General features: G+C 42.2%; 6 protein-coding genes, 3 long non-coding RNA genes and 1 other non-coding gene across 18 annotated transcripts; 5 read left to right on the top strand and 5 right to left on the bottom strand.

Moving 5' to 3' along the window:
* Window positions 1-28,846: 28,846 nt before the first annotated feature.
* LOC139590713 (uncharacterized) lies at window positions 28,847-32,885 on the top strand. Its single transcript, XR_011679413.1, has 3 exons — window positions 28,847-28,986; window positions 32,630-32,705; window positions 32,798-32,885. It is a non-coding gene; the product is annotated as an uncharacterized lncRNA (long non-coding RNA).
* An 11,570-nt stretch (window positions 32,886-44,455) lies between these two features.
* On the bottom strand, window positions 44,456-80,572 carry SWAP70 (switching B cell complex subunit SWAP70). The gene is made up of 12 exons (XM_071427959.1): window positions 80,383-80,572; window positions 71,609-71,749; window positions 66,484-66,657; window positions 58,480-58,707; window positions 55,821-55,967; window positions 55,456-55,564; window positions 54,002-54,183; window positions 50,533-50,640; window positions 49,221-49,387; window positions 48,260-48,458; window positions 46,811-46,907; window positions 44,456-46,489 (listed from the first exon to the last, which is right to left on the bottom strand). Exons 1-12 carry the CDS (start codon window positions 80,479-80,481, stop codon window positions 46,380-46,382), a joined length of 1,761 nt encoding a protein of 586 aa, XP_071284060.1. The 5' UTR covers window positions 80,482-80,572; the 3' UTR covers window positions 44,456-46,379.
* On the top strand, window positions 80,562-89,205 carry LOC139590383 (uncharacterized). Its single transcript, XR_011679324.1, has 3 exons — window positions 80,562-80,700; window positions 85,407-86,400; window positions 88,192-89,205. It is a non-coding gene; the product is annotated as an uncharacterized lncRNA (long non-coding RNA).
* A 2,412-nt stretch (window positions 89,206-91,617) lies between these two features.
* On the bottom strand, window positions 91,618-102,142 carry WEE1 (WEE1 G2 checkpoint kinase). Its single transcript, XM_071427958.1, has 11 exons — window positions 101,390-102,142; window positions 99,134-99,342; window positions 98,572-98,638; window positions 98,316-98,488; window positions 97,282-97,403; window positions 96,555-96,701; window positions 96,068-96,163; window positions 95,901-95,986; window positions 95,632-95,802; window positions 95,395-95,540; window positions 91,618-92,968 (listed from the first exon to the last, which is right to left on the bottom strand). The coding sequence occupies exons 1-11, from the start codon at window positions 101,954-101,956 to the stop codon at window positions 92,818-92,820; spliced, it is 1,935 nt and encodes a 644-aa protein (XP_071284059.1). The 5' UTR covers window positions 101,957-102,142; the 3' UTR covers window positions 91,618-92,817.
* A 1,838-nt stretch (window positions 102,143-103,980) lies between these two features.
* Window positions 103,981-147,317, bottom strand: ZNF143 (zinc finger protein 143). Of its 5 annotated transcripts, none has more exons than XR_011679322.1 (17): window positions 147,185-147,317; window positions 135,148-135,278; window positions 134,270-134,362; window positions 133,730-133,813; window positions 133,448-133,528; window positions 132,321-132,517; window positions 128,416-128,490; window positions 124,190-124,309; window positions 123,129-123,204; window positions 121,170-121,295; window positions 118,087-118,266; window positions 116,733-116,960; window positions 115,337-115,485; window positions 113,856-114,017; window positions 112,913-113,059; window positions 108,867-110,978; window positions 103,981-108,282 (listed from the first exon to the last, which is right to left on the bottom strand). XR_011679322.1 is itself a non-coding variant. In XM_071427955.1 (17 exons), exons 3-17 carry the CDS (start codon window positions 135,269-135,271, stop codon window positions 110,895-110,897), a joined length of 1,926 nt encoding a protein of 641 aa, XP_071284056.1. In that variant the 5' UTR covers window positions 135,272-135,278; window positions 139,331-139,474; window positions 147,185-147,283; the 3' UTR covers window positions 103,981-110,894. The 5 variants fall into 5 exon arrangements, 4 of the variants coding, with proteins under 4 accessions (XP_071284056.1, XP_071284058.1, XP_071284055.1 ...); XM_071427955.1 differs by adding an exon at window positions 139,331-139,474 and having other exon boundaries at window positions 103,981-110,978; window positions 147,185-147,283; XM_071427957.1 differs by adding an exon at window positions 139,331-139,474 and having other exon boundaries at window positions 103,981-110,978; window positions 135,160-135,278; window positions 147,185-147,283.
* A 154-nt stretch (window positions 147,318-147,471) lies between these two features.
* Window positions 147,472-163,577, top strand: LOC139590378 (uncharacterized). Its single transcript, XR_011679321.1, has 4 exons — window positions 147,472-147,836; window positions 153,569-153,668; window positions 159,670-159,860; window positions 163,444-163,577. It is a non-coding gene; the product is annotated as an uncharacterized lncRNA (long non-coding RNA).
* IPO7 (importin 7) lies at window positions 148,922-183,404 on the bottom strand. The gene is made up of 25 exons (XM_071427951.1): window positions 183,172-183,404; window positions 174,802-174,883; window positions 173,056-173,209; window positions 172,565-172,723; window positions 170,144-170,300; window positions 169,445-169,534; window positions 168,931-169,025; window positions 168,744-168,828; window positions 165,597-165,731; window positions 164,991-165,090; window positions 163,887-163,963; window positions 163,438-163,554; window positions 162,561-162,650; window positions 161,861-162,026; window positions 160,960-161,120; window positions 159,997-160,125; window positions 158,323-158,389; window positions 158,119-158,244; window positions 157,730-157,827; window positions 156,255-156,350; window positions 155,345-155,565; window positions 155,034-155,239; window positions 154,461-154,667; window positions 153,991-154,107; window positions 148,922-151,725 (listed from the first exon to the last, which is right to left on the bottom strand). Exons 1-25 carry the CDS (start codon window positions 183,253-183,255, stop codon window positions 151,628-151,630), a joined length of 3,117 nt encoding a protein of 1,038 aa, XP_071284052.1. The 5' UTR covers window positions 183,256-183,404; the 3' UTR covers window positions 148,922-151,627.
* LOC139590744 (small nucleolar RNA SNORA23) lies at window positions 162,180-162,360 on the bottom strand. Its single transcript, XR_011679424.1, has one exon. It is a non-coding gene; the product is annotated as a small nucleolar RNA SNORA23 (small nucleolar RNA).
* A 66-nt stretch (window positions 183,405-183,470) lies between the features above and the next one.
* TMEM41B (transmembrane protein 41B) lies at window positions 183,471-210,978 on the top strand. Of its 2 annotated transcripts, none has more exons than XM_071427953.1 (7): window positions 183,471-183,745; window positions 201,945-202,062; window positions 203,044-203,172; window positions 204,756-204,849; window positions 205,681-205,785; window positions 207,564-207,702; window positions 208,160-210,978. In XM_071427953.1, exons 2-7 carry the CDS (start codon window positions 202,025-202,027, stop codon window positions 208,327-208,329), a joined length of 675 nt encoding a protein of 224 aa, XP_071284054.1. In that variant the 5' UTR covers window positions 183,471-183,745; window positions 201,945-202,024; the 3' UTR covers window positions 208,330-210,978. The 2 variants fall into 2 exon arrangements, with proteins under 2 accessions (XP_071284054.1, XP_071284053.1); XM_071427952.1 differs by lacking the exon at window positions 183,471-183,745 and adding an exon at window positions 199,818-200,118.
* A 5,848-nt stretch (window positions 210,979-216,826) lies between these two features.
* On the top strand, window positions 216,827-279,703 carry DENND5A (DENN domain containing 5A). 4 transcript variants are annotated; one of them, XM_071427947.1, is made up of 24 exons: window positions 216,827-217,060; window positions 235,707-235,778; window positions 236,378-236,487; window positions 236,980-237,640; window positions 244,103-244,290; window positions 252,826-253,143; window positions 254,448-254,663; window positions 255,578-255,812; window positions 256,267-256,417; window positions 257,048-257,141; window positions 260,133-260,264; window positions 261,792-261,944; window positions 262,779-262,883; window positions 265,098-265,182; window positions 266,556-266,640; window positions 267,616-267,744; window positions 270,303-270,424; window positions 272,267-272,412; window positions 273,043-273,161; window positions 274,297-274,478; window positions 275,281-275,363; window positions 276,555-276,678; window positions 277,516-277,684; window positions 277,907-279,703. In XM_071427947.1, the coding sequence occupies exons 1-24, from the start codon at window positions 216,955-216,957 to the stop codon at window positions 278,088-278,090; spliced, it is 3,969 nt and encodes a 1,322-aa protein (XP_071284048.1). In that variant the 5' UTR covers window positions 216,827-216,954; the 3' UTR covers window positions 278,091-279,703. The 4 variants fall into 4 exon arrangements, with proteins under 4 accessions (XP_071284048.1, XP_071284049.1, XP_071284050.1 ...); XM_071427948.1 differs by lacking the exon at window positions 235,707-235,778; XM_071427949.1 differs by lacking the exon at window positions 262,779-262,883 and having other exon boundaries at window positions 216,828-217,060.
* The last annotated feature ends 780 nt before the right edge of the window (window positions 279,704-280,483 follow it).

The raw sequence follows: 280,483 nt of genomic DNA, 5'->3' as shown, positions 1-280,483 counted from the left end.
ATGGCACAGAAAATCAGCATTCCAGACACTCAGTGGGGCTGGTTGGTGTTTCCATGAGCTGGAGAGGCTCTGCCCTGTGACCCAGGCCCCGTTCCAATGCGGTTTGCCAGCGACGTTTTCACTGTGGGAGAGGAACATGCAAGACTTCCAGACTCAGTGCTGCCACTGCTTCTCTGCCTCAGAGCCTTCAGATGGAGGCTTTTCATAGGGTTTGCACTGGAAAATCATTTGCATTGCATTTTGTATGGTTTGCAATGCACATCCTGCTTTGCTCTCTACTTAGACGTGGATTTGTATTGGTCGGTGCCAGGGCTCCAGTCAAGTTTTCTGGACTATTGTTACAGTATGTCACAGATAAAATTGCTTTGTCAAAACACCACAAAAATGCTTCTGTGTCTTTGGCATCTGTGCTCAGCATTCTGGAACCATTTATTTAATTTACATTTTTTTCCTTTTTCCTACTATCCACTCCTTAGAATGTAGAAACAGTAGCACATCTTCCTTTTAACTCTGGTTTTGGTGAAGTTATAGGCATTCCTTCTGAAGGGTCTGTGGCTCTGTTCATTGGAAAGAGTCCTAGAATGGGTCGGGAGGGACATTAGAGATCATCCAGTTCCATCCCCTCTGCCATAGACAGGGACACCTTCTCTGTCCCAGGCTGCTCCGAGCCCCATCCAAGCTGGCTTTGGGCACTTCCAGGGATGGGGCATCCACAGCTTCTCTGGGCAACCTGTGCCAGGGCCTCACCACCCTCAGAGTAAAAGAATTTCCTCCCAATATCTAATTTAACCCTGCCCTCCTTCAGTTTGAAGCCATTTCCCCTTGTCCTGTCACTACCTGCACTTGGAAAAGTCCCTTTCCAGCTCTCCTGTAGCCCCTTTAGGCATTAGAAGGTGCTCTGAGGTATCCCCAGGGTGTTCTTTTCTCCAAGGCTGGACAACCCCCACTCTCAGGTTTGATATTTCTTTCATTTTATCAAAGACACAAATTCAGAGACATCATGAGGTCAACTTCATGATTTAAAACAAAACCAAACCAAGGCATGGACACATAGCAAAATAAAAGTATTATCTTCTTTTGTTATTCTACAGTGTTATTCTGTAAAGAATTTGCTCTACAGCCTACACAACCTTGAGGTGAATATGAATTATTTGTGTTTTTAACCCATGTTAAAAGTTAACACCAGTTATTTCTGGAAGTGCTAACTGAAACCACTGCTTTGTAGCAGGACAGATGGAAGATCTGGTGAATTGAGAGGCAGAAACAGCAGGGAATTGTACTTTATATTTTTTTCTGTCCTCTTTATCTGCTTTTTATCTTAGCAGTCAATTATCTGAGGAACCAAGCCCATCTGTGTCCCACCATGAGATGGGGGGAGCTGGAGCAGCGAGGGATTCTGTGAGGATCACGACGTGAAGGGCTGCAACTGTTCATGGACACGGAGCAATCTCAGGAGGGAGCATCCCACGCCTGTGCTCAGCAACAGGGACGAATACTCTGTCCTTCTGCCTTTTCCATAACAAAATACTCTTGTCCATAATACCAGAGAGCATTTGCAGTCTCTAAGGTCCTAAAAAATTATGCACCAGGGTCAGGCTTTCACTCTTGCAATGTGATAGTTTACTCCTACATTTTTTTCGTAGTTATCCAGATGTTCTACTTATTCTGATTATCCTGAGTTTCTCATCTTGTTGTCATTATCTGGGGAAGTTCTTGGCTTGACTAAAGCAAAAATTTACACTCCGTGTAGTTTTTCTGGGTGGGCATTTCCAAAGCTGTGGCATATTTCACAATAATTTATGTCTCCTTGTTCTAGATCTTCTGATCCTTTGTGTAGTAAGACCAAGAGGACAAAGAGTTTAGGATATTTTTTCACTCTGTGCACAGTTATCTTTTTGCCTGCTCTAGTTTAAAATACAGAGGAGGTCACCTAATTTACAGTGAACTTGGCTGCCACTTTGGGGTTGTGATTCTTTTCCTTCTTGAGACTTCATTGCCCTTCTTAATGCAGAACAACTTATGGACTCCAAATATGACCTTATGGGATCTGAGTGCTTGGATGAGAAGGATTTGGGAGTAAATTTTGCTTGTTATCATTGATGTGGGGGTTTTTGTCTTTAGGAATCTTATTAGAGAGATACTCTTGACCTAAAAATTCCTCTTGCTGTTAATAATATCTCTGCTGTAATAATATCTCTCTGCTATTGAGCATTTATGACAGTGCTGCAATGTTTGCTTTGCAACCAAACTCCTGCTCTTTGGAAGATGAACATTCTATTGAAATACTGCTGGAAGTTTTTGTTTTACTATGCTGTCCTTGGGTGTAACAAATACTGTTTAGATGGGAAGTCAAAAGCAAAAGGTTTGAGAGGTTAGTTTTATGAATATCTTCCTAAATCAATCCTAGGACTACAGAGTATGTTTCTTAATATAATAAGAATTATTATTATTAATAAGAATTAAGAATTTCTTAATAATGCTTTCAAGAGAATTCCTAGAAATTGTTTCAGATTGTTAAACAACGTCCTTCAGAAAGTATTCAAATACAATATAACTTTCTACTAGTGAGGGAAATTCACTGCATGCTGTTCAATAGAAACAACTAATCCTAAATTCTACCTTTGTAATTCCTGAAAAAAAACCAGATTTTCTGAAGACTCAAACCAATTCCTATTTAACTCGACGCCTTATTCCAGATAACAGCTACTTGTTTTTATGCCAAACCCTGAGGTATCTCTAAGACAAGACTCCAAAATGCCAATGCCATTGTAGTGTATACATTTAATTTGGGCAGGGGGGAGGGAGGGAAAGAGGGAAAGAGGAAACAAACATGAACCTAGTTTGTTTCTGAAGGACTTCACACACTCCCGTGGCCCTTGGTAATAAATTGAGTTTAGCTTTCACTGATAATATTAAATAAGGCTGATCTAACCTTGTCTAGACCTGTGAGGGGTTTTTTCCTCCCCACTCCATGCCCCACCCCAAAGATAAATGTATTTTTACACTGGGTATGGATATTGATGTGTCAGCAGTGCCCTGCGGTATCTTCCACAACAAAGTTTATTCAGGAGAAGACCATCTGAACCTAAATCAGTTTCTTGTTTTCAATTTGCTTGGGAGCTATTATTCTGAACTCTGCAATGTAGAAATAGTCACTGGCTTTTGCAGTGTTCTAACCTTGTCCTCTTTTTGCCTCTTTCAGTAACCTCATTTAATGAAATGTGTTTCTTGCTGGGATACGTGAGCGGCTGTAGCTCCCTCCTTCTCCAGCGATCATCCATTCCAATTCCCTTAATGTTCATGGCAGAAACAATCTTCTTTCAAAGCCTCTACCTGCAGACCAGATTCCTCTCTCAGTTCTGGGAGCAGCTGGCATCCACCCTGCTCCAGAGCAGGAGGGACAGGAGCACAGCCATGCTCCACTTCCTTCCCCCTCTTTTTGGGACCCCATGACTCTTGTGGGTCCCTTCCAACTCAGCATATTCTGAGTGAGGCAGCCTTTACATTTCAGTCACCCTGCATATATTCCTACTTTAATTTAGCTCTGTATGGCTCCTTCCTGTGATGGTCAGCCAGAACAAGCAAACCCTTAAGGTCTCCCAGCAGAGTTCTCCAGAACAGTCCAGGGTATTACAAAGCTGTTCCTGCACCATTCTCTGGTGATTGCTATCAAACCCAACTTTAACTGGGCCTCCCCAGGTGTTACTTTTCCTTGAAAGCTGCTAAGCAAGAAAACAGCTTTCAAGGAAAAAAGCTGCTTGAAAAAAAAACAGCAAAAAACAAATTATCAATTACACGAAAATCTTTTTGCATCACTTCCCTAAATTCCTCCCATGTCAAGCTATGACATTAGTAAAACAGGATGTCAAATCAATCATACTGGTGCAGGACTGCCTGGGCATGGGGAAAGCCTTCAAGTGGTGTTTTGGGTGGTTTGGATGAGTGCACGGATCTGTGCTGACCTCCTGAGCCCTCTGTGCTCCTGTCCTCAGCTCTGCCCTCCTTTGGGGCTCCCTCGTGCCTTGGTGTCTGCATGGGGCTGGTCCTGTGAGCTGGTGCCAGTGGGTGGAACACCTCCCAAAAAAACTTACCCAATATAGCCTGGTGGTTTCCAAGAACATTTTCTGCTACAATCTGAAATGCATCTGCAGTACAGAGTTTGCTTCTAGTTTTATTCTGGTATCCTTTTTTGTAGGGTAAACTTCACATATCTTGTGCTTTATTGAGCATAAATGCCTTGGCCATATCATCACAGGGAAGTACTGCTCTGATTTATTTATACTTTGATAATGAATTTGGAATTGTTTTTAGCTCTCCACAGGGCCCTAATTGTAAGAATAGATGAAAGTGCAAATGTTCTCATTCAAAACAGCAGTAAATATGTTTTTAACTTGTTAACTCAAGTGGAACTTAATTAGGGTAGACATGTATTTACTGCTGTCCTGGACTGAGGTCAGTGAGACCTGGCACTGTCAAGTTTAGTTTTTGATTTGGTTGCTACAGAATGATTTATAGAAGTGAAAGAAAAACTTGTTTTTGTCTGGAGTCCTAGGCCTCTCGATGCTCAGTGATTAGTATCCTGGGAGCATGGTTTTCAGCACATTCTGCAGGATTTGGTTATAAATCTCTGTCCTTGTACACTTCTTCAGACTACCCCGATAGGTACAAACCTCTGCTTGTGCACACCTCCTCTGCTCTTAATTTACTGCAGTCAAGTGAATGCTGGAAATGTGCCCCAGGTGCATCCAAGCTTTTTCAGAGTGCAGGAATACTCCTGAACACATCTGGGGCTTGAGAAGCTCAGGTTCAGACCCAAATGCTTGGGAAGAGTAGCCAGCAGCTGAGAGCCCTGTAACAAACACTGGGACAGAGAGATTCCCAGCTGGAGCCGTGTGGAGCTCACTGGTAAAGGCTGTAGCTGCTCACCAGGCTGCTTCAATATGTGGGAATCCCACCCTGATCCATGGAACAGAACCTTTGCTTTCAGGAAAGCAATCCTGTGAGGGGAAAGCAGAGTCTGGCTGTGCCCTGGGTGAGGGAGCTGATCTTGTTAGGCTGTGGCTTGTCCGGAGGAGCTCAAGCCTTGTTCTCCCAGGGTGGCATTTCCCTCATTTATTTGTTCTTTGTTTAGCCCTGCATTTTTATGTGCTGGCTGCAGGTCAGTCCCTGCTCAGCCAGCAGCTGCACTGGCCAATTCAGAGTCACCAAGCTCAACTCAAATGTTAGCTTCTCTGTTTGTCCCTAGGTTTCCCAGGATTTTCAGCAGTAAATCTGGAAAACCCATCTAATCCTGCTGAAGCATTCTCCAGCCTTCCTGACATGAAGGATTGTGTGGTGGCCATGGTGGTGTGTGTGCAGCAGAGGAGTCCCTGGGACACAAACCAGTGATTAGGAGCTGTGTGGTTTGGGGGGAAAGAGGAGAGGTTGTTTGCTATTTCTGGGTTAGGGAAGGAAGGCAGTTAAACTTTGCATTCATGAACTGACTAGAGGAAACAGACCCAAATCCAAAAATCCTGCCAAATATTAACTTTTTTGTTGATGGTAGAATTTGTTCAGTTTATACACCTGCTATAGAAGTGCTTTTTATCAGCAGCTGGCTCATTTCCAGAAATGAATATAAGCCTCTGGCCAATAATAGACAGAATAATACAGAAACACAAACAAAATCACAAGCAAGTCTGTCCTGAATGATTTATTCGCATTTTCACCCACATGGAAAGCAAATGTTTTGATTAATTTGCTGAAAGTTTACTTCTCTTGCTTTCCTTAACATTTTTCTTTATTATTGGATTTACATCTTAATACAAATAGTCTGCTATATATTTAGATATGTTGTTTAGTTTATAACAGTATAATTGGAAAGAAAGATGAAATTGAAGATAGCTACTGAGATACAATAAATTAAAGTTTATCAGATTTGTTTTCAGATCTCTGCTGCCTCTTAACTATGAAATGTGGAAAACCAAAATTTCATCATCTTATTTGTTTCTTTGTTGTAGAGATGGAGGTGCTGACAGAAAGGTTGATGATGGCTGAGTAAACTTAAAAAAAGAAAAAAGAGAAAGAAAGAAATAGTGGTGATTCCTTAAGATGGAAGGAAAGGGGATCTGTCCTGGTGTTGAACAGTACCTTTCTATCCACAGATATGGTACAGGATGGAAGAATCTGGCTCCAGAATGGTCTTGCCAAATAAACCCAAAAGGCATTTGAGGTGTTTGCCGTGACTCCTCGTGAAATTGGACTCCCTTGCAGAGCTGGTGCAGAAAACTGGGAAGGTTCTGTGCAGAAGCAACTGGATAGGTATTCCTTGCTGGGCTTTGTTAATTTATGTGTTCTGAGCTGCTGGATCCACTTTGGAACAGAGGAAGGTCTTAGAGGGGTACTACTCAGGACCTTAAGAGCAGTTCCCACAGAATCAGTGCAGTTGTGTGTTTCCCATTCTGCAACGAGCGCGGCGCCTGTTGGGTGCTCACCTTTGGGAAGAGGCACAGGGCATCCAGGCTTTCCTCTGCTGCCTGGGGCAAGCTGGGCCATCCCCACCACCTGCTCCCATCCCTGGAGGCAGCGCTAATTTCAGTAAATGAGGCACATCTGACTCTGCTGTTAGCTGCTGGAAAAGCTGGATCCCATTTTCCATGGCCTGGCTCCTCCTCCTTCCCCCAGAGGAGGACAGCACTGCCATACGGCACAGCAATCACTGGAAGTGGCCAGTTCAGGACAACTGGAAAGGAATTTGAGCCATTACTGGAATTCTAATCTCAGACTCTTCTAGAAAAGAGCTTAACAGCTTTTTGCTTGTCCTCTTGGGTCTGATGTTTGACAGGAAATGAGTTTGAAGGGTTCAGGAGCAGGTCACAGAACTCGCCTTGCTGCCAGCTGCTCTGCCGACCTTAACAGTGTGTTTGCAGAAATCTGATACACTTGCTTATTATTAAAGCCTTTTCTCTGAGAAAAGTTACTTCCAAAGCCAGGTCCTACCAGACGTATTTCTAGAATATTGCATCCTCGCCTCTCTGAATTCTTCTCCACTGACACTTGCTATGACCTAAGACTCCAGCCATGTAGAAAATGCTGTTTTGTAATTCAAGGCAGAGTGAACAATTGTGTTTGCAGGCATGTTTATGTTTGTCTTTTGCAGCACTTACTTTGTTTGTCCTTTACGTGCCCATCTGTGGGATCTCAAAGAAACTCAGTTCCCCAATCTTGCATAATTAATCAAATATACCTCATAGACTTCATAAAATACCTCAAATCTAGTCTCAAGAAAGCAATTGTAATGGATGGGCTGACTGTTTCCTGTGTAGCAGCTGAGAAGTATATTCCCAAGCAAATTTAAAAATAAGGCAGCCTCCATGCATTCTTGGAATCCTGTTGGCAAGTCAAAGCTGTTCAGAGTAGCACGAAGTTCAAACAGGCCATGGAGACCAATGGCATGTCCCTCTTTCTTCACTATGTTTCTGATTTAGAAATCACTTTCCAAATTAAAAATATCAGAGCAGACAGAGCAGATCAGGACAGCAGGGAAGCTCAGTAACGGGGCTGTGCTGGCAGGAATACTGCAAATAAAAAGCTGTGGCAGAAGTACTCTTGATCACCTGTTTTGAGAGTGCTGCATCTTCCCGAGGGAACAGCTCTGCAGCTTTGTGTGTTTCCTTATAGGAGGGCATGTCTAGGGAATAATCCCTGCTCAGAGCCTCCACTTCCAACCCAGCAGCCTTGCTATTCCCCTCCTCTTCCTCCTGCCCAAGGAGGTTCTTGCAAAAGTACTTAAGGAGATGCAACTAAAACAACCCAAACTAGGTAAGAGTAACTGGCTATATCACTGCATTTTTTATTCTCTTTATTTCTCTCCTATGTCTTCACTTCTGTAGGAACTTGGCTCCTCTGCAGCTTCTGCTGCTTTAATATATTGGTCAGTTTGCACTTCAGTTCAGCCTTCTCAAATGTCTGCTGTCTCTCCAGAATCAGCGTGTCCTGGAAAACAAAATGTGTGCAAATACACTGACAAAAAACAGACACATGGAATACACAAATGTACCATTATTTGACTTAGTTCAACCGGTGAAAAGTCTTCCAGAAATCTTGAACAACAACTGAAAATGGACTTGGAAGCTCCAAAGACCCATCATTCATGGCTAACAACTACTTCAGTCCTAATCATTTGTGGTTTCTGCCCGTTTGAAAATTAATGTGCAGGTCAGCCCACTATTAAAGCAGAGCTGAATAGTAAACCTCTGATTCAATGGTGTGATTGCCAGACCTGGTAGCACTAAGCTAAAAGAAGATATACTGTTTGCTCCAGTGCTACATATGTGCAGCACTCTCCAGAATGGAAAAGCCAAGGATTAATAACAAGATTCTGACTCAAAATGTTTCTGGTCTCCTTGTCTTCCTTAGGGGTTCCTAAGAGTCCTGCTGCCTGTCCTTAGCTGCACTATTTGAGAGGAGCTACTTCTGTAGGAAGGAGCTCTCACTTAAAGAAAGAGTGGAAACACAGCAAAACTTTTCTACCACTTGTAGTGCAGTGGCTGCTGTGAGAATGGCCAAGAAGAATGGGCCATGAATGCACAAATAATGCCAGCTGAAGGAGCTGACACTCATTGCTCAGCACCTCCTCCTCACAGGATACAGTCAGGGTTTGCTGGGCAAGAGCTGGAAAGGGGCAGAGGGGAAGAAACCCATTGTGTTAAAGCAGCAGCAAAGCCCCTCAAAGTGCACTGCTCTGGTCCTTGTGCAAGTTCATCCTCCCCTAAAACCAGAGCCAGTTCCCTTGCTGTCCATGGAGGGCCTGGAACTGCATAGCTTTCCAAAAGAGCACTTGGACTTGCAGACAGGGAAGAGACACTTGAGCAGGAGCACCCTGGATTTACAGACAGGGGAGAGGCACCTGAGCAGGAGCACCCTGGATTTACAGACAGGGGAGAGGCACCTGAGCAGGAGCACCCTGAGTCCTCCCTGCTCCTGGCTGCACCCCATGGCTGCATCACCCCCCAGTCAAAGCCCCACGCTCCCAGCAGGGTCAGGTGGAGCTCAGACTCCCCTGGGATCCAAGCACTCCCTTCCATGGCACAGCTGAGCTTTTGGAGCACAGGACATGTGGGCACAAAGAACCACTTGTCTTTTAGATAGATATTTATGAGCTGCTGTCCTTTGCTGTGGTGTAACAATAGTGTGGGGTGCTGTCAGTGCACCAGGAGAGGTGTGTTTAGAATGTGCAAGATAAGAAGATTTTGGGCAGGGTGGGCAGGGATGAGGCACCCTGATAGTGGAGTAAGTGTACACATGACATGCCTCAAGAAACCAGCTCTGTTAATTGTTTTTCTGGATGAGATGGAACCTGAGACCAACCTTAGCAGCAGGAGTCAGTACTAACTTTAGAGCTAGAACAGAACATGGAATTATTTTCTTTTTTCCCCTTTTATAATTGCTGAAAGAGACCTTGTTGAGATAGGCCTAATTAAATTACTTCCTTCTATAAGCATCACTATTTCTAAGACCTGTTTTGAGTGCAGATATGGGAGGCAGTTTGTGCTCCACATTCATTATGAATATTTCAGATTTGAAAAAATTAACACGTCTGTTAGTACAGCAATGATGGAGTTGTACAATATCTCTGTTGTAGGGCTGGTTATATCTGGAAGAGAACCTGCTCCAAAGAAGAGAAATGTTTATTTTCCAAAATAACAAAATCATCAAAATTATCTTAATTAATTTTAATGACAACAAGAAGTTAGTTCAGTCCTGGAAAGGTTAAAGCCAGGAATGTTTGTCAAGGAGCTTGAGAGCACAGGCAGCTGCTGACCCAGTGAAGTCACCTGTATGAACTGCTGAACATTTCTTCACTGCACACACTGTGGCTCTGGGGGATTCTTTTGCTTGGGATTTTGTGTCTTTGTTTTCTTAAAGAACATTCCATTTTACCATCATGGAAGCTGAGAATCCAGTATTTTTCTTGACTCGGCCTTTGTTTCAGAAAGTTCCTATCAGGAAAAAAAAAAACCAAACAACAAAGCAAACCAAAAACGTGATCCAGATGATTACAACTGCAAGAACCATCAATTTCCCCCTTCTGGACAGAGGCCTGTATAAAAACTTGCTTATAAAATCAGAATTTCAGGGGAAACTCCAACTTAAAGATTCATCATTGACTCACAAGCCAAACAACTGTAAATGATGAATTAAGAGCAGTTTAATTCAAATCTGCACATGGAGTCTCCTTTTTTTGTCATGTGCTATCAGCTTTTCTCATTTGCAGGTTTTCCTCACTGTTGTACAAGAAATAACACAAAAATTCGAGGAAAGAATGAGCCTGACTGCACACGATGAAGGTTCAAATGTGCAGGTTCAAATGTGCAGGTTCACTGGGCTGGAGAGAAGGAGCAGAGAGCAACACTATTTTCTTTTATCACTCCTAGTGATCCTGGGCATGCTAGCAGTAAATGGGTGGAAAAAATGTTGAAAACAAATGTTGTTTTCTTAAATTGATGCTATTCACAGCGATTCACCTTTGTGTGCTTTGTGATGCATTGAGTTTTAACTGCCTCGTGGCCTCTGTGATTCCTTAAAGGAAAGTGCTGATTAAATATATTTTTCTGAAATAAATTTGATCCTCCATGCTCAGCCACTTTAGGAATCATCTCATGTGGCCTGATTGAAAAAATCCAGTGGACTTGGAGTAGGATTCATGTAGGTGATTACAATAAGCTTTGGATCAAACTCATGGGGAAAGAAGAGTGACTTTCCCCTAATCTCTTAAATTCTTCTCTTCTCCTGTTCCAAAGCAATTACAAAACTGGTGAAATGGAAGGAATGGTTTCTCTTGGTCTTGTGTTCTTCATCAGTCTTCAGATTTATTTTAGGCTATAAATTGCCCTAATCATGGATGTTTTCTTGTTTTTGTCTTACAATGTTTAGCTGCAGAAGTCCATGTTTACTGCCTTTGTGCAGCTGCTGCTGTGCTGAGATTGTTTATCTGCATAGTGCCTGTCTGCTGTGGCTTCTTAGGTATTTCACAATCTGAAAACCTCCAAACTCTTCAGTAGATGATAAGGGAACCGAAGCATAATGTTCTCAGAAACAAAATCTATCAGACTGAAAAAGCTGAGGGGTTTTTCCCCTCCTTTTGTGAAAGCATCTCTGAGGACCAGCATAATAAAAGCCATTTTTTGTGGCTGTGCTCTCTTGTGGTGCTGCATGTCCCACTTGACTGCTGCCAGAGCACAGCTGTGTGAAGCCAACATTCTGCTGAAGGGTTTGCATGAGGCTGGCAGCAAGACACAGTGGTTTTGTGGAGCTGACTTGTACATCCCCAGCCATGGTGCAGGGAATGCTGCTGCTCTGCAGCCAAAGTAGATTCAGCTGCAGATCACCACAACTGTCCAGCGCTGCAGTGTAACCAAAGAAGTGCTGGGCTCTTGAGCCAGGCTTCCCCAGACATATTGCCACTGCTGTGTAAAGTCCTGGGACTTGACATACTGTGTGTGGTGGCATCCAACTGGAAGAAGACGGAATTTTGAGGCTTGGAGTGAAATTTAAATTCCCATGATTCTTCTTGTCCTCACATCCATCTTGTTTTTTTGCAACTGAGCCAGCACCAGTTTGAAAACATTGGCAAGCACCGAGATGTTCGTGGGGATGAATATAAACAGGCTGTTGCAAGCTTGTCTGAAGACATGCAAAGCTGTCAGGACCAGGGCAGCAAGGGCAGCCAAGGAGGAGTCTGGCACCAGGCACACAGGATGTCACCCCTGCCCCTAGCAGACAGCCTTGCTCCGTGGAGTGGGGTCTGTCTGGACAGTCAGTGATGGCTGGCAGCAGGTTAGCTTTGTACATCTGGGACTGAAAATGGGCAAAATCCCTGGTGACCAAAGCCCTCTGCAGGGCTGAACAAGCCACAGTAGGTGCTTGTGAGTCTGTGCATTTGGGAGCCCTCAGGTTGTTTGATTTAGGTGATTCCCCTGCTTACACTTGCAGCCCCTGGAGCAATCCATAAGGAAGAGCCCACAAAGCCTGCCCAGCTGCAGGGTCACCTGTATTAAAGCATGAGGGCTCTGCAAAGCCCCTTGTGCCAGACTTGCCCCAGCCACTCTTGTGACTCTTGCAGGCTCTGGCCATGTCTCTCAGTGCCCTGCAGAGGAGAGACTCCATTGTGAGCCCGCTGTCCCCATGTCAGGCACGTCACCTCCAAGCTCTGCTGTGGCTGCAGGAGCTCTTCTGCACAGCTTGGCAAGAAAGGAAGGGCTCCAGCCCTATGGGACATGTGGGAGGAGGAGGCTGATAACCTTGAAGGCAGACTTGCCCTTAGTCCAACCACTAAACAAATGCTGCCACATCTGGGCTGTAGTCATTCGCGCCCCTGCTTTGAGGATTAGGACTGCTGATGGAAAAATGTGTGCTGTGCTTTGTTTGGAAGGCACCCTGCATGTTGAGGTTGTGATGTATAGCCCCCATCCTCCCCTGAAGTGTGTGGCTGGAGTGGTGAACATGCAGAAATGCTCTGGATGGGGGAGAGATCAGGCTCTGTACGGAAAGAGGAGATTTCTAACAATAAACACATTTTGTGTGGGAGTGTGGTGAGTTGTTTTTTTGCTTGATTGTTCATGGGTTTTTAAAACAATTTTTGGTGAAAGATCCTAAATATGCATCCTCAGTGCACACTGGTCATTGAATGCTTGAGATAAGCTGTCCTGTGGGTAGGATTCAGGAAAAGGGGCTCTCCCAGTGCTCAGAACTGTCCTTGCCACCACTCCACGCAGAAATGAATGCTGATGGTGCCCCAGAAAAGTGCAGTTGCAGAAATAGGGGCACGACAACAGCCTGGCATCTGCGGTGACTCTTGGAGCCCAAGTCCCTGTCTGGGTCATGCAGGCTGATCCTTCAACCTCTGCAGCAGCTGCATCTGCAAGGCCACTTCTCCATCCCCTGTTTTCACTTCAGGAACCCTTTCCTCCACTGCTCTGTCTCTTTATTTGCCTCCTGGGATGCCCTTGAGAGCATTTTGAGCATTTTGAACATGTCGTCATCTCTGGAGCTCTGCTTTTCCCGACGTAGATTGGACAAGAATTTGTTTAACGACAATAGCAGCCCTGTCCTTAGCTGCCATGAGTTGTCAGCTGTTGGGGGGAAGGAGAAAATGAGCTATTGTAAGAATGATTCTTTCATGCCAACTGGAACAAAGAGCTTGGGTTGCTCCCCCTTCCCCCTTTGTTTTAGCTTTCTGGTTCTTCCCAGTCTTGGAGACAGCAAGACATTTTCCAAATGTTTTTTGCCTTTAAAGAATGAGGGGCATCAGTCTACCTTCAGGAGAGGAGTTTAGTAAAATTCAGCACAAATCAGACTGGTGTCTGCATCTGTTCTTACAGAGTTTGTTGTGGCAAAGGGAAACAGTTCTTCCTGCAGAGGCATGGTGGTGTTTGTTTGCACTTTGGTACTGGCTGTCCTCACTTCAGCAGGTATCTCTTTTCCAAAAGGCAGGGGACAAACAGAGCTTTGCACTGGAGTGGAAGGACACCACTGGCTCTGAATGGTACTGCCTGTTATGAGTCACTTTGAGAACTGCACTGCTGTGCAATTCTCTCCCCTAAATTAGATTTCCTTAAGGTTGCTTTTATTGTTTGGTTCTCTTACCTTTCCCAACCACTGCAGTCAGCACCAATTGCACAACAGTTAAGTGACCCAACAGCCCAGGGAGAGGTATGTGAAAGGCACCTCCTGGTGCCTTGAATCATTTGTATTTTGCAGTCTCTGGCTGTTTTTTTCTAATCCTCAGCTGCTGCTTTGCCACTGCAGTGAGAGCTTGTGCTCCTGCCCAGCTACTGCAGTGCCACAGCCTTCAGTCAGGTGGCTGTGGAGGGTGGGGGCAGAGGAAGGGTTAAAAGGAAGGTGGTGTGAGCAGCTGGATTGTGCTGGATGGGAGCAGGTGAAGTGGTCATTGCCATCATTAGGAGGTATCCAGAGAGCCTGAACTTTTTCCAGTCTGGCCTCCACTTGGAACAAGTTACAGATGCCACCTTTAGTTAAAGCAGAGGGTGGGGGATAGTGTAGATGAGCACCTGCAACAAAGCTGTTTTAAAGACACAGCTGGTAAGGCAAGAGGAGCTCTGCCACAGCTGAAATATTCCCATTTTCAGCTCTGTGTGCATCCTGTTCCATTGCTCAGCACCTCTGCTCTGGCTGAAAGTGCTGAGGCTGAGGCTTTCACTGCTGCATGGGTCCTGTTTGGCTCCCTAATCCCCTGCAGCAGGGACAGGGGTGCTGAAAAAGGGTTTTACTGGAGGTGTATCCCAGTTCAGGAAGCAGGAGGGTTTGGGTTTCTGTGAGCACTGGGGTCACCTGGGGCTCTGTTCATCCTGCTGGCACTGGCATCAGGGTGTCTGCTTTTGGGCATTTGTTCCTCACAGTGGTTGGTGCCTAGCAAAAATCACACAGGTTTTTGGGGTGGGAATCAGCCTCCAGCTTCACTGCAAGAAAACTGAGCTCCCATCTCCTTGTGCACAACTGTGAGAAAGCTCCTCAGGAGCAGTAACAGAATTTGAATTCACAAACAGCTTTTGGGTGTTTGAGGTATTTGTTGTACTTCTTTGGGGTTTGTTTCTATGGTAAATTACAGCTCCAGGTAAGTCCTAACACATGATAGAGTGTAGGTCACACAGTCTGCTGATAGAATCCTGGCATGGGGTTATGCTGAGGATTTGTCAGAGACTCATCACAGTTTAGACTTTATCCACTATAGGTTTAGGTCTGACTCCTAAAACTGTAACTTGCACATGTCATGTACTAACATGTACATCCTCTCCCTCCCTGAAGCCTCATTAAATGTTCACTCTGGTAAATTGCTTTATGTTTCTGATACAGTTGACCGACCCCTAGTGCTTAATGGAATTTACCAGGAGAGCTGGAGCTGCATAGGGGTGATGGATATCATCAAACTCTAGGGCAGCTTGAGGGATGCATCAAATGTGAGCTCAAAATGTGAGTTCAAAATGTGTGCACGTACAGGGGGCAAATGGACTCCAGCAACAGAAATAGTTCCCTAATGCCATATGAGTTACTATGTCACAGGAGCATTAATCAATAATCTTACTCCAGGAATTATTCTGAGGCTGAAGGGCAATCCAATCAACAGCAGAAAGATATTGGTGCTGCCAGAAACAAAGCTGCAAACAGCATAGGAATTTGAGAAAATGCATTCAATGCTGTATTTGTAATGGATTTACATATTTGTATAACTGCAGAGTGAATTAATTTTATTCCCACTGCTTATGATACAAGGAAATCTGGGAAGATAATATTTTCCACTGATGGTGATAATAAATGCGATCTGTATTAAGTAGTTAAAATTTATTTGAGCCAAAATTCCATAAAAATTGGCAAGTCATGTATGGGCAGTTTTTCCTGAAAACTGGCAAGAAAGTGAGCTCAAGGAGTGTTGATGGAAATCTGCATGTTTATCTATGCTCCTAATGCTGTTGGAAAAAGCCAAGAGGTTTTATACTGGCTTTTGTAAAAATATGTGAAATGATGAAACCCTCCAGGAAACTGAAATTATTTCCCCACCACCTTTACATTGCTCAATGCAGCTGCTGTGCCACCCACCTCGTTACTGGGGCCAGGGGGCACGGCCACTTTGTCACTTTGTCACCCCTGGGTTCCTCTGTGCCAGGGCTGGGCAGGGGGCTCTGGTTGCCTCTGCTCTGCCCTGCCAGCCCCTGGCACATGGGAATAGCTCCTCAAGGACTCTCTGGATGCTTTGGAGTTGGGAGGCAGGGACATTTCTTCCAAACTCCTGGGAGAATTTTTGTATGTCCAAAACAAGTTGTTTTTCCTTCACTGTTTGAGAGGGGAAGCTTTCAAAACCTTGCGTGTATTTATGTGGATATATAATCAAAAGCATCTCTTAATATATATATTTACAGCAATATAAGGATATCTCTGACCATACATATTTAAAGATGAAACTGAAGCCAAATCTACCTTTTAAGCCCCAGACTGGCCCTGTCCCTTTGCAGTCAGCAGACAGGCAGCAGAGCCAGCTGCAGAGATAAGAGGCAGGGTGATTAAACCCTCCAGACCTGGACTCCCACCGACTGCCAGCACTTCTGCTCCAGATCTGAGCCTGGTGGCACAGGCAGTCTGCAGCACCAGGGCAGATAGCTGAGCCACTCCAGCAATCACAGCTGAGCCCTGGAAAATGGAAGGGGTGAGTCACATGAGGGAGATGAAAGCCAGCACTAAGTGCTGTGATTATTCTATCAAAACCAGTGCTATAAACATGCAGTTAAAAAAAAAAAAAAAATATATATATATATCCCTAGCTAAACAATGCCATCAGGTGACATTAACTGGTGACACTTTCTAATCTGGGATTCTGAACTGGCTGGCTTTGGGTAAGCTTTGCTTTGCAGCAAATGGGAGCAGAGGGGTAGCTGTGCTCGCCAGGCTGGGCCCACTGAGCCCAAAATGGGGCAGTTTGGGGACCTTGATGGGCCTGTTTTTGTATTGCTTGTAGTTAGAAACCTGTTGGTGGATTTGTGCACACACTGCACTGCCATGGCTGGAGCTGTGCTGCCACTGTCACAGGCAAATCCAGGGTCCTGCTGTGGTTTGGGTCAGCAGCCGTGGCTCTCACAGTTACAGCCACTGCAAAGGCAAAAATTCCAATTGCTGCAGTGTTTGAAGGGTGGAGGGAACCCCCTCTCCTTCACAGTGGTGGCTGCACTTGCAGCTGCTGTGCAGCTCTCCCGGAGCCCTCTGTGCCGGGCAGGAAAGGTCTGTCTGTAACCAGACACTGGCTGTGCCCTTCAAAGAACTCCAGAAGAGGAAAGGAGAGGTTTTGCTCACACCACTGACTCTCTTCAGGAGACCAGGAGAGTTAAACCACAAAAAGTCCTTTTAAATGTCAGGATGATGTAAGGTACCTGTGTCCCACCCTTCTTGGGTGTTCTTGGCTCCACTGTCCTTGACCCCAGTAATTTCAGTACTATTTGTTTTGAGTAATTTTGGTTTTGCTGCTGCATGTCCCTGTGAATAAGAAACAATGTTTCTATTGGCAGCAGTCAGTCCTCCATCCACCCATGTCTCCTCCTCAAGCACAATAAAAGCGCAGCACAGGCTCCCCGTCTCTGACCTTCCCAGTGAGGGTGCACTCTGTCACCCAAGTGCACTGAGAGCAGCATTCCCTCCTTTGGGTGTTCATCCATGCCACTGGCAGAAGGTGCAAGGTTTGTGTCTAGGCTGTGAAGGCACCTCAGGACCTGGGTTTGGAGGTTTGCTTGATGCCACTTGTAAATCCAGCTCCAGCTTCTGTAACTTGAGAGCTGGCTGTGTGAAGTCACTGGGAGCTCTGCCATGCTTATTTGGGCATGACAGCTTCACACTCATAATTTCCTGGGTTTGGGAGTCAGTGTTTCTATCCCAACCAACTTTAAGCAGGGAGAAGAGGATTATTAATAAGGTTAGCTCTCCAGGGCTTGGTGTTTTTTTTTTCTTTGCACGTTGCCATTTCTGGGAACTCCACACTGCAAAGCTTTGGACCAAAGGTCTTCTCAGGTTTTAAAAAGCTAGAAGGTTCCTGCAAGTCTGTGGGAGGCATCTTTCTGGCATCCTCCTGTGCTTGGCTGCAGCCTTCAAGCCTCCTGGGAAATGAGTGAGAGCCCAGCCTTCTGCAGGCAGTGTCAGAATGCCTGCTGGCTTTAATGATAAGGGGCTTTTAAATGGCTAAAATGTTTTCTGCTTAAGAAGAATGAATCTCCCAAGAAGGATGTCTGCTGCAAATGAGAGGACTGCACTTCCCATAAGCTCCTCCAAAGCCTGATGGAAGTTCCCTGCTAGATCTGTAAGCCCACCCTATAAAGTTCTAAGAAAATATCTCTGAGTTCACATTTCAGGACCATTTGTTCACCATAATTTGTTTACGCTTCACTGAAATGTTGGATTGCTAAATTCATAACATCTGCTGATGCCACTGGCTGCAAAAGGTAGAAGCTGTCACTTACTAGAGTGTGAATGGACATGTTGGATGACTTTGTGGGATGCCTAGTTTATTTTTCTTTGGTACTGCTCAGCAGGCATGGTTTTGCAATGCTCGTAGAACCAAAGCAGGACCAGCCCTTGCATCTCCCTCACTCCTGCTTCCTGGCCTGGAAAGGGAAGTGTGGTGCTGCTGCTCACAGAGAAGCACAGCTCTGTGGTAACAGGGGTGCAGGGGGACTAAAACTCCTCCTGGACTGGGTGTCTGCCCCATGGCATCTTCAATCCCAAGCTCTGGCTTCCTTCTCCTAGGTGGGATACTCCCAGTCCATCGATCCATGCTAGAGTAGCTTCTTCTTGGTGCACAACTGTAGCAAGATAATTATCTTCTAATGTGAGATTCTTGCTTGGGCTGTGCCCTGAACAGAGATTATTATTATTCCAGAACAGAGATGTATGAAGTATATACCTCTGCAGTGTATATAAAACACACAAATACCCAAACAGAAAAGTACTGATGCTGTTTGCAAGTGAAATTAAGTGAGGCTGGAGGAATTGCTTTGTTGTTGTATGCTTACCTGGGTCTTGTTTCCTTTTTTTTTTCCTCCCCTTAAGAAAGGCAGTAAGAGCCTACATTAGAGAAAAGAACCCTCTGAACTTCTTGTCAGGGTCACACAGTGGTTACATGATAAAAATGGAATGTATATCCTTGAGCAGACCATGACTTGACCTGGTGAAATGTTAGGGCCTGTGATCCCATGAGAATCAGACAAATTTTGGAGTTTGGACTTTTTCCTATGCATCAACATTGTTCTGGTCAGATGTTCCCTTCACAGTGCTGTTGCTTCCATGTGGTCCTGCACAAATCCCTAAATTTCTCTAGTTCTTCACTCTTCTGCTCAGTGAAATAGAGCAGAGGTTCATTTATTGCTGCCTTAGAGGGTTGAGAGTGGCTGCTTTGCAGTGTGTGCTGTGATGCCCTGATGAAAGCTACCATGTAAACCCTGATAGTGCAGCATGCCCACACTGAAAAGCATGCAGCCTGCAGAGTTAGACAAACTTTCTTCTCACTTGCAGAGAAGACAAGTCTTTCAACATGTTTTGGTTTTGGATTTTGATCTTTAACCTCGATACTTATGGTGGTTGGAAGAAGGAGAGAGTTGGCAAGTGTCTCTCTGTAGAGATTAACCAGAGCAGGAGCAGTGGAGCAGCTGGGGGGGATCCCAGCTCCTTCCTGCACAGCACACCTAGCCCAAGAGTAAAGCCTGTGTCATGTCAACAAGAAAAGATCTGCCTCCACTTGGCAACACAGCCTGTAACACTAAACTTGCTTTCTTGCTGTTCTTTCTCTCAGCACTGCTGGTATTTCCCTCACCTTCCTATGACAGCTCTCTTCTCCAGGCACAGGGGGGTCACCACGGTGTTCTCTTAACAAACTGGAAATGAGGAAGTGATGCTAAAAGTTCATCCTTTAAAAGCACTTTAAAATCCTTCTTACCACCTTGTGAGAGGGGAGAAAATGATGTGGAGACATTTTGGGGTTTTGTTTTGACCTTGATTTGCCAAGGTGTAGAAACTACATGAAGCAGCCCAGGGTTTTAGTTTCATTTGTTCTGTCCTCTGGTTTCATCATTTTGGAAATGTAAACAATGCACAGAGGATCTTGTTGCAACATCTTCCAATAAGAGCAGCATAAAATCACCCTGGCTACGTGACTCTCTCAGGTCCCTGCTGCCTGTAATATTCCTTCTGATGAAGTAATTCAGAAGTGTATGGGCAAATCAGGATGTTCTTGATCTCTGCTGATGCCATAGTGGCATCTACTGTAGGAAAGACCAAGCCTTGGCCCCTTTCTGCAGTGGTCACCTGCAGAATGTCCATGCAGAGTTCTGAGAGCAGCTGACACCTTTGTAACACTGGGCAAGGGCTGCTCCCCTCCTTGGCTTGTCCCAGGGCAGGGACAGGGTGCACAAGCAGGGTCCATCCCTCCCAGGCTGGCTCCTGGATGTGCAGAGGAATGCTCCCCAGGCATGCTGTGAATGATTCACACCTACATCCCCCCAAGGCTCTTTATGGGTGAGGTTTTGCCTGAGTCTGAGCAATTTCCTGGGCAAAGCCCTTCCACTGTAAATCTGGTACGTGGTCTTTACACCAGCAGTGCTGTAGTCATAAAGCAGTGACAGCTCTCACAATTAATGCCAGCACATGACTGGCCTCCTTCAGTCTAAAATAAGTCATTCCATGATCTTGTGAGGGCCAATATGAGGAAAGAGATTCCAAAATACTGAATACTTGAGGGGATTAGCAAAAAAATGCAAACGTTTGTCTTTCAGGTTAATAGCCTGCGTGGATGTTGTCATCCTGCCCCTGGGAACCTGTGGGTTGGCATCAAGGCTCTCTCTCTGAGCGTGTTGAGAGCAGTTAAAGTATTATTAATACAGGCCACATTCCATGGATGTGCAGTTCTGAGGTGCTGAGGACACCCTTGTTAAAACCTTGGCAGATCATCACAAGCATCTTCCCTGCTTTTGGCCTGAGGGAGGTGTTCCTTTATGAGCTGCATTAGTCAGGAGAAAAAGGGGAAGGTTTCAAAACAAAACCAAAGTTCAAACCCAAAAAAAAAAAAAAACCCAACAAAAAAACCTTTTAAAACTAGGATATTGTTCTGGGGCATGTAGTTGCAGGCATGTGCAAAGGCACAGTGAGTGCTGAGGAAGGTGTAAGCTTTGCTGAGAAGGGAGCTCTCGAGCTTCCAGCATGGCTGACAAGCACTGACTCCTCTGTTAAAGACCTGCACTCTGCCAGGAAGCTTTCCAGCTGAAGTGGACATGTTCCTACCACTGAGATAAAACAGCTTACTGAACTTCAATGAACTTGCAGAAAGGATCTGAATTTTTTTGCTCTAAAAGCCTTTTCCCCATGCAAGTGAATGGAATGCGTGGGACTTATGACTAATGGCAAGAAACTTCAGAGCAAAATGAGGGCATCACACAGTCAGGAGTCACAAGTCTGTTCCTCAGCACCTGGCCTGCTCAGGGGCTCTCCTCTGGTTGCAGCTGCATGAGGAACCAGCTGAGAAGTGTTCATGTAACAGGTTCTGCCCTCAGGGGCTGCAGGAACACACCAGGAGCAGTGTCCTGGGCAGTCTTACTCTCCCTATTCCCTCCTGCCAGCACAGGTTAAACAGGTGGATGTTAATCCTCTGGAAAAGGAACAGACAGGACAGCAATTGGGAAAGCACTGTCCAGTTACACTAAAGCTTTATCTCTGTTGTGTATTTATTTTGAGCAAGAGTGATGGAGGCTGGTTTAAATAAGAGCCTGCTTTAAGTTTCTCTGTACTTTCTAATAAGTGCTTTCAACCCCAGCTCTTGTGTATGGAAAAAGAAGTCTAAATAAAATGTAATTATAGTATAAAGTTAGCTTTTCTCCTCACTCCAAAGCTTGGAACATGGTTGTTTTTTACAGTTTGTAAAAATTCATAATGTTGTCAGGCTTGGTGAAGCAGTACCTACTTCTGTGTAGCTGAGGACCTTCATTCCACACTGTTTTCTTCAGAGGAGGGAATTCCTGACCACTGTCAGGACTGTAAAGACTCAAGTGGTCCTTGGAGTGCCCACCAGTTCAGGCAGGGCTGAAGTTTGAATATTGGTGTGGGTTTTATGCCAAATCTTCCTGGTGGTGACTGGGAGAGCAGCAGAGTCTGGGCAGGAGGCTGGGCTCAGTGACACCCACTGGAGCTGAGCCTTGTGGCAGCCCATGGAGGGCACCCTGAGGCTCAGCAAAATGCAGAGCCAAGCAGGCAGGGTGCAGAAACAGAAGGAATAATTACAGCAGCATCAGGCCACCAAGGGGTGTTGGGCTCACGTGCCTGTGCAGATGCTGGGGTTTGCCTGCTTCCACCATGCTAAGCTGGAAGTGAGAAGATGTAATGCTCCATCTCAGGAGACATCCAGCCTCCTGGAAATATTTATAGCTGTTAAAGTTTCTCTGTTCAGAACAAGCCAAAAATATTGGTGTGCTTTGCATGAGTGTGTTTCTATTCATATTTCCAAAAATGCCTACCTCTTCACTGACCTTCTGCAGGCTGCTAGAAATTGCCAGGGAAGGGCCTTTAAATATTTGTATAAATTACATATTATATATGTACCAGAAATACATCTAAATACAACATTGTTGATGTTGTATCTGCCATCTGATTTTGAAAAAACCAGCACAAACAGAGGGGAAAATGTTTCCTATTTTAAATCTCTTTGATTACTTGCCTGTGAGCAGTTGATGAATCCAGTTGGCCTGCTGTAAATCTGGGAGGGATTCTTTGGACAAAGTACCGAGTGTATTTTGAACTGTTTTAGCTGAAAACAACTCATCTTTTTAATTACCTCTTTGAAAAGAGGTCCACTGGTTAAATTCAGCACAATTTTACACGCGTGTTGGGAGGTGTTAAGAGCAGCCTGAAAACAACTGTTCTCTTCAGAGCTGTTTGCTCTGAAGAGAAAACTTTCATCAGGGTAAAGGGAAATTATTTGGGATTGATATTGACCTGTTAGTTATTTCTGGAGGGCAAATAAAGTGGGGAAAAATCACTTTTGCCCCACAGCCTGTGCTGGTGAGTAGGGGATGGTCATGCTCAGAAAAACTACAGAACATGGGCTCCCTTGTTCTCTCTGATGCATTTGCAGGGGAACTTGGTGGGTCACCACATGAAGTCTAAAAAGCTTGGTCATCACCCCCATTCTCCTCCCTGGCCCTCAGGTGGGTGTAATGCTGTCTCCCAACCATTGTCCAGCACCCCATGACCATCCTGGGCCTGGGGGAAGGTAAGAGCTGCCCTGCATGGCAAGCAGGGCCACATTTGCAGCTTTCAGCCTGCCAGAGCAGCCAGTGGCAGCACAAGGGTGTCCCCAGCAGCTGTGCTGGCTGAGGGCCACCCCTTTGGCAGGGCAGGAAGGCACAGCTCAGCCAAGCCTGGCTGAAGGAGCCCAGCCCAGGGGAGGAGGGTGCCGGGCTGGCAGGAAGGGATGTGCAAGGAGCAGTTTTCTGACCAAGGCAGTGTCCCACAGGAAGTCTAGGGCACTCTCAGAGTGGATTTGTTCAGCCTCTGCCTGAGCAGGCCCAGGGACCTCGCTGTGTCCCCTGGGGTTTTGCTCAGACACTGCAGAGGATACTGAGGGCTCTGCTGGAGCAGAGCTGAGCCCAACAGCTCACAGCTGTTTGACCATCGTGGAAAGCCGAACTACGGAGAGGAATTTTTCCTTGTTGATTTGTATGATTTTCTTTGGAGAGCAATGGTCCTTTGGGCTCTCTGCTTTTTCACTCATCTGTTTTAAAAGCCCCATTTTGGGACATCCCAATTCCTCCAGCCAAGAAAAGCTGGATTCTGCTCCTGGCTTGCTCAGAAATGGTTGCTCAAGAGCAAAATGAAGCATTCCTGTCAGGAGTTGGATGCACAACATCCAATGTGCTCCTGGGGTCAGAGGAATAGGTCCTAGGCTCGTGGAGAAATCCTCCTCATGGCAATGCATGACGTCAGTGCAGGAAGGGCCCATCCAGCCCTGCATTCCAGTAGGAAACACAGCAGCCAGGTGAAACGTCCAGCAAAAGGCCAGCTTAATAAACTTCCTGCTCAGCTTGAGGACAGGATAAATAGCTCCATGATGTCTGCTTCACAAAGCCAAATTGCACACCTCTCTGTATTGCAGAGCTGCTCTGGTCAAGGGACTGTCAACATTTCCCATCTGGATGGATGATTTAGCTGCTTCCCTTCTCATCAGGGCGTTTGACTTACCCAGTGCTGCTAAAAGACTGTTTTTATGGAATATAATTTTCATCCACTGGCTATGTCATCCTTGGGCTTGAAAAAGGAGTTTTAAGCAGTATTAGAGTGGAAGGATAATGAATATTTAAACACATAATTTTGCAAACCCCTGGAGAATAAGAGGAAACTTAGAGGCAGACACACACACAGTCTGGAGATGGCAAACACTCTCCCCTCCTTGCCTTTAGTTTTAGAAGGATCCATGGATTGAACTATTACTCATTAGGGTCTGCACCCCCAGCTTTGTGCTCCACGGCAGATGCTCAGTGTTTGTAAAGAAAGCAAACTTATTGCACTGTGTAATGAGATTTGAATGCAAACATTTAATTAACATTATCTGTTCAGAAGCATTGTTTAAACACCAGTTAACCTTTCTGTGCCAAAGCTGAATGAAACTTTGAAACTGGAGGCTGGGTTTTCTGTCCTGCTGACCAGTGCCATGGATTGATGTGCTGTTGATACAACCGCTTTCTCAGGTTTCACCTATGGAAGTCTGTGATGGAGCAGCAACTTCATTAATTTGGCCCATACGGACTCAGTTGAATGCTAATATTTTGACCTTATTCCCTAGGAAATATTCTTCCTGCTGCACAGATTTGGAAAGCATAGCCATCCCTGCGTTCTGAGCTGCATTTATGACAAACTTTCAGAAAGATAATATTTCACACGTAAATACGTGAGTGTTGGTTGTTAACACTTTCTGTATTACCAGAAAAAGGTGAGTCCTCGTTGCTCTGTAGTTTTGAGTGCTCCTTTGCATTTTTCAGCACCCTGAGGTGTACAGATCTGCCTGCCCTCTAACCCAGGAAGGACAAGAATGTGAGTCCTGTGTGCAGCTGACCTCACCTGGGCTTGACACAGTCGTGAACCTCACACCCCAGCAGAGAGGATAAAGATGCAGAGGTTACAAAAAAACCCTTAAATACAAAGGTGTTTAATCAAAGAGCTCCTTTAATGGCTTTGTGCAGCCAAAGCCCTGTGGTGGATCCAGCAGGCTCTGTTAAGGAGGAGTGTGGAGAAGCTGGACATTGGTTACTCATTGACTGACCCACACAGTCTAACTCAGTGATCACTGAGGTGGAATCTGCCTGGTTATCTCAAGGAAGAGGAAGAAATTGGGCTAGGAATTATGTTTTGTGAAAATACAATACAAATTCCTAACCCAGTTTTCAGCTGGGAGAACATGTTATTGTTGAACAATTGATACCACTTCATGGAAGCTTATTTTCTGTGCCTTAAGGGAAATTCAATTAAGTGAACTGCTATTTTAGAACACTGCTCTTTCCTGTCACTGATGAAGCAATAACAGTTGCAGAACATGGGATTTTCTGGGAGTATTGGTTGTTACTCTCATTTATATTAATTTTTCAGCCTCTATTTGAATCTTATCTATAATACCCTCCAAGAGAGCCCACTAGAGACCTAACGGATTTCACTGGTGCCTCCAGGCTGCTGTGTGCTTGCTGCCACAAGGCAAGGAGAAAGGCATGTCCCACAGCTGCAGGAGGCAGTGCTAGAGGTGCTGTGGCCCCAGTGAATAGGGCTGTGCATGACAGCAGCTGAGGTTTGTGGCATACTCTACCCATAGGCACTTGCTGACATCCAGAGGAGCCTGTTCCTCCACATAGTGAACTGCTTTTGTCACTATCCAGCCCAGAAACCAAAATGTTCAGAGTGGTGCAAGTCCATTGTCTAGTCTTTGCATTTGCTGAGCTGTAATGAGCATGGAAAGGCAGAGATTTGAATCTCACATGACAAGAAGTGTCAGGGTTGGGGATTAATTCTCTGTGAAATAATTTTGGTGATGGGATGCTGCCAGGACGCCTGACTCTGCATTCCTCAGACACCCCAGATTCCCAAACTGCAAGGAGAGGACTGTCTAGGCAAGGAATGCAGCATGAACTTGTAAACTTTTCAGAGATATCTTAGCACCTTAGTGGGATGGTCTCAAGAGCCTGCTGTGCCAAAAAGGTGCCCCTTCTAGGACTGGGGCCATGTCTAGAATGCTGGACTTTAGTGAAGGGCGCATTTTTATAACTGTCTCCTATAAAAGGCTAAATACCAGGTTAATTAGGCTTGACCGTGCTGACAGACTCCTAATTAAATCACTGTGAACAATATCAGTGTTGCATAACTCTATTTCCATCAAAATCGCCAGAAATGAAGATATTTTCGTTGTTCCTTGTAAGAGATGAAGGTCTGACAGCTTGTTGCCATTTCCAGTACTGCTGGTTCATTAATTTGTCCATAATTCTGATCTTTCTACTCCATTCCCATCTCTCTTTGGCTCTCTGTTCTGCTTGTTTAGCACTGCCATTTTGGCTCATTCAGTATCATGCTGTATTGTGCCTCTCCCGTACCCTTCTGTCCCTCCATCCAGCCACACAGGTACAAATGTGCTGTCCCTCAGCAGGGATGGGTCCTGCAAAACACCACCTACCACAAGCTTGTATCTGGTGTATCTGGTGTCCAGCACCTGCTTTGTGGTGGGTTTTGTTTTTGGTTTTTTTGGGGGTTTTTTTGTTTTTTTGGAGACTTTGGAGTCTGAGTCCCTGGGCAGAAGTCATTTAAGCAGAGTGGAAATCCAGCCTGAGCCCGGGCTGCTCCGGGATGTTGGCAATCCATGTGACTCCTGGATGCTGATTAATTGCTGTAAGGGTTAAAGGGAATGCAATGCCTGGTCTTGCTGCCAGTCTCCTGCCTGTCTGTCTGTCTGTCTGTAAAAGGGGGGCCACTCCATGCCAGCCTTTGAGTCATGCCAGGAGAACAAGCCAGGGCAAAGCCCTCTGCTTGCTGCACAAACCCTGGGAGCAGCTCACTGCTCTCTCCTTTTCAGTTCCTGTGCTTCAAACCACACTGCAGCAGCTCTTAGCAGAGCTGAAGGCAAGAAATGCTCATGTGAATTTTGGAACTTCAGCCTGCTGAGCCCCTAGCCAGGGGACAGCAGCAGTGGATGCCTGTTGTCCCCTCCTGTCCCCAGGTATCTGGGGAGCCCCTGCTTGCCCAGCGGGGAGCAGGCAGCACAAGTCTGGCTTTGTCTGGCCTTATGGGATAGGATCATCTGGCCTTATGATCCTATTCCTCAGGATCAGGAAATTCCCAGCTGCTCCCCAAGACTGGAAATGGTGCAAGGGGAACATAACCTGGACGTGGGGTCTGGCCTGAAATCTCCTCTCCAACTCCAGAAACAGTTTGCTGTCTCTGTCTCAATGTTTTTGTCTATCTCTGCTTAAAAGCTTTAAATAATGTCACGAAACTACTCACACATCCCACACTGCAAAATATATAAACAGTGAGAGGAGCTGAGCGTGTTTAACAAGCTGGAGCACAACCAAAAAAGACTTAAAGCCTGTGATCAGCTTGGTAGCACACAGGAGCCACCAGAGGATGACCACAAGGGTTGATTCAAGTTCTGCTCCCTCTTCTGCTTTCCTATCCCATTGTACATCCATGATCTCAAAGTTATTCATTCTCCCGTGACCTGGTCTCAATCAAGCCTTTAGCTCTTGTTGCTGCTCATGTTCCATTTCATGTGCATCAAGTTCTCAGGACCTTGAAAGAGCCACCATGTCTTGAAATCCCATTTCTTGGGCTGCAGTTCATCTTGCCTGTTCTCTCCCTCTTGCCCCCTTGCTTTGTGCTCATACTCAGCCCTTGTGATGTAGAATGCAAATAAAAAGGGTTTGTGGGAGACTACCAGAAGATTGCAATCTTCTTATCTCTCATTCCAGACTTATCCTGAAATGACTCGTTCTTTCTTCTCTTTTTATTTCACAATATAACCATTTCACAGAGGAGGTGACATCTTTCAGTGCTTTAGCATTTCATCTCCCTATGTCTTCACATTTTTTTCCACTTTCTCATCTGCATGTTACCAACTTAATTATGCTGCACAATGACTTTAAAAAGGCAAATTCTAACAAAGGCTAAGGAGGATGTTTCTTGGCAGCTGGTCATGGTTTTGCCTTGGGCCCATAACTTTGCTTGCCACTCTCCACTGGGCACTGAAGCTGCTCTTGTGTTTAAAGATAATTGCTCCGAGCAAGATTATATCATATTTTCTGTCTATGCTTTCAGGAGGGTTTAATGCTGTATAATCTGCTCATTATAAGCACATCTCCAGACAATAGCAGGCTGCAGAATACAGTGTGATAAAGTGTTAGCAAATCTTGTTCGTGTTCACTCCCTGTCGTTATATTTAGGTTCTAATGGTTCAAGAGCACACAGAAATTTTATTAAAATGGGGCTCAAATTAATGGCTGCAGATGTACCCAGTTTTCTTCACCCATAGCTAAAGATGACAGGGACTCCAGAAGAGGTGCATGATATTTTTCTGAATCAGTCTGTCAAAGAAGCTTAAGAGCTTGTGTAAGATCTTGCTATCTAATGATGAATATTGACAAATCATGTTGATGTGACTGAACCAGCCTTCAGTAAAGGCACTGGAGAATAACTGCAGCAACTACCATCTTCTGCAGGGAATTCCAGGTAAATTTCTGAAGCTCAGCATGCCCTTTCTTTTTATGGCCCATTTTCCACAAGCAGCACCATGATGCTTATTCCTTCTGCAGCAGAGCAATTTCTTGTGAGCATGGCTGGTAGATGAAGTAGCCAAATTCCATTCAAGACTGAGGAGAAGTGACTTTGCCTCAGTTTCCTGTCTTGTTAAAGATATATCCAATGTTTAAAGACTTGGGAAGTTGTGTTTCTTGAAAGACCAGTTCCTTTAAATTCCTGCATACATATTTAATTTCTGAGTGCCACGTGTCAGTTAAGCCCTGAAAACATGGTGAAGACACATTATTTCCACATGGGTCAGAACCATCTTTTGCAAGACTAGAAAGGATCTGATCTTGTCTCAAATTGTACTCCTGGTTCCTAGAAATACTCTTGCTGGGAGATAAGGAATATGATGTAACCATGGATGTCCCCTGAGTATTCTGGATTGAATGAAATCCTCCTCTACCATGAGAGTGGTCGTAGAATAAAAATTCCAGATGGGCTAATCATAACACAAACATTTACTGAGGTTTCAAGCTGGGACATCTGGGAGAACAGCTATGGAGCAAAATGCTAAAAAGAAAAGGTGCATTTATCCTAACTGGGACAGCTTTTACCCCGGAGTGAGCAGGGGAAGTGCTTCATTTGGCCAGCAATAATTAATGGCAGGAATTCCCAGCCAGTGCCTCCTTGGACTTGAAGGTGAGCCCATGAAGGTACTTACTGGGGGTGAGGAGGGGTCTCTTGGGGAGCCTTGTCCCTGGAGAAGGGCACTGTGGAAATATCTGGTGCTTGGGTGAGGCTTTATAGTGACATTCCCTGTTTGTCTTCATTAATGTTTAAATTTATCATGTGGGGAACAGAGCCGACCTTGAGTTTGCTCTATGTGCCATCTACAGGTAGGGGGGTGAGAGAGGCTTCTCCTCCTGCTGAAACCATCCTCATGCTTTGTGTTTAATGTAAACAGTGTGTTTAGAAATGTATTGTCTGTGGCAGACCTGACATCACAACCAAATTCTTTAAAATAAAGTGTTCAGGGGGAATCGTGTGTCAGCTGCCTAGCGCTGAAATGTATGGAATGGAATTAAGCAAACCTTTTCTTAATTAAAAAAATGAAAACGGATTCTGAACTTTAACTAAGGGTCACTTTGGGATGATTTTTAGACAGAAAAAATCTTGGCTTTCTGGCAGGACAGCTGTGAGGGAGTGCTCTATTCATTAGAACACAATTTGTCCAAGAAAATACGTTCCAAGTCCTAATCAATTTAGATGAAAACTTGCTGGACAGGGTTCAAGCAGGCCAGTTATGAGTCTTATAAAGCCAAACCCACATGTCTCAGTGGGCAGGAGGCAAGATAATCTTAGCTTACAATGGAATGTTTAAATGTATACAGCTAAGACACTGACATAGGCACAAGGGCTGGTTCTTTTGTGATGGGGGTTTTTTTTCTCCCATCATGAAGATGGGTTAGAATTTTTAAGAAGAATTGGAATTTTTAAAGAGAGGGAATATCCCTTTAAGATATAATCACTCATGCTGAATGGACTGTGGCCATATCCATCCTTTCTTGAGCATCTATAGAAAGATTTTTGGAAAAGTCCAGCTTCCAAAGCACTGGGAACGGAGGTGTGCCTCCAAATAAAGGTCCTGGCATTGCAGGCTCTTGCAGAGTTTTATAATTCCCAGCTGTATGAGGATTTTTTTTTTAATGAGCTGCTTCAGCAGTGGAAATGGAGCAGTTTGGAGAAGCTGTTGCACAGTGAGCCCCTGGGAAGGTGACAGCATGCACAGCATTGTTCTGCTGTTAAATGCAGGCTCTTTATGATGACACATCGCTACCGAGCACAGAAAACCACAGCTCAACACACCCCCAGCCCTCCTGGGGTTAATGGTGACTATTTTAGGGTTTGCTTTTCTGTCATTCAGTTAATTTCTCCATTCTTGCAGCTGGTAGCTTTAAAACAATGTGTTTGCAGATCCTTGCAAATTCCCATAGGGATGAGATATATAGCCTGAGCAGTCTTTAGCCTGGGGAATATTTCATTTCTTAATCTGAAATGGTTTTCTTACTTGCAGAGTCTTAGCTAAGGTTAATCTCCATCACAAACATGAATCAATGGTGCCTTTCACAGTAACTTTCAATGCCTGGTAGAAAGCCACAGCAACAAGTTGGTCCCTGAAGCGCCAGTTCACATTCACCTCTTGGCTAGTGGATCCTCTGCTCTCCTGCATCCGTCACTGGGAAGGGACAAACACAACATTTCTCTTCTCTCCTGACTCTCTTCTGGCACTGGAAGGCCTTCACTGACTTCAGGGGGGAAAAAAATTCTTTCTAGCTGTACGTGGCCCTGTCTACACCACAGGGCAGCCCCTCAATCCCAAACTTGTTACTCACCAGCCTCCTCCTATCCAGGACTGAGACCTGAGCCAGGAGCTGTCTTTCCTCATCACGACTCCTGTAATTTCAAGGGGCAGTGAAACACCCCTTCTGCCAGTCCTCCTCCTGCTCCTTTGTCCAACACCACCACCCTGCACCTGCATCCCCCCTCTTGACTCAGAGAGGGATTTACCAGCGTGGCTGGGGCTGGATGTGAAGGAGAAGGATCATACAGTATTGTTAAGCAACTTGTGGTTAAAGTCACAAACTCTGGAGACTTCTTGACTACTGTAAACGCCAGCGGCTCCTTGTCCCACAGCCTCTTCCTTCCTTCACGCCCCACTCTGCCAAGTCAGCCACCTGAGACTCTGCTCATTGCTCTTGTTTTCCCTGGCTCTTCTCACTTGTTTACTTTAAAATCTCTTTCCCTCCCCTTCCCTTCGTTTGAATTTCTTGCAGGAGGGTCTTGTAAGGACACCTACTTCAATCAGAATTTCCTGTGAATTAATAGGCAGCTTTTTTTTTTTTTGAGTTTTACATGTTTTGAAATAAAAATGTGATCATTTCTTCATTGCCCCTTCCCCGAACTCTGCTTTCAACAAACCCTCTTCTTACGGAAAGCCGTGGTTTTAGAGGCCCAGTGTGAAAGGCAGACTCTGTCCCACAGAGGAGGAGGAGGAGGAGGAGGAGGAGGAGGAGGGGTACTTTGGATGCAGCAGGACAGCCTGTCACCCAAGGGAAAACAGCCGACATGCTGCTGAGGCTGGCTGCATATTTTTGTTTCAGAAAGCACTCCAGACTCAAACCACCTGTGAGTGAGTCTGGCTGGCTGATTTAGCAGGGCCTAGTGCAGGGTGTCCTGTCAAAAGCCACGCTTATTTTCACAAAGGCAAATGAATCAGGTTTTACGTAGCAGGGCGACAGCTCGCTGGGACAGGCTCATTAAAGCTTTGTAAAACAAACTGTGAGCGAGAGGTGCAACATTTCCCCCTCCAAACCCGGAGAATAGACAGGCGTCCTATGGAAAAGTGAGTCATCATCTCTGTGGTACATTCTGTTCATTCTGTTATAATAAACATGAGTGTTTGTTTGCTGAGTCCATCAGCATGCAGACCCAAACTTGATCAGGAGGACGAGCTCCTCGGCCGCTGCCGGGCTCGCGTGTGCGCCACTGTTTGCTCCTCGCTTGGTTGTATAACAGCCCCAGTCATGTCAGCCTGCCATTCCAAGAGGAAATAACAGCACTTCCCTCATTTCTTTCAAATCCATCCCAAATTTCTATAAAAGACATCAAAGCAATTACTCTGATGCTTCCCGTGCTTTCCAAATGACTCATCTTCTAAAGAAACTGCTGGAAAATAAGGCACAAGCAAGGTTCCTTAATTCCAGGGCTTGAGACTTTTAAGAATCTCGTGGAAACAGGTCAAAATAAGAAGCCACAAACCCACCTTCTCATAAAACCCTTCTCCTTGTTTTATATATTTCTCTGCTACCAGTTGGAGCTGGTTTTACAAGCTGCACTGCCAGGAGATAAAGCAGGTTGTGAGTCCAGCTCCGTGACTGCAGAAGGTGAATTAGCTGGCCAAATGTGTTCATTGCTGCTGCTGTTGGAAGATGACTTTTAAATAGGATGATGCTTGGCTGCATCTAGAGCTAGCAGTGAAACAAGGGATTGTCTGCTGGAAACAAGGGGACTTCTGGGAAGGAAGTTTCCATGCAGCATGAGTAGCATTTTGGAAATCTGACTCCTGCCCTGTTATAACAACAGGCAAGATGTCCACAATTTTAAATGCTCACTGCATTTCTAAGAACTGTAGATGGGCAGGAAGGATTGCTTCTGACTTCAGTGGGAAGAGTTGGAGATTGGACATGGGTTAGAAATTTGTTGGGCTATAACTTAGAGTACTTCAGCTATTTCCATGGAATCACTTGCTAATTACAATTGCTTGTCTAATGCTGTGCTCCAGGAAATGAGGCTACTGTCCTGCAAAATCTGAAAGGAAGGGCTGGGGACAATGAGCATCCTCTGCCTGGCTCTGACAGGTAGGCATTCCCAGCTTCTGGGGTGCATGGAGTACCCTTTAGAATGCTCATTTTGCTGACTTTTTTCTTCCACCTTTACCCACATGTGGAAGGAACAGTGGCATTGCCATTGCAGACTCTCTCATGCAAGAGGACCATACACCAAAAGGCTTTGGGGTACCAAACAGCATAAGACTGCAGGTAAAATGGCTACTTCACTCCTGAAGTCCTGGCTACTTCACTGCCTGAACCTACCAGGGGCATTCATGTTGGAAATAAAAACCCTTGCCTTTTTGCTCTGGCAAATATCTGGTGTGGGGTGAATCTTTTGGGGTATTTTCTGCCTCGATAATATTTTGTTTTTTAATTTCTCTGCAAGTTATCCAATAACTGGAGTCCATTCATCCTTTCCAGTCCTGTACTACAGGTATTTTAGCAGCTGAGGAAAACCCTGCATTCGTCCCTCCTCAAAGTCTCCTCGTGCCGCTGGTGAGGTGAGGAAGTGCTTCAGAGGCATGTGAGATGCTCTCAGCATGCACAAGCCAGCTCCAGGAGCCAGTCCAACTCCAGGTTTCCAGAAAGAACCCAGAGAGGTCTCCCATCCCACAGGGAAGCAGCATCCAAAGGCTCTCCTCACCCTCTGCAGTGTCCCAGCTTCTCTCCGTGAGTCAGGCATCGCAGGAGAGCTTCTCCTGACCATAAGTGGGATGTTTAATGAACCTGAGGTTTTTAATCTTTAGATGTTCACAGCTGTTCACAAAAATATGAAATATATAGTCCAGCATGAGCAGCTGCATGCTGGGAGAAAAAATGCATAGCATTGTACTTGATCAGGGGTCAGGATGTCTCTGTGGGTTCTCTGGCAGGAATGAGTGGTTGGCATTGTATTTTTCTAGGTAAAATACAAGAGGTTTTACCCAGTAATAGAGCCTGTTGAGTCCAGAGCAGCCTGGCTTCTTGTAACATCCCCTGCATGTCCATGCCTGTGTTGCAGGTAGAAACACCACATTTAAGAAGTGAGGAATGACTTAGAGGTCTTCACAACCTAAACTATTCTATGATTGAGATCACTGAGTTGAACTGACTTGATTTCTGCTTTTTATCCCTATCAGTGACTGTCTTCTTTCCACTGTGGAAATTGTCATTCTGTGACCACACCATTGAAGGGATTATTTTTATTTTTTTAACCTGCTGGCTATGGTTTTTAAACAGTATTTTTTAATATTTCATGTGTGTGTGTGCTAATACAAAAGCAGGGGCAGTAGGAAGCTGCAGGTCTTTGCTCTGCTGGCTCCTGGTGAGCCATGGATGCATAAAGCTGTTTGGTATGTGCTGCTGCAAGAAGTACATGTGCAAGCAGGATGAGGTATCTGTGGGTGCAGGAGCATCTCCCTGGGAGCTCTAATGTTTGCTTTGCTGACAGTATCATTCCACTGAAGCAGCTCTCAGTTGCTTTCTACCTCAGCTTGTTTATCTGTAAAATGGAAATGGGGAACTTCCTAGAGAACCCAGAGCCATATTTTTAATTATTCATAGCCTTTGCATACCCTTGAGGCGAGTGTAAGCTGTAAATCTCTGAAGCTGCATACCAACATTTCTGTGGTTTGAGCATCAGGGGAGCCCCTTTTGCACAGACACTGCTGTATTCTCCTGACTGTGTGCTTCATGGCTAGCCTGTGCTCAGCCCTTGGCATGCAGACCAAGCACTGGGACCCCTGACCCCTTGCTGTGTGCAGAGCCAGGTGTTTTCCTGCAGAGCCTGTCCTGCTGGGGGCTGAGGGCTGGAGCTGGGAAGGTGCCTGTGGTGTGTGCTGTGCGTTTGAGGTCCTGAGAGCAGCGTGTGGCAGACCTGGGCTCCACAATCTGTGGGGGCACGGGGCAGCACCAGCACGGCCCTTCCCCAAGCCCCAGCCACACTCTGCACCCAGAGCCAAGCCCTGCCAGGGCTGTGGGCACACACAGTGCATCCCAAACAGGATGGAAGGTTGCTCAGGTCACCTTGTGCCTCTTGGTAAGCAGCCCCGTGCTTCACCATGAGCTCCCTGGAGGCTGTGACATTTGAGCTTGCACTGGCTGCCCCAGCAAGGGGAGGTCAAACAAATTGAATTTCTCTTCTAATTAGCTGTCTATGGCTTTGATCCATTGGAGGCCTTGTGTGTTTCAGCTGGAAGAAGGCACGCCACGTTCCAGCCCCCTCCCGCAGCGGGGAAGCGGCGATGCCCCGGCAAACGCGCGCGCTCAGCTGAGAGCCACCGCTGCAGCCTGGCCTCTGCGGAGAAGGATCCCAGCTTCCCTGGGCCTCCCTCTCACAGAAGTCAATTCCTTCCTATTGTCTTTGCAAGTTCTAACAGAACAGTAAGCTGCAGTAAGGAGAGGGGATATGTTCAATTTGAGCGGCGAGATTACGATGTTCCGAATAAAGCCGTATTTATTAATAATTACCTCTCTGCCATGACTTTAAATTCAAGCAGCTGGACAGCCTCTGCTCTTTATTAATTTCCTTGGATCCTTGGCACGAAGCCCTCAATTCCTGTGATGTAATGGTATAAAAAGTTGGCTCCTGACCGAGCTCCCACCCACAAGTTCTAAATTTGGAGCATGGCAAATTTCTGCAGATTCCAGAGACAGGCTATGCTCAAGATGTGCTGATGCCTTCAGTCCCATCCTATTGCACCAAACAACAAGGTTGTGGGCTTTTTATAACGGGGATCATAAATATGACTCAGATGCACATGTTGTCTATGTAAGCACTTGGGGTTGGCTATCACTTTATGGTACTGGGAAGAAGCCAAGCCAAATAAAAATTGTTTTGAGTAAATATTACATTTCTAGAGCATGAATAAGTTTTCTCTGCAGCCAACGTGTCACTAATGGGAATAAAGAAGAAGACGGGGTGGGGGAAAAGCAGTAACTAAATCACCCCTCTGAACACAGACAGTCTGCAGCAAGACCTGTTGTTTGGACTCGTCTGGGGTGTGATATCCCAGATAATTCATAGCAGGTCTCAGCAAGGCCACGAGAGATGGAAATAAAAATAGCTGTATAGCTCAGCACCGTCCTGCTGCGCCGCTCTCGTTTGGGTGGGATCTCCAGGAGTGGTATGTAAAACAGGCAAGCAGAGAACCCAGTGTCCTCCTCTCCCCTGCTCCCAAATGTGCAGAGGCTCAAGCATGTGGATTGCTCCATGTGGAGATCGGTGTTGCTACTCACATGCTCAGCACTAAGCGTGTGCACATGTCTGCCCAGGATCCAGGCCAGGAGGAAGGATGAGTTTTTCATCCTGCAGTTTTTGGACCCCAGGGGATGTCTGCACTGCAGGGGGGAGGCAGAAAATGAGCCCACGTGCAGCTCTCATCCATAAGGAAGCAGCTCCCTGGCAGCTCTGTGGGGCAGGGATGTGCCATCCCACCACGGGCACAGGGCTGGTTCCTCACAGCTGCTGGCTCTGCTCCAGCTCCTCCAGCAAGCTGATAAGCCTCAGCATCCCCCAAAATCCCAATTGCTCCTGCCCTTGAGCAGTACTCAGGGAACAGCTTATGAAGTACTTTATGTACCTGAAATGCAAAGGGATTAAAAAAAAAAAAAAAAAAAAAAAAACTCTTTCTGAAAGAACTTTTCAGGAAACATTCCCTGATAAAAGGAATCCTCAAGTCTTTAAAAAATGATAGCCAGAGAGAAATAACAAGTGAGAGTCTAGCTTTGAAAATCATTAATGTCTTTTCCATTTTCCTGATGGGCATGTGCAATCCTTCCTGTTGCACCTGTGAGCTTCTACATGTCAGATAAGAGCTTTCCTGAGCTTTGCTGTCTTCTCCTTTTTTATAGGCTTCTTTCAGAGAGCAGGCAGAAAACCTGGCTTTAAAAGAGGAGCTCAGACAGGAAGCAGCAATCTTCCAGGAGGATTTCTGAGTGAAGCAGGAGAGCAACTGGCTTCTTGAAGTGTGAATTTCAAAGATCCCTACAACCCTTGGCTGCACAGTTGGAGCAGGTGAGCGGGGAGAGCCCTCGACATTCCCATGTCCCAGCCGTGTCCCTGTCAGAAGCTTTTGAAGAGCTTCTTGTGTGCAGTGGACTGGGGCTTGCAGCTAGAGTGTTTGAAGGGCTGTGAGCCCTGCAATAACCACAGCAGCCCTGACGTCAGCAGACCTGTACCTCCAGGGATTAGTGCTGAGAAATCAGGGCCGGTTTGCCCAGCTAAGGCGGTTTTGACTGTTTGAAGGATCTGGGTGATAAGTCCTTTTTCCATGCCTTGAATGCTGCCAGTGGTCATTTTCTGCCAGAAGAGCAGCCCAAACAGTGTACATGGGGCTGGCTCCCTCCCCTTTGTAATGCATTTTACAATTTGGAGAAACTTTTGTAACACAAGAAAGTGTTTTTACATATTAGAGCTTCTAAATTGTTAGAACAGTTGGAAAATCCTAATTGCCTCTAAAAGTCAAGGAAAAAAAACCAGGAAAGAAAACATTTTGGACTGCAGAATTAACAAAACTGGGAGCTGAAGTTCAGTTTCCTGGACAAAAATTTATTCAGGGAGTCCTGTCGTACTTGTGACTTTAAAACAAACACTTGAACCTTCAACAAGGGATTTGCATCTACCCCCAAACTTGCTCTGAGATGCAGAGCTTAAGCTTTAGCTTTGAAAACTCTCCAGAGATGCATTGTTGAGGTTGGCCATGTTTAGATTTACCCCATGTTGTCAGGGCTCCACACGCACAGGGGAGGGGAAAACCTACCTGGAATTGATTCAGCAGCTTGAATGAGAGATGACAAAAGAGGGCTTGGCGGGAGTGCTGGCCTAATTTCCATGAAACTTTGGGGGTAGCTGAATGGTGATTTAAGTCCAGTTAATTAGAGGCTAAAGGCTGCTTCAATTTGTGGTTGATACCCAAGAGGTTTTCTGGCTGCGAGGGATCAGGAATAAAGGTGGAGGAGCTGGAGGTGACACTGCAAGGGGCTGGTGCCACAGAGCTCTGGTCATGCCCTGGTATAAGTGGTGTTTTCCAGGCCTCACTCAGCAATCTCTGATTTGCACCTGGTGAACACAGGTTCAGAGTATCACTTAAAGAGCCCTCCTTTCCGGGCCAGTTCACTGTTTTGCAGATGTCTGTGTGCTTTTTTAATAGGTAAAGATCACCCATCTTTCATCAGTGCCCAGCAGAGGCACAAGGAGGTTAAGGGACCTGACGAAGGTGATAGCAAGTCAAATTGTTTGGAATTTTGTAGCTCTGAAAGATCATCTTTCTAAAACAGGAAACCCTCTCAGGAGTAGTAGGTTTTCATTAAAACAACAGTTCAAACCTGTCGATCTTGATCTATCAGGAAAAAGAGGAATGTAGAAAATGTGAGAGTTAGCTTAGCCTCCCTTAAACTAAACCACCAGGTTCACGTTCCTATGGAGAAACAAATACCCTGCAGGCATCGTGGTGTCTTTGATTTATTTTTGGAAGCTGAAAACTCCCCCTCTTGGTGTCTGAGCTAAGAAAAAAAACAAGGATTTTTTGAGGCAACAAAAGGTTTCTGGAGGAAAAAACCCTCCAGTCCCCCTTCTCAAGGGCTTATGACACGAGCAGTTGAGCTAAGGTAATCCAACTTAGCCTCCCCTACATTTCAAAATTGGGTTAAAGTTCCTAAGTCATTGAGGGAAAATGTTACTCAACAGAGTAATGACTCCCTAATTGGCGTGGCAGGCCTTGGCAGCGGCGGGTGCGGGCCCTGCTGTGGGTCCCCCGAGCAGCTCGGGGTGCCCAGCGTGTCCCCAGGAGCGAGGGGGCACCGCGGCCGCCCGGCTTTGGGTGACTCCCGGGGCTGCGGTGCCCAGGGGCGCTGACAGCCGGGTCAGCATCTGCCCGCTCCTCTCCCTCCTTCCCCGGAGGCCGGCGCAGCCCCGGGCAGAGGTTTTGGCCGCTGTCGGTGTGGGTTTGCGGCGAGGCAGCAGCGCTGTGGTGCTGCACGTACACGGGTGACGCGGCCCGGAGCGTGGGGCCGGCCCGCGGTGAAACCCCGGCGGTGCCGCATCCCCGGCTCTGCCTCCCCGGGCGGGATCCGCACATGTGATTCATTAGGAGCCTGCCGGGCAGGGCCCTGCTCCCCGGGCTCTGCGGGGCCGTGCGGCGGTGTCCGGCTGCCATCTGCTGTCCGGCGCCCGGGGGGGTGCCGAATCCCCCGCGCATCCCCCGAGAATCCCCCAAGAATCCCCCGAGCATCCCCCGAGAATCCCCCGCGTATCCCCCGAGCATCCCCCGAGCATCCCCCGCGCATCCCCCGCGTATCCCCCGCCACCGCGGCCGGCGGCAGCGCGGCCTGAGTGCCATCCCCTGGTCTGCGGCCAAGCCGTGAGCAAGCTCTGCCCAGACTCCCAGGGCCCCCCGCCACGGTATCTCCCGCATTCCTGCGGCAGATCTGGTATTCCTTATTGTTCTCCCCGTCTCTGGGGGAGCAGCTGCCGCTGCCTGGCCGGCCTGCCGGGGCAGGAGCTGGCGGAGCCCTGGGCTGCGGGTCCCACGGCTCGCCGGGGGCTTTGGAAAAATCGTGTCAGTCTTCTCACCCTGCTTCGGCACGTAGGGACTTGGGGCTCCATGAGAATGAGAAAAGAATGGAAAACTGGAAGAGCAGCGAGTGGCTGTGCAGCTCCGCTCCCCTGGAGGTGCTGTGGGCTCAGCAGGCCCGGCCTGGGTTGGCCCGGCTCGGCCTCAGCCGGGAGCTCTCAGCGCCATCCCGAGTGCAACACACAGCACCTGGGCTCTGCTGGCAGCCCCAGGGACACCAGGGACAGGGACTGGTCCGAGCAGGGCGAGGGGCAGAGACAGAGCTGCCCTGGAGCTGGGCAGGGCTGGTCCCTGCTCTGCACCCGGGGCACAGCAGCCTGGCCCAGCATGGGTACCCAGCACATGTGGAGTTTCCTGGTCCCTTCCCCTCTGACTGGTTCTTGTACCCATGCCTGCTCCATTCCTTGAAGTATGATTTCAAGGAATGCACTCTCTGGATTTTCTGCTGCCGGCAGGAAGGATTTGCTGGCTGGAGGTGGCTGAGGGCCACTGCAGGCTGGGCACTTGCCATCTGTAATGGTGGCAGCGAGGGGCCTGGGCTGGAGCACGGGCAGGCGGCTCTCCTTCACCACAGGGGCCATGCCCAGCTGTCCTCTGCTGGTTATTTTGGGCAAGCCATCTCCTGGACGTCGTGCAGCCCTCACAGGCAGGCAATGGCCATGCTAAAGCAAACCAGCAAACACAGAAGGTGCCACCTCCATGCCCCCAGGGAGCAGTGCCACAACACTCAGCTTTTGGGGGTGTGAGCAGGCTGTACCCTGCTCCCATCATTTCCCACCTCCTGTCTGGGAATAAGCATGGCCACACACATCTTTCTGGCAGGGAGGAAAGCCTGGCTGGAAATGGGGCATGTTTCACCCTCACAGAGAGATGTGGTGGCTGTCTTCATGGTTTGGGGAGAGTAAATGGCCCAAAGCATCACTGGCAAAGGAAGTGGTTTAGAGAGCACAACCTTGCACTGCTCCAAATGCAAAAAATCAGCCCCAGTGTGAGAGGCACTTTCTGAAAATGTCTAAGCAATGTGTGACCATAAATAAGTTTTTTTTAAGTGTGGTTTGTTTTGCTTTTTTTTTCTTTTTTCACTCAGGGCTGAAGAACCACCACCCCAGAGGACCTGCATGTCCCCAGCACTTGTACCTTGAGTCATGGTTGAGAAATCTCCATGCTGGGGCAGGCTGATTTGAAACAGCTAATTAGAAACAGCTAATTTGTGTCAACACCAAGTCCAGGCTGCTTTTGAAACTGTCTCATGTCTATGCCTGATCTCTCAATCCCATCTGAGATATCGAGGTGTGCTCAGAAAGAGTGTAACAACAGGAGTGACAGCAGGTGAGTGTTTGCATGAGGACATTGTTGTGCCTGGATCCTGTTAAAGGCCTTGGTGTGCTGCAGCCACAGCAAGCACCTCTATTAATTAGCAATTACTTTAACTGTGTGCAAAGCTGGTGCCAGATCAAGCCCCTTTGGTGGGCAGAAGAGTGATGTGAGCTGTGAGCAGGGTAGAAAGGGCTTTTTTGTGGTTTTATTCACTAAGGGATTGATAGCCTACTCAGTAAAGGCTTATGGAGGAAAGTGAGTGCATTTGTGCTGGAGATTGTGATTTCTTTTTTCCTTGGTATCAATATTCTGTCCAGTCTGCCATGGACTTTCCTCTGACCCTGCTGCTCATATCCTTTTACATTTCCTCTGGCAATTAGGCTAAAATATGAGAAAAAAAGCAAGAGAAGGGCTCTTGTCAAGTGGTTCCTCCAGGGTTGTGCACACAGGTGTTAAAAACTACCTCATTAAATCTCCCTCTCAAGGCCTTTCAGAATGTTTAACTGTTTTGCATCATACCCTTCCAATTTTAATTTCTTCTGGAGGTGGGATACAGCTACATTTCCCAAACATCATTTCATCTTATGTGTTCAAACAACCACTGGCCTTTCCCTTTTTTTGAAGGATGGTACTTTTGGCACACCCAGTGTTAAAAACGCCAATCACTTGTTTTCAAAATTTTAAAAGTTTAATAGTAATAAAATGGTTATAAAAATAGTAATACAATTAGAGTAATAATAATTTGGACAAGTTGAATTAGGAGAATATGAGACAATAGAGACAAAGACTTACAGATGTCCGGGTACTTTTTCTGGGCAGCACGAGCCCAAAGGATTAACCCTTAAAAACAATAGCCTGTTGCATATTCATACACTTCATACATGATGCATAAATTCCATTCAAATACAGGATTCTGTCTAGTAATTGTCAACTTCTTCCTCCAAATCCTAACAGTGCCTTGGAGGTGGGAAGAAGTTGGTCTCTTCTGATAAGAGGGCCATAAATTCTTCTTCTCTGAAAGATTTAGTTGTCCTGTGGCTGCTATCTCACTGTGAGTCTTTTCTTTTTTAGAAAAGTATCCTACATAGCATCATTTCTATTTTAACAATTTTTATAACCTAAAACTATATTTAACACAGTATACTTAAGAGAATTAATACAGCATTACTTTCTAACACAACACATATAATATTCATTTTAATATTTGCAAAAAGCCAGTCATAAAATACATGCATTTTTCACACCCAGGAAGCCAGTCCATAAGGCAGTGCTTTCCTGCACTTTTGAATCCTGCCATTTTCCAGGTAGTTGGAGTTCACAGCGAGAGTAAATGTGTGGAAGCCACAGTAGTGTCTAAATTGTGTCACAAAGTTTCTGTTTTCATTTTATTTTGTAATCATATATATGTATATATAATTTATTTAATTTTTAGTATATCTATATTTATAATGTATTTATATTATATATGTATATAATTTATTTATTTTACATTTATCTATATATATATACATAATATAATTTATTTTGCATTTATTATTATATTTTATTTTATTTTGGCCCTCATGGCCACATGAGCTGATGTCCTCTCCTCACACACGCCCACCCCGTTCGTGGCTGGAAGGGGCGAGCCCGAGTCCTGCTCCCAAAAAGAGGAGTACGTGATGCTGAGCACGTCCTCGGCTCGGCCCCGCTCCTGCAGCCTCGGGGCGCGCACACAGCACCTGGGCAAAGGCTGTGTGCAGGGAAGGAGCCTCCCTCTCACGTGTTTCCTTGTTCTGCTTTTAGGGAAGCCGCACGGCAGCCCGAGCTGCGCCTGCAGATGCGAGATTGCGGGATGCTGTATCCCACTGCGCACATTGTCCTCCTGCGGTGCGCCGCGGTTTGTTCGGAAAATATGTCTGAATTAGCTCACAGCCCCGTGGTAACAACAACAACAACAAACCAAAAATCCATTTTTCCCAGGCTGACGGGATGTCCGTGGGCACACTGAGTAGGAACAGACCGGGCTCCTGGAGCAGGGGCAGGGCTGCGGTGGCCAGGGCGGGGAGGCGGTGGCGGTGCCGCAGCCGCGGCGCTTTTCCCGGGCAGGGCAGCGGCAGGGGGGCTGTCCCGGGACACCGCCACGGCCGGCAACACCGCGGGATCACGGTCTGGGACGCTGGGCTGGTTCACCACGAGGTGGCAGCCGGAGCCCGGCGATGAGGCAGCCCCGGGGCCGGCCCGGAGCGCTCCCGCTGTCCCCAGCTCGGTGTCCCGGCGTGGGCAGCCGGGCGGGGGGCGCGGAGGCTGCCACGGTGACCCCAAAAGATTTGTTAAACAAACAAAAAAACCCCAGACAACAAAAATACAAAAAACCAAAACAAAGGCAGAGAGAGACATAATTCTCGAGTCACAAGACTAGGAAAGCCCCTAAAAATCTTATTAAGTGTGAAAGGAATTTGCCATTCTCAGAGGACAAGTGCACAGCACACCTGCCGCCCTTCAGCACCCCTTCCTTTCGGAACAAATCATGGCCTCTCACCCCAAAGCAGCTGAAAGGCCTTGTGGATATCCCCTTCCTGGCCCTGCACCGGTTTGCTCAGAAATTGTTTACAAACTGCTTCACATATTTGAGATAAAAATCAGAGCAGTTCTTTTCCGTTCGCTTTCACTGAGAGGGATGGTGGAGCTCCCATCCCAGGTGTCCTGCATGACTGAGACACAGCATCACAGGATGGCTAGGGCTGGAAGGGACCTCAATGATCACCTGCTTCCAATCTCTCTACCATTAACAGGGCCAAACAGGTGCTTCTTTTGACTCTAATGATCACCTGCTTCCAATTCCCCACCTTCCCAGGATACAGATTCTGTCCCAAGACACTGTTCCTTGCCCCGCAGAGGCTTTGCTTTTGTGGCTGCTCATGCAGGACAGTGAAACAGGAGTAACATGAGCTGCTGGAAGCCAGCCTGTTACAGTTTGGGAATGTGTGATCCAGTGAGCACAGCTCATAAATCAGCTCCATAAAACGGTCACAGGGAAAAGAAAACAAAAACAAAAACCCTAAACCAAACCCCATCCTGTTTGGAGAGGGAAACAGCACAGTACTGGGGTTGTGGTTTGCAGGACTGCTCCAGCAGCAGCAGGTAAATGAAACCTCAGTCTGGCAGACAGAAACAAGTGGGCTGAGCCCTGCAGTGCACAGCTTTCCCCTGGCCTCTGTGTAAGCCTGAGGTGTAGTTAGGGCTTCTTGGGCAGAGCAGTGGCATCCCTAATCCCAGAGTTCAGCGGGATATCCTGACCAGGAGCAGGCTCGTCGCTTTGTGGGAACAGCAGGGCAGTTCCGCGGCCCCACGGGATGCCGGCACAGCGGGATGCAGATTTCCATGCCCGGCGGTGACTCACGGCTCTGTGCTCCCTTGGGATGCTGCTCATTGCCGCTCTCAGGGGCTCATTCTCAAGTGGTATTTTTGCTCGGCATGCAAATAGTTTAATTTTTAAACCAACCACACCCCCCAGCTTTACTGAGCAAGGCTTCACACAAAGCTTTTTTAATTTGCCAGAGCAAGCAGAAACGACTAAATTAAAAGGAACGTTATCTCATTTCCTCTTCTGCCAGACAGACAGACAGAGAGATAGGGCTGACACAGTGTGAGGGGCTGCTGTGTGTCTGCCCCAACAGCTCCCTGCGGCTGAGCCTGCTCTGCCCTTGCCCCATCCTGCAGCAAGGAGTACTGAATATGAACATTTGAGAGCAGGAGTGCTGCTAAAACAAAGGCTGCTTGTGTTATCCTGTGACCACTGCCTTTATTATGCCTTTAACATCCCATTGATCCAACCACTAAACTTCCTCCACACAACAGTCACTGGATTTTGAATTCCAACAGGCCAAAAGAAACCCAGGCAATAAGACATCCATTAATTCCAAAATGTAAATGACTTTATATTACTTTATTAAACAGCCATTTCTAAAGAACAGTAAAAAATACGAAAACATGCAGCATTTGTTGTTCTTAAAAAAACATTGTCCAAAATAAAGACTGTTAGAAAAATTAAACAAGTTTAGCCCCAATACCCCTTCTGCTCTCCACATAAGATGTTTGGTAGTTACAAATACTGTTCCAGCTCCCTTAGCAAAGTTTAACCTTGTGTACATTAGTAACTCTATTACAGGTGGGTGGGTTTTTTATTCACATTGCTTCTGTAAATGTGATCAATTTAAAAAATGCACTGTTATCAAGTTTAAGGAACTACTGTTTTCCTGTACAGTGAGTATAAATAGGAAGATCCTGGATTTTCCTGCCATTCTAATCAGCACTCCATTTACTGAAACATTAAAGATTTCAATTAGTACAAAAATACAACCAGAGAATAAATGTCTGAAAGATTCAGTATTTGAGTGAGTCTTAGTTAATAGGCAAATAAAATACTATTTATGACTTCCAAATCTGGACAACACTTCTGTACAGCTTCTGCTCTTCCAAGACCCAAGTATCACAGTGCTGCACAGCAAGGCACTGCTTATCCTCCTGAAAAATTCACTTCTTATTTACTACAAATAATTTAACATGTAGCTGAACTAACAAGCAGGTGAGGGATGGATGGCCAGGGTACAGTCAAAGCTGCTCACAAGCCACACCAGTGGGCACCTGCTTCTCGAGGGGGCATCTCAAAATGTCTGTACAACTTGGCAGGAATCCTGCTTTACTGAGCAATGCTGGTGTGGGAGATCTGCAAAGCAAAGTTACAGCCTTGTTCCTTTTCCCTACAGAAACAGAAATAACTGGCTTTGTCCCAGGAGAGAACAGTAAGGCACAACAGCAGCCTCTTTGGGAAGCCTTGGTACTACAAAGACTGAAGTTATTTTATTGACAGGAATTACTTTTTTTTTTTTCCTAAAGCAGTATCACTACACATTTATCACTTATATTTAAAAAAACATTTCTTCTTACATTTTTTTTAATCTGGCCTCCAATTAAAAGTAAGACAGTGCTCCATCTGAAAATGGTGGGATGCTATAATCAGATTGCTTGCACAAACACAGCCTTGACATGGAGGCTATTTGCCCTGTGTGTGCTACCACCTTCCATTGATCTGTTTCAGAAATCTGTGAGCCAAAGCTTCATCTTTTATACTATGAAGAGAATTCTCAAGGCTTTATTTAGCACTTCTCAAGTATGAGACAGTACAGAAACAGTCTTGTGTGACTACTTTTTCCAAATGTCTTGCAGCAGTGTTTTCTACATGCCTATCTCCAGTTCTTTTGTTTGGATTCCTGCAAAGATAGCGAAATAGGACACCAAATCCAAGCAGGCAGCAGGCACCCACTGATGGCAGCCCCCCCTTGCCAAGGGAATGTGTCTGAGCACCAAGCACTGTGCAGAGAGCAACAGAGGGACAGCAAAAGTAAAAGGAGGAAGGAAAGGTAATGCTCCATCTCAGAGTTGGACACAACCTCCAGGACTGATTTACCCTGGCTTGAAATGATACTAAACTGAACCAGCAGAACAACTGCTTCCCTGACCTTCTGGAATGAAAGTGATGCTGCCTGACTGGTTAGCTGCTGTCAGATTGTTACAGGCTACTATAGGAACAACTCTGTCACAAGCTACATTTCAATACAAACTTTCAGTTGCAAAGTCTTGGAAACGTGAGGGAAAACAGCGTGTCCTGTCAGACTCCACCCACTGGAATGGCTGAGCTCTGAGCAGACCCTCCAGCCTGGCAAACAGCATTTCATGAGCAGAGAGGCCCAACCTGCTGAGCAAACTAAACTTTGTAAGCAAGAGGCTGCTCTGTGCAAAGCAGAACGAGGGAGGTGGGCTCCTGTTCTGGGCCACGTGTCAGCTGCCACTGTCACTCTGAAGTGGCTTTCTTCCCTTTCCAGCTCCTTTGTCTCTGCTCCAGTTCAGCTTCAGTGAAGGCTGCCGGGCCCCAGTTTGTGATTAAGTGAGGATTCTTGGAGCCTGGAAGATGGAGAGCAAGACCTGAGACAGGCAGTTCTGACAGGGACATCACACTCCCACAATGCAGTGTTCAGGCTGATCCTTGCTTTGTTTTAAACATAAAAGAAACAAACAATATTGATAATAAAATCGTTATAGTAGGGCAAATAGAGGGAAAGCCTTGGAAGCTCCCATCAGCAGTTCCCACAAAGGGTGATATTTATAGGCTGCTGTGAACCAGTAAACTATAGGAAAAGGCAGACTTCAGTAAGCCACCAAGTGATGGAAGTGCATGAGACAGAATAAATACATATTTTTGTAACTCTTCTGTCGATAACTCACCTGGCTCTATTAGTCGAATCAATCCCTCATGATGAGCTACTTTATCTTTCCAACTCTTGGTGTTGTTAGCTGCTGTTTCCAACTTCTTCTTAACCTCCTGAAATAAGACAGAGCCCACTTGAAAACAACAGCTTTACTCTACTTTTATATAAAGATACAACACCTTTTAAACCAAAAGCCAGAACCATGCTTATTCCCCCAGCTCTCTGTTTAATGTGGAAGCATCCTAAGTAATTTAGTCACCACTAAACTCCAAAAAAAAAAAAAGTTGACAAACCAGAATCCTAAAATAACAAGGTTTTACGATATTGTGTAGCTGTGTAATGAAGCTAGTCTTCATTCTTCAGCCTAGACTGGTTTTTTGGACAATTCCAAATGGAAGGCTAGAATTTACATTTAATTATTTCTAAAATAATTGTTTTGTGGATTTTTTTTGTGGTTTTATATGTCTACTCTACTCAGCAATTCCTTTGGAGTAGTAAATGATGCTTCCCATACAAAAAGCCTGAGATGTCACCTAAAAAAGAGCCAAGTACTGGCCAGAAGCAATCTTGTGATGATGTGAGATGTAACACCACCCTGGGAAGTTGTAAAGTGGCCACAGCTACCCCAGCTGGGCCCTTGCTCGCAGTGAGTGCAGCATTCATGCTCTGTGCCAGGCGAGACAGGCTTGTCCTTCAGAGCTCACCCCATAAACACCCTCCCCTGCTAAACACAAACCCAGCCAGGCTTTCTTTCCTGACCTAAATAAATGCAGGATCAACACCTCTCTAGCCCTGGAAAGTCTGCAGCACTTCAGCCTCTGTACTTGCTGGATTCTGGCTCTTATTTCTTCCATGAACAGTTACTGACCTTCCCCAAAAGCACTCAGCAGAGCAGAGAGCAGGCCTGGCTTTTGGGACACGAGGCTCTGCTGCACACTGAGAATCTGAGCTAATCTATCTCCTACCTATCCTTAACTTCCATTCAGTGCTGAAATACATTTTTGAGGAGTAGGTGCCTACAGTAACACACATTGACTTTTCCTCTGTAGAAGACAATACAGTGCCATAACATCATCAAAACACTGCAAGAATTACTACATCAGAAGCAAAATGCACCCAGTTATGGCAGCAGTGGGACTGCACATGAAGTGAGACTGCAGTAAAGACAAATGTACACAGAGTATTTCAGGATGTGACTGAGCTGGCCTGCATGCAAATTGTGACAAAAATAAATAAAAGAGGTTCAGAGGTGTGTCTGAAACAGATCCTCTTCTTCAAATGTAGATACTGGTCTAGAAACTGAGTAAAAACTAGAAAAAAAACCAACAAAAACAAAAACTCAACCAACCCAACTGTCCTACCTCTTACAACTTTTGTGCCATAACCCTTAAAGAAGCATAATATTGAAGAACTTCAAATTCAATCTATGGCTAAGGATGAGAGGTTGATGACCAGAGCAGCTCACCTCATACTGCTCAAGGGCCTCCTTCCTTTCCAACTCAAGTTGTTTCAGTTGCTCCATGGCCACTTGAAGAGCCTGTTCCTTCATCATTCTCTGGTTTTCCAGCTCTTGCTTCTCTGCTTCTGTCATCTGAATGGTCTGTTGCTGCTGCAAATGCCATTTTTCCAATTCAGCTCTCTTTGCTGTCTCCTCTTCCAGCAACCTGCAATGGGGATTGTGATGTTAACTGCACTTTTCACATAAGTTGTATCCATGCAGGGAACCCAAATTAATTAATTTTTTCTTTCTTTTTTTTTTTTTTTTTTAAGAAAGAAAGAAAATATTGTTTTTAAAAAAGCTTGGGAAGCAGGGAAAAGTTATTGTTTGTTGGCTTGCCTTCAGTGTCATGCCAGCAGTGCAAGCAGTCTGACTGTTACAAAGGGCTATTCAGAAAATGTAGTCAATAATGCAAATACACAACACAGAGCCTCAGAAGAAACAGGCATGCATAAGTTATCTTCATTGTCTTAGGAGGACTGAGTATATGAAGAAAAAAACCACACTCCACAAAGCCACTGTAAGAGGAAATTTAACCCTTTATCCTTACAGTTTAAACCTGTGATAAAATACAGCAGAAAATTCTTTTTACAGATACTCCTTTATAAAATAAACAGCTGAAAAACCTGTACAGAGTGATCTCAGTTTTTCACATGCTGACATGCACAACACCTGATGGAAAAATAACTGCACCTGCTTTTCCAAAACTGCTGAGCTTGCCCTCTGCTAAAGGCTAATCAGACATATTTTAAAAATCATGAACAGCAGCTTCAGCCTTCATATCTTAAGGAAAAATAAAATCTGTGCTGTGTTTAGACTTGGAGATAGTTCCCCATTCCAAGAGGCAAGCAGTCATTAGTAGCAGGGCACAGGTACCCACTGTTGGCAGGGGAGACTGAAACACTTTTCCACCTAGTCAAAGCCATACCTGGCCTGAAGTTTCCTCACAGTCTCTTCATCCTGACGCGCCTGTTTCTCATCCTCCAGTGCCTCCTGGAGCTGTTTGTACATTTCTTCCAGTTCACGTACTCTTTGTAAATACTGTTCCAGTTCAGATGATTTCTGAGCAACCTGCTCTTCCATTTTTTGTCTTACCTAGCAGCACAAATTTGGGACACATAAGCTACCATTCAACTCAGGTTTCCAATTTTTAAAGGAATTGCCAGCTTTCCCTCAGGCCATGTTTCCAGAGACAAACCTCTTCCTGCTGACTGCAGAGCAGAGCTGATAAAATTGAGGCTAGATCTGCAGATGTGGAACTAAGAGCATTTAAAAAAATAATAATAATATGGGCTACTTATATTGACCTACTTCCTGCAGCACAGGATTTCTACAGGGGTTCAAACCTAATTTCAGTCAGCTTGATCTTGTTGCTTAGTTTACAGATACACAACTGAAGGAAGAGAAAGGTTGTAGAGAGGCCAGGCATGAAGGTCAGGCTGCTTTAAGGGCACTGTTTTCATTCTCCCCTTGGCAGCAGTATATCTCACACTTCTGTCTCTGGATGATGGCACAGTATGGATAAAGGGGGTTGGAATGTCCTGCCCCATTGGTCTGCAGGCTGCTCCCCTCAGCTGACCCAAATCCCAGTGACCCAAAAAGGGATTGTATTCAGGAATTCATGCTCAGCCCATAAAGCAGCACTGTGTGCATTAATGTCCTGAGATGTCCCATCACATCCCTTTTTCTACTTCTTTTCCCCAGTTAACAGAACAACCTATCACAGCCCCTGAAGACTGAAAATCAGCTCTTTGGGGAACCTTCAGTGTAGCTGAATAATAACAGTATTGTAAAGCAGCAATATTTATTTATTTTTTGTATCTGTGTGTGTGTATAATTGTAAAAGAACACACAGCATAAAAAAGCTGTTCTAGGAACACATAAAATGCATTTTGCTTATTCATACAGCAAGTACTGGCCTCAGGTTCTCCATCTCTGAAAACTGCAAGAGGAACTTCAGTCTGCATTTGTCCTTCAAACAGTCTATTTTTTTCCCCAATTTTCCAGTCATATTTAAACCTTGAATGCTGCACAAATTGCAACCAAGCTGTTCCAGTATTTGAATTCACCGGTAAAAATATTTTAATCCTCCATCTCAAATAAACGCAACATAGATTCCATTCTCCAGGCTCCTGCAAAACCTGTGGAATCCTTTCAGTGGCTGCCTGTGAGGGAAGCCCTTGCTGAACACATGGCTCCCTATGTGGAATAGCAGCAAAACCCCTCGTTGCACTTCTCACCATTTTTTCTCTCTCCAGCTCCAGACTGAAGCGATCTTGTAACTCAACTTGAGTCTGAAGCCTTTTCTTCTCCTCCTCAGCAGCACGAGCAGCTGCTGCTTCCAGTTGCTGAAAGAGAAGGGTGGGGGGTAGGGGGAAGAAAAGAAGGAAGAAAACAATTTGTCAAAACTAAATTATTTTGAGGGAATGGAACTTTATTTAACAACTTTTGGTTTTTAAAAAAACTGAAGAAGCCTTCAAAAGCATCAAGGCACCAGTTTGGGTTTTTTAATGTCTGAGACTACTCACAGACTTTAAATATAATTTACTATCTTGATTGTTTGCAAGACAATTTTAAATTTACCAATGAAAAGGCAATTACCTGACTATCTCCAAGTTTCCTCTGAGTCTTGCTTTGCTCAAATGACAGAAATCACTGTATTTCCTCCTCTACCTCAATAGGATAGAAAACTTATCATGAAAAAACACATTTCAAGCAGGAGTGCATAGGACTTCCAATAGGGAAAACATGCCAGCAAGCACAGAGTTCACACAGAAACAGAAATGAGAAGCACTGAATTGCCATGGGAAAGCAGAAGTGTCAGGAACTTTGACTAGAATAAGTGATTGTGCTATTGTGAATCATCCCTCTAATATCCCCTAAACTGCCAAGTAAGGTAAATAAAATCCTGGTCCATAATCATCACTTGAAATTAGGAGGAACATTAGCTAGGGCCTGGGAAACAGCTGCTGATACCTTTCCACCTCCTGCATCTTATTTTACTTTTGTTGAATCTTGATTTCACAAATAAGGACAATGGTCACAGTTGTTCCTTTTGCCAGGATTTCAATCCCTGCAAGGTTAGAAATCTTCAAGTACCAGCCTAAACTTTACCAGTAATGAAAACAAAACCATTCTTTCACAAAATTTTCCTAAGAAAGTTATCTGATGCTTTTTTTAAAATATGCTGGGTTATGGGAATTGCTTCCACAGACCTTTAGCAAGTGCAGCGCACAACATAAAGATGACAGAGACCTGTTGGAGCAAGCCCAGAGGAGGTGACACAGGGACAGGCTGTGCAGAGAAGCTGTGGATGCTTCATCCCTGGAAGTGTTCAAGGCCAAGTTTGATGGGCCCTGGAGCAACCTGGTGTAATGGAAGGTGCCTCTGCCCACAGCAGGGGGACTGGGACTGGATGGTCTTTAAGGTCCTTTCCAAACCAAACCTTGCTGTGATTCTGCCATGCTCCTGAAGGTACCACATTTAAACCATGCTCCCTCACCAACCTAGATGAACTAAAGAGATGCCCCAATGATTAAAACTGCCAAGCTCCAACTTTCACTCTTTTACATGCTTGTAGTACCACTCTGGTCTCAAATAGATGGGAAGAAGTGAAGGAGAAGGTTCAGGTTTCTGGGTTTATATTGCAGAACACAGCACAGAACTGCTCTCCTTTGCAAGGCTTAAATGATGCAGGTGTTTGAGAAGCAGCACTCTTCCTCTGCCAGGACATTCAAAAGCATGTCATTGTAGTCAAATCCAAGATGCCTATTTAAGTGAAATCTCCTCTAGATTTCTTTCCCCACTCTGAAATTAAACAAACATTGCCAATTCTGAGCTGAGAGGGTGAACATGCAGAGTCAGAGGCAAGGGTGGGTGCCAGGCCATGGCCAGAGAGCTCAACAAGAAAATTATCCTTGTCCACTCAGTATCAGCAACTTCCTGCTTCATCCACCAAAGCTGTTCCTAGCAGGTAAGGTTACTGGGAACTGTGCACTTCAGGGAAAAGCCACAAGTGTTGGAGGGGGAATAGAACAGGAACACACCATTCCAGCAGGCACAGACAGCACAGAGTCCCTAAAGCCCATGCAAGACCTCAAATTGAAACAAAAAGGGTGCATGTGTCCTGTGCATGCTCTCACACAAGGAAGAACTTACCTTCCTGTCTGTTCAATGTGCACATGTCAAAATTCCAGTAAAAAATATGAAAAAAATCTATTTTAGACAATAGCATTTATTCTTTTGGAATACTCTACTGCAGGAGCTACCAGAATACAAACCAGTCCCAGAGTGCACTTTGGCAGATGCTGCATAAATGGTGGCTCACTGCCATCAGCAGCAAATCAACCTCTGAGCTTCCCAGAACAATCCAGTTTCCTGAAGCATTTACAAAGCCCTTTCCTTGAAGAACAGTTTTCTAACTAATCAAACCCTTTCAGTTCCTCCAACAATGTGCCTCCTCCCTAGCTCCACCTAGGCAAAGTGCAGTAGTTCATGTCACAGCCTAAGACACCTTCCTTGAAAAATCTTTTTGATCCAACCCACTCCAAAAGATGCTTCTGGCCACAACTCTCTTTAGTTTACCCACTGTGATATTTATGAAACTCCTTGGAGCCTGCCAACATCCCACTGCTCCTTTGGGGTTGCTCCCATGTTGCCTTCCCCCCTAAGTGTTTTTCCATAAAGTAAACAATGCAGAAATCCTACCTTATTATTTCTGTTAATGGGTTCATTACTTAGCAGTAGAAGGTAACATAGGCTATCCTTTATTGTCTATGTTGCATTCTGAATCTTAAACACAAGGTAGACTACAGGTGCCAAAATTAAATTTAAAAATGGTTTTCCACTGTCAGACTCCATTTAAGGCAAACAGAGTAATACTTACCTACATCAGGACTATCAGTGCAAGACTAATTTTAAAAAAGACAAATTTCTCCTTGCCACAAATTGTGACAATGGCAAGAATTTAAAAAATGTGGGTTTTAAAAATTTTGTTTGCTTTCTAGACTTAAAACCCTAAATGTCCTCACAATATTTATAGCTGCAAAGACCACTGAATTTTTTTTCTAAGGGCTGAAACTGGTGGGTTTTATTTATGAAAAGCTCAAACAATTATGCAGATTTGTCCTAAATGGGAATGAAAAAAACTTACATTAATTTAGGGAGGTAGTGGAGACATGTAGAGTAAACAAAGGAAGACCTGTACTGCTCTAGCACCAGGGACTCAGCAGCCAAAATGTAAGGCAGGAAGTGGGGAGGGTTTGAATTAGAATATTGGGTTCTAAGCTCTTCTCAAGGCACACTCCACACTAAAAGTAAGAAAAGCCACATATTTTGTTTTCAAACATAGAAATTATAGAAATTCATCTGTGGGAAGAAAAGAGTTCCCATAAACATACAAATAACATAACAAAACTTGGGTAAACTATAGAAGAAAATCTTCATGCAAAGCCCCATGTTTGACATATGTGTCTGACAGAAAAGGAAAACAAAAAGCCCAAAAGCAACTGAAAACATTGATTTCTCCTGTCTGCAGACACCATCAACAGAGCTGGCAGGCTCTTCTTCACCAGACTGCTCAGTACAGGGGCATGACACAAGCACAGCTGCTCTGGAGGAGTCTGCTCCATGTGCCTGAACAGCACAGACACACCAGTCCAGCCACAGGCACGGAACTCCGGGCTGGAACGCCGGCGGCTCCGCTCCCACCTTGCGCACGGTCTCCAGCTCCTTCTGCTTGTTCTCGTTGGCCGCCTGCAGCTCCCTCATCTGCCGCTCCAGCTCCTCCTGCTCCGCCTGCAGCTTCTGGCGCAGCTCCTTGCGCTTCTGCCGCGCCTCCTTGTGCGGAGGAGCGCTGCCCGCCCGCAGCAGGCTCACCGTGCTCTGGATGGCTGCGGGGACAGAGGGGAGCACCGTGAAGGGCAGCGCTCAACTTTCTGGGGAGGCCTGGTGAAGAGACCCGCAGTGCTCTGCTGTGCCGTGCTGGCTGCGGGGTTGGGGATTTTTGAATGTATTTTTAACTCAGAGAGCACTGTTGTCAGTTGTCCTAATTCTCATCAGGCTGGCTGTCAGCACAGAGTTGTGTTGACAGAAGTAAAAGGCACTTAGCTCTCAGTGCTGGCTGCGTGCCACAAGGATAAGGTCTAATGCAATTGACACAATGCAATTCCACTGCACTGTGTCAATTCCAATATTGATTTGTAACAGGCTATGCACATAGGAGTCACGCATACACCTGGCTGCAAGAAAAAACCCCAACCCTTGAGGATTTCTTACTACCTAGACTCAGTGACTTGGCAAGGAGTAAGGTGTTACCTGCCTTCCCTAGAGCCAACTTAAACCCTGAATTCTTAGATACTCCAAGGGAAAACTTTCTCCCAGTAAGACAGTAGCTCTCATTCACTTACATGCGGTGACAAAATATTTAAGACAGCAAAGCTGAGGAGTGGCAGATGATTTTGGTATTTTATTTACATACCACAACCATGAAAAAAAGTCTTCTTTTGAATCATTCATCATACACCTGACTTTGGTACAATGAACACATGCTGCAGGTAAAGAGGGAAGTGCAAATGAAAGCCCAGAGCTCCAAATATTTAACTGCTGCACATTCTTCAATGGCATTGGGAACAACAGCTTTGCAAGGGCTTCTGCCTCACTCTGGAGATGGATGTACCCATCACATACCTGGGAAGGTCTCACAGCAGGGGAGACCTATTCCCTTTACTGTGGGACTAGAAAAGCAAGCCCTAATTCCCAGCTTTATCCTCAGCTCACCAAACCATACTACTTCAAGCAGAACTGTACAACCAAAGCCAGTATTTTACAGTGCCAAAACAAACAAGCTTTCCCTTTCTCCCCAAAAGCAACAATTTACAATGTTGCTTCCCTTCCCCATCCCTAGAAGTACAGTGAATATAAAAAACAACAATAACAACCATTTCATTTTGGTTATGGCTGCCTGAATTGAGGCACCTACATGACAAAAACTGATTTCCCTTATGTGGATCTTTAGTTATTCCTGAGTCTCAGACCCCTTAAAGTTCCATGTGCCCAGAACAGAGATATCAAAAAATCACAAGACACGAATTTCAAATTTGAATAAAGCACTGCTGTAAGAATTCCACTAAACTTTCACATAACTAGCATTTTTGAAACCTCACCTTGAATCCATTCCTGCTTCTTCTTTTTATCGGAGGCACTGATCTCAAAGGTTTTATCAAGACATTTGATGAGGAAAAGGCATTTCTTTCCATCTTTGTCAGGCAAGGCCTAGAATGGGTAACAATAAAGATTAGCTTTGCAAACAGTGAAATCTAATTTACAAAGTCAAACAGCATTTATGCACTTATGTGTCACAGAGCTACAAATACCAGCACTAAGAGCCTTTATTAAAATGGTGTTCATGAACTGGTGTCGTATGAAGTAAAAACAAGCTCTGTTAAAAGATACCAGGAGTCAATCCCACACACAAAAAATGATTAATTCTGATCTTTAGAGACATACATTGTTTTTGGACTGGTTTTACCTCTACACAACAGTTGCCATCCAGTATGATGTCTCCCTTCTTTTCCTTTAAATCTTCACTTACATAGTAGGAAATAATATTGGGTTTTAGCACAAACCATCGTTCCATCCAATTTTTCCGTTTGTGACCTTTTTTCAGCATGTAGCCCTGTTAAAAGCAACAGAGCAGCTGAAATGCCTGTCCTCTGCTGAACCATCTGGTTTTTTGGTTATGTAAAGATGTAAAGACCCAACAAAGCACACAGAAAAGTTACCTCATAGCCCCAAACAATTTCAAAGTTAGCCAGTATTTCAGCTGTACCTTCCATTTCTGTAATCATATTCCCCAAATACTTACATACTTTTGTCTGACAGTTAACTTCCAAAAAAAGTCAAACCACAGATGAAACTGAAACACCAACATCAATATAAGCTATGAACAAGTCATATAGAAAGTATACTCTGTATCCAGAGTATTCCAGATTAAGAAGATAAAGAAGTTGGAAGGAAGACCATGGAACATTTTTCTGTAATGGCTTTCATCTATAACTGAAACACCTATTAACATTTTTAATACATACAAATGTCCTTGTACTAAATATATATATAAAGCAATGTGCTGTGGCATACTTAAGCCAAAGGTATCTTTCTCTACAGGTCTGAGGAGTAAGAAAACATTCAGAACAGTTGAAGAAGCCTTTTTGTTTAAAAAACAAACCAAACCAAACAAAAACCCAAGCCACCCCTACACATACAGCTTATCTGTGCTCAGCTTTTCTAGCCACTGAAACGTGTCCAGAGCCAAGGCCGTGCCTATTCCCAGGTGGCATCCCACTCCCCTGCTCCACACCAGGAATGCACAGCTTTGTCTGCCACCCCCACACTCGGGGCTGAGCTCTGGGTGGTTGCAAGGTCATGTGAAGGACTCCTGCAGCTTCAATCTTTCATGCTTTGCACACTCTAAGTCATAGGCAGAGTTTTTTTTTTTCCTTTCCTGAATTACCAAATTTGCTTTCAAAGCCAAGTCAGACTAATATTTTCCCCTCAAATTTCTGCAACATATTTACCTATTATTTCAGTATCAGCTGCCTCTCACCTTCCAAGAACCCACTGAGAGCTCTTGAAAAGCAGGAGCTTTTTCACACCAACCATCACACAAAGACACATCTTTCAGAACACTAAATACCACAAATTTAACTATTGCTGCTACCCTCTGTAAGCCTTAGAGATCCAGGATGTGTTCAACAAAAAGGGTAGCACAATGCTTGGTTATGAGACCATGTGTCATTAATTAATACCTTGAAGCAATTATGTGATTACTGCAATAAACAGGACAATTCTGAGAATCAACAAGGTACCAGGATACTGAAATCACACAGAACTCCACCCTCCACCAGGTCAATAAGTGTCCAAACTGCCCAGGAGGCACAGGGCCAAATCTTGACACAAACTATTTTTAAGTGTCAAGGAACCATTCAAAGGCACTCAGACATCCTTGAGAAAGAAGCCCAGGCACCAAGAGAGGAAAGAAAGGAGACACAAAACAAACCAAACAAACAAAAAAAGGTGTGGGGGAAGACACACAATGCACTATCAAAACCAAAAAGAAATCAGATTTTCTCACAAGTTTCAAGTAGGATTAAACTGACACTGGTTAATTTATTTTCATGGTACCAAACAGCAGAATGACTTCATTTTGCCCTCAACTGACTTTATGTGTGTGTGTGTCCCCAGCCCTCACCTCCAACAGGCAACCAGCAGTTAACAAAAATAGACTTTTGCATTGTTCTGTGGGTATTCTGAAAGAATTTCCTGTGCCAAGACCTTCTGATGGTTTCTTCAGAACAGCTTAGGAAAGCCTGCCAAGAAATCCTTAGTTTCTCTCCTCACCAAGAAATCAAAGATGAAAAAAATTCTCTTGTCAGGTAAAAGTCAATTTTAAAGAGCTGTCTAGGTAAACTCTGCTGTGACCCCTCAGGTCCCTGTGGTACTTCAAATTCCCATGAAAGAAATGCAGTTTTTAAAGGCATTCCTAAACTGATAATCCAGTCACTGGAAACCTGAAGGAAGAAGTTTGCTAAGAATACAAAGGCCAGCATGATTTCTGGAGTCTGAGTGCAGGTAAATGAGCTGTCAGTCATGTAGCCTGCTAAGCAGAACAAGAAGGGACAGCCCTCTGGAGCTCTTCCACACCTTTCTGCCCTGTTGAAGTGGGGCACTTGAGAAGCCAAAATACCCTGGTCCAGACCCCCTTGTTTAAATATAGAGGTTGTGCCCAGCACAGCTGCCTTTCCTACAGCATAACTGAAACTACAGAATAGCATTTCCAAGACTGAAGAGCTGTAAACAGAACTGAGAGCATGATGCAGCTATTTTGTGGACTAACAAGCAGCTGGTACTAGTGTAAAAAAGGTAATATTTCAAGTCAGAGCCCACTTTTTTCACTTTCTAAGAGCAAGCTCTCCCAAGAAGCAACTCATTCATAATACTGCTACAATTACAACAATCTGAATAGCAGCACAATTTCTTTTATAAAAATAAGCTCCCCTTACAGATAATTTACCTAATTTCCTCCTGCTCATCATTCAATAGGGTAAAAAAATTTGAGCACAAATTGAACACTTTCTAATTAAAGCAATAAACAAGTCTACTTTAGAACATTAGTTCTCTGTGGTTCTTACCTGCTTGAGTACATCTAGGATGAGCTCATTGAAGACCTCACTGATTGCCATGGACACTGTCTGCCTGTCCATTCCTTTACTGAACTGCCCGCTCCCGATGAGGTCGATCAGCTCCCACGCGGAGAGTCCCTCTCGACTGGTGTTGAGAGCAATCTTGTAATGGTCAAACTGCTCCTGCTGCCAGCCTGCTCCCATGGCTTCCGTGATCTTTTTCAGCAAATATTCAATCTGTGCAGAAACACAAGCAGAAATCCATCATTTGCAGGAAAACACATTTGCAAGTGTTTGAGAGCTATAAAGGAAGTTTCTCCAGAGACTCCCATTACAGTGAGTTTCCTATGCTCACATGTAGGCCCCCACACGTAGGTGGTTCAATTAACAAAGGTTTTAAACTCCTGTCTCAGCTGAACTCTTCGCTGCCAAGCCCATCCCTCAGTTACTCTCTTCACATGAAAACAAAGAATTGAACCTGACAGCCTCATTTAATATTTCAGATTCCTACAGAACACATGGGACCTTCCCTGCAATGCTTCCAAACTGTGAATGACTGAAGCGTGAGAAAGCAAGAAGTTTCAGAAAGTATTTTGCAAGCAGAAAGCAAACAAATAACAAAAAAATAAGAAAAGAAGGCTGTTTGGACTAGAAGTGAAATGAAAAATGACCAAGGTATGATCTACACCTGACCCCTCTTCTCTAGCTCTCAAGCACTCCATCCCTGGACACAATCCTGACAGTTGTATCAAAAGAAATAAAAGAAAAAATATTTCGCATCTGCTTTTGTTTCCTAAATAAATTCTCCTTGTCCTTTAATCTTTCATCACTCTGTAAGCATTACCATGCACAGGACAGTAACACCAGTCAAAACAAACAGAAGAATGAAAAAGAAGCAAAGAAGGCTAGGGCTCTTTAGTCTGGTTTTTTATGTTGGTTTTAAACTCATCAATGTTCATTTGCAGTATTTTAAAGTAAATCCATCTACAGTATCTACATCTGCAGTATTTTAAAGTAAACCCAGCTCTGAGGACATGCAAATGCTTTTAATGACTCTCTAAATGAAATAATAGGTGAGGGCCTTCCTGCTGCAGCTCAGAGTCACCTTTTGGCTGGTCTAATAGGCTTTTGAGTCCCTATGCAAGAGATTTGGGAGTACAAAGAAATTAAGGAGTGTTTCTGTCCCCCACACATTTCACCACAAGGACTCCCAGGCCTCAATATATGATGGCTGCTGTTTAGAGAAACAGTGCCTCCTCCAACAGGCACAGCCAAGTCCCTTCCTTTCCCCCATGTCTATGCTCAGGAAACACAAGTGTGCAGTAGCACAGTAAATCCCAAACCCACCCTGCAGAGGGATGTGCTTTTCCCACTATTTCAGCTCTTGGTGTCACAGCCCCTACTCCAGGGCATGTGGGTAATGCTGCAGAAAAAGGAGAAGCTGCAAAGCTGCTGCAGCACCGGGAGGAAAGTTCCTGCTCCTCTGAATGAGCTGGAGTACACACACCTCCAAGTTGTGCCTGTCACATCCTCCTCAAGTCTCTCTTAGGAGAAGACAGCCCAGCCAGGCACAGAATATGCTTCCAGAAATTGTAGAGAGCATTGTTTTTCAGGCCAGCCCTACCAAGTAAGACACTTCAGTAAGTTTTAGCTCCTCGTGCAGTTCTTAGTAGCAAAGATAGGGTCTAACAGAGGCCTCTGCAAAAGTGGCATTCAAATTCACAGCCTTTAAAATAAGCTTTGCTGATTTTCACTCTCCAAAATCCTTAAGTTAAAAAGACAATTCAAGGCTTTCAAGCATTGACTACCATAAATCCTCAGTATTCAGTTACTGGCAGGAAGCAGCTTACTTCCTACTCCAGACATGTTTTATAGAAAAAAAAAAACAACCCAAAAAAAGCCTTCACAGAGTGCAAAAACAGGAGCACTGAAAAGCTGTTTCAAACCTCCTAAAACCTTGATTTTTTCACCCACGTTCAAAACACATTCTGCCAGTCTGCTCATTCCCTTTGAGCAGCATCAGTTCTGAACTATGATCCTGAACTGGAAAGAAAGCTAAAATAACTCAGACTTAATTAGGTAGATGACATATCTGCCAAAATGCTACAAAATAATAGTCATTAAAAAAAAAGAAGAACTCCAACTATAAAATTCATTGTTCCAGAATTTTACCACCTCTTACACTGCTTGAGGCATGGCAACTTAAGGCCTCAAGTTCTCAAAGTCCTTTGGTTAATTATCTAAAAGTACCAGGTCTCACCTGCAGTCAATGGAACACACACACAAAGAGCACACCTGAATCAATTTTTTCCCATTTTTGCTCAAGCCATATAAATAAAATGTGGATCAAACTAATGGTCTGGAAATGATGCATTGCAGAACTCTTGGCTAGTACATGTTATCACAGAATACACTAAAAATAAGTCAACACATTGTTTCCTTTAGTGTCATTTGTACACTTTTAATCTTTTTTTGGTTCATAGATTAGATTTAACCATTTAAGTCTGTCAACCCCCATCTGCAAGTCACTTACATGACTACAAATATCCTACAACCTCACTAAAGTACATTAAATACTCATTATTTTAAACTACATTAACTCTTCTTAACTGAAAAATGACCTGTGCATGTTACAATACAATTTCTAAAATTTAAAAAAATTAAAGGTTTATCTCGAATTTAGTCACATACATGGCTAACCAAAGTTCCCAGAAAAGGTTTATCTGATCTATCTGCTCAACAGCAACAGTAACCTTTGCACAGTATGAATATGGAAGTATGAGGTAAATACAAAGAAATAAGTTGCAATAAGTGTGAAAGCAAATAGCAACCACCCATTAGGTGCTCAAATGAGGAACCCCTGAGAGCAAATGACATTTCCCCTCCTCCACAGAGACATGTCAACCCAGCAAATAACTGACAAATTAAGTCTCCTGTCTCAAACATAAACTACTCTTGTGGCTAAAAAGCAAAAGTGAAGTGATGTTTGCTGCTATTTTAACAGGGCCTTGCTTTCAGGTCAAAAATATGCAAAACACAGGTGCAAAAATACCAGGGAGTTGTTAACACTACATAAACCAGTAGGGACCCAGTGGCTCCACACTACCAAAACCAGCTTCCATCTCAAAATTTTCAGCCAGAATTTTGCCAAGACAAATCAAAAATAATAACAAAGAACAGAGCTCTAACATGAGTCTGTTTGGGAGCTTCTTTCAGAGGGCACTTTTTCCCCCCGCCATGTTTCAGTGCCTATTTGTTTTCCTCTTCCAGGTATTCCTGCTTCCATGGGGAATTAAGCATCATAGATTTTTCACAAATATTTCTGATACACGAGTAGGTCTCTTAGAATGAGAAAAATAATGCCAAGGAGGCCTTCATGCCCAGCAGAGCACAGCAGACAAGGCTATTCTGGTTCACACTATTCAAATAATGTTTGTGATATTAACAGAGCAGATGTTAAAAGTCTACTCACGTTGTCTAAAATTCTGTGGGAGTATATGTTACTGGGCCACAGCCATGAAAGCAGTCAGAACCCCTCTCACAGTCACCAACTCCTTTTCTTCATCCCATCAGAACATCACTTTTATGTAAAATATTTGTTTCTTCCTTTCCACCAGCAAAACTGTGTTCATTATCCAGCATAAGCCACTACCTTGTTTCTTTTTTTTAATATTGAATCAGTGTTAAGTGAAGTATAGTAAAGGTCAACTCAAGAAACAACCTGCTGTGTGAGCTGAAAACTATTTCATATTTCAACAGCCAAGGAAGAAGGCAGTGAAATGGGAAGAATGCCAAGTCTTCCTAACCAAGTGACTAAAAATCTTCCTAGCTACTGTCATCAACTTTTAGAGATCATGAGTCAATTAAAACCCCACACAAGCAGCTTTCATCCTCTTTATATCAGTTTCAATGTAATTTCTGAAGGGCCAAGGGTCAATTCCCAGTATTTCATTCACTCTTTCAGTTTCTGGTACTAGAATGCAGAACAAGGAAGCAAACATGGCCATAAAAACACACTCCAGAAGAATCACTACTGGATCAGATTCTCACCTCCCCAAGCTAAGAAAACATCACCTCATTTTGAGATGCACAAAAAGCCACACAAGGCTTATTCCTCTCAGGAGGATTAGAAATGCCATCTGTTAATAAATTTGAAGACTTTTGGTTAATTATCTAAAAGTACCAGGTCTCACCTGACCTCCTTAAATTGGACGACAAGTGAAAAATGACTGTACAAATCTTTCCTTGTGAAGCCAAAAGCAGCAAATGTGTTTGGCTTACTTGAAACTGACTGTGAACACTGGATTACAACACTGAGTATGCAGCTTGCAGCACGTGCCTCTCTGAGTTTCACCATGAAGAATGGCCCAGAAACACAACTAACCACACACCACAGCTCTCAGGCGATAAAGCATTCCCAAGGCTGCAGTCACATGTCCAGAAATAAGAAAGGGGAAGTGCTTGAAAACCTTTTTATAAAACAGAAAATGTCTGGTTAAAAATTACCAAGACACACAAATAAGTCTGTAACAACTAAGAGGTGACTTGTAAGGAAAGCTCATGACAAATAGAAATATTTCTCCTCTTATGAATTCAGTTCTCTCCACCTTTTTTCCTTCATTTTATCCATCTCATGGAAGAGGTAATGCCTGCAAGAGCTGAAGGAAACACACACTTGGATGTGTGCATCTCAGATGATCTAATGGAGAATCTGGCTGTGGGGAGGGGAAGGAGCTCCCAGCCAGTCCCTGCTTTCTGCCTTGGCACATGAGCACCTTTGCAAAATAGACATTGATGGATCTCTGCTCCTTCCCAGCTCTTCTGAGTGCTCTCAGCTGCCCACCAGTAGGCAGCAGAAGGAACACTGGAGTGCAAGGCTATTCCCAGCTGTGCCCAGTGCTCCCTGTAGCCACCAGCTCCTGTCCCTGTGTCACCTGAGTTCTCCCCGTAACACAGAGGGATCCTCTCAAGCTTGAAGTCACACTCCAGAACTGCACATCCCAACCCAATCCCTTCCCCACACTGGTTTTACAAACCTTATCTCTCTCAAGTGCAGGGCTGGCATCCCTCCTTCCAGGGCAGGTGAGGAGCACAGGCCAGTCATGGCCTCTGGCTTTCAGCCTGGCCTCTGCTGAACAAGCAGCATCTGGCCCTTGCATCACCTCTCCACTGCTTTCAGATTCTCTCCTCACCTTGCTCTGCCTAAAGCTCTTCTCAGCCTGCATCTCTGAATCCTTTCCAAAGCAGCTTCTTTTCCTTTCTCTGGATGAGCTGCAGCCATTTGCTGCCCATTGAACCCTTGGGTAGGGAATCAAGACTTACACTTTGTAGCTGGGGGTAACACCCTGCCACATTCAGCTGCCTAAAAGGAAAGGGCCAGCACAGCAGCACCAGGGCAAAAGTACATGACATGGGCAAGAAGGAAAGACAGTGACTTCAGTAGTTAGTCAGCACAGTGCAAATAAAGTGAAACTGCACTCAAGCAGTGGGCTTTTCCAGATATGAGATCTATGAAGTGACAGCAGAAACCACTTATCTCATTTTAAAAATTGCAAAAAGAAAAAAAAAAAAAGAAAAAAGAGGAAATTCAGACTCCCAAGCTCCCAAGCATGTCTCAAAGAGCAGCTGCTCCACATGAAGTTGTGTTAATACATTAAATGGAGACCAAAGTCTTGTAATTTTCAACAGAGGATGCAAAAATCTTCAAGGGATCACCCTTCCAAACTGAAAGCATGTGGCAAGTATCTCAGTTACTTATAAAGTGGAAAAGAAACAAACAAACAAAACAAAAAACCAAAAACAAACAAACAAGAAAAAAAAACACAAAAAAACACCCAAAAACCAAAAAACAACCAAAAAAAACCATACAAAAAAACCAAAACAAAAGCCAACAAGTGGAAGGGAGGGAGGAGGGGGAACAGCTGGATCCCACACAAACTGCTGGATCTCTGAACCAGAACTGCAGTGGATGGTGTGTTGCAATATTTTCAGCCAAGGATTAGAGCAGGGCAGGGCAGGAGAGCCTGCTCCCTGGGTGGGAAGTGTAGCCACACATGAGAGGTTTACACTGCTCTCAGCAAAACATCAACAGCACAAACAGCAGGGCTTCCATCCCCCTCCTCCTCTCCTTCACTTTGTAAAAATCCCCTCACTGTACACATGACCTGCAAGGCATTTTGTAAAAAAACATCTGAGAAAAATCAAAACTGGCTGAAACTGAGACTTTGCATTTTTATTTTGGGAATTTTGTGCAGAGAGTAGATGAGCAAATGGGAAATTTTCCAGAAGTACAGAGAACCTGATGCAGGACCAGTGCAAAGCAGAAAGGAGTGTGTTCAACAGGCAGCATTCCTCCAGTGGCTGATTACATTACCTGTGTGGTCTGAGGGAAGGTGGAGTGAATACAGGCATTGTATAGGATAAGAACAGAGCAGCCTTTCTTTGTCAGTCAGGCTCTGTAAGCTTTCTTTAAACAAATTGCACAATTTAAATCTTACTGTCATCGAGGAGATGCAGACACAGATCCACAATCAGAATTTTTTTAACAATCCAAGTAGAAGAGCAGTACAGGTTAACCTGGACATTAAGGATGGGAAGGAAAGCAAACAACAGCACATAGGAAATCTGGAAATCAGGAAATTGTCAGCTCAGTGCTGACTCTGCAGCACATCTGCCAATGCTCAGACATGTTGCCATTACCTGGCAGCAGCCACAGAAGGCAGCACCAATCTGGGGCTTCCTTGGTGGAGAAGGAGTGGGGAGCAACACCCCAGAGCTGGCAGGGCTGAAGCTTTTAACCATGCCAGCAATTCAGGAGATGTGAAATGTCTGCCCACAGGTAAGCCAGGCTGCACAGCAGGACACACTGACAAACCAGAGATGTGGATTTCAGTCCCAGTTTTGGCATTTTTAGTAGCTCTGACCTACCAAGCCAAATATAGCACCACTAAGAAAGGAGCTGTCTTAGCTTTTATAAGCATGATTCCTGTTTCCCAGAACCAACAGAAACAAATGGGATAGCAAGCAAGAAGACTGTCTCATTTCTCATGGGAATACAGCATGCCAGGCATGGCCCAGTCTGGCAAAATCAGAAATGTGCAGAGTGAAAGTGTTCTGCTAAAAAGTGAGTCAGAAAGCAAAACTGAAGAGTTTATTTTGATAGGAGAGCTATCTGTACTTGAGGGTTTGGCACAACACCTTGGAGTCCAACAGTTATGTTGTGAGTGGCATGTTAACCAGACTGTTTTGGTCCCTGGCTGTTCAACAACTTGCAAATATTTATTATTCCATCCCTCCAGTGCTGAACTGCAAACCACTGGGATTTGCATACACAGTTTTGCAAGGGATTATTTATGCCAACAGTTCTGATCTTTCTGCTTCTTTCCCCACCCATCCCAAAGGGGAGAATAGTGGAGATACCAAAATCTTGCTTGAGGGTTAAAATACCTATTTGAGTGCTGCCAATACTTGTTCATGAACTGCAAGAATAAAGAGATCTCTCTGGTGTTATTCCTTCAGACATTTCAAGCAAGAGTGTTCAGGGGCTGGTTGGTTTTATCAGAAACAGACACCACCATAAAATTTTGTATTGTCCTTTCCATCAGGAGGGTGACATAAGACTGAAGACACACCTTGCAAGTCACAATAACACAGAACATGAGGACATTTTTTTTCAGAATCACATGGACCTTGTAAAATTGTAACCACCTATAAGTAAGTGCAGTGATTAAAGATCACATCCATGCATGTCCTGTTTATCCTGTTTAGTCCAGGCTGCTTAAATGACAGACACACAGAGCTATCAATATCTCAAGTATCCTGTGGAAATCCCCATATATCCACCCTGGAAGACAGAGAAATGCATCCAAGGCCTTACAATACTAAAAGAGGGGAATAAAATTTTTAAATTAAACAATATTTCCTCTTAAATCTCTAGAGAGTACCACACTTAACACAGTTCAACTGAGATATTAGGCAAACTGGAGTTAAAGAGCTTAAGTTTTTGTTTCTTACCTCCTCAGGTACAATGATTAAAGGGTATTTGTCCTCTGACAAGAAGTTAAAAATAACCCACACTTTAAATGCATCTTCATCACTAATCAGCAAAGGACTTTTAGAGAGGTTCTTTTTAGCACAGAGAGTCCAGCACATCCTGTTGAATTCAACTTTGTCAAAGTTCCCTTGAACCTAAAGAGAAGAAATTGAAGAACAACAAAGAAATTGATATGTATGAATGGCATAGAATAGCAGATAGACAATGTTTATCAGGTTTCATCATACAAAAAGCAGAAAGAAAATTGCAGTTTGCACAAAACACCAAGGCCCAAAAAGAGCACTGTAACAACCTAGTCTGACTTCCTGCATGGGGTAAAATAAGGATTTCCTCCTAGCAAAACTGACATCCAGCCTCCAATTTCTGGTTGAGTTAATTACACTCTGACTCCATGGAAAAGAGGCTACAGTGCACTCTGTGTTTCCTCTAGCACATCAGCTTCCAAACCATCTCCAGAACCCAGTTCCAGCTGCCATCCTATTGCACTGACTTACTGAGATGATTTTATATAGCAAATTTGGAAACCAGCATAGCCAAATCCACATGTGGATATGCTAAAAGCAATATTGGAGCAACAACTGGGAAGGACCCTTAGTATGTTTTTTACTTCACATTACTCTAACTCTTGAAGAGTATTCATAAACACAAAATAATTTTTTCCTCAAATGCTAATGCACTTAAAATCTCTGTTTTTTCTCAAGCTTGCAAACTTTCACCTCATTGATACAAAAATCCCTCTTGTTTTCATTATCCTTTATCATATCTAGCAGCTGCATCTACAGATCTGTGAATTATTTATACAGGTAAGAGCTCTAATTTACTGTTTTGTTTTCAAATCCTTGTTTAAGTTATACATTATACCTATTTATTATCTCCCTATAACTTAGCAACGCTATTTCTTTACCAATGTGTTACTGATTAAGGCATGTTTGGCACAGTAATGGAAGCCCCTTTGAGATTTTAGAAAACACATCTAAGGAACAGGTTCTTGTACCTCTTGTGGTAGTGAGACCAGTAATGGTCAGTGGTTTTTTTTTAAAGATAAGCCAAACCACAGATCTCAGGTGCTTGAAGAGCACCAATGCAAACTGTCTGATTTCCTGCCCAGTCTGGCAAGCAGTCAAATACAGTGACCACAGCACACTGGCTCAGTCAGTGGCAGACATGGAAGTTGATGAACTGATGTGGGTGCAGGGGAAAAAGAGGGGAAAAACGATTAAAAAAAAAAAAAACCAAAAGCAAACAAGAAACCAACCTGATGACAAGAATAGTCTCCAGGCATAAGAGTGAGGCTATCAAAAAAATCATAGAGTTTGCATGAGGCTGCAGCTGTCCTTTGAATGAGGTGGCAGCTGTATGAGCCAGAGCTGCTCCAGCCACAAGCTCAGCATCTGTCTTGCTTGCACAAGAAACACAGATCTTGAATGAAACATCAGCTGAATGAACAAACACCCTCTGGATGAAGGGACCAAAGTCAGGATTCCTTCACCTCTGTTCTATTCACCAGCACTTCCCTCCTTGGCTACTCTTGCCTGTGCTTTTTCTGTGTCCTCTCCACCCTGCCCAATGAACCAGGACTTCTCTTCTGGAAGTGTTTTTCCCACCCTGACAGTGAGCAGTTCCACCTTGGAAATGTCCTGGTGGTGCACAGGTTCTGCTACCACAGCAAAGCAGGAGTGCAGCCCCTCAGACACTCCTGTCACAGCCCAGGTCACCTGCAGCACGTCCCTGCCACCAGGACTGTGCACCAGTTGAGCAGGAGGTTTCAGAACCATCTTACCACAGGGGAAGAGGTCCCACAGTGCAGCAATCCCACTTTAGACATGAAAGCCCTTTTTTCAGAATCCAGATTTGGTTCTGAGACAGACTTTGTGGGGCCCACGTGTCGTCCAGAACATAGACACTGTTTAGGAATTATTCAGGACAATAATTACATCAGCACATAAGCCCTGGCTCTCCAAAATAACAAAAATATAGCAAGCATTGCTAGTCTAACTTGCATTCATGAAGTTGCCTGGAAGATGAGATAACCTAAGGTTTGAACAATGCCTCCCCTCACCAGGACTCTTCCCTGCTCTGAATAAGGCCTGCTGTAAAATGGCACCACTGCCATCACTGAAAGGGAAACATTTCCATTTGGTATTTAAAGACAGACATTGTAAATAACAGAACATGCTAAAATATGGTTAAGGAACCAAGTGAAACAAATTATGAAGACACTATACGGGCAAATCACAGCTCCCTCCTCAGAACAAGACAGGTTTTGTTTCTGATGCAAGAAAATTCTAGATAGATGTATCTGCTGAGTAACAAGATGCATAACACTGGAAATCTTCAATCAGACAATACTAATTACTGCAATAATTTACTGAAATTACCTATGTGAATAAAGGAAATTATTTGTAGCAAATGTACCTCATTTAACTACCTTGTCTTTCTTCACAATTGTCCCTTTCTTGATGATTCCTTGGTTCTATATAATAAAGCTTTATTGCAGGATAAGTTAGCACCAAAAAAAATAGAAAAAGTTACAACTGCATTTAAGAGTACAACACAAGTTATTTCCAAAGGTTACAAAGTCCTCTCAATAATTTTCTAAGTCACAGCTATATAACTATTTTAAAAGAAATTTAAGAAATCATCCATAAAATATTTATGAATGTCTTAAAGCAAAATATCTTAAGATCAAAAAACCTTTCTTGAGCCACTGGCTCTTGCTTGAATCAATTAACTCACTGTAAGATGCACGACTGGAAATTGAGAACTTCCTGTGTATCTGGGGTATAAAGCATCACTCCTTTTTTAGTAGCTTTGCTTACTAGAATATACTAACAGCAATTTTTCTACAATCACCCCATCTAAAATAACAGATTACGCCTTGGAAAAATAAAGAAGGAGTTTCTTGTTTGCTTTTTTGTTTGTTTGTTTTAAACAAAGGAGACATGCAATGAATCAGTGACTTCATCCCACTGCATGTTGTCTTTTGGCACTGATTAAACTCATCTCTAAAAGAAGTCACAGACAAGATTTTTCCTGTCCAAAAAGACAGCCTTCTGTCCAAACAACTTCACTAATTTTCTTATTTACAAGCATTCAGTCAAGATCAAATAACATCAAGTTATAGATAATTTAATCCTTTTCCTTAACACTTCAATCTTTTAAGATTAACTGATGATATGGATATATCAGGCAATCACTGGAAGCCAGATCAGTATATGAATAAAACAAAACAAAAAATTATACATAGTCATGTCCTTCCCTTTCATACCTACTTACTTACATAGCCAGGTCTGTAATTTTAATATAAAAGTGTCACTTAAATGCCATTTTGCTCTTCATTTCCATAACTATTCTCCCTAGAAACACTCTTTAACAATAAAGCATTTTTATATTTGAAAAAGCCATACACATCTCTTTTGGGTTTTCTTTACTTAATGGCTTGCTACTGTCTACAAAGAGTATTAACCCACTGTGGTTCAGCCTCTCCCACTGTAATCCTGTGGTCAAAATAAACTAAGGCCTTTTCTTTTATCCCAGAATTTGGGGAAAAAGACTGCTTGGTCTCCACAGGATCTCAGACAGCCAAGATGAAGCAGAAAGGCTATCACAACTTCTTAGGGACAAAGTAGGATTCTTCAGCATCAAACAACCAAGACATTAAAGAGTTACCTCTACCTGTATTAGAGGCCAACCACTCCCACACATCAAACAGGACACTCTTGGCCTGTCTCTCACACTCTTTGGGTGGGAGAGAACACAGACTAGAGAGGCAGAGAAGCTGATAAACTAGATAGAAGCTGATAAGCCAGACATAAACTGCCAGACTGCATTATATATATCCCATTCTCCACCACTATTAAATAGAGGAGCAGAAATCAGCAAATGGGGCTGAGGAATTTGCACCATCTGCAATTGCTGCACTGGACTTCTCGGCAGTATGTCAGCTCAGGACTTCTTCACATAACGAAACAGAGCAAACAGCTCTGTATCTCTGCAGCCACAACATCAAAGTTTGAAGGTTTCTGGCGCTGGCCCTCAAGTGTACAAGAAATCAGTGGTGTTGAAGCTGATGTTTCCACCATCACGTGAGCTGCTTCTGCTACCCAGCCCAGTACGTGAACAGAAGACAGAAAAAAAGCAGGAAGATCTTTGTTTGGGGCTTCCTAACTTTCCATCCCAGTGACCACCTACTTTACAACATGATGGAGAGGAGAGGGAGAGCCCTGCTGGCTTTCCAGAGTTTCTCCTGAAACAAGGCACAACAGAAGACTGAATAATGCTCTGACATGAAAGGAAAAGAACTTGCAAGACATTCACAACACGCCCTAATGTCACCCACTGTAACCTTCTGAAGGGATCTACTTATTAAAGTACTTGGTGACAAACAGTGAAGATATTTTGATATTTTTACCCTTTCTGTTTGCAAAGGAGTGTGTGACAATATTCTGTTGTAGCTGCAGTATAAAGTGGGACAAGCTACAGCTCCCAGACACTTTCAGATAAATTCAGGCTGAGGTGCTTTATTGTCACAGCATATGTCACAGTAGAGACAGCCACAATACACAGAGTATCACTGCACAATTTCAGAGGGCTGGAAGCCTCTGCCCTTCTTGTTCTTCAGCCCAACCTTTCATACCCCTCATGTTGATGCACTGCACCTGTGTGCCCTCTGTTCCCTTTGGGGATTGGTCAGTAACACCTCAGCACTCCATGGCTCATCACCTCCAACACTGCTCACCTGCTTCTCACAGCTGCAGCCCATTGGGGATGGGGCTCGGCCACAGCCCCACTCCCAATTCCTACAAACTGTGTGCCTACTCTTTATTAATATGAGCACAGTTCTGCATGACCACAGCTTAGGCGAGGGCCAGATGTAACAGGAAATACAAGATGTGGAGAGCAGTGCACTCTTCTATTTTTAGGCACAGGCTCCCCAGAGTAGCCACGCCATGAGGACCCACAGACACACTCCCAACCAGTGTTTCCACACCAGCAGCAGCCTCCTGCAGGCACCAGTCACCACAAAGACACTCTAACAACAAAAGCTGATACAGGAAGCACAGAATATGAGAATTCAAAACTTACCTTTTCCAAGATGAATTTGTTTAGATAAGGCATATAACCCTGATTGGAAACTGGTCCTTCGTCATCGTCCCTAAAGTGCTCTTCCAAGGCCACTGGATCATGGGGAACGTTTAACACTGTGCACAAGTTGTGAGACAGGACCTAAGGACAAAAGATAAACCAGTGACACTGCTGTCAGCCTTAACCATGGTGTGCTCCCTCCAGAGCAGACCTGTGACTCCAAAACCATGTGCAAAGTGATACTTTGATGTCACCACAAGTTCTGCCCCACAAAGTTTTGCAAAACATAACCAAAAAATCCTCACTTGATGGTTTCAGAGAGTTGATTGTTACAGAAGCAATGTGAGCACAGAGAGGTCCAGCCCTAGAGAGCTACAAATGCAGCTACACAAGCTCCCCTTTGTACATATATCCCCATGCAGCTGAAAACCAGGAGAGGCATGCAGGAACACCAGAATAATATTTTAGAGTGAAGTCAGATAGCTATCAAAACAACCACAATCACCTAGCCTTTGAAACTATAAATATTTATATCTAGTGAAAATGAGTAACAAAGAAAACAATTTAATATGTAGCTTTAGTTTACAAAGAAAAGACTATTCAGATTAAAGCATTAACTATGGATTTCTCTCATCTGCTTGCTTTTGGGCTGCTTCTCAACATTGACCCCATGGTTCAGCTGCAAAGGAAAGTAATGTTACAGAAAGAGGAAGGGTTTAGGTGTGCTTCTCAAATTTTTATTTTAAAAAGCTATTTGCATGAAGTATGTCACGAACCTGACACCCACTAACACTCATGTCTGTTCTTGAGAAATGACCTTCAAGAAGAGACTACACACTTGACTAATTTTAAGGAAGTACTGAATTACTAAAAACAAACTAGCCAGCCCATCTCAAGTTCTTCAGCCCGAGCTGAGCTTTGCAAGCACAGACCAACACCTCAGTACCAACAGGAAGGCAGAGTCTGGGCAGGAGCAACTCCTGTGCCACCAGCACTTCCCGAAAAACAGCAAAGCACCATCCCTCCCCCTGGCTGTTCACACTGTCTGGGGTCAGGTCAGACCTGTAACAGGCTGCCCACATCACCCTTTGGCATGATGCAGAGCTGAGCCTCTGAAGATGATGTACCACCAACATGGGCTGGGTTAAGGATTTAGTATTACATGCCACGGTTTGCGTGGGAAAAAATGTAAAAAAGGCAAAAAAATACAGCTAAAAAAAGTTATACAAAGGTAAAACAGATCACATCTTTTCAAAAGGTATGCTGCCAGTGCTATTATTTTTTTTTAAATCGACAACTACATGGGACAAAGTGCAACTGAATTTTGTGGATTTTATATAGAATTTTTAAAAAGAGACCAAAATGATGCAAAGAGAAAACAGAAAAAAAACAAAAACCAAATGTGCAGAAAACTTATAAGCATGCCTATTATGCCTATTTAGGTGAGTAGACACAAAAGATGGTCAAAGATGAAGTAGTTGTAAAAGAAGAAGTGAAAGTCTGAAGTCGTCAAAGCCTAGGAAATCAAACCAAAGCTACACACATAAAATGTCTGGGCTTTTCCCCACCCACCTACCACCAAGAAAGAAGAAAATGTACATTTACTATTCTGATGCATGATAAGGAGACAGCAGAATCCCTGTGTTAGTTAGCAGAAAATATTACAAAGATAGCCCAAAATGTATATTGACTTCAGAGGAGAATTCCTCTCTACATACCTCCGAAGTTAAACTTGCTTTCAGAAAAGAAGACATTTCCATGAGAAATACATATTTTCACAGATGTATGCTAACACTAAGGCATTAGAGCTAAGAAGGCCTAGAAATTTTTTAAGAGTTAAACAACAGCATCAGCCATAGCACAACAAAAGCTGCACTTCCCAAAGCAGCAAAAGAGAATTTAGAAGTTATCACATTTCACAGCACTCTCCATCAATAGTATATTTCACTTCAATCCATCCTTGTCTCCAACCAGATCAAGAATTTGAGTCCATGTGATTTACATATGGGGTTGGGGGAATGTACTATCACGTGTGCTTCCCCTTCTATTTAAGGCTTCTGCTGTTATTTATAGAAGCTTGAGGGATTCTTGAATTTCTGAGAGAGAGAGATGATTACTGTTTTCCAACCACACTGGAGTTGCTAATACTATAACTAAAAAAATACTCAGCTAATAAAAATATTCTGAAAGCATGACTGATTTCAGCCTACTACCAAAGTAAATTAAAAAGTCTTGATAAAATACTTTCTTATCGTGTGCTTTCTACATATTTGTCTTCCTTTTTTTGGTGTTCTTGCTGTGCTTGGGCTGTCAGAAACCTAGGTGCTTTCCACATCAAGTGACCAACTTACCAGGAAAGAATTCCACTTTCAATGATTTTCTAAGATCTGCTTTATCTGTGATCTCTCTGGTGCCCAGGGCCCTTTTCATAACTCAGGAAATTCCTCGGCGCCTGCCAAAGCTGCTGTTCTCAAACACGGCCAAGCGCCAGCTGAATTCTTCACGTGCAGGGTAAGCCAGAAAAGTTCTGCCCTGAAGTCTCCTTTGGTTTGGTTTTGTTCTCTCAAATCACATTATCTGGACCTGAAGATACTCTATGTTAATTAACAATTTCTAAAAACCCCAACAAGTAGCTGAGCACTAGACTAATTGGGGCACAAAAGAATCATCTTGCCTTGCAGAAGCTACATCAACCATGAGGAAGTTTTGCAGCAGTCAGGATTATTCCCCCAGTGCCCACAGGGTTGCTAGGCAGCTTTCTCCTTCCGCATTTATCATGCTCTGGATGCCACATTTAACAATTTACCTTCGTGCCAAAGCCAGCTCCTGCCCCAGCCCACACACTCATCTCTGCTGCAGCACATGGGCACGGTGGGGTCCCCAAGCTGGGGTCTGAGACAGCACAGGCAGCCTGCAGGGGGTTCATGACACCACTGCACTCCAGGTATAACAACTCCTTCACTTTCCCTTGGAAGTTTTTAAGAAGGATGCCTGGTGGCATCCCATCTTTCCCTGGGAACACTGAAGGTGTTCTGTTCCAAATACAAATACAAGCAAGCTGTCATCACAGACTTTGGATTTACTTTATTATGTCATGTTTCATGCTGCTTTACCTTCAGGTCTACTCTGCCAGAGCTGCTCCTCTCTTGAGTTCCCATTTTCCAAAACTTTCAGTGCGTGTTGAATTGTTACCATCTGAGTAGTTTCATTTAACCATGTCCCATACAAGTGATCTGCATTTCTACAGGGAGAGGGAGGATCTGACTACTTACTGCTCAGTGACAAAAATTTGGCCCAGATGACAGTGGGAGCCTTACCAGGGCAGACTAATCCTGCAGCAGCCATTGTCAGCTTCTTGGTAGTTTTCTCTTTTTCTTTTCCATCTTTCAGGGGGGTCCGCCCATTCCCTGTCTCTTTTTCAGATTTTAAAATGTTGGCATCCCAGATCCCAACAGCTCCATTCGGTGGCTTTGTGTGAATTCATTCCAAGACATTCTTGGCTCATCTCTCCCTAACATCCATGTCAGCAGCCAGCCAGCCAGCCAAAATAAGGCTACTCACAAGTACTTTCCCTTTTTCTTTTATGACCAGTGTTAAAAGTAGCATCATGTAAGCCCCTCATCACAAGCACCAGGTCTTTTCATCCAGGGTACACCGAACACACACCACATCCTGCATCACCACACCCCCAAGGTCCAGCTTCCTTATCCACTCAGGTAGCACATACCCCATGTGGAGCCTCATTATTCAACATCAGGGTTTCTGCAGCAGCCTCTTTCCCAGCTGGATGAGTGTATTCCAGCCCAGGTTCCTGACACTTGTGTCCTTCACCCACACAGCTCCTTTCACCACTGGGCGCTTGGACATCCCTCATCACCATTTTCAGCAACCTCACCCCTCCTTCTGCCCTCATTATCTGCACAATCCCCCTTGGCCTCCAGTCACATCCTGGGGTCAACCTGAATCTGCCTAAGGAGTCACGGCCTTTCTGTCCTGGGGCTCCCAGCCCTTAGGAAGAGCTCCTTGTAAACATACTCCAGGTACTGCAACTTCCTTCTACATCTTCCCTGACAAAAGAGAATCACAGAATCCATTAGGCTGAAAAAGACCTTTGAGATCATCAAGCCCACCCTATGACAGAACACCACCACATCAACCATGGCACTGAGTGCCACATCCAGTCTTTCTTTAGACACCTCCAGAGACTCCATCACCTCCCTGGGCAGCCCATTCCAATATCTAATCAGCCCCTCTGTGAGAAGATTCTTCCTAATGCCCAACCTGAACCTCCTGTGGTGCAGCTTAAGTTTTTGTTCTCTTGCTGGTTGCCTGGATGAAAAGACCAATCCCCACCTGGCTACAAGCTCTCTTCAGGCAGGTGTAGAGTTGTAAGGTCACTGCTGAGCCTCCTTTTCTCCAGGCTAACATGCCCAGCTCCCTCAGCTGCTTCTCACAGGACTTGTGCTCCAGACACTTCACCACCTTTGCTGTCCCTCTCTGCACTTGCTCCAGCACCTCAATGTCCTTCCTAAACTGAGGGGCCCAGAACTGGACACAGCACTCGAGGTGTGGCCTCACCATGCCCAGTACAGGGGACAATCCCCGCCCTGCTCTTGCTGGCCACACCATTGCTGAGCCAGGCCAGGATGCCACTGCTGCCTTGGCCACCTGGCACAGGCTGGCTCAAGGTTAAACAGGCTGCTGATCCACTGGGAGCTGCTCCTCTCAAGCACAGCCTCATGGCCCTGTCATTTCCTCGTGCTCCCCGTTTTAGTCTACAGGCAGCCTGGGCTTCCCTGGCACAACATCATGCCTCCCTCACACCTCACCGACAGCACGGCTCACGGTTACCCTAACTCACACACTGTGAGCCCTGCTGACAGCCCCAGAGCAGGACCCTGTCCCTGAGTCACAGTGAGTAATTTCCTACTGCCCTGCACCACTGCACAAAGCCGATTGTCCAACGGGGTCCTGCCCACTCAGCCAGGCTCCCACCCTGCCCCTGCCTCACTGCATTGTTCAAGGTCTTCCTCTGTGCTCAGACCACCCCTCTCACCCCTGATTACACCATTCTTCCTCTTCCCACAGGCCAACTTCTCATCTAGGGGAAAAGCAAAGGCAAGGGGTACAACAAGCCTGTAACACTCCAGAAATGAGAACAGACCGGTATGGATTTTCTAAGCCTGACAAGTAGTTTTGGTCACCCAAAGTTATAATACAGGCCTGAGCGAGACAGTATTTGCTCATGTGGCTCACCATCCACTTTCTGCAGATAGCACCCCGGAGTCCAAGACCCCAAGACTAAGAAAATAAACCCCAATGCAGCATGGAAAACAAGAACACCAAAACAAACCCACCGCCTAAGCAGAGACAAGTCACAAAGCAACAAGTGGAAGAGCTGCCAGAGAGGGTTTAAAAACTAATTGGTGGATTTTTCCAAGATCCAATCATACACACACAGACTACAAGCAATTTTGCTGGCTGTCAAGTGGAACTGTATTTGAAATTACAGTGTTTCAAGATCCAGATGAAATGTGGATTTAATGCTGATACTTAAGAGAAACTTCTAAAACAAGTTAATTTTAAAATTGTAGGTTGTAAGAAAGATGAAATTGAATTTAAGTGTAGAAAAGGAAGTAATTTGGATGTAGCTTGTGCTGGAATCACAGGAGCAGCTGTAACTGTGTACACAGAACTTACACCTGAGCCTTGCTGTATCAGTGTTTGAACATGCCAAAAAACACACTGGCAGAACAATGACTGTGTCCAGCTTTAAAGCTGTAATTTAAGAACAGAATACACAAATGTTTCTGCTGATGTAGAAAAAAAAGACTTAAGAGCTGCAGCCAACATAACAGTATAACTTCTGAAGACTACCAGTTGAAAAAAAAAAAAAGTAGAAAAACCCAAACAAACAAAAAAAAATCAGTGCATACTGGAAGAAGACAATATTCAAAATTACACTAAGAACTGATTTGACTGTCTCCTCTCTCAGCAGCTCAGAACATATACAGAAGATACAAATGGATAAAAGACATCTCATTACATCCTTACTATTCCAAGCAAGTCTCATTTTTGCCCTCAAGCATTTGCTGTTTCTCCAGACTCCAAAACAGACCAAACTGACTCACCTCTATCCATCTGCTCTAGATCTACTGAAAACAAATGTGTGACGCAAACCCTTTGCAGTAGGGCCTCAACTACAGAACACACACACACATATTTATTTTTCTCATAGTATTTAATTATTTATTTTTATGGAAGGTTCAAAGGTCACTTCTAGGCAGAGTAACTAAAAATCACTTCCTTTAACAACCAAACGTATTATCCTTAGGAATTTCTCTGAAATGTGATGGCACCACCTTATACTGGATTACAGAAACCCACAGCCAGTAGGTTTTCTTACTGAGAAGGGAATAGTTCAGCAGGTTACAACACTGCCATTCTCACAAAGCAAAAAGGTTTTAAAAACAGCCATTCCACTCAATTATTAAGCATATTTTTCTAATGTCATAGATCTCTACTGTTGGTCTCCAAGCATCATCAGTGCTCCATTTCACAGGAGTGCTGTATCTTCCTCATGATGATGAGAAACATTTCATTGGGAAATACCTTCTAAGGACAACACAGTCCTATCTCTATCATACAGGAACTTCTCTTTTGCTGTCCTGCCTGCCCTTTTTAATTATGTGGGGCTACTGCCACCCTGCACACCTTTTCTCCCCAGCAGGTCCATCAGTTCAACACCTCAGCATTTGCCACAAAAAGTCTGTGTAAGAACACCCTCTACTCCCTCCTGAAAACTAATTCTTGGTGGCCACAGGAGAAGGTGGCAACCTCATTTCAGACTTGTTTCTGCACTCACAGATCCTCCACCAGGCACTTCCCACAGGACTAATTATGGATATTGATAGAATATTAATTATTCCCACAAGAATAATTAATAATTAATAATTATGTCACAGACAGAACTGCACAAACACACAAAGCCCTGCTTTTTTTGATGACACTGTACCAGCCCACCAGCACAGTGGCAGCTCCTGTAGCCATCTCCTTCAGGCCAGCACCTGAGTGTAGGAATGTGCCCTTCACTGATGGAATGACAAAATTATCTTTTGTCTCCTTAAAAAGGAAAAAAAGCCCAGAAGTCTCTCTCCTCAATTAGCTAAAAAGACATCTCACAGGACCTTAGGGACTTCACCTCAAACTTAAGGATAACCAATTAGACAGATGCCAAAAAGTCCTGCCTAAGCAATTTACTAGAAAAAGAAGACAACAAGGGAACTAATCGCTTTTGTCAGGTGTTTTACCAGGAGCAAGAACCTCTTACACTTAGCTCGGTTTTTCTCTGTAACGAGCTTTGTTATTTTGCCTTTTATTAAAACTTTTCTGTTTCCAACACTGCCAGAGAAGCCATACTGCTGATTTTATACCATCTGAAGTAGCTGAGCTATCTCAGGTGTGATATAGATGTCCAAGAGCTTATAAGACCTAGCTCGAAGAGACCATTCTATCGCCTGAGGTTTTGCAGTGCCCTGCACCACGACATCTGCAGACACTCTCAGGTGAGTGCGTGGAGCACACCAGCTGTGGTGGGCAGCATGACAGGAAAAGAGAATTCCTATAAAAAGCAGGACGATAAAAACAAAAAAAAAGGCTTCTCTGCTACTTGTTTCAGTTCATCCTGCAAGGCTGGAACACAAAGATTCACTTTCATTGACACCCAGGACCTGCACACATTTTCAGCCGGAGTTCACAGCCAGGTCTGGCGTCTGGCCCGAATCCTGCCCCGCAGTCACTTCTGGCCGATTCCGGCTCTATCTCGCAGCCCCATCACCCCAGCAGAAGAAAAGGAGAAGAGGAACAGGCTGCTTGCAGCACGCTGCCAGCTCCGGACCCTCATTACATAATGCTAAAAATAAAGTCCGTGAGCTGGGCTGGTCCGTGAGCGACCAGCCACGCTCGGGAACAGCACCCAGAGCGCGGCCACTGTCGCTGGTGGAGTTAATCCCACAAAAGGCACAAACCTCGGCTGATTGCTGCTGCCCACGCAGCCCCAGCGCCGAGCACAAGGACCCACAGTCTCGAATGTCAACAGGTGTTGCGTTCTTATTCAAAATATTTATTTAGCCAGATTCCTGCTATTATTCCCAGGCCAAGACGGTCCCATAAAGCAGGGCCAAGATGGGACTGGATTCAGCGAGCTGCCTGAGAGCTCTTTTAAGAGCACAAACACTACTTCAGCATATAAGCTAAGGAAAGAATGGCACAGTTGGAGCCTCTTGACTAATTCTCCTGTTTATATCCAAATAAGAGGGCACTGTGGAACCTCTCTCTCCCCTTGGCAAGCTGTGAATTTCACTTGGACGCAGCCAACCCCTATAGATAGGACCTTGTGGCTACCCCACAAAAGATTTTGGCCAGAAAGGGTAGCAAGGACATGTGGTTGAAAGCGGACCAGAAGCACAACAAGGGTTTGTGCGCTGACATCCCGGGGAGGACGGAGCGGAATGAAAATCAGCCTGCCCGGGCTCCAGGACGGCTCCGCGCCAGCCGCCCGCGGGACGGAGGTGGCCGGGGCCCGCAGGGACAGCGAAGCCGTGGGACGAACGGCGGGGAGAACGCGATTTTCAGCGCCCAGAGAGCCCCAAAGCGAGCGCCGTGTGCCCCCAGAGGCAGCAGGCGGGTCCCAGCCCGCGCCCCGTGCCCGCGGCGTCAGCGCTCGGCGGGGACCGACCCCTCGCACCCCACCGGGCTGGCCGCCCCCCGCTTGCCTTCAGCTGGGACTTGGAGACCTTCCCGCTGCGGTCGAGGTCGAGGGCGGTGAAGGCGTGCCAGATGGACTTGAGCAGCTCCTCCTTGAGCCCCACCATGGCCGGCCCGCTCCCGGCCCGCGCCCGCCGCCGCCGCTGTGCCCCGGCCTGCACCGGCCCCGGGGGCGCGGCCCGGCCCCGCTGGCACCGCCCCGGCAGCCGCGTCCCGCCCCGGCGGCTGCGGAGCGCGGGGGGGGCGGCCCGCGCCCCTCAGCGCCGCCCGGCCCTGCGGCTCACGGCCTCGGTCTCCGGCCCGCCAGGCTTCCTCTGCTGCCCCAGGTCTGCCTTTTATTCTTACTCGGTAATGCACACGGTTAAACGGACAAGTGCTGGATCCTGTCCCTTTCAGTTTATTCCTGACGGCTCGGTGTAACATGGGTGCATAAATTAACATTGGTCGCTTTCGTGTTCTTCAGCACAGTTAAAACGCTGTTCAGGGTTTTCACGTCAGGTGAGATAGTAAATAAAACAATAAAAAATTGTCATTGTGACATGCTACTGGAAAGATAAAATAAGCATTACATGGTAATGCAGGCTGTCATGAATAGATCAGTGAGCCTGATACTTTTCTGTCTTTCCAAATAATTCCCCCCTTGAAAACTGTGGGTTTTTGAAGAACAGGAATGCAGTTGAGTCTGGGAATGGAATTTATGAAAGTCTCAGGTCCAATGTTCCCAGCAGGGTGTAGCTCACAGCAAGGAGAGCAGCTTTCCTCTTGGAATTTTTCTGTCCCACAAACAGCTCGGAAGGAAGGCTGTGCACAGCTGGAGAGAATGCAGTGCAATCCCAGCGCAGGGGGACAGCTAAAAACTCCTCCTGCTCCACTGCCTCCAGAGCTGAAGCCAGGCAAAATGTGACCAAGAGGAAGGAGTTGTGTTGTTGGAAGTTTTTTTGAGAGTTGTTGGGTGTTTGGGGTAGGTTTTTTGTGTTAAGTCTTCTTTAATGCTGTGGGATGGGAATAAGCTCTAGTGAGGGCAGGAACACAGTTCCTCTGTGCGAGGACTTCAACAGAGATTATTAAAATAAATCTGTGCATAATTTCTTCTGCATATTATAGGAAAAGAAAATTATTTATGATGTATTTGCTGTGATCTCAATGGTCTTTTTTCCATATATGGAGTCCCTATAGTTTTGGCTAAGTGTTGGTGTTGGTTGGTCTACTTAGCCAAAAAAAAACTTCTTTCTCTCCCCAAAGACTGGCTTTGGAGAGAGAAATGGAATGGCCTTTTTGTACCTCTTGATGGATGTCTTCAGCATTTCATTCTGAAGAGCAAATACCATAAATCATGTCAGCAGCACAGCCAGGATCCAAACCCCAAATGCACTGGAGACCTAGGCCCAAACAGGAGCCACACACTGAGAGCATCTCTGTGAGCTCACTTTGCAGAAAAGGACAATGGGGGAGAAGTGAGGGACGGTGGGCATGGTCTTAGAAGGTGCAAAACTCTCTAACGTTTATTGACTGACAGAGGATGAGAAATAGGACTCCTGCATGCACTATTTCCTGCAATTGATAGGAAAGTTCACACTTTTCTGTCTCTCTGTAACCCACAGACATTGCTCCAAACACTGAGACCATCATTCACAGAACCCAGCTCATGATCACTTGAAGGATTTATTTTCACAGATTTCACACAGAACCATTAAGATCCCAAACTCAAGACACATAATAAACAGCACGGGGAAAAAATTAGGTTTTGCCCAATTTTAGTCTTCAGCCAATTGCATCATCAGAACAAAAATAGCACTCCAAGTGAAATAGTTCTGGCAGGTACAGTTTGACAACTGTTTTTGTACAAGGTGGTGCTGGTGTATTGTGATTCCAGTAAGAAAGGCACTCAGATTCTAAAGTGTCACTTAAAATACCATTTATTGTAGCCAACATTATAGTGGAGAGAACAGTGCAGATAACCTTACATTCCTTCAGGAACCCTGGGCTGTCCAGCATCAACCAGGTGCAGCACATCATGAACATCCTGCCTATGGAGAATTTACACCATTTTGGTCATTCAAGATATTACAGGAGTTTTCTCCAAAGGGACAGCTCTACACATTTTTTCCTATGGCCAAATATAAAACATGTTCACACCAGAACCCTTTGCTGCCATTTTCAAACGAACTGCAGGGCATGCAGGGGTTGTCATTGCAGGTACCATGTAGGACCTGCCCAAAAAATCCTGTGGGACAATCAGCCAGGGAAATTGTCCTCCATGGGTCTGGAGGCCAGGCTGGACAGACAGCACAGCTCAGCACAAGCTGGGCAGTCACAGACCTAACTTGCATGGATCACTGATCCTCCAGGAACAGCAGGCCAGGAGCAGGGCAGGTGAGCAGGCAGCAAAGCCCACTGTAGGAAATAATTCTAATTCTCATAGGTGATAAATTATAAGATTGGTTTCCTCTATGTGATGGAGACTATAATCATCCACAGATTTTTATTCTTTAGAGATATCTTTTAGAGATGTTATAGCCTCCCAGTAGCACAGTCAGTTGCCAAACACAATCTGCCTTATTCACTGAGCATACCCTAACAGCCTTTTCGCCCTCCTTTTTCCCAACCTTTTGCTCCATAATTTATTCAGGACTCTGGAATCCACAAATAATTATTTATGGTCTTTCCTCAAGATGGATACACTGAACTAAATTATTAACATAAAAAATTATTTTGATAAAATTTCCTAATGAATCTGATTTGCTAACATTATAGCTGTTACTATTACCAGAAACATCTGCCATCTTAAAATACATTATCATTTCCCCAATTAGAAGACAGCTATTCCACTTAAGAAGGAAAGAGACAACTTTTATATATGCAGATAAGTTAGTAGCTGAGCACCCACAAGGTCATCAGTAAACACAGAAGACCCTTCCTAAAGTGCATTAAAATACAGTTAGATTCAGTGAAAAGTCACTAAAGAAAAGCAATTAATGTTAGTTCACACATGAATCTTCTAATGGCAGGGACTTAATCTCTGCTTTGAACAGAGTTCAGTGATTTTTTTTGGCAGTTTGGATTTTTGGTAAAAACAATAGAGTGGAAAAACAAAATCCAAACTAAATGCTCCACAAATTGTAAAAAAGAATGAAACCCCACCACACCCACACATTTAAAAACCAACCAACCAACAACAAAAAACCAAACAACCAATCAAACAAACAAAAAACTTCCAGGGGAAAAAAAAAAACCAAAACACTAAAACCCTGTGTGTTGCTTTTCATTTTCTCTTCCTTCTTTTTCTGGCTTCTTTTACTCCTGATTTAAATGACATGCTAAAATCCTTTGGCAGAACAGGATTTGTTTTCCACTCAGAATATAAATAGTCCCATTCAGGTCACTAGGTTAGCGGTCCATGCTTAAATGTTTCACTAAAATGAGTGGTTTATACAAGTCTCAGCTGCTCCAGCACTTGGCAGGTTAATCAAGAGATGCTTACAAGTTGTGCATAAACCTAGATTTTATATGGCCATACTCATATTTAAATCCTCAGTGTTTTATAGGATTGAACTAACTGAGAAAAAACAGTTGAAGTGAAGATCATATTTAGACAAACTTGCTGTGGAAAGAAACCTTTGTTTTTTATGCTTACCCAAAATAGCTTTAACAAAGTTACAGGACTGACTGCATCCACACCCAAAGTGTGAGCTATTTTAAGGAACCCTTCTATTTTGATATGCTAATCTGGATCTTTGCTTATCAAAGACTTTACATTCTGAACCTTTGAAGATAAGATTGACATGTAATGCATTAACCATTAATTAACAGCAATCACACTTAACCAAGAACCCTTGATAGCACTACATAAACTCTAAATTGCTTGCCTGGTACAAAAGCAAGTTCTGATGCAACTTCACATACTTCTGCTTTTCCTGAAAGTTGTCTGAGAGCTCAGCAACTTCATGTAAAATCTGTGCTTATTCTAATTTTGTTTCCTCAGCACAGTAAAAAACATGACTGAGGGGAGGGAAGACTGGCTCTGTGAGTCTCACAGGGTGACTCACAGTTTCAGGAAGGAGCTTTAGTCAGACCCTGCTGAGGCTCAGCCTTGAGGGGTCAATCACTTTTCTCTTGGTCCTCTTTGCAGAAGCTTAATTACTCCTTGTTAGCCAAATAATAAGTATTTGTCAGGGAAGTTCTAACCAGAGGAAAGATTACGCACTTGAACCGTTACTAATTTTGTTTTATGCCACTGAGTCAGTTAAACTGACATCAAGGAAAGAATTCCAGCACTTCAGTTCTCTGCTCATTGTTAGCCCGGGAAAATCTTCCCAGCCTTGGCTAGAACAGTCATTTTCATTCTCCACAGGAAAACTAAATGGAAGCAAACAGAAATTGAAGACTGTTAAGGCAGCTTTGCAGCAAACTGTGTTTCCAGTATCTGCCACTTGACAGCAATGTTTCAGGAGAAAATAAAACTGAAGCAAATGCTGGGGTTTATTATCAATGTGTTAGTTTCTGAATAGACTTCTCCTGCCATAAAAACATCTCCAGGAAACAGTGGGGGAGAGTGTAAAAAGCAGTAAGTATATTTGACATAATAGCATGACCCAATCCTCAAGCCATCTGAGGAATTTGTCTTTTCTTTATTTTAAAATACTTCAGTAGTTTTAGATGAAACAAGAAGCAGCATTAGATGCTGAATCAGAATGGCAGTTTAGTCTCTCCTAGGAAAAAAAAAAAAAGAAAAAAAAAGAAAAGAGAAAAAAAAGAAAAGAGAAAAAAAAGAAAAAAGAAAAAAAAGGTGATTTTTCCATTCAATTCTAAGACTTTCAGAGCCATCTCCAAAGGGATTACAGCAAGGCACAACTATTTCACTATAGTTTTCTACTATTTATACACATGTGCACAATACATGCATTTTTATTTAAACTTCAGAAAACAAACATAATGTAGGGGTAAAGCATGAGGTTACTTTTCAGTTCCTCCCTGGTAACACACTTCTTACTCTATACTTTCAGCTGATAAGGTATTTCTCACCAACTTACAGGATTCACTATGGAGAACACCATACCACAGACACCTTACCTGCAGAGAGGAAGAGGAAATTCAGTCCCATGTGTGCTGCAATATCCCATCTTTTGGAGTGGAAACTGGAAAGAGAAATAGCCAATGGAAAAAGGCATTTAAGCAAGGTTAATGTAGAAGAAATTCAGTCAGAATCAAAGAATCTTCAGTGTTGGAAAAGAGGATCATTGGGCACTCCTGTTAACCCAGCACTGCCATGTTCACCACTAAACCATTTCCCTCAGTGCCACATCCACATGGTTTTTGACTTCCAGGGATGGTGCTTCCACCACTTCTGTGGACAGCCTGTTCCAATGCCTAACAACCTTTTCAGTGAAGAAGTTTTTCCTGATGTCCCATCTAAACCTCTCCTGGAGCAGCTTGAGGCCGTTCCCTGTTGTCCTGTTGCTGTTACCTGGAGGAAGAGCCTGATCCCCACCTGGCTACAGCCTCCTTTTACGCAGTTGCAGAGAGCAACCAGGTCTCCCCTGAGCCTCTTTTTCTGCAGGCTGAACACCCCCAGCTCCCTCAGCTGCTCCTCACAGGACTGGACACAGCACAGGGGGACAATCCCTGCCCTGGCTCTGCTGCCCACCTATTTATGACACAAGCCAGGATGCCCTTGGCATTCTTGGCCACCTGGGCCCACTCTGGCTCATGTCCAGCCCCTGTGGACCAGCACCCCAAGTCCTGTTCCCTGAGCAGCTTTCCAGGCACTCTGCCCACAGCCTGCAGCACTGCCCGGGGTGGTTGTGACCCAAGGGCAGGACCTGTCACTTCACCTTGTTGAACCTCATACAATGGCCTTGGCCCATCAATCCAGCCTTGACCCAATGTCTACAGGATCAAAAGGAGTTTAAAATCCCCTGTGCTAAGGCATGGATCAAATATATGGGGAAATTCTGCCCTGAATCTAAGTAGATGAGAATGGAAAGAGGCAAGAGGAAAGAGCTGCAGAGGCAGAAACATCTCCTAAGGTTGGTGACACTGCTAAAGGTTGGGAATAGCAAGTGTTTCTCCAGTCCCCCCATCCCTATCCTCTGAAACACCTTGCCTAAAATACTTTCACTAGGGGTGCCTTGTGCTGTCTGTAAATCAACAGATGAACAAGATCTCCTCCATCAGGATGCAGGCTGAACACGTAGAATCTTCCTGTGTATAAATTCAGCAACAGCAGCAGGTTTTATGTCCATCAACTCCCTTGTCTGGCAGCAATCTGAGGGATACACAGGAGATCATTAATCAGAGTCAGCCCACTTAGTCTGCTTTCATCTTGACTCAAAGAGAAATCAGTTTAGACCAGCATGATAATTCAGATGTCATGCTAAATGTTCATATTGTGTATTGTAAGGGAGTCAAATGATGGGCAAAAGGAAGCTCTTTGAAGCCAATGCTTCAGCTTTTTCAAGACTATCCAGAATCTCAAGTTCATTTTTAGGCATGTACAACCTCAGATCTCTGAGCAGCATGTTAAACAATAATAAATTGCTTCCTGTTTAATTAGGCCCAGCAATATTCTCTCCTCGGGGCACCTCCCTTTCCCCTAGCCCAATCCCATTATACTTTGGGAAGACAGAATCTCCATGCAGTTCCAGCTCTCAGCCAGAAGCAGTTTCCTGAGTGCTGTCCTGCCCAGTTTCCTCCTGCTTTCTCTGTGCCGTGTTTCTGGAGCTGAGAACCTTCGCTGGGCTCAGCAGCTCCCTCCGAGGGTTCCAGGCTTCCCTGGAGGAGGGAGGGCTCAGCAGGGCTCAGCCTGATTTCACTCTGCTGGCCATGTTTAGACCCAGCTCCTCAAGCCCAGTTACAGCAGGGATATTTGGAGGTAGCACACACAGGGGTTTATTAAACACATGCACACATTACACACCATACATTCAAACACATGGACTAGGGTGCCCTTTCCAAGTCTACACAGCCAAAGGGGTGACTGGGGATGGGCAAATGAGAACGCTCTTACCTGAGCTACTGCTGCCACGAATGCTCAGTCACTGCTGCAGAACAAGACAATGCCTTCTAACAATCAGGATCGAGTGTCACACCAGCACACAAACACTTCAAAGACAAAACTCAGTGCACAGTTAACAATTCTGTCCAGCAGGTGTTGCTGGAGACTACAAAACACATTCAGGCAAGGTCCAGCTGGCCAGCTTTTGGGAAGGTGTCAAACACATGGTGCTCCACTGCCCCAGATCTGCAAGGACAGGGTGCCTAAGTACACTTCTATTCATGAAACTTTTCAGTGTTATAAAGTAATGCAAGCTGTGACACTGAAATCAAACTTTGGAATATACAAGCAGTGCCTAACTCCATTTCTAAGTGGAGGTAAAACTTCCAAAATAAGCAACTTGACAGGAAGATTTCAGGTTCTACATTTTAGTGATTCAGATCCACTCCAGCTAATAGGGTAACAGGATACTTGGAAATTGAAAAATGAACCCAACAAAAACTATGAGGAAACCCTAGACAACTGCTGTGTGGGGATGCCTCCCAAAAACAAAACAAAAAAACATACAAAAATGACCTCCAATTGTATTTTGACAGTAATGGCATAAACAGAATTTCATGTAGTATTTGAACACCAGATGTGATTCAATATTTTTTAAAATATACCATTTATGATTCAATTCAATTATTTAGCCTGCAAACCCATCAGTATTTTTACAGACAGTGGAAAGATTTGAATTGAAAGATGAATTATCCAAACAGTGAATCAGTCCTTGATACTTGAAATTAATTTTTCTGTGTTAAATGGTGTTGTGTCTTTACAGGAAACTGGGTCTGTAGGAGCTTTAGTCCATCACACCACCCACTTTTTGGTCAGAAGAGGCAGAAAGACTGAGCAAGACAATGCAGGTGGTGTTGTCCAGTAATGCATCATTAGAAGATGGAGAAGACAGAGCAGACAAATGTCTAGAGGAGGTGGGGGTATGAAATACCTGCTTTCAAGTATTTTTGCATTCACTTTGAGTTCTTCATGAAGTCATGTCATCTGATCAAAAAAGTTAAGCTTGGGAAATTTAAGCTAGATGAATTCAGGAGAAATATGGTTAAACATTAAATGTAGCTATTTTGAAGCACGTTTGCCACCCAACTCTAATGCTTGCTTCTTAGATTCAGCTCAAGCTTTCCTCTCCAAGTGCTGAAGCTCATCCTGTTACACTGTGCTTGGCTGAATCTCAGCTAATACCCAGCTACATTTTTGTGACAGGTGAGAAGCTCCTCCTTCCACCTGCTCAACTACAGATAAGTTTGGCCCAAGCCTTCTTTCTGCAATAATTTGTAAGCTGCCAAAATTACTGTAAGACTGTTCCTATTAAAAAAAGAAACCCCCTTCAATGTCAGTAAAAATAGATACCACTTCTTACTCAGTAAACATCTGAATCATGAATCACTGGATGCTGGGAATATTCATGGGAAGCATTAACACACACTTCCCAAATTCTCTGCTCCTTCCCACCAGCCACTGTTGCAGCCAGGATTCACTGCCTCACCACCTGCATCAGAAAGGCTTATGAAAACTTGAGATAAAATTTCACGATTCATACTGCTCCCATAAATCACTTTAGAACTCTGAGATGCCTTTTTAAATACTGTCCTTGGCACACAGGAAAAAATTAAAACATCTAAAGTCACTTCAGTCCTATGGTTTAAGCAGGGCACCCCTTCAATGGCACACAAAACCTGTGACCAGCACTAGAATAGACCCACAGAATTTTTTAGGTGGAAAATACCTTTAAGATCATGGAATCCAGCTGTCAACCCAGCACTGCAGAGTCCACCACTCAACCACGTCCCTAAGTGCCACATCCACACAGCTTTTAAATAACCCCAGGGGTGGTGACCCCACCACTTCCCCTGGGAAGCCTGTTCCAATGCTTGACAACTGTTTCAGTGAAGAAATGGTTCCTAATATCCCATCTAAACCTAACCTGGCACAACTTGAGACTGTTTCCTCTTGTCCTATGTCTTGTTACTTGGGAAAAGAAACTGACCCCCACCTGGCTATTATCTCTCTTCAGGCAGTTATAGAGAGTCATAAGGTCTTTCCTGATCCTCCTTTTCTCCAGGCTAAACACCCCTAGTTCTCTCAGCTGCTCCCCACAGGACTCTCCAGACCCTTCCCCAGCTCTGTTGCTCTTCTCTGGACTCTCTCCAGCCCCTCAATGTCTGTCTTGCAGTGAGGGGCCCAGAACTGGACACAGCACTCGAGGTGTGGCCTCACCAGTGCCCAGCACAGGGGACAATCCCTGCCCTGGTCCTGCTGGGCACACCATTGCTGATCCAGGCCAGGATGCCATTGGCCACTTGGCTCATGTTCAGCCTGTGTTGCAGCACCCCCAGGTCCTTTTCCACTGGGCAGTTTCCAGCCACTCCTCCCCGACCTGTAGCCCTGCCTGGGGTTGTTGTGGCCCAGGGAAAGGATGTGGCACTTGGCCTTGCTGAACCTCCTGCAGCTGTCCTCAGCCCACTGAGCCAGCCTGTCCAGATCCCTGTGCAGAGCCTTCCTGCCCATTGAGCCAGCCTGTGCAGATCCCTGTGCAGAGCCTTCCTGCCCATTGAGCCAGCCTGTCCAGATCCCTGTGCAGAGCCTTCCTGCCCATTGAGCCAGCCTGTCCAGATCCCTATGCAGAGCCTTCCTGCCCATTGAGCCAGCCTGTCCAGATCTCTCTGCAGAGCCTTCCTGCCCATTGAGCCAGCCTGTCCAGATCCCTCTGCAGAGCCTTCCTACCCATTGAGCCAGCCTGTGCAGATCCCTGTGCAGAGCCTTCCTGCCCAGTGAGCCAGCCTGTGCAGATCCCTGTGCAGAGCCTTCCTGCCCATTGAGCCAGCCTGTCCAGATCCCTATGCAGAGCCTTCCTGCCCATTGAGCCAGCCTGTCCAGATCCCTGTGCAGAGCCTTCCTGCCCACTGAGCCAGCCTGTCCAGATCCCTGTGCAGAGCCTTCCTGCCCATTGAGCCAGCCTGTGCAGATCCCTGTGCAGAGCCTTCCTGCCCATTGAGCCAGCCTGTCCAGATCCCTGTGCAGAGCCTTCCTGCCCTCCATCAGATCATCACTCCTGCACAACTTGGTGTCAAACTGAGGGAGCTTTCAGTCCTCTCACCCAGATCATTGATAAGGACATTAAACAGGACTGGGCCCCACACTGACCCTGAGGATTCACCACTGGTGGCTGGCTTCCAGCAGGATAGAGCTCCAGCCACCACCTCAGTGGGCCCAGCAATCCAGGCCATTCTTTACCCAGCCACAAGCACAGCTTGTTTGCACAACAATGCCTCTACTCCTGGTGCAGGCCTCTGAAAATCCATGATGAGGAGCACAGAACTGTAATAGATATAACAGAGTTTTTACACTGTAGAGATAGAAAGGCTTAAGTTCACTGATAACCCACCAACTGGAATTTCTGACTGTTCAGAAGTATGCTTAAAGGTCTCACTTAATGTAGATGAACATTAAAACACTGCAACAAACCCATATATTTTAAATTCTCTCACAAACAAGACAAGGCTATCTTATAAAGTAAAAACCTAAAGGTACTTCAATGTATCAATTTTTTAGTTATCAGTAAAATATCAGTATTCAAATACCCTAGACCAATACTCTGAATTACACTGTCATATGACTAAAACTGAGAACTCTTAGTTATTTTCTGCTAATTACAAAGCTGAATTTTATACTTTATACTTTCACAATAGACAGACCTACTAACCCTTTATTTACTGTGTCTCTCTTCTTTACATGTACCTCCATGCCACAGAACATGCCATCACTGTGTTCCTGAAATATTCCAACTCCTCCCACTGTTGTCTTCCCAGCTTCTAAATCAGCAGCTCTCTTCCTATTCTCAACAGTTCCTGCATTTTCCCTTACCTCAGACCCAGCTATTCCTTCACATAGTTTCTATTCCTCCACCATCAGTCATGGGTTCCACTTCTTCCAGGGGTTTCATCTTTGCCAGTGCAATACCACTCCTGAGGCTAGACACAGACTGCTATGGACACTAACACATGGAGTAGGATCCTTCTCTCCTAACTATCAGCAAGTCTCTTATCTCACTCAGTCCCACCCTCAGGAGAGGGAATCACAAGCATCAGGCATGAGTGGGAAGCAGATCTCATCAGGACTTGCCATAGTATATTCCCAACTCAGTATTTTATTTCTGTAACTACTAAAGTTAAATAAGTGTTACACAATATTAAACAAACAGAACTTTTAACTTTAATATTCAAATTCAACACTAGTAAGAACAAATAGAGCACAAAAGGGAAACATTGTTTTAAGTAAAATGAATGAAGAGACAAGCCAGTAATCAGAACAGTTCTTCTGTCAGCCTAGGTTCAACATCAGCATTGGTTCCATGGCCACATTCTGTTCCACATATTGGAACTTCAGACTGAATAGTTAAGCTGTGTCTGCTGGCATCCCAGACTGCAGTTTCTGTATAGTACACTATAAGCATGATCAAACTTATGTACATAAACAATGAAAAACAACCTGAACACACTAAACAACTATTTACAAGTATTCCAACATAAAAAAACCAAACATACAATAGCCTCAAGAATGGGCAACTGAAGAAAATATGAACATTCAGAGAACCTTATTAGAAAGTAGAACAAAACATCAATAGCCAAGACATTAACAATTGCACTACACTAATATAGAGTCCAAATATTAAATTGGTGCATTTTTTCACAATGCACTAGCTTTGAGAGAAAAATGCTGCCTTCACTAAAATGCAGCTTACATTTGTTTCACGTAATTGCTTGAACAAGAAGCCTATTAACACAAGAATGATTGTTTTAATGCTACAGTTTACAGCAAGGACATTGAACTAAAAATAGCAGCAGTTCCACATGGCACTTAATTCCACAGGTTCCTAAGCTGTGGTTTATGCAATGCCTACAAAGTGCTCCCAGTTGAATACACAAATAAAATTCACAACAAAAGTCTACCTGACATCAGGTACATTGACTGTAGGTGGCCTTAAAGCCTGTCTTTTAAAATTTATTCCCCTCTGCTCCAAAAAAAAAAAAAATTAACTATCAAAGTAAGGCCCCCTCCCTCCTTCTTAAAAGATTAGGGATATTGCTTCTTATTACAATGCTGTAACACTACAAAGCAGCACACCACTATAGTGGTTAACCCTGGGACAACGTAACATCTAACAGTGTAACCGAAGGCGTATGGAGTAACATCCAGGATCCTCTACAGACAGGAGAGTAACCGAGTCCACCAACCCCAATGGTGAATGCAGAACCAGCCATAGGGTACAAGTGAAAACCAGAAGCGATGGCTGTCAAACTGGTGGTGCTGACTAGGGGACAAGGAGCAGGAGCTGAAGGCTCCCTCAGTTGCCCACTGTGGCGGGGCAGAGGAGCTGCCTGCCCCGTGCTCAGTAGATGGTGAGGCTCAGGGAGCGGTTCATCTTCTTGCCGATGAGGCGCGACGGGCGGCTCTGCGTCGTGGAGCGCGTGGCCATCCTGTCCGTGAACAGCGCGCGCTCCTCGGCCGCCGCCTTGGCCAGCTGCGCCTTCTTCAGCTCCCTGCAACACAGGGACACGGCTCAGCACAGCAACAGACAGCAAACCAGATACAGCAGGTCAACACCCATAACTTTAGGTCACTTTTAGGTCATACTGAGAGCGTTCTGATTCACATCCCCCTGTTTACAACCAGAGGGCAGAGGTGGCGTGCTCATTACTTGTGCAGATGTTCTTTCTTTTGAAAAGCAAAGGAAGGAAATGAAAAATTCACACAACTCAGATTCTGAAATCTAGCCTGCTGAAAGCAGCTCAGCACTTCAATTACCAGGACACAGGAGGGTGCTTTTACCTCCTAGCACAAGGCACGTGTTAAGTCAGAGTTCATTACTGAGGCTTGCCCAAAGGAAGCATATTCAGCCACACCTGAACTTCTGTGGGAGACTCAAACACTAAGATGTACACAGGTGTGGGTAACTGGCAACAGACAGCTCAGGAAGCATCCTTTCCCTTTTGCATACCCACATCAAAAGCTGATCACCACCTCCACATTTTTTGCCTAACAAAAATGGGAGCCTGCGAGGCAGAGTCACTGAAGGCAGCACAGACATTGCCCCTGTGCAACATTCTGCCAACTGCTCTGTTTCAGAGAATTACCAATACCCAGCCTGAGGACAAAGTTAAATCTAACTCAGGATAAAATTATAAAGTAGTCCAACTAAAGAGCACAGTTATCTTTATAAAGATTCCCCCCATACACTGCTTTTCTTCTTTCTTCAAATACTGACATATGGCTAAAGCTCAGCCTCCCCCCATACTCTCTTCCTTCCACAATCCCAAAACTATCCACTAAAGAACTTTCTCTACTATAAGAGTATTTGTAATCTCACTTCACACCTGGCTGCAAAGCAAAATCAAATTTTACAAAGCTTGCTGCACACTGGTGTAGGTGTATTCAGTTTTAAGCTACATGTTTTAGTTTAATAAGCAATTCCCATTATTGTAAGACAAAGTATTATTCATTGACACCCATGCCCCATCTAATCACCCCCATATTATCATTGTGCCAGTTCACTGTAAGAGAATGCAACCAATTTTCAGTCCTCTTCCTTGTGAACATCAGTCACAAATACACACTCATGTGCTCGCCCAACCACCACACCACATTACCAGGAAATTTAGTTTTACAATATCCTTCCACTCTTCCCTAGAAGTCTTGAGTTCTTGCCTAGAAATCTTGAATTCTTCCTTCCTCTGAAGAGGACAACACAGTAGAAAAGCTGAGTTGCCTTAAAAGGATTTTTTTCACTGAAGATGACTTACACACAAAAGTGGTATTTTTAATGGTTCAAATACACAAGTTTAAGAAAACAAACCCAACACAAAATACAGTCCCCCCAAACTACCTGAAGTATTTTATGAAGCACTTTATGTAGCCACACAACATTAAAAATTACTGTGGCTAAGTGTTGTTTTTAAATCATTCTTGGATTTACAAGGATGTATCCTTGTTGCCAGGCCAGAAGGAATCTTCACAAAACACTAGCTTTGCATTTTTCTTTTTCAAGCAAAAAGATGTTGTCTTCATATAAGCAAGCAACTTACCTCAGCAAATCTGCCCTTTAGCAACCTGCACAAATTATCTGATTATTCTTTCAATGTAATTCATAATATTATAAAGATAACGAGCTAATCTAGTACATCTGGCTGTGGTCAGACTAGCAATGGCAAGATAACCAGGTAACACTGGAGTGAACCTGAACATGAAATTAACATTTCATTCAAGACATACCACTCAAAAAGAAATCAGTGATCTATATATTCCCTATAAAAGCCTGCCCATTATGCATAACACGTGCAAAGATAACTGTAGTGAAAGAGTCAGATGGCTGCTTATTAATTTACTAACTCTTTCCCCGAAATTCAAGCAGAAATCAGACTTTCCTAAAGGGAATCTCTTTTTCCATGCTTTAATTCAGAGTGAGTGTTTGAGCAAGGGGTAAGACAAGATGACCTCTGGACACAAATGATTCTCTGGTGACCCAGTAACACTGCTGTATAGAGGTCAAATTAGTCCAATAACATTCCTGATGTGCCATTCCATTTAGGTTAAAAACAGGTCCTTTAAGTCATTTTCCAACATTTCAACAGACAATGACCTAGGAAAGCACCGACTCAAATCATACAGATGTAAGCTAGGCTATACCTGTCACAAATGTGTGCACTGTCCTGAAACAGCTGTTTAAAACCATAATGTTTGGTATGCCTTGAATACTAATAGTGCTCTTCAGATTCCCTTAGAGTGTTCAAGAGTTCTTTCTGTGGAGAAAGTTCCTTTAAAAGTTCCATGACCCACTTTGCACTCTCAGGTACGCACGTGCATACAGATTTGTGGATCTCACCCACAAACAAGGACACTCCTGTTTTATCATCACTTCACTCTCAGGTAAGAACCTGTTAGAAGTAAAGGACCCCAAGGACCTACTTACTTTTGCAAGAGGGAGTTCTTGAATTTTTCAGCGTTCAGCTCTATCCGGAGCTGCTCCGCGCTCTTTTTTGCGGCAGAGAGAAGCACTGAATGCTTCACTAGTGCCACAGCCGAAGGCCTTTTCTCTGGATCAGGATTAATCATAACCTTGGGAAAAAAGAAAACAAGGCATCCTTGTTAAGGCCAGCAAGACAATAAATGACACTTATCAGCGAGCCACTAGTACAGGAGTTCTTACTTTTAGTAAGTCTAGTAATTCTTGAGAAAGCACTTGTGGCAGTCTGGGCAGCTTTCCTTGCCGGATTTCATGCCACTGGTCCCCATTGGTTGGAAGAGGTTCAGCACCAGCAGCACAGACAACAGTCAGAGCGAGAGCAAAAATATCCGCTTTTGGCAGGTGAGTGTAGTTCTTCAAAAGAAAAAAGGAAAAATAAATTTACAATTTTTCCCCCAAAGGAAACAGCATGCAGGCCTAACATCACTGCTTCCCACAAACAGAACAGTTACCTCTTGTAGGACTTCATTTGCAAGGAAACGGCTGTCACCTTCTTCCACTTGAGGACTAGAGACTCGAGTTACGTGGCCCAGGTCACCTGCAAGGAGAAAAGAAAGTTACTTTTCAGATGACAACGAGATGATGCAATTCTTTTGCACATAAGAGTGTTGCTTCTCACCTATTTTAAATATGACTCTATCAGATGACCAGTCATCATCATCACCTTCCTCTAGAGTTATACTCGGGACTGATGTTCTAGATATGAAAATGTTACCTGAAAAAGAGCAGAATTGTTAAAACAAACATTTCCGTATTACTTCTACTTGACCTAGTTTCACTACAGTTTGCTTTAGCCTCGCAGAAGTTTTATTTGTATATAAACCCTGTTCAAAGAGTGAGAAGCTATAACTGATTCATTGTGGCCCCTCTGCTGGGAAGGCAGCCAAGTGTTATGCAAGTAGAGTCAATTACACAAAAAGGACCCAAGATAAACTCAACAGTTTAGGTCTGCTCGCCAATTTTATAACTGACATCTTTGTGCTCCTATTCAGAGCTTCAGGGAAGAATTTACAGTTAGTAAGGTGTGGCTAACTGTTCATTTTTCTACAGCAGATTAAATGAACTGAGCAAGTTGTCAATAGAGAGTAAAGTAGTTACAAACTTACTAGGTTTGATATCCATGTGTACCAGGGACATGGAATGAATGTACTTTAAACCTCGAGCCACTTGAAGCAGCAAGTCCTTCAGTTCTGGTTCAGTAAAGTAACGCATATTCCTGTAATTTTCACTTATGGCATCTGCTAAACTGCCACCTGGAAAACCATTAAAAAAAACAAGTTATACTTTTGCATCAAACAGCTGACAAAGTAACGAAAACTAGCTCCCCAAACCAAGTGAATATATCACAGAGAACTTGCTGGCAATATATAGTAAGTGTAAAATATGGTGCTGTATCCTCTTTTTAGCCATATAATAATATGATAAAATTCTTTTCTCCTGCAGTTATCACACTAACAGGATATCAACACAAGGGAAAGGGCTCTCTCTTCCAAATCTCTGTCAGGGCATCAACAATAGCAAAATGCTTCAGAATCAAATTTAATCTCCTTTTTGATGGAAACTCCAGCAATTTTCTCTATTCCAGCTTGTACTACTGTACAGAAGAAAGAATAGCTCTTCTGCTCACAAACACCTCACAGCACTTCCAGTATGCTTGAACATGCATGACTTGGTCTGCAACTTTGTACAGTTTTTGCTTCATCCATCTGATATGCCTTTTCCAGAAAGGAATATCAGTCACTTGAGAGAAAGACAGCATGAGCTATGAGTAGGGTTATCAGTTCCTAACTAGTGTGAAGAGCTTGTAGATACCTGTACATCTTCTTTACTTACCATTGCAATATTCATTCTGTATAAGCATGTGATCATCTTCTGCCCATGCAGAGTAGTACCTCACTACATGGGAATGCTGTCCCAGAACTGCATGTGCATAGACCTCTCTTAAAGCATTCTGCCTGTTAGTCACACAAAACAACAGCACATGTGAGTGTTGTGAGGTGAAATTAGTACCATTTCTTATTACAGTAAGTATTTCTAATTAAAATCTTCCTATTCAATTCTGTGGCACCCTAAGCTGGATTTGTACTTATGTCCAAACAGCTAAAATTATTTACATTATATTAAAAGACTTAATCTATGGAACATCAGAAAAAACAGTTTGGTGTGGGAGCCACACTTCCATTACATACTTGGCAACCGATAGCAATAGCAAACTTTAAGATGCATGACTGAAGCTCAAGGCAAAAAATATAAGTGCTCATAAGCCAAGGGTTTGACTGAACTCAACATTCCCTAGACTGAAAGTCTGGTATACAATTTTGTGCAACTCAGACTTTGGGTGTTTATATTATAACTATCTGAACACACTATTGTGTGTTCAAATACTTATAAACTATTCGAACAACTATTCCCCACACTATTGAAGTGTGGGGAAAAGTCCTGAATCACAGGCTCATTCACAAATGCCAAAAAATACCCCCAAACTGACTTAAATCATCTACATGCCACTCAAGGTGACAAGGATGAGGACTCAGTTGGAAATAGTGCCCTCCTTCCATCTCTCAAAGATGACCTTTGCAAGGGAGTGTTATTGTCACTTTGAGAGCAATCTGTTTCCACACAGAATACTGGGACAGACATCTGACAGGAGTGAGGCTAATCAGCCTTTCCTCCCCAGTACTGCACAGTACCTGAGGAGTGGGTGGGGAAGAAAAAAATCAAGTGGCTTCAAAATTGTATCTATTTTACATTTAATTCATGTTTGTTTTGTACTTTCCTCTTAAATGCCTTCTCTAGACACCAACACAAAGAGCCAAGAAGAAACACCAAGAGAAGACTTTTAAGTTTTAAGAGCAGGAAGTACTCACTCGTCCACTGAGCCAGCCAGGGGTTTCTTGGATCGTTTTATTGCATAGATGCAGCCATCCAGCCTCTTCACACACTTAAACACAGAGCCAAATTCACCAGACCCAATCTTCTCCAATTCATGGAATTCGGTTGCATACCGTGACTTCATGTTACTTTCTGTTATTGTTATCCTCTGCAAAGATTACCAAGGAAAACATTTAGATCTGCAGACACACAAACTGCTGAAATTAGTATCAAGGTTTAAAGATGGAGTACCTTAGCAGGTCTCATGGCTTCCTCTTCAGGCTCTCCATCACTTGGTTCCATGTCCTCCCCACAAGAGCTGAAATTCACACCAGAAATAACATGGTTTAAGTAAACTTTAAACTGAAGCCCAGAAGCTGTTGAATTTTTCTGAGAGCTTGTTCTTTTATTCTATCTAATTGTAGTTAACTAATTGAACACTAGACATCCATAAACATAAACTCATAAAATTGCCATGCTAATATCTTTGTCATTTCTTTCTTCACATTTCACACTTGTATTTAATGCATTTTTTTCCTCCTGAAGAAAAGACTGTGCATGGCCCATTCCATGAGAGGAAAAAGACCAGCACACAGCCTAGTCTATCCTCTCTGTACAGTAATCAGAAGATCTAGTGCTAAATGATTATTTCATGATATCATGCCTCTTGAAGCACATCCTTTAAGAGCTGTATTATACAATACTAACAACCTGCAAGCAAAAACACATTCTTAGAAGCAATTTGTAACAAAACTTTTGCAGCCAAAAGTAGCTCTAAATACAAGTTTAACAAAGGAAGCCACAAGTCACTCACTCATTCCAGTGTATCCTCTTCCTCCTCCGACATTTGCCATCAGAGTTGTGAAGGAACATGGAGTCAGGAGTGAAGGGATTGATGTTCACATGAGGTGTTTGTCTAAAATCATCTTCTTGCTTCTCTGATTTCCCAACATTCATAAACAGTGAGCCCCCTCGAAGTTTGACTGAGCTGGAGCCTAAACCTTGTGCTTTAGAAAGCAAACTCTGTATTTAAAAAAAAGAAACAAAACAAAAATATTTATAGTCATTTATAGCCTTGACATTGCCTCAGACATTCAACAGTCAGGTCGTGCCTGAAGCCATCATTACAGTATTGTCTAATTAAAGTTAGCATCAGTTGTTTAAATAGCTGCATTTCCATCAAAAAGCCTTTCTAAGAAACCATAATGCTTTGTACTCTACACAGAAACAGTTCAAGCAAACAAATACTAAAATTATTTTTTAAATGTAGCAAAGCTGATGATGAGAGTAACCTTTTTCTGTCTTTAATCATTTCATCACCTAAACTTCTTGGACAAATCTTTGTCCATTAAATGAACACAGATGAAACTCAAGGACAATCCTGTATTGTATCACTATGATTTGCACATGCATGATGTGAAAGCTAAATCAGACATGAAATGATCTTTGGTTTCTACAAATTTAAGTGACAATCTTAAATAGCAAATGCAACATTTAATATTGATGCACTGGTGCATTTTCTGAGCCTACAAAAAACGGTTCAAGAATTGGCAGCATGGCTGCACTACCAGTTAAAGATCCAAAACTGATCATCTGGGTGGTAACTTGCCAGACCAGGCATCTTCCAGACACATAACAAAACCTCTCCCAGTTACACTGGGAGTTACACTGAAAAGTCTGCACCTGAGTCTCCTTCAGGTGAGGATACAAGGATGACTGGATCACAAGCAGGAGCATCACCTTATCCTAACAACAAAATAAAGACTTGACAGGACTAAAGCCTAAACCACCACAGGGAAGAACACTCAGTACCATGGGAATCTCAACTGCAATCCCGAGTCTGCCCTAGATGAAAACCTGTTCTTCTCAGGACATATTTCTGTACTTCCACTGGGTACCTGAACCAACTGATTCTTCCAAAGATAAGCTATGTAGAATTTGGCCACCTAATTTAAGAATCCCACTGAAGTGCTGTGTTAAGAACTTGTTTCTAGTATCACATTCCACAAAACTTTTGCAGCTCTGAAGCGTCTGCCTCTGACAAAGTGTAAAATCACCACGAATTTTACCTTTTACAAACTTGTACCACTGATTTTCACCAGTGAACCCTCACTGGAGATTGAAGCTGTAGAAAACCAATTAAGAAGGAAGCCTTCCTCACACCTTAAGTCAGTTGTTTTCCATCTATAGCCTATAGACCCCTGGGAGATTATCCCCGGGGATTATCCCAGGATTACTTCTAAAGGGCTATATGAAAAGTAATGAAGAAAGGAAGCCAATTATCACTAGATTTAAATTCGCTATACGGGATTTTACACAGCGTCGAGTTCAAAAGTTGAAATGCCTTCCAAAAGTCTGCTATTGACAGAGTTAAGAGCTACTACCCATCTCTCCCTCTACACTTTGGACTCCCCCAGTTTCCCAGCACCGAAGCGATTCACGTTCGATGCAGGAGGACTGCAGAGGCTGAAGCAGCGCTGGCACACGGCAGCAGCGCTCCAACGCGACGGGATGGCAGCAGCGCCCGTCAGAATGGAGCAGCCTCTGAGATCATCGGGCCCAGCCCATGACCCAACACCGCCGTGTCACCCAGCCCACGGCGCTAAGAGCCATCAGTCCATCTTTCCTTAAACAAACACCTCCAGGGACGGTGACCTCACCACCTCCCAGGGCACTCCATACCGATGTCCAGTCACCCTTCCTGTGAAGAAATTCCTCCCAGGACACGCCAGCTCACCGCTCAGGATCACACCCCAAGCCGAGCTTTAACTTTCGGGCGACACCCCCACCAACCAACGCCCACTCCGCACTCCAGCACGCACTTCGGGACCTTTAACACTCCACGCTCGCACTTTTCAAACACGCCTTCCACAAAACACTACCAAACTCGGGAAACTTTTTTGTTTCTCTGTGACTAACACCTAAGTAAGCGGCTCGCCCCGTGCCCGTGTCCCGTCGGGAGGCGGCGCCGCCCGGCCCCGCCCCGCCCCGGCCGGAGCCCCCGGCGCGGTCCCGAGCGGCGCCCCCGCCGTTACATAACGGACCGGCCGGCCCGGCCCGCCGGGCTCACCTTGGGCGTGTGCGGCGTGTCGAACAGGCGCAGCTTCCGCAGGGTCTTGTGCGGCGGCGTGCCCGGGTAGTCGGGCAGCGGCGAGCCGGGCTCCTCGCCCCGCGCCCCCCGGTACCCGCCGGCCGCCGGGTGCGGCGGGGAGCGCTCGCAGCAGCGCCGGCCCTTGTGCGGGGCCAGCGGCGAGGGCGAGTCGAGCAGGAAATAGGCTCCGGGCGACTTGACCGGCGAGGAGCCGAAGCCTTCCTCCTCCCACGAGTCCCCCTCGTCCGGCAGCGGCGCCGCCGCCGGCTCCATCTCCTCCTCCTCCTCCTCCTCCAGCAGGGGCGGGTCGCTCCGCGCCGGGGTGCGCGCGGCCGAGAGCGGCGAGTCCGCCTCCTGGAACGCCGAGTCCTCGCCGGTGCTGTTAGCGCTGCTGCTGCCGCAGCCTTCCTCCTCCTCCTCTTCCTCCTCCTCCTCGCAGTCGCTGTGGCCGCTCAGGAACAGCAGCTTCTGCCGGATCGGGGCCGCCGCCCGCCGGGCCGAGACGCGCCGCGGCGGCGCCGCCCGCTGCAGGCTGAGGAAGCTCATGGCGGCCGCTCCGCCCGTGCCGGTCCCGCTGCGCTGCCCGCGCTCCGTCCGCGTGCGGTGCCGGTTCGGCTCGCGCTGCCCACGAACGGCCCCGCCGCGCGCCGTTCGGACTCCGCGGCTTTCCCGCGACCGTTGGTCACGTGCCGCGCACGCCGGCCAATCGCGCCCGCCCACCGGGTTTGAAAACACGGCGCGCGGGGGCGGGGCCGCGCGCGGCCGCGTCACGGGCCGCTTTGGCGCGAGCGGGGGGGCGGGGTCGGGCCGGGGCCCCGCCCCGAGGCGGCCGCGCGGACGTGTCCGCCCGTGAGGCGCGCGCCCGGCGCCATTTTAGCCGCGGGGCGGCCCCGCCCGGGCAGCGGGAACCGCCTGGAGACGGCGTCCGGGAGCGCCAGGAGCACCGCGGGGACAGCGCCCGCCCCGCCCGGGCAACTCCCGGGACACCGCGGGGACAGCGCGCCGCCCTGCGGGACTGCCGCTCCCCGCTTCTCTGCAGCATGGTCTGGCTCCCGTAGAGTTGCTGGAACTGAGCGCGCCAAAATGTCCATAAAAATTATAATACAGTATTTAATTAATTAATAATAATAATAATAATAACACCTTCTGCGCCAGTGAAGGGCGCGTTTTTCCTTTCCAAGCGCAGCCAGTCCATTGCTGTACTTGCAGGAGCAGCACGCACGTGGTTTAAAGGGCCGGGGCGCAGCAGCCGCAGCGCGGCCCGCGCCGTTCGCTCCCGTAGGACGCTTCCAGACGGACACTAGGACACTTCCAGATGGACTCGGCCCCAGCACAGCGAAGGCCGTGGATGCTGTCATCATCCCTACGCGTACCACCACTTTGCCTCTTGGCTTCGTTTTCTGTCGGGTTACACCCAACAGATAAACCTGCCCCTTTCTTCTGAAGCACATCGCCTTAAAACGAGCCCCTTGGGTAACAAAGCGCGTGAAAAAATAGGGGTTTTCCAGCCCCGGGAGCCCAAAGGCCAGCTGGGTACGCCTGTGGAGCTGCTCTCCGGACTCGCAGAGCGTTCCCGGACACGCAGGCAGTGCCGGGATTCGCTCAGTGCTCGGAGCTGAGCTGAGCGCTCGGACGCTGCAGCACAGCCCCTCTCCGGCCTCCGCCAGAGCTGCCCCTGCTCACCCCGCAGACAATGCTCTTGTGCTGCCCCTGACACACTCCTGGAGGGCAGAACCTCGCACCCACCGGGATGGCAGTGTCCTCTATTCCACTTCCAGCAATTCCAAATTTTTTGTCCTCTTCTGCCTGAAAATACCCATTTCTTTGCAGAGAGCTGTCCTGGTTTTAGGACAAGCAGTGATGAGCCACAGGAACACAAGTTTTGAGATTTGCATTTTGGAGAAAACTGAAAACAAGTTTCAGAAAACTGAAAGTAGCCAGCATAACCTATGAAAATGGGACAGAGACAGGGTTACATCAAGTAAAGTATAAACACATTTGGTGTGCAATAATTTAGAACCACACTAACATCTCATTAAAAAGACTCATTTTTTAAAATGGGGTACAGCAAGTACTAACTGAAGCGTTCAAGTTTTAGAACAGATGATGTGAGAGAAGGTTATGTAAAAATAGAATCTCCACCACCTCTTTCTCCAATCAGAGCTCAGAGGGAGATACAAAGCAATTCTTATAACTGACTCAAAACTTCCCAGCCACTATCTGTGGCTTGCTTCAGTCATACATGAAGTTTCCTTTTCTTTGAAAAAGTTTAAAGACTGTAAGCTTTCAATAAATCCCTCCCCCTGTAATGCCAAAGTCTGCAGTTTCCTTCCCAAACTCAACCTAATATAACTCATGTTTTCTGGAGTCTACACACACAGGTATTTGGTGACAGCAAGTGACAAACTGAAGTTCAGAAGCCCTGTTGTAATTGAATTAATTACTAATGAATTACAATTAATTACTAATCACTGGAACAGTTTAGTGGGACAAAATCAAGTGGTAGAGAAGAGAAGACATAGGAGAGGAAATGAAAAAAGGAATAGAGAAATAAGGAGAAAACAGTAACAGTGATTTTAAAAGAAAGTTTATTTGCAATCTGAAAGCATTTAAGAAAGGGAAGTAGTGAATAAATATGTAGCTAACAAAATGCACAGCTGCTGTGTAAGAGTTCACAGGCTCTGTGTATGTGCTGCTCTGAATTCACACCCATTGTTTTGCTGTAGTCTGTCAGGACCATGAGCAGTTGTGTTGAAGAGGTGACTTTTGCCCAGACTGAGGGGAACTTTGCTCCCCTGTGACACCTGTGATGAGCATGAGGAGCCCCACAGAGCCAATTCCCTCCCAGAGAGCACCTGAGCAATGGACATTACCAGAGGAGGAAGAAGCTCAGTGAGGAGCTCTGCAGGTTTCCACACTGTGCCAAATCATCCCAAATTCTCTGAAGCAGATTAAATTGCACCTCTGAACTGCTACAGATCTTGCAGACTCAAGCCCTGATTCTTCCAACAGATGTAACAGCACACAGAGTGATGGCTAGGCAGTGCCTGGCTGATATTCCTATAAATTTGACTAGTTTAACGGTTTTCAGAATATATATTTACAAAATTGGTTCTTTTCCTTCTTATAATACTTGTTTGTAAGGTGCACTGAAGATTTTGCTACTAGAAATATTTATCTGGAGCTGTACACACTTACAGGCAAACAGCTGCTTTTAACTAGGAGTTCTCAAGCTCAAGGAAACCATTGTTTCCAACTTTTGTGTGTAGCAGGGGAAGTCAAAATGAGGAAGAAATAGAACAATGGCCAATTTGTCTGGCTGTCAGAACTGCCAGAGAAGTGGCATTGCCATCTTGTCATGATTACTGCACTTGCAAGCTCATCTGGAATCCTCCAAAACCACTTCCATCAAATAAGAAGAGTTCTGCCAAAATCTGGCTGAAACCCATTCTACATCAACCAGCATAATTCACCTTATCAGGGGAGGTGTAAATGGCAGAAGAGGAAGAAGGTAAAGCTGCTTCTATGAAAAACAGAAACACTACAGGCAGCTGTGCCAAGGCTGTTGGTGGAGAACTGAGAGCAGAGAGAGATCTTTGCTGTTTTCCCAGCTTTTATCTTGGTTTTCAGCAGGTACCCAGGGACCAGTGTGCTTATCACCAGTGCCAGCAATGGCATTCCAGTGCTCACACAGGACTTGGCATATTCAGGGACAACAGTCCCAGTGGGAGTGTGCCAAATGGGAGATGTTGTGTCTGGGCCACTGACAGCCTAAAGGTGAGCAGTTTAAAGATTATTTTATCTGGGGTTGTGCTGCTAACAGCTGCTGTTAGCTGGCAACCTCTTTCTCTTCAATTACAAGGTCCAGAGTTAAATGTGTTTCCCATCAAAAATGGACTTTGTATATCCAAAGACATGCCAAGAGCTGGTGCTGCCAGTCCTTATTCTCTTTTTAGTCTATAGTCTGTAGGCAGAGAGAACATTGCTCAGGGATTTATTCACCCAGGAACTCTAAATAATAACAGCAAGAGAACAAAGTAGAGAATAGAACAGTCATTTTGACAGCACCAAGGTTTCCACAAAGTAAAGAACAGCTTCTGGATCCAAAATCTAGGAATTTCAGGGAAAATCCAAAGGTACTCAGAAGTTAAAATGTACAAAGTACATTAAAAAAGTACAGGTTGTGCCAAACAGTCACATACAATTCAGTAATTCTCTATGACTATGAGAGCACACACACATGACAGTTTTTAGTGACTTCCTTTTTTGCTTTTAAGTTTACCTCTTAACACTTGAAATCTGCTTAACCAGAAAATGGAAAAACAGTCTGTTCCTCAGAGTTGTATTCAGGAAAGAAATTTCCTCCAAAACATCTGAAGAGTGGAAGATTGCCATGACTGAAACCTGTACAATTAGAATGTCCCAATCCTCTGTTGAGGCCAAGTTAAAATTATCAAAATAGAAAGATTTTGTACCAGCAATTAAAAACCTCACAATGTCTAATGCACAGAAACTAAGTAGTCACTACACTACTAATTCACCTCTATCACTAACCTACCTGCTTCCTTTTTCTCCTTCAGGGAACATGCAAAACCATAAGAGAGGTACTGTGCCTTTTTCCAAATCTACTTCTCTTCTAATAATCTCTTACGTGCATCATTTAAGGTAAGACATTTTACAAACATTTTTAGGGGTGCAGATAAAAATATTTTTTAAAAATCTGTCTCTTGAATGTATGTGTTAAAAACAAAAAGCAGCTAATCCCATCTGTCCCACAAATCATTCTTGCACTTTCTGATTTTTCAGTCATTACAACCGATATTAAAATCTGAATTAGCCCTACACCAAGGAAAAAAATCCACTGGAGATGTAGCTTTGGACCATTGTTGTATCTCCAGGAGCTTTTTACATCCTTGTGGGTGGTTTTTGTTATTCCAGCAGACCTGCCAGGTGTTGGAAAGTCAGCCTCTTTCCCTTGTCTTGCCTCACTAAGATGCCTGTTCAGGAACCTCTCAGCAAATCCTACAGAACCAAGCAGCAACACGATGGAGAGTCCAAAAGTCTCTTGAAAAATAAGTAAAAAACAGTAGCCAATCAACCTAAAGGGTGATGATGGATTTAAACAAAAGAAAGGGTAAAACACCGGGAGGGTTTTGACTACCACATAAGATACTTTTTACTTACAGGAAAAGTTCCACACAGTTACTTGTGCCCTGAAAGTGTAAATGGTTTGTCATTCCTTTGAGCAAAGTGCTGCAAATAATTAAACTGAACAGTAATACCCCAAAGAAAATCCCTTATTGTTTCAGAACCTGAGATGGATTGGATTTAATTCACATTTCCAGCAGAGATAAATACACAGACTGTGTAGGACCAAGTGCTCACTTGTTGATATAGGCTTCTATGTTTATTAGGATAATTGTATAAGCTTTTATGTTTATTGGGATAATTAAAGTCTGCCTTGAATATAACCCTCGGTTAGAAAGTCTGGTATCACCCCTTCCTGATAGGGTGAGGTGTCAACAACTTAGTGCTAATGGTGATGGCCTAATGAGATTGTTACATTTTCCTCTGGCCAAGCGAACTCCACCAGCAGAACGAAAACAGAATCAAAGGAATGCCAAACTGATGGGACATTTTACAATACACATAACACAACAAGGAAAAATGCTTGCTTCTCTGCCTCAGTTCGAGTGCAGTTTACTACCTCCAACAAAGGAACTGAAAATAGCTCTTAATTTTTCTTTTGTTGTCATGGGTGTCTATGCTTTAGAAGGGTTTTATCCATAGAACACAGGATACTTTTGGGAAAATGGTGTTCAAACACATACAGTGCAAATAAAAAAGTAGGAGTACATTATTATAAACAAGGGTCTGGGGTTTGCTTTTTTGCATCTGCAAAGACAAGGCGATTTCCATTTTTTCAGGACAAAAATGATGCATGCTGAATAAATAAAATTTTTAAAGCTTCAAACAACTCTAAGTTAATAGCTGAACAGGACACAAGTTACCTGTCATTTGCAGTCTCTCAAAATCTTACTGCTTAAGAAAATCAGTTTGCATGTCACCCACACAGATATTAATGAAATTTCACCTGTGCTGTTTTAAAATTACACAGAAAATTTCTTTTCATTCAATGACAAACTCAGAGTGAACAGAACCAGTTTGTTATGGGGCACTTCTTCATCTTAGTCAGCTTAAGGTGTTGAGTCTGACAAACCTCAACAGCTGTAGAGCTGGAGTTGCCAGATTGAGCAAAACATTTTCTATCAGATCCTTCCTCCACACCATGCTTCCCTGGGGAAGGCTCCCTGAGTGCACTGGAAGAGCACAGCAGGGCACAGGGATTTCCCTGCTACAGCAGAATGCTCGCAGAAGCCAGAGCAGGCAGTGGGACAAAGTGGGGCAGTATTGCAGGGCTGAGGAGGGTCGGAAGCAGAGCCAGGCTCAGGAGGAGCGGCCGCCCAGCCCAGCCGGTGTTGGTTTATCGCACCCTGAGCCGTCCTGCCCCTGTGCTGAGCACACACCACGTGCCTGTCTCACACCGGACCTGCGGTATCGGTCAGCTGAGCTGGGCGTAATCACAGCAGCAGGATGAGGGCTGTTTACAGCAGGATTTACTCCTATGAAAACCATTAGCCCTTCAGGGTAAAAGCCGTCCTGTTGTTATGTAGAGTGTGTCTGGCACAATAGGTCACCAGCCTGCAGCACCAAAAATTATCACCTCCTTTACTATCAGGAGAGAGACTAAAATACAGTAAAGCAAAGGCCACCAGAGGGAAAATCTGGAGAAATACTTAAAAGGGAAAAGTTGACTGCGAGGTCTGGAAAGACTTTGGGCTCATTCCTTCATGGGCAGAATTGGTATAGACCTGGAATTGACATACAAGAGAAAAATCATGACTGGAAATGTGGGAGTCAGTCTGCAAGAGGCAGTGATACACTGAGCTGATTTGCTTTACATCTTTTACAAGCTACTTCCTTCTAGTGTGCTACAGCATTCCCTCTGAGACAGTTTTCAAATGAGGGGTCCACTGCCAAACACCCAGTCCTGTCATATTCTCTGCTTCCTCCTCCTGAAATCCTTTTTGCAAATTTTCCTATCTATCTAACCCAATCTTGTCCTGTCTAGACTCCACTACAGCCCCTTCCACTGCTGGCTGCATGGAAGCAGCAGGTGAGCATCACCAAGGTCTGTTATGAAGGCAGGCCTTCAGCTAAGGCACACACAATCACCTCAGCTCTTCTTTAAACACAAAGCACTCCACCTTATTTATGTCGAGGGAGCTAGCAAAACATGGAAGCACCACCTTTGACTTGGGAGTTTTGCAAGAGTAACTGATAAGGTAACAGTCACAGAAAAAATTTTTAAAATACCACAGCTTTCCTGACTGAGCTGGTAGTGAATGAACACCTTGCAGCAAACCAACTTGTATGAAAGAGAAAGAATACTCACATTTGTACAGTGGTCAGGAAATGTCCTGGGAAATGAAAAGAAATAAGAACTGAAGTTATTTCTTTGCTAAGTCAAAGTCACCGTTCCAGCCACCATTTTCAGAAACTATTAGCAAAGAAATTTAAGGAAAAAAAAACCCCTTCAACATTCACATCAAATGATACAACTTTAATTTCTAAAAGGTGATAAGTACTAAGAAACTGATCTAGTTGACAGGCAATTAATCCTCCTTGCATAGTACATTTATCTCCATGGGATATCAAGATTTACAACATTTCAGGAAAACTGGCACCTAAGTGAGCAAGCAACCTCAATCCTATACAAAAGTTACAGACAACCTATATGTTTCCAAGTTTTACTTTGTAATTTATGCAGAGAATGGCCTTTCCTTTGTCCCCTTCTATCCCACAGTACTGTATTCTCTCACTGCTTCTGTGTAGAAAACATAAAAGGCTGCAACCCACACTGATAGAGTACTTCACAATAAATTGGCTCATTCTATTCAAACTTGGCCTTTCTGAGGTCAAATACCTCAAGGTACTTAGTCATGGACTTTATTTTTTCATGTAGGATGTGTACCTCACAATACTTGGGATTCCTTAATAAAGACTTTGTCCAGAGGATGTTCAATCCTTCCCTTGAAAGGGAAGAAAGCTAAAGGTGAGGTTTCAGTGTCAGAAGTGCTCTTAACACTAATCTAAAATAAGCACTGAATCTTACAGGAAGCCAAAAATGTTTAACTTGCTTAACCAGCTTGCTAACAAGACAAGAGTAAAAACACTTCTTCATATAAAAAAAATTGAAAGTTACATTTTGCTGTATATTTTAGACATATCTACAATGGATTTTTTCCTTTACAGAATGATAGTTGGAGAGCAGCATTGTACTTACATCATCATTAATCCCTTTTTCCTAGTAACTTGTGTCCTGATTTTCAAAAGCACTGATTATCAAGCACATCCTAGGTACTGAATGGTAGCAGCAGGCACTCAGAACTGTTGAAAACAACTATTAGTACTTGTACTTTTGCTGCAAATGCACCATTTGAAAATAGTTCACTTGAAAATGGGTAACTTCACCTTTTAGTAAAAATCACTCTTGTAGTGTTTTAGAATGTTTGAAATAACTATTACCAGTATTTGCTTAATACACTATAATGGATTACGATCAAAATTAATGCCAAAAAATTAAGTTTATGATAAATAAACTTTGGAAAAATTTATACAAGGCCGTAAATAAATAATTTGAACTTCAGTCTCAGTAAAAAGTAAAACAGTAAGTCACATGACAATATCATCCTATCTAAACAATACAATCTTGCTATATTTTATTGCATAATAATTCAAGAGTAACATCTTAAGTAAAATATGTAAAGAAACAAAATCATTAGATTTACTTTCTTTAATATTCAACAACCAGTTCTTTGTACATAATCCAATTTAAAGATAATATAATTAGCACTTCCAGCATTAACAGTCTGTATTTACAATGAGTGAGATGGGGTAGATAATCTAAAGAGTATTCAAATCTGTATGAAACAAATCAAAATACGAAGATTTACAGTAGTAGGCTCAAAATCCAAGACTTTTCCATTAATGGAATGCAATTTTAAAAGGCTTTGTTGCCTTTATTACTTGTAAGGGTTCCTGAAATGGTTATTTAAACAGCTGAAATCTTCAGTAATGCCTTCATTATTTGTACATGACATTAAAAATTAATTCCAATACTTCTAATTTTTTACTTGCTTGTAGACCAGTCTGAAATCTGATGAAAGGATAACAAGGAAGTTTACTATATAATCCTAATTCCATATTCCTGAATGCAACGGTTGGAAGTAGATGATGTCAGTCCATTCCAAGGGTTATGTACACAAAACTTAGAAAATGTTCTTCACTCTTGCATAAAATGTGTACACAGTATCAGTGAGTGGGGGACTTCAAAGTTTTTACGGGCTGTTGCTGGCATGGACCTTTGTTGGTTGAAAATAAAATACCTTTCACTCTATTGTTCTGGTAGCAGTTTTACAAGTTAATCATCAATCCCTGGTGTTTCCCCCTGTTGTATTCTGGAGGCTATTCTAATGGCTTCTTCCAGAGACTGTTGTTCTCCAAGCTGAAACAAACACATTTAAACAGAAAAAAAGTCCAAAACGTTACACTTAGATAATAAATGCATCAAAAAAATTCTGAAAGCAAAGATCAGGATACCAAACAATATTCAGGCCAAATAAGTGTGATCAGTATTGTCACACCTCTCCTGGATGATAATATATAACAGCAGCTATCTAATCAGCCTGACAATTAAGATAGCTGCTGCTAGGAGATCACACCGAGTTTATATGTAACCACCAAATACATGTGCTTCAAAGAACTGCTGCATGATAAACACACTTCGTGACCCACAAAGTAGGTGATATTTTACTTGGCAGATATTACAAAGTTCAGACCAGGCACAGAAGTCACAGTGGCTGTTGCATTTCATTTTATCACTGGTAAAGCAAACAAACATCTTCATTTTTCTTAACTCTCTTAACAGAAAGTCAGCTCTTTGGAACACCACATGACATGAATTTATAGAAAAAGTGTTCATTTATTGCAGAATCCCAACTGCGTAAAAAAGCTGTTGTGATGACACTGTTTGATTCTACAGTTAATTTCCTCTCTAAACTATCTGGTACTACCAGAAGTAAGATAAGCAACCCCGAATAAATACAACTTGACACAATTTTGGGAAGGAATCCATGGAGTTTTATACTATGTTCACGGGAACACTGAAGACAACCTCAACCTCACAAAAAATGTAAAGCTGGCCATTACCTATTGGCTCAGAAAAAAACCACATATGAGAGTGTGAAAGGTAAAACCAAATTGCTGGACCTAATGGGACAATTCCAAGTATCACTTGTTATTTTTACAGTCACTGCACATCACATTCGGGATCCACTCAAATCCACTCTGTTTGCACCTCGTTAGCATTTCAACAGGACTATCAGGCTACTGGCTTTACCAGGACTTAGAAACCAAATGGATTAATTTGTTAGTATTGAAGTACAAGAGAAAAGCCAATCAAACTCTCAGGAATAATCAATAGTATTTTAATTCTAAAATCTCTCCCTTCTATTTGTGTATTTTAAGTTTAATTAATGTAAAGCAACTTAAGCTAATGCCCCATTGCTGGTAACAGAAGAGGGGCTTGTGCAGAGTGCCTGTTTTCCTTTCATTCAAAGGACCCTTTTAGCTACTTTTTTCTTTCCCTCATGCAAAAATTGCCTTCTGACATGGTTTCTCTTACAGGCAGTTTTGATTAGTGCCAACTTAGCTCAAAAGAGAGGAGTTCAGAATTCAGGGCTTCTCAACTTTCAACAGCACCTGACTTACTACTTTCCATTTAACAAAGGGTAAAATAACAATCTCTTGTTTCTGCTTGAGGATATTAATACAATTCCTTTCAATCTGAGCTCTTAAGAGCTCTTTCATACCTAAAAATTACCTTTTCCTGACAGTGTTTGAACAATGTGAGGAACTATTTACAGAGACTGTTTGTACTGTGCTGGTTTGGCACATTACAGAAGGTCACTATTTCCAGAGATTTCTGATTATTAATCTTTCTATATAACTGTTTGCACTATTTTGCTATTAGCATTTCAAGGTTCAAATAACAAATTTGCTAATTTTATAAGTTCATAGCAATTTATCCTTGAGAGGTTGGCTTTGTATGTGTCAATCCTATATGTAAAGCTGAAGGATGAACAAAAGCACTTTTTCACTGAAAACCTGTGAGTCCATGAACTACTTGGTTGACTTGAAGTTTGGACCTCTCCCAGCCTTCCCCTTTTTTCAGAGTTCTACAAGTAGGTTTGGAAAAATCAGATGCTGTTTATTCCTCTTTCTAACCCTATATATTATTTTAAATATGAGATCATATAGTTGTGGGCTATTTTTTTTCAGGGAAACCAAGCTTATTCAAATAATTTTGTTTCCTGACTAGGTAGCTTCTAGCTCTAGAAGTAAGAAACACTCCAAAAAAACCATTTCTCCCCATCTTACCTGTACTGCAATTTGTGTCCCATTGGATGTAGCCAACAATGTGACAGGTCTGGTTTCTGTAGTCACTAGGTGGTGTCCGTGCTGCTGGTGTCCCATTTCTGAGGAGGCACTGTGAAACGCTGCTAGGTCTTGGGCCACAATTGCAACCTTCAGGACAGAGACACAATCACCTGCCTGGCACATCTCTTCCTGCCCCTCACCTCCTACCACCCCTGCCTTCACATTTACAGTCAAAACTGGGATCACTCATCAGCATAATTGTATTGTGCAAAAGAAAAGTTGCCATAATTGTGTTCTCCAAATTATTACTAGCTCTTAAAATAGAAATATCCTCAGGACTGCAGCAATTTGAGAAATGCACCTACAGACCTGTGCTTATCTACACAGAGATTAATAATTATCTTCATTTTCATGTGGTGCAATTTTAGAACAGTAGAATGAATTTTAACTTAAAGATAACATCATATTTGTACTAAAAAGTTAGCTGTTTTATCTGTACGTTAAAAACCAACCCACAGATATAGACTTACACAAATGTTTCCCATCTGCCAAATAAATTACAGTCCCATAATATTAACCAATGAAATTATAGTTCATACTGGATTCTATACTTAGTTCTGTCACACATTTACTGTGTGACTTTGGGTAAAAAGCTTGGCATTTCTAGGTGTTATTTTACAGACACCTAAATGAATCATTGGACCGGTACCTCAGATATTTTTCTTGGTGCCCCCTTGTTTTTAAAGCATTTTAAAACATTAAAACCTGCAGATGTACAGCCCTGGGTAGAACACATCAGGCACTTAGGAGGGGAATGTGTGGGCCAGGTGCTGGAAACTGCTGAGCTGAATCTGCATCAATGCCCGCAGTGTGGCGGCTCAGGGTCCCTTTGCCAGCAGCTCCTGAGGGGACAGGAGCAGGTGTGCAGGGCAGTGTCCCTCACCTGCTGTCCCTCGGTGCCCTCTGCAGTGACCATGGCCACCGAGTGCGTGCCGGCCGAGGAGATGACGGCGTCGTGGGCAGGGACGGTGATGGTGGTGCCATCTTGTGTCACCATGGTGATGGTGTTGCCGATGGCCTGCATGTCTGCCTGGGAAATGTTCACCTGCAACACACGGCAGCTCCTGAGGCAGGGAAGGGGCTCAGAGCTGCTCAAGCCTCGTTCCCTCTGCCCCACTGGCTGGGATCCAACAGCTCTGACCTTTCAGACACACTTGCCTGCTCACAGAAAAGAATATGGCTCTCAGTGGTAGGAGGGGATGCAAGCCTAATGCCAGAGCCTACAACTCCACGTTATCCCAAGTAACAGCATAACAGATTATCTATGCATGTGTCTTGCACAGAGGTCAGTGGGATTTAAGGTTGTACCGCCTGACATACTTTGATCTTGATGTAAATACTAAAGAGCCCTATGAGGGCTTAGAATTGAAGCCACAAATAAACAATCCATAACTAATTAATGATATAAATTACTGATGTCTCCAGTAATGCATTAAGGCATCAGATATATAATTTGATGCCTGATTTACAAGGTAATAAATCCCAGAACTGAAGTCAAGCTGAAAGATAATTTAAATGTAAGAATTCTGTGTCAAGGCTTCTGCAAGACTTCATTTTAGAGGGCAAAAATTACCAGTTACTTAGTATTGCTGCAATTTCCAATGTCCTGGCAATGTAACAGGCCCCTTGGATATTTTATTTCAGTCTGAATTCAGAATATATCTTACATATGTTACTGGTATTTCAGTTGCCCTGCCAGCTGATATAGATTTTTTTTTCCCAAAAGCCTTCAATATACTGCCACAGTGAATCAAGAGAGTTGTGTTGAAATCCCCTTCCAAAGAAATCTAACATGAAATCCTTAAAAATATGTATCCATGAAAAACCTTAAAAAAAAAAAAAGACAGCCATAGGAGCGTTCAAGTGGAAAATAGTATCAAAGGATTCCTTATCCTTTAGTTTATGTTAGAAACTGCACACTACCAACCAAACTGCTTGTGAAGGAAGCACCTGGACTGAAAAGACTTCCCACTCCTCAACCCCCCAAAGTGTGTGCAGAGAAGACAGTGAAGATGCCCATCAGATATTAACAGCATAATCTGGGAATTATGAGAAACCTCAGAAGCAGGCTGTATATATAGCAGTTGTTTAAACAGCCCTTTTCAGAGTGACAAAGATAACAAGTAGAGACCAATCCCCTAACTTTGGAAAACTTTACAGTTTCACATGTCAGAATATGTGGTTTCACTTAGATATTCCACAGGAGCACAACCCTAAAGATATCCTGACACAGCTCCAGAGAATCTTCTTTCCACCAACATTTACCCAGAATCCTGTGTGATTTCAGAGAGCCCATGGAGAAGCTACAACCTGTGCCTCAATTCTCAGCATGGTTTTGTCAGCAGGTGACACTGAGTTACTTACATGTTGGGTTCCATCCTGGGATATTAGTGCTACTTGTTGGCCTAATCCTGACTGAGTAACTGTAGCAACCTGTGCAGAAATGACATCATCTCCCTCTACACCTGTCACATAGGTGATCTGGGAGCCTTTGAGCACATCTTCACCTTGACCTATTGGATACAAAAATGCAACAGGTTACTTTCCATACTCTAAATGCTACCAGGACAGCCAATGACAAGTCCCAGTCTTGTCTGAAGGTTTTAAACACTGCAACAGAAAAAATTAGTGTAAAGATGAGAAAAATAAAAGGAGGAAAGATACCAGAAGCAAGTCAGAAAGTCTTATTTTGGGAACAGGGGGTATAATCTTCTAGCAATCAGTTTAAAGACACATAAATACTACACACAGATTCAGTTCGTAAGCACATATTAAAATGTGATAAACATTTCTAATTTATTCATTTAATGTTAACCTCTCCATTCAAGGGACTCCATGCAAACAGAACTGGATTTTTTTTTAAAAGTTATTAATTAACACACATACAGAAGAATTAGTGACATGCCTTTGTGTGAAGATTTAAGTAAATTCATTATCTTGATAAATGTTTAACCTCAGCAAATAAATGTTATCATTCCTTTAAAAGAAGGAATTAAGCTATAGTAAGTCTGCTTGAGGCGTTCAGCGCAGTTTCCCATGAACGTGATGCAAAACAACTTTGCTAACCAAAACAGTTTGTGGGGATATTTCTGACCTTCAGCCACATCCAAAAATCACAATTTGACAAGTGGTGTTTGTCCTTTCACAGTATTTCCTTCAGTCTGATCCTTTATACACATAGGATTCAGTACTCATGATACCATGAGCAGCAAACTCTGAGGAGTACTGCAGCACAGCAGCTCCTTTTCATCTCTGCCTCTAGGACAGTTTACAGAAACTGCTCTAAACCACAGCTAAGCCAGCACATATCACTGTACTGCAAAAACAGATTTTTTTTTTCTCAAGGCAGAACCTTTACTCCCACACAAAAAGACTGTCACCAGCCATGGTGTTATATATATACACACTCTTTGAAAAATCCCTAACCAAAGTCCAGTAAGTTGTAATCAGCTTAGAGGCTCTCTGGTCCCTTAGCCACATTCATGTTTTTAGCAGGTTTCCTGAGATTTCAACTCAAATTTCTCTCTTAACCCTATGACTGCTATAAATGAGTTTATTTTCTGGCCAATTACCATGCAATTTCTGTTTACAAGTTGCCTACCACTCTAAAAAGTCTTACAGAGAAATTAAGATATCTTTATTAAGTACTTTAACTTCTTATCTACGTTTTCATTTCCTTGGCTATCAAAATCCCCCACCAAAATACCATCCAACCCTTTTTTTTTTTCCCAACTAGAGATTCAAAGGCTGCAATTCTAACCTGGAGGTGGCTCAAAGAAAGCCTCTTGTTCTTCCTCAATGGGCTCTGTGTCGTTGTGTGCTGTTCGTTTGTGCATAGCAAGGGTAGAGATCTGCTTGTAGGTCTTCCCACAGTGATTGCAGTTGTAGGGTTTGGAATGAGTATGTACAACATGATGTTTGTATAAACTGGAATACTCTGTGAAACGTTTGTCACAGCCAGGAACTGTACACACATAGGGCTTCTCCCCTGCACGGGAAAACAAAAGGGATAAAGAGAAATTTATTCAGGATGCATAGGAAAAATTGCCAGCAAATTATATCTGGGGACAAACCTTCATTGCCAACCATACTTTAATTTCAAAGGCAACAGAGAAGTTCAACCTCACAAAGTTTATCAATACAACATCTTACTGTCTTTAAGAATTACTGCCTGTAAATTTGGCCTGTTTTTCTCCCTATCATTCCATCTAAAATATCCTTCTGATGAAGGCAGAATGATACAGGCTGAAAGCTGCCATTTCAGTTTGTCATTGTACTGAGAATTTTGTTATTTTATTACTGGAAGCCCACAGTTTTCCTCAATGATCAGATATATTCCTCAATGATCTATATATTGATTGACTAATATCACTTTCGAATATTGAAAGCTCTGAGGAAATCCACAGGAAGCATGTGTATAAACAATTATGATTTCATATAAAAAAACCTTCAATTTAAAAATCAATGGAACGGGTACAATGTCCAAATTGTAATTTTTAGTTTACATTGTAAACTAAAAATATAAACTAAGCTATAAAACGTTGCTCTATGAAGCTTGTCTGTGTTTCTATAACATACATAATGCTGCCAAGCTGATATGGCTATCACTGCTTTTACATTTTAGAATCTTCAAATTTGTGCTTATTATTTCTGCTCACCAAATAAGTACTCTGCTCACTAGATAAGTATTTTCACATCCAGTCTATAAAAAAGGAAGTTTTGACCACAGTTCCAGCAGCAAGGAAAATACAGATGGGATGAAAGGGTGACTTGTAACAGTGAGCCAAAGTTAAGCTCAGACTTGTCCTTCATTGGTATTTATTTAAGAAAACAGCTCACAAGCCCCAGAATCATATTAAGGATTCAGCCCAATGCCCAGTTTAAAAAACTTTGTATCCAAACCAAAATGATTCTGCCTTGCTAGCAAGGTGGGAAATCTAAATGCTTAAATATCCTCAGCTGAGGGGAGAGGAGGCCCAAACAGAATGACCAAGCCAAGTCACAGAAACATGACTATACCCAATGACAACACACCACAACACTGTTGACAAGGAGAATGACACAGCCTCTCCCAAGCAGATTCCACTTCAAAATACAATAAATCACTCATATACCTGTGTGTATTCTCACATGATTCTTATAATTAGTTGCACTGGCAAAAGCTCTCCCACATCCTGGCTCTGTACAGTAATAAGGCCTTTCGCCCGTGTGTGTCCTGATGTGAACCTTTCTAATATTAGATGTTGTGAATGACCTGCCACATCCTTCAAAGGGACACTTAAAAGGCCTTTCACCTGAAAAAGAAGACAAGAAAAGGTGCACAAGCAAAGGTTACAAAAGAAATGAAAATCCCAAATTACACTTAGACATGAATGTAGGAACCTAAAGCTACCTAATTTTGTCTGTGAGATCCCTCAGTCAGAAACTGCACCAACATGCCACTAGAGTGTTCTAGTTTAGCCAAAATGAACAAAATTCAGGAAAACGATACAGTCTGTAAGCTAAATTATGAAGCATTGAGATTAATACTTCAACATATGTAGAACAGACTCAATTGCTTGGATTAGCTTGCACACTGCCCATAATCTAGCAACTGTTTAACAGCCTCCCCAATTCATACATATATTATCCAAACCAAGTGTATCATACCACTGATATTTGACAATTGTTAATTCTTCAAATGAAAAAAAAGTACCTTCATGATTTAACATATAACCAGGATAAACACGGATTAATAAAACTTGCTATAGAAAGCATTAACCTTAAAAAAGAACAAACTTTCTAAAGAGAAACAGCCATGAAACTCAAGTTTTAAACCCCCAGACCAAAGCAAATCACTTTTTTGTTCTTTTAAAGTCTTTTTGTGTAATATAAGTTTAAGCACAGTAACTTACATCACTGCACCACAGCATTTCACTGTGAATAGCAGACAAGGCCAACCAATAATACTGCAATAACCCTGACCTTTCAGATCTATCAAAGCACACAGAGAAGGAGAGCAAGGGGGGTTAAACTTGGAGATGTTAGAGACACTGACAGGATGTCCTGGGGTAATTTCCCACTTCTAGAACCAAGTACATTCCACACACTGAGCTGCTTACCAAAGAGCAGAATCTGAGAGCAAGAGCTGAACACCACTACTGATACAACTGCAGGTAATTAGAAATAAAAGAACAAGTCCTGATAGACACTAATACCACAAAACTCCACAGCAGTTCACTCCTTGGCAGAGGAAACTGCTATTCACTCCTTCGGGCAGCTGTTTTGGGAAGGTTTTCCAGCTTCCTGCCAAGGCAGTGTGTATTCCCCGAACACCTCAGTGTTGTGTTACCATGGCTCCCCTAATCCTCGCTGCAGCCAGGACCCCAAACAGTCCCAAAGCAGCAGGGCTGCAGAGCCAGCCCCACCCAGCAACAGACGCTGCGCTAAAAATCAGGACAGATCGCTCGGAAACAATGCCCGCAGGAATGTCACCAGACCGGTCCCTGCAGGGGCCTTTTCAAATTCTAATGTACTTCCTAGCCAAGCGACCTGTTTCCAGGTGACAGCGAATTCCAGCTCTAGCAATGCAAAGCCTTGAGGCTGTACCCCTCGGCAGCACGAGGCACCATCCACAGCAGCTCTCCTGATGCCAGAGCTGCGTGGCTGGGGAGGTCATGGAGGAAGCCAAGGCAAGCATTTGATGGCACTGAAAGCAAGACTTGACTCTACTCAAAGACGGGGAGAAGTCGCTTCTGGTTAAAACAGGCAGAAAGTGAAGCAAGTGCTGACCCTGACGTGCCTCCTAAAGAAGGGAAAGGTTTCTGAGCCGTGGCAGGGAGCGGGAGAGCCCAGAGCTGCCCCCTGCCCTGCTGCAGCTTGCACAAGGCATGAGCACACGCTGCTCCATCCACCTGCACAAAGCTGGTGCTGCACCTTTCCTCTCCTTCTTTAGCTTCCTGGAAACTCATAAATCTAAAATGAGACACCTCTGGCCCCTCACCTGCTGGGAGATTATGATTCTATTACTCATATTGTTCAGGTGGGTAGGTTACATAGGGCTGGCTCAAATCTTTTGTCTCAACTGCAAAACAGATTAAATTACCACACACCTTCTGTGGTGGTTTAAAAGGAAAGAAAACAGTCCACAGATAGGAAACCTTTCAGTTCATAGTCTGTACTTGATGCAGTGCATATCAACAGTCCTCTTCTAGAGCTGAGATGATATGTGCTCACACTGATGTTGAAAGATCAAGATAGCACTAATCCCAACAGAATATTTTTGTGTATGGAAGTCCAAAAAACCAGAAATATCTTAATGTAATCCTGAGTTTTTTACAATTTTTATTGCCTACATGTACATCCCACCCTGCAAAATTTTAAGTATTTTTAATTTTAAAAAAATCCACACCCCTACTTATTTTATTTTTTTCTTCTTGACTTACAAAGATTCAGGCAGTTGAGTGGAAAAGCTTGTCAGTGTTCTAGCAGGGACATAAATATATTTAATGGAATAGGTTAGCCAGTGATAGATTGTCCTTGCTACATTTAGGGGTTGTTTTTCTTGAAGATCACAGGCACAAAGGAGACATTGTGCAATCTTGTTGACACGTGTGTGCAGCCACAGAGTTTTGCAGAGTGTAGTGTGCTGTCTAGAATTTGTGGTTTGGCTTTCAATTTAATGTTTTTAGACAAAACGTAAGATTTTATTTTATTGTGCCTTTGCAACTTTTAGTAGCTGTTGGTTTTCTATGACATTTTGGTTTTTCTGCTGGAAGAAGAGATGGGAAATGAGGATAACAAGCTCAGAATATCAGCTTTCATGGAGTTGGCATGCAAGTTACATTAAAGCACCAAAACTGAGGAACACTGAAGCCATTTCTAAGAGGCAAGACAGATTACTGAGGGAAAGTTCCTTGCTCTGTTACAGCTGCAGATGAAACTGTAAAGGCAATGAGTGGCCCAGTGACAATGTAAGTGAGGCACTGCTAGAAGTTAGTGCATTTGCCATAGCAGTGTGAATGCTTTAGCACTTTTTCCAAGAAAAGCATGCTGGATTTAATGCTTACCATGCTGAAATGCTGCTGAGCTCACTGGGCTTCAGGAAGAGAATATACATACACAGGCTGATTTTGTCAGTATAAAGTCAGAGAATGAGGAAAGAGAAAGAACTAAAAATCCACCGAGGTGAATGAACAAAGACGTGTGCTGACAGTACCTGTGTGTGTCCGAATGTGCTTCTGCAGGTCTCCAGAAGTCTTGAAGGACTTGGTGCAGTTCTCCTCGGTGCAGCGATAGGGCTTCTCCCCGGTGTGCGTGCGCACGTGGCTCTTCAGCCCGTACCCTGGGGACACAAAGGGTGTCACAGGGCACCAGGGCACTCAGCAACCAACACACAACCACAGCACTCAGCAACCAGCACCAGCAAAAGCTGGGATTGCTATTCCACTCAGCAATGTTGATGAGTAAAATTTACTCTTTCATTCTTTGCAAGCTCTTCATTCTACCCGACAGAGCAGCAGAACTCTAGATAACAGTTTAGAAATTCTTAGATTCTTTATTTTTTATTATTTTGTTTATTTCCATGATTCTTCTCCTTCCCTTCAGAAGGATAAACTGTAATTGTGTGGACAAATATTTATTCTGCCTTCTGAAGAAGCCATATGCTGTGCATTCCATCGAGCTTTTACCTCTTCCCACTACTGTCATCAAAATGACATCTAATTATTTGCTCACAGGAAAAGCAATAACCACAAAAGAAGTCAGCGTAAAATCACATATACAGGTGCTAACCAAAAGCAGTCATAGACACTCATTCTCTTTAAGATTACTTTTAGGAACTCATCATCATCAAAAGCTCTACCAGTCTGAAGTGAACTTTGGATCAGACCCTCTATAAATTATTTTGCAATGAGCATTTGAGCAAAATTTTCCTTTCAGCACTTCACTGAAAAGATAATGACCAAAGAAGCCTGAAACAGCCATTTTAGAAAATGAACCTGAATGTCACTTGTATCCACAAGTGATGTATAAATTTGTACAAAATAAAGTCTGTAAGAAAATGACATCTACTTTCATTTCAGTGAGTTCTCCCCAAAACAGCTGAAATTCCTGTTCTTGATATTTTTAAAAGCATGAAGCATGTCAACCAAGCTGAGCATTAATTTACATTTATATCTAAAATAAACTCAATTTCATGACCCAGCCCAGGAGAGTTCTTAACATTTAAACCAAAGTCTACTCAGTACTTAAAGTGAACTTTGTCCAAGGCAAGGATGTACAATAGTACAATGCCTCTGATCAAAAACAGTGTTTATAAACAAACAGCTGTTTATAGCCATACACCAGTGTGTTGCAAAGGAAGAGAGTATTTAATGACATAGTTTTGAAATCCCTTTACAAACTCTATGCAATTAAACTTAGGTGCAGCCCTTTAAAATTGTGGTTGTTTCCCTTTTGACTCTTTGCATCAGTATTTATTTTGCTTGTTTCTATTCAAAGCAATTGTAACAAATGTATTAGAACAGATTATGTTATTTCAAAAATACCTTATTAAAAAAGAGCCTGACTTTTCTAAGCATGATACTAATTTACATTCCAAGTAAAAGAATAAAATTTGAAACAAGTTTTGCTCTCCCACTTCGTTCCATGTTTCATTCCTCATAATTGCATTTTGCACAATCAAATTCCATCTCAGGGAGAGCATCATTTATGAGCAGAGTAATCTGTACAAATGGAGAGTTCCGTTCATGACAGATGTCACTCTGATACAAATTCAATAAAGAACACTTAAACCAGCATCTTCTCTTAAAATTCCTTTCAAATTTAGACCAGAAGATCAGGAATCTGCCCCTAGCCTACAGGTTCAGCTTTCTATTATCAGCTCATTTAACTTTTGATATTAGTTTAATGATAAGAAAAGCCTATTTTTAACATTATTTGACTGTAGATGAGAGGAGAAGAGTGAGGGAAGTGTTGAGTGCTTGACCTCCTTCCCCCTTCAGTAAGAGTTAAATCCTCTGTCCTTTCTATTGCTACACTAGATAAAAATGTAACTTTCTTTTTCCAGTTGTCCCAACCAACTCAGCAGTTAACAAAGGCAATATTAAAAACTTACTTTATTCACAGACAAACACAAACACTAACAGGCAGGAGGAGCTAGGCTGCACAAGATTACCTGTTGCAAAGGCTTTGCCACATCCGGGATGCTCACACTGGTATGGTCTGTCTCCCGTGTGAGACCTTTCATGCACCTGTTGACATCCAATACAGTGACTTAATGAAATGCTGTATCTGGTTACTTCAGCACAGAAACAGGTCATTCTCAGAGCCAACATATTTTATTTATCTTACTAAGATTCACGTTGAAGTGTGTGTTTATGCCAGTGATGAAAAAATCATGAAATATGGTAACAACATTTTCCCTAAAACTAAAGCTGTCTCTTTGCAAGGTGTAACTTGATCCTGCCAGTCAGTTTGGCACAAAACACTTCTGTAAATACATGCTCAGTTGCCATCGTGCACTACACTAAAGACAGGAGGTAAATATGCCCACTCAGAGCCCACTCTCTATCTGATTTTTGACTCCACTGAATGCTTCCACTAATGCTCTAATATTGCATGAAACCTCTACAGCAAGGACATCATTTTAGCAATGACTCCTAATGCCAGCCACTCACTGACTCCTGTGGTCAGAGACAAAGCAGCACTGTGAGCAGGTTACCTCATCAGCAAGGGATTGTGCCAGCCTCAGCTGGAATGTCAGCAGCCCTAGACCATTCACCATCTCAGTAATTCCTTTACTTATTTTAAAATAAGGAAGAGAATTAAGAAGTCACCATCTGTGAAAAGACATGCCATCTTTTCACTCTGAATATTAATTTTGAAGAGTCTCACTTTGTACTATGATGGTGAAATATTTCAAAACCTGGAATTTTTGCATGATCATGCATACATGTAAAGTTGATAAAACAAATGCTGGATTCCAGAATTTCTGTGACACTGCTGGTAGGAACAACCTCGCTATGCTGGCAATAGAGCAGCTGAACATGATCCCAGAACACAAATAAACTCAGGTGAGCACCACCAATTACTGTAAAATCAATCCAATAAACATCTGACAAAACAGCCTCATTGCAACTGGCTCCCTCTCAATTTCTATTACTTTTAACCACATAATCTTTCCAAAAAAAAAAATCACATTTACAAAGCAGCAATGCACATTTTACATCTCCTCACCTTAAGATGGTGAGCTGTTGTGTACAGTTTTCCACAGCCATCATAATCACAGCGAAAGGCTTTCTCTCCAGTCTGCTGAGATTTTGCTGTCACTCTTGTTCCATGTCCTTGCAAGACAATCTTAAGTGAAAGAGAAAAAAAAATTGAAAAAACCCCAACCACATACTAAAAAAAAAAACAATCAAAAGGGATCAGAGAAGTTACACATTTATTTTGCTATCAAGCCAGGGCTGATTTTGACAAGTTTCTTTTGTTTCTCTTCGCTCTGCTAGGCCATGTATTTCTGAGCCCTCAATAAATAAACTGAAAATAAATAACGGAAAACCATGATGGAAACTGTAAAACATTTACTTGTACCTAGCAAATTTAAAAGCTTGCATTAATTAGTCCAATAACAAAGACAAATTATTTTAAATATAAGCACAGTGGTAAAATGACCAAATTAGTAGACAGACAAGTCATAGGTGCTAGCTCTGTTCCTAAGGGAAATTAAGTTATAAATCAGACCACCTTCAAACATAAGTTCATGGAAAGGCCAAACAATAATTAAATATCCTTAGAATAAGCATTTTTTGAAAATGAAGTAAAGCATTTTGTACTTGGTCTGCCATGCATGTACTTTGATCAAACTAACTGGAGCATTGTGAGCTAGGTTCTACTCTCCCTTGTGGCATGACAACAGGAAAATAAACAGCACAGCTTCAGGAGGCACCTGAAACCCCTTGCACAGGCTCCTTTCTACACTGACATGCAAGAAACATGAGCAAAACCTGACATCCATACAGACAGAACACAGAGGCAGCAGCCCAAACATCAGCACTTCCACACGACTCTGGGCAAAGCAATCGAGACTCTTTTATACAGTCTGTCCTTTCAGATCACCTCCCTTTTGGTACAAATCAAATTCTACTCCAAACTGTCAAAAGAAGATTGCACAGGGTGGATGAGGAGACAATACTCTCAGCAGAAAACACTGTCAGCTGCAGCAGGTTGCTCACAGCCATATCCAAATGGGTTCTGAGTATCTCCAAGGATGGGCACTCCTGAAGTCTGCTCCCAACGTTCACATTCCCAACTAATTCTTTTGGCAACTGAGGCTCTGCAAAGTGGCTCCCTTTGCTCAGTAGCCTGCTCAGATTGCCCCTTGCCACCCCTGAGCTCCAGACTGCTCCTCCTGTGCCCTGCTGTGATGTCCTTCTGCAGATACCGAGGAGGTTAAAATTCCCCACGAGGCCGTGGGCCTGTGCACACCAGGCTTGCTCCACTTGTCTGAAGAAGGCTTCATCTTCCTCCTGATCATGGCCTTGTGGCACAGGCACCAGCTCAGCCCCCACACTGGGCTGAGCCACCTCCCACCCCACAGCTCTGTGCAGTCCTGCTGTTCCCTGTGGAAGGGCAGCTCCTGCTACCCTCTTTCCCCAGCTGGCCCTTTTAAAGAGCCTGGATCCATCACCACAGCACTTCAGGCACCTGAGCCCTCCCAGCACAGCTCCCTGCACCAGGGAGACTGCACAGCACACACCTTTATTTCCTCTTCCAGAGAAATCACACATTTCACTGCTAACACCTTTCCCACAGATTTTCCAGAGAGGATGGAATAACCTGTTACCTTCAGACTCTTTGTAAGACTAAAGGAGCAAAGTTTAATACAAAACTTTTAATCAGCTGAAATGTGCAACTCCATCACTTCAGAAACTCTCCTCTGGAACCACAGAGAAAAATAATCTGGATTGAGAACCCATTATTGGTACTATTGTTTAACCTGTGACAGCATGAATCACAGAAATCACTTCAATACTTAAGGATCATCAAGAACACACTTGGTTGAGCACCTGCACTGAAGCACTAATTATTTTTTCCTATCTATATCTCTACTACTACTTCTTTGTTGTTCCAGCATATAAAAATATGAATAAAAATATTTATATAAAATATGTATAGTTGCTAAATTCTACCATAAAGCTCAAGTATACCAAAGTTGAAAAGAAAATTAAAACAATTCTGTAATGTGCTGATATCTGCAAGGAAATAACCAGCCATAATCCTACCAACATTAAGATGGATACAAAAACTGGGGAGGAAGCACCTTTCTAATAATGTGGAACTTACTGAGAGGAACTGTGTACTTCAAATACTTTTAAACAGAATGAATAAATAAATAGAATTTTAAACCCCCTATTTTAAGAGATCACAAATGCATCCTGATCTCAGAGAGGTAACACAGGAGAAAAACAAAGATCTTGGATCAGATTTTTCCTTGGATCAGATTTTTTTTACTGCACACATAAAAGCAGAATCATATAACCAAAGTGTGTATTATGAACAGATGGGTATGACAGGTTTGAAAGGAAATAGTGAGATATCCATTTGGGCACAGAGAGTCTTTTGTTTTCCCATGTAGAAATCACAAAGAGGTTTTATGCTTTTTTTTTTCTTAGCTGAAACACCTAACTAACCACATGCAAGTCTGAGTGACTGCTTAGCAGTGTGACATCTGTTCTATTCCCTGTGGAGTTAAAAAGTTTATAAATATACACCTATTTAATTCTACATCTAAATATGAGACTATTTTAAATATTATAGATTAATACATATGAATACAGAATGAGTTCCAGGCAGGTATCTACTTAAATCAAGATATAAGAATGATTTCTATTTTTATACAGAACTGATAGCTGTGGGTCCCTTCAACTGAAGGCCAACTGTAGTCACCTTATAAGGGTCAGAATTTGAGACTAAGCCTCATTACCTTTTTCAAATATCAGATCTTGTTTTGTTTGGAACATGCAGTGCTCCACAGATTGGCACATTTCCATACTGCACATATGTTGCCATATATGTATAAGATAAAACCACATCCACATTCAGTTTGCTTTGGGGCTGAAGCCAAAATCAATATTTATGTGGATACTGATTACAAGTAATTCTGCTTAATAGGCTCTTACTTCAGGTAAAACCAACAAAGCTTTTATCTTACTCCTCCTTGAATTTTGCCTTTCATTGCAGTTGTATCCCTATTCCAAACTACAAGTGCAAACCCTCTAAATTTCTTGATTTCATTTTCTGGAACATGGTCCAATACAGTAAATAATCCAAGTATTAGTTATTCTCTCCTTCCACAGTCATGCCACACAGCCAAAAGTGAAGTGTCTGCAGCTTTAAATATTGTGGGATCTAACTTGTAAAAGATAAAAATAGAAAATTTGAGCTGTGAGAGGTGAGCCTATAATTACTCCTTTCACACATGATGTATTTTGAACTTGGAAGAAGACATTTTTCCTCCTTGTCTACTTCATTATTTCTTAAATTAAGCAAAAAGGAGAAAAGGTTTGCCCAGAGAAGCCCCATTCTCAATGCAATGACTTTTCCATTTTTGATTTTGCCACCTGAACATGTGAGGATATGGAGTTTTTAGTGTTATTTTAGTTGTATATTTGAAGCCCAGGATACATTTTTCCTTTGTCTTTTCCTTTAATGAAATACATTATAATGCCAAATACCATTCTCCTTACATAATTTTATGGATCCTAGGGAAAAAAGCTTGAGACTTAGTAAGTTGCACCTATATTTTCCATTACCCTTTGAACTTTTACATTCATCTTTTAACATTTAAAGGTTTTTACATTGCTGTGTACAAACAATATGGATCCAGAAGAAGTTGTTGAAATATTTTTCTGTTCTTTAAGCATCCTCTAGGAGCAACACTCTTAACTACTGATTCTTTATAAAACCTGCTGTAAAGGTCAGGGACCCTAACAGGGCAAGTGGAATCAAAATAAGTCATTCAAGAGAGAACAGTTCCAGACCTATGCCTGGAATGGTCTCTCCTAGATGAAATTTAAGAACTGAGACAGCATTTTTCTGCTTTAAATACTATCAAAAGTCAGCTCCTTCTCTGGAAAGAATTTCTGAAATACTTACATTCTTATTGAAGAAATACTCATGTCAGCTTGAAAAATCTTAGAAAGTCAACCTAATTTTTAATTACCTTTTAACAGGAAAACCCCCTAGACAGCAGTAAGTATTAGAAGATCTTTTACACTCTTGTGACATGATCTTGTGCAGAGTGAGATATTATAATCTATCTGTATAGTTTGAAATCTACAACTTCTGAAGGGTAGAAGCAAACCAGAGTTCATGGCTACAGGACTCCCTGTCATGCACCTTGTTGGGCAGAAAAGACAAAAGAAATAAAAATATTTAATTATTTTGTATTAAGCACATACCTGCATTTTTTTATCTTGTTCATTTTCCCCTATAATTCCTGTGCTACTAACACTGTCATTTCCATCAATAGACACCTGAAAAACAAAGTTGAAATGGGATAAACATTTACACCAGTTACTTTTATTCATCTCAGAAACAGAGGGTTACAGACAGTTCCTGGGTTTATTATTTCATAGCTCTCTAGCTCCCTCTTGGAACACGGATATCCCATAGTACCTGAACTTACACAAAAATCACCTCTTGCAGCATCTGCATTACACAACAGACCAAGTGAGCACAGCAAAGGTGTTTTGTAACAGGCTAGGAAAGACTGCAAGAACTAAGGATGTTAAATTAATAGACAAAAGTATTACAATATATCAATAAATGTAACAATACTGAGTTCTGACAAAAACCAAAAAACCCAAACATTTACTTATTTTATAATCAAGATATCTCTCTCACTCCATTAAGCAGAATGTACTTGTTCAAACATCACAACTGCTTTTTGAATCAAAATACCTAAGACAATGTGTTACATCTCAATTTGAAAAAGTCAAATAACAGCTAAGCAAGGACTTGGGTATTGCTACATAGGTTTGTTTTTAAAGACAGTCTCCAGGAGGAGAAAGGTATTGCTGTTTCCAAGGAGCTCATAAAAATATTTGAAAGACTGTTGGTGTTAATGTGAAATTTTTATTTAAATAAAAATGTAATTACCCAGTTTAAAAAAACACCCCAAACTCTCTCACAAGCATCAGCTCAAAGAACAGCATGTTACTGGTCACTATATAAAAAAATTAAAGTATACTTTGCATAGTTTTCCATCCCTAAATTGTCTCTGTACTAACCACAGGCATTCACAATAATCTCTGCCTCCATTATATTCAAGGCTGAGACTGATGCACCTAAGCCCAGTCTAAGTGATTTTATTCTTCTCTAAAGCAGCTGGGCAGGACCCCTCCCTCCCAAGAGCCACAGCAGGCCCCAGAGGTCACTGGGGTTGTGTGAAGCACCTTGCCCACAGCACCAGCCCCCAGCAGTTTGCTTGGAGACTGGCAGAACTCATCCCATGAGAGCTTTTCACACTCCCTCTCTAAATTAGACAATTTACTTTTGGGAACTTTGAGCTACAACAGTAATAAGGAAAGTGCCCAAACAGAGGTAAATTTACATTACAAAAAGATTTAAGAGAGTGTCAGAAAGCAGGTAATTTTGGGGTGTTTTTTCAGATGGAAACAATAGCTATTGTGGGACCTTCCCCCTCAGAATTTTTAAAGGAAGAGGGGAGAACCTGCACAGAAAGGAGACTTAAATTAGTTCATCCTGAACTTCCTGCTGTTGGTAGAGAGAAGAACTGCTGCCATGAAATTAGAACTTGATCAACTATTGGAAATGAATGATGCCAAGAGAACGTGTGTGCACGTGTTGAGGCATGCACAAATCCCAGTTACTGCACTCTGCCAGCAGCTGGGATGGCACAGGAGAGCAGCTTTTGGGAGGCAAGGATGTGTTGTAACCTCTTCACCATTCCATCACCTATTCTCACTTCCCTGAGAGCAATGACCTTTTCTCCTGGCTTGCTTTGGGAGGATGGTGGCACTGACTCAGCCCAAAATTACAGGACTCAAGTCTGCATGTGCTTTGCATGTTGGAAAGTGGTACTTTCCTGTCTCAAGGAGAAGAGAGGGACAATGAAAAATGTTCACATTCCACCACTTCCAGTGAGCTTCTGGGGAGTCTGCTTGGGCCTCTTTGTATGAACTCTCTTATATTCTACACTGATCTTGGGCACCCCACTGATCTTTCTGTTTCTGCCTGTTGCATAGGACAGGGAAACGAAGAACCACCACTCTCCAAATTCACCTTTTTTTTCTTTGCCCTTTAAATTTCAAAAAGAAAGCCTTAAAAGAACCAAACAAAAAAAGACACCCAACTTTAAACTTCTCTTTTGCAGTATTGTAAGAATTCTGGAAGGATTCCAGGGCAGATCTTTGAGCTCCTCCTAAAATAATCTCCTTTATGCTAAAGAAAGATTTAGTCTGCCTTCAAATAAAAACACAAGGGCACCTACATTGAGTCAAAGTAAAGGCCATACCACTGCACCATTTCAGGTCCACCAGCAGCCAGCAGCAGATGCTGGAGAACACTAAACAAACAGGCCAAGCATGAAGTGATGGATTCCCCATAATCTTCTGCCAACCTCCAAGCAATTTGTGGTTTATGAACTTCCCGAACCAGAAGTCACGTGTTTCTACCAAATAGCCATGGATACATTTTTCTTCCATGAATTTATCTAATTACTCCTTGAATCCAAGGACATATTAGTGTCCACAATATCCTACAAGCAGGGCAGTGCTTAACTTTGAGCTGTCTGAAACAGCACCTTCCTTCTTCTTGAACCCATCACATGTGAGTTTCACCTGATGTTTCCCAGTTCTGAAACTGGTGCAGCCAATGACAAATCACTACTCTTTTTTGGGCTACCTAAAATTTTATAAAAACCTATCATATACTTACCATGTGTATTTCATTTCTTCCTGTACCTTTCTCAAGGTGTCTGAAATACCAGCTGTGAAAACTGTACCTTGCCTCCCTATGAAGAGTGCATGGACATGGAAGAATCACAAAACTACATTTCTTCTTTTAAGAGAGATCCAGGGTTCTGACCACTGAGCTGATATTTGGTTTTGTACCCAAAAAACCCCATAAACCAAATGTAGTGCTTGGAAACTCACTTCTACTGACTGTCCCCTTAAGGGTCCAGCAGTACCATTCAGAATAAGGTTCTGAGATGAAAGCTTAAAGAAAACAATTTTTCCTAGACAAACACTCAAGTGCACTACAGGAAACAAATTCACATTACAGAATTAAAAAACCCATATTGAGTTAAATAGGACAAAAATGCAAATTTATTTGCATATCTTCTGTTTCTTTTTCACCTTCTCAAAACAGATATGTATCAGAAATTATGATTAATATAGATGCCAGTTAAGAAGGGAAAAGTTGTGATTGATTTAATCTAAATGAAATAGTACCTGTGGAATGTATAAAAGTTTGTGATTACAGCTCAACTAACATTGAATTACCTTTTATTTCATGAAATGTTAAATCACAGCACAATTTGACTGCCTGCCTTAGGATCTCTCAATTCTAACAGAAGCATAATGAAAAGAATAGTGAATAAGCTATTTAATTATCCTAACTGGCCTCCCAAATTTTGACAACTCTCTGTGACATTAAAAGGACAGACTTTAAAATATATTCTGCTCTTTTTCCAGAGCAATACAAGCCCTGATGGCAATTACCTGGGTGCTGGGACACAGCTTAACTACAGAGTCATGGAAGTTGCATCACCCATTACCATACTTACATCATGCTTTACAGAGCCCAGGAAAGTGAACAACATGAATTTTGTGCATCCTACTGCATTTTTACTATTGAAAATAGAGATCAAAGAAGTTTTTTTCTGAACTGATTGTCTTTTCTACACTTCACACCATGTGCTGCCCTTGCTCAGTACCCCAGGCCATACTCTTCCCATTCAGGAAAAAAATTAATCCAGCAATAGTGCCTGAACAAGAATAATTCAACTTTGTCCTTCTTTGCGAACAGTGTCCTTCCAAGAGACTCCTTTGCAATGCTATAGGATAGAGGAGATTTTAATTTGGCTGTCTAAAGGGCTTTCTAAATCCTACTCCAGTTCAGTGTTCAATCTTTTCCCCTTTTTATGCAACACTAGGCACCAGAGCTGCTCATGACAGTGAAGCACTGTCATGACAATTTGGTGAGCTCTCTTCTAGGAGTCTGAGACTCTCCCGGCTACAATTTAATTTCTTAAACAACAACTGGATTGTGCTGCCAGGTATGTTGTGCTGTACATTTTTTTAAGACATGGTGGCTAGTGAAATGCCTTGCAGAGTACCTTGGCTGCATATTGCTCCAAAGCACTGATGGTGTCAGGGTCGATGGCAGCATCTCCTGTGTGCAGTCCTGCCACTGTGCCATCGGCCTGGATGGCCAGAATGGTGTCTGACTGTGGCATCTGCACCGTGTGGTGGATGTAGGCTGTGGTTCCATCCTCCAGCTGCACAGCCTGCAGGGCACTCTGGTCATAACTGTCTGAGGAATGATATTGCACAGTGTTAGGATTCTGAAAGGAGCAGCAGTGTGCTACATGAGAAACTACTGCTCTCCAGGAGGTGTCTCCTGAAGTCATAGACACATATGAAATATATGGGAAATAGAACCACTAGTTTATAAGAAATATAAACACTTAAAATAATACTATGAATAACACAGGAATTTGTTTTCAGGACAATACCTCCTAGAGTTTTATTTCTACACTTGAAAAAGTTCCAAAAAATTTATATTGATCTAGTTTTATTTATAAAGGAAATCAGGAACACAAATATACCTTCCATTTCAAATCCACCTATAATAAAATGAAAATAATATAACAGATCTACTGATACCATTACTTCAGATTTTAGAATTCCCAGATGTCACATTTTAAGAAGAGAATCATGCAAATGTGCAAAAGAACCACAAAATATATGACAACTTTTAACAAAAAAAATCTATATTACATTCTTTCCTCTTACTATTGTTGTTTGTAAAATGTAATTGTCACACTGGTTTAAGCAGTCTTAAAATATATACTTGATCACTTTTTCTAGAGAAGTGGTACTGTTTCCAAGACTAGTGTAATCATCTTCATTTCAGAAACATATGTTATCTGGAATAACTACATTTGCATTCTTGACTGTCAGCTGTCACATTTTCTGCCCTACTACCTAAAGGGATAAACTCACTTTAATGTGACCCTGGGCTAAATAAACAGTGAAACACACTGGGTTTGATTTCATTTAAACTGTTATACGAGGCCCAAGAACTGAAACAGTCATTTCAACAATTTTCGGATGTCAAAGCAACAAGTAATTCGCGCTGTGAATCCCATTAAGATGCTAATTTTTAGAGGGTATCCTGTTAAACACTGCTGAAGTTCTGTGGAACACTGAGGTGACAAATGCCACTTGCCAGAGCAGTTACCTTTTGAGGTGTGATGAATAAATGCTGTGGTTCCATCTTCCAGCTGAACCGCCTGCCCATCTTCCAGACGCAGGCTCTCCCCTGCACAGGAGAACAATTACAGCAAGACTTCAGAGAATGCTTAGATGGAAAGATCAAACACTGAATAGCCAGGATTACAAAATACCTAAGATCCCTTCATGGATCCCATCAAGCTATTTATCATGACTGTTAATTACTTAGGAGCAATATTTATCAGGAATACATTATTTTACAACATATTTCTTGTATTATTGCACTCACTGCTTTTAGGCATAGGTACATGTTGAACATAGGCAGCAGAACCATCTTCTAATTGAATCACTTGGCCATCCATTAATTTACCATCTGAAACACAATGAATATTTTTAAGAATTCTAATTGTGTAACACATCACAGTTTTAATACACAGTTGATACTTTCTAGATTAACATATAAATAAAGTATTAACAAGAAATAATGTTTGGTAAATAGAAAGCACAGTGTTACTGTAGAGAGCTTTTAAAATTCTGGGATGAAAAAAACAGAAAAGGTCTGCTGTCCTATCTGTTAGGCAGAATGTTGATATCTGGGTTTGAACCATAAAGATCTCTTCACTTTTGTTTGACTCATGTTCTGAACTTCATTTTTGCATCTTATTAGTGGCAAAACAAAAACATTTATTTTATAGCATTACCATAATTTCCCACTGGAATTGGAACTTCAGAAACACTGTACAGATTTTGAATGATTTTACAATGCAAAGAGAGGGTTAGCAAGGGGAATACCACTTGAGTAGCCATCAGTTGGCAGTGCTCTGCCTACCTTTAGAATTGTGCTGGATGTAAGCAGTGGAGCCATCAGCCAGGGTAACTGCTTGCAAACTTACACCTTCCATGTTTTCCAAGTTGTCACCATCTAGCAGGGAAAAAAGTTCACCTTCACTTCAACCAGCATGGAACCCTAGAAATCTCAGCTGAAAGACCTCCATAAATTGTGACATCCCCTCAAAGCACACTGGTTTGACAAATAAGAAGAGTAAGTAATTCTTACTTGCTTTCTGCTTTCTAAGCCTGGGACATGTACTAGGGTCATATATTCTAGATTTTGCTTTGTAAACATGACAGCTAAATGTTATTTTCCTTAACTAAAAAAAAATACAATGTTACTGAATAAAGAGCTACACAGCTGAGGTTTTAGGAGAACTATGAATTAAATCATCAGAGCCAAGAGTGAAATAATGACACACATACTCTATTGAAAATTTTGTTTTGTACAAACTACTTGTCATTAATACACACCAAGCTATTTAGATTAAAATGCACATTTAGGAGAGAGTTTGTAATCATGTAAAATCATAACAAAGCTGTTAGGAAACATCAAGTTTAAGCCAATTTCAAGTCAATCTATTTTAAAACTCAACTTGCTTAATGCATACTTAGATATCAACTGAATTAACAAAGTATAAAACAGTAAGACTATACAGAGAATAAAGTCAGATTGTATATTTCATATATTTTTGGCACATTTGCACTTCTATTATCTTAATTAAAAAGTAATTTCCATCTAGAATTAAATTAGTGAATTTAATCAATCTCAGTTAACTGTTTTCTGTTGGACTTTTAATTCAGAATAAACAACATGAATAGTGTTTTATCTGAGTTTCAAAGAGGAAAGACATAATAATGTAGAGCTATTTTAACCTGAAGGGTCACCTTGCACAGCTACAGCTTCTGTTAGACACAGAGTCACGTGCTGGGCCTCCATTCCTCCTCCAGAAAATTCCGTCATTCCCTGAGAGTCTCGATTGATCTGAGCTAATAACATTGTCTACCTAGAAAGAAAGGATTCAAAAAACAGAACACTGAAATACAGAGCCATCAGCCCAGCTCAATGGGATTTTTATGCAGCTGCTACAAATATTTTATGTTATGTTTTGCATAAAATAGATGCAAAAAATGATTGATTTATTGAAAATACTTTGGAGGAATAAGAGTTATCTGAAATAGATAAGTATTTTACTTTATGTAAGAATTAACTTAGATATTAAGGACTTCAGGCAGGACTTTATATAAGTAAGTGCATCAACCACATTTAAATTTCAGTTAAATATAAATGATTTAACCAATGTACAAAGACCAATGGTGGTAATGACAGTACAGATAATGACACCTATTTGTCCCCAGAATTGAAATAAAGCTGACAATTCACCCATAGTCACCCATGACAACAGCAGGGCTTTATCTGTATAAATCAAAGATCTCTCCAGTGCCAGTAAGAGGTTTAAAAACACCAACACACTGCAAAAGTCTAACTGAACAATTCAACTATTTCCCTCGATTTTTCCAGAAAGGTTTCTGTTTAAACAAAAACAAAACAATCTGTCCTTTAAAATAATGAAGTATCCCATGATAAAATTTGTTAATTAGACAAAAGGCCAGTGATCAGGGAGTGACTGCTGTACCTCACAGAACCAGACAGATCCATCCCTTTGCATACTCACATTTTTACCAGGCATGTTTTACTATGGGAGATCACATCACAGCTTTTAATCCTAGTGTGGTTCCATGACCTGCTGGTTTATAATTCAAGGCTGAGAAGAATAATCTAGGGGGTTTCATTTATTTATTATTATCTTTATAAATATATTTACCTATTTTTACCTCTACAGTCCAGAAATCTGCTCTTGAATAAGCAATTAATCAATAGTCTCAAAAACCACTGGGAAAATTGTACTTTTCTCAAAACTAAGGAATAAGGAGCACAAAATTAGTCCATGTAGATACTCCAGTATGCCTACAGTATTTAAAAAGTTGCCACACTAATTTAGTAGTTGACAATTACACAAGCAGTATTTTCCAAGTACATCCAAGTGTATACACAATACTTTGTATACACTTGGATGTATACATCAAATACTTGTTCCTAGAGCTGCAGGCTCAGTTTCTTATTTCCAGTTAAAGGAACAGACACAGCTGAACAAAGGAAGTGGAAAGCAAGGGTACCTTTGGGAAAGTTTTAAACCTCCTGCCTTTTTCATATGTCACATTGAAAATCATACCAAAAAACCCAAAACATTACTAATGATCAGTACATAATTCTGTAAGAAAATGCCTTCCAAGATTAATGTCCTCATAATTTCTCTCTGGAACATTAAGGAAACTAAAATACTGGCTTGGAATAAGGAATTTGAACCTCGAACAACTGGCATCAAAAAGATATAATTAAGAGAGAAACCAAAATATAATTCAAAATGGGTGTGAGGGTATTTTTTTTAGAATCCAAGAGAAGATGGGTAATTCTTCCCAACATCCTTTTCAGGAAAAGAAGCTTTTACAGAAAATGAGGCCTCTGAAAGAGATGCAATACACACAAAAAGGAGAAGCCACCCAGACTAAATTGCATTTATATAGATGTCTCTAAAGAAAATGAAATAGGAAAATTTTTTGGATACTGTAATCTAACAGACAAGGAACTGTATGAGGATATAGGAGAGCCTGAGTTCAACCTCTTGCTCTGCCAGGTCCATGACTGTGAATTTGGAAAAGTAACTTCTTTTCCTACCACTCATTTATAATCTCCCCACCTCAAAACAGGCAGTAAACTTTCACTTAGGAAGCAGTTTGCTCACAAACCAAAAATCAATCATGATGTAGCTACAGAGTCAGCCCAAGCAGGCACAGAAGCAAAGCAGCCCAGCATTCATGTACTATGCAGAAAACTGTTAAGTTTAAAAAACCCCAACAAATAAGATCAGAAAACTGCAGTTTAAAAAAAACCACAACAAAACAAAATAAAACAAAGCCAAACAAACCACCACCAACAAATCTAGCAACAAAAGGACTTTTATCCAGCCAGTCTGCAAGGGCTGCTATTCTGGAGGTCCTACTAGCTTGTAGCAAGTTAAATGAACTATTTCTGGTATTATATGCTAGTGGTACCCAGAGGCTGGCTGTGCTCTGACTGCTAACAGAGGTCTGTATTGGCAGCATTTTCCATGCACTCAGTTTTCAGGACACCTCATGGAAGCAGGCTGCAAAACAGCTACACCATTGCACCCAGCAGAGGAGAAAGGCTTCACAACCACAGGTGCTCACTGGAACTAGAGTGAAACAATTCCAGCAGATTGCACCTCAAAGGCCTTTCAACTCAAGGGTCTACTGGAGGAGAACTCCCTCTCTTAGACCCCCAGCACCTTTAGTATCACCTCCCTTCCTTCAGGACTCATGGCTCTGCTCCCACCCTTGGGCAGCAGCGAGGGAGCCAGTCCATGCAGACAGCTGCAGAATTCTGAGTCTAAGCAGAACTAATGGCTTAAGGGGTGAGTAGCTACTTTGGAAGGAAAACAAATCTAATGCCAGATATATTCAAGTGCTGCAGGAGCAATAGTTTTTGTTTAAATTGTTTCACAGTGTTTGTTACTGTAGCGTGGCTATCAACTCACACACACTGAAAACAGCTGAAGGGAGCTGCTGCACACACAATGGCTACAACTTTCCTCTGTTCCACAGGATCTGGACAATCATACAACCTCACACAAGAACTCAGCAGCAATGCAGCCTGTTCCTCCCAATTCCAGCTCCTTTCAATGGTCACTTCCAACACACCCTTTTCTCAATCCTCTGTCCTTCCACAGTTCCTTATCCCCAGCTCCATTCCTTCTCCTATCATGATACCATATTTCCAGAACATGACTCTTCCCAGCTATGATCCCATCCTTCTTGTCAGAATAATATCAAATACTTTCATGCCCACACCAACTCCTTCTGCAACCAGTCTCCAAATCTTCTCTTGCTGCTGCTCTGTTCTATGACCCCCTCACACCACTGAATATGCCCTTCCTTCCTCTCTGTGTCACCAGCTCATGTTCAGACCCATCATTCCCAAGAGGCTGGAGTATTGGGGTCCCCCCAACACCAGCCCCAGCATTGACTCCCTCTGCAGGGACACAGCAGCTTTGTTCTGACACTGCTGTGCAGGGAGGAGAGCCCTCTGCCAAAAGTGGCTGAGATGTGCTGCCCCCTTCCAGGCTCTCCTCTTCCTCCCCACTGGAGAACACTGACCAGCCAGACAGGGCAGGACAGATGCAGGAAGGACAGATGCAGGAAGGACAGATGCAGAGCTGCCTGTGCTGCAGAGAAAAGGGTCAATCTGTCAGAGGTAATGATGCCACAGTATCACTTGCTGAGGGTAGTCAAATACAGGAACAAATTGCCAAGCCAGTTAAGGACTCTCCATCCTTGTAAAGGTTCAAAGCACCTTGACACAGCCCTGAGCAACCTGGGCAAACGAGACTTGCTTTGATCAAGCCTGAGCCAGATAAATTTCTGAAAGTCCTTCTAACTTCACCTGCTCTCTGGTAATCATTTCAATCATGCATACATCTACAACAGCATCACCTTGCTGTTCATGTACATCCACCCTGCAAAATCTACTCTCCTAACATTTTATAATTTGCTTTGCTTTTTCAAAACCAGTTGGTTTTCATCAAACTCAAATCTCTTCCTTGCCTCCACTTCAGTCACTCTCTTGAGTTTCCATCAAGTTTGTCTCCATCATTTTTTTCAATCTGAATCTCACCAGCTTCTTTCCCTGATTCATCATTGCTTTTATTCCCCTGCCTTTGCATCAGTTAGCTTTTTTCTTTAAATCTCCTGTCTGCCAGGAGTTCTGTCAATAAAAATCTAGCAGAGATTTCCTTTACCCACTTCAAATATTGCTCATTAGTTAAAGGCAGCTGAAAGTAACCATTTTTAGGAAAAGCCAGGAACCCTGGGGCGGAGCCTACATAGCAGCTCGGCAAAGATTGACACACATGGAGTCTGCTTCATCTCAGGAGCTGTCTTGCAGAAAAGACAAGTCCAAGCTCAGTCACCAAGTACTCACTGAAGTGAAAACTTGAGAGTTGACTTTGTGAACTCTTGCAAATCTTCACAGATCACAGGCAAGCTGCAACTGTCAATTTCCAAAGGCACATCAGTGACGATATCTGGGCAGACTTGCACAAGGACACGAACGTATCCTGCATTCCTGAAATGATTAGTCACCAAAACATATCTATGGTATCCATGCAGAGAAAATCTTACCATTCTTTTAGATGGTTCAAACACTTCGCACAAAAAATCAGCCTGAGGCAAAAAAATTTGGCAGAAAATCTCAGAACTGAAGAGTGTGTCCAACCACAGGCAGCCACCCCCTCTCTAGCACTGATCCATCCCTTCAACAGCATCCAGCAGGACAGAGAGGTGCAAGCTCTTATTAAAGAAAAAAAAAACCAAACCAAAAACAAGCCACCACCCCCTGCAAATTATCTGAACAGAAAAAAAAAAATAGGCACACATTAAATTCTCAACTTGGAAACCAAAGGAATGTGAGGGAGGGAAAGGATGGTTAAAAACAAAAAATTTTTTTCATGAAGTTGCCTATCTACAGAGCACCTCCTGTAATTTTTCCTCCACCAACACTCAAACAAATAGAATTTTCTGGGTGCTATCACTTGTTTTGGAGAAAAGATGCAACGTTAGAAGAAAGGTTTTTATGTAAACTCAATGTAGCAACTGGAAACAGGAATCTCCACTAAAAAATAGGAATCAGCAACAAAAAAACAGCAGGTGGGATTCAGGCAACTGTAAAGCAAGGGGAGAGCTGGCAGAGGGCATGGCTGCTCTGCAGCAGAAAGGGGGTTTGGGGCACTTGGGAACTCCAGAAGCTGAGAGGAGAGCCCAGTGTGGCTGGAAAAAAGCAGAAATTCGCAATTTAAAGAATAACTGTACCACTGTATTGCTAGACAAAGGAAAAATCCTGCAGAGACAGTAGCAGAAACTCCTTAGAGAGACAAAGATGATGCTTAATGGGAAGAGGATGATCAATGGGAAATAGAATAAAGTTTGTAATAGCAGGCATGGAAGAAAATTTACTGTTACTAAATACAAACTTAAAATGTGCAAACAAACTGGGAAAGAATGACAGGAAAAAAGCAACCTTATGCTTGTTCACTCCCCTCATGCAGACAGCACTGAGAAGTTTGAAATAATATGCATTTATTTCAGTTGAAAGGAAACATCACTTTTATTTTAATACACTTCTAAATAATGTACAAAACCATTGTAACTTTATAAAATATAAAAACAGCAAATAAAAACCAATCAAGAAGGGTAATATGGCAAATAATACATAGCCTCACAATAGTGAAACTTTTATTTAAGAATTTTAGAAACTGTATTCCCATGTTTGACACAGCTGGATCCCAAAAATCAATTCAAGTATGTCCACAGTGTAACAGTATGAAGATTTTTCTGAATTAATACTGCCTACCTTAGGGTCCTTCTCAACTGATATGATTGCAAATATCAGTAATTTCACAAAACTAGTCTGAGCAATGTATGTTAATTATAGGTACTATTTTTCAGTTTTCAATCTGGTTAAATACATTTCAATTGATAATTCATATGAGTCTCAGTGCAAAAAATAAGTCTGACAGACTGGAAAACTGACTGTTCCACACAAAGTTCTTCCAGGCAACCCAAGAAGACTTTTAGCATTTCTTCCCCCACTAATTACATAAAGTCATTTGTCATCTTTAAGCTCAGAAATAGACACAGGAGAACTAAGACTCTTTTAACAACCTTACCTCTGCTCCCCTACGTAGCTGCATGGTAATATTTTCCAGTATTAAGCAGAAATCTCTAACAGGGTCAGAAATTTAATCTAGATCCTGTGGGTGCTTTGATCAAACACTTCAGGAGACATGGATTTCCTTCTTCATCAACAGCCCTTACCTTTCCCAGGATTTACTGCACTGAAAAATTGGGGTTTATGCTGTTGTCAATTAGATTGACTTTCAGTAAGGGTAACAACTTCTTAATTGCTATGTGCTTTCTCACATAATCTCAATTTCTTTCACTGTATTTTCTCCAGTCTCTTATAAAGGCAAAACATAATTAAACAGCAATTTCCACAGTATAAAATGAAAACAAGGCTGAAATACAGAATATAAACCTCTCTTACAGAATCTGGTAACATCAGCTGGATTCAGATAATTTCATAGCAAATCACACAATCAATTTCCTACATGGTAAAGAAGTGTTGTGAATAATAAATAACAGTCCCTAAGTCTGGTCCTGCAGAAAAACCCGACCAAGAGTGAGAGCACTGTCAACTGCACAAGCACAACATACACACCCTGAAGCAGTCAAACTTAAGGCTCCTTTTTATTCTTTTTACAGTATTTCAGTGTTTCTGTTCCACAAGAGATACACCCTAATAATAATACAGTTCAAGACTAATTCACTGCCACAGTGTTTGGTATTTCTTCAGAAATGAAAAATAAATGCAGGACCAAATTTATCATTACCTTAACCACACATCAGTCTGACTTAAGTGTGAGCTGTGGGAACTACATTTAGCATGACAAAATTACTTCATGTTCCAGCAGTCTTTTTCCCCCCAAAAGTCATTTCTGTACAGTTTATAGAGCAAATGCTATCTACAAATTGTGACCGTTAAAAGTATTGTCTGATCTCAGTGCTTGCATTTTATAGAAATTTAAGAAAAAATTGGATTAACCAATGCAAATAAAGAATATTTACAAATCCTTACTCTAACTAATGAGATTATGTGTGTGTGTTTTCACTCTGTGGGAATGTGAAGGTTGCTATTATTTTTGAAGGTATGGCATTTAAACACAGGAAGATTTAGAAAGTCACCCACCAACAAGTCCTACACATGTGAGAACACTCAGGCTGATCCCAAATATGACTTCAACCTTCACACATTTCTTGAATATATTAGAGAAGAAATTACTGGTTAATGAAAGGAGGCCAGAGTAGTTCCATCAGCACTGAGCTGTCAGCAGTGCTGACAGAAGCTGAACTCCTGCAGCTCTGGCACAAGCAGCTCACAGCAAACACCCAATTCCACGACCACATCTGCCCTGGGTGCACCATTCCAGCAGCATGGCTTCCTGAGCCAGAGGTTTGAAACAGATCTGGGAGCTGCCAACAGAGCCAATTCCAAAAATCCTGCATGGAAGCTGACAAGCAATTGAGACCCATGCAGCGCTGTTTGCAGAAGTACAGACACCAGGGTTCCCAACCTTTTATATTAATTAAGTACAAAAAACCATATTAATGCAGCTGGTCAATGAGCAACATGCTAATGACTCGGTTATTATTATTATTAGCTGTAGTAGTACACAGCAGCAGCAGTTTGGCTTGAGGAAGAGCCACCCATATAATCTGTCCCAAACACCAGATTCCAGCAGGCCTGAAACACCCGTGTATCATGAGGAATGCTGGGCTGTGTGCATGGAATGCCTTGCAGACCTACTGCAAATGCAACAGCAGAACTCACCTACCCAAACTGCCCATCAAGTTTCTCTCGATGCAGGTGGTGTTTCTTGTTCATTTCTTCTCTCCTGACCAAACTTGTACTATCAGTGCTCAGACACACCTTCCTTTCTAAAGAACCTCAAACCCATTTCTTTATTGCAGACTGACTGGTAATAAATTACTTGTGTTTTAATAGTAAAAAACGGTTTGGGTAACTAATCATAACATGCACGCTCAGAAAAAAAGCTGAACGGCAGGTGAGCTGATTTTCTGAAAAAACTTAGAACATGATCAACAAAGATGAAAAAAACCCAAACCTAAAGTAATTTTACAGCACATGTTAATGAGATAAAGCATTTAATTCCAAATTGATTTTCACCCTGGAAGTATAAAGAGAAACAGATTTAACACACCTGATAGATGAATGAGTGTGTTTTTAAAACTACAGGTTCTTGTTTGGTTTGTTTTTACCATCAAGTGTATATATAGCTAAAACACATATGCAGAAGGTATCCAGCCGATGCATGTCACAACTGCATCTCAGTCACTCCTAGAAATGAGCAGTGATGCCCATTTACACTAAAATATATATACAGTTAACTCCTGAAACACTTCATGGGGCTACTTATCCCTTAAATCATAAAACCTCCAGTTATATCGGTGTTTTAAATAAAACCGGGAACACCTGGTGAGTAGATGTACAGTTAAGGGCTAAAAATCTGAAAGAAACTGAGACCTACTATTTCTATTGTTGTTTTACTTCCAAGCCAAACAGACTAACTTTTTAACTATCAAGCAATCACAAAAGTCTCTTATTTACATCACCAAAACAAATGAATCCTGGCCATGCCCTTTCAAACCCTACAAATCCACTGAGACTGCCAACAAAGAGAGGAATTTTGAGTGGGTAGTTTTGTGTGGCTATGAGTTAATTAGCAATCTGGTAAGTGCATTACAGATGTATCAGCATTAGCCATGACAGTTAATGGCAGTGCTTTAGCACAGGCTTGTATTTCAGGAGCTAAAGGGACAGCCTGCTGGATTGCCAAAGCCAGATTACAAACAGAACTTGAAACGCAGTACATTGAAATACATCCTACAAAACTCTGTGCAGCACCATGTTAGCTATGTACGAATACACTTAAAATATGAGCAAACCAACTAACTTGCAAATACAGACCCATCTTCCAATTCTAATCTGTCATCAGAAATCACGTCCAAGAGTATTAAGCATGTAACACAATTTTCTGCTCAAGTGTGTACAGAGGGAAACATTCTGCAGACAGTAAAATACAGACTGAGGTAAGCCTTACATAGTTTTAAGGGTAACTCTGATGTCAACCTTGAAAATTGCAAAACCTGCCAGAACTGTAAATTCCCTTTGAAACTGAAAATTTCATTTATTTAACAAGTGTTATCTTGGTGGAGCAAAGTACAATCCCACTATACAATTAATTAAAAACCAGCCACGTAGGCCAGAACATTTTAGCAGACTAAGTCATGGGAAGCATCTGCTAATTTAGTCCAATTTGGTTTGGAGTAACTGATCAATGATCCCTGGGGCACAGAGGGGGAGAAGCAAAATCATATTCCCTTCAGTAAATACAACTAAGATGAAGTTACACTGAGGTACAAACAAAATCCCATATACCCCAGAGTGCCGAGATGGGTCCCCAGGCTTCCTTTTCCTCCTGCCTAGCAATGGTGTCCATGGGGAGACACCAGGCGCAGATCGCTCTCTCCAGGCTCAGAACAAGAGCCGCGCACACCTCAAGTTACAGGAATTTGCACTTCAGAGCTGAACTCCTGGGTTCAAGGAGAGGATCCATCGGTTCGGATCGTTGTGTATCTCAGGGATCCATAAGCTAAGCAGAAACTTTCCTCCCATCTTTTGGGATCTTTTTTTGTTACAAGCCACAGGAACTGACTACCCAATTCACTCTGTCCTTACCAGGTGCGCTGATCTCCTCGCAGAGGAGATAAAAACCCAAGCTGTCCCCAGTTAATGCTGAGCGAAAAGCACTGCTGGTTGGTGAGCTGCAGAAATGTGGCAGCAACACAGGGAAAAAGTCAGCGAGCAGCAAGGCAAGGCTGGCCTGGGTGCTGTGCTGGGAACACACATGGCAGAGGAGGAACAGGACCCGTCACGGGATGGCCAAGGAAGCAGGGACAAGCCACAATGCAGACAGGAAAAGAGTAACTACGAGAGCACCAAGATGGGCCCCACCCTCCTCATGAATATTTGCATTCTAGCCATTGTAAGGCCTGGAACTGGAAGAATTGCCCTGATTATCTGCGTTTGGAGAAACCTATCCAAATTATTCCAAGCCTTTTGGAAGACAATTCGCCTCACAGGTGCCTGCTAACGACTCCCCCAAACGCAATAGTGCTTCTCAAGGACTCCACCTACGCTGAGCATGTGTTAACGCCAAACTCTTCAGGTGAAGATCACATGCAACAGCAAGGGAAGACCAACATCCCCTAGGGCAAATGAAGCCATCCTGACCACACTAAAGCCGAGGAGCCCTCGTCCTTATTATCCCCGTACCCATCCCACAGGGGTAGCTGCAGGGAAACAGCCAGCGCTTGGAGCTGGCCACTGCTCAAACTCCTGGCAAGTCCCTTCTCCTGGACGGCACAGATCAGCACAACGTCCACTGAACTGAAGCAGCACACAACTGGAGACACTCTAAAGAAAAAACTAATTTACAGCCTAATTTTGGCACCTCTTACCAGGGATTATTCATCACTTGACTATCTGTGCCTGTCTCCTGAGAAAAGCATTAAAAGCTACACAAGAATGAAGACAGAGGGAAGTCAGTGTGACGTCCTACCTCAAGTTCTTTTACACTAATATAAAACAAAATTACTCTTCCTCAGATAGGGTAGTACAAATGAAATATTAATTACGACGAGAATAGTTTAAATAAATTATTAAATCAATTTGAAATACACTTCTCAAAACTCTTTCAAAATGTTTATTTTTACATCTCATTTAAGCTGCAATCCATCACCAAAGCAATCATCTATTATTTGACCACATATTCCTGAGGTTCCTTTTCTGCAGTGATACAGACAAATCGCTTTTGACACAAACACAGCTTGAAAGCTCAAGGCATTAATGCAAAATACAAGGAAAAGAGCCATGAAAACACGCTACACCGTATTCTGCCATTCTAAAGCCGTATGGCAAACGCACAAAGCTAACTATCTATCATGTGTATGTTAAAAACCTGATAGTTAAGCATAATCTAATTTAATTTTTCAGGAACCTAGAAGTTACAACAGAAATATCTGGTATATAGTCTGCAAAGACAGCTGATGGACAATATATGATGAACACTCTCGATAAAACAAGAAGAAATGTTTGAATGACTGGAAGGTTGCAGTTCCTATATCACTGGACTAGAAATAACATTCCTTACAAATACTGATTATCACTCTGCATATGATAGCAAATGCAATTCTCTAATAGTTCAAAATGAGACCTTAAAAAATTTAAAACTTTAACAGAGCTGCTCAACCTAGCCTTGTTTTAACAGAAAACTTAAACTTGCACGGGAGTCACGTTATTTTTTCTGGGTGAAAAAGCACCACAAATAAAGTCTTATCAGAAAACAAAATAAAAATCTTTGCGTTATTGCAGGCCATTATTATAGAGGAGCAGCTTCTCTTTATCCCGTTTTGTTATAAGTTCTAGAGAAAAAAAAAAAGATGACGGGAGCAATAGGAAAAAAAAAAAAAAGAAAAAAAAAAGGTTAAGATGCTTTTGCATTGTGGCGAGGTGATGCAGTAGAGCAGCAGGGTTAGAGGAGGCCGGCGGTGCCAGGAGCTTTCCCGTGAGAGCGCGGCCAGGCCGCGCCGCAGCCCCGCGGCTCGGGCGGGCACAGCGGATTCGCCGCCGGAGCCTGCGCGGGCCCGGCCAGGGCTGCTAATGCCGCTCGGCGGCCGACAGCATGGAAATACCACCTTCGGAAAATAATAGCAACAAAAAACCTGTATCTAAAAATAGGGAAAAAAAAAAAAAAAAAACCAAAAAACCAAACAACGGGGAAAAGGCAAAAATTGATGAGCCCCCCCGATTTAGGCAGGGCGGGCGGGGGGCCCGGAGCGCCCCGGCCCGCGCACCCCTGGCCCCCCGCCCGTGACGCAGCGCCGAGCGGGCCCGAGGGGGCGGCCCGGGGGACCCCCGCGGCCCGGCGGGCGGGGAGGGGCCGGGCGGGCCCCGCGGAGCGGAGCGGCTTTATCGCCGCGGCACTGCCGCTCGGCTCGGTGCAGCCCGCGCCCCACTGCCCCTGCCCGCCTCCCCGAGCACCGCCGGCGGCCGCGGCGGCCGCGGCGCGGCGGCCCCGTCCGGAGATGGCGGAGGGAGCATAAGGCACACTGGGTAAAAGCACATTTATATACGAACCTCGCCGAGAAATTTTCCAACAATTCCTCCGTCCGACCACCATGCACCAGGACAGGAAACGGCCGCTCGGCGCCGCCCGCCCGCCCGGCACCGCCCCGCGCCCCGCGGGCGGGGCCCGGCAGCTCGGGCTCCGCCGCTCCCATTGGCCGCACCGCGCGCGCCGCCGCCGCCGCCACCCGCCATTGGCCGCCTGCGGGCCGCGCGCTGGTGCCCATTGGCCGCGCGCCCGCGGCCCCGCCCCGCGGCTTCATGGCGACGCGGCTGTGCCGGGCGCGGGGCCGCCGCCATTTTGTGCAGCGGGCAGCCAGGCGCCCGCGCGCCAGCGGGGAGCGGCGCCATTTCCTGCCCTCCCCCGGCGCGCGCCGGCAGCGCCTGAGGCGGCGGGGACGGGCAGGGCACGGTGAGGGCACCGACAGCGGCCCCCGGGCCTCCGGGGAGCGGAGCCGGCACCACCGGGGCCATCCGATCTCCCCTGGGCCGTGCGCGGGCCCCGCTGGGCCGCACGGCCGGGCCGGGACCAGCGAGCGCTCTGCCCTTCCCCTCCCGGCCTCCTGCCGCGGTATCTCCGGCTGCCATTCCAGCCCCGCTCTGAGGGAGAAGGACGCTGTCCTTAAAGCTGTGCTCGGGAGTGTTATCCTTACGAGATTTTTAGGTATGGAAACGTGTAATAAATAGCCCAAGAGCTCCCAGTGTAAGGCAAGCAAAGGGTGTTACGGGTAATTCCGCAGGTGATTTCTCATAAAACCCCTGTTGTGAAGTTGACGTGATTTGTTCTCATTGATGGGACAGTAAGCCCAGCTCTGATTGATTTAATGCATCTTCCTGAACATGAGAGATGTAAAAAAAAAATTACACTTTGCTCCAGAATCATCGTTCGAAATTCTTGCAGTTCAGAATTGTTGCAGTTGTACAAAAAGCCAAAAAATACTTATTCCTTAACAGGCCTAATGGCCAACAATTTTTCTTCTTTAATTTACTATTTCCTAATTGTAAATGTTAAGCCAAATACAAGCTGCAGGCATCAATTTGTTTTGAGGTACAGCAGCAGTGAAATCCCCAAGATACAATCCTGTTTCTCATTTGCCAACTCCCCTTAATAGATTATAATAATCTCTGTAAAATACTAAAATCTCTGTTTCCCATTCTGAAGTGCTTCATGTTTACACCATCAACAGTTTGCTATGAAAAGCAGAAATACACAAACCAGTGACACACCATTTAAGATAAAACTATATATTGACTGAAAAGTAACTGATAATCAGCAGCAGACAAAGCTTTTCCACCTGGCACACTCTGGCTATGTAGAAAGTTCCACAGAAAAAATAATCAACCCTTAAAACTTACCAGGTATCCATTACTAGGCATCATTAATATCACCTGCATGTTTATTGGCAGGTAGTCAGTAATTATTCCACTGCAGACTTGACAAATCTTACAGTAACAGTCCTAGGCTATAGGAGATTGGAATAGAGCTTTGTGTTACTATGCTGATACATACTAATAATTCTTTGAAGACCGTGATTTAGAGAAAAAAATATTAACCCAGTATGTCAGCATTTTAAAAAACTACCTGTTTTTTATATTTAACACAGTTGAAGAGAATTCTGGTTATGCCTAACATTTGTTTGGAGGAATATTTTGGAAAGGGAAATACAAACCTGACAGCTGTACAACTCGAGCAGGACTGTACTGTAAGATACAGCTACATTCAAAACACCACACTGAAATAAGTGAAGATAAGGATTTGCTTTAGATGTTTATTAATCCAAGGAGATCTTCCATAATAGAAAAAAACAGAGGCTTTAAATTTCCCAGCTCTTCCTTTAGAGTTGCATTATCCTTGAAAATGGAATGGATAAGTGCAAGTTCTAGGAGGAAGATCAGTTTTTAATTTGACATAAGTGTATCACTGAAATTGATATATTGCATCACAAAATGCGCTATCACCACCAACAACAATGCAAAATTGCTTTGCAATTTATATAAATACATTTCTTGGAGCAAAGGAAAGCAAAGTTCTAGATCCATTCTTAAAAAAGATGCTCCTTGCTAGCCAGTCTAGTGACACATAAAAGCACCCTTGAAGTAAGACTATTCCTCACACCAAGGTAAAATTCTTCCCTTGACTTGTAAAATATAATTGTTCCAGAACTGACAACAGCACTAAAATTGGTGATTTCCCCGTTTTTTTTGTCATCTGCTTTATACATGAAGCCTTCTCACTGCTGCTGTCACATCTTCTGCCACGAGGCCCAAAATGGCTCATCTGTCCTCAAAGCTTCTCATGCATTTTTAGGATGCATGTGAAGGTAAGCAGATGCCCAAGCAGCAGATGTTCAGAAATGATTTGTCAAACTGGGTGTTCCCAAGCAATGCAAGGAGAAGGCATGCTGGAAGCACATCTGTCAGCTCCTTCTACAAAAATAAAACCCTGTCTGGAGCTTCCCTGGGGGCCCGAGCACACCTGGATGTGCCCGTGAGTTACAGTCACAAACCCCCAGTGAGTTCTGCTCTGTGCAGCCCCTAAAGCTGCACAGCAACCATCCCAGGTCTCACACCACCACGAGGATGGATATTCCCATCCCATCCAAGGCTTCTGTAGTCAGGCTTTTCCACCTCAGGGGCTTTGCTTTCCAAGTGTCCCTTTGGTACTGGGCCAGGGCTCCATGTCCCACCTTGTCCCCCAGGTGCAGGGAAGCGTTTGCTGGAGCCAAGCAGAGCCTGGGGCTGGGCAGCTCAGCAGGGAAACCCCAAAGCACCACCAAATCCTGCTACTCTGCTGATGCAAAAAACCACACCACACAGACCAATTTTCTGAAGACTGCATTTTGAGTATCATAATATATATATATGTGCATTTCATTTTTACAGATAAAAACTCAGTTTATTTTTAACCTGTATTTAAATTTTGGAGGCTTACATTAAATTAAGGTAGCTTGTTTAATATCAATTGTAACAGCAGGTGACATTTTTATATAAAAACAGCCTAAAGAAAAAAAAAAAAAACAACCCAAACATTTGATTTAAAAGACCTGACACCAATGATCTCAAGGCAAGATCAAACGCCAATGGATTTGCTTTTAGAAAAGAAAAAGGGGGCATTTAAGCCAACCCGTTCACAGCCTCTCCCTGCTGGCTTCTTCATACAGTGGTTTTGATAGTGGTCCCAGAGGGAACTGTATTTTGCCTCTCTAGCTAAAATACTAGTTACTATAGCAACGTTGAAGGAAGAAAATTGTGGCTTCAAAACTGAAAGATTGGCAAAACTTCAAATACACTGTCTGGATCAGGCAGACAACAGCACACACTAATGCTGCAAGTGCAAAAAGAGGGGGAATGAAATGCAGGAGTAGTGCACCTGCCCTACCATGATCTGGAAAAACAATATTCTGCACACCTGGGGAAAAAAATTGCATTTATATACCATAGCCCAGATCAGCCAATGACACTGGTTTTTAATAGATTGCATATGTAGGTGTTTCACCCATACACTTCCATTGACCTTAAGAACTTCACGTCTCATTTACCTGCCTTAGAGAGGATAACTTTTCTTTGTGCTTACAGTACATATTTGTTCAATTTTCTAGCTTGTACAGTGAGATCTTTAAAAAAAACAAAGGACACGGAGGGTGTTGCTATTTTTTCTTTAGCAGCAATGAAATATCACTAACCCCTTTTTACATATCCGAATTCAAGTCACAACCAGAGGTGACTGCACCACAAAGTCACCAGGTACAAAACTGCTAGTTCATTTTAAATTAATAACTTGAAATTATTTTCCCCAATACATCCCTTTTTTTTTTATTTTTATAAACAGCAAACATTTTGCTATTTTTGTACATAGGCTAGCAGGCTTGTTTCAATATGAAAGTGCTAATTCATTTACAGATTTATCAGTTATGTAGTGCTACATTAAGTGTCCAATATTCTACATATGAACAATCTTGATAAATGGAAATGATGAAGATTAAGTAAGGCTATCTGATTACCTTATCTTATTTACATTAAAAGAATAGACACCCAGTGGTAGGGATAAAAGGGAAAGAAACTGGGCAAATACTCATACTGCCACAGGTGTAAAAATTAAGTCTGCCTTCTAGCTCGTACTGTAAATGAGACATTTTAAATAGTCCTGCAGCCCATGTCTAGGTTTTTTTCCTCAGAAAAAGAAAAGCTGCCTTCACGACATCCCCTCTTGATTTCCGATCTCCAACGTGTGTCATTTGAAGCTTTAAATTCAGATTCTTCCTATCTTCAAAAAAACCTCTGGTTTGCTTTCCAGTATCAGGTTGAATGATCAGGTCCCACTTCTGGGGCTTTGTCCAATCTATTTATAAATTAGTTTAGAGTGAGTTGTAGATAACATGAACCAGTTCTGGAACCACTATTGGGAGGAACACAAGCTCTTCACTACAATCACACAGTAGCAGGAAAAGTGATAATTCAATTCATTCCTGGGGCAGGGCCTCCAAAATTAAATGAAGTTGGCACAACTGGAGCATTGAATTTGTATCCTCCATGCTTTTCGATCATTTTGGATTCTAAAACAAAACAAAAAAACAGAAGGAAGAAGTTTTAGTGTGTGTAGGGGGGAAGACAGACCAAGATTCCATGACTGACAACTTTGAGTCTCTCAGAGATACAGGTTTAACCTGGGGTTACCCAACCAAGCAATCAGCACCCACAAGTGGACATGTGCCAGGCCCCACAGAACAGATGGGCTGACTATTTACTTATTTTAACTTCTCTGTATTGTTACCACCATGCTTTCATGAATTTGTACTTGAAAAAGCCCACACTTTAGCTTCTGGACATGACTGTACTTTAGAAACAGAAAGAATACTGCACTTTTAAACTTGGTAACAGGCACACAATTCTTTCTGCTTAACATCAACAGACTTTGCAGTCTAATCAGTAACAGAGAACATGTGCAAAAAAGCAGTACACAGATTATTGGGTAAATTTTTGGTGTTCCTATCTCACTTCAACAATATAAGCAGAAACCACCACTGAAGCACCAGAAAAAGCCTTTTTCCACATGCTGCTACCCAAGCAGGTAATTTGGACTGTAGGTTACTAGACCACAAAACATAATTCTGAGAGAAAACTACCAAGTTGATCACTTTTCATTTTCAACCAGAACTTAGATCTTTAGACATCTGAGGTGCACATATCCATCACTGTAACTACCAGTGATTGTTAAGGTGTCTGGTTTTACCATCCTTCAAACACTGCTGTAGGACAGGGATTACTGTAAACCGCTTTTTACAAGCTCTAATACACGGACAACTGAAAATCAGGTTGGTAATTTAGGTTCTACCTTTACTACAATCTAGATAATGCAAAAGGTGGCTTGTATTATTCCCAGGCCAAGATAACAACAACTTATTAATGTCTTATATTGGTCTCAGAGCTGCTTTTTCCTAAATCGAAACAGTTGCAATCTCTCTGGGAATGCAGGTCAGCTCATATTATCTGGCAAATGTGCATTTTGGCTCTGTTTCTTTCAAAACAAGCCACAAAGATGTTGCCATGGCTAATGGAGCATGGGGGGAGAATCCCTCACAGCTCCACAGAAGACAAATCTCTCAGCATATGGCAATTCTTCTAAGCTATATTAATATAAGGGAGAACTGTATTTCAAATCCTTTTAACAGGATGTCCCCATGTGTGGTAAGTAGCCTAAATGTAGTATCAGTGTTCTGTGATAGTAGGCAAGAATTTCCCAGAGGGATCTGGTTGCTTAAGTTAAACTTTACAACTTCTCTGAAAAAACAGTACAAAAACCACAAACAAACACACACCTCAAACTCTTTTGTCTCCATAAAATGCAGTAGTATAAAATTACGTCAACAAATGTCTACTGCTTGATAGGAGTGACAGTGCAACTGTATTTTATAATCATTAAAACTGGATCATTCTGGACCCAAACAAGCTTTGTGAGGTGATTTAGGCTGTTCTCTCATAAAAAGCACTTACTAAATGTGTATTCTTACTACCAATATTTTCACTGAAAAAATCTATGAATTTCTGTTTTGAAACATCTGTAGCAACTGCTAACTAAGACAGATGATATGAGGCTGGTATATTCTTCCTACCAATATTTTTATTGAAAAATTTATAAATTTCTGTTTTGAAACATCTGTAGCAACTGCTGCTCACTAAGACACAGGATATGAGGCTGGACTGATCCCTCAACATGCAGTCTTGACTTAAGAGTTATATATATTGGCTTATGCTCCAAAGTGAAAACCTAGGAAAAAAGACAAAAAATATAAACTGAATAATGACTCAAAAATCTGTACTATATGTAATATTTAATAGGCTTAATGATGTGGCCTTATAGATGGTACTACTAATAATTTAGTATTCTCCTACCCACAGAATCCTTGTCTATCCCAGCTGGACTACGTGACATCTCAGGAAATCGTTCATCAGCCACTTGATGTGTTTGTTAACATACCTGGAGTTCAACTATCTTCAGGTAATCAAATAAATTATCTTCAAATCTAAGAAATGAGGACAAATATGCTTTTCTTTCCTTGACTACCTCCCCAGGTGTTTCTAGCACTCCTCTCACCTGTGGTATTGCCACCCAGTTTGTGCATGGAGGCTGGCAATTCTAAGAGCTTTCTAACAACCCTGTTCTGATGGAGCCATTGTCAGGCTTGAATGAAAGGCCTGTTCTGTGCTGTGCTCCTTGAGCACATCATCACCATCATCCTCACTGTGTTTGCATGCTCCTTGAGCCCCCCGGCAGGGCAGGGCAGGGCCCAGGAGGCAGTGCTGTAGGAAGGTGTGAGTACCGTGTGCTGCCCGCCGCTGGTCCGCCAGGGTGGCGATGTCCTGCAGCTGCTTCCTCTGCTCCTCGCTCAGGCCCTGTGTCAAAGCCTGGTACCACACAGGGTTACGGTTCTGAATTGCTGCAGCAGAGACAAAACATAAGCAAAAGGAAAGTGCTGATCAAAATGTTCTAGAACTCAAACCTTACTCACTCACTGCCATTTTAATCAGAGTAATATTCTGTTAGGTTACATAATTCAAGACACTTAAACACTAGGACAGCTTCTGACCTCTTCCCTACCACTATAAATTCATTCAAGCAACCCCCTCTGCTAGAGAAGTTTAACAATGGCATCTCCTTTCCAAAGAAAGAAATGGTTCAAGCCCATATTGGAAAGCCTGTTTGGAAGTTTTGAACAGGTTCTATTAACAACAGTGTACACTAAAGCTGAAACGTAACTTGTTGGCCAGGAAAAAAAATACAGTTACTTACTCTGAAAAATTGTTTTAAATATTTGATATTCATCAACAGGGTTATCTTCATCATCAATAATTGTGGAATAACCTTCCAAAGCAGTCTCTTCAGCATCATCTTCTTCCCAGTCTTCATCATCTCCATCTTCACCTGCCTGTTTTGCTAGAATTTCAAGATATTCTTGACCATCTTCATCAATGTCATCTTCATCACTCCCCAGTTCATCTGAATTAATTATAAACAAACAAAAGTTTATCTTGAAAATGTCAAGAACAATTCTTTACAAAGTGGCTAATTAGGTAAAACAGGCAGTGGAAGTGGTAACAATACTGTGCAGGCTGGAAAGGGGGGAGCTCTTCTAACTCTGCCCTGGAAGAAGTCAGTTTTTAAGAGAGTGGAAAGTAATATATACTTTGCACTACATATACTATACAGATTTACTTAAAAGTTGTCAAGAGATGTCCAGTGTTCTACTGCAGTGCTTCATTTTTGGAATTAGGATACTCAGAATAATTTCACAAAGGAACTCATTATCTCCATCAGAAAAAAAATGAAACATCCAAAATAACATCAAAGGTTCCATCTCCATACCTGTTTCCTCATCTTCTTCAGCTTCATCATCATCATCACTGTCATTTTCATGCTCTGCATGACAGGCATATGCTCTTTTCAATCCATTAAATAAAAGGATAAAAGCTGGCAGGATCTGCCCAGCAACTTGATTTAAAACCTGTGGTATTTGCTCCAGATTAATAAGAGCACACAAGCCAAGGACACACATCTTTCTGTCATGGAGCCTACAAAACAGAAGAGTAGCAGAGTTGCAAGTTTTGTCATGATTTCCAAGCAGGTCATAGATAGGTCTATCACAGAGAACCATCTCCAGAAGTACAAACACTTACCCCAGGAAACAGTCCACATCATTAAGCCACTGAGTTATGAAGTGATTGGTGACAGGCTCCACGTTATTGGGGAAACGAAGATTTTCCAATGTGTTTAATAGTAAATGAGGATTGTAATACAAAGCAGCTATGGCAACCTGGAGGCACATGGTTCGCAGCTCACTGGTTTTCACTTCTCTGGTCAGTCTCTCCAAGGCAGCTTCCACAAACGAGGGTATGCACTGGACAGTGAGAACATTCACACTCAGTGATCAAAAATAAAACTTGTCATTCTGTACTTCAACAGTGTGGCACATAAACACAGATGGCATAAAATTGAGTCATTTTTAACTGCCAGCAGAAGCCAGATACAAAAAGATGAAATGAAAATGTGAAAATATTTAATCACATGGATTTTGTGACATCCTGCACAGCAAATGTAACTTCTGGTTCTATAATATTGTGTATTAAAATTGGAAAATATAGAAAGTCCAGAGAAATCAACTTATTAATCTCTCAAATTCCAACTGCCATATGTACATAAAGAAGTCCCTGGTCCCTCTATTATATTGATTTGGATTCTAGGAACTTCATTTCCATTCTTCATTATTTCAAAGCTATGAGGCTGACAGAATAATTTTCATTAAATATTCACTAGAATTAACTTAGAATGCAATTAATTGACTTTTTAGAACCAAGATTCCTCGGGTGGCACTCTTCCAGACTCATAAAAACACCAGTTTTGCAGTGTCCTAAATTCTGAGACAAAGCATGCAGGAACTCTCTGCAGTGCTGTCAGTAACACTGACAGGATTATCAGTTGCACCACATGAAGTGCTCATAACAAAACTCATCTTAATACATAATCAATTCACACTACACAATAAATATTTTAAAAGTATTAGTTTTAGCAATCAAAGTCATTACCAACCTGATCAATGCCACGCCCTTTACACTGAAGAATAATTACTTCTAACAGCTTTGCTGCATGACATTCTGCATCCTCTCCAGCAACTCCTGTAAGGACCTGAAACACAGCCATTACTGGTGGTGTATCCCCTCAAGGAGTATTCTCTATACACTCCTTTGCTTTGAAAAGCTGGTATGAATTTACCCCCTCTAACAATGCCAGCATTAACAGCCATCAGTGAAGCAGCCAGATCTACAGCAGTGGCTCACTGTGACAACCAGGGACTGGAAACTGCTGGAATTGGGCAAAACCAACCAAATGTACAAATATTCAAGAACTCTATGGATGCCGAGCCTACCACAGTTACAGTAAAAGAATCAGCTGCCATTTTGCCAAGGATTATTTCCATAAATGAAAGAAAAACTTTACTGATCCATCAATGTACTGAATTTTGTAGAAGTTTTATTTACAAAAATGGGCTATCCAGTGGAAGACCATGCAACACCTAAAACCTTAAAAATTCACTGTGCTCAGCTAACACCAATCACTAAGTAGTCATGACAGGCTAATTTTATATGTAAGATTCCAAGAAATTACAAACATCCTAATTGGCCTGGTTGCAACTTGTTTTCAAACAAAGGCTGGCAAGAGTTATTCACTAGTATTTATAAAATACTAAAATAGTTATTCACTGTAATGTTTAAACATCTTCAAAAGAATTACTCAGGAAATACCATGGGCAACAGCTGACAGGTCACCAAAGCTCTTACATAGACATCACACCCCATATCCAGGAGTGGAAATCTGAAATCCCCACATATTACTATTAGAGATGGTAAAGCATTAACACTGATCTTATAAAAAAGTATTCCTATCCTCATATGGTGCTAACACTCTGGAAAGCTGTATATTCTAGAATTTGACTGCACAAAGAAAGCCCAGTAATACAAATTAAAATACAGAAACCCTGCCCAAAAGCGTCTGACTGAGTCAGACCAACTGCATTCTACTCCCAGCTTTCACCACTGATGGGGCACGAACTTGGGAAAACAACTTCCTATTCCTGTCCCTTTACCTTTTATCCCTACACACTTCTTCAGCTAATAGGTGTCAGACCTTCAGCACACATGCAGCACATGTATCCTGGCCATGGTGAGGCTACAAATCCCAGATGGAAGAATCCACCTACCTTTTGCAATCTGTCTTGCATGCCCATATGCACTAAGTGTATTGTACCAAACCTGCTTTGTTTATTCTGCTTTCCTTGTGTAGGATTTCTTTTTCCCTTCTGCCAAAAGCATGTATCTGAAATTTTGATGCAACCTCTTTAAATTTCTCTGCAATAACTTAGTAATTTCAGGAATCTTAGAGGATGTTAGATAGCAAAATGCTTTAAAGAGCAGAAGTCAAAAGCTGCTGTGGGAAAAACTACCCAGTTTAACATGGTTATTTCTTCAGAGATGGCAGGTTTTGTTACCACACAGGAATCTACTCACCTTCTTGCACATACTGTAGATCATTTCAAGATATTTTGTGTCTGACAGAAGTGTATCTGTATCAACAGTCACATAATTATGCAAGAGAGGCATCATATCTGTATTAAAAAGGATGATCACAGTTAGGTATCATCTGTGTGCTATTAAAATCAGGTTGAAATCTGTGTATTAATAATGACAGTTCTTGCTTAATGCTTGCCAAGGTAAGCCTGCAAATCATAGGTGCCTTAGCAAAACAAGTCTGGTAGCAGCAACAGCAAAATAAAAATATTTCAAGTGTAACCTCACTTGAGTGTTTTCCTAAGATTTCAGTCATGATGCAATTCATTGTATGGCTGAAATGGCATCCATGAAACCCTCTGGCTCCCTGATTTATTTATATTACTTACCAGTAAAATAATCAAAACCATCCTGCGTGAAGACTTCAAACACAAGAGGAAGCAGCTGCCACATTTGTGCAGAAACCTGTTGGCAGGTCAGACTATGAGCCAAGGAAAAGATCTCCTCGTAGAACTCTAAAACAAACAGAATCTAGGTAAATAGCATGCCAATGCCATGCACTTCTAAAAGTAAGCCAGCAGAAGTACAGATACCTAATACATGCTGCTGCAAAACTGTTCCAATTACTTGCAAACAGATCCCTTCCAGCTGCTGGGTAATCTGAAAAATAAAATAAAATCAAAAAGAACAGGTAATGATTATTTTCAATACTTTGGAGTTGAAATGAAACACATTTTAAAATTTGTCAAAGCACCTTCTATATATACAATATAGTTTTTAAGAACTATTAGAAATGCCTCACATTTTAGAGCACTAAATGTGTAACAGCACAGCTCAGCTGTGCTCAGCACTCAGCTAAGGATTTGCAAGATAGCTTTCAATATAAGGTGGTTTTTGAGTACTGGAAGAATCTCATTATAGAAAATCCTTTAAAAAGGAAAGCCTGACTAACCCTCTGCACCAGCTCAGTCCCATTAAAACACTGTAAGCAAATTATATATATATATATATATATATAAAAGGAGTAAACAATTGAAATCACAGGAGGTATTTCCTATCTCAGAAAAGAAATTAAACAAAAAAAAACCTCCAAAAAAAATCCTAAATACCAAACCACTTCCCAAACCTAGCTTAGGATGTTCATGGTATGGAGAGCACCAGTGTAAATGCTGGTCCCACAGATTCAGTCAGTGTTCCCAATTAGTATATATTAGTCCATGGAATAGCTAACAACACAGTCATTAACCTGTTGAGGGCACTCACCTTGCACAGGGACAAGTAAAGGCTGAGTTTCTGGTTTTAGCTATGCAGAACATAGGATTTGAACCTAACCTGCTAAATACCTTATCTCTTGGAACACTGGTCATCCTCTGGGAGATGTCTCTAAATACAAATGTTTACTGGTCAACATTTTCAAACTGAGCTACTCAGGACTAGCATATCATTACACAGACTGTTAATTTAGAAGGCAAGGATTTGATGACAAAAACAAGTACAAGCAGCTCTAGCAACTGAGCTGGTTCTTGGTGTGGCAGCACTGAATTCTTGGGAATTCCCTTGGGAATTTGATGCTGCTTCTTTTGTAAAGCCTTCAGAGCTGTACAGGTTATTACTGAACTTTTTAGTCATTAAAAAACTATAATGTATTTATTAAAAGCCTGTAGCTGACTTTGTCAAGAAAGATTTTAATCAGAAGTAGCATCTTTTGAACTGGCTGTACTCTGGACAGAAGTGATTCCATTCAGTATACCAAAACCAAATGACAGAAGTTTTAATCCCAGAGGGAAATTCTCCAGGGCAGATGAGGCAGGTAAAATCCCCATATCCGAGCACAGCCACAAGAGCTGTATTTACCCACATCGATTCTGTCCCAGAGAGCAAACCCAGTCAGCAGAGTCAATGTTTGCAGCTATGTGAAGCTTTATGTGTTTTGTTTGAAGGGCAGACCTCATCAAATCTGATGTGTGTTCCCAGCTGAGCTGACAGAGCTCCACCTGCTACAGACACATTGCTTCTACTGGTTGAACAAGAAGCTGGATTCTTATGGCAAATACTGTGGCAACATTTATGCTCTATTACTGCATGTGTTGCATTAGAAAAGTGACCCACTCTGTTACAACTTGGCTGCATGGTAAGTACTTCACTATTTTCTGTTTTAATATCTTTTTGGCCAAAAGGACAGCTTTTCATGTAACAATGCTAGGACTATAAAGGACTTACAGTGTTCTTACACCATACATATCAGCTTTCAAGTAATTTTTACTTACTTCCTTGTGATCTTCAACTACACTGAGAAGTGTATCGATAGTATTCAAGATTCCCATTGCTGTCACTGCTTTGTCATCACTGCCCTCTTCATCTGGGCCAGTCTGGATTACCTGGTTAAATGTCATTGCCTGCACGTAATAGCAGAACAACCCATAAATACGTCATTAAATTTGAAAGTCTGGCACTCTACACAATTTCAGAAGGACTTCTGCTGAGAAAATGTGTACAAATAATAGAAGGTGACTGCTCTGCTCCAGAATTTCTTCTCAGGATAATAAAATTTGGATGTTAAACCATTGGAGCTGTCTTTACCCTTTATCTACTCCTGAATCAAAATATGTAAATGACATTATGTCCCATGCAAAAGAACACATTTTCCCTTGGTAAGTTCTTCTGACACAAGGTTTCCTCAGTAGCTGAACTAGACTGGAACACTTGGCAGGCATTCCCAGAGAGGACACACTAACAATTCCATTTTAACTCCAAGGCCTTTAATAGGGAAGCACTGAACTGACCTCTGCTTTTGCAACCACTAATACAATTTGCTAGATATGGCCATTCAAGCTCTGAATTTCTCCAGCAGATTCAACTCTATTTTCACACCAAACTTTTAATTTAAAATTTACTCTTTAATTTAATATTTTAAAACAGACAACCTAAGTGACATGTTAGAGACTACTACCTAAAATGTGCTACCAATTCCATTATTACCACTATCAGAAGAAAATATGCAAAGATTTCACAAACATTTCTAGAATTGTTCTTAGAGAAATTTCTACTCAGTCTAAGTTATGAAGCCACTTCTGATGAAACACTGTCTAAATGTAGAAGAAAATTACTTGTATCAATGCACTTAGACTGGAGTAACAACAGCTATTAATTGATGGTCATACTCAACTATCAATTTTAAATATCAATCTTGCCCATATTAAAGATCTTCCCAAGCCACTGTAAAGTCTCACCAAATGCTGTGTCATTTCTACTGCAATTGGGGTAACTTCTTCACTATATTCACAGATCATCTTCTGAATCACATTAGTAAGATCATCATTTTCAGTCTCTCTTATAATATGAAGCAAAGCTTGCATTACAGGTCTAATGAAGGGAGTAATATATTCTTTAGCTGTAAAACAGGTGGAATGTTTGAATTAACATTCTTAGAAAACCACAGATCAGTTTAAGAACCTACATCTCAAATAACTTTATTTACTGCTTCAGCATTAACACACCAAAACCATGAGTAGAATAAATCATTATAGCAATACTACCATTCAGAACAAATTTTAATAATATGTAACAAGAGGATTGAAATTTAAGTATGAGAACCAGAGCACTGTGGTATGAATTAATAAAATGCAAGATTACTGATCAATGCAAATGTTAATTGAATGGGAATGGGTACATGTACACCTTTGTCAAATTACCTTAAGTATTACATATATAGTTTATGTTTGCTTTGTGGCTTTTATGCCAGCTTCAGGAATACTAAGCCAAGTAAAACCTGCCTGGACCAGGATAGTTGGTTTTTTTCTTTAAATTTTAACATGAATGAATATATGCCAAGACAGATATTACCACTGTATTTCTAATTCAATTATTAGGTGCTATAAAACTGGATTTACTGTACCATGAAGCTCTTGCTTAACACGTCTTAATAATCATAATGTCTTATAATGTTAAAATGCAATTTATTTAAAAAAACTTAACTTTTCTAGCTGAAAAATTAGAGTAAATGATTCTAAGTTACAATTGCAAGAGGGAAATTAACATCAGGGCAGAAGAGAACAAGTCTGCCTGAACATCACAAAGTTAACAGCTATTCCATTAAAGCTTGCTGTAGCTGTATCAAGAAAAGGCTCCTACCTTTCTCTTGATTACTGATGAGAACTTGAAGAGCTATTGCAGCTTCCACTTTCACAGGCATTTCCCTATCATCTATCAGACACCTTCTCGTGAGTTCTAAGGCTGTCTGGAGATTCTGGTCACTTTTAAATTTGACTTCACAGAAATAATGAAGAACCCAGCAAGCCTAAAAAAAAAAACCAGACATGGAAAAAATTTGTGGTTGCAAAAGCCACAAAGAGGATTACCAACTGTTTGTATACCCATAACCAACACAAATCATTGAATCTGAGGTGCAACTCCTGATGAATAAAGATACTCTAAGACTTGTCAGTGATGAAGATGTCTGAGAGTGTGGAGGCTGGTCAGTGGGAGGCTGTCTTGCAGACATCACTAAACCAGTACTATGATCTCAGGTTCATCTTTGGCCACAGGTTTTGTGTGAGCAGTACAGTCTATGTGCAAAACACACACAGACCCTACCACCAGACACAGATGGGAAACTGTGCACACAGCGCTGCAGCCATTCCAAAACTACACAGGGGCTATCTGTAATCACATGGAGAAACTAGTACCCATCCCTGGAAAAGGTGTACAATTTATTAGGGAAAAGGTGCAGAAAGGAGAACATCTCTGAGAGGGAAGAAGTTGCAGATTTCTGAATTCTTCAGTTGGAACAGTTGGAACAGCGTAACTCACAGTAAATACCACACTTTCTTACCCGAGCTCTCATGTAACCTAGCTCACTGCTGAAGAGAGGGAACACATGATTCTGCAACATATATTCCATCTGATCCTTATAGATCTTTTTCTGTCAAAATATGAAGGGAAGCACATCAGTTTAAAACTTCATATAAAAATGTATTTCTATCCCAGTAAAAAAAGTCACACATGATAAAGTGTGAACAGTGTAACAAACCCTCAGACTTTTCATTTATCCCTTTTTTAAAGTCAATTATGCGACCATGATCTCCTATATTAGTAATTAAACTTGGATCCTACATGGATTTTTAAAATTTTCAGTCATAATAGTGACACCTTTCTCCCCAGCCATTTTTTGACCCCAAAAGACACCTTTCTGTTGGCAGCACATTGGCACCAAAAGTAAAAGTGGTCAGGGAAACTGCTTAGATCTGTGGTCCAAAAACAAGTCTATGCCATGCATCTATTTTCCTACCATTTTAACTGAGCAACATCTCTAATTTCATTTTATTTCCTCTCTTCTAGATACAAAAACCAGTCCATTAAATAAACAGCCTCTCACTGGATGCACTTTTTTCCTTTCTTCCACAAAAAAGGGAATGTAATTAAGTGAAGCACAGAAATGGTGTAGTAATTCTCACCAGAAGCACAGAAGAACTTAAAGGAACTTAATAACTGAACTTGAACATGACCTATAAAACTTTGGTAATTAAGTAATTAAGCTGACATTAAACCCAAAACAATTAAGTTGAACAGTTTAAAAAAAACTGGCAGCGATTCAGAAACTTGTGAACACAGAGCTATTTGCATTTCTTCTAAGGCACTATATGTTAGAGACAGCATAGGAGGGGCAAAAAAAAAAGGATGAAAAGAACCACTGGATTTGTTCTGCTTACTTTTAGGAGAATTTCAGCCAAAGAACCAATCATATGTAAAGCACCATCCTTCTTGCGAGGATCAGCATTTGGCTCCGTAAGGATTTGATAACAAAAGCCCATTGTCTTCTGCAGGACCTAGATTACATGTAAGGTCAGTCAAAGGATTCCAGTCAATCACCCCAGGTACCATTCTCTGTGCTCTGAAATGCTACAATATGTAATAAATAGCCTGCTCCAAGTCTGGAATGTGGGCAATGTCTTAGGTCTTTGTTATAAACACACAATATTCTGTCAAGAATGGGTCCTAGGGGAATTTGCAAATACAAAAAACCATAAATAGACCAGTGTAAAATAAATTTGGAATTTCAAATATGAGAGCAGAAAAGTAAAAATTTTATTAATAGCCCTTTCAGCAAATAAACTGAATTTAGCTGGTGGTATTTCAGTATAATCCTTGAACAACTTACCTCTTTCCTTTTACTACACGATGTAAACAATAATGTCTGAGCAGCAGTTGTTGGAGAAATGAAGTCTTCAAATACATCTGTTAAATAACATTGTAACAGTTTTAAATACCAGTCCTTTACTACAGTTCATGATCCTAATGTATTTAATATGAAAAAAAAGAGCAGCCTTCAGGTGTGGTTAATCATGCTTTCTTGCTAGAGATATTCCAAGACTAAAGAGTAGCAGGTGGTTGGATACATATGTTTCATGTTTTTCATGATGACTGCCTCTACATGTCTAATTTGAAGTTCTATGTCTCTTATTTTTAAGATAAATCTTTTTCAACAGTAGAAGCAGACAAAACAGTCAAGTTTTGACATGGATGTTATTTGCTCTACAGGCCAGCACACAGAATTAATTGGGTTAAAAAATGCTGTTTCTCATTTCTCTGCAGAAGAGGATTATCAAAGCCTTGTGCAATACCTGTAGTGTTTACAGGTATGCTCTGACCTGAGGGATAAAAACTCCCAAACCCCTCAAGATTCCTTGTTCTAAACATAAACATTCCTAGTGAAGGGAAGAAATTGTTCAGGGAGTCTGAAGTATTTTTGTTTGTTCCCAGCCTCAGAGGACTGCACAGACTAAGAGTAAACCCCAACCAACAAAGTAGCAGAGCACAGGAGATGAAACGGGACAAGTCTGGAATGCCAGGCTTACTCCATAATGTGTCATTTACTACTGGGGTAAATCTGCTCTGAACTGTGCCATGGGTGAAATTCCGTAAGAAATCCAGGGCCTGAAATATTAGCTGCATAACCTTTAAATGACATTAAATTTATGCAGTTGTTGCTAGCAAGACCAGGACTGTTTGACTTGCAAAAACTTTGTAACTGTAAATGAAATACTTTCACAAATGCACAAACTCCTGTGCCACTGCTGACTGCTGTATCCTCTCTACTTTCCACCAATATGTCCAACTTCTATTTGGTTAATATACTGTGTTTCTCTCTTTTTTCTTTTTTTTTTTTTAAGATTAAATCCACCTGTTTTCACAAAAACACCCCATAAAATCCCATCCTTTGCATGAAATAATTTTTTAACATGAGTAGATTTCAAAGGCTCACCAAATTTCATGCGGATATATTCATATGGATCTTCTTGCCAAAGCTCTTCATCAGCATCTGTATAGCACATCAATGGGAAAATAACATCTTGGATGATTCCCTGGGATAGAAAGAGATTGAAAGCAGGTTAGCACTACTAAATCAATCTCTGTATTCTGTCCTGTATTTTATAGATTTTCTCCATCCTGTCGGTAACATTCTAAAACTATTTGGATTTAGAGTGGATTTATGTGGCACTTTACAAAGAAGCACATCTTTTGTGTTTAGGCAGAGTTACAATACAACACAAGATACTAGATTGGCTTTGGATAATGGAATGTGGAAATGATTTAATGCCATAAATTCAGCAGCTAACACCATCTCCAAATAGGCTGTGTTAGACTGTAATCTTCAATAAATTAAAGCACAAAGGAGAGACAGCAATAAATTAGTGGCTTTGCTCATGTTTCAAGGTAACCTTCATTAAACTGGCTTAAACTCTTTCCACCAGCAATTTATAAGAGAAGTGCCTAAAATGTGAATTGTAGCAAGGCTGGAAACACTCTACAGTAGACTGACTAATGTACTCCTGAGTCATCTAAGTATTAAACCCCAAAAATGGCTTACTTGAATATGAGGTTTCAGATTCCTCCAGGTGACTGCATGAGACACTCCTTGATTGATGTAATTTAGTGTTTGCTGCAGAACTCTAGGAGCCATGTACTGCTTTTCCTTGTATTGATACAGCACCTTCAGCAACACCTAGAGAAATCAGATCTCATCAGTGTCTTATACTGAGCACAGCCCATTTTCACCACAGTTCTACCCTCCCTCACAAGCCTACATAAGAACCCCTCAAAACTGAACAAAACCCCCATTTATTCATTAGGCTAAAATGGGTACTGACTAAGCCTTCTACCAAATGTCATTGTTAATTTTATAAGACAATTTGCAGCTCATACTGGATGCTTGCACATCTTTTAAAAATACCATCCTTTAATAACACAAACCATACGTGCTAATTCACCACCAACACACCCCAGGGGGCTTTGCCCTCTGCCTCTGAGGTTTATTTTTCCATCTTCACTCTTTGGGGGCAGAAATTCCCACCCAGCCACTGGATCAGAACACTCTACACTCACAGTCTGATTTGTGCCTCTGCTGCCTCACAGAGCTGTGAGCAATATCTGTGTGTGGAGTGATCCAGCAGCCAGTCACTCCCTTGGTTTGGCTTTCTGGCCTAAACTCTTCTGCAGTGGCATCCAGAACTCCTTCACAGGGATCCACCTGTGTTCAAGTCCATGGCTCTCCACAAGTAAGGTCATGAAAAGGACATGGGACCATGACTAGTAATTAAATTCCAGCTCACAGGAGAGGTTTGCACAGGTAATGCAAAGGGAATTCCCTGTAGCCCAATCCAGGTCAGTAGAAACACTGCACCTTCAGAAGCAGCGTGACTAACTGGAGAGAAATGGCAAATTCCATTGCCAGGATTTCATTTCAGTCTTCACACAAAAGAAGCATTTTTTAAAAAATCCCAACCCAAAGGAGCTGGAAAGATATTGATCAATCTGTAATACTACCAAAATAAAAATCTAGGGAAAACAAGATTCATTATTTTGAAAATGAATGCTGTTGATACCATTGATTACACAAAGACTGAAGTGTTTTCCCCAAAGGAATTGCTTTGTACTTCAGTTTAAGGAGGATACACTCGTTCATCAAAATATTCACAGCTTTACAAACAGTTTTATGCTCTAGATGCTTTATCACTTCCCAAAGTTTGAACTGCTCGTGTTTAAAAACCTTCAGGATTTACAGAGAAATTACTTGGTACCAACACCTGAGTACAAGGTTTTGTGGCATTAGGCATTGAGTTAGGATAGAAAAGAAGAGAGCAAAAGATCAAACTTGCAGGGCTTTTTAGGACTATCCAAGAAGATGCATGTATTTTCATTATTCAGATGTAGTAGGTAAAGATATTAAAAAATTAAGAACATTTTTAAGAACTGCAGTGAGGAAAAACAGCATGGACACTCTGGGGCAAATAAAGTAAAATTCTGTAACAGTGCCAAGGAACTACAAGGCAGCAGTGTCCATCCAGGGCTTAGTTCTGGCTCCTGAGAAGTGTCTTGAGCAAAACAGCTGCTAACAGAAGGGATAAATTCAGGGTATTCCAGTCAGGCACCTTAGCTTGGTTTGGACAAACTAAGAAAGTTTAGCTAAAGTGAATGCTGAATGTACAGGATTTTTTTTTCTTTTTGGAGGGGGCTAATCAATGAGAAGTAATTATGACAATAATATTAGCAATACATTTCAAGTTTATACTTGAACCACCTGTAGTCTTATGCCTTATATTTATCTATTACTCCTTTATTAAAAGGGTGCAAACACTTGGGAGAGTAAAGAGAACTCCATGAAACATTATCCAAATTTATATTGTTCAGTAATTCAAAGATTTACAATTTCTGTGAAGAAATATATCCTGCTCAAAAATCTTCCACAACATTTGTTTGGCAGATTCCATGTCCTGAGCAGAGGCCCAAGAGCTATCTCCTGCAGAAAAATGGAAGGCAGGACCTTAACATAGTCTGTCTTCCTAAACAAGTTACATTATTGTTTAGGAACAAACTAAGCCTGCCAAATATTGATTTTTTTAGCAGTTTTCTTCAAATACCTGAATTCTTAGGAGCTTTCTAGCTGCAATAACAATAAGGATCAAAATTGATTCAAAGAGAATGTAAAGAAAAACGAGCATTTTGTCAAACTGTTAAAATTATCTTTTCAAAGACTACTGGCCATAGCCCTTTGTCAGAACTTGATTTTCTCTTGGAAGTGCAAAGCAACCAGTAAGGCCTTAAAGAACATGCAATAATTATCTGTCTAATGTCACCTAGAGGTGACAGGTGAGCACCTCAGGAAGCACAGCTGACACCACTTCCCTGAGCAGAAATTGGGATATATTGCCTCACACTCCATGTGAAAAATGCTTTCCATACTTTGGCCAACCTTCAAAATGCATGGATTTATGAGACACTTTCTGTACATTTCCTCTTTAAAAGTCCTGTAATTCATTATAATTTCATTAGAAATTAAGAGAACTGAAACTGAACCAAGAACTGTCTGTCTGACTCAAAGGCTTTGAAGAAAACATTCTGCACTGTGAGATTTTCATAAATCAATAGTCTATTCTATACTTTATATATATTTATATTTTAATCACCTTAAAATAAAGGTATTTATGAAACAAATAGGAGATAATTTTATAAAAACATACCTGAAGTTTTTAATTAATCCAAATATTATTTGCATACAGCAGATTGTAAAACACAGCACAGGTGGCACCCCCAAAACAGGGAGATGAGTGGAAAGGGAACATCAGAATTACCTGTCTATAAGAGAGCCTCTGCTTGATCAGGCTTTTGCAGAAGGCTGAAAATTTAGCATTTACAGACTTTAAGTAAAAATAACCTGTATCAGAGATAAAAGATAGTTCTGAAGGTCAACTACACCACCATATATGCATCTCTTTCAGAAAGGAAAAAAATTGGTAGCATTTGTCTGAAGCTCATCTGAGGGCTTGTAAGTGCAAAGTGGATTGTGATATGTGGCAAATTTTTTTTAGCCCACAGACACCACTGCTTTCCACACCAATGTGCTTGAAAAAAAACCTGTGAATAGGAGCAAGAAGGCTTTTCAGCAAATAATGAAATAAGCAATCAGGGATAACTCTAAACTTATCCTAGCACTCCCCCCACACTCAGTGTTTCTTACTTGCTGAACACCAACAGCGAAGGCCTTCAAAAAAACTTCAGCAAACTCATTGTACTCCTTGGAAACATTCCCAGGGCTTCCATACCTAGAATTAGAAGCAAGTATGTAAACTAAAGGCTGCAGCAATATTACTGACTTGAATGTTTGCTTAGAGATTTTTTAAAAATAATAATGGAAGAGAAAATACCTCTCAAAGAGCCTAGCTAAGATATGCAAAGCCCACTTCTTGCATTTCCACCAAGGCAACTCAGGTCTATCATCTTCATCAACCTGAAGGGTTTCCTTTAGGAAAAAAAAAAAAGACATTATTTACCAATTATTCACAAAGAGTTCAAATTATATGTAATTAGAACAACTTCACAGTATATCTTGCTTTTAACCTGCCATTTGAACTTCTAGCTTAATAGAAGTATGAAGCAGAGCATATCTAAAAATAAATCCCATGAAAATATGCCTAAATGATCAATAAATTTTTGAAACAAGAAGCCAAAATAAGTTTCGCTATAATTTAAGAATAGAACTTGCATACAAGCTACATATTTTTAAAATTTGTTTAGTCTGTTTGAAACTCCCCATATAGCCTAAGCTTTTTTATTTATTATTTTCTTGGCATCTGTAGAGAAAAAAAGAATGCAGAAATAGCAGTCTAGTGAATGAAAAATACTTAAACTTAAAGACATAAATAGCCAAAAGCCACTTACAGCTGGTACATCCCTATCAACAACAGTCTTCAGGATTTCTATCCACTCAGCCAGGTTTTGCTGATTTATCAACTCCAAAGGTAATGTGTACTGGTTAAAAAAAAAAAAACCAAAGAAGAAATTATTTTTAACTGCTTTATAATAAATTTATGTTACTTTTACAGTTTAAATTTTAGCTTTCAAATTCTTCCCTACACCACAAAAGTAGAAATTTACCTGAAAAACCAGGCTAAAGAACTCAACACCATCTAACCTATATCCTAAATATCCTCAAAGGTGCTAGAGGTCTTTGCTCTAATTCATTGTCCTTATGCAATGCTAAAATGCCACTTAAATGGATGTTACTCTACTTTCTGAAGCATTTAACAGCAGTTCCATTCCAAACTGCTATATTTACACTGGTAATTCTCTGTAGGCTGGCCTCCACAATCTGTCCTTAGAAAACTCATTTTCTAACTGGTTTTCAGCAAACACCCTACCTTAGAGGATGGCAAGTGTAACTTTTATCTAATGCCAACAAGAATAGCACTGCTCAAAAGTAAAAGCACAAGACAATCAGAAACTTGTGATTCATGGAGCTGAGTAGTAGAGAAAATGATTCAGATGTAATCTAATACTGCAATATTTCTGTCATTCACTATTTTAAGGAAAAGCATAATGCTTTCAATTATTGTTCAAGTATATACAATGTTTATTTACCTGGACAAGGGCATAAAATATTTTGAAGATCTGTTTCTGGATGAGGACAGACTGGTCTGAAGGATCATTCAGGAGCTGAATGAAGCTGTCCTTCAGGACTGGCAGAAAATGTTGCATTGCAGCTATCAAGGGACTCCGCTCCTCTGGTTTCTTGTACCTTTAGAGAAGAACAAAACCAGTTTTGTAGTTGTTTCAGGTGGCTTTGAATTGAAACAGCTCACCTTGCCCCAGTGTAGGCACAAGTAGGTTATATGACAGCTCATAACAACCTGTCACTTAAAAAGAACCCCCAGCCAGTTCCTGTGACAGAATCGGAAACAAAGCCATAGCCAGATGGTGTAACAGATAAGAAATACATTAATCAGAGTGCACAGTTTCTCAAAATATTTGCAGAAGCTACATTGCTTCACTGACACTGGATAAAGCAAACTGAGGAGCCTCTCACAGCCTGGCACTGATGGCTCTCACATCTCACCATTTAATTTGCCCAAAGGCAATAATCTGATAAAGAGGATGGGATTCTAGGCTGTGGGGCAGACTCTGAGCAGGCAACCACCCTTGAAGTAAAACCTCAGACCTTCTATGCTAGGGACAGCCCCCCAGCTTGCCCATGCTGAAAACAAGGCTCCACTTCCTTTCTCCAACACTTCTACATTCCTGAAAGGAAGCAAAGCCACTTTTTGAAATCTCTGCCCCAGATTTTAATTTATACACAAGAAACTCCCAACTGATTCAAGATTTATCACAGCAGAGCAGGATCTTTTCTATACTGGTGATGACAATAACAAGGTAAAATATCATTTTGTGATTGCACATTTGTTTCTTGATTCAGCAATCAACACTTGTCAGACTCTTGGACTCCCGTGGGAGATATCTGGGTTACAGGATTGAGCTTTGGTTTGGTTTGTTTTTCAAACACATTTTTGTGGACTTTTCACTAATATTAAATATCAATACTCAGCTTCCTCAACAGTGGAAATTTTCAAAATATAACCAAAAAATAACTACTCAGTCTGCTGCCAGATGGCATGTTCTGTAAGAATTACTACAAAATACTGAGCTCCAAAATCCTGTTCAATAATACAGTCTTCATGCATTTTCTGAACCAGAAACCCAAACATTAAAATAAAATGTTGCTCAGAAAAATCCTATTTCTAATTTTCACAAGAAAAATGAAAAACACTAGAAAAAAATTACTATGCAAAAAGCAGCCATTTGATCTTGCTGGTTGAATTGAAAGGGAAAAAAAGTGAAAAACTCCAAGATATTTATGTCCTATGTTAAGGAAAAAAAAAAATCAAAACTTAAATATTCCTACATCTCAGGCAGTAGAAATTTGATCAAAGTAATAACATCACACAGATTTGTGTCTCACTAAACTGACTGAAACACTGAAATGTGCACATTCCTACATGATTGGTGACATGAATCTCACCCTTGCTGACTCCACCAGAAAGCTGAGCTAGCAGGAGCAGCTCCTGGCCTCAGCTGAAGTGTTTGATCAGCTGAGACTACAGACACACTTATCACACAGTGAGACTGCACTCAGATCCCTAAACACGCATTTATTTCTATCATCAGAATTCACTTCTTCATTTACAGCTCCCAGATCTGCTGGGATATTTGGTTAAAGATCTTTAAGCTGAAAATCAAGTGAGAAATTTTTTGTTTTCCTTTCCTAGCAGAACTTACGATTTCCAGCCACCAAGAAAACTCCCACTTGGGATTACAAAGATTTTTATGGCATTCCTGTAAAAGTATTTTTGAGAAACTGGCATTCACTGTTTAACACTGACTGACGTAAAAAACATTAAATTAGATGGAAATTTTTCCATGCAACATTTTAAACCAAGAACCTGAAACAGAAATGTTATGCATTCCAATGCTTTGAAAGAGTAAGTTGTGGATTCCATCAGTTCCTGCTACAATTCCCCAACTCCAGGATTGTCCTTTTCTCTGATCACCCAAGTGATCATACCAAAGTCAGTTAACTAATTCTGAGCTCCCAGCATTCCAGATTTCACACTTTGAAACCTTTCTATGGTTACTGTCACCAAGTACTAGAGTACCAATTGTTTAAAAGTTTAAACCTGATTTAAATAATAAATTCCTGCAAAAGTCATGATTTTGAGCAGACTTTCTTACTGCTATCAATCTGTAAAAATAACTACCACACTAAGGTTTTAAAACACCCTTTTTTTCTGAATTCAAACTTTTAATGAAGGCAGTTTTTGTCATTTTTAGTTAAGATACATGAGCCAGCATTAGCACAGCAAGTAGCCAAGAATACTTTCTAAGATTACATTTCCATCACCTTTGTGCAGTCCCATAAACAATTCTACATGGTTACAATATACACAGAGTACAAAAAATAGACACCAATGTATTGATTTTGCTGGTTTATATGGAGAAAGAACTTACTCATAGTTTTTCACAAGTTGATAAAGACAGAGAAGAATTCCAAGCCAACAAGCACTATTGTCAGACTGAAGATAAAATCCAATTTTCTCCACAACTGCAGTCCAGCGGCTTGGATAATCGTACTTGATAATGTGGTGAATGCAAGTAGTAAGCTGCACTCTGGAAATCAAAGGCACAACAATCAAAAAAGGTACTACTAGTATTTTAATAACATTCTTGTAGTGTTGAAGCAGCAAATACTGTCCATACTTAGACTTCCTTTTTGTTTACAAGGTTTAGGTTTAGTTTCTGCTTAATATTCTACAAATTTCTACATGTTACACAAGCTGAAAATTGTTTTTCCATCTAGATTAATTCTATGTTTAGGATACACAGTGTGTGACAATGATGCTTCGCACGTGGGTGATCTTGGCTGGGGGAAAAATATAAAAAGACAGAAACCCAAGAGTCAGAATCCACAGGCAATTGACACAGAGGCTGAAAGTGTGCACCTGATCAGCTCAGGAGAGTGGATGATGGCTTCTACAATGTTCTCACGGATGCAGTGTCTGTCCTCTTCTGGGATGGAGTACGGTGGGATCTCCCCTGGAGCACTTTCACGGTCCGGCCAATACTGGGTTATCATATTTTTCAAGTAGATAACCCCTGTGAAACAAGAGTGCCAAATCAGCTGGCAGCTATTCCAAGCACAAAACAAACACACATCTTGCAAGCAAATATTTTTTAGAACAAAACTGACCAAAATTACAAAATCATTGTCCCTTCCTAAGTAGGAGAATCAAAATACATAAACCATGCAAGTTATTAACCCAATAATTTACAAAACTGATACTCTTTCACCCACTTAATATAAAAGTACTACAGGTATTGCTTTTAGCTGTGATTCAGGTAAGTAGCTGTGGAACTATTTAGCAACACACTTCTGATAAATCCGTTATAATGATTTTCTCAATATTTCCATTAAAACTGAAAAAGAAAAGCTGATCAATACTAATGACAACCTAAAACAGCCCTTGTAAGCTAAAAAAAAAAATCTAAGTTAGTGATACAGGAATGAATGCAAGAGAAACAGAGCTCCTTTATACCCAGGTTATGGGCTACAGCAATTTGTAGCAATCAGGCTCCTGGAACAAACCCTGCATTTACCATTTGACAACCAAATCCAAACGGCTTGTGTGGCAGAATATAAAACACAGCACTTGGAAAAGTACCTTCAACATGCAACAGGAAATCTAAAATGGCAAACTGGTAACAAAGTTACTGTTAATCTAATTCTACATAAAAGTCCATAAAGCTACTTCTCTTCCTAAATACCATATGCACCTTTTGAAGATTCAGAAACCAGAGGGTTTCTGAAAGTGTCTGCAGAGGTCAAGAAACACTCAGCAGATTATTACAAGACTGAAGTAATGAGACTTCTGCTAGCCCTTGGAAAGATTTATCCATAATTGCTTGGCAAACACACCCTGTTTGTAAGCTGGGCCCTGAATGAGCCATCCCCACTCTCCACAGGATGCTTTGGGTTTAATTGGTTTGGTGGAGGAGGGTGAAACTTCAGACGTTTTCTTCAAACTTCTTTCTGCATGTGACACTTGTAGAGCAGTAAGCTTTTTCAGTCATCATTTGAATGGTACCCACAAGCAGCAAGATAAAAATGCAAGCTAAGTTTAGGCTACAGCTTAGAGTAGTTTACTACACAGAAGGTCCAAATAAGCAGTCCAGATCACACCCTCCTGACCAGTCAGAAAACTCACTGAAGTATTGTACTAAAAACTTCTATCAAGTACTTAGAGCAACTTTAAGGTGATGTTTGGAGCCGTCAATAATCAACATCCGATTTTAATGATGGCTCATGTGCAAATAAGCAGGGTTCCAAAAGACATAATCTGTTTTCTTCCACTTAGTATGTTTAGAAACATTAGTGCTCCCAGGACAAGTTTAAATGACCTCCTTGGACCAAGTGCAACAGCATCATAAACCATTCTGCTTCCCCCAGGAATGTTCACTGGGGATAAAGGGGAAGAATCCTCCAAGAGCCAGACACACCTTTTCTTTCTGTCTTCCTTATTCAGTGAATAGTGCCAGATAAAAGTTTATGATGACTGTAATGTGAGCAACTCCCAACTTCTGAGTGCTTGACATTAAAACCATTAGAATTCTTTAACAGTATCTGCATGTGTACTTGTGTGTATGCACCATTTGAGTAGATACAATGACAAAAATATTTGAAAACTTGCCTGCCTGTCTCACTGGTAAATCCAGTTGCTCGGACATAGTGATCTGAAGCAGAGTTGAAACAAAGTTCACTGACTTATGAGCCTATGGAGAGAGAAAAAAAAAAAAGTTAAGGTTTAGAATACTTCCATTACGTTTTACAATATCTTTATAATGATGTAATGCAATCAATAGAATACCAGCAATTCAGCCAGTTGCACAGGAGTCAGCTAATCAGCCAAAGCATTCCAAAGTTTTGTGCTCACTGTATTTTGAAGACAGCAAGGGTGAGGAAAAACCCTATTGCTTAAGGTAACAGCTGAAGAAATCACTGAACAGGAATCAGCCTTCCACAATCACCAAACATGTTCCCCATTCAGCACAAACACTTGAAGCAAGAGCCCCTGAACAGCCCAAAAAACCAAAGCACAGCAAGTTTACAGTGACCTCTAGCAAGGTATGAGTTCATGAGATAATAAGCTAAGAAACAGATGGGAACTATGTTTTAAAACTAAGTCCAAGCCCTACTTCATCGTTCTGAAAAATCAGTTTCAAGGGACCATTGATGCACTACTGCAGCAGCTGTCCAGAGAGCCACACCAGAGCTAAGAACAGCAGAGAACTCCAGACAATAAATTTATTTTGCTGGGAAAAGTGAGTTGCAATCCTTAAAAACTACCTCTGCTTTTCTTAACTGAAACCCAACATAATTTTCCTTGAGGTCAAGAGTCCATGGACATGAGTTACAGTGGGAAATCCCTCTTTTATGCATGGGAAAAAACCTCACAAGGGAGGCCAAGGCCTGGGACACTTATCCACAAAGGCTGTGGGACCTCATCCTTAGAGACATTCTGTTGGACAAGTCCTGATCTGCCTCATCCAACTTCCAAACAGCTTTGCTTTTCTGCTTTACCTTCACTTACATGTCAATGCTGTTTCCTATGTTCTCTGCAGTTCCCCTATCAAAGACAACTGCATAGATCCATATATTTTAACCTGCTGAACTCTTAGGAAAACACTTCTTACCCACTTGTTACTTTCAAAACCATTGAAATTACACACACTATTTATGAAAACTAAATGGCTGCCTCAGATACTACAGCAACTTCATCTCCTTCCATTCCTCTAGTATGACCAAAAACTCTTCTGACAGTATGAAATGATGACAAGATTCCTCCTAAGTGTGTCACGCTGCTCAGCTCACTCCTACAGTACTAGAATGTTCTCTTTAATTTTCATTTTCCTGAGCAAGTATCTCCAATAGGTTCCAGTATAAACAAGTGTGAAAGGGACAGCCTGGGACATGACATTGGTACTCAGGTTTGGTTAGTGCAGCTTGTTGTCTACATCCTGTTCTTTAAAACAGATTTTAAATGAAGGACAAACTTCACTTAACAATCTGCCCAAAATGTTAAAACACGGTTGTACACATTCATCCTGTGCACTAAAACTCCACAGGCTCCAGAGCACCCAGAAGCACCTGGTCCCACTGAAATGTTTATTTACAGAGTGTGGTTTGATGAACTGAGAGTAACTGACACTGCAATATGAGCACACGTCCTGCTGACCCATGTCCCTCTGATATTCCCCAAGTCCTCAAGAAGCAAAAACACTTTCACATGGAAAAAAAAATAAAAAAAAGGCAATTGTCTTCAACTGCCAAGTAATGGCTGAATAAGTAAATTTAAAATAAAATTTACTAGTTGGGTTTGATTTCCCCACAGCTCCAGGCCCGTTAAGTTGCTCCTTTCCTTAAGGAACATTAATAGACACACAGAGTCCTGCAGCACATTGCCAATGACATCAGACCCTAATTCAGCACAGCACTCAATTATACGCTCAACATTCATGGCAGCGGAAGTGCTCCTGTCTTTAACGTGTCCTGAACCTGAAGAAAGCTTTCAGTTTCAATAACCTTTAACTCACCTGCAATAAGGTCATATTAGTCTGCATAAAATGGACTTAAAAGTGCATACTGATGTCTTTCCACAAGGGCTATCAGCTTAACAGATACCTTTTTTATAGTGAAAATTTGCAATGTTTGCAAAGGCAGAAGCATTTAATCCTATAATTTAAAAAATGAAGGATTACTTTCCCTTTTCCATGATAAATGACCACTATTGGAGTAAAACCCATCCATTTCAGCAACAAATATGGAAATAATGCTTAAGAGCTACTAAAGAACTAATGGGAAAACCAAAAGAAATTAAATTTCAAAAATCTTATGTCATAAAAGAAACAAAAAATAGGCAGCAGTGTACAAAACTGCCACACACTGAAATTTAATAAAACACCAAAGAATGTTTTCTTCATTTACAAAGCTAGGACTGAGCCTGTGCCTATAGCAGGCTACAGAAGCTCCCTAGAAATATTAATTCTATTAGTATGTGGGATTAATATATTCTCATTGGGTTCTTTGAACTACAGCAAACTTTAGGGGACAAAACTGAAACATCTACACCATTATCTGTTTGGTTTTTTAAAAATCTTACAAGTATCATCCTTATTAGCATCTGAAGCATCAGACTCCGACCAAGCAGGAGGATGAGCTGCTTTATCACCTTTAGTGGTTCAAGGCAGATTCAGCCAAGATATAATCTGTGCTTTTAATACAAGTAAAATACCTTGTACTTGCCAATCAAAGCCTGCTCTTAATCCCCTCCGTTAAGACCTACAGTCACACAGAGCTACATTCACACCTCCTTGCATTCTCTCTGGAATGTAAAGGACTCCCAAACTCCTTCCCAAGGCACTGAAAGGAAGGTGATTGCAGAGAAACTGAGCTGCAGGGATGAGCAGGGACAGTTCCATGAACACAAGGGTGTACTGAATGCTCAGACAAAACACCACGTACTACAATCACCTCTCATTGCTCTGCTTCACTCTTAAAAAGAGCATCCGATGCTTTACTGGCACTTGGAGAAAAACAACTGAACCTAAAACAAGACACCACCATAGGTGCCTTTTTGTATCCACAGCATTAAAAAATACTGAATCCACATCTCTTTCAGCTATTTCCATCTTTAATAATTTTATTGCCCCAAGAGGGCTGCCTCTTAGGACAACATGCTCCTCTTCACTGACTGCACTGCTAAAATAACAACCAGACTAAAAACCACACCTATTTTAGGTTCAGTTTTGAACTAAAATCAGGATTTCACAATGGTCACTCACTATCACATACGCTAAACTGCATGAAGAACAGAAAATTTAAGACTTTAAAGCTCTGACATTGATAAATTTTTTACTTTTATTCTCTTGCTCCTTGTTAACATGTACCATTTAGAAGTAAACATTACATTTAGAGAACTACAGTATTATTTCAAAAATAGTTCTGTCACAGAAGTCCGTTTTCTAGCACTTAACTCAGCATTTAAAGAAAAGCAAAACCAAAACTCGTCTCAAATCCTTCCCCCTTACAAAAGGTCCAACATGCCATGTCACTGGTATGACTTTGCTGTCTAAGAGCCAAAGAATTCGGGGACTTTTCCCAAGAGCAATCTTTGCTATGCAGCCTGGCTAGCTGAGGAATGTGTTCTATCAGACCACAAACCTTGCACCACTGTCTGTTAATACCAATCACTGCCCCAGAACACACAATCTTTTTGCACACTGCAGCTTTTCCTAGCAGGCTTGCTTTGTTAGACATGTGCTAAAAGAGACTTTTGAGAAAAGTATCACACACCAGAGCTGCAGAGTCCAAAAGAGGAAAGAAGTTCAAAGTTAACACTGAAGAGACCAGTTCATGGCATGTGAACTATGAACAGTTAATTACAACGTGGAAAAGCACTTTTCCTCCAGTAATGATACTCACTGCAGTAACTTAAACTAATCTTTAATGCTGGAATAATAATCTCTCACACAAAGCCTGCATGCCTCTACATCTTAAAACCAAGTTTCATCTTGGGTAAAAAGATCTCCATGCATTCTTTTCAGACATCAGGAAGCTAACATACCATAACAAACACACTACAATAGGCACCTCCTTTACTGCTGCCCAAAAAAGCAGAACAGATGAGCAACACTTACTAAATGCTGCTGAACTGGAACCCCAGGTTATTTATATAGCTATTCAAAGTAGCACAAATGTGAATAAAGACTAACATTTTAAAAATAAAGTAGATAAAAAGAAAAATTCAATGCTTCTCCTCCATTCAAGTTTTGGGGAAAAAAATCTACACGCAATTTTTGATCTGGGCCATAGCGGACAGGGTGCATGTAACTATTACACTGAGATGAAACTGTTTTCTTAGAGAAAGGTAAGGTCAGGAGCTGTAAGGCCACGCTGAATCAGCAAACTGCCCTGTAGCACTCTTTTAATTCTTTTTTAAGAACTCAGCAGGTGTGGAAGTCGTTCTGACCTCGGGTTTTTTGCAAGCCAGTTTTGCCCCCTCTTACGCAGCTACAATGTATATGCAAACCTAGTTTAACAAAAGATAGACACACACTTAGCAGTTCCTGCAAACATCCCTGCCTGCTCCTTTCACGGCTGTCTGCAAGTTTGCAGGACTATTTGCTCTCCTGGCTGAGGAAAAAGCAACGTGCTCCTAGCAGAGCCTGGCTAGGCACACAGGAACTATTTGCTAAGTCATGAGAAAGTGACAAGTGGCCCTTTCTGCCCGGATTTTACCTCGTGCTGGGCAACTTGCACCCAGAAGGAAACCTCTTCCCAGTGGAGCCAAGGCTCCCTCGGTTCCTTGCTGCCCCCAAGGGGATTCCTGGTGTTGGACCAGCCCTGGCAAATGCAGCTTTAAACACCCAAAGCAGCCCTCATCTAGCAGCACCAGAATGTACCGATGGAACAGGAGGGAAGTGAAAGTAACGAAGTACTTCGGGTAAAATGTCACACCAACAACTTCAAAAGAGACCCCATGATCTGATATTCAAAGCCAAGAAACTCATGCTCTGTTCTTTTCCTTACACTACAATACAGAGCTGTAGATGTTACACATGCAGACCATGTTAGAAAAGGTTAAAAAAATTTCAAGCTGGAGGTAACACTATAAAAACCTCGCCCAAAGTATCCATAGCATTCAGCATTTGAAAAGTCCTGTCTGAAAGACTCCATGTAAGAAGAAGCTTGCCTCCTCCCCTTTGACAACCTTCCACTCCAAAACCCTCAGCAGCTAAGAATCCAATCATTTAATGTAACCATTCCATCCTTGTGACATTTGTAGCTATTAAGGAGGCAGAGAAAGGCACCGAACCAGGCCCTACTGCACTGTGAAATCAATGGTGATGGTGGCCAGCCAACAGGAATCCCTCTTTATCCTTTCCCTGTCACTCACATTAGGACACAAAAAACCTTAAATGTAACTTCTGAAAGTCACTTCCCAGTAGAGCATCAGGATCTCTTCCTAAACAAACTCTGTTGAGCTGACTTAAAAAAAATGATGAGTTATAGGGGGCTGCACTTTTTTTCTCCCCAAACATTATCAGAGACAAAAATTCTAAATTTATTTTAATGACATCTAAAGAGATGTCTTACTTGCTCACACACTGAGGTGAATCTCAGAGACTTACAAGACATCTCACAGTAAAGTTATAAATTCCCTGGAATTACAAAGAAAAAACCTGCAAGGAAAGTATTATCTAGCAACTGCACCTTTATAAATATGTTGATATTAGAAGATGAAACAACACTCTGTATTGCTTTCAGAGTGCCATTCCATAGCTGCATAGTTAAAAATGCCTATTTTCATCACAATTTCTGAGAAATTCTTTATACATGAAGCACAAAGACTATTTCAAAAGGCAGCAATGTCTTCCTGCTGCTCTCCAGTAGCTTAATTGAAGAGTCTGGTTCTAAGTCCTGGTAAAACACAGGAGACAGAGACAGAGATGGGTGAACACCCCAGGGTACCCCATCAGCTGAAAATGCTGAGACACAAGAGTCAGTGATCTCATTCCCTGAAACTTCTTTTCACAGTGAGAAAAGTAAGGACAAGGAGACCAAAATACTTGCTTTTTATCATTATCTCAACTCTCAAAGTTCTCACAGCCTTTTATGTGCAGGCAACATAACCTGATAAAACTTAGTGAAAGGAGAAATAAAGCATAGAATAATTCATGACTTAGCCAAGGTCAAAGGAAAAATAACAAGAGCCTGAACAAATCAAGAATCATACTCTCCAGTCCCCTTCTCCAGTCAGGAGAACTTTGTTGACTGATAGGATATGGTGAAGACAGATACAAATACTTGGTTAACTCTCACCTAATTTGATATCTCTTGCACTAATCAGGAATATCAATTACTGACTGATGATGCACAGTCTTTTCTGCTAGGGTAAAATGACCATTCTGCTGAAAGCCAGTCTCATCAGTTCAGAGGCACTTCTGACAAATTAAAGTAAACTGAAAGGCCAACCAAGGACAACTATTAAGTTATAAAAACACCTGTGCAGCCTGGCCATGTGCAAGAACAGTGTATACTGCTGCTGTGATCTCACCTTTACAGAGAAAGAGACCCCCATACCTGTAGTTAGCTATTAACTGGTAACAGAATCGCTCTAACATTCAACAAATTCAGACCAGCATCCTGCAAGAAAATGCATAGCTGACTTCAATAAACCTAAGTAAAACCAAGACCACACATGTGAATAAAGCTGAATGTGTGTGTAAGTGCTTGCAGACTTCTGGTTTAGCACACATTTTTATCACAAAATATCTGTGAGAGATTAGTGATGCTCAATTTCCCACAACAAAGAATTCTTACACACTGGTTCAGTAATATCTGGTCCTTTTAAAGGGGCACAACTATTCAGATTTTATGCCAATTTAGCACTTGTGGAGTACACGATGGACCATGGGGTTTTGATCCTAAAGTGAGAACAAAAGCCAGTGGCCAGCGAGCACAATCCTTCCTGCAAGAGTTTGCCATTTGCTGAAGACCCCAGCCGGCAGTGAATGGTAATTTCCTGCACCTTCAGCAACTCAATACCTGCAGAAAAGAACTAGAATAGATTTCAAGCCAGTTACTATATATAAATATTGACATCCATTGAATATGAAAAAAAAAAATGCATTTTGGGGCCAGCTTAAGATTTCATAGATATTACTGTCTTTATAGGCCATCATATTTTTTGCATTTTTGATTTAAATAACAAACACTAACATACTCTTTAACAGAGTACATGAAAAGACAAGCAATTACTTCATACAAGTCTCAATTAGTCATTGAATAGTTTTATAGAGCTATCTATTTCAAAGGTACCTAATATTTATTTGCCAGCCACTTATTTAATAACATGCAAGAATCACTTTTTAATTTTCTGAGAAGCTCTACCTTTAGTTTTTTTAATTTTCTCCACTGCCAGCAGAACATTTGGCCCACCTTTATCTAAGCTCTGCTGAACATCTGTTGCATTACATGAGTATTGTCAGGCCTAAAGTCTGCTTAAGAGCAACAGGGAACATGTTTGTGGAAAAAGCCAACTAAAGGCACCACAAGAGCTGCCATGCAGACTTATCCTTCACCTCCTCCACCAAGACATCCTCTTTTTAAACACTAAAACACTTCTGTTCTCCAAATGTCTACAAGCCCCGTGGCTGTCTCATGTCAATAAAGTTTTCATCTACCAGGTGAGGTTAAATAGAACAAAAATATAATCTTCTTCCAAATCCGAGGTCGCTGGAACTGGGAGCTGCTGGGATGTTACATGCGAGTCTGGCAGGTGCGCGCAGTGCAAGGATGACACACCTGGGCTGGGAACCCTGTCTGCCCCCGTCCCTGGGACACGTGTCCGCATCCACCCAGGAGCACACCTACCCCGGCAGCCCTGCTGAACCCGGGGCCCACGGCATCTGGAACACCAAACACCGCCAGCCTGCCAGATCTGATTCTCAGCTCAGCCCAGGCCATCAGATTTGCTTCTGAACTCAGTCCAGGCCACTCTTACAGGCGGCACTGCTTGCGAAGCGATGGGGCTCTCGCTGCCTCCTTCCCCGCTGCCCAGTTAGTGCTTTCAACACCCTAAGACTGATGTCGCTTCAGCGGTCCCGGGCAGGGCTGTGTCCAGCGGAGCCACCGAGGGCCTGCACAAGGGCGGTTTTAAACCCCCCTCCGCGATCACCCTTTTCCCGGCTGAGCACGGAGACAATGGAGGCAATTTGTTCCCGCCGAGAGAGGCCGGGGGGCCTCGGCCGTTTTCTGCCGCTGCCCCCCGCCCGAGCAGCCCCGCCCGGCCCCGCTGCCATGTGCGGGGACAATGCACGCCGGGCCCGGCCTGCGGCCGGCGGGACGCGCCCGGCGGGAAGGGGCCGCGGCGGCGGGCGAGCGGGCCCAGGGGCCGGTGGGACCCTCTCCGCCCCCGCCCCGCTCCCCCTCCCACGGGCCGGCCTCGTCCCCGCTCCCCAGCGCCGCGGCCCCGGCCCAGGCCCGGCGGCGCCCTCACCTCGTTGAGCTGTCGCTCGGCGGCTTCGCGCAGCGCCGGGTCCATAGTGCCCCGCAGGGCCTCGATGATGCCGCTGGGGTCCATGGCGGGAGCAGCGCGGAGGGCAGGGGCCGGGGCCGCGCCGAGCGCACATGGACCCGCCGCCTCCAGCGGCCGCCGGCGCGAAAGGAAGAGAGAGCGCCAAGAGCCCGGATAGAGCTGCCCCCGCCGCCGACGGGAGCGACGCCCCTTCCGCCGCCGACGGGAGCGACGCCCCTTCCGCCGCATGGCCAGCCCTACCCCGCCGCGGGGCGCCCCGGGAAATGCAGTCCGGCGGCCGCACCGGTGCCGAGGCATGGCTGGGCACCGGGACCGAGGATACGCGGGACAGGCGGTCTCGGCTCGCACCAGCCCCCTCAGGAGCCGCGGCCCGGCTCGAACCGCTCCGTCACAGGAGCCGCGGTCCCGCACCGGCCGCTCCGAACCGAACCGCGCGAACTCCTTGTTGTAAGGGATCCGTTGTTTTAGCGAAAATCCCTCCCGCATCCGCGTCCCGTTCTCGGAGAGGCTCGTGTGGCTCAGCGAGGAAGGAGGGGTGCGTGGGGACATGGGTTTGCTTTGTCATGGGCATGGAGTGCTGCCGTGCTGGCTTTAGGGTGGTGGGGGAAAAGAGGAGAACAAAAATCCTGAAGATGTGTCAAAAATCAATATAAACGGAGCTGCCGCTCGTGAAAGGTCTAGGAAATGTGTCTTGTGAGGAGCGGCTGAGGGAGCTGGCGGTGTTTAGCCTGGAGAAATGGAGCCTCAGGCGGGGCCTGACTCCCTGCCCAGCCAGGGCAGGCCCGTCTGTGCTGCTCTGCCGGCAGAGGATCCCAAGAAACATGAGACAGGGGAAATTCAGATTAGATGCTAGAAAAAAATTTCACCGACAGGGTGGGCAGTCAATGGAATAGTTTCTTGCCCAGGTTCAAAAGGCATCTGAAAGTGGTGCTGGGTGATGTGGGTTACTGGGTTAGGGGTTACAGGGGCAGTGCTGGGCTGGTGGTTGGACAGGCTGATCCTGAAGGTCTCTTCCAACCATGACAATTCCATGATTCAGTGATTCTGGAGGCCTTGGCTCAGTCACAGAGTCATGACTGAACTGCTTAACTTGGTCCTCTGTAAGTCACTTCTGTAAGTCACTTCATCCTACAAGCATTTGAGCACTGAAGTAATTTCACTTCCATGAGTAGTCACGATGAAATGAGCAATGCTATATTTAAGTTAGTGAGTTGTAGAACTTAATTGGCACTATACAGTCATTCACTGTCATGCCTTCATTCGGGGGATGGCATGCAGCGATGTACTTGAAATTTTGGGAGTTATTTTTATGAGAGGAATTTATTGAACAGTGTGATAAAATCATCAAGAAAAAATTTTCACAAACACCTCATCCTGAAATGACTCTGAAATGTAGGCACATATCAAAGAGAAAAGCAGAAATGCAAATGCAGAAAATAAGAAAATTTAAAAGTGATACAATTTAGAAAGTGCACTATCTCTTTACAGTTAAGTTAGACCATTTCAGGAAATCCAGGCTTATCTAGACTGTCTTTCAAGTCTACAGACTTGCTTTAGTATATAATTTTCCCAATTTGGTGATTTTTCTATGATCATCACTGGACTAAAACCTGGGTTTCTCAGTTTCTCATGCTGCTGTTTGTTGTTTGGGTTTTTTTTAACATAATGCTAAAAATTATTATTTACACTATGTAGCTTTTTCTTATTACAAGTGTGAAAATGAGCAACTAATTTATTAAACTAAACTGTGAAGCAGCAATGAATGTCTGCTTTTCTGTGTAAGCACAGGAGACATATGGGCCCAGATGACCCAAGCAGCAATGTGGAATAATTTTGGGACATGATGTCATATGCTGTTCTTTTATGAGTTGCTCAGATCTGCAGTCATACTCCAATTCTAGATGTTGCACAAAATGTTAAAAAAAAAAAAAAGTGAAATACTGTAGGTCCAATACCATTACAAAATGCTGCAACAAAGTCTTTTCCCTGCTTCCCTGTCACAGCACAGATAACAAGATCAAAACTCTTTGTAGAAAGGAGCAAAGCAATCATGCCCGCAGCCAGGGTGCTAAGCTGATCCAACAACTTATGAAACAGAATGTGTCTTCTCTAAAAATAAAAGTAAGTGCTTCAAAGGGCAGAGGGCTCGTGAGGTGCTGGTTGTGCATAATGCTCTGTGTCAGAGGTACAGATGTGAAATGCTGCAAAGACAAGAATGGGGTGGGAGCCATCATCAGCAAAGCTGCTGTGCCTCTGGAAGCTGTGCCAGAGCTGTTCCTGTTCGGATACAAAAGTGAGGAGGACAAAAAAAAGTTGTGCAAAAGAATGTGGAAGCAATTGCCCACCCTGAGTACTCTGAAAAAGAAAACCTCGTGTGTCTAGGAATGTTGGCATTGTCCAGGACATTTGTACTTGCACTTTGCTTGCCCAGAAGTAATAACAACAGCTAACTTCACAGCAGGATTAATTGCATAAATGACTCACAGAAAAAAATAAATGCAGGATTCAGTCAAGATGGACATTTCACGTCCACAGGAAGCCAAATTTAGGGGGAAACATCTCTGAGGTTAAAATAGGATTTCTCACACATCTGAACAATTTATCGGTGGGTCACATTTGCTGTGGGTAGTGTAGTTAGAGAGAGATGAAATAGTAAAGCTGAACAAAAACTGACACACCAGCAGTTTGAGTGGAGCAGCCTAAGAGGTGGCAAATGACCTCAAATTCCAAGGGACTGGTGAGCTGTGGCATCCTTAACAGTGAAGTTTTGGTTAAATAAATTTACCCACTTCCATCAGATATTTTCTTTGAGCAATATTAGCAGGACAAAAGAGACCTTAAGCCCACCCATCACAGCACAGCAATTGGTGAGAACTTTGGCCAAACCTGTTTAGCAAACAAAGGAGATGTGAATCAATATCTTGCAAGATTCAACAAGATGAGTTGATAGAAAAATTTAATTTTGAAGTCAAATTTCAAATCACAAGAGTTAACATTGGAAAGAAGTGTGTCCTTTAGCCAGATAAGCCACATCAAATTCTTGGTCTCAGAAGAGAACAAAAAGAAGTGTACGTGCTGCAGCAGGGATTAGCTGCCCAGAGCTATTCTCTGTTGTGTAGGAATGCTCACAGGCTACCTCAGGCTGCTCTGGGAGAGCAGAGCCTCTCAAATTATCTCAGAAAGAGCAACGTGGTATTGCACAGGCCTCAAATATTGGATGCAAATCGGTCTCAATTACTCCTGAAGATAAACATGCTCTCCCAGCCTGTCTGTCTTGGGGTTTGCAGTCATGTGTACTTTCCCTGGAAAGCTGGAGCAAAAACAAAGACAATGTTTGTCAGCTTTAATAAAGTAATGTGCTCCTTGGAGCTGGCTGTGGAGCACTGCTTGGCCTGTGTGCCTTTCTGGGGTACCATTCTCTCTACTGTCACTGAAAAGCCAGAAATCAGATATAAAGACAGCACAGCTACCAAAGATCACCACATTTGGGTGCATTTACCAGATGTTGCTAAAGAATCGTGCATACATTTTTTATGCCATCTACATATTCCAAAAAAAGAAAAAACCAAACCAAAACCCAAAGACAGTAACTGATAAATGCTGCTATCAGCTGTTCTGTGCTGGAACAGATTTGACAGCAGCCAAATTAACTCCAGCTATGCAGAGCATATTCCTGCATCAACAGCATTCCAAATGTCAACCTAGGATTTAGAAAAAAAAAAATACTTGCACATGAAGATAATTAACCAGTCCTACAGATCCAAAGGGAGTTTGGACAGGAATGAGTGGATGAATCACCAACACGGAAAGTTATTGTGAAACTGCTTTTGATAAATCAAAGATGGCAACAGGAAGAAAAAGGTATGCACAGAAATATTGTGCTGATGTGCAAAGTATGGAAAGAACTATTTCTATTAATCTTTTTTTAAAAGCTGAAATGGGATTAAAATATGAAACTACAAAATGAAACATGCTAGTCAACATATTTTGGTGTAAAATTATCAAACAAATGTGATTGTTTGAGAAGTTCTCTGGTTTGGCTGGAGTATGAAATAAATACCTTTTTTTGCTTTAAAATATGATAGTAGGCTATGATCCTGAGCACACACTGAAGGGATTGAGAACTGGCTAAATTGCAATTCTCAGTTAAAAGTGAAGAGTGATTATTTCAAGGGCCAATTTTCTACTGATACCACTAGCAGACTCTATTTGATACTTTAGGCAGTTTTGAAATAAATACAAAAATCACTGCAGACCATTGTGAGAATGATGTAAGATTAGCAAAGCAATCCTGTGTGAATGGGACAGAAGTGTAACTTGAAAAAGAAACAGAAATGCACTTTAACACAGCCAAATGTGAAGTTACACATAAAAAAAACCAAAAAATGAAAGATTGGAAGGATCAGGGATACAATGAGCATGCAGGTTGGCATGAGCTTCCAGCAGGATGTTGTGGCAAAACCACAGTTTTTGAGTTGAAAACAGCTGTCTGAAGAGGGGGAGTGGGAAGTGGTTTGTCCCTCCCTCTGGTGGGGAGAGATGGATGTTCATTGCCAGAGAAAAACACCAGCATTTATGGTTTTTAAGCATTTACAAATTGGAATGCATGAAATACCCCCAAAAGTTGTTTGAGATGAAGAGTCTATTCTCCTCATCTGTCTGAGACCTATTTGAAATGTCCAGTTAGGTTTAAAACAAAAGGTGTGAGGGGTCTTGGTTGCAGTTTGTCACTACAATTGTGCTGAGGTGAAACAGAGATTTAGCAGGCAGAGGAAGGGAGGTTCCTTGCAGAGTCCCTGATCTGGGGCTGGCTCCAGCCAAAGGAGCAGGATGCCATTGCATGCCCAGCTCATGGTTTCACAGCTCCCTTTAATCTCCTTTAGTCAGCTGGGAGTTGGCTTTACCCTTAAGGAGAACTTTGCTGAAATTTCTTCAGCATTTTTTTTTTCATGAGGAAGGCACTACTCTCCTTGCTTCACCCCACCAAAAACCCCAGGAGCCATCCCCACCCCCCAGCCAGATGGCAAGGCTGGAGCAGATGCTAAACCCTGTATCCTAACAGGTTTCCCAGGGGACAGATGCTGGAAACAAGATTCAGCCATTAGCTGGTGGAAGTGTCTGCAAGTGGAACAGCAGGAGTAGCAAGGCTGAGATGGAGCAGCAAAGAAACGGTTGCTGTAATTCAGCCAGGGTTATTAAGGTCCTGAGGAAATGTCAAAGAGATAGAGCTTTCTTAGAGCTTTAGATCAATAGTTTATAAAAAAAAATAAAAACACCCCAACAAACTACCAAAACCAGGAAATACAAAAATCTCTGATGTGTGATTCTTCTGAGATCAGAAAAACTGGACATCTTGTTAAACATCTCTCAAAGATGCAGGAGTCCCTCATCAATTCTTATTTTTATCAGTTAACTCTGGACAGCAAGTTGAGGAAAAAGAGAAAGATCAGGAAGACAGTAGTGGGTACTGAACATCTCTTTAGTGAATAAAGTTGTAAGAGGAACAAATGTCTAACAGGTGAAACGAGAGAGTCACTGAAGAAAATTCCCAGTGGCACTAATTGGTACTTTCTTTTCTCCAAGTGAGCCTGGGTGCAGTTCTGGAAGATGTTTTAGTGAAAACACAAGCTGTGCTTCAGTCAAACCAACAAGCTTAGGGCTTTAATAAAAAACATGTGCATAAACCTTGAACAGGATGCTGGACTAGATAATGTGATGATGAAGTGCACAGTATTTTGGGTTTTGCTGTTTGCTGTCAGGTTGGATCTGTCTGCTCCGAAGGCTGGGTTTGCACTGTGTGGAAGTGCAGCTAATCCAGCCCACAGCCTGCTTCAGGCCCTGTGTGACAGACAGAGGAGCAGGAGTGTCTGTAACCTACGGCAGCTCCTCCTCCTCCTCCTCCCTCTTGCTCTGTTTTTCACCCTGTGTGTTTATATTTCACAGCCCTGAGGGAAAATGCCACTTAGAGAGCTGCAGGATGGTGGATTTGTGACACCCTGGAGAGATAAGCAGCAGACAGCAACTGGTATCTGTGGCATTAAGATGACACTCACACTTCATGCTTTTTTTCACACTTTTGATACAGTTGCACAGGCACAGAAGTTACAAAGGCATCAGTGGAATTGGTTATACTGTTTTGAAATGAAAACTCAATGAAAACTCTGTGCTGAGGATCACAGGATTACAGTGTGACCTCAGAATAATGCTTGTTATCATGGTGTTCTCCAAGAATATCTCTTTAAATGCATGATGGGACTTGGTTTATTTTGTTTTTGCAAGGAAACAAGTATGTCCTTTCTTTACTGTTCCTTAAATAGGACTGCAAACTTATTTATTTTTGTATGATTGCTCAAATGGACAGCTGTGAATCCAATGTAACGTTGACTTTATATTTGAGGAAGAAAATGGAAAGAAAATTTAAGTATAAGGGGTGTATATCTATGAATTAGGGTTCAAGCAGATGTTGATTTTTAAAACACAAGCTTTCTAATGCAGTTTTTACAGCCAAGATGCAACAATAAACTGGAATTGTTCAGAAAGAATTGTGAAAATAATCAAGCTGTGGAACAGGCAAAAATTTCCAGAACTTCTGAAGAGTAAAAAAGAATATTTAAGCTATAACTTTAATTGTATAATTAAATGTGTGTGCGAGGCTTATGCAAGCTATATGTAATTTATCAAGCTATAATATTTCATTCAATTTAATAAGACAGAGAGTACAGTTTAGAATAATTTTAGTCTTTATAATCCTATCCTCTTTCCATTTAGATTGATTCAATAATGAGTACAGTAGAACAGGATTTTATTCTATTAAAAATTCACTCAGAATAAATTCCCAGCACCTAGGGAGAGCTTTTCATATGCAAGGAGCTACAAACACACATTAAGAATTTCAGTAATCTAGCAGCACAGTGCTCAGCATGTGACTTCATCCAGTGACACAACTGCAGGCAGTGCCTCCAGGACACACCTGTGTTTGGGAAGTGTGCCAGCCTGGCTCCTCAGGAGCCTGTGAGGCATTTCAGGTCACTTAAAATGATTGACTTCTGGTGATGGCCACTGCCTTAACTGTACACTTGGGATTTATTATAAAAATGAAAGCACATTTTGGTTGTGCTGGCATGGTACATTATTCCTTTTTCTGACTTTTTCATCTTTTCCCATCTGTCTTTCCCTCTGTCCTTTCTAAACTTGAGGAGACAAAGCAAAGTACTCAGAGTAAAGTTTCTGGATTTCTGCATAGCACAGGGGGAACAGGGAGATAGAAAAGGAGTAATTTATGCAGGGAAGGTGTAAAAGCACTTTGGTGGCTCTGCAGAATATACAGCTGATGTGATCATAGCTGTGTTAGCAGCAGAGGTGAAGAACTGGAGCTGCAGAGCCAAGTGTGTTTCTTGGGTCTGGCTGCAAAGGGAGCAGACTGACTGAGGCAGGGTGAATTCTCTGTCTGCTCAAGAGGAAGCTCAGTAAAGGCAGACATCACAGAAAGACCCAGAGGCACACAAGGAAATGCTCACAGCTCTCTGGGAGAAAAACTGAGATGAGATACAGAGTTGGTGAGCAGCAAGTAAGCCAGCAAGTTTATGTAAAAGTACTAAAATAAATATGCTTTCCTGTTTGAGTCCTGATTCATTAAGTGAATCATAGCTTTTGATACATTTTTTAAATAAATAACATTTCATAAAACTTACTTTTTCATGAAACTACTTTGCTATTAGAAATATTTCTATAAATCATAAGTCTTAGATAGCTGCTTATGTTAAATGAGTCAAAAATAACAAAATTAGGATCGACAAACAAGAGGTTAGCCGATCAGCACTTTTGTTGGGACACTCATAGTTTTTATTCTTTGCAAAGCTATACATATTGCTGTCCAAAAGGGTTTTCTATTTGGTTTTATTGTTTTAAATACCAGTGTTTTCTGATGTGACAAAAGCAGTCATAATGCTGGAACGTGCAAACGTAGGACTTATGCTGACCTTTGTGTAAACTGCTAAAGAAATACAGATATGAAAAGGAGTGGTGAAATTGCTAATACTCCAGCTGTGCAGAGGTCTGTGTTTGTGGTGACTGTGGGTGCACCACTAATTGTTTATGTAGAGCAACAGGTGGAACAGCAGGAGCAGCTGCTCACAGATCCCCACTCCTGTGCCTTCCAGGCCATGGGCAGCCAACAGCTGGATTGAAATTGCAGTACCTGCAGCAGCAAGGCAGGGCAGGAAACACGAGAAACGTATTGCCAGTGCCCATGTCTTTGTCTGAACAAGCCTCTGTGTCTTTTCCAGGTGTTTTGTGAAGTGCCAAGGTGGAAGATGCCTGCCCCTCATTTCACCTTTGGCAGGCACATGAGTGATGCATGCAGGATAACATCATGTTCTGAGGAGAGCTGGGAGCTGTGTCAGCTTCTCTGGGCGCTCCTCGTAATCTTTGACCCCTGCTTGGCAGCATCCATCCCTCTGTCCCACTCCTGGCCTTTCCTGAGCTCAAGGGATTCCTCACTTCAGAATGTGAAATGGACTTGCATTCATGTTTCTGTCGGGTTGACAAGGTAAAATCATGAATTGCTATAACTAAATCAAGGTTAGAGTTTATTAAAGCATTTGGATGCTATTGTATTGCCAGTACAACGAGTAATTCCACACAAAAATCAAAAATGCTGGTTCAGCTGCAGTAAGGGTTTCTACAGAATAGTGCCACACCAGCTTCTTGTGGTTATTATAACCCCACTTATCAGTCTTCCTGATAAGTGTCCTTTTATTTTCTCCATGTTAGTCTTGCTCATTCAGCAATGATTACATCATATTAGTTCATAATGTCTTACTGAAGCACCTGACACTTCTTTTCTGCAGTCACTGGTTTTAGCCAATTTTGTTGCAGGGAACAGGCCAAAAAGCTGATCCTGTAGTTTATCCATAGGAAAAAGGGAACTGCTATTTCGTGCAGTAGAAAACATGCAAATCTCTGTATTGATATTTGTAGATCTGGATTTCTTCATTCAGCCCAGGTATCTGACAGGAAACTTGTCTAGGACTGGGTGGATAATGTTCAAAATTGAAATGGTTTCCCTCACAGAACTGCCTTAGGTGAAAAGAGTCAATTCTTATCAGACCATCCCCATTTAATCTCTTATCCTGATTAACAACTGATTTTGTGATGTTCATTTAGTATGATAGTAAGTGCTATCAGTCATATTATAGCTTTTTCAATTAATTTGATAATTTCCCTTAGGAATACACATACAGCAAATAGTTTCGGTGAATGTTGGCAGCTTTTCTAAAATGTTTCAATTAAATCACATTTTCACCCTTCTGATATTGCTCTGAATTTTAATTCTTTTCCATTGCAGACTACTGGTTTAATGATGACATGAATCTATTTCTTAAAAACTAACTGTGGGTGTGGCTGCATACAGCAAGGGTTTGTTCCTTGTGAACTGGTTATTGCCCACTCTTTATGGCTGTTTTCTGCAAGCACTTAGACCTTGGAGGTCAGATCAGGACAACACTGAGCACTCTCACTGCAGACATTTTGTACCTCACAGAAAAAGCAGCCTCGATGAAAATACAGCGTGACATTTGTACATATTATGATTAGACCATGCATTCTTAAATTGTTAATTGTGAAATGCAGTGTTACAGGAAAAAAAACTTCTTCCCTTCTAGTTTCAAATACAATTCATGCAATTTATCTGAAGTTGCAAGAAATCCTTACAATATGGGAAATATTTAGAAGTTCTAAACTTTTTCTCTGGAAGTTTTGATTTTTTTTAAAGTAAAGCTGAATTTTCCTACTTTTCTTTTATTCTGCTTTCTTCTACAAAGTGTCTCACACTCCCATATTACCTAAACACACTTTCCCATCTTTCTTTCCCTATCAGACTCGTTCTGCATTTTTTTCCCAAATCAAGTGTCTATCATATCACTTTTTTCCCAGATATTTGCTGGTCTGCACTTCCAAAGGTCCAAATTTTTTCTTTTCTGACTCCTTTAAGATAGAAGAATTTTTCTATCAAAAACAAGGATCCTCTTCAGCAACAAGAGCAACTGTGCTTGTGAGCACAAGCAGGGAACAGCTTGGATTGGCCAACTGCTATAATTTGGGGTTCATTGGTGAAAAGGAGAGATTCAGAAGCAACACGAAAAAACAGCAGCACTTCAAACTGTCAGTGTGGGAGGAAGGTTGATTAAACCAGTGTCCCTGATGTTTCCTCATCTAGCTTATTTCTTAAAATTAGGGGACAGAGTTAGAACCTTAAATCAGGGCAAATTGAAATAAAAGGAAGCTTTCTTTAGCACAGTGCAGCCAACTGACAGTCAACAACAAAATGCAGAAAGGAAATATCAATAGACAGTTGCAATGATATTTTTAAGAACCTAGCAGCAAGAGGAGATCATTCAGGTCCTGATGAGTTCCAGCAGGAGATTCCACTTGGGCCTTTTGAGGACAGTAGAAAAAGCAGCTTAAAAACCACTTGATTGCACTCTGCAGCATTAATTTCTGTCATTGCTCCAGCAGATCAGACATGGTCAAGGCTACACACCCCAGCATGTGTTCAACACTGGGAGGTGGCCTGAAGCTGATTCCCCAGACCAACAATCTTTGGTTTAACTGAGCTGAAACTTCAATTCCACATTTGTAAGAGCAGAATCTGTAATGGCATCTAAAGAAAAATTAAAATGGGTCTTTGTTCAGATTAAAGGTGGTGTTTTTATCAGCATGGAATAACCTATATTTGGAAACTTTTGCCCTCCAGATAGATATGTCCAGCTACATTGCTGCTGTAGATCAGGAGTCCTTGAAGGAACATACTCCTCTTAGCAAGAATATTTGAATTTTCAGCTATGTTAGTATAAACTCAGCTTCAGACAGGGTATAAATCTGATCATTACGTTTAATCCCACCCTAGCATTAAATATGAATCATGACTAATGGGTGTATGTCAGGATAAGGGCCTGTGCCTTCCCTACACAGAAATTTACAACTGTGATCGTTATCACAAGCAATAAACACCAGCTTATAAATACCTCAGCTGCAGAGCAGAGCTGCGTGGCTGAAGCCTTGTGCAGCTGCCTTTGAGTCAAGCAAGGACTCTCCCTGCAGCTCCACATCCCACTCTCCTCTCCTGCTCCCTCCCTTTTGGCCTCCCCTGACCGTGCTCTGTTCTGTTGTGCTCTGTGTGGGCTCTGCTGTGCTCCACAGGTACCCCCAAGAGCTTTGAAGGAGACTCTCAGCTGGAATAAGGTGCCAGGAATATTTGATTGCTTTGCAAATATTTTTGCTTCCCTTCCTACCTATCTTAAAGAGTTGACATTGTCTGAGTTCTTCGACATATTTGCTGCTTGAACCCATTCCCAGAACTCAGATGCTGTAAATTGGTTACAAATACTAAGTTGGTTATTACTGCCAGGAGGACACCTGAGATTCCTTGTACTGTGATGAAAAGTCCCTCTTTTATTGGTATTTTTAGTAAGAGATTTGACTTTTTAGAGAAAGTGCTTTCCAAGGCTGGGAAAAAAAATAAAATTAGAAGTAAGGTCTCTGAAAGTTGGAACTACATTTAAGGAACCTGACAGAGCTTTCATGTTCCTCATTTGGGGTGGCATAAGATTATTACAGGGTATGTTTCACTCTTAATTTGCAGGAAGACAAAATAACCTTTAATTCCTGGTTTTTGCATTCAAATAGAGGATATGAGCAGACTGACCAGAAAAGTTTCTTTCCCTGTTTCATGTACTCCACTGACACATGCAATAGGGAAAAAAAAAAGAAGCTGGCTGTTAAAGAGGATTTATCAACTGTTAATTAGGAACAAGAGGTGCATCAGAATTGAGAATCTGGGTCTTATTTTTACTACTTGGAATAGAAACATCATAATTATCTGTTTTACTGTGTTCCTAAGTAATTAAGCAATAGTGAAAACAGGTGCACACTATTAAAAATCTACACTTTGTACATTTGTACATTAATCTGTGTACAGTGTATTGTCTGTACATATGTGCAGTATGTAGCCAAAATGTACATAAAATGGACAATAGGACTCAAGAAACATACTTTCTATAAAAAAATACCAGAAGAGAAACAAATCTGAATACTTATGATCCCTGAGCTCAGATTCAACTCATTTTAATGCATACAAGATCTGCTCTCACTTGCTGTTTAGTAATTTTTTCAGCTTCTGTCCTTGAGCACTGACTTTTATAAATAAAAGCTTTCATTAACTCTCCTTTGGTCTCCAAGAAACTTTTAATCCTTCATTCACACAAACAGCTACAAATAAGTGCTCATTTCTATTTATCTCACTTGTTGGTGACATTTTTTATTAATTTTGATCAATACATTTGCATTCTACCCCGAGTTGTCTCCTGTGCAGCTGGTTATTCTCAGTTACATCCCCAGACCCCTCACTGTAACTGACCAAAGTATGAGCTCAGTAAAACACACCAGCCCCCCCTCCAAGCACACAGGTTTATTTGGTTTAAATGGGAATTTAGATAGAATGACAATAAATGTTTGAGGTTTAATTTCTTGCCATATTTATACAAAATAAAAATGCCAAAACAATGCAGTTTGCTTTGTGGTGGTCAAAAATAAGACAGTAATAGGGGGGGAAAGGGTTCTGAATCTGTACTTCTCACGAAATTATACATAAGATTTTCTTGTTGATTAATGTTTCTGGTTGTTATCATTTCCAGCTAGAAGCTCTGAGGAGCAGGATCACTCTCAGTCTCTCATCCTCCTTCTCTTGCTGACAATTAGCATGACAGTCCACAAAGCATCAGCAGTGTCAGTGCCTCAGCTGTGTGACATGGGCTCTATCAGTCCACCTAGGAGTGATTTAGAAAAGAGGCAAACACAAATTTCTGTGCTGAGGGAAGACAACTCTTTCAGTCTGACAGAAATAAAGTATTTCATCCAGCCACCCCCAGAAGGAAGTGACTTCATGGAGCTGACCACTTAGCTGCTGCCCTGACAGATGTCGATCTATTTCTATTTCGTTACTTTCCACCAGGTCAGAAAAACTTTTTTCTTTTTGGTTCACAGATATTTGGAAAGAACTCATACTCTGAGTTTAAGGTGTATATTCCAAAATCCATTTCATATAAAGCTTTTGGCCCATTCAGTCTCTAGCCTCTAAGTACAGAGAGAGAGTGCTGCTCCCACTGGTAAAATCTCTGAGCAAACTCCAGCTGGAGGCTGGAGTCCTCCTCTCATTTCTCTGCTGGACAAAGCATTCTGCAGCGTGTGTTCCCTGCTAGCTGGGGATGCTCCAGAGACAGGGCAGGTTTTGAGCTGTTAAGTTATACATTATATACAGGGGATGCTTTATACACAATGAGAGTAAATCTGTTTTCAGTCCCTAGCTATGGTTCCCAGTGTGCTGTGGAGTGAAGCTGTTCCTGGCAGTCCTGATCTCAACCATGAGTCAAAAGTTTCCTTGATAGTCACTGAGTTCCAGCTACCAAAACTCTTTATCCTCTGAACACATACAGGATGTAGCCTACGGCAGTATTTTTCATTCTTTGCCTTCTTTCCAGTAAATAAATCTAAGTTAATCTTCTAAATAGAGTTCCTGAATTATTTCACTTACAGAATGAACCCCAAAGAACATTCCCCAGACATGTCCTTTTTTTCTTCCTGAGTGAGTGCAGAGGTTCTGCTGGCATTTGTTAGGTGTGGACATCTTTGTAGGGGACTATTCAAATTATCAGCAGATACTAAACACTGCTGACAATTTCAAAGTTTAGTGAAATAGACAACACATTCACACCAGCAGCACCCCCCAGCAAGGGGACCAAGAACAGTGAAGAACAGTTTAAAAGTCTGCTGCTAGTTCAGTCCAACAAATATAATTTGTGCAGTACATATCAACTGCAATGTCAGCTAGCTAATGAATCCTTAAATTTCACTCTGGCAGCAATTCAGAGAGCTGGGGCTCCCTAAAAGTGAGGGGATTAGAGTTATCTTCTCTATTTTTAATGAGACATATACTAACACTGTGAGCTTCCTGCAGAATCAGCATCCTGGGAATCATCTGCAGGCCGTGTGCTTTCTACTAAATGGAAGGGGAAACACAGAGCAAATCTATATGGTTGAAATTGCTTGTTGGGCATTTCACAGTGGTGTCTTGGACAGGGGAACTGCAGAGAGTTCAGCAAGAATCAGAAGTTGCTTGGCCTGTGTTTCAGTTCCCCTGCAGCTGGGTTACACACAGGGGCTACACAATACAGAGCAGGTTAATTAGAAATCAGACATCCCCTGGAGCAGGCTCTGCCCAGCTCCATGGCTCTGAGTGCCTACTGAACAACAACCACACCAATCTGGGATTGATACCCCACGGAATGAACAATCCACCTCACCAAAATGAGGCATGGCCCTTGCAGCATTTAGCATCTACAGTTTTAAATTGTGATATTTATTTTATTTATGTTTTTCAGTCTGCCTCTTTCCTCTTCTGTTTCAGGATGACTTGGTAAAGATTCCTCTGCATAATAATCTGGTTTCTGATTTTGCTTCCAACATTCTTCAGTTTAGTATCTATTTGATGCTTTGTCAGAAGTTAGAGAGGAAAGAAGTCCCAGAGTTTCAATAATTTTACCTGGAGTTTCGGAAGTAATAACCAAAAAGAGATGACAAACATGACGTGCATTTACAATAGGGGGAAAAGTGCCATTTTCTACAGTGTCAGCAACTCCCATCTTGCTAGTATGTACAATTTTCTAGTGAAAGGGTTTGAAAAAACAAAGGACTCCCTCATCTGGCATCAATGCCCAGAGCAGCAAGTTCACAGACCTAACTGGCTTGTCAGGGCATTGAATTCCTGATTTATCGATTGCAAATATTAAAAGAGCTAATGACATGATTTAATGAAATAACTTTAAATAATTTAATTTTAAAAGAAATAAATTCTGAGTAAATTATAGCTTCCCATGGAATTTGGTCATGATTTGAAGCTTTATGTGGAATCTGACCACAATTTATAGCTTGGATTATTTCCTGCCACTAGATTTGGCAGGGACTGTACTTGTGTAATAGCATATTAGACTATTTAGATCTTAAATGAATCATCAACTTCCTGTAACACCAGCGAGTTTTGTACACATAGCAATAAAGCCGTGCTTTGGAGAGCTCTGCTGTGTGCTGGTCTGCATCTACCTCACGGCTTTGGGAACATCTGTGATCTTGGGAAACTCGACCTGTAAATACCATTGCTGTGAAACAACTGATCTGCTGGGTCCTGTATCAGCAATTTAACAGCTCTTTAGTTATGGTGTAAAGGTGAGGAATCAGACAAACGAGGCTGAAGTTAAATCTCAGTGTCCAGCTCTCCCCGGAGAGCTTCCTTTTCACAAGACCCTGAGGAAAGGTTGGACATTTATAAGCAGACACAGCTGGAAAAGAGACGAGGGGGAGCCACGGTGGCTCCATCAGCCAACCCGAAGGTTGTGCAATGTGCTGTCCGCAGGGTTCAGTGCTCTCCCTGGAGAACTCTCCCTGTAACACTCTGTGCTGCCCGGGCGCTTGGAAGGCTCCGGGATCTGCTGCTGCCAGGAGGTCGCAGAGGAAAAGGTGCTTCGAGGTCGCATTCGGCTTGAAGGCCACGGAATCTGGGAACGCTGGGACGTGCCCCTCTGGCTCTTCTGCGGGATTTCAAGCGTTCTTACTGACAGGAACGGACGTGAGGAAAATTGCGGGGCTGATAGAGGAATTTTCCTTCTTCCCGGCAAATAGACTTTCTTTTCGAACGAGAGGAACAAACGCAACAAGGTTCCCCCTTTCCTGGAAGCCCGGCACTGCTCCAGCGCCAGAGGCACCGAGGGGCTCCCGCCTCCCGCTCCCTGAGGGGAGATGCCGCTCCCTTCGCTGGTGTAAAGTCATTACCGAGGGAAAAGGGGTTCGCAGACGGGATAAAGCAGCTTTATCCCGCTGTCTTGTGGCACAATCGACGCTGCAGTGTGTCCAGGGAAGGGAAACGAAGCTGGGGAAGGGTCAGGAGCGCAAGTCCTGTGGGGAGCGGCTGAGGGAGCTGGGAGCCTGGAAAAAGGAGTCTCAGGCGGGACCCATGGCTCTGCAAATGCCGGAAAGGAGGGTGTGGCCGGGCAGGGTCGGGTTCTTCTCCCAGGAAAGCAGCGACAGGACAAGAGAACACAGCCTATAGAACTTCTCCTCGTGTGCCAGGGCAGGTTCAGGTTGGACATCAGGAGGAATTTCTTCACAGAAGAGGTGATTGGACACTGGAATGACTGCCCACGAACGTGGTGGAGTCACTGTCCCTGCAGGTGTTCAAGGAACCACTGGACGTGGCACTAAGTGCCATGGTCTAGTCGACACGGCGGTGTTCGGTCATAGGTCGGACTCAATGATCTCAGAGGCCTTCCCCAACCAAATTCCTGGGATTTATGTGATTTCTCCGCACCCGGGAGAAATCTCCCGCCGCCTGCACCGTATTTACCACTAGCGAGCGCACCCCCGTTACCGTAAATACCCACACGGGTACGCCCAAATGCCGCGTTACCGTAATTACCGCCACTAACGCGCCACCTCATTTCAAGGACGTGGAGCCCAACACGTGCTCCCGCACACCACAGCAAAGCCGTAATGCCCCGAGAAAAGCGCATGCGCCGTGCGGCGGCGGGGGCGGGAGCGCGGCCGCGACCCGGTGGGGTGAGGAGAGGAGGAGCGGCCGGTCCCGCCTCCTCCTTCTCCTCCTCCTGTCCGCGGCTCCCGGTGCTGTCGGTCCCGCCTCCTGCTCCCCGCGGCTCCCGGTGCCGCCGAGGCCTGCCCCGGCCCTGACTCGCCGGGCCCCGGGGCGCCGCAGAGCCATGGCGCAGCGAAGGGTGGCGGAGCGCGGGCCTTGCCAGGCGGCGGCGACGGCGGAGAGCGCCAGGCACCAGCGGCAGCTTCTGGAAGGTGCCGGGGGCTCGGGGCGGCGGGAGCGGGGCTGACCTCGCCCTGGCATCGGACGGTGCCCGGTACGGGTGTCGGTGCTCGGGACGGAGCCCGGTGCGGCTGTCGGTGCCTCTCGGCGCCTCGGGCACCGGCCCCGTCCCGCGCGGGCACTGGGGCGGCCGGGCCGGGCCGGGCCTCTCACGGTGCGTGTGGGGTGAGGCGGCTCCCGCCCTTCGGCGGCCGAAACGGGGCAGCGACCCCTTTCCCTTTCCCTTTGCGTGAGGGAAGACGCGTGGTTCTATGTCTGTATGTATGTGTGTGTGTGTCTGTGTGTGTGTGTGTGTGTATGTGTGTGTGTTGGTGTTATTCCACTACCGGCACGCCTGAAGTATTAGAAAGTGGCAGAAAGCATAGTGGGCTGAGTTTTCCTTTTTTGCCCTATGAGTTGCTTATTTGTTTATTTATGTATAATTAATTTTGCTCCTTGGAGAAGGTGTTGTCAGAATAACCCCGGTTACAGCGCAGTGGAACAGGTTGCCCAGAGAGGGTGTGGAGTCTCCCTCAGTGGCGATGCTCTAGAGCCATGTGGATGCCTCTTGTTCCTGGGATGACCCTGAGCTGGGAGGTTGGACCCAGCGACCACTGTGGTCCCTTCCAGCCTGACAGCCCTGTGATTCCGTGCTTGGAATTGCTTTGTGGATGCTGCCTTTGGCCTCGGCTGACCCGGTGCACACCTGTGGGGTCGCACTGACCTTAAACCTAAAAAACCTCACAGCCGATAAAATTGCCAGCTCGCCCAGCGGGCTCCGTGGGTTTCGTCATCCAGTCGCTGCATTTCACAACAGTGAGGAGTCAGCGTGACCCACTTGAGTGCTGTGTGTTGGCATTGTAGCTGTGCCAGCGGCATCTGCGAGGGAAAACACAGCCTCGGCTCTTGGAGTGTTCCCCAGGTGACCCTGGCTGTGAAGCTGGCTGAGCCTCCAAGTGCCTGAGGAGAGAGTGGTTTAGTACATAACACACCCCAGTGTGGATGCAGAGAGTACTGTGCGTGGTGTTCATTTCAGTTCTAATTCTTTATGTATATAGTTGCATTTGTGTTAATGAATGTATTGCACTTATGTGGTCATTTTGATAAAAATCTAAAACACAGAAGAGGCCTAAAATGTCATTGTGTCACTTACTCCTATTGTGTACTCCCATTGCTTCCACTACACAAGGACTTAAAGGCTAATAAACACTTATGTATATATATCCACATGAGTGTAAAATATGTGTAATTCCCAAGACTAGCACTTTATATCATAGGCTAGCATATGTGTGTGTGTTTATGTAGATTTCCTCCTAATGAGTGTGTCTCACCTAACTGGCTGTATCTGGTAGTCTTTCATTGGGGGGGGGAACCCCCAAAATCTGTTAACGAGCAGGTTCTTAAGTTACATTGTACATCCTGGAAATTTAACTTCAAGTTGAATCTCTAGTCAATTAGACTGGCAGAAGATTTCTGGCGAAAAGGAAAACATTTGTATGGCTTACGTTGTTCAACTCTGTTTTTTCTCTTTACAAATGTATTTATTTATTGAGGCTTAAATTGCTATGGATCATAAAAGGTGACTTCTGTGGAATGTTTCCCAGCATAGAAACTTCCAAGTTGTTTGAAAGCTTTCAGGGAATGTGAGCAATGTGTGTTATTGAAAGCATTGGTTGGGAGATGTCTACAGAGAGTTTACTTTAATATTTCCTTAAAGGATAAGTTTGAAATCTGTTGTAAGTTGTGAGGGATTGCTTTTTCTTGTTTTGTTTTGCTGTTGCTGGGGTTCTTTCTAACTTTGTTTCATGTTTAATTTCAGGGAAAGCTCTTGCAGAAGGTGGATCAGCTCGGACATCACTTCTTATTTTAGTGTCCATCTTCTTATCAGCTGCTTTCCTCATGTTCCTAGTATATAAAAATTTCCCACAACTTAGTGAGTAAGTATGTTATGAAAGTTTAATTCATCAATTTATTTGATTTTCAGTATCAGACTAGAGGAGCCTGCATGGGGAATCGACATAAACTCAGAGAATTGTTCTTGATTTGAGGTTTCTGTTGCACAGTGGAAATCCTGTGCTCTGAGGTGTTACCCCCTGGTACATTATCAGTGGTAACTGACTCTTCTTAACCACCTTCAGCTGAGAGCAGAGTGTGTTTGGCTCAGGCTGAGTTCACTTGAAACTTCCTTGTGCCTTGGTGAAACTGGAGGCTGTCCCCAAAAGGGGAATTCCTTCCTTCCTAGCTAAACTTTGCCTTCTCTTTTTCTGCTTGTTGCACCCAGTGCTTGTGTTGGGATGGCAGGTGGGAGCCTGCTTGTCTGACAGCATTCCTTTTCACTTTTAGTAGTTGAATTTCTGTCTGATTAACTTGCTCAACAAGGTCAGTTGGCAATGGCCCATCCCAAAGCCTGATAGGGAAGGAGCAAAGACACTCAAGTGTGCTGCCCAGGGCTGCACCAGATTAAGGTGTGACATGAGATTTTGCCCTTAGAACTTGTGAGGTGAAGTTCTGCCACTCCTGCTGCACTTCAGCTGTTCTGACCCCAGCGCTGAGGCAGCTGCAGTTGGTTTTGGCTGAAATGTTGGCTGCTTTCACTTGCCAAGGTTGGCCTTGCGCAATTTTTATGTTTTCATCAGTACTTGATAGGGGAAAAAAAAACCCTAGAAAAGAAGCACATCATTGTACTGAATAAAAAAACCAGCTTGCAAATATCTAAAATTGGGGATTTTCTAATATAAACCACACTGTAAATATTAGGTGTTCATCTGAGAACATTATTACAACAATAATCATGGCTTGTTTGCTGAAGCTGTAATTTGGTGTTGTAGTGTATCTAATTATCTCTGTATTCAGTAAGTAATTGTACTACACTGTTTGATTATATTTCCATCATTCCTGCTTTTTTTTTTCCTCTTCAGAGAAGAAAGAGAATGTATAAAGGTTCCTAGAGATATGGATGATGCAAAGGCCTTGGGAAAAGTCTTGTCCAAATACAAGGACACATTTTACGTTCAAGTGTTAGTGGCTTATTTTGCCACATACGTTTTGTATCCTTTTGCTGGTATAAAGGGCAGTTTTGATGTAGTCATGCTGCTCTGAAAATGAAAAATACAATTTGATAAATTCTTGGTCATGGGTGAAGTTTAACATACCTACGAGTGTCTACAAAGAGACACAAATATTTTAAACTCTTGGAAATTTATAAACTTTTCTCTGTGTATTAGGCTTAGTCTTACTTTAGTGTTATGATAACTTGTAAAATAAAGTGAACTTTGAGGTAGAAATTACTGTTTGCTCTAAAAGAAAACTGAGACTACTGCTTTACTCTTCCTTGAGACATTCAAAGACACTTCCACATAAGAGTAATGTATAGAATATTTAGCAGTATTTCTGAAGGAAAGTATTTTGAGCCATCTTTCATCCCTACACTGCCCAAATTCACAAAACCAAATCTGTTTTCTTTTAGAGAGACAAATTTCTGAAGTACTTTCTGTCCAAGGAGACACAATTGTGTTGACTTCTTTTTCCTGAGTGCTGAATATATTAATTAATCATTAAGCACACTCCTAACTGGAACACTTAACTAAAGGTTAATAACTTTAAAGCTGTAGAAGAGGTTTGTGTCACAGTTTTAATGCAGGAGGCTTTTGTAACTCAGGAGAGTCAGCACTGAACGTGCCATCGAAAGAATGAGCTGAAGGATAATTACTCAAGTATTCCACAAAAAGTGTTTAATATTTCCCAAATTATAGATCTAGGAAGAAAATTAAAATGTTAGCTTACATATTAACAAGGAGTAGAATATATTGGCTCTTTATTAAGCTGCTCTGGCAGTTCTAGATGTGATGACCTTTACTGTCTCTGACTGTGGTCAGTTTCCAGGCATGGTACAGTTACCTCTGAACCTTGACATGGCTTAGCAAAAGCTGTACTGGCTGTAATGCACTCAGGAAAATTATTGGGCTTTTTAATATTTCAGTCAGTTCAAATTGAGTAAAATAGTGTACATGGCTTTTTTGCTTTATAACTTTTCTATCCAAAGTAGGCAATGCATCATAGTCTCAAGTATAGCTAGCAAGCCATAAGTCCAACAACCTGCTTGCAATATGCTGCAGAAACCTAATTTTTGCCTTTTAAAAAATTTCTGACTGAGATTAATGTATTGTAGTTAGTGACTACACCAAGGCTCTTTGTAAGGAAGGAATAGCTGCCTTCATACATTTCAGTCTTCCATGAAATTTGTGCTTATGGGCTTGGACAGGCCTGTGAGCTTTCCAGAGAGAATGTCTGAATCTGCACATCTCTAGTCAACAGGGTCAAATCAGAAGCCAGTGTTTCCTGGAAGTCACAGTAAATCCTCTGTGGCAGTTGTAGCACAGATAAAGAGAAAAATGTAGTCAGCTTTTGTTACTTTGTGACTTATTCTTTGTATGTGTAGTGATGGATCTGTATCTTGTTGCTCTGTGCTTGAGCTTCTTGTGCTACTCCACAAAAGGTTTTTTGAAATAAGAATCTTGAGAGGCCCTGCCTATTTATGCTTTTTCTAATTGTAAAATGTATCGTGACTGCTTACAAAACTAAGCATGTAGCTTTTTAGAAATGTGTTTTTCCTTAACTAAGATACACCCAGCTTGCAAACATTTGCAATTCCTGGGTCTATATTCCTCAGTATCCTGTCAGGGTTTCTTTATCCCTTTCCACTGGCCTTATTTCTTGTTTGTTTGGTAAGTATGGAAAGTAGTTTGTGAGGGCATATATTTCTATCCATTTGGAATACAACCAAGCATCTGAGCAGCTTCCTGTTGGAAATGATCAGTCTGAGACTGGCATACACTTCAGTTTCTGATAACTATTGAGTTCTTACTCAGCTCTGCTGCAGGGGTGGAATTACACACAAAATTCATTGTAGCACTGGGTGATGATCCAAAACACTGAGCTGTTCCTCCAGGTTTTCTTAATAATGAAGACATTGGAGTGTGAATCAGGCAGAGTTTCCCATACTCTAAATTTGTTTAGCATCTGTCAGAACCCAGCTGTAATTTCACTGCACAATTACTGTGGTTTTATTATCACACTGCAAAATACATCTGTTTTTTAACTGGCTTAAATATGCAAGAAGCTTAGTTTAAGATTTGAAATGTATGTTATCAACAAGCTTTAAAATATGTCATGGGCAAAAAATGCAATCATAATAAGCCTTAGTATTGAGAAGGTAGGGAGGACCCTGTTCAGTTTTCATGTTTGAATGTCTTTTATGGCATTGCGCTTATTTGCAAAGGTTTCACTGTTCAAAGTCTTAAAACTGCAGAAGCACTCAATATTAACTGATAAGTAATCAATGTTTTCTATTGTGAGTGTTGAGATTGGTCGAAATGCCTTGGAAATAAACAGTCTTGGGTCAACAACATTCTCAGGGAGTGTGTCCATAGTGCTGGAGGAGAGCCCTAATGGAGGGCTGCATGGAAACCTGCTCTAGCCAGGCAGTGTAATGAATACAGACACAAGGCTGACGTTAAGTAGAGTTTCTGCTCATTTCTTTTCTGGTTTTTTTTTAGTGCTCAGGACTTGGAGCTTCATTCTGCTACATGCTGTCATACCTAGTGGGACGTCCCGTTGTGTACAGATATTTAACAGAAAAAGCAGTAAAATGGTCGGAACAGGTAAGGTCTCTAGAGGTGCTGGAACTTACTGTACAAAATGTGCCATGGAATAGTGTGGAAAACTGGCAGGTCTTATGCTCAGGTATCCAGTTACACAGAAGGGATTCTGGAAGCATTCCTGATTTTATGGTATTTCCCATGAGAAAGTTGTTCTAACCTAGGTAATGTTTGCAACTGATCACCCCCCTGGTTTATCTAGTGTCAATAGGAAACCTCTCCAGTTTCAGGTCACTTCAAGTAATTGCTCTCTAAGCATTTGCAGTAATGAAAGCTGGGTTTGTATCTTTGTGCTGGAGGAACCTGTAGCTGTATGTCTGATTGAAAAACCTTAATTTGAACATGTTATTGTAGTTGGAGCATTTAGAAAATTTTCTTAGAGTATCTGGTAACATTAGTTTCAGCAGGTCTTGATGTGAGGTGAACCTAAAGGTTTTGCAGTACAGAAATACAGTGTGAGTTGTACTTGACCTTAAGTGTCTTTAATTGATACTATGAAACAGTTGAACAAATTTTTATTTTTTGCAAGTATGAAGAACATGTACTCTGTTCAAGACTTGTTTGAATCACATAAAAGTGCTTTAAACTTGTTCCTCATTAAATAAGATATGGATGTGTGTCTGGCACAATTGACCTTGTTAGATTTTACAGTACCACTTTGACTCTTGACCCAAGTAAATCTTAATTGCACTATAATCTTGAGGCTATTCTGAGTAGCAAATGGTTACTGTTGCCATTAGTAGAATTGAATATGTGATTTAAAATTGCATGTGCAGCTCATATCTCAGTGTTTCCAGGTTAATTGGACTGTGTCATGCTTATCATGCTTGCATATTGAGGTTAAGGCATTTTATATACAGCATTAATCAACATTTAAATATTGTCCTTCATTAAGGTTTAAAAAAACCCATGGTGCTCCTGATTTTAATGTTACAGTAAAATCTAAATTTGGCTAAAGCTGAAAAACAGGGTTGTGACTGGGATGAGCTGCCACGTGAGATTTCAGGTGGAATTGCAATCAGACCAGGTTTGTTTTCAACTGGCTGAAGCTTAAGCTTAGTGCAGGTCTGCCAGGCTAGGCCAGAATTGTGGATGCTCAGCTATCCTTGCAGCTTGGCTCGAGTTGCACTTGCTGTGTGAAAGGGCTGAGATGGGCTGGGAGGAGAAGGAGTTTGTTGTAGCATTGGTGTGAGGGGCTGGGCTAGACCTGAGCACATCATTAAGACTGTAAATGAAGCTGGGGGTGTTGTTGCTCCTGGGTAAAAGTAACCTGGGCACTGTGACCTCTGGAGAGACAGGCTTTGGAGCTGTGCTGGAGCAGCCACCTCATGCAGTGCAGAGCTGTGACCTGGCTGAGTTTGCAGGTGAGGAATGTAGCTGTGTATCAGGCTTGATCACAAGCTAGGACGGAATGGCTTGAGGAACAAACTTGATTGCTGGTTCTTGGAAAAGCTTTAGGAGTGGGATGACAGGCTGGCTGTGGTGGCTGGGCTGTGGCTCTGCCTATGACTCCTTTGCTGCTTGAGCTGGCTGAGTCAGTCAGACGCATCACCACTGCTCTGCCACACACAGCTATTTCCAGACTGATCTCAGTGTGTATAACAGGTGACTCACTGGGCTCTCTTCCCCACATCACACATTTTTAAACTGATTTTTATGTTTGCAACATGTGAATGTCTATAAAATATAGGGGTAAAAACTCTTGAAACCTCTATGGTTGTGTATTTTTAAGGCAGGGATGTTTTAACCAAAGTTTTGTTTGTTTGGTTTTGTTTTGGCAGGTTGAACGACATAGAGAACATCTCATTAACTACATAATATTTTTGAGAATAACACCTTTCCTCCCCAACTGGTTTATCAATATCACATCTCCTGTAATCAACGTGCCATTGAAAGTGTTTTTCATTGGCACTTTCCTAGGTAAGAATTGTGGCTAGGGAGCCACAGTTTGGGGTGGCCAGTAGAAGAGCCATACACTATAGCTATTTTAATTTTTAATTTTAATGTGCTTTTTGGCACATTTTTGCACATACTTTTTAATCTGATTAGGAAACAATCCAGTATTTTTCCTTTATGAACTTTATTAAAAAGTTCATTATTTTTCCTTTATGAAAAGTCAGTTTGTAAAGAGAGAACTTGAAATCTGGAGAGTCTGAAGAGCAGAGATTATTTGCTTAGTCTGCTGTATTTGAGTCTGCATTAAAAATACTAAGAATGGCTTAAAACCGTTTTTTTGGATAAAGGTTTTTTATCTTTGAATTCTGCATTTACTGCACTCTTTAAAAAGTACAAGACAACAAAATCTCAACATCCTGGTGTTAAAATTGGGATGAGTAATAACCTAACAAGCTGTTTTTTCATCCTTTCCTTGCTCCAGGTGTAGCACCACCATCTTTTGTAGCCATTAAGGCAGGAACAACGCTGTACCAGCTTACAACAGCAGGGGAAGCTGTTTCCTGGAACTCTGTTTTTGTCCTCATGATTCTAGCCATCCTCTCCATCCTACCAGCTCTGTTCCAGAAGAAGCTGAAACAGAAGTTTGAATAAGGATCAAACTGGACCAGAATTTCCCATATTTCATCTCAGGATCAGCACTTCTGATATTTGTATATTTGCTTTTCTATTGGATCTTAAGCAATTATAGGGGAGGCTTGTGATTGATAAGAATGTCTTTAAATGAACACATGGCCTTAGACTGAAGGAAATGTGTTCAGAAATGTACTGCATATAGTTTTGTAACCAAACACCAGTGTTTTTCTTTGGGATGGTGTGTGTGTGTGGCCCTCAGGATGAGCTAAGTGAGAACATAGGTGTAACATTTTGCTCTAGTTACATGCAGAGCAAAAACTGTGATGTAGACATAAACTACAGGTGATGCTCTCTAACACTTGCAGGAAAACCCCCTGAACAATTCAGTCCAACTTTGTCACATTCTCTGTAGGCTTGCATGTCATCTGCTCTGAGAGCATTTCTCACTAACAATATTTCCCTTCTTTTTTGCCTTGGGGAGTTTCCAAATAATGTAACGGTGCTCACTCAGAAACAAGGGTTCTTTGCAGTACTTTAACTACAATGTTATTCTCATCCTGGTTGTTTACTTCTATTTATTAGTGCTGTATGGAATTAAATACTTGAACCTACATCTGCTTTACTTACTGGATTAACAAAGGCAAAGTGTCACTTCATTCCCTCTTGTCCCTGTAAAGTTTTATTCTGGGAGCAGATATAGAAAGGGAGGGAGCAGCTTAGAATTCTTATCTTGGCTAGCTGATGATTTTTAAGTTCTAATTTTCATTTTTTAATATTGATTGTTTTGCCAATATTTCACTTGCATAGATTTATCCTGCCAACTTAAGGAGGTGATGGTATGATTATATAAAACTTGCAGTTTTCAAGTGATTTAAAAACGCTTAAGCAGTGTAATGTTACCATTTCTCAAGCAATATGTAAAGAGTATAAAATTTCTCATTGCAGCTTGATTAGCTAAAAGAAATGTCAGGTACACAAACTGGTGCAGTTCCTATCAAACAGCTGATCCCAAATAATGTTCAGAGCACCATGGAACAGCAGGCTCTTGTGTCAGTGTATATAAAATGGGGGTCCATTGTCTGCCAAGGCAGTGACCAGCCATGCCTCACCTTCAGTAGCAGTGTGTGTGTGCTCTCAGTAAGGTACAAGGTACCTTCCCCTGTGCTTCCAGCTGTGCTTGTTTGTTGTGTTGTCAGTGGAGCCCCATCAAACAAGGCTTGGGCAGTGAGGAGTTGGGCAGCACATGGGTGTTTTACCCAACTGAAACCTGTGCTGCTCCCGTGGTTTGAGCTGATTCCCCAGCAGTGTCTTGCTGGAAAGGGATTCAACACATCAGCATGTGCTCCAGTTCCAGGCTTTGTTTGTCTGTGTCCTCTGTTAACTCATGATCATATCATAGATCTTTGAGATGTAAGAGAACAGTTCATGAATGTGATAATGTAAAAGGTACTGACTGGTACCTTTAAAGGCTTTATTCATTTTTGTAACATAATGTTAATTGACTGCTTCGTCTCATCACAGTGTTACTTGTAAATATATAGTAAATATTATTGATACACCATTTGTCTTTTATTTAAATCCAGGCTGCACAGTAAATGCTATTTTTTACATAACTATATAAAGGAATTTATATCAGTTCTGTTTGCAAGTTTATTGTAAGATCATTCAGCTCCAGCAATTCTTTTGTTATTTAGAAATTACTCTAAAAGTGTACTTTGGCATTTAAAACTGATCAATGCTTACTTTTATTGCTGCCATTCTAATCTCCAGAGCTCCTCTACCCAGGGGATTTATTCCATAGTAAACCTGGATGTGAATTGAGCCATGTGAGCAAGTGTCCCCTGGATTACTGAGTGTGAAGCTGCAGTGGATTTACAGCCTCCTTTTCTGCAGAGGTAACATCTCATGCAGATGAACTCTCAGAATAAATTACCTACCACTTATTTTACAGTGGCTTTTCTCAAAATCTGTCTCAATTCCTGGTCAGTTACAGAAGCTGCTGTAACATCCCTTCCATGCCAATGTTTTGGTGGAACCTTGTTGCTAAAGAAGGAGCTGAACTCTCTTTTAATCTAACATGACTTGTGCTATCACTTGACATTTTCACTGGGTTCTGTGTCACTATGGAGATGGGATCAGGCTTTGTTACTGAAGACTCTGTTACTGTTGTATTTCAGCCACAAGACTGGCCTCCCATCACAATAACTAAAAGCCTTAAGACCTTCAAAAGGTTCAAAATAGGGTTCTTTACTTTTTCAAAACCGTAACATTTTTTAACCCATCCCTCCTGTGTTTATCTTCAGCTGCCAGCAGCCTGAGGTGCTTCCCTACCCCATGAGGACTTGTGAGCATTGTGCAGAGTAAGGCAGGCCTTGTGGAAAGCAAAAAAAGCACTGTGCTGTGGGTACTGTACTAGCCTACTCTTTCCTTTAGGGAATCCAGCAAGTGATCCAAGAGATAGCCATAACATTTGGACAGAAAAACAGTGGCTGCCATGAAACAAACCAGGACATCAGAAAGATGTAGCTTTGTTTTTTAATTGCAAGGGATTTTTCAGCTGTTAGGTGACCTGGTTATCTTTTGGAAGCTTTTTTGTGATACCTGCATGACATCATTACTAAGTGTCTCTTGCCATTTGATAATAAAGCTGTTATATAAAATCTGAAATGCTGTATTTTTTGATTATAATGAAGCATTCTGAACTTCCCACTAAGCTGAATTTTTTATTAACCTGTTTTAAAGGGCTGAGTTCTTCTTAAATGGGATTTTTAATGATTGATTAAAAATTAAACTGAGCTGATTACTTCTGTAGATGAGATTAATTCTGTTTCTACCTTTATTTCAAAGTAAATAGGTACATTCAACTTATCTCTGGAATTAATTTCTCACAGCAGTAATTTTGAAAAGATTTTCTGGTTTGCACTGAGAGGCAACTGGTCTAACTTTTGTCTCTTCAAATACATCTATTTTCACAAAGTGCCTTTTTTTTTTCTTTTCATTAATCCCTTGTGGAAAACTCCTGTGCCAAAGTTATTGCAGCTTCATTCACCTTCCCTTAATATTCTGTCAAGGCCAGTTTATGAAATGCTTTTTCTTCCTTGGATAGAAAACTTGCTGAAAGGGTAAGACAGAAGAAGTAAAAGTCAAAAATAAGCAGCTTTTGTTAGTGAATGATGCTGTTATGCAAAGTCAAAACATATCTTTTGTTTTTAGGCAGCTGAAGGTTTTTGCGTTTATGAGAATTTTCATCATGTGTGGTTTCTTTCTGTTGTAGTGTGGAATTTGGGAACCCTATAGTTGAGTATGGCAGTGCTAAGGGGGAAATGGAAAAGGGTTTTGACGGGAAAGCAGGATCCAGAGCACCTTTTTCAAATTTCCAACAAAGAGAAGTAAATACTCTTGACTATTTTATGACCAGTTGATGTCTTGCAATGACAGACATTTATAACTCTCAGCTGGTGGCTTTATAGCTCCAGGTCACCCAAACTGAAAGGAGTTACAGCCTTTTAGTACTGGCAATTAATATAAATAATGGCATAATACATTTACTAACATACCATAACTCCCCTTCCAGTTCTTAAAAATGCTCCACCTAGTGTGATAATTCCCATTTCCTTGTTTTATAGTGCACAAGGAAGAATCTGGGGCTGGATTATGAGAGCTCAGTTAGTGACTGGTGTATATGTGAGAAGCTCATAAAAGCTTCTTTCTGTAGATGGTCTTCCAAACACAGAGGGTTCTGCTCCTGTGCAGCTGTGGGAATTTAGAGGTTCCTAGGCCCTCAAGAGGGCTGGGAATGCTTCAGTGGGAAACAGCTTTTAAAATTCTGCCTCAGAATTGAGATCTAATGTTACACTCATAACTCCTGATTTTTCTTTTACAACCTAGCCCTGAGGAGTTGTATCTAAAACCTGGAATTTGCAGTGTTTACTGTACTTGGAAGAATTCTATGTCATGGAGCAGTATTCTGAGCAGATCACTAAATCATTCTATGTTTGACTCTTTGTTCTGTGTTAAACTGATTCCTCATGCCTGTGAGAAAGATAAACTCCCAGTCAACCCTGAACTTGTGCAGGATTTGCTTCTTCAGCTGGATCTCTCTAAGTCTATGGGGCCTGATGGGATTCATCCAAGAGTAGCCAGAGAGCTGGATGGTGTCACCACAAGACCTCTCTCAATGATTTCAGAATCTTGGCAATCTGGAGAGGTCCAAGTCTACTGGAAGCTGGCAAATACTGTCCCAGTTTTCAAGAAGGGCAAGAAGGATGACCATGCAAACAACAGGCCTGTCAGTCTCACTTCAATGCCCAATAAAATCATGGAGAAGAGTCAGTAAAGCTTCTGATACCATTTCTGACAGTATCCCTCTGGAGAAAATGCCCAGCACTCAGCTGGTTAAGCACATTGTGTGCCAGGTGAGTGACTGGCTCACGGGTCAGGCACCAAGGGCTGTAGTAAATGGGGGGACATCACCTGTGGGCCCTGTCACTAATGGGGTTCTGCAGGGTTCTGTCCTCAGCCCCATTCTCTTCAACATCTTCATCCTGCTCTTGTGCAGCTGTGGGACTTCACTGCTTCAACACTCTCTTCAACATCTTCATTAATGACCTGGACACAGGACTGGAAGGAGCAGCAAGTAAGCCTGCTATACTGACTATACTATGATGGGAGGAGCTGTAGACTCCCTCGAGGGAGGGAGGCAGGGCCCTGCAGGGACCATGGCAAGGGCTGGGCAATCACCAACCAGATGAAGTTTAATGAAGACAAGTGCTGGATTCTGCCCCTCAGTATGGAGCAACCCTGGATGTATGGACAGACTGACAGACTGGGCAATGAGATGCTGCAGAGCAGCACCGTGGAATGGGAGCTGCAGGTTGTAGCTTTTGGTAAATTGAGCTTCAGTCCATGGTGTGGGCTCCTGGAGCTGGGGAGAAGAGGGACAGTGCTTCATGGGACATTTAGGAAATGTTCCACCCCCTGAAGTGCCAGTTCTGCTCTGAGCTGTGCCCTGATGTGTGAGGATCTGTGTCTTAGGTAATGTGCTGTGCAGGCTCTATTCCATAAGTCTGCCATGTAGATGTCACACCAAATACCTGGTCAATAAGTTGCAGCCAGATTCAAGTGCCTGCTTTTGCAGACTGGAGAGGATTGCTTTAATGGTAAGAGTCACTGATTGGATTTTTGTTTTCTTAAAGAATCCAGGGTAAATATCTTAATCAGAGTCATTAGAAGACACCACATATGATCAGCACTCTGACAACTGGAGCAATTTGTTTGTGCCCTGAGCTCTGTTACTTTTCAAAGCTTAGCTTATCTGGGGAAACAGCTGCCCAGAAAAAAGAGAAATAGCCCATTTCAGACTTCTTCAATTCTCTGAGCAATGTTGAATGGAACTGTAATTTGCTGTTGTGTTTTCCTATTGCTTAGTAAATAAACTCTTCCAAAAATCATGACTGGGATTTCTGGGAAAGTAAATCTGAATTAGGTAGTATGAAGAATACTCAAGATATCTTTGTATCAAGTTCTGTTCTTCGCTATTTCAAAGACTATTTTAAAGGTCTGAGCTTGAAAATACAAGTCTGCCATAGAAAACATCAGCTGAATCAACATTGATGGTCTTGCCAAAGGCAATTAATCTTTTAAATCTCTTCCTATTTACTAATATGTGTTTCTGATTCTCTGGCTAAAGAATCCTAGTTTCCACAGAATTCACAATTCCACAGATTTTCTCAACATCATAAAGAATGCTTTCCAGAATTCATCATGTTGTCTAGAGTGTTGTTGTTTTACTCAAGGACATGTGAGCCATTTGCAAAGTTTCCTGACAGAATTGCCATATTTTGGGTGTTTCCTGTGATGGGAACATTGGTCAGGATGACTGACAGATTAAAGCTACTGGCCTTTGAAGTAGATGTCACAGATGTTCTTTGTGGTGACTAGGCAAGAGTATTTCAGAAATGAAATAATTGGGGAGGAAAAAGATACAGTGGAAAAGAGAATCATTGACAAAATGAGAGAAAAAAGCTCTAACTTTTCAGGCACATCTGCTGGAGGCACAGATTTGAGAGGGACTACCCTGCAAGTTGTCTTGGAATGCAGAGAATTTATCTGACGAATTAGGAAAGAGCTTTCCACAGCAAAAATTTGGGTTAACATTGTGTTGGTTCTGGTTCACACAGTTCTACCCATCTTGTCAATTTCTCATAGCAGTTCAAAGCAAATCTGAGTTTCTTAGTCTAAGACTCTCCTTAAGAAAAATATTTCCTGTTCCTTACCCTGTTGCATAGCAAGGTATGTGTGCATTTAAATACTGCAGCTCAACAGTATCTCTGGTATACATCTGTTTATTTTGTGGCCCATCTAACTTTGTTTACTGATTATTTACAAAATTCATGGTTATTTCTGGAACAGTTGAGGTGCAAGAACAACTTTTTATGTCCCCCTTTTACTCTTTATTTGACAAAAAGCCCCTGCCAATATTTGTGCTGTTTCCCCAGAATCTCCTACTAGTATCAGAAGAGACCCTCAGGCTATGGATTTTGTCTTAATGGTTAAACTACAGTTCAGGCTTACTTAAAAGAGGTTCACCACGTGCTGAATACATTGTCCTTTGCCACACTGAAAGCAGACTGAGAAGACAAATGTGCAAAAAGTGGCTAGAGAACACAGCAGAGTAAGAGCAACCAGATTTAGCTATTTCTGTTCTCTGTTGTGCCTTCCACACACCACCAGGCAGGCTCAACACAATCTAACTGTGCTTTTTGTAAACTCGAGCCCTTCACTCTAATATTGCTCCTACCCTGCCATCTCTATTGAAATCTTTCCCCCAAGTTAAACAGTGCTTTAAAACTGACCTCTCAGTCAAACCTAAGCAATGCTTTGCTTCACTTTTGCTTCACCATTCTCTAAGGCCATACAGTCTTAATCAAGTGAACACTGATAGCACCAATGCTATCCTAAGAGTTTTTCCTGGCTCCCAGAAGGATGTCCAGCTGTCCACAACTCACTGGGCACAGTGGCCTAAGAGTTTAGTTGTTGTACTGCAAAAGGTTTTAAACCATTGGCAGTGAAGTCTTACATGTGCTGCTGCTTCTACTCCCTACAGACAGCTTGGTCTGTCCTGGCAATGGAAACTCAAATAGGTGAGGTTTCCTATGCTTGGCAGTGTTTTAAGTTAGATTGGTGTCTGATCAATTCAGCATTATGGATGAACCGTAACTATTTGGTTAGTCCTGGATAATAATCATTAAAGACTGCAAAGTTTTAATTTCTCCTCTTCTAAGCCCTACAAGATATGGAAGGACTCTGATGTAAATGCCACAAATAGAGAACTGAGAGAGGAGAGGAAGGGGAACTGCTTATAGGTCTAATTTTAGGCTGGCAAGGCCATCCCAGGAACCTCTATAGCCACAGGAAAAAAGCACTCTCAAGGCAGAGCATGGGTTTGTGTCACTTGTCCCTCTGCAGCTCTGCTGGGGTCATCCTTCCCTAGGGCTTGTTCTCCTTTCCACGCTGAGCCAGAGGGGAGAGTGGATTTCACTCTGCGCAAGCCCAGCTGTTAACAGAGATGTGTATGATGTTAATCGAAATACGAAAAAGAAAACAACCTTAGAGCCAAACAATCCCTAAAGCATTTCCCTGCACAGGCAGCTGCTTCTCCAAGCTGTGGAGTCAGGCCAGCCACCGGGGCTGCGGGGACAGAAGGTGGAGGGGACAGGACAGGAGCCCAGAGGTGCTCCCAGAGCACCACCACTGATCCTGCCCTGGGTGAGCAGGCCTGGCAGTGCCCTCCTGGCTCTGGCTGTGTCTGGTTCTGGACTCCTCAGTGCCAGAGACAGGGAGCACCTGCAGTGGGGTCAGCAGAGAGCTACAGAGCTGACCAAGGGGCTGCAGCATCTCTCCTCTGAGGAGAACCTGAGGGAAATGGGCCTGGACACAGCAGGTTGGACTCGACCTTAGAGGTCTTTTCCAGCCTAATTGATTCTGTGATTCTGTTCAGCAATGAGAAGAAAGAACTGAGAAGGGACCTCATCAATGTGGAGGCGACAAAGGATGGATCAGGCTCTGCTCGGTGGCGCCAGGCAAAGTGACAAGAAGCAACGGGAACAAACAGAAGTTCCACCTGAATGTGAGGAAGAACCTCTTTACTGCGCAGTGACCGAGCACAGAACAGGCTGCCCAGAGAGCATGTGGGGTCTCCCTCACCGGAGATACCCAAGAACGGTCAGGACAGACCCCTGTGCCATGTGACCCTGCTTGAGCAGGCAGTTCAAGGCTGTGGCTCCTTCCAGGCCGCCCCATTCCCTGATTCTGTGCCTGCGGAGTGAGCAGAGCCCTTCCCGCAGCTCCGCGGGGGCACGGCCGTGACCGCCCGCCACGGCGGCCCCCTCAGGCGGCCCCGGCAGCCGTGAGCGGCAGCACTGCCAGCAGCAGCATGACGTCACCCCCGCGCGCAGGGCGCAGGCGCGGCGTTGCGGCGCGCGGCCGGGCCGCCCCCCCCGCGAGCGGCGGGGGCCGTTCCCAGAATGCCGCGCGGCGCCGCCCGCCCCGCGCCGCCATGGAGGCGGCGGGCGCAGCCGGAGATCCCGGCCCCGCCGCCCGGCCCCGCTCCCGCTGAGCCCCGCGCGCCCCTCGCCCTGCAGCATGAGCGGCGGCGGCGGCGGCTCCTCGGCACCCGGCCGCTTCGCCGACTACTTCGTCATCTGCGGGCTGGACACCGAGACCGGGCTGGAGCCGGACGAGCTCTCCGGTGAGTGGCCGGCGGCGCTGGGCGCGGGGGCGGCGGGATCCGGCCGCGCTACCTGCCCGCGCCGCTACCTGCCCTGCCCGCGCCGCTACCTGCCCTGCCCGCGCCGCCGCCTCCCTGCTCCGCAGCCCCGGGCGCTGCCGTGGCTGCCCGTGCCCTGCCAGGAGCCCCGGGCGCTGCGGCTCCGCGGGCATGCGGAGCGCCCGGCCGGGCACGGACCGGGGTCGGTACAAGTGGCCGAGCAGCGCCGCGGGACGGGCTGGGCAGAGCGCGCCCTGTGCGGTGCCGTGGCTTTAGGCGGTGCGAGCCCCAGCGGCGATGTTCTGCGCTCCCTCCGGAGCCCGGTGCGAGTACCAACTTTAGCCAGGCGTTTGAGACACACGGGCACTCTGAAGGAGTCGGGTTTGGGAGAGAAAGAGAAAACCATTTGCGTGTTCACTGTTACCTTTTTTTCGTAGCCCGGGATAAGAATTCTCTTGCAGAAGTATCCGAAAAGAAATCGGATTAGGAAGTGATTACTCTGCTGTTAGGTGAGAATGTCCACACCGCAACTAAACCATATCCATCTAAACCACACCACTGTGTCAAAGCAGTGTTTTTAAGGTTAAAAATCATTAAATTTTAGCAGCACCTCTCTTCAGCTTTAGTCTCATTTTACTGGCCTCAGTTAAATCGGAGTGTGGCTTAGCATCTCTAACAGTTCAGAAAGGTGAAGGAATGTGGTGGTGAAAATCTGACCTAACATCAGCACTGGTTTTGTGTATCTGGGCTCTGAACTTGACCGGTGGTACAGTCTCTCACCCCCAGCCTCGTGGTTTTTTTTTATTAGTTAGTTTTTATAAGATGTCATGGGGTTTTTAACATTGATGCATTTAAACTGTCCCTCACTAAATAAATGCTTGTTCCTCGTAGAGTAGAATTCGTGTTATTAGAACTGACTTCTTGCATTGAGTGAGCTCCTCTAAACTTTGGCTATTATGAAAACTCTTTTTTTTGTTTAATGACTTCAAACAAAATTTCTCACCTGTCCCTCATGCTGAGCAGTACCTTTCCCTAAGAGAATTCATGTTTGTCTAATGTTAAAGTGACTGTAGGCTACAGTTTGAGGCTTGAGGAGTGAGTACAGCATAACAGTCTGCTCTGCAATGGCACTGCAAATTACAGTATCAGTTTGATTTAAGAAATCTAAGAGAACAAAATGCAATTTCATTGAGAGATATGTGAGGGTTTCTTTTAATTAAATGGAGAATGAACGAAGTTTATAGATCAAAAACAATTAGAAAGATGTTAATTTTGTGATTAATTTACTACAAATCTATTTGTGTAATGTGGTGCGAGGCATACTCAATAATGCTCCCTGTTCTTGATAGGCTTATGAATAATTCTCCTCATATAATTCAATTTAAAACCAACAGTGCATTACTTTGGGCTAGCTATCTAATAGTAAACTGGAAGATATAAGTGCCTTTTTTAAAATAGCCTGTCAGAGTGTGCAGGTCTGAAAGCTGGAGCATGCTGTTCTTTCTGTGTTTGCTTTCCTGGTCAAGGACTGCATCTATAGTATGTAGAACTGTGGAGTGTGATGTATCCTGGTCTCTGCTGTTCCACCATGGTGTTACCTGTGACAAGGTGTGGGGCTGGGGGGAGAAGAGGTTGTTGTGTTTATGGGGGAGACAGATTTTTGTATGATTTGAGAAAAAATTTTAAAAGAAGGTGGGGGAAAATTTCCGATAATGTCACAGCATAAGGGTTAGGTGGAATTCGAGTGTGTTTTCTTGAGTTTGTTGTGTTATTAATAATGCATGATAGTGTGACTGATAATGCTTTCAAACTGTGTCTTGGGCTATAGCCTCCTCCAGTGTCCACTGATAAATATGGAGAGGCCTCTGTTATATTTCAGCGGCTTTCGGATAAGGCTTGGAAACACTCTGTACTTCCTGCGAGCCTTTCTTGTTTGAATGAAAGGGTCATTGTGCGCTGGTGTTTTTTCCCCCCCTCGCTCTGATTTCTGCGCTGCAAAACAGCTTCTGAATCCTCGTCCTGTTGAGACAATTGGCTCCGTGAGTGCCCATTGTTGGGCCGGGGCCGGGCACGGCGGGTCCGTGCGGGTCCCTCATGCGGGTCTGGGCACGGCGGGTCCGTGCGGGTCCCTCATGCGGGTCTGGGCACGGCGGGTCCCCCTGGGTCCCTCCTGCGGGTCTGGGCACGGCGGGTCCCCCTGCGGGTCCCTCATGCGGGGCCGGGCACGGCGGGTCCCTCATGCGGGTCCCTCATGCGGGGCCGGGCACGGCGGGTCCCCCTGGGTCCCTGCTGCGGGGCCGGGCACGGCGGGGCCGGGCACGGCGGGTCTCTGCTGCGGGGCCGGGCACGGCGGGTCCCTGCGGGTCCCCCGGGGCTCTCCTGCGGCAGGGCTCCGGAGCGGCCCCGCATGATGTCATCCCTCTCTCCCTCCCTCCCTCCCTCCCTCCCTCCCCGCACGGAGCCCGCCGCGCTGCGCGGCCCCGGGGATGCTGCCCGCACACTTTGTTCTCGGCAGGCTCACCCAGCCGCGCAGTTCAGGTGTTCGGCCTTAATGTGGGTGCTACAGCGTTAGCTTCACGCTTGGAAATGAGGGATAAGCTCAGGAATTGGTGCTTGCTCGAGTTACTTTGTTTGAAGAGACACCTCTGATGGCGTTTTCCCTTTGTATGTTAGAAGCTTACTGAATAGCACAGCTGTAAGGCTTTTTCCTGAAAAAGTTGGCTGGCTGGTGGAAAAGGCACAGGATATAAACAAACATATATATATATATATATATATATATATATATATATATATGTTTGTTTTCTTTTAATGCAATGAGAAATTCTGTATTTAGGACTTGTAGTTAGCACAGGTTTAAGAGTCTCTATTGCTAGGGCATTTTTATCCCTATTCTGTGCGTCCTTTCTTATTTTGATAATTGTGTTCCCACTGGGTGACTTCTTAAAGGACACGGAAAATATTTGCTAGGTGGTAGCAAAACAAACCAAAACCCCCAGCACTGGATGAAGCTTAAGCTCCAGTGTCAGCTGCTAAGCTGGGTGAGAGAGGAACTGCCGCGCGTTTCTGTGTTTCCAGATGGTGTTGATACACCAGAAGTGATGACAGAAATTTTCATTACACGGCTGAGGTCTGTCACAGGTGAATTTCCTTCACAGAGCAAGCCACAGAAGGGTTGAAGGTGGAAGGGACCTTTGGCAGTTGTCAGGTCTAGGGCCAGTTGCCCAGGACAATGTCCAGGTGATTTTGGGTATCACCAAAAATGGAGACTCCCCAACCTCCCTGTGCAGCCTGTGCCAGAGCTCAGTTACCCTCACAGTGAAAAGCTGTGTCCTGATGTTTGGATGGAACCTCTTGATTTTGGTTTGTGCCCATTACCTCTGGCCCTGGAATGGGATACAGCCTGTCTCCATCACCTTTGCACTTTCTGTTATATGTTTATATACATTGCTGATTGTGCCCTGAGCTTTTCTGTTCTGCAGGCTAAACAGTCCCAGCCGTGTCAGCCTTTGCTCCTGTCCCTTATTCATGTTTGTGGCCCCTTTCTGCACTCTCTGCACTGTGTCCATGTGCTAAGGAGCACAGAGCTGGGCATAGCACTCCAGCTGTGGCCCCTCCAGGGCAGAATCACCTCCTCAGCCTGCTGGCAATGTTTTTGACTAATGCACCTTGGGTACCACTGGCCTTCTTTGGAGCAAGGGCACATTGCTGGCGCTTGGTCATCTGGAGATGATGAAATGCATCACCAAAAATCTACTGTACATAATGTCATGTATTGTAATGCTGCAACATTATGGTAGGATTTCTTCATTCAGATTGTATGACTGTGCCCTGGAAAGGTTATGAGAATGGAATTGAGGCTCATCTTTCAGCTGAAGTCTTTTGTCTGTTGAGTTAACCAGATGTGATCTGAATGATGGTGGGAAACCTTGCACTCTATGGAACTAGTGGGGTTTTAGTGGAAAAGAACATGGAACAAAAGGATTTTTACAAGCAATCACTTGTCAGCAGAGTTTGTTTATTATGGAATGGCAAAGCAAAACATTAGCTTGCCATTGCCTTACATTTTTGTGAAATTGTGGTCTTGGGGTTGCTTTTACAAAATACAGAACTCAGATCTAAGTATCTGGAACCCGTGTTCTAATGAAAAGCATCTGTTGAACATACCTTGGTCGTCTTGAATGTTGTATAAAGATGATATCAGTTATTTCAGAAATAGCAATGTTACAAAGGAGAAATAGTGTAAAGAAAAAAAAAAGCCTATGATCTGTGAAGAAAAGATTGATGATTCAATAATAGGACTGTTTTTTTTAAAAAAAAGAAGAGTAAACCCAATGACTACTCTGCCACCTGTACTTTTTTCCCTGCCTTTCTTCCCAGTTTGAACTGTTTTTATAAGGTTTGGTCTAAAAATTACTTTATTTAGTAGGTGGACTTGTGTTCCTTTGCTCAAGTCCTTACCATGGTGCTTTGAGTTTTTTCACTTGATCATGAACTTCATCCTTACAGGAGAATGAAAATAGAGTTAGGTGAAGCCCAATTGTCCAGGAAGTATCTTTGCTGTAGAGACCCCTCATGAGCCTTTTCAGAGTTCATATTAGGTCTGCTTTCACTCTCTTATGTTATGATTGGATACAATTTTAATGGTTCTCTGTCATACCCTTTTTTTTTTCATTTTCTTTTTCATGGTGTTGAGGCAAGCTCTGCATGTAGAATAAGTGGCATAACATGACTGGTTATGAGTGAGGCATCTCTGTGTTGCCACAGGAGCCACTTGATTACTGCTGGATTGTGAAAAGAAGATGATACCTGGTGTATAGTATTCACCTAGATCTACTCAAAATTACTCTGACAGTCTCAGAGTAAGCGTTTCTCCTCACCAGGAAAACAGAACCATTGTCTCAACTAATTTCTCTGTCTATAATTGAAGTGTCCTTATTTTTCTATTTTGTTGGCCTCAAATTTAAAATGACAGCTTATCTTCGTGCATTGTTAGGGGTTGTTTTAATGGAATTCTGTATTGATATGAACTTTAAAAAAAAAAAAGTGTGTGATGACATGATTGAAGGCATTGGCCACATATGTAAGCCAGTAAATTGCTTAGTGGAATTAGTGTAGTAATTCCATTCTGGAAGTCCATGAAGTAAGGCTGTTATCAGCACCTGTGTTCATTTCCAAGTTAAACACACTTAAATACTTCCAGGCTTTTATTTTGCTGCAAAGGTATTTGTAAGGGGTGGCTAAAGGGAAAAGAGGAGGAAGAACAAATACAAACTTAGTTTAAAATCAGCAGATATAGTTTTCTGATTGACATTTGACTGTTTTGTAGTTTGTTCTGTTAGGAATTTTAATCTCAGAATTAAGACATTTGGGGTTGGAGCCAGGTGGTTTTTGTGCCCTTCTGCAATACTGTTAAATAGCCTGTGAGTAAATCCCTCTATCTTTGCTGTGGTGGTAGCACCAGCACTTGCTGCAGAAGTGAATTCCATTGCTGGGAACTATTGCTTGATTTTACCAAAGGCTGAATTGTTCTGTGATTGTGGGGTTTTGTTTTTGGTAGACTTTTTTTCCCCCTCTTCCTCTCTTTGTGCATGTGGATGGTATCCATGCAAGCTTCCCACAGTTGCCACCGGTGCCTCTCCCCGTGGGGATTCATTCTGAGGCTGAAGGGGAGGTTTGCAGCTCCTTTGCTTCTCTGGGATTGCTGACAAGGTGTTCAGCCTGTGGGAGGCCCCTGCAGTGGCCCCAAGGCTCACAGCTCACCTGGTTTCACTCAGGCCACTGTGGACAGGCAGCAGATAGCAGCAGCAGCTTTTGGCTGGGCTTACACGGGCACATGTGAAATGTTTTAACCCAGATAATAGCTTATTCCACTCTTCCCTACCCCCTCTATCTTTTCCCAAGAAGCTGGAGCTGTTTGCCATGTTTGAGTGCCAAAAAGGTCTTTTGTCTCTTTGGGAACTGAGGCAGACGTGCTAGGGTAGCTGATAAGTGGAATAAAGGACGGCAGAGCTGATGTAAGGGGGAAGCAGCTGGACTCTGCTGAACTGCATTTGAAGCCACAGGCTGTTGGTGATGTTTCTGTAATGCCAATCTTGTTCTATCATATTTGTATTTTAGGTCAATTAGGATGGGTCCTTTCTGGAATAATCCCCTCAAAACCCTTCTGTATTCAGTTATAAATTTGGTTTACTTGGAAGACTCTTTGGCTATATGTGGGGGAGGAGAAAGGTTACAAGTTCTTGATTTGAGAATAAATTTAAGGTGTTAAAACATTGTCTAAAGAACCAAGGTTTACAACTCTGTTTTTTAAGCCTTTTAAAAGGCTTAATTCCTATGGCTTTTAAAAAAGCCATAGGAATTTTAGCTTACTAAGTCAGGGCTTACAAATATGGGCTCATTTGGCTTTCTGTCCATTAGGGTTTTTTTTGTTGCTAGTTTGTTTTTTCCTGTTGTATTTGGGGATTTTTGCAGTTTATTTTGCAAGAGAGAGGCTACACAAAGAGCTCTTGAGTGAATTGGTGGGAAACACTGCCATTTTGAGAATAATAACTTTTTTCCCAATTCTTCAAATTACTGATTCTGAAGTTACAAAACACCACAACTGTTTTTTATCCACCTTTTGACTTAAGGAAATCCTACTTGAGTGTTCTGGTAATGACTTCTCATGGTTATCTTTTGAATTCCCACTAACCTGCAGGGCTCATGTAGCAGAACTGATGCCCATGAAGTGACAGTGTCAGAAGCAATTACTTACTGATGCACATTGTGCAGTAATTACTCTCTCAATTTCTTGACAACCATTTCAGATTTGTGGTTTGCAGTCAAGTTTGCAGCGAACTGGAATGCTATCCCTGTGAGGCTTAAAACATTATTGCACTGAGAAATTATCAAGCATTCCAGCACAAACTGGTGAATGATGTAGAATTTACTTGGAGTGTTTCTGCTCAAGGCATGTTTCCTAGTCTTTTCAGGAAAATGCTATTCCACTTATGGTTTGATGGGCAGGAGCCCATTGGTTGCAAACTTTGCTGTAGAAGTGTAGAATATTGGCTTTTTAATTTAGTTTTTTTGGGTTTTTTTCCTGGTTGTTTTATCAGTCACAGTCAGGTACAATGTGTACACGTGTACTGAGTCATTTGTATATGGATACTGAAGCATTTTGAGAAAGAAACTTTATCTCATTTCATGGGTAAGTGATCTAGAGACAAATAACATGGCAGGCTAAAGGAGCCTGTTCAGAGAAAGCAGCATTTCAGTATCTGAGTGAGGAGAAAAGGTTGGTTTAACAGAAACAGATACTCTTTCACATAGCTTCAGGTGAGTTTGGAAAAGTTTCTTTTTTGCAGTACAAGCATAAACTTTTAGGAGCTTTTCTTGCTTGTTATTCCTCCTTAACTTGCTACTTTCAGCAAGCTGCCTTGCCAATTGTTGTTTCCTAATTTTGGCCCCCAAGCCCAGCCATGTCCTTCTGAGCTGCCATTAGAGTTGCATTGGGGAAAAGATGAAGTTTCTTAAGTCAACAAGGTTGGTGCCAGCATAAGGCTGTTGTGTCCTTTCTGTCTCTTTTATGTGTGGGTTCTGGGAAATGTCAAGTAAGCTCCTTTTTAAATTGAAATGTGAAGTAACTCCTTCAAAAGTTTTGCTCAAGACTGGTAACATTTCTGTTTACCAGTATCTCGGTCGTTTCTCAGAATTCTTTTGGCAGAGATTTTATGGCAGTGCAGACCAATCCAAGTGTAAGGTGTTGTGGTCTCTCTTTCCTGTCCTCACTGAGGTCTTTGTTTATGGCCTGGACCACAGTGGTGATACACAGTTGTAGGTGATTAACTTGGACCTGAGACTTCTGTTCTCAGCTCTTTGTTCTTCTTGTTCTAAACAGATTTTCATGTTGAAAACATGAGGGTTTTTTTTTTTTTTTTTAAACCAAACATGAATTTTGCCTTCTGGACAAGAAAGGTGAGCTTGATGGGCTTATGTGTAAGAGGGAGAGAGCTCAGGAGGCATGGATGGAGAGATGACAAGGAAGGATCCAGCCAGAGCAGAGAAAAGCTTTGGGGTTTGTCATATCCATTGACCAAACTGTCAGCACATCTGATTAGTTTCCTGTGATTAGAAATCACTCCTCTCAAGCAACTTGACTTTCTTACAGGACACATTTTGTTTTATTTAGGAGGGGAGCAGTCCTTATTAAGGCAGGTTACTTTCATAGGTTAGATAGTAAAGTGAACCACACTGGCCAGGACTGGTATACTGAAATGACTGCATAGCTGATCTTTCTGTATTTTTCTGACCTCTGTATGTTTTTGAAACCTGCTGAAAGACTTAATGTGTTTTTTAAGATATGTTTTTCCTTTTTAATGCAAAACCTCAGTGATATCCTGGTTGAAAGACTGGAAAAGTGCTTCAGTAAGATTTGATCCTTATATTTTTACACAGATGTGTTTCCATCAGTCCTCAGAGCCAGAGAGCTGTGGGAGCACAAAAAGTAGGAACATGTAAGTGGATGGGATGTGTCACTGTGAAAGGAGACCATGGTTGTTGGGAAGAGTTGTTTGGAATGATCTGAGCTCAGGCTTTCCTGAAGAGTCCCACTGGATCTGCCAGTCCTGGGGGGGCATGAGAAGAACAGCTGGTTTCTATATTAAATATGCTTAAAATATGCTTGTCTCCACTTCTGTTACGTATTTTTAGTTCATGTAAAAGAATTTGGTTCTATTCTGAAGGTAAGCCACCCTTTTCCTTTCTTAGTGTCTTCTGTTGCACATATTGCAGATCTATTGTGTAATGGAAATAGTGTGTCCCTCCTGACCCCTGTGGCTGTGAACACGCCTTTCATTGAAATTCTGAGGCCTGCCTCTGTTGTTTAGTTGGAAACAGACCTAAATATCTTTCTGTAAGTCTTTTTTGCTTGGGCTAGAACAGAAAAGTGGTTTAGTAAAACAATTCTGGTTTTAAGACCATTCCATTGAAAATTTCTGCAAAAGTCTTGATTAAAATACATTTTATTTTATATTGTCCATCTGTCTTCCTGTATTACGTACAAAAGAGCACAAAAAGAAAAGCTATAGGAAAAATAATCTTTAGGTCGTTTTTAAAGATAGAAGCTGAGGACTATTTTAAAAGCTGCTTTAGATTCTTGGTTTCTTCTGCCACTACCCTGTCCTGCCACTTCCTTGTCCCACCTCTTCCCGCCTTCCTTGCAGCAGGAGCAGAACAATAAAAACAAAAGCTTTTGGTTTCCTGACCTTACAATCTCAGAATGCAGATGGCCTCAGCTGTTTTTCTGTGGTGCTTTAAATTCATTGTTGCAGCATTTGAAATGATTCCCGGCTGTGTGTGGCAGCATGTTTTGTTATCAACTAGATCAATGCTGGGACTTAAATGATGAATGGGTATCTATTAACTCCTAGATTTTCATTTGCCATGAAGGGCTTGGAAGAATTTACCTATCAAAGGAATAAACGATTATTTGTATCAGGCAGAGTTTGCACTGAATTTCCAGTTAGCAAAATGACCTATTTTTAAAATTTATTTCATTTCTCAGTGAGTTTATTTGTGTTATGATTTTTGAAACATTACTTTTCCTGAATTTTGGAAAGCAAAAAAATGGGAAAACAACAGACCTTTAACAGTCAACAGATTAGGGTTAACTCTCTTTTTTTGTCTTTCTCACCTTTTTAAAGTCTGCAGGAGAAGGAATTTTATTGCCAGTTGAATGTTCAAAGGAGTATGTTCTGCTTGGATTGGGATAAGGGGTTGTTACAAACAAGTGTGGGTTCCCTAGATGACAAACAGGAATAAAACAATCAGAGCCTTTTATGACTGGTTATGTTCTTTGTCTTTTCCCTCCTCCCTCTAAAGCAAGTCCTTCAGCTTTCCCAGAGGAAGGATGGCACTCCATCCACCCACATTTCACTTGCCCTGGGATCCATACCTGTGTGTTTGTAGCTCATATTCTCACCTTTGTTTCAGAAAGGCAGGCAGTGAAGTTGCTTTGCCTTCAAGGTTTTCTGTCAGGGAAAGTGGAACAGTAACTTTTATAATGAAGGTTTTAGAGGAAGTCCCAGCTGTGAAAATCAGATGTGTCACAAATCCAGTGGGATGGAGGCTGCTACAGACAGTGGCTGAAACACCTGATTCCAGTTGCTCCAACAGCCGTGCTGCAGTGAAGTGAAAGTGACCCTGAAGGTTTTTCTCATGGATAATTTAACCTGCTTTAAAAAGTGTTCAAGTCCCAGTTCCAGTATCAAATTAAGTGGTCTAATTCAGCCTGTGCTTTGCCAGGTGGTCTTGCCAATGGGGGCAGGGGGATAGGGAGTGTGGGACAGAGGGTTTGTGTGTTTCAGGATAAAAGGGAAGAATTCTTCTTTGTGTATATCTGAGCAAGAGGTTTGCTGGAGAAGGGAGTCCTCTCTAATGAGAAATACGTGCAGCTCTGTTTAAGGAGGAGGAACTGGAAGGAAGGAAGTCATAATCTGAAAGCATTTGTCTATTGATGGAGTGGCTCTTTGCTTACAGACTTGGCAGCTGCAGCTTTTCTTGAATCATGGTTTTTATTCCAAGAATTCTTGTATAATGAATTTCTTACCTTAGTCTGCCAGACTTTGAATGTTTATTTCCTGCATTTTAGAGAGGTGATTTTTTTTCCTCTAGTTACATATGGTTTAATATTTGTTGAAGAAGGAATCAGAGAATTTTTCTGTTTGAAAAGTAAACCTTGGCTAATTCTTACTGTGTTAATAGCTCTCTGTGTATTATTGAAAGGATTTTTCTTTAGTGTTTATAATAGGGTGTCCTGAAAAATCAGAATGGTGGTGTTCTCCAGAAGGCGTGGCCTAGGGTTTTTTCTTTTCTTTTTTTGTTTCTTGTATGTTTTTGAAAGGCTAGATTGAATCAACAGATTTCCATCTCATTTCACATCTATTATGGTATTATGGTTCAGGCCATATAATTGAATTACTTGTTTGATGATCCCAGTTTTCTCTTAAGACTTGAAAATAGAATATTTCACCATTTTTGTTGGCAAGTTCGAATAGGGCAAGTCTTATTTTTAACCAAACTCTTTTGCCTTCAGTTTTAAGAGACTGATTCTTGGCTTGACGGTCTTTGCATCCCTTCCTGCATGTTAAGCACCTGTATTTGCTTTCTCAGTGTAGCCAGGCCAGGTGCTGGTCATGTGTCAGTCTGAGAATCAAGAAGTCCTCAGATCTCTGTGTATGTACCATCTCTTTCCCCCAGTGCCTCCCTCTCCCCAGGTTGCCTTTATTTACTCCATACTTTCTTCTTTTCTAGATTGTGGATTCCAGAAGTGTGTGCACTCTGTTTTGCCAGTCAGCTATTTTTATTTAGACTTGGACCATGAATTTTGGAGCTGAAGTAATTTTATGTTTGATAAACATAATTATTTACTGTAGTATCTGTAGCCTTATTTTGTGTACTGAGGATGTTTGCTGGCAGAACTGGGAATCCTATTGCTGTTTATGCTGCTGGTTTTGGATTCACCTCATTCTAAGTGTTACTTTTATCTTTGGATCTAAGGCAAATTGTATCTTTGGAAACCTTTTTCTTTTCATTAGGTGCTTTGACAGGTATGGTTTTGCTCTTAAAACATTCTCACCCGAAACGCAAGAATGAGAAAAGACATTTTGAAAATAATCTATGATGGCCTTTTCACTGAAGTATGGCTTTGTGCTTTGTAGCATTTTTAAATTTGAAGCAGGGTAGAATTAGGCTGTTCTGTGAATGGTGTTTGTAGCTTAGTTGCTGTTCAAATCCCCTTGTTGTGTGACTTTTGCCTTGCAGCCCTCAGTTGTTGAAACCTCTGCTCTTTGTCTGTCAGCTGGGTCTCCAGTCTCCAGTCCCCCGCCCTGCAGAGCTGGGAGGGTTCCCACCATTACCAGATCCTTTGAGCTGTGCTGCAGAAAGTGCAGAGCTAGAGGGTGTGGCTGTAGGGTCTGTAGGGTCCTGTCAAAGCTAAATCCATTTTCTCTGGATTCTCTGTGATGAGTAGTACAGGAAAGCTGCCCTAAGTGTATGGCTCATAGTTTCTGTTGCTGGTACAAATTCTCATTGTTCTTATTCATTTGTTAATTACAGCAATATGACTGTTTCATGTTGAAGCTGTTTTATATTTAGTTCAAGACATTCATTTTAGTGACAGCAGAAATTGATAGAGTCTCTGTATGCTAAAAGATTCCAGTAAGTGTCTTTATGTGGAAAATATAAAGTTAATGTTTTAATTGCATGCTATCTAAGAATTTTTTATTTGAAGATGTCATGTATACAATAAATGTACACTGAGACAGAATGAATTGAATTAATAGCAGGCTGTATCACAGGAATTTTAAAGAAAGAAGCTGCCTGGCTGGGTGGAAGCAGCAAACCACTTAATCAGAACCAGCCAAGCTTTCTGGATCTTTGTTCTATAATTATTTTGAGCAGATGAGTGGACTCAGTGAACAAACAAAGGTGGCAGTACTAATGATGCCTTGAAATCAGTATTACCACCACCATTTAGTTTGTTTTTGGGGCACTTTTTCTGGTAACTAAGGTAACCTCTTCTGACTTGCTCTCTGTTGTCATAGAGGGAAAATTGAGCTGGTCTACGTCTGAGATAGCTGTTCAAAGATGTTTTTCCTAGCTGAGATGCAGGGAGAAGTTCCTGTACAGTTCTTAGTCTTGCATAAGTTTTAGAGTTGTAGCACTGCAGTCACCTTCTAAATATTAAAGCCAAATGGTAAATTGACAGCATTTTCAAAAGGCCATGACTCAGTTTTAAAAAGGCTTTATTTGCAAAGCATCCTTGGCTTTTTTTTTTGAACAAGTTTTCCCTTTCTCATTAAGGACAACTTAAGGCACTGTTCTATTATGTAATGGAAACTTTTCATGGCAATGCAGGATTTACAGAGAAGAACGATTTGAGATATTGAAGACAAAAAATGCAGGGTTAAAAACATTCTTACATAGAAGCAAGCTAGTCAGCAGGGAAATTTGAATTGTTAGAATCATGTACAAGTTTTCTTGGAAATTTGCATTAGAGATTTGTAAGCAATGCATGTGGAAACATGTCACATCTATGCAAGGTCATAAGTAGGTGAATCTGCAAGTTGTGTAACCTAACCATTTTTCTTATTACTTTATTGGGAAGACCCTTGTTCCCCCCCTTTCTTTTCCTGAAGAGGAATACAGAAGGCAGTGAATCATATTTTTCTCTGGGTAAATCAGCAAAGAGCTAAAATTAGACCTTCAGAGTTCATTCTTTTTATTCCCGCTCAAAGCTGTGGAAAGCTTGGTAGATGGCATTTGCAGGTTTTGAATTGAATGTTTTAATTTTAGTTTATGGAACTCTTTTTTTTCCTTGTTATAATCTTACAAAAACGTCATATCCATTGATATGGATAGCTTCCTGCAGATTGATGCATGACACTTGGAAAGAAATGCTTCCTGCCTAGGTTGGAGACTCCATCACTTGCTAAGTCCTAATTCTCATCAGACCAAGACACATACACTGCTGTCCACTGCTCACAGGTGGAGCAGCAAGAGAAGTAACACAGGTAAGAAGGGGGAGAAAAAGAACTGAGAGCCAGGGAGGTTTCCAGCATACCCTGCAAATCTCTGTGGTGATGTGGCTCATGTTCAGTGTTAGGTGACTCAGGAAGGGACTGATAAAATTAGGTGTACTTGTTAGCTCAGCGTAGGATACTTGCAGTGCATGCATTAGCTGCTCTAATGTGCTGGTAATTGCAAAGTCCAAATTACAGATATGTAGGCCAGCATAATTTCAGGTGGTGTAAATGAAGTTGGAACTGAAAGCCCATCATGGTTCCATACATTGCAAACAGTATTAGGTGGCTGTTGGAGCAGTGGTGTGAGCTGCCATGCAGCAGTGAAAAGGGGAGCTGGATTGTTTGAGCTGGATCTTCCAAATAAATGTAATGTGTTTCAACTCTCTGGTCATCCTGAGCAGGTTTGTAGTTTGCTTTATGCACACAATTCAGTCCCTCAGGTTCAGTTTACTGAAAAGAAGTGAGATGGAGGTGTTGGAGAATTACCTGCCTCTGATGTGGGATTTAATCCTCTTGGTGCTGAGTGTCCCCCTCTGTGGTCTGAGCCTGCTCTCAGCTGAGCTCTGCCTGCCCAGGAAGAGCCAGGCCAAGCCTGCAGCCTTGGCCATCCCTCAGCTAAGGAGATTTCCTCAGAGGCTGTGTCTAGCTGGTGACTTCCCTTTTGATAAGCAAGCTGACTCCAATAGCTCAAGTCTTTCATGCATGTCTTCTCAAATTACACGGTGGTGTGGTTTAAGGCAGCCCCGCACAGCCTCTCGCTCCCCTCCTGTGGAATGGGTGAGCGAATCAGAAGTCTGAAAGTGGGAAAACTCTCAGGTCAGGGTAAAAACAGCTTAATAGGTAAAGCAAAAGAGGAATTATTCACCACCACCCCTGGGCAGGCAGGTGCTCAGCCATCTCCAGGGCAGCAGGGATCTATCATGTTTAATGGGGAGGGTTGGTAAAGCGTGAAAAATGGGAGAGGAAGCAAAGAGCATTACCAGAGCTGGGTGATGGTTGCTGGTGTTGAAAAATCTATTTATTATGTGGCATGGCAGGAGCCAGCAGGTATTGAGCTGGGCCTCAGGAGGAGGGCTGGCTTCAGGAGCTAGCAGGTATTAGAACTTCAGCTCACCAGTTTCACTGCCTCTGTGTCTGTGGTTTACTTTCTGCTTCCCTCCTGTTCTGGGGAATCACCATGAGCTAATTAAGCTGTTTGTGTGGCTGAACTGGATTAGTGAAATGTTCATCTTTGTTAACCATTTCTTTATTCTCTATTTGTTTATTTTTAATCCATGTTTTTTCACTGATCCTATTTTGAGTGGGATGACACAGGGAGCAGGTTTTTTTCCAATTACAAAGAAATTCTGAGATGCTCTGTTTCACTGTCATTCCCCTGCTGGGTGCAGTGCCAGGGCTGCACTAAACTGGTGCTTATACATTTGTACTGTGCCTGGTGAAATTCTATTTCTCTATGCTTTCATGATATTGTTTACATTGCAAAATGCAGTGGGATTCTTACTGTTTTGAAGGTTTGATGTTGGCCTGAAACTTCCTGAAGTATTGCTGGGTGTTTATGGATTTTGTATGTTGTTTGACATTTCTTGACAAATAATCTTATAGTTGTAGCTGTTTGATCATTGATTCTGATTTAAGTCCAAGGTAGTTGCAACTTTGCAGTGTGTGGGACATTTTGCATCTTGATTTTTGTAGAGCTTTTCCTCTGATATAACAAACACCTGAGTGACAAATGTGTATGTGAAGAACATCAATGGTGTTTGAAAGACCTCTTTAGTCTTCAGCAGGCAATACTGTGTTCCATTAAAAACCTCCAAAGTTTTCCTTTTGCATGGAACGTGTATAACAGAAAGAAATTATTTTTAGATAAATAATTTCTAAGGACCTCTTTACTATAACTTGGATAAGGAAAGTACTTTCTAGCCATTTCTTCTAAGGGAGAGAAACCTTGTGAAAAACATGATGTGAGGATAGCACTCCTTTGGTAGTTGTTAAGTGTGGGGACTTGCTCTCTAGCTCAACTTATGGGATACATCATATCTTTATCAGTTTATTTCCTCTTGTGCCTTCATTTCCTTAGTTGTAGAATACAACTGTCCATTTCTTCTGGTGGGTTGGTCTCTTGCATTTGCTAAAATTGCTCTTCACTCTTTTTATCAAAGTCATTTCAATTATTCCTGAATAAATCCACTAACTGAAGGAAACCAAGATTAGCTCAGTTGGTTAGAGCATGGTGCTAATAACATGAAGGCTGTGGCTTGATTCCTGTTACTTAAGAATTGGACTCAGTGATCCTTGTGGGTCCCTTCCAGCTCAGAATATCCTTTTAATTCTGTCACTCTGTAATTCACACAGAGACAGATCTCAAAACCTTGAGTTATTTTTGCTGCTGGAGAGGTGCTGCAGTTGGATCTTTGCTGTACCAGGGTGTCTCTGTTTGAGGCTGATCATAAATGTAGAAATTCAGGGTCAATTGCTTTTTGCCTCTGGATGTAAGTCAGTATTGTTTGTGGATTTTCCCCCTCCCCACTGCTGATGGCTGTCTAGTGACAACCACTAGAGAAGAGGGAAGGGGGAGCCCAGGAAAAGGAAATAGTGGTGCTCAGGTTCCCTTTACTTGTAATGGCCAGAAAATAGAGTGTCCAGTGTCCTGGAGTTGGACAGATCACCTGGGCTGAACTTTCCAACATCGCTGAGCTGTCCCTTGACGTTCCCTGCCTTGTTTGAACCAGTATCTTTGGGAGCCAGCATGGTCCAGTAGTTTGTGGTATTTCAAGCATGAAGGCTCTCCCAAAAGAGCTGGCTGGGGATGGGAGACTGTGCTGCTCTGGAAGGGGAGAGGAGCATCCTACAGAGCTGGCAGCAGTATTCCAGCAGGGCAGCCTGGAGAGCAGAGGGAGGGGAGAGCAGGGTGCTGCTGTGTCTGTGCAACAGCTGAGTGCCTTGATGGATGGCAGCAAGGCCTGACAGGGCTCCTTATGTTTCTGTCTGAATCAGGACTCAGTGGTTTCCAGAAATCAATTTTAGTCCTTTCATTAAATTACAGACAGACTCCAGCTCTAAAAAATTTAAGAGTGTGTTGGTGAGAATGTCTCTTGGGAGGAGATGGTGCAAGGCTTCTTTAAATAGGTAAATATCCATTCAGTGTTTGTTAGGGTTTGGGATTTTTCTTAATCATAAGGAACCGGCAGCATCATGTATTTTGCAGTGTTACTACTCTTAATGAAAAGGTTTTCAAATCACAGATCTTCCTTTTTAATTTCAAATGTATAGCCTTGCACAAGGGTGAACTCAGTGATTGTGCTGTGTGGTTTCCAAGTTCGGGAGAAAATTTGGCCTTCGTGTATTTTCTCTCCTCTACGTATGTGGAAGATAAAAAAAAGCCAGCCAAGGAACAAAACAGCTTAGTACATGTCTGAGGTTTTTCCTCAATTATCTAAAAGTTGACATTACATCATCTGCACAGATGTAAATATAGAAAACAGTAGGTGTGTTAAATCTCCTGACATACTTTTAAAAGCTTTTTACAGAGGACTGACTTCACTTGAGTGGATGTTTGTGTCAGTAGAGATGTGGCATTATGTCCATTTTTCTTTCTGGGAGACTGAAAGTTTCTTTAAATGCTTATTTTCATCTTTTATGGTTGTGTTAGCTGCGGAAATGCTGTTATCTTTTCTGTCTTTAGCTCTACTCTTTCATAAGGTGGTTATATTTCAGTGAAGTTGTGTCCTGGTTATTCCTAACTATTCCTCTTTCTACTTGTTTCAGATTTTCCCACATATGCATTTTTTTTTCTTTCTGAAGAATGATATTATTGAATGATATGGTTGAACAGATTAATAAATAATGTAGCTGTGTGGTTTTGTATGAAAATTAGCTGAGCTGTTGATTTTTCAGACAAATAATGAAAGCAATGCCTCCTTCAATTTCAGTGCTAAAACCCAGAGAATTAGCAAAATAGGTGTGAATATTTTGGGTATTGTGAGACCTGTCCTAGGTCCTGATTCAGGGTAAGTTCCCTGTCTGAGATAATATTTAGACTTCAAGAAAATCCTCAGTTACCAGGCTTCTCAGCTGTCAAAGGACTCGTTAAGCATTCACTGGAAATTCTCTTTGGTGTAATGCGTTTGTTAGGTTCAGTATTGTGCAGAGACAGTGCTGCAAGATCTCTGTCTATGGCTACTTAGTGCAAGTAAGTGTTGTGCCAAATAAAGATTCTCACTTGGCTTTGAAATTGAACTTTAAATATTACTCTAGACGTCCAAAACAAACCCAACCAATTCTGAAATCAATTTCTATTGCCTTGTAATTGCTGCATGTAAGAAAACAAGAGAGGAGTTGGAGTGTGTTTTCTCTTTTGCAGGTGTTGCTGAAATAGTTCCATTTATTTAAAGCATATGATTTCATGCAATTGTGCCTGATTGTTAGTGCAGCTGTCAACAGCTGCATGCTTATTTAGCTAATTGCATTCTAGTAATATAGCTAAGCTTATTTTAAGATACACAGTTGTACATTTTTGTTTTTTTAAAGCAACTGCTCACACTCAGACTATTTACTGCAGAAAGTTCTGTGCTATCACAATGAGCTGTCATTGCTCTAGAGGAAATTTAAGAGCTTCTACACAAGACTTTCAGCCAATCTAATCTATGGATAGCACCTGTGGAAAGCTGGACCATGCCACTTAAATTCATACACTTCTAAAGGCCTTGAAATGGTCTTGTCCTTGGGGTCAGTTTCATCATCTGCTCTTTGGAAATATTTTGTAGTTAAAAATGTGACACTTTAGTTTCACAAGCAGCTTGTTCCTACTGCATCAGTGTTCAGGTTGTGTGTACAGGAACAGTGAGCTTCTCTTACATACTGATCATCTCCTTCTAGAAATTTGTAGGTAAAATGAGAAATTTGTATAAGTTGTATTTGTAGAAAAAGCATATTAGGGAAGTAGACTGTCCTGCATGCTAATTCCGGATATTTGTATGTTTTTTACTGGTGTGTGTCAGCGACGTGATCATGATCAACAGTATGAAATGTATAATGCAGTGTTGTTTTTATTTGTTATATAGCTTTATGCCAGTATATACAGGCCTCTAAAACCCGAGATGGTGGCAGCCGTTTCATTTCAAGTGCAACAGAAGGTAAAGGAAAAAGTGTGGGGCAAAAAAAAAGCACTTTGTTCATCTGATGCTCTATCTTCATGGACATTTATGTGGTTCTTGACCTTCTAACCTTCTAGACTCTTCCTTCACAGCTAACTTCTTGCAATAGATGGTGGTTATCTTTTTTCCTGAGCCTTGAAAATGAAATTAAGAGATCTCATGATGTCACTTGTATGTCTATCTAAAAGTTGCATCATCTTTGCATTTTGTCTATTTGTGCTTTTCTTCAGTAACAACATTGCACTGAAACTGAAGCCTTCGTTGTGTTTTAACAAGAATCTGAAATATCTGAAGAGTGGCTTAGAGAATTGCTGTCATGACCACAATCTCAAGATTGCCACACTTAAGGAAAAGCACAGATACTCAGCAACACAGAAGTGTTACAAAGCTAATCCTTGCTAATATCTGCAGTCTGACTATATGCTAACCAACTGTCTGCATTTTCTGTTTCTCTTAAAAGGAATGTGTCCTTAATTCACTTACCCTCGAGTCTACCTGCTGATGTCCTGCTTTTTGGCCTTGTTTTTGCTCAAAAAGGGAATGAAATATTTACTTGTGTGTTTTTCTTTCATCTGCAGGGGAAAACTTTGAACAGACTCCGTTAAGACGCACATTTAAATCCAAAGTTCTTGCTCGCTATCCTGAGAATGTTGAATGGAACCCTTTTGACCAGGATGCAGTGGGAATGGTCAGTATCACTTCATGGGTTTTGGGTTAATTTTTTTGTTACATTCTAGAGAATTAGTAGAGAAATAAATTAGCCTGCAATCAATGAATCTTTTTTTCTGCATGATTTTTCCATTTAATATAATGTGGTGTATCTTAATTTAGATAAAATATTTTCTCTGTCAGGTTTCTGGTCTTGGTGACCAGAAAAGTACTTTCCTTTATGTGGGTTTGAATTTTATTATTTTATTCATAAAAAAATATGAGGCTGGTAACAAAATAGTAATAAGTTTCAATAGAAATTGCATGCAGGCCTTTGGATAAATTCCTTTTGTTTTTCTGATTTAGACCCATATCACTGTATTGTGCAGAAATGTAACACTTAATAGAATTTAAAGTGAAATGCGATGGCAGCATGTGGATTTTAAATCCCATTTTCACCAATGCTTCTGCAGGCAGGGGGAGAGAAAAGTGTTTTTTAATGGATATTGTCTCCCCTTCCCCTTTTTTGTAGCTGTGTATGCCTAAAGGGCTTGCTTTCAAGACACAAGCAGATTCCAGAGAACCTCAGTTCCACTCCTTCATTATTACCCGTGAAGATGGCTCGCGGACATTTGGATTTTCCCTCACGTTTTTTGAGGAAGTCACTAGCAAACAGATCTGCAGTGCAATGCAGACCCTGTATCATATGCACAATGCTGAGTATGACATTCTTCACAGCCCTCCCACCAATGACAAGGAGAGCTGCAGCAGCACTGGGGACCTCAATGGCACCTCTGTCTCAAAGCTACAGAGATTTAACTCCTATGACATCAGCAGAGACACTCTCTATGTCTCCAAGTGCATTTGTCTGATTACTCCAATGTCTTTCATGAAAGCTTGTAAGAAAGTTCTAGAACAGCTTCACCAAGCAGTGACTTCACCTCAGCCACCGCCGCTACCTTTAGAAAGCTACATCTACAATATTCTCTATGAGGTTCCTCTTCCTCCAGCAGGAAGGTCATTGAAGTTTTCAGGTGTTTATGGACCAATTATCTGCCAGAGGCCAAGCACCAATGAACTACCATTGTTTGATTTTCCTGTTAAAGAAGTTTTTGAATTGCTTGGAGTAGAAAATGTGGTTCAACTCTTTACCTGTGCCCTTTTGGAGTTTCAGATACTGCTTTATTCACAGCGTGAGTACTTGGGTTTTGTTTTCTTATCTTGTATTGGCACAAGATCTTGCTGTGTCTTGAATGCTAAAAGCACCACAAACAGCAGAATAGCTGCATTAAAGTGGCATGAGCATGCTGTTGCAGTCTGACTGATCTGTCTGCAGGTCTTCAGGTAAAGAAAAGCACTGTAAGGAGAGTGTTGCATTGGCTCCTGCTGTTAGACACCTAAACTTAAAACTGGCTTTTCACATAATCTCCTCTATTTGTGGTTTGGCTGACCCCTTTATTATTGGCTCTGGAACTGTGCTACTGGATAGAGCAGTTTGCCTTTCCGTGTTCCTGTCTAGCTGCTCAGCTGAATTCCCTGCTATCTCTGCAGAGCTAGCCATGCATTCTGAAACAATACACAGTCAATTATGTATACCTTTGGTTCTGAAGAAGAGTTAATCATGCAAATACAGTTTTCTCTTGGAGTACCCAAAGTCACATTTTAGTTTTTACTTTGAAAGATAAGTTCTGACTGAGCTCAAATCCCAAATCTCCATGAAGGCCTTGAAACAGTTACAGCTCTGAAGGCACAGAGCTGAAGCTTGCTTTGAAGAGGATGGGCAGCAACTGAGCTGAAATAGCATGTTTATCAATTAGTGAGTAGTGTGGGAGTGGGATCTATTTTCTGTGTTGAAATTTGTGGATGCTGGCCTTCTTACTCCACATCCTGTTGCTCTAACACAGACTATGTGGAATTATGCCAAAAGATAATTTCTGTACTTTTTTTTTTTTGGCCCAAGCTGACTAACATTAGTCCAAACTCACCCATTCAGAATGGTGTGGTTTAAGCAGACAGCCTGCATTTTGAACACTACTTTATAGTAATGGTTAGGAAGCCTAAGAGATCCCAAGACAAATTCAGGGCTAGTCCATGGTTACTGAAATTTGTTTTCAGTGCTTACTTCCCTTGAGCTGTAACTGAAATACGTAGAACACAGCAACTATTTACAAAATATTACCTACATTTATCAGTAGCCTTCTCCAAGCATGAAATACAGATTTTATGTTGTGTGTTAAGATCTGTGCATAGACTAAAGCCAAGGATGGATCTGTGTGTACAATAGGGTGATTAAAAGTCTGTAATGCATCAGGGTGTTAAATTACAGTTGTATCATTTTATAGACACTGTGAACTGCAAGAGAAAAGCTGCACAGTAATTCAGATGCAGTCAAAAAAACTTACTGAACTCTGTAGTGGTTACTCTCTTGGATTTAAAAAACAAATTCATAGCAAATCTTGAAATATTTGTCTAGCAGTCAAGTTTCTTTTGTGGTTTCCCCTGAAATGGATTAGGCATTGCTATGTTTGAGATTCAGGGAGAGTTTCTGTGGATACCTGTGTCCCACCAGTGGAGGATTCGAACACGAGCACCCTTCATGAAGAAAGGTGTGGTGCTGTTGGCCTGTGGAGGTGTCTGAGGTTCCTGTGGAGGGTTGGCAGCTCCATGTGTCCATCACCATGTGGGAGCAGTGCTCCTGGAGCTGCCTCCAGGCATCCCCTTGTGAGTGCTCTGTTGTTCCAGGCTGGAGCTCAGCTCACTTCGGGGCTAGCCTGCTGGATTCTGGCTTCTCTTTCCAAGCCCTTTTAATAGGTTCAGCTTTCTGTCTTGGGTCCTTTCCAGGTGTCTGATCAGTGGCTAATTAAAGAGGCTTAAAATAGCCCTGGAACACTTGAGTTTCTTGTTTGCTGGCTCAGACATTTGGAGTTCAGAGGGATGAGGGATCAGTTAGGACACTTTCTGCCCACTGTTTCCCTGCCTCACCCCAAGCTTGGGCTGAGCTGGGCTGTGTTGTACATTTTACGGAGGTGTCTCATCTCTCTGTCAAGTTCTCATTTTAGTTTTTGGTTGAAAAGTCTTCCTTGAGTAGAAAAATAATTTTAGTGAATTGTTTGCTGTCTTCTGAGCCTCAGGCTTGGTGAACTGGCTGCAGCAGTGCCTTCTCAGTAATAGCAGGCAATTGTTTCTTTTTAAACATAGCTTCTCTTAAGGACTTGCTGAGGGATTTAATCTCTCTGCTTTTTTGTTCTGTTTTCTTGAGTTTTTGTTTGTTTGCCTCTGTTATTCTTTTCAACTGGAATATGGTGCTAATATATTCTCCTCTTTCTTCAGTATTGAGTAACATCTTCAGGTTGAGTAACATCTGTTTTTTGCTGTTTGTAAAGCAGGAAATATTGAATGGAGCTACAGGTGATTGTGCACTCAGTTCTAAGTGGAATCAGGGATTGCTTTACTTTGTAAAGGCTTTTTCATGTTCTTGCATGCACACCACTGTGAGTCTAGGTTGTGCTTCAGAATATAAATACTGAGTTTTTAAATGTCCTGTGAGTTTGTTCAACCCAAGACAGCTGAGGTGACTGAGAAATTTCTTGTTCTCCTGGGTCAGGTGAGATTATGATACTCATTGAGTGGATTTAGATTTAGAACAGTACATGTCAGGATCAGCAGATTTGTAAGATTTACTTGGAAAAATACCCCAAAAACAAACACACACAAAATAATGAAAGACCACCAAAATAAAAACCAAACCCCAAACCTCTTGGAGGTCTGGTGGAACTAGATCATCTTGAGGTCCCTTTCAACCCAAACCTTTTCATAATTATATGTCTCTCTGAATTTGTTGCCAAGTGCAATCCTTTTGGAAACAAATTATTTTAGTGTTTTAAGTTTCAGTCAGTCCTTGGAGTAGGAGTAACTTCACTTGGCAGTAAAAGTGTTTTGGTTTAAGATTCCTTTGACATGTTTCTGACTTGATGCTTCTGGAAATTCTTCTTTTGTCCCACTATGCTGGCAGAGCCTTGTGTATTTTGGATTGCTGGAAGCCAAGTGCAGGGAATGAATGCCTCAATTGGATTGTCCTGTTGAGAGACCTGTCTACCATTTGGAGAAGTGCCAGAGAGGGAGGAATTTGAGGATGCTGCTAGTGCTGAGGAACTCTGGAAATAGTCAGTGGTGCTGGAGGCCTGTGGGAAGTGCCCTTGCCAGATACTCTGTGGGAGCTGGTTTGCATTCCTGCAATTGATGTTGCTCTTGTAACTGTGAAATAGACTTATTCCTTATCTCAGAGAGCACCTAGAGCTCTTCTGAAAAGTGTGTACTGAGTTAAGACAGCTGTGAAATCTGCTTGGAGGTAATTTTTCTAAACAGCTAGAAACAAAAAATGGAGAAATGTAATGCACTGCTGCCACAGACTGTGCTCTAGGACAGTTTTATTTTCTGGGTGGCAGCTGTCTGCTGCCATGTTACAGTACAAATAAGGGTTTCTTTCTGCTCTGCCTTTGAATCTCTCCTCCTCATCTTTGTTCATTTGTTTAAAATAATGTTCATTCTGGAGATTTAAGGTATTAATGTCTTTGCAGTATTACTCTGTGCTGCCTAGCTCTGATCTCTTGCATAGGACAGTCTGGTTATGCCTCCAGCATTGAGGAACCTTTCCCTCTATCAGACACACAACAGGAGATACTGCACCCCACTGCTTCTGCTAACCACAGCTGGCTCTTACTGCAGCTACAGGGCTTTTTGATGTGCCTTGTGAGTGACTTGACAAATACAACAGCATTTCATTGTGATCCATGAAGTAGGAAGATTAAAAGGAAAAAGTGTTCCAAAATGTGATGGTATAATTGTTTTAAATTTGGCTGAGTCAGAGGATTTCTGTGGGCACTTGACAGACTTCTCTCTGGTAGAATGTGAAAACGGGGAGGTGGAATTATGGTTTCTAGAGCTGCCAGCTTCTTCCCATCCTGTTCCTCTTTTTCCAGGCACAGGACCTCTCTATTTATTCTTTTATTTTTTAAATCTTCTACAGATAAATATTATTGTGTAACTTCTCATACACACTTTAAGAGATAATGTATTTTATTTACAGCAGTTGGTTAGAATAACAAATCATGCTTTTTCTGTGTTCTTAAGTGGCCATATTAAAAAAAGTAGTGGATTTTCTTTTCCTTGCCCAGTGATCAGTTAAGCACTTTCCCATCTAACAGTGCCCTAGTCATATGTCATTATTTCCCCACTAGTGCTTGTGTACAATACTAGGCCAAAAGATCATGTCATTGACTCCAGAAAAAGCACATTCTGATTTCAAGGACAAGAGCAACAGCACTGCTGAAACACTTGTTCACTCTTGTAATCTTTTTGTTGTTGTTGTTTTTAAATCTTCTCTAATTCTTTGGTACAAGAATTGTGCTGCTTGCTTCTTTAAACCCAAAACTCTCTCCATACCCTCTCTGGGTAGGTATAACTTATGAAAACATAGGAGTTATTTTGGTTTATATTTTCATGCTTCTTGCCTTTGTCCTTGCCTTTTGCCAATAGCAGAATGCAGCCACTGTTACTTGCAGGCTGCAGCTGGGCAGGCCAAATCTTTGGGAGTGGTTTAAGCCATGTGGGTATCCCAGGATCAGAGAGCTGCTTTTGCAGAGCTCCCTGGCAGGAGGTGGCTGCCCACTGGATAGAAATTCTGACCTATTGATGTTACTGTATAATTAATGGGGAAGGCTGATACTAAAGTTAGCCTAATGACAAAGGGAGAAGTTGTATTTAAATTATCCAGCAGGATCAGACAGGGGGTTTTGTGTAGTAGGAAAACACTGCTTCTATTTTAAGACTTGTACTTCCAGATAAACAAGCTGAATACAAACCAGCTGCAATGTTTGTGTATCTATGGGTACATTTAAAGGTCCTTTAAAAAGTGAAGAAAATAGGGTATGGAATAGAATCTTCCTCTTCCCAAAGCTTATCATTAATTCATCACTTCTTTGCAGTCAGGCTGTGATTAAAGCTGCAAACCCACATGTAGGTGTGCAGGCAGAAGCTGGTGTCCAGGCAGAGTAGGGGAGTGTTGCTGTGATGTTCATTGGTATTTCACTCCAAATAAGCCTTTGGCAAAAGCTTTAACCTGTTTAAGCTGTTCTCACCTGTTCTGGTTGAAGGGTCCTTCATGGCAGGTCTGCTGTGACAGGTAGTTCCATCAATAACCTTTTTTACCAACACTGCTTGATGTGAAGATTAAAAATCAAAAACCTAAATTGCAGAATTATGGGTGATGTTAGCAAAATCTGTGCTGAGTTCCTCTTAGGTTGTGGGGCTCTTTGCAGATCCCAAACTCTGCAACTTTTTCCCCAGACAAAATAAATCATGAATGCCAAGAATTGAATTTATTGGCCTTTCTTTTTTCTGCTGTCTGAAGTCTTGAGTGGAGGCTGGCCCAAAGATAGAATCAAAGCCATCAACTTGGGAAGTGCTCAGTTAAGCTGAATCTTTCTCCAGAGTGTTTAGAACAAATGTTATTCTTGCAGTTTCCATCTGCCCTCTGTGACTGTGTGCAACAGCTTCAGAAACCTCAGCAGCTGAGCCTGCCCATTCAGGTGTCTTTTTCAGTTTCACAGTGTCTGTAGTTGTGTGAAAGGTGAAGACCAGGCATCCCCCACACCTTAATACTCACATAGGAAGGTTACTGACTTTTTCTCTTCCTTGTATTCCCTCCACTTTCCTGGCTGGAGCTGGATGTTGTTGCAGTATCATGAAAAGGCATCCTGTGTCTCCAGTTTGTGCTGTATTTATAGCCTGACAGAAGGCAGGAATTGCCCTAGTTGTGTGAGTGTTCTATACCCTTTCCAGCCTGGCAGCTGGAAGGCAGTTGGGATGTTTCAGCAGCTGTATTGGAACACACATCTGGTGCTGCCTCCCCCTTTATGGGATTTCAAAACCCCTTGGAGATGACTCTGTAGTTACAGATGAAGGGGATGCAATGTTTGCTCAGCAGTGTGAACTTCTGTAGCCACCAGTGCTACATAAAAAGATGTCTCAGTGTGTTGCACAGGTATTTTAACACTGCTGCTAAGTTCTAGGAGGACATGAGTTGTTTTTACATTGAACTGAGGCTTTGGTTGTGCATTGCAAAGGCTAAACAAAGCTGATCCTTTTCATTTTCTGCATAGTTATTTCAGTCACACTGTTGGGTTGGCTGCTATACAGCATGCTTTATGGACATTTAAACACTCTTTGAAAAAATGTTTATCTGAGAGATACCAGATGCCTTGGGTTTCATCCAAGGCTTCCATAGAAAGCCCTGAGCACAGAGAAAAGAAATTATTTCTGAATGTGTTTCTTAGCTGATTACAATATTGCTTCTGTGTTCAGACTGGTGCTCCTGGTGACCCTGGTATAGGTAGCAGAAAGTGACTTAGCATGCATTAAGGGTTAGTTTGCTCATTTCCATATGACTTGTAGAATGACCTACTTTGGGTTGAGCTCTCTTTGTTGTTTCAGCAAAATGTGCTGGGTGTGCAGGTCTGGGTTTTCATTATGATGCCACTCAGCTAGCACTGGGTTTTGTGGTTTCTGTTTTCAAGCAACTTCTCATTTCTTTAATTTAAATTGATTTACTTAAAAGTATTTGTGAAAAAAATTTTAATTTTCTTGATGTTTTTCAGATTATCAGAGGCTGATGACAGTGGCAGAGACCATCACAGCACTAATGTTTCCATTTCAGTGGCAGCATGTGTATGTTCCTATCCTTCCAGCATCCCTCCTTCATTTTCTAGATGCTCCTGTCCCTTACCTCATGGGCTTGCACTCTAATGGACTGGATGATAGGTCTAAGCTGGAACTTCCTCAAGAGGTGAGAGGAGCTTGTCTTGATTGATTAAATACTGTCCATGACTATGAGGGAAGTGAGAAATGATCCAAAACACAGGTGCTAACTGTACAGCCATTGCCAAGTTCTTGCTGGCTCTGATTTGGGATAGGCCTTTGTTTCTTAGAGATGCTGACAAAAATTTGGTGAAAAAGATAAAGCCCTGCTTTTGAGATTTTCTGCTCTGATAGAATTCAACTGTAATTTTACAGGAACTGATGTACTGGGGTTACAGAGAGACCATTTTTGTGCTGGAAAATTAGCCTTGTAATGCTGGGAAGTGCAGTGTGAATTCCCCAGCTGTGGCCAAAAGGTTGTGGTGGTGAGTGAGAAGAGCTCAGCTGGCATCAGCACTGGGCTGGTTCCTGCTGTGTGGGCTTAGGCTGGATTTCCCTACCCTGGACTTCTCTCCTGGGGTTGGCTTGCATGGACCCAGCCTGCCAGATGTGTGCACAGAACCATTTCAGATTTTCTCCTGGAGTGCCAGCTTCAGCGTGCAGCACAATGTCAGCGTGTCCCTGGGCCACTGCTGCTGATTGGGGTGCTGCTGAGGAGCCCTGGGAGCAGCAGCCCTGGTCAGGGAGAAGGAAATGCTCTGTACAGCTCCTGCAACTCCTCCTTGGGGCTGGCACTGCCTTCAGCCTGCCTAGGGATTGTCCTTGTTTATTTGATCCCCCTGTTCAGTTCACAGCATCCTTGGGGATGTGCCCAGAGAGTGTAAGGGCTGCTTGGGAGGATCAAGGCACTACCCAGGGCAGCAGAGGAAATGTCTGACCCCTGCTTACTTGTAGGTGTAACTTTTAAGGGGTGGAACTGTGGAAATCATGGGGAACACCCTACTTAGAGGCCCTGGTAGGATTCTCTGCCTTTTTCTCTGATTCTGGGTTTTCTTCTATTGCCATTTGCATTTCTGGGAAAGCAGAAGCGTGGCAGGCCCAGGGTTTTGTGGTGATGGTGGTTTTTGTTTTCATTATCAGGCAGTGCTGCAGCATAGCTTGACACAAAAAAACCCTTCCTTTTTAGAAAAGCTGCGTGAAATTAAAGACAAGATATTTTTGTGAACCTCCAGTCTGGTCTCCATGCCAACATTGCTCTTTTTCTCAAATCCATATGCTGGTAGTTTTCATTTGTTTTTCCTGGCAAGTTTGAAGTAAAACTTTTTTTTTTTCAAACTGTTTTTTTTTTTTCTATGAAAACTCAAGTGTTTAATCTCTTGATTTCTTCATTGTCTTGCTCTTTTTTTTTTATTTTCCACTGGCATAATTAATAACAGAATATTGTATGTTCTTGCCATAAAAACAACAGTCTATTGCTTTGGTTTACTATTTTTTCAGAATTTTGGCTGTACTGACAGGCCTAATTAATATGGTTAGTACACTTTTTAGAGAGAATAGCTGATGAAATAAAATGCATGTGTGGATATGCATGTTAATATGCACCATGCATGTTTTCACTGTTACTACAAGCTTCTAAAAGACTGTCCTCCTTTTGTAAAGGGCTTCCTCATTTTAAAATCACTGTAATACTTTCAACTAAATAAACATATTTTAATTTCAAATAGACATTTCAGTTATTTAAAAGATAAATAGTTTTTGGAAGGGATTTATCAGGTTATTTTGGAGGTTTAAAGTAAGGCAGGTAATCTATTTTTAGATGTTTGAAATGAAATCCAAGTACTATTAAAAAGTGATCTGACACCTCAATGTACATTTGTTTTACAGGTAGCCTTTTATGTGAAGGTGGAGGAGTAGATTTTTGCTAGTATCTTACAGAGATGAGAATTGTCTGTAAGGGGAGGACTGACAAGGCAGAAAGCAGCAGCAACATGCCCATGTGGTGGAATTTGCTGTGAGACTTCCTTGTCCTTGTGAAGTTCCAGCTTTTCTCTTTTTATTTGAAGAGTGAGCTCTTAAAACTTTGTGCACAATGAGTTTGAGCTAGTCTGAGAAATCCCGTTGGTAGTCACTGCTGGGTAAGGTTTCTTGTGAGCTGTTGAATCCTTTGCATTGCAGGCTGGAGATGGAGCTGTGGCATAGAAACGGACTGGAGACTCCATTCTCTTAGGAAATACTAAAAAGTTATCCTGGACCAAGAGATTTGTTTATTCAAGGGGTTAAGTAGACTAGGAAGAACAGGAGCTCACTATTATTGAGGTTTTCATCGTAGGGAGTTTGCTTTAAAAAGCCCAGCTAACCAAGAAAGAAACCCAAACAAGCCCCCATAGAACAGCAAACAAAAACTGCCAAGGAACATGAATAATGTGTTGTTGTAGAACAGTAGAAGAGGACATATGGATTCCATTATTTATACTTCAATAGAGACAAATTTATCATCACTATCAGAGGGGCTATTAATATATTTAGCATTGTTTATCTCTGAAGTTTGGAATGCATGTCAACCTTTATGAACTCATCAGGGTTATATGAGGAGCTCCTCTAGGCTTCTGACATCAGAATTTTCCTCACTTGTCACAAAGGGTATACAAAGAGCTGTTCTGTCTTGTAATTTATTCTGAGTTCTGCAAAAAAATTTTTTTTCTTTGTCTTGAAACTGCCTAAGCTGCATCTGTGTTCCTAATCTATTTATGTGGATGTGTGGGACAGCTGCTGTAAAAGAAAGCAATATCAGATTTAAGCAGGGGCCAGAGAGGTGAGCTTTGAGAGAAAATCTAGTTAGTGCTTCTCAGTTGAAGGGCATTGTGGAAGAAAATAATATTGCTGTCTAGCACAGCATGGATACCTCAGTGTCACCATAGACTTCTTCATTGTGGTTTTATAATGAAGTTTTAAAAGGACTAGTTTGTCTTGCTCAAAGTGTTTTTAGGCTAATAATGTGAGAATGCTGTCTGTCCCACGTCAGTTAGGTTTGGTTTGGTCTAAGTCTTGCACACATATGCCTTAAAGCTTGTTTTGGTGGCAGCCTCCCATATTTGGGTCACATCTGGTGTTTCCAGGGGATGCTTTACCATGTGAGCATGGAAATCCAGCTGTATCCTAGAAGTTGATGCTTGTAGCAGATGATGATTAAAATCTCCAACAAAAAAGTTGTGTTAGTACAATTTTAGGTTATCCTTTGGGTACATCAGAGCAGTCCCTGATGGAGAATTCATTGAAGACCAGCAATGACCTGCAGAGCTGACTCTGTAGCCCAGTGAAACCAGGAAATGCTGAGGTTTGGTGTGCGTTGAGTTTCTTGTGGATGCCAGCAGCAGAATGCTTGTTCTCACAGGTGCTGCTGCTTTGCTGAGGGCTCTGTGTGTGCAGGAGCATCCTGGTGGTTTCCCTGGCAGCTGCACCAGGGGCTTGTGAGGAACCCAGAAGGGAAGGGAGGGCATGGGAAAAGCTGTGCCAGAATGGGGTGCTCTGTTTATCAGTGAAACTCATCAATAAAAAAAGTGTGCTTTGTTTATCAGTGAAACTCATCAATAAAAGTGGTTTTAGCAGCTTCCTCACAGATCACAAACCTAGCAAGTACTGAACTAAGATTGGGTTTTTTGATGTGTGTTTGCATTTCCTTCTAAAGAAACTTCTGCAGTGCTACAGAAATACATTTTTAACAAGCAAGTTAAACCATTTCGTGCAGCAGGATTTTCATGTGTATCTCACCACTCTAATTTAGGAGAATGGTAGAAATTGAAATCATTTTCAGTGGAAATAAGCAATGCTGAGTTTCCAGCACTGGTGAAATCAAAGTAGTACCTCATTAAAAAGCCTATTTTTAATGAAGTGATCCCAAGGGTCTTGGGCAATAGCTTTTCCTGTCAGAAAAGTTGAAAGACTTTAAAACCTAAAATGCATTTTCTCTGCTAGTATAAGGCAGATTATATATATTTCTCAGTGTTTTTATTTCAGCCATTAAAAGGATGATTCCGTGCTAAACCTGAAGAAATTCTGTGGGTTTTTATTTTTGTATGTTGTTTCAAAAGATAAGAAAGGTCTCCTGAAAAGCCTTTTTTCTTCTGATGCTAACACATTAGACCAAGATAATTATTGAAAGATAATCACTGCTTTGTATGCATTCTTAGGCTATGTGCTGCTGGTTTGATCCTTGATAATACTGCAAATTTCTTGGCAAGCCTCAGTTTTTTATTTTCTTGTACTGCAGTGTGAGCAGCCACCTGAGGAGTTTCTGAAGGCTACAGTGGCTTTGGGCTGTAAGCTGTTCTCACTCCCAAATTCTGGGCTGGCAGTGCTGACAATAAGTGCAGAAGGTGCCCACTGGCTTACAGGAGTGGCACATTATGGTGGTGTTCACAGGAGTCCCAGGATGAGGCAAGAGATGAGAATGTTGACTCCATGTTTTAGAAGGCTTGATTTATTATTTTATGATATATATTATATTAAAACTATACTAAAAGAATAGAAGAAAGGATTTCATCAGAAGGCCAGCTAAGAATAGAAAAGGAATGATAACAAAAGCTCCTGATTCTGAGAGTCCAAGCCAGCTGACTGTGATTGGCCATTAATTAGAAACAACTTTATGAGACCAATCCCAGATGCACCTGTTGCATTCCACAGCAGCACATAATCATTGTTTACATTTTGCTTCTGAGGCCTCTCAGCTTCTCAGGAGAAAAAGTCCTAAGGATTTTTCATAAAACACGTCTGTGACAGCCCAGGAGCATCCTGCAGATGGGAGGCCCTCTGGAGACCTTGCCCCAAGTCAGCCATGTGTGCACACAGCTGCACATCCATGTTCTCTGTGTGCTGGGGGCACTGGGGGGTGTTTGCAAGGTGAGGGCCAAATGCCCAAAGGTGATACAGGCTGGAGATCAGTGGGCTTCAGTCTCTCAGTGCTGTATTGGAGCAGAAGCTGAATAATTTCCTTCTGTGCCTTTGAGCAGAGCTGAAAGGAAGGATGAGAGCTTGATGCAGGCCCTGCTAGATCTGTGTGGGGCTTTGGCCCTTATGGTACCTCAGGTCAGACTAAAGAATTGCAGTTGTCTTTTGCTTTTGGGATGGATGGGTGTGCTCCAGACCCCATTAAGGCCATGGAAAGTGGTGCTGTTGGCTTCAGGGAACCAGGCATTGGCACCAGGCACACAAACACTGATTTGCTTAGATTCACATTTCTAAGGTTTGTAAGGCTTTCACCTGGACACCCTGTTACTTGGAATGCTAAAAGTTTGTGGGAAGGACAGGTTTTTAAGTTAGGATGTGACATCCTTGTTCCTTAGTGTCATGTCCCAGGAGAACCTTTTATATAGATGATGTAATGTGTCCTCTCCTGTGGCAGGCTGCTATTGAACTGAAGTGATGTTTAACTGTTTTGGGGTTTCCTTTGATCAGAAAACTGATGTGTAAGCAAGAAATAAAAGAATATGACTGTTCTAGAGACCTGAAATACCAAGTACCTAACTTAAGGATCCTCTTTCAATTAAATCTCTACTTACACATGTTGCCAAGTATCTTTTCTTTATATCATTTTAGTTTTGTGTGAGTAAAATAATAAACTGTATGCATGTAGAGAACTGTCAGCTATTTACAACCCACTCAGCCATGCTGCCCCCAGAAACAAAATAACTAAAGCCTTGTGGCCAAAGAACTCCTCTGTTTTTCTGCTTTGTGTACTTGCCCAGTTCCTAGCATGCAAAATGCTTTGCATGACCATGATTTCATAAATAATAAGTGCCTTGTAATTTTTCTTACTTTTTAAGCAGGGGAGCCCTCTCTCCTTACTGTATTCCATTCTGTTGGATCTACAGTGTGGCAGCATAGCGAGATTGACTGCTCTGGTGTCTGTCACTGATTACTTCAGATTTCATTTTCACAGAAGAATGCTGGTTTGGTACCTCTTGAAGGGCTTGTGCATGGAGATGTTTTTGCCATTTCTGTTCCCTGAGGAGCATGGCCTTTTCAGAAGTTTGTGTGCAATTCTTGAGGATGACCTCAGCTTCCCTGAGTTCAGAGAGGCTAAAGTCACTTATGGAATCTTTGCTTATGGATAGTCCTCTATCTTATATGTTATTTACCAGGCACTGGGTAACTACAGAGTGTCCCTGAAAATATTCTTTACACTCTATTTAGAGTATTGCTGCACACTGACTTTTTAAAAAATGCTTCCATATAGGCCAGTTTCTGGAAAATGTAATTACAAGCTGCATGATAAGCAATCATTGTTAGGAGCTCAGAGTATTTAAACTGTGTGTATTGCTCTTAGAGAGGAGCCCTGCAGAAGGGAAAATCACATATTGGAAGAATTAACCAGGTGTTAGCCCAGATATTTATAAGCAATTTTAGCAAACAATGAATTTGGCTTTTTCTTCCATTAGCAAGGAGTTTAATTTCAGTGTGAGGATTAGGATTTCTACATGGGTAAGGTTAATGTTTGATTTCTTTTTGGCCAAGTGCTTTGTGGCTACAACCAAGCTTATTAAGCAAGAGTGATGTTTTCTTCAGAATCTGATCCAAAAAGGAAGCAAAGTTGAATGGCATCAATTAAAGAAAGTTGTAAAAGGAAGTAATACAATTAAACTGGTTGAAGAGTTTCTTATTGAGTCTGTCTTGCCATTTTGCAGACTGCTTGAGGCAAATTCAATGCTTTTTGTTTCTCCCTCAGCACTGATTGGTAGGCATTGTGCCTGGTTTCAAAGCTTTATTTCTCTCCTGTCTTGAAATGCTTACAGTGTTTCTGACAAATACCAGCTGATTTGACTTCTGATTGTCACAGAACCATGGGTACAGTGAGAGCCTTGAAGCTCCTCAGTTGAGGTGCTTGCTTCAGATGCTGCCTTGGAGCAGTGCTGGTATTAGGGGAATTTCAGCAATCACACCTGCCCTGCATAAAAACTTTCTAAGATGCACTAGAAACTGTTGGAGAATCAATGTGTTAATTCTCTTTATTGACCTTGAATTCCTTTGCAACACCTAATTAAATTTGTGATTTAATTTCCAGTAAAGGATCTATACAAGAGATATCAAATTGTTTTATATGCTTTCCTTTGAGCATAAGAAATCAATCTCCATGTTGAAATGTTAGAACATTAGGAAATAGAGATCTGGATTTATGCTTTCCTTTGTAACTATGGGTTATATTGTAGCAGGGCATGAACTGGACTAGCTCTGTACAACCTAGTGTAATATGTCCAGTGGAATTCTGCTTTAAGAATTCTTTTTCAGTTTCAATGTTGAAGCTCAATAAGATATTTGTGTTTTAAGGAGAGTTGACAGCCTCTGTTCTATAGAAACCTGTCACAAGTACTAAATGTATATTTTCATAAGTTTACTTGAAGGAACAGGTCTTGTCAGGCACAGCTTATTCTAGTCTACCTATGGTCAGTCCCACAGAAATTCCTACCAGAACTCCTTGTAGCTCTGATTTCTGGGATCATTCACCATTCATTCCATGGGAGGTTGATATCTTCTAATTATTTATTTCCAATTAAATTGTGGTGGTGCTTCCATCCTCCTGCACTTACTGAATCACAGGGAGTAACTGGAGATATGCCAGTTCTCATAGACCTGAAAAGTGTTTTTGCTGCCAAGCTGTAGTGAGGCCTGAATTCAGGGATGGCTCCTAGAATGATGCCATGCAGTTAGGTTGGAAGTACCCCACAATCTGAGTGAAATATTTTGTATGGTGAAGGTTAAACAGAACAGAGACAGTCCATGATGATTCTGCAGTGAAGAGAAACTGAAATGTTTCCACAGAAGAGCAAAGTTACTTCTCTATTCTTAACTTTCCAGGCAGGTTTCACACATGACTGGGGTTCTTGCTCTGATGTGTGTAGTTATGTAATGTCTTGAACCCATTTGATTTTGCAATGCAGAAGCCAAAAGGGGAACCTCCCTCCTTGCCAAATAAAGAGTGAGGTAAACCTTGAAAGATGCAAAGCTTCTTTTGTTCTTGCTGTGGAAGCCACATAGGTGGTTTTTCTTTTTTTTTTTTTTTTTCCTCACCTTGGTGTTTTTTGGTGGTAAATGAGTTGGAGATTGGAACAGAAATACAGAATGGAAACTAGTTCATTTCATTTTTCCCCTTGGAAACAAACTTGCTTATTCAAACAATTGCCTTAGTTCAGGCAATTGCCTTTTGTTCCTTACAGAAAAAGAGAAGATAACTTCATTGCACTTCTGCAGTATCAGCACACCTTTTAGATTGAAATTTGCTAAATCTTTTAGAGAAATGCACTGATAAGCTAAACAACAGGCAGTCACCTGCTTACATACAAACATGTATATAATAGAATTGCATCTATCCTGTACTTGAAATTTAGCTGTACATGTATGAAAAATCACACATTTGTACCTAATTTATGTTATAATCTATTTTGTACATAGTAAATGTCTGTAAAATTGGTCTTCTTTCTCAGTTACCTCCTTAAAAGACCTGGAAATGTAAGTCTTGTGTTACATTCTTCAAAGCCAACCAACCAGTTTAATTATTGTTGTGGCAACTCTGTTTTACAAAATATCCAAACAAATGCAAATGTATTTGAATCTTTAAATAAGCACAAATGCCAAAGATTAATAATGTGCTTAGTGATGCTGTAATGGTGTCCTGTTCTAAATTAAATCCCAGGCTAACCTGTGCTTTGTGGATGTGGACAACCATTTCATTGAGCTGCCAGAAGATCTACCCCAGTTTCCAAATAAACTTGAGTTCATTCAGGAGATTTCAGAGATTCTGATGGCTTTTGGAATTCCACCTGAGGGAAACCTGCACTGCAGTGAAAGTGCCTCAAAGATGAAGAGCCTCAGAGCATGTGACCTGGTTTCTGATAAAAGAAATGGCAACATAGCAGGATCACCTCTGAATTCCTATGAGCTGCTAAAAGAAAATGAGACTATTGCAAGACTCCAAGCACTTGTTAAAAGAACAGGTGTGAGTCTGGAAAAGGTAAGATATGAAATGAACTGTACTTTCTCTGGTCCTGCAGTGGCAGATGGGCTGAAGTCATGGTCCAAAGATGCTGTGTGTCTGTCTTCACTAGAAGGAACTTTCTGTTCCTTCATGTTCTCAAACCTTGTGAGCACCTGTAGAGACAAGGACAAGCTTAGGGGAGGAAGGGAATGGGATTTAACCCTGCAGCATCTGGGAAAATCTTTGCAATCCACCAAGTGTTTCTTACCAAGATAATGTGTTTAAAAATCGCACTTTGCCTTTTTTATTCTTGGTTTTAAGATTTATTCTATATTGGCGCCACTATTTAATGAATTAAGTGGCTAAAATTGGCATCTAGATAATGCTGAAGTTTGCATCCAGTCTTGGTTTCTATAGATACCTTATACATTCTGTCTAGAATATATATTTTTTTGCTTATGTGTAATATATTGGCCATGAGGTTACTGTGATGCTTTTTTCTGGTTAATGTTGTAGAGTTTATGAGTGTCTGATTCCCAGTAAGTGGACATGCACTTGGTGATCCTGATTGGATTTTTTGAGTGATTAGAATTGTGAAACAAAAACCAAAACACACCCCTTTGTGCAAAAAATATACTACCTGAAAGAACTGGGAGCTTTTTTAGCTTTTGTGAATGGAGTGAAGACTTCCATTGTTGGTAATTCTTTTCCCCCCTATGAATTGAATATCTTAATTGTATTGTTTTTTTGATACATTTTAGCCCACATCTTAACTGAAAATGCCTTTTCTTAAAGATTACTCTGAGTTGTGTAGTGGGGAATTGTGATTTACACTGCTAATTGTGATTACACTGCTAGGCTACAGGCAGTTGGGTGCTAGCCATGCACAGCTTCTTATTACTGTGCATTTCTGACTTCATTGGAAAGCTGGTATGTGTTTAGCAGCTCTACACCTGGAGTTGTTTGACACCAGATATAGATTTGCCTAATATGCAAGTTTTTAGGGGTAGTAAGAACCTCTGAGAAGCTTATGCAGGTGATTGAAGGGTAAGAGAAAGGTAAGTCTGTGGACATGTATATGGTTGTTATTTATGCTTTTTAAATTTAAAACATATCCAATGCAGACGGTACTAAAGTAAGTTTTGGTTTATTATGAGAAATTTTCTAGGCAAAGGTTTCTGTCTGCATTTTTTTGATTTTTCCCTTTACAGTAATTATTTTTCTTTATTGAAATGTTGACTTGAAGAGTAGCAACTGAATGGCAGATGAAAATGTTGTATGCCTGGAATACCTGACAAAGCATCAATACAAATTATTTGTGTTTCTACTTACTTTTTCAGCTGGAGGTACGAGAAGAGACCAGTAGCAAAAAGGATCTTAAAATCCAGTGTGATGAAGAAGAATTCAAGATTTACCAGCTGAACATTCAGATTCGGGAAGTTTTTGCCAACCGCTTCACACAAATGTTTGCAGATTATGAAGTGTTTGTCATTCAGCCCAGTCAGGACAAGGAATCCTGGTTTACAAACAGAGAACAGATGCAAAACTTTGATAAAGTAAGTTGTAATAAAAAGGTACATTGATGTAAGAGGTAAAACAGTATTCAAACTTAAGGCTTTGTGTATTGGGCCGTCAAATGGAAAACTGTACTGTAAAAATGGTAATTTCTTCTTTAAATTTCTGTGTTCCCAAAAAAGTCACATCTTAGGTATGTGGAAAAGTATATACCAATACAGACTTAGAGAGCTAAAGATACTCTTTTAAGGATACTGTATTAAAATGCAGTTTGCCCTAGAAAAATAGCTTAGAAAGCCTGACTTCAGGGCTAACCTCCTCATTAAGATTAAATATTACAAGTGGAAACTGTTTTTTAACCAGAGGAATTGCCAAATATGTTAATGAATTAAGTCATGGCCCCAAATAATGGTTATGTGCATGTGTACCAAATGTATTCCTAACTCTTTTGTAGAGAAACATAAGACCCATCAGTTTTTTCATCAAATTTTTGCTCTGTTGTCTTTGCTGGAGATATTTGTCAGCAGGAGAGCTCACATGGGTGAAGACTGTTGCAGCACTGTCTGCTAAAATATTCATGTGATCCCCCCCAAGTTGTATGAAAAGATTCCCATTGATTTCACAAGCTGTGAGCCCAGCCAGAAGTACCAAATATGCACACCTGCAGTACTGATGGTGTGGTCTGCTGGGATCCTGTTGAAATTTTTAGGAGATGAAGGAAATGCTAAAATAACAGTGTACCAATTATTGTGCTATACAGTAGGTGATTGTCCTGATGCTGACAATTTCATACAGACTGCCTGTTTTGGGGATAGAATAGATGTGTACAATAAACCCAGGCTTTAAGTGGCACCAAAGCACTCTCATACATCCTTGATCAGAAAAATTGGTGCTTCTGGTGGATGTGTCTCCCTTTGCAGACTCCCAAACACTCTTATCTCTTCCTGTCTCTTAGGCTTCTTTCTTGTCCGACCAGCCTGAACCTTACTTGCCTTTCCTCTCGAGATTCCTGGAGACCCAAATGTTTGCATCCTTCATTGACAATAAGATTATGTGCCATGATGAAGATGACAAAGACCCTGTTTTGAGAGTTTTTGATTCCAGGGTGGATAAAATCAGGCTGCTGAACGTCAGGACACCGACTCTGCGCACATCTATGTATCAGAAATGCACAACCATCGATGAGGCTGGTAAGGGCCATGAGGCACTTGCTTGACAATTAGTGCAACTGGTCAGTGCTGGTTGTTGGAGACATTAGATTAAGTAATGATTCATGCTTTGAAACCTCAAAAAAAACCAGACCAAAATAGCAGAGATGTAGAGCTTAAACGGGGGACTAAACATTTTCTGTGATGTTGAGATGTGAAATGAAATTCATGTAAAGTAGAACTCAGATGTTTTCCTGCATGCTTTGTGCTTTTTCCTGCATGAAAGATGTCTGAGCTTAAGAAGATAAACATTTTTCTCCTTTTGGTGGCATTCTTTGATGTCAGAAACACTCTTGTACTAATGTCCCTGTTGAAATCAGTAAGCAACTTCCACCTCTTTCTTTAATTTGACATCTGCTTTTAATTGAAGATATGTGATTGTAGATACATGTCTGATTAAAACACCTTAACAAATTTAACCTTCTTACTATTTCAGAGAAATCTATTGAATTAAGGCTGGCAAAAATAGATCACACTGCAGTTCACCCACACTTGCTGGACATGAAAATTGGACAAGGGAAATATGAGCTTGGATTTTTTCCTAAGCTTCAGTCTGATGTTTTATCCACTGGCCCAGCAAGCAACAAGTGAGTAAGCTAAGGCAACAGGTGCTGAATCTTGGCAAGATCTATAGAACAGCACTAAAGCAGAGATCTTAGAAAGCAAAGTCTGTTTTAGGGTTGTTTTTTTCAAGTGGGAACAGATCAGATGATGTGGGGTGGGGTTTTTGCTATGTCTGGTTTCTCTTTTTTTTGGTTGTTTTTGTTTTTTAAATATGGACTTCTTGAAGCAAATTTACTGAAGAAAGCTCTCTTATGTTTGAGATGATCTTTTGTGTACTTGGAGTTACTTGCAATTATTGTCAATATAAAAGCAGATCCCCTTATTTGATCTAATGTAGGAACTAGCAAATATTTTAGGATATTTTCTTATAAAGACCTTGAAGGGGGAGGGGCTATGCTTAAATTGTCCTTGGAATTGTGACCAAAAAAAGGAAAAATACTGAGCAAATGTATGTGATTGAATATTCTAAGCCATTTTGGTTGCCCAATATTCCAGAGACTCTTTGTGTGTGTTTGCAGCTGCGCTTTGGCTGATGTAACTGATGTCAGCATGTTCACAATGTGTAGAATGCATAGAGTAAAGTGGAAACCTCTGATTGCCTCTGCCCTTGCCCTGCCTCCTGACACTTGGCTGATGTTATTCCCCACGTGTAGGTGGACAAAGAGGAATGCTCCTGCTCAGTGGAGACGCAAGGACAGGCAGAAGCAGCACACGGAGCACCTGCGGCTGGACAATGACCAGAGAGAGGTGAAAATTGCTCAGCTCTAGAGATGTGATTTTTTTTTTTCTTTCCTAATGGCCTGAGAAATGCTCTGCAACCTTTATGAAATGTCTAGACAGTTACTTGCAGCTCTTGTCTGCTCTCCCTTAAGTGTATTTAATACAAATGAAGTAACAGACCAAAAATACTTAATTTTCTTATTATAAGTTATGTCATTTTTGCCCCTTCTCAGGACAAAATTATTTCATCCCACATATAGGAGAGTTCTCTGAATATATAATCACAGGATTTCAAGTTGTTCTGCTGTGGTTTTTTTGTCTTTTAAAGGGGATGAGAGGGAAGAGGGTAATGAATAGTTTTCTCCATCTATTTCCCATCTCTGAATAACTTAGTGACCCCATGTTTCTTTTGTGTATTTGATGGAGGAAAGATAACCACCTCTAGAGAGGGATGAATTTCATCCTAAAATCAGGAGCATTGCCTTTTGGCCTAAGTGTCTTCTGTAAACCATAATAAAAGTATTAAGGTGACAGAGTGAGAGACAACCTCATTGCTAAGGTGAGAGTGTGAAGCCCACCCAGACTGTCACGTTTGTGGCTGCCTGTTTTTGCACAGCGCAGTCTGATGCTGATTTACCCACCTTCTGAACTGATGAACATCTCTCACCACTGCTCCTACAGCTGACACAGTTTTTCTTTGTGGTGAAGTGGTTTTGAAAGATCTGGGTGAAGTGAACTAATTACAGTACAGTTTCTGATTCATATGGTACAGACTGCAAACTGTTATACCAGGTGTTGATTTATGGGTAATTCCAAGAATAGACTGGCTCAAAATATTAGAGGGGTTTTTTTTTGGTTTACTAACGCCAGAGTTTTGCTTTTGTTTGTGTGTTGTTCATTGAAAACAATATTCTCTTGCCTTGGTAAATATCCTTAGAAAAGCTTAGTTTTGAATTTTAGTAGTCTTGTGTCTGTTAGGATAGTGTTTTGAAATTCAAGTGTGTTTGTTCAGTTCATCCTTTTATGGTAGTGATGGATTTAATTGTCTTCCTAGTGTACTCAGTTCCGGAATTTACTTACTGGTTTGTTAAAATTTTGTTGAATTATAGTGTCATCTCTGTCATCCATAACCATGTAACAGAAAAATGTCTGCATAATAAAAAACCTCTACGAGTAGTTTCTGGCTTTGACATGTTCCATATGCTCAGCTAACTCTAAAGTGCTTTTTATTAGATGTACCAGAAATGAATAGTAGTTGATTTCTAACCTCATTACTGTGCTAAACAACACAATTGTTAAAGCATGTAAACTTCTGAGCTAATTACAAAGGCAAAAATCTACCTCTGGTCTCTGGGGTGTTTTGTTTGTTTTGTTTTTAACTGATTCCTCACAAGTTCATTTCCTATGGGAGTTACTCTGTTGCAAAAGGCAAAAAGTATCTGAGGAATACTTTGAAATGCATGCTCAGCTGGGGGTACCGAGTGCCAGTGGTAATGGTGCTGCTGTTTTAGGGGTTTGTGCTGTACCTCTTGGATGATATAATGGTGCTTGAACATGGGCCCCTTCTCTGGGTGACCCTCAGACTTGCACAGTAAATTTGAGAGTGGGGAGGGAGCTCTTCTGAGATGAACACTGGGGCTCAGGCTGAGCAGGAGGTGTCAAACTGCAGCTTTGGGAGTTTTAAACTGATTGAAGCTTTGTGGCAGCCAACAAAGATCTGTGCAATGGAGACTTTTTACTTGCAAACATTTGTGCCCAGTGGAGGGCAGAGTTTACACCAATCCACTGATTTAACACCATCTTTTCTTTTTTCCTTTCAGATTCATTACTTACGAATTTATGTTTATGTTGAATGCTTGGGAGTTCTGCATTGTATTTTGTCTTCACTCTTTTCCTTTTCTGTTTTGCATGCTTGCTTTTATTACTTCATATGTCTTACCACTTTCACTTTACATCTGCTTGGCTTTTTGCTACCAACTTATCCTGCCAGCACCTGGACTTTTCCATGTCAGAGCTTCAGTTGCAGTTATGTTTAGACTGGGACCAGCATGATTGGCCCTTCATGCCCTCTATAAAATCTGTGTCAGAGCATTATCTGGTATGTCCAATGCACAATATGACTGTAATCATAGTTCTGGATAAAGATGCATAATTTAATGTGTACATCATAGCTCTTTAGTGCAAGGCCAGTGGAGAAAATGGGGTTTTCCCTCTTTGTTGTCAGTGAATAGATTTGTCAAACACATTTCAGTTGATCATTATTTCAATATAAGCTAGAGAGGTTTCCTTTTAATTTGACATATGTACTAATCCTGAGTATTCCTTCAGTGCCTGTACAGGACTTTGTCACTAATTCTCATTTAGCTGTGCCCCAACCAACCTGTGATCCAAAAGGTTGTCATAGATGTCCAAAATATTTGTCATATCACTCTTGTCTCTGGGGTGAAAACAAAAGCAACTCCTTGATGGCAGTAATAGGAGCAGAAGAGCACTTTTGAGTAGAGTGGGTTCAGGAAATGATTTTCCTCAAAAATGCAGCTGGTTCACAGCTGAGAGATGTTGTTATCATTTGCATTTTGCAGCTGCTTCCTGAAAGAGCAAAGTTTTCTTGCAGTCCTTGTGTAGACCAGTCTGCCACTTTAATACTCTTGGTCTAGGTAGTTTTTGCAAATTTTCATTTAAATGAAACAGATAAAATGTTGACAGTGGTGCAGGGAGTAGTTGAATCTCTATGCATCTTGAATATCCTTGACAGTTTGTATTGTGTTTTGTAATTCAGCAATGTGTGTTCTAATACTGTGTAGCCAATATAAATGGGGATTTGACCTCTGGTGAAATAGCAGTTTTAAGTGTCTCAGCCCTTAATAATGCTGGATAAAAAATGGGCCTTTTCTGAAAGAGGAGATACTTTCCTCCTCACTCCAGAGGTGTGGGTTATAAAAATAAATTTACCTTTTTCTCTTAGCCAAGTAGTCTCACTTGCACTTTGGTCTGTGTCCATTTTCTCTCCCAATGCAGAAATACATCCAGGAAGCCAGGAACCTGGGCAGCACCATCCGGCAGCCCAAGCTCTCCAACCTCTCTCCTTCAGTAATTGCACAAACAAACTGGAAGTTTGTAGAAGGCTTGTTGAAGGAATGCAGAAATAAGGTAATACAGAGAATAATCCTGCTCTTCTGCACCTCATATCCATCCTTTCTGGACCATTTTGTATCCAGCACGTTTGAACCCCCCCACTTTTCTGCCATCTGTTTCTGCTTTATCCCTGTAAGGATTTTTGCATGGTGGTGAGAAATTAATGAAGAGATAATGTATTCAGAAATTCTGCAAGGAGCAGAGACTTTATCAAGTAGATTTATGATAGAGATTGAATATTCTGAAGGGTCTTTACCATCCTGCTGCCCAAGTCTATTATAGCACATTTCAGTTATAACTAATGAGACAGTACAATTTCAACAGGAGTGAATAGTCCAAAAGAGAGGCTTGTGGGGAAAATACAGCAGCTTTTCTCATAACTGTATTTCTGAGGTGTATGCTTTTAAGCACTTAACAAAGAAATTTGGCATTGATTTGTAGACATGCTTCACCAGTACATATTTGACAACATATTAATCTGAAGCAAATGTTAATGTTTATAAAAATACAGCAAAGAAAATAATTATGAAATAGACACATTCTTGCTTAAAGTTAGTGGAGGTACTACAGTAATTATATAGAACTTTTCATAAAACTCTATTTAGTATGTGCATCTACTTCTGATTTCACTTTATGGAACTGCCCAAATAATCCCCATCCCTTAATAGAGGCGCAAGAGATGGTGAAAGTTTTTGAAGGTGGACTTGGCTCTGTGAGAGTGAGAAATTGCCAGAGGGAATGAGGGGCAGAAGCAGCCAGGGACTAACTTGGACTTCTTAATTTCCAGCAAGACTGTGCAGAGGTGCTTAAGGGAGTATTCCTCATTTAAAAGTGAGTCCAGAATAGGAACAAAGATGAAAACGTGTAAGAGACGAGTGGAACTGCTTCCCTCACCATTTTTTCCTCCAGTTGGCTGTATGATGAATATATGTATTGTGACTGGATGACTGTACTTGAGAAGCTGGTGAAAGTTTTGGTGGGCCGTATGAAATTGTGCACAGTTTAGGAGAATGTGGCTCATGGGGAAGCTCAAGAGGTGCACTCCAGAATGGGTTTGGTTTAATCCAAATGCCCTTCTGGCAGAGCAGCATCTCCCAGGAACGAAATACCTGTGCTACTTGGAAACACTTGGGTGCATTCACCTCCCCTGGGAGGAGGGGGACAAAGTGTGCTGCTCTTGGGGAGTGCATCCAGTAGTCACCAAAGTACCCATGATCTGTTTTGTGGCCTTGCTGCTGAGAATCCAGCTTGTTAATGTGTGACCTGCTGTTCCCTTTGTTGGGGTCACTCTGTGGAGAATGATGTGCCCATTTGCAAACCCTTTTTTTTAGAAAAACACAAGATGAGCACTGCTGCTGTCCTGGCTTGAAAACCAGGGATAAAAGAAGAGCAGGTCTGCACTAGTGCCAGAAATACATATATACAGCCAGTTATTCTGCCAAAACTTTATCATGTGCTTCCTTATTGGTCATTTTAAAAGTGTAAGTGATCTTGGAAGTTCCTGGGAGAGATTTACCTCTCTTTTACCTTGTCCCTTTTGAGACTAAGAGGATGTTGGTTGAGAAGATGGGTCGAGAAGCTGTGGAGCTTGGTCATGGTGAAGTGAATATCACAGGAGTGGAAGAGAACACCCTGATAGCCAGTCTGTGTGACCTCTTGGAGAGAATATGGAGTCACGGTCTGCAAGTCAAACAGGTGAGGAATAAATATTCCTGTACATTGCAGAGCACACTTGCCTGAAGCTGTGGTATGCTGTTCCTCTCTCTGCTTTCAGAGAACACCTTTAGTGTGTTTGTAGATGTGTTAAAAGACTTGTGTGTCCTGCAGTCTTTTTTATGTCAGTTCCTACCCCCTGTGTGTCTCCATGTTGTGGGATATGTGTAAGTGCACTTGCAGACGTGTTCCACAGATGACTTCTTAGAGGACTCCCCATTTAACCTGGGGTTTTCATTTGGTTTGGTGGGTTTTGGTAGTTTTCTTTAATAGGATGGTAAAAAAGACTCCAACTATTGCTGTGTTCTTAATGTTTTTGTTAATGAAGTTGCATAGGCTACAAGGCAGCCTATCCTAAAGGTGCTCTCAGTGGGATGGGGGAATTGTTTTCCTGAAGGATAATTTAGTACTTCAAAGTAACAGTCTTGCTATTCTAGTACTTCCTGGGGGCTGTAGGGGTACTTAAATTATGATTACAAGATCACTTGCTAGAGGTGGTGGGGTTTTGTGTGAAATTAATAATTGTTTTGCTGTTCTGTTTGGAGTCACTTGTGGGACAAGATGGAGTTTGGAGGCCCTTTACCAACTTTACTTCTCCCTTGTACAAAGGAGTAGCAAGGGTGGAGAAGATTATAATTTCTTTTTTTTTTTTTTTTAAGAATATATGTTCATAATCCAGACAACTGTAATCCAGTATCTCTGTTCCCAGCAGCCAAACACCAGTGTTTAACTCTGCTCTCCTTCAAACTATCCAACAGTTTTCTATGTGAAGATTTATCATGTGATTCTCTCCCTTCCCTCTTGTATATCACTTAGGATAGAAGCTGTACTGCTTTCATCTTAGAAGACAGAGCATCAGTTTACTCTGCTTCAACCCAGGTTTGGGCCTTTCAGAGCAGCAGACGGCCAACCCTTCATAAGGTTAATGCTTTGGATTGATTGCAGATGTTGGCAAGCAGTGCTGAATGCTGGAATAGATAGAGTGGTGGAATAGAATAGAGGCCTGATGGAGGAAGTGCAGTGTATCTCACAGTATGATCCACAGTTCAAAAAAAATCAAAAGTAAAAAAAGCACCACCAGTTGTCTGTGTGCTCTGGCCTTTATGAAATATGCAAAAGCCTGCTGTTTCATACATTGATTTGATTTTATTGTTCAATAATGAGCCAAGGAAGACTCTTCTTTCTCAACTGACCATAGTAATGAGGATGGCTTTCCTTCCACCCATCCCTGCTTCTCCCTCTTCCCTGCTGATGAACCCCAGTAGTCCTACATTAGCTTCCTACTGATTTTTCCACGTGCCAAGGGAATCCATGCCTTCCGTTGTCCCGAGCGATGCAGGGTGGTTGTGATGCAGGATCTAATGGCCGAAGCAGTCTGGACTTTGAGAAGGCCTTGGTTATTCCCTTGCCCATTCTCTATCCCACTACTTTCCTTAGGCTGTCTTCCTTCCCCTATAGATCCAGCTTGCCTCATCATTGCTATTTGGTGAAGTTAAAGGAGAGGTCCACGGTGCTGGAGGAGCGGGCAGGCACTGCATGAGTCCTCACATCCATCATGGTTGTTGGCATCACTTTGCTGCAGGACCCTTTGTTGCTGCTTTCTGTGATCTGTTGCAGTTCTCCTTGCCTTGGCAGCTGGTTGCTGAACACTAGATTGTGTGTGCATGTGTGTGTTTATTGGGAGAAAAGACAGTTCTGGATGTAACTCTTTGCTGGGTGATATTTTCATGCTCTTTTTTATCTGTTTATAATAAGACTTGAAGTTTTGGCTTTCCATATTGGATCTGTCAGGTACACACAAGACAGAATGGATTTTTTTAATATCCTCACCACTGGATGCATATTTTTGTATAGATTTGTCATCACAGATGTTACAGACAGTCTAGGATTTATTCTTCTGGAGGCGTGCCACTTCTGGAATAATCCCTCATGGTCAATAGTTCATTATGTCAACTGCAGGGAGCTATAGGATGGAAATGGTTAGAGATTTTTAAATATAGTTAAAAAAAGAAAAAATTAAAGATGATCTGTCATTACTGCACTTCTGGGAAGGCACTTAGATAATTTTTGATGAAATTGATAGTGTGGAATTGGACAACTATTGCTTTACAGTCATGGCTTCTTTCTGCACAAAGCTGTAAATAAAAATATGGCCTCATAATATGACAGCTTTTCTGAAATGCAGAATTGCTAAATCTTCCCTGGGATTTCAGGTTAATACAGTACTTTAGGAAGATAAGTAATACTAATTATCTGTCAGTAATTCCAATTGATGTGCTGGAGAGCTTCTGTTTGCTTACTGCTGCCTTTCTGCAGGTTTGCAAGCTTATGGTTTATTATGTGAAATATTTTATGATGAATCCAAGAATCTTTATAGTTGCCCAGTGATTTTCTCACTCTCTGCTTTAAGCCACCAGGGGTTTAAGAAAGCAACATAATGAGCAAGGTGCTCCTTTTAACATCATATGATGGATTTATCTTGGCCTAAATATTACATCCCAAATTCTGACTTTTAAGTTGGTTTTACAATGTGTAGAACTGGGGTATTTTTACTGATAAGCTTTCACTGTCCTGCTTCTATGTTGGGATATCTTACTGTGTTTGTGATTATGCAGGTGCTTTGCCTGATGAAATTGAAGGGAATCTTTTGAGGTTGTAAAAATGGGCAGCATTTATCCTTAGCCCTGAATGACCCCGAGGGGAGCAGGACTTGGCCTGGGTGAGTCTTGCTCAGGCTGGCTCTGTGTCCCTTGTCATTTACTCTGGAGAGGCAGAGAGAGAGACCCACAGGACAGGTCACAGCCTCAGATTTAAGACTCTACAGCGTTTTACAAGCCTTTGAATGTTCTCTTGTCATGGTAATGAACTAGGAGGGAAGAAGTTCCATTGACTTCTTCCTGTTACCAGAATCATTAGATCCCAGGAGTCTGACTCTTGCTTTTCCTTCTCAGCCTCTTCACAGCTCCCAGGCTCCTCCCACTTTTGTCTTATTTTTGGTTTTCACCATTGAGTTTATAGGGAGAAACATCTTTAAAGCAAGTTTTTGTCATGGCTGATACTTTCAATCATGTTTCAGACTTTGTTTTTTTTTTTAATTCAGCTGGTAGTGATTTGTTTAATATTTTTTCATTTTAGGGAAAGTCTGCTTTGTGGTCTCATCTGTTACATTACTTAGAAAACAGACAAAGAAGAACCACATCAGGCAGCTTCAGCACCTCAGGTAAGATAGGCATCTGCTGGAAGAAGATGATTAAAAGTTGTGAGTAAGAGCTGCCTGCAGATTTACACCAAGCAGTTTTTTCCTCTGGAAATACCCTTCACTCCATGTAACTGAATCAAATATTATGGCTACTACAGGTTTAATATGGGCTGGTATGTTGTCTCAGTATGTTTTATGGAAAATAAACTGGTTTGTATTATGCCCACTTGTTTGGGTCTGGGATCTGACTACCATGGTAGTCAGGAACCCAGAAGCAGCTGATGCTTCAGAGATAGGCTTTGAAATGGGTTGCTCTGGTACATCATCCTCCATGAGACACACAGGCCCTGCATGGCTGCAGAGCAAATGATCTTATGGGTCAGGGTGGAAAACAGTGTAAGCACAAAGAATTGTGCTCTACACCCTGAAGTTCTACATTATGGCTTGAAAAACAACTGAACAGGAGGCTTACTGTTAAAAACTTCAACTGAAGAAACATTTTTATTTTTTGTTGGTTGAACTGTTGTAGTAGAAGCAATATTGTGCATAAGATCCACTAATAATATGTTTCTAGGATTGTTAATGTAATTTGTAAAACATTACTTCTTGTGTCAGGTGTGGGCATAGGATATAAATTTGGAGAGAGCAATAGGTTTGGAGGAGGCAGTGGGAGCCTTTTATTTTTTATTTAAAGCTGCTGTAAGCAAAGATTTGAGCATTAGTAACGTGCACAAGATCCTGTAAGCAATCAGAACTATAGATTTGGAAATTTTATGGTCTCCTCAATGTCCCTTAGTTCATAGTGGTTTTGTGTATCAGAATAAGTCACAATCAGTTCCTTGCTTTCTAACTTGAGTTTGAGGGCAGGGACTGTATTCAACATAGAACTTCATTCTGGAGTGTAATTTGAAAGTTAAGAGTAATAATATTGCTTGAAAACCCCAAAACGTGATATTTAAAAAGTGGTGGTGCTACAGGAGTGTGCAAAGTAATAGCTCAGTAGCACAGAATGTGTGGTGTACTGAGTACAGCATATTTAACACTTTTCTCTGGTGTCAGTAGTGCCACTCAAGGTCACTGCACAGCAAGAAAGCAGGGCAATCTTTAGAAAATAATACTTGATTACTATATGTCTTAAGCCATTTAATGTCATAGCAATCCCAGCTGAACCTGCACTCAGTAATGGGCTGGTGCTCAGTGTGTGCTGATCTGTAGAACCATCTGTGTAGCATTATTAGATTTTCTTGTAATTTGGAGTGGAAATACAGCCCAGTACCTTCACAGTCACCAGCAGTACAAGAGCGTAAATTGGGGTTAATTCACCTTCTTAATATTGATTTTAGAATCTTTAGATGGATTTCTGCTAACAAGAAATTGTTTTCTTCTCAATCTAGGAATACTTCTTGATTCAGAAAGACGAAAGTCTGATACAAGTCCAGCTATGTCACCTCTCAGAATCTCTCTCATCCAGGATATGAGGTGAGTTTGAGCTGTTACACAACCCAGAAACCCCCTGAGATCTGCACACTTGTTTCTGTGTCTGCTGTGCACCATCCTGTGTTTCATGCAGCAGGAGGGGCTGTGGGGAAGGAACTTGTTGAGCTGTTTTAAAGTAAATAGTTCAGTGTTTTCATTGACCTTTACAGAAACAGGTTCCATACTGAGGAGCTTTTATATTGTCTGAGCTATTAACTTAGGGAAATACCATGACAAGGTTTTCATATTTTTAACATTTTGTGTATTGGTTTATTTCCACAGAGGTGTGGGTGTAGTGCTTGTGTTTCCCCAGTCATTGCTGAGTTGGTTGCAGAGTTCTGAGACCACTTTTGCTTCTCAGGGAAGAATGCAGTTTAAAGAACTGGTTTGATCTAAAGAATGGGTTTATCTAACATTCAGTATTGTAGTGTGAATAAAACTACAACTTCAGCCCAATGCCTTCTTTTCAGTACACTGAAAAAGCAATATGCAGAACTTCTGAAACAACCTTGACAGGAATTGTCTTTTCCTTCTTTTTCCTTACAGCATCCATTTTTTTTAGTAGAGAAGAGTGAATTGAGGATTTGCCTGCCTTTTTAAAATATACCATTTGTGTCTTGTGTGCAAGAAAAGCTTCTACTGAGCATGCAAAGACAGTGTTTAATTTTCCAAAGCATTCAGCCATAAATATTGCAGTGATAAGGTCCAGAATGAGTCCTAAATCATGTGAGACAATGGGCCTGGTTTAGAATTTTGTAAATAGGGCACTGCATTGCAGATATTTCCTTTTCAGGCTCTTTTTCTCTTTGAGCTAGATTGCAGGGGTTTTTTTATTGTGCTGAATATTAAGGTGATTATGTTTCTTTTTCCTGTAATTTACCTGATATTTTGTGTTCTTTGGAAAACTTCAGCTGAGCTTGGTTCAAAAGAGCTGTCATGCTTTGACAGTACCAAGCATGTCTTTTTGTTTTATTCCAGGCATATCCAGAACATAAGTGAGATCAAAACAGATGTTGGCAAGGCCAGAGCCTGGGTTCGCCTCTCTATGGAAAAGAAGCTGCTCTCCAGGCATCTGAAACAGTTGCTTTCAGATCATGAACTCACAAAGTAAGATGGGTTATCTTGGGCAAAGCTTTAAAAAAAAATTCTATGTAATTGTTTGGGTTCAAAAATCCAGGTATTCCTATTTTTGCATCTGCTTAGCAGTGTGCAGAAGGCGTGGAACAAACTGGCCTTCCAAGTGTGTGAGCTGCTTGGGAATTAGGGTTCAGTGCTGGGGTTCTTGACATGTGTTTTTACATTTATAGCCTGCTCAGCAACATAAGGTGATTTGCTTTCATAATAATCACACACAGTGTTTACTGTGTGGAAATTAAAGCCATAGTAATTGTCATGAACTTTAATTGAAGACTTCTGTCTGGACACAGCTTAAGCTATGCTGTCTGCTCTTCCTTTCCTCTCTTTCCACTCCCCATCTTCCAAGGAGTTTCTTCTCCAATCCCCCTGAACCCCAACAGCTAATAATTTGAGATTTGCCTTGTCTTGTATTGTGTGGGACTTTCTGATGAAGCTGTGGCCTTAGTGAATAAGGAAAAGCTGAAGGATGGAGAGAGGACAGCTAATAAATCTGCCTGTATGTCCAAATTAAGATTAAGCCTCTCCAGTGAAGTCAACAGTTCGGATCAGGTTAAATTTAGCAGTGCTTGTCCCATGCAGAGCATGTGCTGTGAGAGGACTTTCCACACACCACTACACTCCATGGACCCCCACAAAAGAGAAGGAAAAAACCTCTTAACACTGGCCAGTGTTCTCTTCATCTGTCAGGCAGATTCTGATTCTCTGGAACAGAGGGAGACTGCAGCAAAAGTATGTTTAAAATGAAAATGACAAACAAAGGAGCAACTTGTACAGGATGACATCAATTCTCTGTAATCCTGTGTGCTTTGTGCTGCATATTTACATCTCCTACTGTCATGGTTTAACACTGGCACAATGCCAGTGCCCCCATGAAGATACCTTCTCCCTGGTTTCATGGCTTTCCCCTCCCCCTGCCCAGCCAGCAGCTGGGCCGGGGCAGAGACCCGAACTCTTTCCCGCCGGAAACCCAAGAGGCCCTCCCAGGGGAGAGCTCTGCTTTTAACCCCGTGTTCTCAGAGGCGTGTCCATGTCCCAATGGCCAGGTTAAATGCCAATATTAAAGTCTGAATATCCATTGGCCAAAAACACAGCATCCCAAAAAACACATTTCCTGTCAAACCACCACACCTACTTAGAGAGCTGTTGTAGGCAGAGTGGTTTGAAAGTGTGCCCCACTTGTTCTTAGAGGAAACAGTGCTGAGTTCAGTGAGGTACTAAAAGTAATGGTGCAACTTCTGCCATTTTACAGTTAACAAGATTATGTGTTGTTCCTTTTGAAGCAGCTGTTAGGTGTTTTAATTATCCCATTCTCTTTACTTCACATTTGTTGACAAATACAAGGAAAATGTTACATGTTTGGTTTTTTCTAGTCTGCCAAGGGAACAGGGAAAAATCACATGTCCTGAGATCTTTGTGTGCCCAGGGAAACAGAGAAACCTTACCCTTTGAAGAGACAGGACAGCCCATACCCTGACAGGCTGTCAAACATGTGATTCAGATTGTGCAAATGAAACACAGACATGGCCACCTTTTGTGAGACTTTTGTGGCTTTGCCACTCTTGTGGCTGCAGGCAGGTCAGGTTAATTTAAGGCTCGGTCTCTTTGTTTTCATTGAACATTTCCTGTCAGTCTCTAGTGTCAGGTTTGTTATGTGACTGAGAACATGCCTGTTTGTTGACAATCATTGATTTGTTTTGCAAGTTTCTGTCTTGTGACTTGCTGACTTTTTTGTAAATTGATACCTGAAATTGAGGGGAGTTGTCAGGATGCCCTCCTGGCAGGAACAACCTGTCCACAGCTGGGTCAGCATTTCTAGTACCCAATTCCTGCATTCTGGAGAGTTTAGATATTCTTGCAGCATCAGTTGGATTTTGATACATTTTGGCATGCTCTTCTTTTATGATTATGCCCAGCACTTGTATTATTTCTTGGTTGCCACCTTTGCACGCCTATCATGTTGGTTATGTCATGAGCTGTGTATATCAACACTGAACTATTCCCTGGATCAATGTGCAGGTTGTTGTATATGATCACCTATAGCTAAATACAAGCAGATAGCCCCAGTTTTTGTCTTATGTCCTTTGAGAACAGTCTGTCATACATCATGTGCTGGAAAGCTCTCCCATGGCATCCTCTGCTCAGAAGTAACTTAGGAAAACTCTCTTCACTTCAGTTCTGTCATTTTACATGGTTTAAAGAAGTCAGAATATTTTTCAAGAAAGTGCAAAATTCCTTTTTCCATCTTGGGGTGTTTTTGGATGGGAGAAGACCCTTAAACCAAATGTTACATTTGAGAGGTGGAAGATAATGAGAGCTGGACTGATTCACTTTGGAGATGTCAGCCTTGCAGAGACTCAGCGTATCTCGGCACGCTGTAAACTTTTGGCTCTCCCAGTATCACTTGTATCACTTCTCATTTGTAATGGCTTGCCCATTATTCATAGTGTACCTAATAAATGTGCACAGTAGAAAACATTTCACTGGAAGCATCTTGTTGCTGTGACAGATTATGTGTTTTGCTTTGTCAGGAAACTCTACAAGCGTTACGCGTTCCTCCGCTGCGATGATGAGAAGGAACAATTCCTGTATCATCTCCTGTCATTCAATGCTGTGGATTACTTCTGCTTTACCAATGTTTTCACAACAATCTGTAAGTATTTGCTTTCCCTGCAGCTCTGATGTCTAGATTTGGTTGAGTCCTTGTCCAAAATTCTAAATAGCTCTGAGCAACATGCCCTAATGTAAATTGTTCTGCTTTTTTCCCCTGGGATCCAGCTGTGTGTGCTGTATTGCTGTTTCCAAGATCTTCTCTGGTGGGCAGGAGTTTCTGTCCCTGTCACTTTTGTTTCTAACTTAGTGAGGTACATAGCTCTAATAATTTTAGTTGGGGGTGAGTTCTCAGCTGAAGTTTTTGTGGTGGGCTTCATTGCATGATACTAAATAATAAGTAATAATAATAGTATGGGGTGTTCACTATCAAGAATATTAATGCTTTCTTAATTAAAAGAAAACAAACCTTTCCTTTTTTCCTTTTTTGTGCTCAGGCTACTTTGCTGCATGCCTGTCTGTGGGTTTGGGGTAACAATGAAATGCCCGTTGAGGGTTGCATCAGAACTTGTCAGCATTTTTTTTTCTTCTAGTTGTTAAAAAGATACCCTAGAGAAACTTTTAAGCTATTGTTGATAACTATAACACTTAACTGTGTTACAGAGTTCTCAAAGATCTGTGTGCCTGCTGCCACAGGACGTCACTGGGAAGGCAAAATAAGGAAAGAATTTAGCAAGGCTTATGAAATTGGGGGTGGGATATGTGAAAGGGCTACCCTTGGTGGTGTGTTGTGATTCACACTTGTGTGTATGAAAGACAAAGCAAACAGACATCCAAGCAAAACAGCTTTTGATCTTGCAGGCAAGTTCTGGATAATGTGAAAATCTGGTCTGCTGCATGCAGTTAAACTGTCACTTACTTTAGGACTATCAGCACAGAAAATAAAAAGGGAAACATTTTAATTCATTCTTAAATGCTGTGAGCATTGGGCTTTTAAGAAAATCCAACCACCAAATGCTTTCTCGAGGGCACTGACAGCTGAGGAGATGCTGAGGGAGAAATGCATTAAATGCCTCATCTGAAAAGCCCTGACTGTAATCTGCTTAGGCACTATGAAAGAAGGGCAGGAAGCCAAGAAACACAGTGACCATTCAGAGAATTGGGTTTTATTATAAAAGGTTGGCTAACAGAGGGCTTGGCAGATGCTGGGTGGTAGAAGAGCACATGCCTCGAGAGTCAGAGGGGGGACTGCAGCTCAGATGATACTGCATGGAATTACTCACAGGTCAACCAGGGGTCCAGAAAGCACTTGAGCTATGTGTGTGTGGTGCTATTTAGAAGGGAAAAAATTGCTTGTTCTTTTGAGAGATTGATAAGTCCTAACGTTAGCATAACTAAGAGTGACATGGCAGAGAGAAATGTGCAGCATTATGCTGTGTTTTCACTGGATTTGTTCAGCCATGGCAGTGAATGCTGCTGCCCTCCATGCCTGTGAAGAAAGGCTGCAGTTAGTGCCTGAGTGGGACCTGGGGGAGTTGTACAGTGTCCTGAGCTACTGTGCACTCCTGGGTACAGGAGTATCATGTCTTTACTTCCTTGTCACTAAGCTGAGGATAAGTAAGTCTTTGTGCCGTGTTGTGAAGTTGGTAAATAAAAAGGGATTACACTCATAAGAAGGCATTATTCCATCCAAATTTCTTTCTTCACTTGACACTGTTCTGCTGTCAGCTCTGCTTCTTAGTGGCTGCTGTGTATGTGTACACTTCCCCATTGTCAGTCAGTGCTTAGTGTGTGTCAGCATGATTAACTGAGATCTCTGATGTTCTTTTAATTTCATGGTACTGCAGTGCTGTTTTATGACTTATCTTTTGCTCCTCTCTTGATTAAAGAGGTTACATAATGATTCTTCTTCATTTCTGAAGTGTTCTTTCTTTTGTGTTTGCAGTGATACCCTACCATATCTTGATTGTTCCCAGCAAGAAACTCGGTGGCTCAATGTTCACAGCCAATCCTTGGATCTGCATTTCGGGAGAACTGGGTGAAACAGGAGTCCTGCAGATTCCCAGGAATATATTAGAAATGACTTTTGAGGTTTGTGTTACTTGATACAAAACCTGGTTGGAGTGTTCTGTTTGTTCAGTTTCAAATTCTTCCCTTGCTGTACCACCTTGAAATCTGAAAGGGTGGCAGATGTGTCTGTGCTCCTGGTCCAGTGGTGTTTTTTGTATTGTTCTTCACCTGTGGAATGAATGTGGAATATCTTTGTGGTTAGTCACAGATAGTTTGTGCCTTTGCATAGCACATTTAACCTATATTTAATAACATGCAGAGCAAAATGACTGACAATTCCTTAGTGCAAGGGATAGACAAGGCTGTCTTTATGTTACAACTGTGGGAGGTGTCATATCCTCTTCTGTTGGAAAACAAAGAAGTGATTCTGCTCTGATTTTTCCATGTATGTTGTGTTCATTGGGTAAAATTGAATTGAAAAATCTAGTTCAGCTGACGTGCTCTGTGCAGACCAAAACAGTATTTAACAAAACAAGCAAACAAAACCAAGTAAAGCAGCCTACCACTAAAAAGCCCAGAACCAACCATGCAGTCAGAAACAGGAACCACATTGCTGAGTTTCTGTCTGAGCACGTTCCCTAATAGTTTATTCCCCCAACATGCTTCTTTCTCTTTCAGTTTCCTCTGACAAACTCTTTGTTTAATTTGCAGTGCCAGAACCTGGGAAAACTGACCACAGTGCAAATAGGACATGATAATTCAGGGCTGTATGCCAAGTGGCTTGTGGAATATGTTATGGTCAGAAATGAAATAACAGGGCATACTTACAAGTAAGTATCATCCTGACATTTCATGTGGGGTAAGTAGAATTCCTGCAGGGAGCTGGCACAGCAGGGCTTGTTTGATTAGAAAGGTCTGATCTCCTGGGACTCTGTGTCTACAGTTGCCTTGACCCGAAGGCACAGAAAGATTGTTTGGCTTCTGGCATTAAACAAATCCTGGTTCTTCTGAATTTAAACAGGGTTTGCAGTTTGCAGATGCTCATGACTCATATCAGACTGTTGGTGGAGAGGATGAGTTGACTGTTGTGCAGCTTAGAAATAATCTGCCTTGAGCCCAAGGAAGAAACAGCAAGTCAGAGCTTGCTGCTTACCAAATATAGGTGGTATTTTCTATTAGGTCTTGATACTCCAGGTGTTACAGAGACACCTTTGGACACAAGCTGGAACACAAGGCCTTATGAGTGTTAGAAACCTGTGTTTACATGGGGAAAAGTAAAGGAATGAAACTTACAATGAGAATTCAATTTATTTGTGTTAGATACAGCATAGTTTGATGCCCTGTCCTTTGTTTAGAGAAACTGTCAGACTCATGTTGATGTCAAATTGGTGGATAAGTCCACTCAGCTCTCCATGCCAGTTCATTTGTAATTAAATGAAGAGGGAAGATTCTCTTTTTGGATGCTGTTCAGTTTTCCAATTAAGGTGATTAAACTGCCATCAACATTGGTTCAGAAAAAGTGATAATGAGCAAATGAGCATGTGTGTCTGATTTAATACCCCAATTGAGTAGAAGTACTGGTGTTCTGGCATTTAAGCATATGTTTGGGCTGTGGGGTTTTTTACAGCTGGCTTGATATGTAGTATATTCAGTGTATTTCTTCACCTTTTTTTTATGGGATGTAGTAGGATTTCCCCTTTTACCCATTTTTCCTCAAATCTTGTTACATGTGGGACTCAGGTAAAATCTGCTTTGTGGGTGGATCATCTCCTGCAACACTCAGCACAAACTTTTGCTGCCTGTGCTGGCAAAAGCCAAAGCCAAGACTTTATTACTTGGTCCTGGGTGAATGAAGTCTTTCTGATAACTATGCTAGCAGGATTTGGGCTTTAGGCAACTGCAGCTGAAAGTCTTTGGCATGGAATTGAATCTGGATTGATCCATGTATCTCCCTGGTGTTGTTAGGTTTCCCTGTGGAAGGTGGCTTGGGAAGGGAATGGATGATGGCAGCTTAGAGAGAATCCTGGTGGGAGAGCTGCTGACTTCCCACACGGAGGCTGATGAGCGCCAGTGCCGGACCCCTCCCCTGCAGCAGTCTCCAAGCATGATCAGGAGATTTGTCACTATCTCACCAAACAATAAGCCAAGTGAGTGCTGGGGCTTGTCCTGTCTTGTCCTCTTCTACATCATCACCTGAGGGCTTGCAAACACAACTGAAGTTTGGGGAGGACCTGTGAAACTCAGCCCAGTGTCCTGCTTGAACTCCAGCTAACTTCCACATTACAATCCTGGGCATCGTGTTCTGTCTACTTAACTTTTGAAATCTGAAAAAGTGTCACATGTGTCTGTGCTCCTGGTCCAGGGGTGTCTTTTGTATTGTCCTTCACCTATGGAATGAATGCTATGGAGGAATGTAGAAATTTGCTGCCCTTTCTCTGTCCATTGTGGGTGAAGAATCTTGCTAGTGGTTTCTATTCACAGACTTCTCTTTGTTTGCTCTTGAGGTCAGTGTTCTGTGGTTCTCTTATTCCTGATAAATCAGGTGGTTCCTTTGTTCCCAGCCATACTTGGGTTTGCAGCAAAACTATCACAGGAATTATTTCCAGGATGCCCAGATTTGTCAGTCCTAAACAAAGCACTGCTCCTTTTCTTAGCTTTGGGTCCTGGTCTGACCATTCACATAATGTGTAAAAACCCTTTCCACTGTTGGTGTTTTGAAACACCACTGTGTTAACTTAAATATAAAACCAAACCATCTCCATTCCTACCTCCTCAACAATAAATAAAAGTAGAGCTGGGTTTCCATTACCCACAGCCCAGCACTGTTTCCTTAACAGAATGAATTATATTGGTTTGTGCTCCTCTGCTGTGCTTTGTGTTGTGCCATAACCCTCACACACAAGGTTCAATTTCTGAAGCTGTAACTGGATATATTTTTGTGTTTTGCAGAGTTAAATACTGGTCAGATACAAGAAGCTATTGGTGAAGCTGTGAATGGTATTGTCAAGCATTTCCACAAGCCAGAGAAGGAGGTGAGGGGTTGTTGTCTGTAATGGCACTCCTGTCCTAAAACTCTGATTAGTAAACATGAGAGGATATATAGCAGAAGTAACCAAACTGAATGAACAGCCATGTGCTTGAGAATTCCTGAAGTGCAGCAAAAATGAGATACTGAGATAGTACAGCCTCAAATACCTGTGTTTTGCTGCTAACTGGAGCATTTTGTTAAATTGAATGTTAACATTCTGGTATTGGAAATTGTGCTGTTAGTCAAATCCTACCAAGGATTCTACCCATACACTCTCAAGAACACTGCCTACTGTTTAGTTTGTTCTGAATTAACTGGCATTTTACATCTGCATTGAGTTCTAAGTAGGTTTTTAATATCTGTTTTGCATTATCCTTGCTACTTAAAACATGAAAACCCATGGGCCATTTTAAAAAAAGGGAAAGAAACAAAGGGCACCCCTAAAACACCCACATCCCCCAAGGAAGTGAAGCAGAAGTGCTCTTCAAGACTCTTTTGCATTACACATGTGATCAGCTGACACAGCAGTGATTTTTCTGAAACAAACCTAAGTACCATACCCCTGTCCAGCCCTTGTGAGCCAGAGAGATGTAGAGCAGTGCTGGATCTGCATGGATGGATCTTGACAGTCAAGATTTTTTTACATTCCTGTGATACCTGACTTCTAAATTCATTATGGTATGACAGATTCATATCCAGTGTAATTCTAGTCAGTGATCACATTGATAATAATCTCAAGTGGTCATGCACTGCTTTTGCAGAATAGAATTTACCATCATGTGCTGAAGCAGGACTTTGTTTTTTACTGAGCATTAAATGTTTTTGTTGATAAGAGGCACATGCTACACTGGGTCTGTGATCTGTTACTTAAAAAAAAGAGGAAAATATTTTCATAATTTTCTTTAGTGATGATTATTATAGGTAAAACCTGCTCATTATCTTGGCCTGTTTGAGGCTTTGTTTGATGATGATGATGAGGCCCTGACAAAGCTTTCCTCAGCCTCATTCTTGGAGAAGTCAATCCATTTTTGAATGCTCAGGACTTGTTAGAACTGAGCCATCCTGTTCAGGGTCACTGTTTGACAGCAGACTTAAACTTTAGGCATTTGTTTATTTAAAAATTTAATGGGACACTTGTGTCCCAGAGTCCCAAGGTGAGGTGATGAATGTGTGTGCTTTCTGTGTGTGCTGGCAGAGAGGCAGCCTGACCCTGCTGCTGTGTGGAGAAAGTGGACTTGTTTCAGCTCTGGAGCAAGTGTTCCAGCACGGATTTAAATCACCAAGACTCTTCAAGAATGTCTTCATTTGGGACTTTCTAGGTGAGTAGGAGGATGACATCCCAGAGCCTGTTTGTGTCTTTGAAGCACATCCAGCTGTGTTCCTTATCACTGCTGTTGTGTCTCAGCTGGTGTGAAGAGCAGACTTCTTGGAGGCATCTCAGCAGCTGAGTGGCCATGAGGGCTCCTACCTGCTCATCCTGCTGTGAGAGAGTCTCTGTCCTCTGCCAAAGCTGACTCTGTACTTGATGCAGCAACTGGGCTTTGTCCTTCTGGCAGTTAGAGTGTAAAACCAACTTCCTTACAGTTACAGTGTAAAACAAACAGAGGTACATAGGGTGGTGAATTGACATGGGGTAACCTTGTTGTTAATTGAGCACAGTGAAAGCAAGAAATCACACTTGTAAGAGGTTGAGTTGTCTTTCAGAGCACAGCAGATGGATCTAGTGCTGTTGTATGTACTGGACATTGTAATAAAGGGGTTATAAGCATGCATTTTTCACACAATGGTCTAGATCCCTTGACACAAAGTTAAACAAATCAATTGAGTTCACCAACACATTTTTAAAAAGGAATTATTTTTAATAATGTTTCTATATTTTGAGTAGCTACTTTAACATTGCCGTTCCTCTTACACGATCATTTTACTGCACTCAAATTCAACAGATAGGTGAACTTCTTTAGCATTGTTCAGAGGGAAGGAAATGGAATCCCAGTTTTATACAGGGTGAACACAGGACTGAATCAAAGAGAAACAAACAGGGCCTAAATGTAATGATTTGGGAAATTCATGGATGAGCTTTGATCCTAGGCCTTTTAGTTTTAACTCTCTCCTAAATGCACTGATGAAACTTCATTATCTCCCACCATTCTTTTAAGAAAAAGCACAAACATACTATGAGACCCTTGAGCAGAACGAGATGGTCCCAGAAGAGAACTGGCAGATGAGGGCCAGGAATTTCTGTCGCTTTATCACTGCTATCAACAACACCCCCAGGAACATTGGGAAGGATGGCAAGTTTCAAATGCTGGTGTGTCTTGGAGCCAGGTACAAAAAAACTTCTTTATAATTGTTGATGTTACTGATATTTTAATGAAATGAAAAAGATGTTGCACTCGGGGCAGTTACTCCCCACTCCCTGTCTCATAAAGAGAAGGGGAGAGCACGGTAGGTCTGCTTAAAAGCAAAGAATAAAAATGATGTCTGTGCAGATGTGAAATTAACTTGGCTTTATTTTTATTCCCAAACTGCCCACTGGCCCCTTGTCAGAGACCACCTTTTGCACCACTGGATCGCCCTGCTTGCAGACTGCCCCATTACAGCCCAGATGTATGAGGACATAGCCCTGATTAAGGATCACACGCTGGTGAATTCTTTGATTCGGGTGCTGCAGACCTTGCAGGAGTTCAACATCACCCTGGAGGCATCTCTGGTCAAAGGAATCGACATCTGACCTCCTGTCCCACAGGAAAAACTGTCTTTACAAACACAACAAAAAGCAACAAGGAGTGAATCTCGTTAGTATGCAAAAGTTCTGTCTTGCCAGTACATTGTATCGTGAACTCGTTCATGGCCCAGAAAGGCAACTTTGACTTTTCTTGAAGGAAACTCCAGAAATAGTACAGGCAAATGGATAGAAGCTGTAAACTCAATGTAAAAAAGAGGATTTTGGTATAAATCTATTTTAGAGTTTATTTGCTGATTTGCTTTTTACACACTTTCATGTGAAAGAGATAGAGATGAGTATTGTGCAGCTTATTTTAAAGCTGCAGTATTTCCTTGCCATAGAAAATGTGCAGTGAGCCTTTCAGCATTCTGTGAACTTGCCTTCAGATATGCTGTATGTCATAGACCCCAGTGTATACACTCCATTTCTGCTGAGAAGGTCATTCTATAGTTTTTAAACTAATATTTTATATATTAACATTATTACCAATGTTTGATTTTTAAGGTGTTGGGTCATGTTCTGCTGCAAGGGAACTACAGATCTGATCTGTGCTTTTAATAGCTCCAAAGCACTGATTTGTCAACAATTATTTTTTTCCTTTATTTTTGTTGTCAGTATTATTTTTAGTGAAATCCAGGAGACTGAACCGTGAAATGTCCAGAGATCAAAGTAATATTTTTCATATTGGTACGTAATTGCACAGAAGAAGAAATTAAGTCTGTTTTTTAACTGATGTTTTTTATTTATTTAACCTATCATTGTGTTTTGTAAGTTTGTCTTTAAAAAAAAAATCTTCTATGATACAGCTGGCTATATTATGTTGCAATTCAGAATTTACAGTGTAGCCCACTTAAATGAAAAACCTGGAATAATTGTTCATAACACAAGAACATTTCCACTTAAACCAGCCTTTTGAAGCTTGCTATATGGTTGCTGCTGGTAATTCTCTTAACTGCTAATAAAGAGGAGCATGAGTTCCCCAGATGCCAGATGACTAAATAAAAATCTTTATGCCCCATCTGAAGTAATAACAGTATACCTTACTAACAAGTATAAGGATTTCTTAATGTTTCTGAAAGGACAGTGATATTAAGGTTTTTTCTTTTCCTTTTGAGTGCACATGTCTTGGATCCCATTGTCACAGTCTGCTTCATTTGGGATGCTTTTGTTTTTAGCAAAGAAAGTTTTGGCCATTTCTGCTATGAAACAAAAACATTTTGAAAGCTTAATTTATTGGAGATCTGGAACTTGGCAAATGCCTAAAGGCATCTCTGTTCATTTGAATCCTCTGATAAAAATCTCTTTGAAATGAATATGTGACTTAAGAACAGGCTGATTTATCAGCATCACAAATTACTGTACAGAAGTTCAGGGCTGTGTATTTAAGAGGTCTCCACTGTATAAACTTATCTCAGTATTGTCTCTCTTTGGAGAAGCAGAGTCCAAGTTTTTTGGTTCATACAATGTTGTAGCACTTTTACTTTACCTACAGCTTAGTCACATCTTGTGATAGTTTTATTTCCATAATTTATGAGTATAGCACATGTATTAAATTTTTGACTATTTTTAATTTTGTCCTATTTATTTCATTATTAAACTGAGAAGTTCCTTTGTCACTACTTATCAGAGCAAGATTCTTCTTTGATTTCACAGTAGCATTAGGAAGATGTGAGGGCAATGTCTGAGCCACTCCTCACATGGGGTGGGTGCAAATTCTTTCACACCTTGCAGGAGCGTTTCACAGGAGCATTCTGTGTGTGCAGGTTTGGTTTTGTTGGTGGTTTTTTTTTTGTTTTTCTTCCCACTTTGGAAGGGCAAAAATAAAAAAAAAAAGTTTTACTGCATTCTAAGAATTTCATATATTCAACTTAATATGTTAGGATAGTCTTTTTACACCTGTCCTAAATTGTTTATGCATTAATAATAGCAATTTTTTTTGTTTTATTTTGGGGTTTTTTTTGTTAATTTGTTTTCTTTTGTTGTTTTTGTTTCAGCTGTCTTGACAATGACTTTACTAGGCCTGTGTATTTGACAGGGAATATTAAGTAAGAAAGGAAGGTTCCATAGTTTGACCTTAACACTTGAGTTGATCCTGTTAAAACCATATATCTCATAGTATTAAGGGTGGATTAATTTTATCTGCATGAGGTAATTACCCTGAACTAAGGTTCTTTTCTTTTTTTATCTTTTTTTTTTCCTTCCTTACACAAGTTTACCTAGTGAGACATGATATCATTGGCCTAATGGCTGTTTTGGTGTGGATTGTTTTGCCCTCATTAGGACAATTTGAGGTGTCTGGGATGGGCAGAGGCTGGGATTTGGTGATTGCCAGGGGTGGGCTCCTTGGCTGGCCCATGAGGATGGTGCTGCCCATCAGTGAGAGCACCCTGAGTTCTGGC

Source organism: Agelaius tricolor, unplaced genomic scaffold (assembly GCF_023055355.1).
Source record: "Agelaius tricolor isolate 1412-34295 unplaced genomic scaffold, bAgeTri1.0.p SCAF_5, whole genome shotgun sequence".
In the NCBI taxonomy this organism is placed as follows: domain Eukaryota; kingdom Metazoa; phylum Chordata; class Aves; order Passeriformes; family Icteridae; genus Agelaius; species Agelaius tricolor.
The sequence above is the reverse complement of the archived record's forward strand: the minus strand, read 5'-3'. Positions and strand labels throughout refer to the sequence as shown.

What these genes read in the sequence shown, in the direction of transcription:
- SWAP70 (XM_071427959.1), bottom strand. Translation starts at nt 80,481, where the DNA reads ATGGTGGGGCTCAAGGAGGAGCTGCTCAAGTCCATCTGGCACGCCTTC. An exon ending in TAATCATTGTACCTGAGGAG is followed by an intron (nt 58,708 to 66,483) that starts GTAAGAAACAAA and finishes GTTTCTGCACAG; the next exon opens with ATTGAATATTTGCTGAAAAA. An exon ending in GATTCGACTAATAGAGCCAG is followed by an intron (nt 46,490 to 46,810) that starts GTGAGTTATCGA and finishes TCCATCTTCCAG; the next exon opens with GCTCCAAGAATCCTCACTTA.
- WEE1 (XM_071427958.1), bottom strand. Translation starts at nt 101,956, where the DNA reads ATGAGCTTCCTCAGCCTGCAGCGGGCGGCGCCGCCGCGGCGCGTCTCG. An exon ending in AAGCCATGAGACCTGCTAAG is followed by an intron (nt 98,489 to 98,571) that starts GTACTCCATCTT and finishes TAATCTTTGCAG; the next exon opens with AGGATAACAATAACAGAAAG. An exon ending in ACACATGGATATCAAACCTA is followed by an intron (nt 96,164 to 96,554) that starts GTAAGTTTGTAA and finishes GCTCTTTTTCAG; the next exon opens with GTAACATTTTCATATCTAGA.
- ZNF143 (XM_071427954.1), bottom strand. Translation starts at nt 135,271, where the DNA reads ATGTTATTAGCTCAGATCAATCGAGACTCTCAGGGAATGACGGAATTT. An exon ending in TATTCATCACACCTCAAAAG is followed by an intron (nt 132,518 to 133,447) that starts GTAACTGCTCTG and finishes ATCATTCCTCAG; the next exon opens with ACAGTTATGACCAGAGTGCC. An exon ending in AGGGCACCGAGGGACAGCAG is followed by an intron (nt 113,060 to 113,855) that starts GTGAGGGACACT and finishes TCTGTCCTGAAG; the next exon opens with GTTGCAATTGTGGCCCAAGA.
- IPO7 (XM_071427951.1), bottom strand. Translation starts at nt 183,255, where the DNA reads ATGGACCCCAGCGGCATCATCGAGGCCCTGCGGGGCACTATGGACCCG. An exon ending in TAGGTTACATGAGAGCTCGG is followed by an intron (nt 162,027 to 162,560) that starts GTAAGAAAGTGT and finishes TTTTTTTTTTAG; the next exon opens with GCTTGCTGGGTTCTTCATTA. An exon ending in TGGTTTTGATTATTTTACTG is followed by an intron (nt 157,828 to 158,118) that starts GTAAGTAATATA and finishes TTTTTAATACAG; the next exon opens with ATATGATGCCTCTCTTGCAT.
- TMEM41B (XM_071427952.1), top strand. Translation starts at nt 200,031, where the DNA reads ATGGCGCAGCGAAGGGTGGCGGAGCGCGGGCCTTGCCAGGCGGCGGCG. An exon ending in AATTTCCCACAACTTAGTGA is followed by an intron (nt 202,063 to 203,043) that starts GTAAGTATGTTA and finishes TTTCCTCTTCAG; the next exon opens with AGAAGAAAGAGAATGTATAA. An exon ending in CAGTAAAATGGTCGGAACAG is followed by an intron (nt 205,786 to 207,563) that starts GTAAGGTCTCTA and finishes TTGTTTTGGCAG; the next exon opens with GTTGAACGACATAGAGAACA.
- DENND5A (XM_071427947.1), top strand. Translation starts at nt 216,955, where the DNA reads ATGAGCGGCGGCGGCGGCGGCTCCTCGGCACCCGGCCGCTTCGCCGAC. An exon ending in TGGACAATGACCAGAGAGAG is followed by an intron (nt 257,142 to 260,132) that starts GTGAAAATTGCT and finishes CTCCCAATGCAG; the next exon opens with AAATACATCCAGGAAGCCAG. An exon ending in CTCACCAAACAATAAGCCAA is followed by an intron (nt 274,479 to 275,280) that starts GTGAGTGCTGGG and finishes TGTGTTTTGCAG; the next exon opens with AGTTAAATACTGGTCAGATA.